The following is a 224,137-nucleotide window of genomic DNA, read 5'->3' as shown; positions in this document are numbered from 1 at the left end:
AAGGAGATGATAAATTAATGTCCTCTTTGTCTCGCTTTCTAAACTTGGATTTCCTCGGAGAGCTGCGGGGATTTTGAGGAGCACTTCATTCAACTCTTCGTGGACAATAAACACAAAGAAACAGAGCTGCTTTTCTTATTAAGACTCAAAATCCACTTATTGTGGATTTGTTTCGTTACCTTTTGCTCACCAGTCACTTTATACAGTCCCATTAGTTTCTGGAGGCTTAATATTGTTTTAGTTCACGTAAAGAAAACCAATATCAAGAATAGTTTAGTATAAAAACAGTTTTTGGTGATTATTATAATGATGTTGATTCACAATGATTTACATTAGATGTTAATATTACTTTTATTTTTTATTGTTATGATGATTTAACTTCAGAAATATAAGAGGAAGATCTACTCAGGAGTCTCAGACTAATTAAATCCAGCCTAGATGGTTCTGTGGGGATTTGTCCAACAGCCTGAAGCAGACTTTTACCATTATTAATACTAACAGACGTAATAAATAATGAATCAATGGGTAGTTTGTGTGGGATACCATAATCCACCTTTACTTACTGCTCCCATCATCATCATCATCATCATCTTCCAGTAAACCCAGAGGAATCCTCTCCAAATACAGCTGTGACTTCTACAGTGTCACAAGAAGCAGATAACTCAGCCTGGTGGAACTGATTCAGGCCGTGCGGTTCTACCTGATAAACTGGCAACAGGTAACACAGGAAAGGTGAGCGGAGCAGAGACCACGAGGCAGCCGGTCCATATTAAACTGTTACACAGCTGCAGGACGGAGACAAAGAATGACAAACATTTGCACAACTGCAAATCAGCTCCTGGTTATTAATGTGACCGCTGACTATGTAAACAACATTAGTACAATTACACAGATGGTAACAGCAATCTGACTAATGCAGGGAGAAAGAACAGCAGGGTTAAACCGGGAGAAAAAAACAAAAAGAGAAAATGAAGATTATGAAAGGAAGGAAAGGGCAGAGGAACGAACCCAGAAACAAACCGCTCCAAAGTCCAGACATCATAGACCTTCATTCATTCATACACAACCATGTGAGGAGAGATTCATGGAAAAGATGCTGTGAGCAGCTCAGACCAGCTGCTTAAACGTTTTTAAAATGTAGTAATTATCTGCATTCAGTGATATTTTGGATGTAAATTCATTAAAATATAAATTGTAATTGGAATATGTGATAATTGGTATTGGCTTAGACCTCGTCAGAATATAAACATGAGGGTTTTTAGCGCCACACATGAGCAGATACGTACAAACACTGTGTTTATGACTCTGAGTGTAACACGATCGATCCAAGGAAAACACCAGATAGAGAAATCTGTCAGACTTTACAACCAAGCCTGCTCCCAGTAGACCTTCAGGAAGAAGAAAAAAAGTCTAATATCTCCTATATTTTTTATATTTTTATAACCTAATCATGTGCAAAAGCCTTTTTTCTCTCATTCAGCACAACTGCACTGTTTTTAATGTATTCTATTCATCCTCATTGAACCTGTTTGCACTGTGTGTTTTTCTATATCCACAATCATGCAGATTATTTTGTATATACTGTATTTTTTAAATTTCTATATATTTTTATACTTTTATCCAGTATGTGTGTGTGTGTGTGTGTGTGAACCCACTGTGGGATGAATAAAGGCTAATCTGATCAGATCTGTGGGAACGAAACGATAATAATAATCAGACCAACAGTGTAGACGTTTAGTTTTGATCACAGGGAGACATGAAGTCGTCTCTCCACATGTGTTAGCAGGCGCAGGACTTCGGCCAATCAAAGCAAAGGAGGGCAAAGAGGGCGATGACATGATGACGCTGTTTGTGTTCAAATACCCAAAGCTGCACGGCACGTTAGCGAGCGCGAGCTCAGGCTGGGTTTAGATTTGATTTGGAAGCTGGTTTTACCGTTTAAACCGATGCCATGATGTCACTGCAGCCTGGGGCCGTGACGCTCTGAGGGAAGTTTGACTTACGAGCCGAACTCTCCTCTGCAGGCCTGAGCTACACCTTCACAGCCCAGCAGACGAGATTATGGGCCTCACTCAGGGGCACCTCGGTGATGAAGGAGGGACACGTGCTGCTTTTACATTTTCCCAGCGGTGATTTATCCCGACGCTCCATGGATGAAACTGGCGACCTTCCAGTGCAGCCAGACCCAATAAAATCCTAAAATCTGAGCTGTCATTTGTCTGTCCACTGGTGATGCAAATGGAAAATTGGTTTTATTAGATTCTCTACAATATCTGGCCGTGGCAGCTGAGGCATGACGAACAGTTTTATGGTTCTGTTTAGTCACTAAGCAGCTAATATTCACTCTGTGTTATTCTGCTGGGGTCTGTGTGCATCCACCCCAGACAGCCAACTGTGTAAACACACTGTGTGTGTGTGTGTGTGTGTGTGTGTGTGTGTGTGACACTTCACACTGATCTCACATCTCAGAACTCACCAGGAACTCCAGCTTTTTCATTTCTAGAGTCAGAATCTCTGTCCCCTTTTCTCTGCTTCTGTCTCTGTAGACTTTGAATTGGAGCCACAAAGGTAAAGTTTTATATTCTCGCTGAACCATCTTGTCCTCCATCTGCACCATCCTTGGTGAATTCGTGTCTATTTCACATCCTTGCATTGACTTTAGATGTAATTTAAGGTTGTAGTTGTAATAAATCCACCTCTTTGAATAGTCAGCTATAAGTGCTGCCTCCAGTCTGTAGGAAAACAGAAAGAAGGTATTTTGAGTTTCACTTTAAAACATGAAAACAGTCACTTTCCTACAAAGACAAATAAGATGAAACTTTTTTTTGGGGGGTGTTCGAGCTAAAATGGGACGTTATGTTGCTATTTGACAGCACCAGTGATGTCATCTGGGTCCCAATCTGGTTTCCTCCCTAAACATATTCTGACAAAGCAGATTAGTTGCACCGTCTGAAGGGCACCAAACACATTTTGAGGAGGACCGGTTGCAGATTTGTTTCTGGTGACATACAGCTTGTGTCAAAAGTCCTTAAGCGAGGCAAAGAGATGGTTCCTGTTCCGGCAAATTGTCCTCACAGAAAGCTAACAGCCCACAAAGCTATTGCGCCCGATAATCCCCAATTTCCTGAGTCAGGACCCCCATCTTTCCCTATCGCAGCGCCTCCCGTCTGAGAGGTCGGAGGTCAGACGTCTCCCATCTACAGCGTGGATATCAGCAGGCAGACAGCAGCTCTGCTCAGTCTCTTCCTTTTTTTTTTTCCATCCTTACCCCGAGCCGCTCTTTCATTTCCATCTTAAAAATGACTGCTCTCCCGTCGGAGGACCGCTGAGTAATTTAAAAGCTAATGAGAGAAAATTAAAATGACACAGTGTTTCATTGGCAAGACATCTCTCTTTGATCGAGTGGCCCAATTAAAAGTAAGAAAGATAAAGAGACCCGCGGGGAGCTGTCTCTTTGTTCGCCTTTTGTCAGGTGAATTAAGGTGCAGCTCAGTTTAGACTGGAGACCAGAACATCACACTGCCAATCAAATTGGATCCAGTAGTGAAATAATAAAGGGAATACTGATGACTGAGCCCTGACGGGGACCAGGCTGCAGCATGGTCGGCTTCACTGGATGGAGCTGAAGATGGTAGCTTAAGGTTTGGTTGTTCTGCTGCAAGAAACTTCAAAATCCCAGTCAGGTGACCAACTGTCCCAGTTCAGATCAAGTCCCAACAGTGTCTGTAAAACACTCAAATGTCCTGGTTTTCAACATTCAGCACCAAATTGTCAGTCGTACCAAAGTGTTGCTGCTAACAGTTAGCTGTCACGCTGAACATAAAGGCCGATTCCTTCCTACGTTAAGTATCCAGCTATGAAAATGCTGCGTTCATGGCATCCATGGTGCTGAAAGGAGGACTTGATAGGTGTGCTAAGTCCTGTGAGGTGTGAAGGTACACTTCAGGGTCCTGGTTTGGTCATCTTACAGTCATTATTGTGACCATAAACATCAGTATCAAAGCAGCATCTGTGTGATTTGACTCATTAGAAGATACTTCCTGGAGGATGTGGGAGTAACACTCGCAGTTTATCTTCTTTAATCACGATAAAGAGTAGAGAACAGAAGAAAAGGTGGATGAATGAGATGTTAAAGATGTCATGAAGGTGTGTGTCAGCTAGCATTAGATTATGAAGTACGTGAAGTTCCAGCAGTGTTCACTAGTGATGAGGAGGACGGTCAGGTTGGTGTCAGCTCGTCCTCCCTGCTCGCACCACTTTGTATCAACAGTAAAAAACAATCGTTGTCGGTTAAATCTCACCGTGAGAACTTTTTCCTATGAACAGCAGACACATTCTACATTTTAAGGTCATGCTTGCAAACAGGGATCCCGGTTAAGAAGCTTAACTACGGCCCAAGTATCATTCTCTGGAGTTTTATTAAGCAAACGGATCATCAGCTTATAGAGAGGAGACTTTACCAAATCTAGTGGAAAATAGTGCAGGGAGGGAGGGGGAGGGCTGGAGGACTACCGGGATGGTATATATAGGATTAAATTCCCTGTGCCAGAGGAGACGTTGGCCCTACAAGTGAAACTATTAACAGGCTTGTCTGGGCTGAGGACATCTGGGAGGCTTTGGGCAGAATGTGGTGCTAAATGTCAAAATGTTGGGGAGATAAAAACACAACTTTTAACGAAGACCAAGAGGAGAAACGTTCTCTGAAGCAGATCAACCCCAGCACACGAAGCTTTATCGGTGTTAGAAGACGTCTGATCGTTTCACAGTTCGCTGCAGTTCCTGATGTTTTCAGAGCCGAGCGTGATGATGTGAAGTGACCTTGGAAAGCCAAAATGTCTGTTTTGAGTCACTGACATCCTGACTAGACTGAATTTGTTGTGATATGTCAAAATCTATATCTATTTTTATTTATTTTTTTACATGTTTTGGGTTTGAAATGACTGGTAGGTAGTAAAAGTGTTGGAACTGGTCCAGTAGATCACCTCAGCCAGCAGCCACCAAACGGGCTGCAATGGCTGCAACGTGATCCTTTGGGACAACTGCACCTGATCACAGTAGGTCCACTAAAAGAGCTTGTTTGATCCACTGACAGGCTCAGAGTGTTATTCTAAGTGTGTGACAGCATCATGGAAAGGATCCCTACAGAGAGAGACCTGGAAGATCCTTTTGGTTTAACCACAAACAGCACACACACCAGACTACATTCACTAAAACAGGGATTTTAGCTTGATCAGTTAGTTTGTTTGAGTTCTGTGACTTTGGTGTTTTAAAGAGTTCGTTCAGATTCAACACAATACTTCTGTAACACTCAATAACACATAGTGTCCTAAAGGATTATGTTGCAGCCATTACAGCCCATTTTGTGACGATCCAACTGAGTTTCTCCCAGTTTATTATCATTATTTCTTGTTCTCCACAGCAACTCAACTTCCAGTGTGCTGGAATGAGCTGGAAATATAAAATTTCCTCAAATGAGTGGAAATGGAACAATCCTGATTAAACTCAATGGAGATTTTCTACACAATGTTCTCAATATCTATTGGAAAAATGCTTTCACATCAGATAAAGAGCCGGCAAACGGTGGTTTTATTGAAACGCTGCACACATTTAGACGATGCAAGTGTGTGATTGGTGTGAGTAAAGAAGATTAAACAGAATTAAACTGACTTTCTGTCTGAAACCTGAAACCAGCCTGTTGTTTAATTTTAGCCAATTAGGTCAAATCGTCCTTAAAGGTGACTGAAAAAGGGTTTAAAGCTATATTTTATTATTTATTATTCACTAATTATTGATTAGAACCTAATTTATTAGACCTTTAAGTCTGAGAAATAATAAAATAATGTCATGTAACGTTACCGTGCTGTCAAAATTATCTATATTTTCAAGTTCAAATTGAGAAACAGTGAGACAGTAACTCCACACGAACAAACCAGTGGCACTGACCTTTGACAGTGTCACACTTTAGTGGATGTAGAATCAAAATTTGCTCTTTTAAATGGAGACTTTAAATGGAAATCTGTAGACTTTCCCGTGCTCAGCCATAAAGTGCAACATCTCCTGTAACTGCAGAAGCTAATCTGGAGCTGAAGCGACCCGCTGGACCAGTTCCAACACTTTTTGTCAAACCGAAGCACCATCCCAACGGGGTGGTGAATGTTTTATCAGCCACGTCTCCTGAAAACATTCCTGTCTGAATGAAGTCTGACGTACCTGGGCTTAAAACGTCCCAACATGGCCACCGTACAGACGTGAACCCCCCCCTGGTTTTCATCCAACTTTGTTTTTTTCTGTGAAGTTACAACTGCAGCCTCAACTTCCTGCTTTCTTTTCCTGCACATGTGAAACATGTGGAGCAGAAACGTAACAGAAGGACACACGATATGTAACGTGCCGCGCTACTTTTCCTTCATTGGAAAGCTGATTATAGCAGCTATTGATCCGCTGACTGTGGACAAAAGAGTTTAGTGATGAATAATTGAGTCGCTGCTCTCGTGTGTCTTACTGTTTATCGATGTCGTTACAGATCGTTGGCTGATGTGAAGGCAGGACAGAACTGTAACCTTGGCGTCTTATCACACACACACACACACACACACACACACACACACACACTGTACGTGGTTACAGTTTGATTTTGTTATCTGTTTTATTCTTGGATGCTGTGGGGAGAAGCTGTGGTCTGAATCCTCTCTTCTACAAAAGAGCAATAAACTAAAGTTCAAGTTCTCATGAACCTGTTGGAGGCTCCATGTTTTAGCACCACATTGACATTCAGGTCACTTATTAACATTTTGTTGTGCAGAGTTATGAAAATCCTCCCTGTTGGTGCTTTCAGGGACGCTTCAACATCTGCTGGAACATTTGAGAGCCCGACAGTTTTTGCCAACATCGCTGGTTAACTCAATCTGGGCGTCTTCTCAGTGCAACAAAGACTGTTCTTATTCTAAGTTAAAAGCGCCTGGGAGGGGGCTGAGATAGTCTGCCTTCTTTGTTTGTGATCCTGGAGGTCAGAATTTAAAACAAAAAAAGTTGTTGCACAGCATAAAAATGTGGAGGATAAAAAAAAAAAACACACCTGGAGGACAAAAAAGCATCTTAGGTGCAGAGAGAGATCCTCCATCGTATCGTGTGTCTTTAAAACGTTTCCCTACACATGTAGTTGTTGCTCTTATGTGTAATTATCATTCTTATGATAAACACATCCATCAGTTGTTCCTGGTTTCCTGCCCTCTCTCTCCATCTCTCTCTCTCTCTCTCTCCTCATGTGTTCATCTCCCAGATGATGATCGCTTCAACAGAAAGAGTTTGCAAAAAAAAAAGAAAAAGAAAAGGGGAGCTGAGCACTTCAGGCACGTAGAGAGACACCTCTACGTTTGGTTTGAGAGGTGGAACATCCTCTCTGGACCAGGCGGCGCTCTGAGCTCGAGCAGAGTCGCTCAGCTGCAGGCTGTAACCCAGAAATGTCACGTTTTTGGGACATAAAGACGGACAAACAGCAGGGGAGGCTGACGTCCTCGGGGGGGAACACAGCAGGAGCACTTATACAAATGAGCAGTGTGATCATCACTGTGTAAGAGGAACTACATCACTACTGTACTGTTACTATTGTAGTTATAGTATTCTCTTCTTTATGCATGTACATAGCATTGTCTATTCTACGTTTATTATGTTATTATTATGTTTAGTGTGCGTACTATTATTCATGCCTTTATTATACTTACATATATATTTATATTTGTACAGTTCACTTTATGTATAAATGTCTTTTTTTAAATGTTCTTTTCTTTAATCTTTTATCATTTGTTTCTTTTATTTAAATAGTTCTTTATCTGTTTTCTTACCTCTAAACCAGCCTGTGACATGATGGAAACCCCCCCTCAGAGATCAATAAAGTCTTTATCGTATGTCCTGTGCACACAGTGATAACAGACAGCATCAAGAAGTGGATTTATAAATTCAGTTTATCACATTTAAAAGAGAGTTTGAGCATCAAGTAACATCAATAATTAGCAGTTGTTGTTGTTGTTAGCAGTTAAGTGTGATAATAAAAAGAAAAACAGGCGTCTCCGTATTTCACACACAGTAAGAGGTGATGCTGAATGCAGAGTTGGTGTCAGATGATCAGGTGATCAGGTGATCAGGTGACGTCTCCATTAGAGGCATGTTATCACTCTGGCTCTCATCCCTTTAACCCCCCCCCACACACACACACACACACACACACACACTAAGTGCTCACACAATGGGAGGTTAAATGAAGCTCCACAAAGCCGTTGATCTTCCTCAGAGAATATCTGATGACCCGTGGTTTTTATTTAGACTGCACAAGGACGAGGCTAAAAACAGCCTCAGACGCTCCGAATGTGGAGCGTTTACTGCTGATGGGAGGGAGGGAGGGAGGTGAGGGAGGTGAGGGAGGGAACGATGGGTCAAATGAAGAGGTGCAGAAACATCATGAAAGTCCAGCATCCTGTTGGCACAGTTTTAATAAGCAGCAGATCATTTCTCCTGGACAGGAGCTGGACAGGTAAACAGGACACTGATCTCTTCTTCTTCTTTATTTCTATTCTGTCCTGAAAATAAAGACTTGATGGCCCCGCTGGTGCCTGTAGCTCACAAACAACAAACTAAAGTCAGACACTGTTTTGTTTTGTCTAGCTTTAAGTTCTAAGTGCTTTAGCCGCTAACGTTAGCGGTGCTGTCCTACAGGGTGGATGTTTGTCTCCACAGCTCGTTAAACAAGGAACGCTGCACCACTGGGTGTGTGTGTGTGTGTGTGTGTTTGTACAGGGCACATTAACAGGCCTTTTTCTCAGCGGAGAAATTTTGACATGTGTAAATAATAAAATGCTTCAGTTTCAGGGTCCTGATATTAATGATATTAGTGACACCTGATCTAAAACACCTGCTCAGTCAGTCCAAAAGAAACAGCTGTAAAACAATAAATATTTGTTTTCAGAACATCACAAACGCCCCAAAGTGATTTTAGTTTTATTTTTTATTATCAGAATTGGATCCATTCGATCCACTAAAATGAGAAACATCTCGTGTTCTTCTCACTTTAATCCTCAGCAGGACGTCAGTCGGCTCCTTCATTAAATAAACCAAAATGAAACATCTGTCATCTCCATCTTGGAGCCAGGACAGGACAGCAGAGGAATAAACCTGCAATTTAATTCCAGTTCACTGGAAATAATCTTTCTTTGGTGCTGGAGAAGGAGATAATCATGTGCCTGTGACCTCTGACCTGGTTGCTCACAGTGGAGTGGAGATGTCTCCACGTCTGAGGATCTCAGCTCTCTGCTGTTTTCACTGATAGCAGTGATGTAATGTAAAGTTCTCCTGATGGGAAACCTGAACAGACACCTGTTCGGGTCGCTCTGACTCCAGCTCTCGTGGGTTTTGACGCGTCGTCCTCGACGGCTTTGTTCCCCGAAAATGACAGATTTCAGCTCCCAGCTGTGTGTGAGACAGAGAGACGGCTGGCTTTCATTTTGTTTTCTGTTTTTCATTTCTCTTTTTGTCTCCACGCCACAATAGAGCTGGACGAGCTGCTGCTGCTGCTGCTGGCGAGCTGCCATGGTTCAGCTAGCATGATTTCAGCCTGCGTGCCATCACACACACACACACACACACACACACACACACACACACTCCACATCAACAATGACACGGACAGAAGCGTACAGGCATGGCTGAAAAACACACACACACACACACACATACACACACAGGCTTATGCTCACTAATCGTCTTTCTCATTCATTCTCACACTAACTTGAAAAAAATATGGAAGGGATTTGCTAAACACGGGGCCAGATGTGATAATACTGATCCAGGAGGGTTGACCTGGGGGGAGGGTGTGTGTGTGTGTGTGTGTGTGTGTGTGTGTGTGTGTGTGTGTGTGTGGGTAATAGGAGAGGAGGGAATATCACATTGATGTGTGTGATTGTCTGCCTCTCCTCTTTGTCCACAGGAGCTGCTCCTCTTTGTCAGTTGTTATTTCCTCTTTGCAGAGGATCCAGAAGAGGCAGCACGCAGATTAGCGGCATTAGCGACGTGTAACAGTGCGGAGGTCAAAGGTCACGGTGACGGTGTGACGATCCAGGAGCTGATCTCAATCATGAAAGACACACAGTCAAAGAGAATAAATGACACATGAAGCTGTTTAAAGGACGCTGATGGAGGTGGCTGCATCCGTAGCTGCATGCTAACGTTTTAGCTGCTGCAGCACCGTTCTGGTTCTGACCTGATAACCAAGTAACACCAGGACAGTTCTACCATAAACCTGTTGTGCTACTCTTTTATTTTTCATTATCTTTCTTTCTTTCTTCTAAACAATTAGAAAACATTTTTAAAAAGTACTCGGAGCTGCAAAGTGTCTCCATATTCTATCATTCTTCCTCATTATTGATGGAAAAGCAGGATTTCACTGTTGGAGCTCAGTTTGAACCATCGGCCTGCAGCTGATGATTCTTTTCATCCATTCTGTAAATTCATTGATTGTTTGGTTTGTAAAAATGGTGAAAATAGTGAGAAGTTTGGTCACGATGAGCCCAAAGTGACCAACACTATTAAAAACACGTTCAAATAATCGAACGATATTAAACAAGAAGCTGAAACCAGGAAATGTTTCTGCATGAATGACGATGATGGTCAAACTAGCTGCAGATTCATTTTCTGTCAATCGATTCATCGACCGATCAGCGGTACTTCTACATGTTTTTAATGTTTTGTGTGCAAAATGAAACTGAATTGATAAAGAAACTAGAAACTAAAGCTGTCAGATAAATATAGGGGATTAAAAAATACAGTGTTTTCCTCAGAAATGTGGTGAAGTAGAAGTAAAAAGTGGCATCACATAAGTAAAATACCTCAAATTAGCACATAAGTTTAGTTCTGGATCAAGTTTACTTTACTACCGATAGAAATATAAAAAGACCTGAGTGTGTAATAGTCGTCCTTTTAATCCCAGTTTTTAAATCACAAGTTTGAATCGAAAACAGCTTCAAACAATTCACAGTGAATACTTAATCATGTGGAAGAGACCGAAGCAGGAAAACCTCCCATTGTCATGAAAACATTGCCAGCAAATATTATTTTTAGGGTTCTGTCTTTCACTCCGGGTCTTGGATGTGAACCGTCTTGCTAATTATCGAGGCCCTGGCGAAGCCTACGAGCGGCGGTGTGATCTAAATGTGTAAAACGCTCCCACCTGCTATAAAAGGCGGCACTTTTCTAATTAACATCGGGCTCCCTCCAGCTTGAGGAGGGTGTGAGGGAAGTCATGAGGTGTCAAAACAGCCGTTCTGTGTCTGCAGCCGTATCATCAGAGCGGCGATGAGTAACACCCGGGCTGTGATATTCTTATTCAGACCAACTAAGAGACAATTCCCCCTTAAAAAATGACAGCGGCTGTTCGCAGGCAGTCAATCTGAGAAAGGTTAAACACTTCATTCTGTGAGATCTGATCGAGCAGGGACATCTGTTAGTGTGCGATAAGGCGCTCGCCTTGAACATAACATGATTCATATATATATAGAGCCTGCTGAAACGCTGTGGTGCAGTCAAGTGTTTATAGTCATAATCCGGGCGTAGCGTAGCATGGAGCGTCTGAGGCACCACTGACATGCTGGCAGCGGTTTTGATGTGTTCAAGGACGCTTCAGAATAAGAGATCAGGGAGTCGGCTGCTGAGGGAGTTTGATTAGTGCACAAAATGACTACATTCACTTCATCTTCTCCCCATGTCCTCGTTCGCCTTCACGAATCACAGACGATGACGTCTCTTAAGTGTCGTAGCGTCTTTGAATGCACCGCAAGGACGTTTTGGGGAAAATGCAGCTGACAAACTTGAACACCACACAGTGATGTGTGATGGCATATTGATCTCAAGAGACCACCGTCGCTGGGACAACGTGCTCCTGCAGGTTCCTGCTCCACAACATGAGGAGGATAAACCAGATCCTCACCCGGGGGGGGGGCAGCCCAAGTTCTGGTCCAAGGCTCTGGTTATCTCACGCCTGGGTCGGCCTGCCTGTAAGTGTCGTCCGACCTCTGCAGCTCATCCAGTGAGCATCTTCATCCTTCACGCCCCACACTGACTGACTCAGGCCCATCCTGGATCCAGGACCTGCACTGATCTGTGTGTTTCCTCCTCCACTGTAATTATCGTGATCAGAATCGATGAGATTGATTGATTATTGTCTCTTCCTTCGTTCCAGAGTGAGTGATAAATACGCACGCTGTTCTCTTCATTAGCGCCACAATACGACCAAGAGTGTGTGATAAATATCTGTTATATTTCACCGTTGATTCTTTAAAGGTTCTTTTCTTTAAACTGTAGAATTTCCACCACAAACGGAGGCAGTTTTTCCTCCTGAAGCAAAGTTCAGAGGATCATCATCATTATTATGATGTATCATAATGTTCTTTGTGTGAGATTTAAGGAAGAAGAGTTCATTCATTAGTTCATATTCAAACACATTATCTGAACTGTTTACTGAGTTATTAGTTTATAGGTTAAATAGTCTAATAGCAGCTTATACTTGTTAAAATAATCAGCTAAAATGTGTCTCTGGTTATTTAAAACCAGTGACTGATCATTAGTATCTGGATCATTTCAAACAAACTACATACAAACCAAATAATATACTGAAGTTAATTCCATAATTATACCACAAAACACCACAAAAACCAGTTTGTGTTTGATATTAATTTGGAAATATTAAATGCAATACTTGATTTTGGATAAAAAAAAGAAGAATATTCAAGTTTGATGGAATCTGATCAAGAGTTTTCACGGTTTTATCTAATATGAGCCCGTCAGAGATGAGTAATGACCCTCGTCCCTCAAGTATTAAGTGAGTGGAGCGACGGTGGAGCGTCAGTGGGTCTCAGCTGTGGTTAGAACCAAACCATGGACTGTTATCACCTTATAAAGCAAACAGCTTCCTATTTCCACATTTAGCAGACCCAAAGCAACACTAACACCCCACTGGAATCATGTCTGTGTCCACCTGATGAACCCTGTAGCTCTGGTTTGGTCTCCACCAGCCTGCAGATGGTCAGACATCCACTTCTTTGAACAAGATGTGCATGAAATAAACCTACCGATCTAAATATGGACACAAACCTCTGACTTTGCCGTCACTTGATAACGATGTAAAGTATTCTTGAAGAGCAGCTGATCATGTATAACACTAAAAATGGCAGCACGGCCCTTTAAGCAGCTGCCGCACCCTGTGTGTGTCACTCCCTGCCGACTACTGTGGAATGGCTTGAGGACAACACAGCGGCCTGACAAACAGACTGTAACATCTAATTCATGCCTTCGCGGCGCTGCTCCTCAGACTCATTTCCCGTGTATAGGACAAGTGCTCGGCCTGGAGGGCTCTCCATTGTGCCGGGCTAATGATGTGCATGTGCCACAAAACGGCTTCTCATCCTCAAAAGAGGGCATATGTTCCCCTTTCAAAGGCCCTCAGAGCCATTTATGTTCGTCTTCCTCTCCAACAAACGGACGTCACGGAGTGCAATCAGTGGAATAACTGCTGCCGGTGCGACCAGACCGCCGATCCGGTCAAACGGAGAATTCATGAGAGGCTGTCGGACTGACGGACTCCACATGAGCCCCTGCAGGGTCATAAAGTCAGCGGGGAGAATAAAACAAGGTTACAGAGAGACAGTCGAGGCAACGCTTCAGGGATCTGATCCATCTTTGTGTTTCCTGACCGCCGACTTTATTCAGCACGGTTTCTTATTCATATTTGTAACATTGGCTTCCATTCAGTTTATGGAGGGAAGTGAAGGGGAGACAGGACTATTGTGTTAAATGTGTAGTTTTATTTAATTCTTTGCACCATTTCTACGTCTGTCCGTCCTCCAGCTGATCACTAATCTGACACTTATTTCAACTTTCTTTACGTGCAGCAAACACAGTCAAGGTCATGTGACGAGCATTAATTAATCAATGAGCTCCACTGGACCTGCTTCTCCTTTTCCGTGACAGGGATGTAACACCATCTGGCTGAAAGGTGAGCCAAACCGACTGTACTCAGAGAGTCAACACACATGAACAACGACAAAAACAACAAGACCCCCGCTGACATGTTGGCTCATCTGGGGAGAACTGGGGAGAACTGGGGAGAACTGGGGAGAACTGGGGAGAACTGGGGAGAACTCCAGTCTGAGATCTGTGCAACACCAGACTGTCACACTGTTTGCTGGTTACTGTCTCTTCCATTAATTAGAAACAGATGTAGTGAACATTTCTATGGTATTTCTTCTCATATGTTCTAAGTATCTGTGTTTATAGTTTATGTTCATGTTTCTCTATAATACACCAGCAAAATTCCTCATAATGTGAAAACTCACTGCTAATAAACCTGATTCTGACTCTGACTGAGGGACTCGACCAGTCTAGACTCTCAGTCTGTGAGTAAAGGTGTCTAACACCTAAGTGGACCTGATGGACTCCCAATCAGCTCTTGGTGAAACTGAAGCTGCATTGATTCGTGACTACTGCTAACTGATGACTCCTCCTCTCTCTGTCCACTGCATTTGAATGAATGGGGTCAAATCATCCTCTGGAAAACACATTTCAGCATGTTGAGCAGAGTTTCCACAACAGTGAAGACGGACAGAAGCAACATGTACTGAAGACTGCAGCGTTTTTTTTCTGCATCCAAAAATGTACATGAGATTTGATATCTTCAATATTCACATAAAACTGTTCACTGCTCACTGCTGCCATCCTTTAACACAGCCTCCAACCTGCAGGAAACTAATAACATCACTGATAGAAACATGTATTTAAAGCGTATATGTAGGAGGACCACCTTGACCCCCTTTTCAGATTAAAAGCCTTTAATATCAGCAGTGGCTTTGAGAGACGTCTTCAGCTGTGCAGCTCTGAGGAAAATGTTCCTTCAGCGCCAACATGAGAAGCATTTTCACAGAAAGGGAACTCTCTAACTTCCTTTTCTTTTCTTTTCACCTGCTGCGTTTTGTATTCTCCCTCTACGCTCTGCTAATTATACGCCGTAGTGAACAATCTATCGTCCCTCGTAAGGGTTTTTTATTTTTATTACCACCCCCACACATTTAAAAGACGTCCACGGCCACCCGGGGTGCTGTGGCAGTTTTTATTTGCTTCACACTTGACGTAAACTGTGATTAAAACTCCCTCGCTGCAAATAAAAGGAAAGAGTTGATTCAAACAGCCAAACCTGACGTGTTTACTGTAAAACTCCTGGACGGCTTCAGTTCTGACCCAAAGACCCAATGAAGGGGAGAGTTTGGCTGGTTATATGTTTGGGTTTTAATTCCCCACAGAAGCTGTTAGTTTTCTCCACAGGTATTAATTAGTGCAGAATGCAACCTGTCAGCATCATTTTCCATCAGCACACGAGCTGCGGTGGAAGAAATAACAGGAAAGTTTAATCCAGAGAGACGACAACTCCAGATCTGTGGATTCAGAGGTCTGCAAGCTGACTGGCAGTTTCTCTGAAGTAATGGGGGGGGGGGGGGGGGGGGCTTTTTTCTTATTCTCTCTTCTTTCTTTTGACTGATAGATAGACATCCATTACACTGTCTCACAGTCCTCGTTGGAAGATTAGTAAGGAGAAGATAGTTGTGCCAGAGGCTGTAAGCTAAATGATTCTGTGAGCTAGTGAAGTTTTGTTTAAATCAAAAGTCCCAATTCGCGTCAGAGGACTTTACAACCTGCACAGCAGATGACCCCCTCGACCCTGAGACCCCCTCGGCCCTCCACATGAGGAGAAACTCCCAAAAAGCCCTTTGATAGGACCTGAGCCACAGGAGCTCCACCAGGAGAGGACACGTAGTGAAGGAAGAGGAAGAGAGAGACGGTAACTTTACTGTTTTAGTCATTCAGCAGGAAACAAACCCAAACCTGAAGCACATAAATCATTCTTTGGTCCAAAGGGGGCTGAAGAACAGCCAGACCTGGTCGGACCGGATCTGCAGACAGACTTGAACCAAGATGATCCCAAACAGACGGACCTGAGAGCTGCTGTATTACAGCAGGACGCCACCTGACCCTGTGAGACTGAATATAATATGGAGCTCCCAACACGTCCAGGTCAGGTTTCACTCACTAGTCACAGAGCGAGGACCTCTGGCTGTGTCATTCACTGCGTTTGCTTGTACAGACTGAAACCTAACACGCAGTTTTATGTGCTTTGAAATGCTTCACTTCAGTGTGTTTGTATTTTTCTGTTTGCATTGTGTTCTTTTCACAGTGTGTTCTGCATCACAGAGATTATGTCCCAACACGGCGCCATTGTGCCCGTCCACTGAGTGCGGTTTAACACAGGTTCACACTCGACAATGAGGCCGCTGAGAGGTAAAGTGGCTGCACAGCTGCTGGTGAAAAGGAGGAGGAGGAGGAGGAGGAGATCCTGTTAGTCTCTGCTCCGGATGATGTGCACAAATCACGGAGGGGAGAACAAACAACCCCGGCGGCTGCCTCCAAAGCCACGATCTGAGCCTGAGGCAGGTCGGCCCTTCATCTGCATCTCAATGAGGAATTTGATCACAGCTCAGCATTCAGAGGCAACGGCACAATGCGAGGCTAGCGGGGCCGCCGCTCTCAGATATGAAAATACGACGGGGAGACAGACTGAAGACGGAGGAGGGAGAGGAAAGACGAGTGGAGCACAAAACCAGCATGCTCTCCGCTGTGTTTACTCCCTTCAGGGTGGTTTGGTTTCTCTGATGAAAATGATGACATTCAAACTTCAAAATGTCCCCAGATAACAATTTACTCAAAGCTGTAAATATGTATAATCCTTTTCAGGCTCGGGGGGGGGGGGCTCTGTCCGAGTCTTGCTCTTATTAATCTCTATGAAGAGGCGGCCGTCTTGACTTGGGAGGCAGAGATATTACAGGAGGACGCCAGCAAACATGTCTGCCACTGATCTTCTGTCAGTTAGGCCAACATCATCATCGGGTCCTGCCTCGTTCACCCCCCCGTTTAAAAAGTGTGTGACACCTTTTCACAGTATGTGATATTAAACTTCTGATGCTGTAAAAAGCCACAAAACCTGTTGCTTTTTACGCCGTTTAACATGAACACACAACAGGATACGTGCTGAACCCCCCTAGAACACTGCTCTTACAGCATTCTTCATAAAGTAAACAGCCCCTTTCTTCTGCTTTTCTTATTGAAGTAAGTTCAAAGTTTCTGCATCATAAAAATGTGTCAGGTTTTAACAAGCCGAGTTTAACATTATAACTATCCTTCTATATTATTCCTCCAGGACTGAATCTGCTCCTCCAGTCTCTGATCAGATTGATTCACACATAGTATTGCTCTTAATAATCAACTCTTTGCACGTCTGTTTTAGATCCTGCAACCTGATCTTTAGCTCCTGGACCTCTTTAATCATATCATCCATTCTTTCGTTGGTAGATCTGGACAAAGCCCTTGAAGTTATGTTCTTCAGCCACTGGATAAACAGGCTTTAAAAAGTTTACAGGCATGAAACTACTTTACTGGTGAGAAAATAAACTTATCTGGAAACTGTCAACATAAGATATTTTGACTGAAATCAAGATTATCAGCTCATTTTTTGGCCTCTTGGGGGCAGCAGATCCAGCCGTTATCGCAAAACAGACAAATCACCAACTTGTTGGCGGCAAACATGGAGATCCATCATCATTAATCTGGAGTCGTTTTTGTCCTCTTGATGAATGTGAGTCCTTCGTTCGCTCTCCTTTTAGCACAGTTTCCCACTGAGATGGTAAATTGTGAATAATTGACATCGTCAATCAGCGCAGCATCGAGCCGCCTCAGGTACGAGCTCCCTCAGCTGGACAGGTGATCTGTTCGTTAGCTTCTACGGTCGAACAAGTAGAGAAGAAGAGAGGCGAGACGTGGAGGAGAAGAAGAAAGTGGCATGTTTCCCAAACACACACACACACACACACACACACACACACACACACACACACACACACATGTTCTCAGTGCACCAGCCGTTACAGCAGGGAGTCGATGAGTCATCCCTGTAGCTTTTATACAGGCAGTGCATCAATCACCTTCTCCTGATGGGAGCAGATGGCGCGTGGCGGCTCAACCAGCGTGGAGAAATGTGTGTGTGTGTGTGTGTGTGTGTGTGTGTGTGTGTGTGTGTGTGTGTGTTTGTGTTTGTGTTTGTGTGTGTGGGGGGGGTGGGGGTTGGTGCTGAGAGTGCCAGCCCGAGCAGGGAGAAAACGTTTGGAATGAAGACTGATGCAAACAGCTAGCCGAGGCCGCCCACAGACTCAGGAGCTCAGTGTTCAGAGCTGATCCGGAGCCAGAGAAGCAGATTTGCTGCAGGTGCAAAGACAACAGAAGAAGAAGGAGGAGAAGAAGAAGAAGAAGAAGTGTGGGAGGGCGGTGCTTTGATCAGAGGAATGTGTGACTCGTCAGCTGAGCAGAAAATGAGGATGATGAGGCAGAGGGGCGTCAGGTGTGTCAGCAGTTAGTGGGAGGGCGGGTTGTTTACATTAGGATTAGTGATGAACCGGTGCACTGTGTGTGTGTGTGTGTGTGTGTGTGTGTGTGTGTGTGTGTGTGTGTGTGTGTGTACAATATATTACTCATGTTAGCTGGAGAAACGGTGACACCACAAGGTCCATGCAGCAGCAGTTCTGCAGCTTTTGATCAGTCTTTTTTTTGTTTTTATATAGTTTTTCTCCACAATAAGCTTGTTTCCTACAAATCCATGACAACCGGTCGACTCCTCTGTGCTCAGGAAGATCATGCGATACAATGGAAAGCTCCAGAACGGTTTTGTCAGCTGTTGCTGAAACTTTAAAACTCACATTTTAACATGCGTTTATTGTGAAAGACAACAAAACGTTGCTTATGTGGAATCTGAATCTCTGTGTTTATTCTGCACACTTATTATATATATATATATATATATAAATATATATATATATATATATATATATACATGTGCAGCTTCTGTGGCACATCTTTAGTAAGACACAGCTGCTAGCCCGCCGCTAACGCTCTGGCTGCTCCGACACATCTCCACTCTTCTCCTCAGATGCTCTGGTGCATGACATGAACATGTAGAAACAAATGTATGCCTTTTTTCTTCCCTCCAGCTCTCAGCTTCATCTTCTCCTCGAACGTAATTCAAGATGCCATTTTTTTGTCAGCCCAGAGACTCACATTCACCTCCAGTCACATATCCGAGGTGTCAGGGCCTCGGGCGCCTGTGCCACAGCAGCTAGCAAGAGAATGGATGTATATAGAAAAAAGAGGAAGCGGTTGGAGGTTAGCGCTGGCGGGCTGGATGTCGGTGGCTTGTACTGATAGTGTCACGGACCGATTGAAGCTGTGGGAGGAGAGAAACCCTCCCAGAGCTCGAGGAGGAGTCCCGGGCTTCTGGAGAGGCAGAGCGTGAACTGTGAGATGTTGGCTTGTTTTGCCCCGAGGGGTAAACCTTTTCTCTGTAACGTGTTTATGATATCAAAGTGATTATGTAATCATGCAGCCATTCTGCTGGGGCTAATAGGTTTTTCCACATACGTTCCTCTGGAGAACAGATTGTATCAGTGATGCTAAAAAGAGAAATAAAGACGTTCCTTCCAGTGGCGACTAGAGAGGGGAAGATGCTGCACTACTTCTACCAAACTAAGATGAGGCACACAGTCTCTGGAGTCACTGCAAAGCAGAGCATCGAGTCTACAGAAGCAAACAGACGCATGGAAGGTTCCTAAAAATGCTCTTCCTACTGTGCAAGACGCACATGAAGAAGCACACACGAGTGGAAACCGAGAAGTCTGACAGTCCCACTTTGAAGGCAGATCGAAGACGTGAGGTTTCCAGTGAGTGGGAGCACAGTTTATTATTATTATACAGACTGGAGATGTTTCCTCAGTATGTGGCCTCTGTCTCTCTATTATGAGGTGTTTCTCTTACATTATGGGATCTTAACCTCTCAAAGATATACAGACATCTTTAGATTTAGTGAAACATCTTACACAACATGAGACATAAAACAATAACAGAGAAAAACTAGCAAAGTGAACTTGAGTTTCAGACCTTTGGATGGATCCTTTTCCTTTTTGGTTCATGGTTTCCTGAGGATGAATTCTAATGACTTTTCATTTAGCGTCTCAGCAGGTCACTTCAGCTCGTGACAGAACACTGACGGGACTTTATTTCGCCTTTTTTCATGCCTGTTTGTTCTAAAAACTCACACCAGATCCTGTCACACACATCCTGTTCAGCAGGTCACTCGATTATTGACCTGCTGGACGTGACCTGTGTGATTTCCCCCACACTACAGGTCCAGTTTACCTCTAGCTTTAAATCGTCCCGGTGTGAGTGTGATGAAGCTGCTGCATGTGAGGCAACACTAAAGGTTTAAAACAGGAACACTGTTAAATCTATGGAAGAAAACACAAACCTCAACATTAGCAGCATTGATATCACATCACATAGATTTACTTTATTCCCTTAGTGCTCAGATTAGCCCCCCCCACCCTCAGATGTATGACTGTATGATAGTGAAAAGACAGAATGAGAGTAAAGATATAACCAGCTCTGTAAACAAGAAGAGAAAATGAATCAGTGATTTGTTGATTTGTGCATCCAACATGTTTTTATTTCATACACTGTGTACTGTGTGTGTATATAAGTATGACAGACTGTATGTGTTTTCATTTATTAGTATGTTTAAGCATATGAAAATGTTAGTAGATGGGTACGTAAACACACACTTTGCTCTTCACATCAGAACTGGGTAACAAACCACAAACAGCTTTCAAAGCATTCACCAGATTCATCACATAAGACTTAAACGAGCTTAATATAACATCTTCTTCAACATTATCTTTCCAAAGCGGAACATGAAAAATGATCCTCTCTGCTTTTTATGTGGACTCACACATGATCATACTCTGTCCAAAGCAGGAAGAAATGAACGTGTTGTTGTGTTGAGATGTAAACACCATCAGCACGATAACATGCTCTCAGTTCTGGACTGTGAAGTGACTAATGACACTTCATCACAATTTTTCACGAACATACAAGATGAGCTTCACTTTGAAAATGCACGGCTTAAAAAACATGGTGGCCCAACGTCAGACAGGTGCAGTTATGAGTCCAGGACCCAGATGATGGACGGTAAAACTCAAGGAAATGGAGCCGGAGATCTTGTCATCGATATAAATATAACAAGAGTAGACTCACTTCCCGGCTGACTTACGCACTCGTGCGTGTTGTGAAGCGTCATTGTTCAGCGTGGACTCTTAACACATTTTCCAGGGGCTGCGTTTCTGCCTCTCTCTGCCACTGACTTATAAAACGTCTGCTCTCGTTAATGCAGGCATCACTTCAAATGCAATTTATCAAACTCCCCGAGCATTCTAGAGCACAGACCACACGGCACTCGAAGCTTCGTGCTTTTCCTGCACAAGGAGCGGCGTCACTTCCACCTGACATTCAATACGCAGCTTCAGGTCGGTCCAGAACACTCAGGAGCTCTCTGGTGACGTCAGTCTGTGGGTGAAATGTAAGGAAACCACAGCGTCCTCGTGCTCAAAGCAGATCCATAAAGAAACACTGACACACAGCACTGACCTCAACCCCAGCCAACTCCTCTGAGGTGACCTTTGAACCTGAGAGCCAGACCTGCAGCAGGTTCAACATCTGGTGGAAAGACTCACAGCAGAGCCTGTTAGGTGTTATTATATTAGTGTCGCTGTCGTATGTTCGGTCTGTCATTATAATCATAATAATAGATGTGTGCAGCTGTCAGTCAGGCCACTGATTTGCACTTCTAGTCTACATTATGTGAGGGATAACGCCCGATGAGGAGTCTGGTATCACGAAGTAATGGACGACGTGGAGGCAGAGAACCGTGAGGTGTGAGGACACCTCAAAGGGCATCATCACGCTTATACCACAGTCACTCGACAAAGAAAAAATAATTAAGACCACCACTTAACACCTGAGGGTCTGACTAATACCTGGAAGAGTCATTACCATCCCATTAGGGTTTACTGCAATGGAAACGTTGTTCAGTCCTCCAGTAAATAGGACGGAAAGCTGATGTTGTGCTAGAAAGATTCAACATGAATACTGCTGTGTACGGTTGAAAATCAGTAAATATTATTTCCCAGAATGCTTCACAGCCTTAGCTAGCTAACCAGCTATGTCACTGTCCCCAAATCAATATGAAGACTTTCACTGACAAACAATCGGCTGTGTAACGTTACTGAAGCTGAGAGCTGAAGGTGACATGATCGTTTGTGCCGATCTCAGACTAAATCTCCAGATCACAGGGGATCATTAACGTGTGAACAGTTCATAATTCAAGTTTTTACCATTTTTTCCCACTAAGCATCGTGACTGTTGCATGTTTAGAGAAACTGAATCAGTAGGATCTCTTATTGTGCATCTTCGAGCTCACAGCAGAGATGTAACTGAGTCTTATTTTGGGATAGCAGCCCTGTTAACACCTCAGCGCCCGTGAGGTTAACCCTGAATGACAACACACGTGCTAACACGCTAACACCTCGTCAAGCGCTAACTTCTGCTGGCTGCTTGTTTGCCTTCGTTAAATGATTTCAGAATCTATTTCGAGATCCGTTTCTTATCACATCACAAACACTAGGAGGTTACGAGAGACGGGTAAACCCTGCAGCTGAAGTCCATGTCGCTTTTCATTTACACCTCCCACCATTGCATCTTGTTAGCACATTTCCAACACAATCCTCCATTTTGAGTTGTCTTTATGTCTTTCACTCTTTTAGCTCTGTTTTTGGTCTCCACCAGCTCCCCAAATGAAATATCTGGCCCTTCAGCGGCTAAATGCTCCGTTACGTTCACCAGCTGGTGTCATTACAAGGCAAGACGTGACGTCTGATCCAGCAAAGTGAAGCAATGTGGTTCAAAGTTTTGTCTCTAAAAAAAAAAAAAAAAAGTCATTACTCTTTAATCACAGAGAGTGTTTGATCTTTTTCTCACAAATTTATGACTTTATAATCTCAGAGAATATTAGAGGGTTTTTTTTCTTGTAAATTTACCACTTTAATCGCAGAAATTCAGAGTTTTTTCTCGGTGTGTTACTGATTTATTTATTTTTATGTGAGAGCCGAGAGGGTGAACTAAACAGTAAAGTTGTGTCCAGGCAGATAAACAATGAGCTGGAACTCTCTGTGCAGCGACTTAAAGCCCAAGTGAGCTGCAGATTCAGCTGATATTGTTGCACATGTTGTCATTTCATACATTGCTGTTGTTTAAAGAGAGCAAATGATCTAAATAAGGTGTTGCTGCTGAGCCAAGTGTGTCTGCTGTGCAGCATCTGGGTTTGAGGAACCTTCTGCGGTGCTTGTGTCCTCTGTGTCGTCCTCCTTCTTGCTTCTCAAAGCAGGAGAAAATGTGTGGTGTCGCCTGCTGATTAAAACGTGGAATGAGAACGTGTTGTTCTGCGTGATGTGCAGATGGTGAGTCATTGTTTGACAAACTGATCAAACTGGATTCTGCTGAGTTCTGCTTTTCGCAGCAGTTTTAATTTCACAGCTGTCCAGAAAAAAACGCTGCTGCAGGAGGAAGACGGATGAAGGTCGACCTGCATGAGGGATGGGTGAAGTGTACTGTTGTGCTTTTACACACACACACACACACACACACACACACTGACACACTGACATACACCCACAGGCACATGCACACCACTGCTGCTGAAGGTCTGCCTGGACAAACCGTTTACTGTGCCACCTAAATCTTTCTCAGAGTGAAGGTGAGAGCAGCGGTGGTTTTTTTAAGGGGGTTTAGGTCTTTACATAGGCGACCTCTGGTGGCCGTAGCAACCATGATGTGTCCGAGGAGCAGGTCAGGTCACGTAATATAAGGAGCGATAAAGACCCTCACCCTAATACGAACCCTGGACTTTCACCCAGGAGGCCGCTGATCGTGACCCATGTGGAAAAAAAACAACGCTAACTTATTTTAACTGATGCAAGTTCCATCTTGTGCGGAACATAAAACACGTCTTACCATGAAAACCCACAGACAGCAGCTAAAGTCACAGTCAGAGTGGTTCTCCATCCCAGATGATCCTCTGGTCGTCCATGGTGTTAAAAACCCTCTGAGCGGCTGACGTCTGGCCTGGTGCCCCCCCATTAGAGAATAATACTGATGTGCTGCTGGAATATACCACTGACAGTCTGCACTGGGGCTTTTATTGTGAAAACTGAGCTGATTCTCTTGTCTGTCTGACTTCCTGCCTGCCTGTGCTGCTTGAGGGGGTGCAGAGACGCTTCTGCTGTTAGCTAGAGTGGACGCCATCAGTTTGGTTTGGTTTATGAAATAAATACGGTTTTAGTTCAAATAAGAGCTTTAGATGTGGAACAGCCAGGTTTTTTTCGTTGGATTAAACATAGTAACAGTTAAACTAAACGGAAAAAATGTAAATACTTCCAATTAAATATGCACTGAGTGTACAATGTAAACTCTACCTGGTTAAGATCCCAGAAGAAGCCCAGAGGTCTTCAGTGGTGAGTGCAGTGACAAGAGGATGTGTGTGTGTGTGTGTGTGTGTGTGTGTGTGTTTTCAACCTTTATTTGAAATATTTTGCATCATTTAAAGTCCAATAGAAAAGAAAAATCCCCCTTGTTGTGGCCAGAAATAATGTCAGAGTTACTGCTTTCTGATTTGATTGGCTCTTCATAGACGGATATCAGCAAAACTAAACTGGGGGGGGGGCATCTTCATGACAAACATATATAATATTTCTCATTTTTCTCAAAGGAAAACACAGGACAGGTGATTTTGTGAAGTCTGCAGCAGGATAAAGTTAGTTAGACTTTAAAAGTCATAGACAGAGAGCTGGATAAGACGTCTTTCTGACAGATGTTTCTGTTTTTGTACCAGTCTTAGTCAAATATTGATCAGAACATATTAATTCATTGTCAGACTGAAGGCTTCGGACTGTCTGACAGTTTGCTTTCAGCTCAGAGTTGAAACTCGTCCGATTTCAGTCAAAACTGAAAGTCGGAACCAGCAGACAGTTCGACCATCAAGCTGCTCTGCATAAAGGCTGCTAATGGCACAGGCCAGTGTGTGTGTGTGTGTGTGTGTGTGTGTGTGTGTGTGTGTGTGTGTGTGTGTGTGTGTGTGTGTGTGTGTGTGAGAGAGGACAGGGGGTTACAAGTGTGCACACACAGCGCTCACACAGGGAGCCCATTTCCAAATGTCAAGTGTTTGTGAAATAAATGTCAACTAGCTCAGGGATGAGGAATCAAAGGGCTCCTTAGTGGCGGCTGCAGCCGATACGACACCAATAGGAGAACGACTGGGCTGACAAAGAGCTCAAAAGAAAAAAATACCTCATCGATTTTTGTTTCCTCGACTTCAACTCGTCTAGAAAAACCCCTAAAATCCACATGAGGCTTGTAAAGAGAGCAGACAGCGCTGTCGTCCGCGGTGAGGAGTCTTTGGAAAGCAGCTGGAGGAGAATCTTTGGTATTGACGGCCCGTCAGGCCTCCTGCCTCGCTCTCATAATGTCAGCACATTCACTGGGAGACGTTATGACACAGTTCCGCGGTGGCAGCCATCCCGACAATTTCTGGTTCACTTTTCAGACAGAGAATCCCAATTCTGCAGCATCTGCTCTTTTATGTTCCGTCTGTCTGGCCGAGCGGGAACATGACGTTTGATTTGTGTTGCCGTCAAATCGTCAGGACACCTTCAAATCAGCACGAGCTGATGGGGTGGTGCATGAGCAGCGTGAGCAGCGTGAGCAGCTCTCCTTTTGAAGCTTCATCCATCCAAGCTAACGTCACGTTCTTATTCTGCACTCAGATTAAGTGCACCAGGCTTTGAGGCCAATTTGACATGCAATTACAACAACAATGGCGGCCATCTTTTGTCCAGACTGTCATTGTGACAAAGACGTCTGTTAATCAGCGGATACATGTTTTTGGGAGGAAGAATTTGATCCATTCAGTCAGATAACATTTGGAAAGTCTAGAGGAGCCAAACAATTAAATCATTTTTTACCTCCATTGAAGTTAGCATGGGGCTAACTGGAAGTTGCTCAGTGCTCGGCAGGCTCCAAACACCAACACGCCAACAATGCAGAATATCCGGGTACTTTTATACCCAGGAAGTCAAAGTTCATGTGCCTAAAAATGAACTGTGTCTATATCTCGTTATGCATGCATGACTAATTAGCAATAACAAACATCTGGCTAGACTTTCAGAATGAAGCTTGGTTAGAAACATATCTGGTGAAAACTAGCGTTACATGGTTGGTTTTAGGTAAAGACAATTTTGTTTGGGTTAAAATAAGTAAAGTTACAAAGCGTGACATAATTTACATGGGCTAGTTAAATAAGTCAGTGATGACTTATATTATTGTGTGACTTTGGTGTTTTAAAGGGTTCGTTTGAATCCAACACTCACTGATCAAGACGGCAGTAGATCAGCAGCTACTGTGTAAAATTCCAGACTCCATTAACGAAAACAGTGATTTTACTTTCACACACTGTAGGAGTTGCTGGTCTACCGCTGCCTCAAGTGGTTAGTTTATTTTGCGTTATTGTGTGGATTTGGTGCTTTGGAGAGTTAGTTCAGGTCCAACACAATATCTCTGTAATGCACAATAACACCAACAAACTAAGTGATTATGAAAGCAGTAGACCAACAACTCCCATGTTTTGAGAGGTAAAATCCCTGTTTTAGTGAATGTAGTCTGGTGTGTGTGCTGTTTGTGGTTAAACCAAAAGGATCTTCCAGGTCTCTCTCTGTAGGGATCCTTTCCATGATGCTGTCACACACTTAGAATAACACTCTGAGCCTGTCAGTGGATCAAACAAGCTCTTTTAGTGGACCTACTGTGATCAGGTGCAGTTGTCCCAAAGGATCACGTTGCAGCCATTGCAGCCCGTTTGGTGGCTGCTGGCTGAGGTGATCTACTGGACCAGTTCCAACACTTATGGGACACCTGTGGGACATACAGCAACATGTGTCTCCCACCATAGAGAATAGCGAAATTCGGTGACAACATAACTACATCCAGACAAAATAATCTGCTTTTTATTCGTAATCAAATCATGATATCATCATTCAATTATCTATGACAGTGGCAGATAATAATTTTAATTAAAAAACACCAAGTTCAAGGTAATTAGAACAAATACAGCCAATAAAATTATTTATCATTCAGCTGTTTTTAAATGATGAAAATGGTAATTACTGAATCATATCGTTACCAGTTAACGCTGCTTAGAAAATGAACAGATATGAAACATGAAACAAGCAGAAAAAAAGTAAAGCAATTAAAAAAATACATTATATGAAATGAGCATATGCAGTTTTTCGTTGTCTCCTCGAGGCAGATGTTATTATTGGTGTTAATAATCATAATTATAAGGTACATGAAGAACACAACCTAGAGGCTCTTAATATTTCATGTTTGTGTTGAGAACTCGTGAAGCATCCAGAGATGCTGCTCCTGTGTGCGTCAGATCTGTGAAAGAAACATCAAACTGCCTGAAATCAAAAATAAATAAAGGTTTCAGTGTTTTCGCTTTGAGTTTCTGCAGGTCTGACTGCGCCTCAGAGCTCATTCATATTTTACTGCAGGCTCCATCACACTCAAGTCTGTTATAGGAGTCTACACCCGCCAGAACAATAAAGAGCTCAGAAGCACTTCAATGCAGTACATTTACAAACACAGTTTATAAAGTTTTATCATAGTGTGACTGTGTTCTCTTTATGGTGAAACTAACAGTATATATATGCAGTTTAAGGCCAGATTTCTATCTTCTAATTACAGAAAAGAGATCTTCAAACGTTATAACCATGACATGCAGGGATCGTGATTCTAAATGCTTCTATTTGTTGGTGAATGAAATAATGCATCACATTTCTGTGGTGTTCAGTAATTAGTATTTAAACTATATACACTGGGGAAATCGATCTTTCATTCCTCCTCTTAAAGAAAATACAACTTTCTTCTTTTCTTCTTTTACGAACTAGCAAATTCAGTTCGATGTGTGCAGCTGCTTCTCAGTAAAAATCCATGTTTACAATTTCAGCCATCAGTTTCTGAAATGAAAGCCGTGTTTGTAGTTTGTTGTCTGTGCAGAACGTCAGACAGGAACTTTTATTCTTTTCTCTTTTTTTTGAGTTCCTCATGGTTTATTGATGCACTGAAAACACTTGTCAGGCTCTTGTCCTGTGTTTTTTGGGAGAGCAGCGGGCCTCGCTCCGCTCCCTCCGCTGAAACCTGCCCTACTTTTAGTCTAATCCCAACACATGACAGAGTTGTATTAGGTCTGTGCCTTCTGTGTGAGCGCAGCCATTCCCAGCAGGACTGCAGCTCAACTCTGCCCTCTAAGGTGGGAAACATGGTCACTGTAGGTCTGTCTGTCTGCCTGTCTGTCTGTCTGCCTGTCTGCCTGTCTGCCTGACCATCCAGACACCTGAATTTTGCTCCATTATCTGATGACATTCCCACTTTCCCTTCCAGAGCCACTTTTTCTAAAACTTATTGAGGGTCACATCTTTTACCTAAAGTCTCAGAGCATGATGGTGGTGATGGTGATGATGATGGTGATGATGATGGTAAAATGTATCTGTCTGTCTGACAACATAATCTTTAAGAGAGATGGATTTTGGCTTCACCAGGACTGAGTAATAATACAGGGGAGATAAGGACGAGCCTAAAAGGGTGTGATAAGATAAGAGTACTTTTTAATGTCTTTTTGGAAATACTGGGCCGAATGTATTTCATTTTATGAGAACAATCCCATGATTCATAGGGACAGTGTCCTCAGTATGGAAACTGTTAACCAGAGCAGCAGGAGCACTGCATGTGGAAAAAAGAGATGTTAGGTTTTAAAACTTGGAGAAATGAAATGAGGCCTCTGAATAATGATAAAAGGGAAATAAGGAGAAGCTGCAGGAGGAAATGGGACAAAATGAAGATGTGTTTTTGAGTATTTTTAGTAAATTACCAACGAGCTGTCAGAAAATACAGAGAAATCCTACCTGAAGTGTGGTCAGACACATTGTTGGCAGCAGAGCACGATCGTGTCACTGACCAACAAAATGTGGTCTAAAGCCAACGGCACCGTTTTTTCCTGCTATTTGAAGGATCAGTAAATCTGATTTTAAACAGTAAATCATTTTAACTATCAGAAGTTAACTTGAAGAGTGGAGTTTGATGCACAGAGGACTTTAAACCGTGAGCTGTAGGGTGTTTTAGTAGGCTGTACTTGATTAGGGCCTTTCTAGTCTTTTCCATCGAGTGCTTGAACACTACATTCATTGGGGTTCTTGCCTGAGGACGCTTCACCGTGTGGACTGGGGGGTCGAACCACCAATCTACCGTGTTCTGCCTGGCTTATTCAGGAGTGTATTAAAGATAGAAAGAATAAATAAGTGATCTATCAAAGATCACTCGACAGCAAAAGTGGGGGGAATCAGCCCATGCAGGTGAGGCACAGGTTACTTTTTAAGGTCTTACAGTACATATCGTCATCACTTTCACAAAGGCAAATGAGCCTGGAACCACTCGGCTCATCTTTTATTTCTAAGGGGTCGTTATCAACAGGCGTAGATGCACCTGGGTAGACCTGCAGCCAATCAGAGCATTGAAACGTCACCAGACACACGACCAACACAGCTTTCTTATGAACAGAAGCTTTAAGTGCATCTGTTTGTTCTCCTTTTAGAGAACATGTACCGTCCAGCCACACTAATGTGATAACGGTCATCTTGGTTGTGTTCAGGAACGCCTCAGTGGAAAATCATATGAGCTCAGCAGGAGAGGAACCAGAGCAATAAAACATGAGCTCACACATTGGTCTGGTTCTCCATCTGCACTGAACCCTGAATTATGCCTGAACTGAAAAACATACTGCAGTCGTTTTGGACAAAAAGTGTTGGAAGAAACAGAAGAAAAAGAATGAATTACTTCATTTAAGTTCCTGTCCATATCTAAACATATGGACTATAAAAGACACTGTTGAGTAAGGTTATGCTCCAATGCTGAATTATTAATGAGTTTTTCTTACTTCTGGAACATAACTTTGATGCTTCAGTTTATCTTCAGCCATCTGTGCAGGATTTGGAGCTCTAAAACTGTCTTACTGTCAAATCCTTCCACTTAAATAAGGTGCAACTCACACAGTAAGTACAGAACACATTCAATATTACAGAGTAAGTCATTAAAATGAGAGGCGTTAACATGCAGAGACACACCTGTGTGTCTCTGCAGGTAATCAAACACCCGTCGTCCTTCCACCTGTCTGTTTCAGGACTAACTTCCTCCATCCTCACACTCCTCCATCCCCCCTCTCCTTCTCTGGAGGAGGGTGACTCACTGTTTTCAGAGTTTCCTCGACTCACAAGCTCATTGATTGGAGTTTATTTCCCGCTCTGTGCTGTGGGACTCCTGCATCCTCGGCTCATCAGCTCTAATGTCACCTATCGGCTCGTCACGCCAAGCCCGTCGAAGCCGCCTGGGAGTCAAAGTCTCACAGCAAGTCTAACAACAGTGTTCTGAATGTGGCCCCGGCTCACACACAGAGCTCAGACTGAAGCTGACGGTTGGGTTCGGGTGTGAGACAACCGAAAGGATAACTGGTGTTTTTAATCCTGGGCCTTGTTTTTGAACACTTGTAGGTTTAAAATGACTAGTAGATGTGTGAAGATCCAACCCAATATTTATGTAAGACAAAATAACAGTTTTGCAATGTTCTGTTCTCTAAAATCCCTGTTTTAGTGAATGTAGTCTGGTGTGTGTGCTGTTTGTGGTTAAACCAAAAGGATCTTCCAGGTCTCTCTCTGTAGGGATCCTTTCCATGATGCTGTCACACACTTAGAATAACACTCTGAGTCTGTCAGTGGATCAAACAAGCTCTTTTAGTGGACAGACTGTGTTATACTGCTCTTTTAAAAAAAAACACCAGACTCCATTAACAAAAATGGTAATTTTACCTCTCAGAACAAAGAGGCTCCTCGTTTACCGCTGACCTGATCAGTTAGTTTGTTTGTGTTATTTTGTGAGTTTTAAAGGCTTAGTTCAGATCCAACACAATATTTGAGTAATAAATACACTTAGAATAACACTCTGAGTCTGTCAGTGGATCAAACAAGCTCTTTTAGTGGACCTACTGTGATCAGGTGCAGTTTTTTTGCAGGATTACATCCATCACATCCTGTTGCTGAGGAGGATCTGTGCTACTTGGTCTACTGGACCATTTCCAAAACCTTTTGTGCCTTCAATCCCAAACTGAATACATTGATTAGCAGGTTCATTTGTAGTTGTATTAGACATGTTTTGTGATCTAGCAAAGCTATTTTCTTTTTGCTTTCTACCTCAAAGTGAATGAACAATTGTAACCTTACGATCGATTACTTCAGATGTATATCGTAGGATCTTATCTACATGCATCTCAGACTTTCATCAGACAGATGGAGATTACTCAGTTGTCCACATGTGGATCACATGACAACAGGTGGTCAAAGAGGTGGAAACAAAACAGTAGTGCAGTAGTGTTTTTATGTCTTTGTAATTGTTCACAGTTCCTGTGAAAAGTGTGTGTTTGTGTCTCAAATACAGTTTTTTTTTACACTTTTACAGCCATGAAGCACCTCAGAAATATCAATATCTGGTTATGAAGGATATACTGACTGAGGTATCATGGGTAATTTCACATAACATCATGACTAACTAACTCGACCATGAGATCTGATGACTCAAAGACTCAAAGAAAGGAGAAAATGTGTATTTCCAGTGCTGTAAAACCATAAACAATTTAATTTCAGTGCAGGTTCTGCTGCAGGATTCTGATTATTATTCACATCGCTTTCACTGAATCTTCTATTATTTACCATCTGAGGCTCAGCAGCCACTTCACTGTTTCTGAAAATTTCCCCCCCTGCAGGATTTCTGATCTCACAGTCACATGTACATTTGTGCTTTCTCTCCGCTTTCATTCCTCCAAACCTGCCGTCTCACCTTGATCTAAACGCTGCTATTCTTAGCCGTCTGATGAAGAACAGGGCCCACAGCAGAGAGACGGGTGCTGCGACACCTTTCACATCTGACAGGAATGAAATGACAGGCTGAGCGCCAAGTGCAGAACACTTTAATTCTCTGTTATTCAGTTTTAACACCTGAAACTTCTTGCGGTGTTAGCGGTTGCAGCTCGGTTCCTCCGCACACGGCCTCTAATGAATTATGCTTTGCAAAATGATTTAAAGTGGACAAAACTGAAAAGATTTAGACGGAAAAGTGATGTTTTTTTCTTTCTTTTGTTAAGTTTTAAGCACAATATGTTTGCAGTGATGAAACGAGCCGACTCTGCAGCTCTGTCGGGCTTTTTGGCTTCTTTTAGCCCCAAATGTTTTGGTTTGTGGCACATTTCCTGTCCAGCAGCAGACATCGAATCTGTGCACACTTCATGTCAGCACCAAACAGCACATGGGGAAAGTCAGAGACAAGGTGGTGAAGAAAGTGGAACATTTAGCTGCTAAAGATGTTTCTAATGAGCTAAAAGAGCTAAAAGAAGAATGAATATTGGACACAAACAGTTAAATGATCATATTGCTGTTTCTGCTGGGTGTGCTGTGTGTGTCATGTTATCCAAAACAACTTTATGAGCTGTGATCGCTGATGGTTGTTGCTCCTTTGTCCTCTAACGTGCAGCTCCTCAAACGGCCACCAGACACTGACTCCAACAAAACCCTGATCAGAATCACTGATTTACGTTTTAATATTTTCCCATTAATCATTTTAGATTATTCCTAATAGTCTATGCTCTTCATCTCATAGCATGTCTCTGTGTCTCTGGGCTGGGGGGCTTCCAGCAGTGTATGTCTATATTAGAGCTTTTATCCAATCATATTTCAGCCATCATGTGTTGTCAGGGTCAAAGAGATCTGCCCTGAGGCCTTCAGGATCTAAAGTGCAGGCGCAAAAATAGTAGAAAATAAAATAAAATGTGAGTTTCTGCAGATGATTTCACTGTCATAATTCTTGTACTGAATATTTTTGTGTTTTTGGACTTTTGTTTTGGAAATTATTGTCAAAGTAATGATAAAAATATCTTGAAAATACTCACTAGTTGCAGTCCTAATGTAAACGTTGTACTCCATCCATACGAGTACGCAGTGACGCTCCACTCCTCCAACCTTCACACCCTCTATCTCTTTTATTTACAGGACCTGGGTGCAGCTACACTTATCACGGTGATGAAATAAATACTGATCAGCCATAGAGTTGTTCTACAGGTTTACCAGGACAAGTCCAGACATAACTCTGCAGCGACGCCTTTTAAAATCCAACCCAACAAACATACAGGGATACAACAGCGATGTGAGAGACTGAAACTGGAAAAGGACCAGGTTTCACTTTCTACCTCAAATCAAGCAGCAGCAGGACAGTTTTCACCTCACAGCTACACAATAGTGTCTCTAAAAGCACACAGATGATGACAAAAGATGAACGCCCCCACATTCAATGAACTTCTTACTGTTTCCATACGTGTTTCTTTGTCTGTCCAAACACAATCTGGCTCTCACACCCACTTCACCAGGTGACTGGCCAGCTGTGTGGAGGAGGGACGGTTAGCAGGGTTTAAACTTCTCTCTCAAGCTCTGTTCTTCACTCTTTACAGTTTTAAACAGTCACCTCACAGCTGCCCTCAGCAGGCTTTCCCTTTCATTACTACTAAACTGCAGCACTTCCACACTAAAGCCTCTTTTCACCACATTGTTCGGTTTAATAACTGGTTTTCCATTGTCAAAAGTACATGAGACATCCTGCATAAACCTGTGATTTTTCAAATAACCAAGCCAACGGCAATATTGATTTAAAGAAAAAATGGCCGAATGCAAAACAAGGAAGAGAACAAGGGTGTGGTAGAGCGAGGTTACCAGGGGGCGTTATGCCTGGCTGGTAAATTGACTTGTTCAGATTTCATAGATGTTCGTGCCTCTAACATGAGCAAACAGACTGAGCTTCTTATGTTGTCTGGTTTAAATGTGTTTCCTGTGTGTATTTACATCTTCGTTGTGCTGCAGCCACAGACAGCAGGTTGAAGTGAAAAGCCTGGTGCAACCGATGATGAAATAATATTGACGTTATTTTGAAAACTGGTTCCCTTCGCCGTATGTTTGTCTGACTTCCTGCCTGCCTCATCTGCTCTGTGCCGCTTGACACAAGTGGGCCGCAGCTTCCATCAAACATAGACCAGGTACCAGGTACCTACCTAGCTCCTCTGGTGGGCTTTGAAGCGCTGACCAGGCTGGACTAGAGCTCCCAGTGGGATTTAGCCCTGAATGCAGGCATTAAGGTTCACAGCTCCATTGTTCTCGTGTGTTTGTGCCACACTGAAGATGATGAACAGCCTGTTTCATGTGGCGTTGCTATGATGACCAGCTAACACCTCTGCCCACACTGAGGGGGTACCATCTGCAGGGGAAAACAAAGATGGCACCAAAAGCGAGTACGGTTGAGCCGAGTCCAGCCGAGCAGCTCCTGGTAGTGGAAACACGGTCTTAGAATAGAATAGTTTGGTGCCTGTGGGGCCGTACGCAGCTGTTAAACTCACTTACACCTTAGCACAGCTCTACATAACCCCCTCCCCCTGTGCAAACACTAAAAGGTTATGAGGCATATTGATCGTGGCCCTGGGACCATCGGCACGTCGATCCACGCCGGCTCCTTCCCAGCTGGGTGTTAAACAGCCGTGGGAGTCGATGTGGTGTTTGTGGGACGCAGAGGACGTTTGAGTGGAGGTTAAACTCCAGCAGTCGCTCCTTTCATGGCCGCGCTGCAGCTCACCGCAGGCGGCTGTCTTCCACCCACGCGGCCCTTTGAAGTGCAAACTGGGGCTTTTCGACTGCACTTTTCACCTCCACCTCCGGACACAGCGGAGGGGAGCGAGTGTGGAGGGAGAGGGACGACGTGGCAGACGGATTGATTGCATCTCATGTGTGTTTCCTATGAGACTTTTCTCAGGTGTTCCTCAGGTAAACATTTAAAGCACATTTGTGTGTGCACAATGAGCAAAGAGTTGTATTAACAGACAGAACTGGAGTCCTCTCTCCTCCATAACAGTGTAATGGAGCTGGTTACTTTCCTCACCTGTGCTCTGATTTATTTTCTTGCAGAAATGTTTTCCTCAAATTGAGTGAATGTATGATCAGACTTTGAGGTTCATAAGAGTCAAATACTGCACATTTCACTGTACTGAACCTTTATTTTTTTTTAAATCCTAAGCTAATATCTTATAAACGGCCCCTTTTTAACCTTTCTCCCCTCAGTTCAGATGGATAATTCTCTCTTCGTTCAGGATCAGTGGACAATCTGACTTTACAGTGAGTGATGACTTAAAAACTAGACTTTCTACAAATTGAACTACACTCTGAGGCTCTGGGGCTTAACTTTGTTAAATACAAGACATTTGATGACCCAAAACAGCATCCAGTGTCTTCAGATACAAACCCAAACCTTTATTTTTCTACAATCTTGTTTCATTCTTTCCTTTGTACTGCCTCAACAAGTCGTTACTCCCCCAATTCATCCAGAGGCTGTGATATCCTCTAGTAAATCTTTTCATTTCTCACAGCCGATATCATCTCCCTCATTGATTATTTGTGCTCTGCAGCAACGTCTCCGAACTAAATGACTAAACAGGTCGATAGTCACTGCCTTTGAGAGCCGCCTGGCAGACGTTAAGACACCGTCTGACTGTGCAGTCCAAAGCCATAATATGTCATATGTGATTCATGTGAGTGTTTTCTGATCCGCTATCGCTGTGGTGAAGGTTTAGTTAAGTTTAGGCACAAAAAGTGTTTTTCAATTTTACAATTCTGTCATAAAACAATAGTCAAGTGTCCATATAAACACTGAAACTGGTGTAATCGTCCATCATGTCCATCCTGGACATTAAGGAAGAGGTACTTCCTTGTGCTATTCCAACGGAAGTGATTGGCAGCAAGGTCTACAGTCCTCCGTCTGCACATCTGAAGCTTATATATGCCTTATTTTTGCATATTTTGGGTACAAAAAGTGTTGGAATTGAACCAGCAGACCGTCTCAGCCAGCAACCGCGAATGGGCCACAATGGGTTAAAATGTAATGCTTACCACTTAAAGTGCTTGTTTTTGCCACAGACAGGCTCAGATTGTTTTTTGAAGTCTAAGTCAACTGTACAGAGAGGATCCCTAAGGATATAGATCGGCAAGATCCTTTTTGTTTAACCAGAAACAGCTCTCACATCGCTGTCTGCAAGGCCACCAGACTCCATTGACAAAAACAGTAATTTTACCTTGGAGAACACAAGGGTCGCTGGTCCTCTGCTTCCTCAATCAGTTAGTCTGTTAATGTTAATTTGTGTCACACAAATATTGTCTTGCATCTGAACTAACCTTTTTGAAACACCAAAGTAACACAATAACACAAACGATTGAGGCAGCAGTAAATTACCAACTACCGTGTTCTGCAAGGTAAAATGATTGTTTTTGTCAATGAAGTCTGGTGGCTTTGAAGACAGTGATTTACGGGAGAGAAAGACTGCATTATTTGCACCTCCTGCTGTAACTACTACCTAAAAACTACCACAAAAATGTGTCTCCACGTGACTTTATTTTTTTATTTAGTTCCTGGAAAGTAGTGGAAGAAGAGGAGGAGTGTTTCTATGCATGCTCTTCTTTAACGACTGGCTGTAATCAACATTTCAACCTGAAAGAATAAAGATTTCTTCTCCAACTATCGACCGCCGGCAGTTTTGATCCCCAAATGCTGGAAATGCAGTCGGGCCTCAGTAGCTCATACTGATCAGCCGTCTGTCTGTTCATAGAATCTGCTCATCAACAAGTAAAGTGGTTCTGACTTAGTGCACCAAAACATCCCAAAGCAGCCAGACAATCAGCAGAAACCTTCCAGCTAATGAGAAAACTGTGACTGTGTGAACGTTTCATCGACTTCACCTGTTCGCTGATTGCGCTTGTCAATATTCTGCTGAGGATGAGTGCACGTGGCTGCTTTCTGAACCGACTGAACACGAAATATCAGCGAATATTTGTCCTGTCAGCAAGTCAGCAGAGGCTCAGCTTGTCTTTGAGGGAACTGACTCGACTCTCAGGCGACCAGATGTGAGCTGGTACGATGCTGGTTGACATTTCTTACTCACACAAAACAACAGCTTCTGCTTCTGCTGTGTTTTAGGAGGATTTTGACTGTTTCATAGTGCAGAACTTGCCTCTCTGCTGCAAAATGTTGTTGATCATAAATAAATATTTCTGGCCTTTTCAGCTGCTCAGTGGTGGCAGATCAGTCCGATGTCATGGGAATTATGTTTGTACAAGGATAAATATGTTTTCTGAGTGAAATTTTGACTGTTTGGACATCTGGTTCCCTCTCTGCCTCAAAGTCGGTGAGCTTTTTGAGCAGGTTTTTGGTGAAATGCCTGAAATAAGATCTGTGGTTAACACAAGGTTAAGATATTTTCTGCTCATTTCAGGCTCATACTTGTATTTCGGGGTCCTCTAGAAAATGTTTACATGCCATAACGCACATTGTCACACTGCATACTGTTCTGTTCAGCCTCTGTTTTGGCTCCTTCCCCTTTAAGAGCACGGTCTGCTCTGATTGGTTGGCTCCCTGAGCAGGCCCCGCCCACCGACTCCCACGTCAGGTCTCGGAAAAACAACAAAACAAACATATTAGCTGAGCAACATGCTAACGCTGAACAAGGTCATGTGATCAACAAGGACGGAGGAGGAGAACCAGAGAGAGGACGGCCTGTCTGAGACACAGTCACATTAAAAAGTTCATTTTATGCATCAGTAAACATCCCACTCAAGCTTTAACATGTTTTATACATGTTAAAGTGTATAAAACGTGTTAAAGTGTATAAAACATTGTTTATATTCGTGCTCTTAATCAAACTGTCCCACTCAGATTCATCAATTTCTAGTGTTTTACAATTACGGTTTATTTTTTTGTAGCTTAGCGGTGATGCTGTGGTTCTTTTACAGCCTGACGTTAGCTTTGTGCTTCTGAAGCATTCATATCTCAAAAAATAAAATAAAAGTGGTGCTAATTTGTGAAGATCGTGCTGAACAAAACGTGAAACTTCTGTTCTGCTGTATTAATAATCAATAATCCCACTTGGTTTATAGTGCTAGCGGTAAAAACACGTCATCTGTGTCTCATTTTATTACTCCGGCCTTTCGCTGTGCAGGCTGCATGTGTAACTGGGACTGACCTCCTGACCTGCTCAGCTTTAAATCCACACTGAACACTTCCTGTGGGTTCGAGCTGCTGCTGCTGCTGCTGTCCATCAACGTTTTAACCTCTTCAGCTCATCAAATCAGACTGTTGTCTGGTTTTGTCTGCTGCAGTAAACACACATTAGGCTGGTTAAATAACCTTAAAGTGACTGAAACAGGCTCTGTTCCTGTGTGGTGGTTGACCACCTCCGTCACACTGTGCAGTTATGACATGTGGGCGCTCCTGCATTAGAGTAATTACACAAACATGATCTTTTTAAGTATTCATTATTTATTTATTCTTTTTTTTTTTTGTGTCGGGCCGGGGTGCCGCTGCCTGCTGTCAGTCATTTGACTTTAACAGACGCTTGGCATGCCATCTGTGGGGCCAAAGCCTTTAATCACCTCTAAGTCCATTGGACGGCCCAGCAAATGTCCTTAAGAGCTTAAAAAGCACAACCAGCACACTTTCACACACATTTACAAATCAGCTCTGAGTGGTATTTTTGGTGGACAGCGTGGGACCGTCAGCGGTGGTCTTAATGGCAGCATATTCTCCTGTGAAATCATTAGTAATGATGATTAATGACGACGGCCTCCCTTCCCTTCATTACACTAACTGTGTGTGCACGCGTACGCAGCGATCCAGTGGGCCTAACGAGATTAAACACATCATCATGAGGGCGGACAGATTTAGCACGAGTGGCCTGAACGTGGCACATGGTCGAACGGGTCTGACCGGCCCGGAGAACTACAAGAGGCGATACGAGGCCGCCGTTAAAATGACTAAAGCAGAGTGTTTGAGTCGCTCACTGTTGTAGCAAAGCCCCTTTGTAACTATTGTAAATGGACCTTTATCATGTTCATTGTTACTGTTGAAGTAATAAAAGCAAGTCGTCCTCCTCTCATGCTAAACACACACTGAACATGTATATGTATATATAACTGTATAAACTGTATATATGAGTATATTTATTTATTAGTGCACCAGTTTTCATTATGCATTAGTCTTCATGACAGTTCATTCATTCATTTTATCATTTATATATATATATGCTGTATATCCCCTGTATGCGACATAGCGTAGCTCTCCGAGTCAAGTTTTACTCAGTACTTAATACTGCTTCTTATTTATAATGTGTATCTATTTGAATTTATTCTTATAATGTATATTTGTATACAGTTTCCCTGCAGACTTTCATTTTTTGTTTAGTTTTGTTACTAAATTGACCCAAAGACACACACAAGAATTCCAAGTACCTGTCTTATATATATATATATATATATATATATATATACACACACACATACACAGTGTATATATATATATATATATATATATATATGTATATACTGTAGGCCTATATATACTGTATATACAAATAATTCCATTCAGAATAGAATAAAATAAAGAAGAATACCTATATTTATATATAATGTTTATTAGTAGAAAGAAGAATAAAGATATTTTATTTCTACATTTTAACTTTTCTCTTGTTATGAATTTAAAAGGTTGAATTCAAATGTGATAATTTGACTTTTAATCATTTGGCCTTAAAAGTTAAACTCATAACACACTAAATCCTTCATGGCGGATGTGATGAGGTGAAATCAGCCACCTGGTCGCAGGTGTCCGTAATCAGACACACACACACACACACACACACACACACACACACACACTCTGACACACACACACACACACACACACACTTCCGTGTTGCCTGTCACCGTAAAGCAGGAAGCACTGTAGTAATGTGTAGGAGTTAATCTGGCCGTCCGCTGTGTACCTACAGGTATGTCTACAGGTATGTCCGCCTCTCCCCCCCCCCCCCGGTACGTGCCCCCACCAGCCCCGCGTGCCCCGCTCTGCCTCCGCGGGGTTCGGGCTCCACTGAGCCGTTAGCTTCCGCGGCTAACGGTCCGTGTTTACGGGGCTGCTGCTCGGAGTACCGGCGGGCGGCGTTAGCTCCGGTACCGGGGCTGTGAGCGGCACGGCTCGGGCTCGCGGTGGGTGTTTAACGTGTGGTTGGAGGCTCCTGAACAGGTGATCTGGTGTTTCAGGGTCGGTCCAGGTGAGGCGGAGCAGCAGCGGCGGCTACATGGAGGCTAACTGAGCCGGAACCAGGCGGTGCAGACGGAGGGACTGCGGTACTTTAGCACCAGGATGCCAGGCGGTAAGCTGTGTGTGTGTGTGTGTGTGTGTGTGTGTGTGTGTGTGTGTGTGTGTGTGTGTTGCATTCAATGACACATTAATAATTTCCATGAGGACTGAAGTTTAAAAAAAAAAAAAAAGTGCAGTGTTGCGTTCACTGTCACTGCTTGTATGTTGCGTTTAATGACTTTTACTGTCAATATACTTCTCTGTTTTTTTGGCAATAACACAATATTGTCATGACTTCAAGTAAAATCAAGTAAAAGTCATCAGTAAATATTGGAGAACAATGATCACTTGCTGTGTGTGTGTGTGTGTGTGTGTGTGTGTGTGTGTGTGTGTGTGTGTGTGTGTGTGTGTGTGTGGTGTTTAATGACACAGTTTCGGCTAATTATAACAGCTCCATAAGGATTGAAGTTAAAAAAAGGTGCAGTGATGCGTTCACTGTCACTGCTTGTGTGTTGCGTTTGAAGACTTTTACTCTCAATATACTTCACTCTGGTTTCCGGCTTCAAGTAATAATGAGATTATTGTAAAAACATTCAGAAACTGTCAAATATTAGAGATCAATGATCACTTGCTGTGTAAATAAGTGTTGCGTTTAAAGACACAGTTTTGGTTTATTATAACGGGTCCATGAAGGTTGAAGTGCAGTGATGTGTTCATGTGATTATTGTGAAAACAGTCAAGTAAACATCAGAGAATACCGACAAAGACTGGAAGTGTGTGTTGAAGTCCTACGTGTGTGTCAAAGTGTCTAAACTGATTGATCCTCACATTAGTCTCCTGATCAATCGATTTAATCACCTCCATCATAACTTCTCTGGGCCCAAGTTGATGCATTCAGGTGTCCAACAGTCCGAAAACACTCAGACGTTCAGTTTACCATCACAGGAGATGCAGAACGCCAACATATATAAAAACTCTAGCAGTGGTAATCAATAAAAATGATCAGCATTCTTACTTAAACAGTGAATCTGTTATCAGATCATAATTAATATCACCTCTGACCCCTTCAAGTAGAGACGTTTTCTGTACTTTCCACAACTTTTCAGACACATCAGAGTTTAAATATTGTGACAATAGATGATGTAAAAGCAATACTGCTCAAATTATTGATCTATTGATTGATTAAATGCCTCACAGTTTTAATAATCACTTGTTTATTTACATTTATTAAGTAAAACATCTTTTTAATTTGAGGATTTTAGCTGTTGTATCACTGTAAACTGAATATAGGAGCTACTGTCAATCATTAGTTGATCGATCGCTGCCGCAGTCTGAGAAATAAACCTGGACGGGTGAAATTTACCCACGTGCCTCGGCGAAAAGCGGTTCAGTGGTTATCTTATCGCTCTGCATTGGACGGGAGAGTTGTGTGATTCCACAGGTCAAAGGTCAATCAGAGCAGATCTGCGGCAGGGCCGATATGAGACTGCAAGTGAAGGCATCACGGACGCAAATCCAGGTGTGAACACATCTGTATACAGGTGAATGTGTCTGTAGAGGCTCGTGATGCGTTCACTGTCACCTGTTTAGCACGTGAGGAGGTGGTTCTGTGAATCATTGATGTATCTTTGTCCTTAAATACTACTTGGTGGCTCTGTGTTGGTTCATATTTAATGAGGCTCTGTGGTGCGTTTAGGTGAACGTGTGAAATTGAGTTTTCGCTGCTCCGGAGCAGCTGTTGACCTTCTCTCCGTTTTTTTTTAATTGAATCCAGAACATGTGCCTGTACTCGGTGTCGCCTGGAGCTCCTGGTTTCTCACATTTCATCAGATTCTCGGATTCTTGGGTGTTTTTTGCAGAGAGGAAAACGAGCCGACTGGATAAACTCTGCAGTCTGAAGTATCTTTTTCACTCCTTCTTTGATCAGATGGACTTTTTATTCTTTATCTCATAGTTCCTGGTTTAAATCTGGTGTTTTTCCAACCTGGGTCTGGTGCTCATGATGCTTCTGACTCTTCCTCTACTGCACACGTGTTTAACAGAAGATTAGCCTCTGTGGCTAACTGCATCAGGCCGCTTCCTTTAGTTTGTTTCAGTAATTTGTTGGAGCAGCTGTTGACATTCTGCATGTCTTACAAGCTCGACGGCAGAACCACTGACCTTTTTATTTAGACTTTCACGCAGCCGGCTGGCCAAACTAGCAGCTTCATATGACGGCATAAATTACTGTCTCGTGGTTAATAAACCAGACTCTGCAGGCCTCTTATTGTCTGTCAGTGCTGGGTGTTTTTTTCTCCCATGTTTCCTGAATGCTGCACTGGGCCAGACGTCGCTTAACGATGGTCGGCTTAGTTAATTGGCTAAGAGTTCACACTGTAAGTAGAGCTGCTCTGAATAATTTTGACACTTCTTTCATTATGTTTTTATGGCGTTTTGGTGTTGATGCCAAACAGTTGGTGAGGGAGGAACACAGGACAAAGGTCCAAAGGGATGTTTCATGTTCCCTTTCAGGGTTTTGGAATAATGGGTCGTCCCCAGTATGACAGTTTTCTAGCCAACAATTATAAATTAAATTACTGAAGTTACCAAAAAATGTTTAATCCTTTTGAACATGACGGCAGATATTCAGAGCTTCATCTGAAAACCTCAGTAGGAGCTATGAATGTTTAAAAAAGGACGTTCAGTACAGCCCTAAAGGCAAGCAGAGACGATTAGTTGGTTAATCGATGAGTTGATCGTCAGTTATTGATGAATACGTTGATGCCCTGTTAATCGGTAACTTATTTTTCAATGAAAAATGGCACCATGTCCCAGTTTTATCCTCTCGGATGTGAAGAGTTGTTTGTTTTTTGATGCTAAACTGAATGTTTTGGGGACATTTAATGAATTAAACTTGTGCTTTAGGGAGCTGTGGTGGGACATTTTGCAGACCAGCTCATTTATAATTGAACGCAGCAGTAAACTTTACACTGGAGCCTGTGAGCAGGAAATTAGTCCCATGAAAAGTGTTGAGCTTCTGACAGTTTGTTTCCTGGTGTAGGTGGAGGAAGTCACACTGACAATAAAATGATCGTTTACGGTTTGGATTTCTCATCTTTTTCAATAATTCAACAGTTTCCTGCTGCAGCACTGTCAGTGTGACACATGCTTTAATACCAAACAACACTAGAAGAAGATGAAACGTTCTCTAACTCCTCACATTCATTCATTCCTTCCTCCATCTTGGCTGTAACCTCTGTAATCTTGAACACACCTCTGGGGGAGCGCGGCGTAAATAAACGTGATATGAGGCTTCAGAAAGTGAGCGTTCAGGTTCAAGTCACGTCCGACGGGGTTTCTATTTTGGGAAAGTTGGACTTTGGGCGCCCTCGCCTTCCCTCTCCTCCAGCAGCTGCTCTGGCAGGTAACCAGCTGCTGTTTACCGGAGAACCGTTCTCCTCCAAAAAAAAAAAACCCAGTTGGCTGCCGACACACACACAAAGTAGGATGAGAAACCAGAGCCTGTTGCCCAAAGAGTCCCCGTCCAGACGGGCTGGTTATGTGTGCAGCAGTCCCTGGTGGAGCAGGAGGAGCAGGAGGAGCTGGAGGAGCTGGAGGAGGTGGAGGAGGTGTTTCAGACGGCACACGTGTCTGGATGTTGGCGTTTGGCTGCAGGCAGCGTCTGCAGCTTCAAGGACTGTGCAGCCCCGCGGGCATCACGTCTGCTCTGTAATTACTCCCAGTGGTAAAGTGCTGATTACATTAGCGGTAATGTGACACCTTCAGCATCGATCCCCGATGGGCCAGTGTGACGGCACACGTGTGTGTGTGTGTGTGTGTGTGATGCTGCTCTTACTGTTCAGGTTGGTTATTAATTATTCCCTTTTTAATCTGATCAGTATTTTCAGCCCAGGATCAAAACTAACTGTGAGCCTATTGTGTCTTTAAGCTGAAACAGAGATTATTATTCAGTTACTCTTGTTTTTAATCTCTTTTATCCCTGAATCACCCAAAAGCAGAGCTGGCTGATTAATTAGACAGACAGCGGCTATCCGGCTGTTTACACCCAGGCTGCTCACACAGTTTAAAGAAGGGTGGGTGTGGGCGTGGGGGCTGAGTGGCTTAATTACAGGACTTTCACCCAGGAGATCATGATATGAGTCCTGTTTGGGACTAGCTGACAAACTGTATTTGTATACTTAATAACTTCATCACTCGGTTCAGGAAAAGATTGATGGTTTGGATTAAAATAAATACAAATTCAATATGAAACATATATGAAGGCAGGTGTCTGCACACAGTAGCCACATATGCTTTTCTAGCCCGGGTTCAAATGGTGTTGTTGGCTTCTCAGAAACAGCATCTGGCTTCATTGAGTTAATACAGGTATGTGAATGTGGTCACCATGGAGACAGAAGTTTATATTCAGTTTGAAAGCACCCTAGTGCCCAGAGTGCCGATTTAAGTCGAAGCAAATCTCCTATAACCTCCTGAACCTCCTGTTTAAGGTTCCTGCGATCACTTCCGGAGCTCCGTGAGGACGTGCAGCTGTCGTTAATAAGAGATCTACTGGAGCCTTTTATCAGCAGCAGGTCTCTGAGATCCTCATCAGGACAAACTTTGACCTTTGTGGCTCCTGAACTTTAAAACTCAGCCTGTCTGTGGAGAAGCCTGCTTTTGTTTAGTGTTATTTCTTACTTATATCTGTGTTTTATATCTTTTCACTGCTGTCGGATTAAAAGGTCCATTTAAAGACCTGAAAACTTATGGAAACGTGTCTGAAGGCAAGAAATGTGGCAGTTTAACCCAAAGACAGAAGAGATTTTCACAAGTCAATATACAAAATGATGCAAAAGACATGTGAAGAATACTAAATATTTGTACTTTATTGATCTAATTCTCACCGACCTGTTGGTATGAGAAGCTCCTAAAGACTTCAAAAACACACCAGAAGCTGGCTTTCAGTCACATCACATGATCTTCCCAACCTCATTGATTTCTGTCCTGTTGTCGAGGGAACACAGATGATCAAAATGATTTCCTTTCAGGACTTTTCATCCATGTTTTCATTAAAGGTTGAGGCTGGTAATTCATCGAGATGGAACAGGACAAATACTATTATTAGGTGTTATAGCTTTCAGTTATTGTTGCTGTGGGTGGGTGGGGGGGGTCCACTGGCAGCACTGAATGATAACTGAGGTGTGTTTGATTCGCACACACAGACAGAAAGTGGATGGACCTGCATTGATTTGGAGTGCTGCTATTAATAAGCAACACTGGTTTCCTGTGTGTGTGTGTGTGTGTGTGTAGCTCTCACTCCTGGGTCTGTTGCGGTCTAGAGGCTCTCATTATCCTCAAAGTGTTAACCACCTCAATTAAGTCATTATGTAGGACAAACCCGCCGTCACTCACGCTGCTGCTGCTGCTGCTGCTGAAGCCGAACAGTTGGATCACAGCACGCAGAGAGAAACAGACGTATGGAAAGATGTCCACCGGGAAATGCTTCCTTACTCTCTCTGGTATTGTGTTTTCCTCACTTTGCAGAGAGAACAGAGAGAGTTTTTCCACTGAAGGTGGACAAAGTTGTCTCTCTGTCTCCCAGTGGGACACCCAGTCTGCAGAAGTGTGTAATTGGCAGTTAAAGCGGCACTTTCCTGACCTCCTCTTACAGTTTTTGCTAAATGTGACTGTTTCAAAGTGTCCCAGATGAGCAGCAGTCGACCGGCAGTCTCATTTGCTTGTTTTAAGACTTTGAGAAAAAGCAATTTGAAAAACCAGTCACCCAAAGTGTTTGTTTTCTCAGTAGAAATAAGGAAAAGGGCACTGAAGCTCTGAAGTAGTTACAATAAAACAGTCATTTAAAAGGCAGTCAAGAGAAATAGTCTTTTTAAATGACTCCAGTCAACAATCAGTGTGAAGACTGATGTGTTCAAGACCAACAGTGTTCATATCAGTGCACAGGAGTCCAAAAGAGGAAACACAGCACATGTAGAAGATAAATTACACAGAACCTGCTGCACTTAGACATTATGGAAAACACAGGCCTCGTCTAACTGCAGAACTTCCCTCAGAATTATCACACTTTTAGGTTTTCTTCACTATTAAAGTAATCTAGTGATAGTGGAGTGTTCCTCCGTGGGTGGACTGCAAACAGTAACTGGTAACAGCTCATTCGGCGTGTTTTTAATGGCCAGAATATGAACAACTATGAGCTTAAAAAAATGGGGCCCAAGTTGTAGCCAAGGAGGATTTCCTGATGGCCTCATGTCCAGCCACACAAAGCTTCATGTTTCTGCTCATCAGATCCTGGACATCATGTTTTAAGGTAAACAGCAGTGACTGACAGAGGGAAAACGCTGGTGTCTCCAACCCCTGCCATGCAGAAATGGATAGAAACCAGTTGCTGCCTGGAACTGAAGAGAAAATACATCCAGACATCTAAAGGCGTGTGGCCAAAAACTTTAACGTGCTGAGTTTGACCTTCGGCAGCTAAAACTTCCTGAACTAAAATCCAGGAACAACTGCTGTATGTGATTGAACCTAAACATGAAGGTCCGTTTGGTAGACAGAACTTGTTCCTGTTCCCTGCTGCACCTGCTGTTTAAAGCAGATAATTCAGAGGTTCAGTCCACACGTGTGGAGGAAGTGCTTTACGTTTCTACTTTGTTGTAAATGTGTCTAAATGGATCTGGACCACCTGCTGCGAAGGGAGATGAGATGAGAACCCCGTCACCCAGCATGCATCTGTGTCCCAGGCGGAACAGGAGTATTTGGGATGCAGGAGGAATCAAAGTGGATCAAACCCAGCGGGCCCGTGTTGTTTTGATGCTCCGCCGGCTAATTGTATGTGTGCAGTCGGTTCCTGTGCTCTTATAGGACGGTTCCTCCCTCAGTTGTTGGCTGTGATTTGTATGCATAGTGGAAGACGGTTTGTTCTGCAAAGGAGGATTTGGCCTAAATATAACTTCAAAGGAGACGCGCCTCCCTCTGTTTCCTCTGCCCGTTGCATCTTTGCAGAGAGGGAGGCTTTTATCTTTGTCTGCTTGTTGTGTGGCGCTCTGCTCGCTGCTTTTCTGCACTTTTGGAAGGATTTTTTACAGTTTGTCTCCGACTTGTTGTGTAGTCGGATGTTTGCCCGTGTCTCTATCGACATCAGACGGGTGTCGGCACAGAGAGGTTGTGCAGCAGAGCAACACCAGCAGGTGAAACGGCTGAGCAGGAAATAACAGGTTTATTTCAGTAAACACCTTCCTGCTTTTCACGCAGATACTAGAAATTACTGTATGTTCTAATTAACATGCCTCCATGTGCAGGTTGACAACAAAGTATTTGTATGCAAATGATGACGCATTGAATCAGGAAGTAAATGCATGTGGAAGACTTTGATGTTGAGGCAGACTAACATTTTGGCTCACTGGTAAACTACATTAAAAGACTTGTTCTCCGGTGATATGCATATGTCACTCATGTTTTCAGTGTGTTTGTGGTTCAAACAGCATTTAAAATGACAAAAACAAGTATTTTCACATCGGCAATGCTGAAATATTTGTATTATTTCAAATACCTCAACTGACATTTTGCAGAAAAATGCAGAAAATGAAGTGAAATACCGGATTAATAAAAAATACTTCAGTGTTGGACAGCAGTCCAGCCATGATGTGGTGCTACGAGCTACATGCTAACATCGGCATGCTAGCATTTTGGTTGGTTGATTTATTTCTTTATATTTATAATGGACCATAGCATGTAGCATGTTGCGCTAAACAGAAAGTAGAGCTGAGGTTGATGGTCCTAAACTAAAGTGGACACATTTAAGAAGAAGATGATGATGATGATGATGAAAACAGGCTCACCAAAGTTACTACAACTTCTCCTGAGGCAAACACTGAATGTCTGAACAACATTTAATGGAAATTCATCCAATAATTGTTGAAATATTTGAGAACGGACCAAACCAGCAGACAGTGAGACTGGTAGTGATATTATATATTTGACAGTATATACTGTATGTTCGTTTATCTTTGATTACTCGACAAAAAAAGACAGAAATCTTATCACATAATGTCCCGTTACGACTGAAGAAAAGCCGTTGAGGGAGAACCTGATCACGTTTCACACACACACCCGCTGAAATCATCTGTTATATGTTGACATTTCCTTTTCCTCTGAGCACTGGAAGGACTTCTGGTCCAAGTTGAGGTTTAAAGTTCATTCCTGTTCATTCTGCTCTTCTCAGTGAGGAAACTGTGCGTATATTTCAGGGGGTGGGTGACATTTACTTGCCGTTATTCAGTATTTATGGTGAGGCCTGTTTCAGGCTGACATGTCACCGTTAGTTCTCTGCTCAAGTCACCACAGAGATCCTAAATCCTCTGCCTCTCTTCTGCCCGTTTGGGTTGCAGACTCATGCAGCACCAACTTTGACTTTTACTACAGCTCCCAGAATGCCTTTCACCTCAGTATCATGTCTTATATGTAGATATAACTGTCCTCTTTGGTATGAATGTTGGCTCATCCTTGTTCCTCCTCCTCCTCCCCCCCCCGGCTCTGAAGTCTGTCCTTTTTTGGATGTTAGATGCTCTTTATCAAGTCTGTGGAAAGAATGTCTGAACACACTGACCTGAGGGTCTCCCACCGGCAGGAGGCAGACCCAGAGCTGCAGTTAAAGCTGTTTTCTCTCATTTCATTTGTATAATTGGCAAACAAAAATCATGAGACACAAGTTAGGAGCTTCTGCGGGCACGGGGGGGCCGAACCTGCAAAGACGCCATCATTTAAAAATGTTGGGCGCCTGATAGAGCTGCAATTATCAGTCAATTAGTCTGAAAAATAATCTGTAATTATGATTTGATGGATTCATTTTAAGTCATTTTTCAAGCAAAAATGCCTAAAAAACTTTTCAGCTGCTGATTAAAAAGAAAAAAAAAAAAAAAAACCTAATTAGTGGTTATGAGGAAAATCATCAATCCTCCAAAATCCTCATTGGCACAGGAAGTTTAGACGAGTCCTGGAAAAGGATGATTTCACTTGATTCTTCTGTTTCTGTGTTGTGAGGAACGATGGAGCGTCACAGTGATTTTTGTTTTTCCACTGTGTTTTCAGCTCAGCTCTAAAATTAGTGTGCGAGCTGTGTGACTAGCATGTGGCATGATAATATCTGCTGCAGCCATCTGTGACACACACACACACACACACACACACTTGTATTCTATTCTTGTGAGGACGTTCCCTTTGCTTTAACATGAAACCCAAACCGTAGCACTAAAACAGGAGGGTCGGATAAAACGCTCGTCTTCCAAAGTGAGCGTGCACAAACTCTAAAGTCCTGACTTTACAAAGCTGTACTCACGTTTGATTGATACCCTCAATTTCCAGAATCACTTCAGAAGAATGTCCCTGGTAGCAGAAAAACAACCTCACTTCCCAAAAATGTTGTTGCTTTCCAAAATTATCCTCAGTTTGCTAAATAGTTTGTACTTTCCAAAGTGTCTTTAGAGACGTCCTCCCTCTCCACAAACTCCCCCTTTTTAATACTAGCTGAAGACTTAAAACACTCTTGAATTAACTTTATTCATGACATTCCTGACCTCAAACCCCCCCAGGTCGTCATGAAAAAGGTCTTCGCTTTGGGAAAATGTCCCGATTCTCTCTGATGATAAAGAGATTTTCCTCACATTTAGAAATGTCCTCGTGCTCAGGGTCTAAAACTAGAACGGCTCCTCACATGGATAGAAGCTCAAGCGGCCACACACTGAAAAAATAATGCACACATCCAAAAAAACAACTTTGAGTTACACAACCAGAGGCCCACACACCCGCACACAGACACTGCACACACACACACACACACACACACACACACACACTCATACGCAGGTTTTAAAATGCTAAATTCCTTCAACAACAGTCCCTCTCAGTGAATCTGCATAATTACATTCCAATCAGGATGATTAAAACACCTCCAACCCAACACATTCACAGAAAACACACTCCGTCATGCCGTCTCTCCAGTGTGTACATGCATATGTGTGTGTGTGTGTGTGTGTGCAGGGTGTTTAACGTGCTCCCCCTCATCTCTCTGGAGAATCAGTATCGAGGGGGTTTGGAGCGTTTTAGCTGTTTGGACTCGACTCTGCAGCGCTGCAGCTTCACCTGCAGCCTCCAGCAGATCTGCTGCTGCTGCTGCTGCTGCTGCTGCTGCTGCTGGCGAGGGGAAACACAATCACTGCAAGGTCAAAGATGAGAGTCAGTGTGTGAGGTGGGGTGGGGGAGGGAGGGAGGGGGAGAGAGCGAGAGAGAGAGACAGTGAGGGTGGAAACACAGAGAGAGACACGGAGGCGTCGAGGTCCACCTGGCAGGCCGTCCTCTGCTTCGCCTCCAACAAGATGGATTCAGAGAACAACGAGTCGGGTAGGAGGCTGCTTTTTAATTTGAGACTCTCCTCTGTGTGTGTGTGTGTGCAGCCGTGCAGTACAGCCCCCCCCCTTCCCCTAGGGTGTGTGTGTGTGTGTGTGTGTGTGACAGTGACGGAGTAAGGGAGGCTAACAGAGTCCAGGTCTGTGTCTCGGAGTACAAGCCTGCACGGCGGCGGCCATTGATCTGCTCTGTGTCTGAACCATCGAGCCCACTCCTCCCAGCCGTCCAATCAGCTGCTCCGCTCCGCTTGACTGATGCACCTCGACACCAATCGGTGCCGCCCCACAGATTTCATATTATCATAGCAAGTGAGGGATGGGCCACGATGTGTGCTGGAGATGATTGATGATTTCTTTGCTCTGTTTTTGTTTTTATGAATCAAAGCTGGTGCTGTTTCACTGCAGTGTCACACCGAAGTTTAGCTCCTGGAAGTTTAAAATAACAGTATAAACACTGTTTTATAGATGGAGTATAGTCGGATATAGCTTTTTAATTTGTTTGTTTGTGTCTACAGGATGTTGTCTTTATGAAATCAGCCAGACTGTACGGTAAGACTGACCTCCTCCAGTCAGTCGGTCGATTGGTTGGTAGATCTGCTCTGGTCTGGCAGCCACTGGAGTTACTTCTATTAGGAGAAAAGCTTCTTTTTCCATTATGTTGTGTGTGTGTATTATTTTTATGCTGTGACAGGCAGCATGATGTGAGCAGCGGTCTGCACTGTTGCCTCACAGCCAGAAGGTTTCAGGTCGAGTCTGCTGACGGCCAGTTTGAGTCTTTGAGAACCTTCCTGTGCTGATGTGGGTTTTCTCCGGCTTCCTCCTGCAGTCCAAAGACATGCAGGTTATCTGGTGACTCTAAACTGCCCGTAGGTGTGAGTCTGGAGCGTCTCTGTGTGTCGGCCCTGTGATTGGCTGCTGACCAGTCCAGGATGTACCCACCCCTTTCCCTCCAGCTCCTCTCCACCCTGAAGGATAAGCGCTGTAGACAAAGGATGGATGGATCATGAATGTATCATATGAAGTGGACACCGAAGGCTGAGATGACCTTCCTGTCCTCTGGGTTCGGTTCAGGGTTATGAGCCCACTGAATGTGCGCAGTAGTGTTCGTCCCATCATGCCTCTGGCCCGGCTGTGATGTGCTGATTGGCTCGCACGACAGCGGTGACGTCATTCGGCAACAAAAGCAACTTTTCTGGGCTTTGGAAAAGTTTGGAAACCCCCCTGGGCTTAAAAATATACAATACAAAGAGCGATGAAAGACCTCCTTCACAGCTGCAGACGTCCTGTCAGACACACACACTGTCTTCTGCTCCGTGTCGTCTTGTCGGGGACGGGAAGACGATTAATGTGCTGCGATCCTGCACCGTCAACGCACACACGTCATTATTCTTCCTCCTATTCTTGGTGCGCCTCTTGTGCTTCCTCATTGGATTAATTAGCGTAGCGGTGGAACAGTCGCCCATCTGTCTGTTCGTCTCCCACAAGAAAAACACGTATTGGAGTAGAGGAAGAGAATGTGTACAGTGCAGTGAATGTAGAGTAATCCATGTCAACCAACATGTCAGTCGACCAACATTTCTTTGGTTGGCTGCAGCCTTTCTTTGCACACTTGTGTCTTGCCATTTTCATGCTTTAGTAGATTTGGAAGAAGAGGAAAGGAGGGTAAAGAGATGGGATGACATGCAGCAAAGGACCATAGGCCAGATTTAAGTTGGGACTAACCCTGATCCTGATACAGGTGAGCTACCAGAGTGCCTCATGTCTAGATATTCAACGTGAGTTTTACCATAGTAGAGAAAAAACTGGCCATGGACCCATTGTCACGATCCCAGATCAGCTATTTGGGGCAGTATCAACCTGATATGTGACACCAGTGTCAGTAACGCTGCATCCCCAGTTTGAATTCCACAAAATGTTTCATTTGCGGTCGGCTAGTTTTGCACCTCGTCCTGTTCAGGATTATTTCTGAAACATCAACACAGAAATGTAAAGAGCCCTTCACACTCGGCTACCATTCTGTTAATGTCGGACGGATCTGCTGACACAACAAGCTCTCCACCATGTTGTAACTCCGCTCTCCGTGCAGAGCCTCCGCTGCGTGGTACATACGTGACGTCTCTACATGCACAGACTGTGTCCACAGGTGAATCTGAGCATGAAGGACTGTGGCTGTGTGGCTGTTTGGGTGGGTTGCGGTCGTCCTTGAGCCTCGGGCTGGCAGATGTTTGTTTGGCGGCAGCGCTGAAGCACCAGAGGTCATCTGTTGTCTTTCATGCTCAATTAAGTCCCTCCCACCCGGCTACCTCGCTGCCGGATACATGCGTTTTTGTGCTCCTGCACTTGTGAGGACCCTCATCGAAATGCACGTCTAAACGGGTAAACCATTTAACCTGATTCTGGATCTAAAAGGAGGCCTTAACCCTCCAACAGGCCTCTGAAGAAGTACGTCCTCACTCTGTTAAAGATCCAGCTTGGTCCTCATAAAGATAGAGAAACAAGAGCACAAACACAAGCACTCGTCCTGCTGACTGTAAAATATACAGTATCACATACACACACGCAGTTACAGCAACATGCACACAAACATGACACAATAGCTGACAGCAACAATCAGCTGACTGAGCAGGACACACACACACACACACACACACACACACACACTGCTCACAGCGCTGCACAGCATACATTCATCTTGATATGCAAACACACACACACTGCAGGCAGAGATGCTCATACATGGCAGCACTGAGGTTAAAATATCAGCGCAGATGAACAATTAGACGGCGGTTGAATGGACGAGATCGAAGAACGGGTCAAACAGGTTCAGATTATGAATAGATTTATATCAGACATGCAGCTCGGATGAGTTCCCGTGCTTTAACATTACAGGTTATATTCAGGTTGAATGTTTAAACTGGTGCTGTGTGTCTCTGTTTGAATGTTCAGTGAGCCAAAAACACACAGTTCCCTCTTTCCCCTCGCTGATATCCAGCCACGCAGTTTTTTTGAGATGCATGTCTGAGATCTTTATCTCCACATCGACGGATCTGAATTGATTAACTGTGCTCGAAGCTTGTAGAAGAAAACAGCCATTCTGGAAAAGTGAAAAGCTTTGATGATGTTTTAAGGCTTTTTTTCTCGAAGGCCTCGTTTGTCAGGTAGCGTCATTGTGGCTGCCTGTCAGTTAGACTGTGTGTTTGCCTTTTAAAGGGATACTAGACATTGATTTAAGTGGTTGTATAAGCTCCCTCTCCAGAGTCGGTGCATTACCTGCAGTAGATGGCTGCCGGCTCGTCCCCAGTTTGGAGAAGCAGACTGGACTCCCAGCACAGATGTGCTGCTGTGGAGGGGGGGGGGCAGCAGAAGAATGGATTTTAGCCTCTCAAATAAAGAAGGCCCACCTAAAATCTAAAATCTGAACTGTACGCTATGTTTAGAATATTTTCACTGCTTTGTGTCATCATTAAGCTTTACTCTCCAACAGAACTGAAGTTGTTTTCTCTTTAACCTCGCACGCTTAAAAGCCACCAGACTCCATTGACAAAAACAGTAATTTAACACACCAGAACATGAGTTGCTGGTTTACTTTTTGCCTCGATTGATTAGGTCTTTTGTGTTATTTTGAGGCTTTTGTGTTTTTTAAATGGCTAGTTCAAATCCAAGCTAATGTGTCTGTTCACTGATTGAGCCAGTTTTAGCACAGCAAACCCCCATGTGCTGCAAATAAAATCCCTGTTTTAGTGAATGTAGTCTGGTGTGTGTGCTGTTTGTGGTTAAACCAAAAGGATCTTCCAGGTCTCTCTCTGTAGGGATCCTTTCCATGATGCTGTCACACACTTAGAATAACACTCTGAGCCTGTCAGTGGATCAAACAAGCTCTTTTAGTGGACCTACTGTGATCAGGTGCAGTTGTCCCAAAGGATCACGTTGCAGCCCGTTTGGTGGCTGCTGGCTGAGGTGATCTACTGGACCAGTTCCAACACTTTTACCACCTACCAGTCACTCAGACTCCAGGATAAGAACAGATAGGAATCACCAGAGTTTTCCTTTAAATCGTACTTATCTCCTAACTCATCTACAAATGAAGCAAAAGTTTCTTTCCTTTCCAGAAGTGTCATCAGCAGGAGAAATTAAGAACCAGCTCAAGGGGGAAAATCACCGGTTTGGTCAGTGCAGATGGGATCAAAATTAACAAGTAGCTGAAGTTCTAATTACAATTAACCTACTTTCCATGGATAAACTGTCCAAACGGGGCACGAAAATTACTCTCCTCCTTGACCTTTAGAGTGGAAATGATCACACAACCACAGGCTTTCTCAGCTCGTGTGCTTGAGGCTGCAGTTTGCTCCAGAGATGAAGGTGTAAAAAAAAAAAAAGACCAAATACGTCATAAAATCGATATTAGATTGAATCCTGCTTCCTGGGATTCATTAAAATCAGACCAGTGGTGTCTGTGTGACACGTGGATGAACGAATATTGAAGTTAAAATCAGATTAGAGATATTTGGAGTGACGGACGGACACAAGATGGCCGTTTGCATGCGCCCAGGTGATTCTTGCCGGTACCAAACCTCAGTCAGAGAGTCAGACATGAGCGGACGTCTGCATCAGATCAGCCCGTCTCTCTCTGGTGCTTTCAGGTTCCCTCTTGGTGACTCTTGATCTGATGAAGTCTGACCAGTCTGAAACCCCTCAGCCAGAAAATGAAGTATGATTTCTGTCTGGCATGTGGAGAAATCCCTCTCCGTCCGTCCCTATGTCCCCTTCTTCTTCTTCTTCTTCTTCTTCTTCTTCTTCTCTCCTGACCTGTATTGTATATTAACATTTTCAGACATTTTGCTGACATTTAACTTCAAGCTCCGGACATTTAGCTGACGCTGAGCTTTGCTATGTATTTCATATCTCCGTTGAGGTGAGTGCTAACGTGTGTTTGGTTACTTGTACTTGAATAACTTGTCCTTTTTAAAAGAGCAGTTTTCATTAATATGTTTAATACACTGAGTATATTTTGAAATTAATTTGACTAATGCTGCGTTCGCATGGATTCAGACAGAAGGATGTTAAAACACATACAACATGTTAAGTTAAAGTATTTCAACTTTTTACCGTCTGCTGTGATGGAATTCACAACCAAACGTAGCTGATAGTCATTTAATCTAATATATTTTACTATGATGATGCCGTAATTCTTTACAAACAATCAGCAAACTAAATATGGGCAGGCCTGTTTCGTTTCCATCCTGCTGGACTGTTTTTCCTGACCTGTCCTGATGGTGCTGTTTCGTCTACCATCTGCCTGAATCCACTTTCTTGGAAATGTCAAACAGGGTCAGAGAGAAAATTGACTTGGGTGAGGTCAAGTGTGTTTTTTTTTTTTTGTGCATTGGCAGCTCCTCCATTTTAAATCAGATGCTAGAAATGTTAAAGCTTTTTGCTAAATAAAAAGCTTCGTTAACTGTCTCCAGTCCCTCAGATGTGAGGATTTACTGCCTTTTCTCCTTTTTTTTTTTTTTTTCACGATCGTAAATGTAATATTTTTGTGTTTTGTTCTGTTGGTCTCACAAAATGAGACATTTTTAGCTTCCTGGAACTTCTGATGGACTTTTGACATCCACTTCAGACGTTTTATTGACTTTATTGTACTTTAAAAAAAGAGAATTTAGATTTTCACCTTGTGTCATTTGCCATTTGCCGTTTGGCATATTCTGCAAAGAACCGCCTATGATTGGTTAGGTTTAGGCATGACCCGTTTCTGATTGGTTAGTGAGCCCCTCTTCCTGGTGTATCTTCCTCTAAATGGGACCATCATTGACTAAATGAACGTCCTGCTGTGCTGAAGAAGAAGAAGAAGTCGGCTCATTTCCTCATTGACTTCCATCCAATCAGACTTCTGTGTTGGCTTCACTGTTCAGACCCAAAAAAATCTATGTTGGCGTCTTTTAAACAGTCTGTGCTCATCTTTTTTTACATCATTCAGCTTCTGTTGCTCTCTCTCATAAAGTAAATATCCAAGTGATGCTGTGTGGTGATATTAAGGAGTCAAGGTCAACAATGTGAGCGCCAGCAGCATCTTCTCCTCTTCGTCATCTACTCCTGTAGAAATTGATTCTTCATTGCCAGGAGACATTTTGAACCCCAAACTGGCTCTTTGTCAGTGAGAGGAAAATAAAACCGACGTGATGTGGAGCCAATTTAGTCCTGAGACGCACTCGGGAAGATGCATTTGACAGCTGCAATTTCTTTGACTTGTCTACACGCTACATACATGTGTATGCATGCGTGCTTTTGTGGTTGTTTATTAATTAATTCACTTGTACAATATGAGTGCAGCATTTGTCTCCATTGTCTTTTCTGACGCCGAGCTTCTTCTCCAACGTGAGCTCAGTGCAGCCGACCAGAGCCACAAATTACTTTAACAAAATGGGTGTGAGGGTGTTTTTAATCTCAGCTTTTTAATTATGAATATTTGAAATTGCAGACTTGGAGACCAGACTGGCTAAATCAATAATAACTGACGGCTGCAGACATCTCTGAGTTATAAAGGGCCGTGTATGAATTGATTGGTTGTGTGTGTGTGTGTGTGTGTGCCATTGCGTTTATTACCAAAGCTGATGATGCTGATGGAATTTGAGTAGATAAATCAAGTCTGCTGTTTTGCTCCGCTTCCACGTCATCCCTCGCCCCGGTCCCTTCGATGTGATTGGTGAGATAAGACGATGTAAGAAAAGATGAGGTAAACATTTATTGACTAAACTCATCAGGAAAATGTTCACTGAGCTGATAAATCAGGAGAGAAGTCGCCTCAGTTTCTCATTGACTTCCATCCAATCTGACTTCTGTTTGGAGCCAGTGGAGTCGCCCCCTGCTGGATGTTAGAGAGAATGCAGGTTTATGGCACTTAGCATTAGCATTAGCGTGGGTGATTGTGTAGCATTTTTGGTAGAACATTAAGCCACGGTTAGCATTTCAGGTGCCGACTAGCATGAGCAGCTACATTTAACCGACTAGTCTACTAATCACGTTAATCAGTGAGTGTTGGAGGTGCTGGTGGGTGGGCTTTGTTGCCTTTTGGACAGATCCAGGCTAGTTGGCTCCCTCCGTTCACCAGTCTTATGCTAAGCTAAGCTAACTGGCTGCTAGCACCTTCATATGTAGCCCACAGACGTGAGATATCAGTCTTCAAGTTGTAACGTGGCTGCTGTAGGTGGAGGAGTCAGCAGCTGGAGGCGACAGACAAGTAATGATGATTTCTTTATTCTTTGGCGCTATGTCCGCTAGTCATATATCATATGAGCAGCAGAACGTAGACGGCATAACCTGCACCTTCTGGTTACTGATGAGTTCTCTGCCTTGGACGTCGGATTAGTGAAGTAGCTCCGTGTGCACAACTCTCTGCTTTAGTGCTTTATAGCAAAACAAAGGGAGGCGTCTTGCAGTACGACCACAGTCGGTACACGCTGCCTGTGAACGGCCGTGTCTCCCAAAATCTCCAACTCTTTCTTCAACAGTTTGGTGCATCAGGGCCGCCGCTAACCAAGGCTCAGAGAGAACTAACTGCAAATCAATCTTGTGCACATTCAAAGCCTGGATTCTGCATGTGTGTGTGTTTAGAAATTCAATTTAAAGCACTTTCTAGAGATTTGAGATCGAAATAAGGGAGCCGAGATGAGTTGGAGGTCAGACGTGTTATATGTGTGCCTTTTGTTATCTTCTCCTGTTACCTGCTCAGCTTCACACTCACAGAACGTATTTAAAGCCTGATGTGCTCTCACGTGTCCAGATGAAATCGGGGTAAACTGAGACCGCCGTGCTCCCCAGCATACCGACCTCCTGGAGTCTCTTTGGTGGCTGCAGGATTAATTGATATGCCCACGGCTGAGGTCCTAACGTGATCAGTCTAATTCAGTCTCTGGCAGATCGAGGAGATTTGATTGCTGATAGAGATTCATTCAGAGGCAGACACAGTTAATTGGATTTGCTCCGGTTTAAAAGACACAGGACCTCCTTTTTAAAAAGGCTGCTCCTGACTCCACCGCTAATAAACCTCGCCGACACATGACCGCAGACGCTGAAACATCGGTTTCTAAGTGCATCACAGACATTTAAATCCCGTAAAAGTCACACAGACCTGCTGTTAATGTCCAGTTTATTGAGAACACTACTTATTAAAGTGGTAAGTAAAAATAAAACAGTAGAATCGGACTAAAATGGGCCCACTGCGTGTTTATTGAATCTCGTTTGATGTCGAGCCGTCTTCAGTCCCTCACAGCTGCTTCATCTATATGTTAAATTCCAGCACAAACACACCTGATTGAACTTAATAAAGTATCGATCGGCTATTGATTGAGCATGCCAAGAGTCCAGCAAAGCCATGATAAACAATTGGGGTTATTCCACTAAATATTGATCGCTGGTGTTATGATTTATGATAGGAGCTTAGTTTGAAGTGTTTAATGGAGAATGTGTGTTTTTGGTACTTTGACCAAATGTCAGGTTTGATTGCTTTTTTTAGATTTTATTTAAATTTCTAGTTTGCAGAAGAAATCAAAAGTTAGGATTAGTTACGTACCTACCCTTTAAATGTTTTACCTTTAAAACCTTCTTTGTTGCCTTTAGTTCTCATCCAGATAATTTTTATAGAAAAGATCATCACTTTAAGATCTCAGATGTGAAGATTTGACACTTTATTCTGTTTAAATCGATGTAAAGTTAATGAACTTTGGACTGTTGGTCAGACACAATTACATATTCAGTACCAACTTGGGCTTTGGGAACTGGTAATGTGCATTTTCCTCCTTTTTTCCTGACATTTTAAAGACCAAACTATGAGTTGATTAGTTTGAAAAAGTAGTTAAATAAATCCAGGAATGTGCAGAGTATCTGTCATTTGCCTTGTGTGGTAGTTTTAGGGCAGGTGACAGTAAATGTGCCGTCTTTCCCAGAACAACTGCAGGTTATTTTTGTTCTGGCAGTTTGAATACGTTTTAATGAAGCCAGACTGTCTTTTGTTCCCGTTTCTGCTGAACAGAAAATGAGCGTCTGTCTCTGCTCAGTCATCCAGAGCAGAGCCACAGTTTCCACTAAACTGTGTGACTCCATACATGGTCATCGGGAGCAGCTCCAGAGCTTTTGTCTACTTATCATCAGCGTCTCACAGAACTAAAACCAAGTTAGATCAAACTGTGGCAGTGCATTAATCATTGTAAATGTCTAAATGTAAATCCACAGTTCTCTGTTTTTGTCCAAAGGTTTAAATACAAACACTGAAGTACATCTTGTATTTTAAGAATGATGCCAGGCTGTTAATCCACAGTGGAGAACTTCCACTTTATTGAGGGATAAGTACAGTAATTTATGCTCTCTGGATCACCTCAGCCAGCAGCCACCAAACGGGCTGCAATGGCTGCAACGTGATCCTTTGGGACAACTGCACCTGATCACAGTAGATCCACTAAAAGAGCTTGTTTGATCCACTGACAGGCTCAGAGTGTTATTCTAAGTGTGTGACAGCATCATGGAAAGGATCCCTACAGAGAGAGACCTGGAAGATCCTTTTGGTTTAACCACAAACAGCCGTTATATCACTCTCTGCACACACACCAGACTCCATTCACTAAAACAGGGATTTTGTCTTTCACAAAACAAGGGAGCTGCTGGTCTACTGCTGCCTCAATCTGTTAGTTAGTTTGTGATATTGAGTGACTTTTGGTGTTTCAGAGGGTTAGTTTGTATCCAACAAAATATTAGTGTGACACAGAATAACACAAACTATTTATTTGATTGAGGCAGCAGTAGACCAGAAACTCTGTTTTAGTGAATGTAGTCTGGTTTGTGTGCTGTTTGTGGTTAAACCAAAAGGATCTTCCAGGTCTCTCTCTGTAGGGATCCTTTCCATGATGCTGTCACACACTTAGAATAACATTCTGAGCCTGTCAGTGGATCAAACAAGCACTTCCTCATTCTTAGAAATGGCTCCTTTAATTCATCCTTAACGTTGGCATTAATCATCTTTGGAAATATGTTGTAGAACACTTTTGGCAACTGTTCTACAGCTTGTGGTTTATCAGTGGCGCTAGCAAACTTTACCCTGTCTTTAATGATGAAGCGTCATTTATAATCTAGAACAGACGAGAAGGAAAACATGAATACCTTCATGTTGTGATTGATGCTGCTTTGATATCTTCAAATCAACAGAGAGAGAAATCACTTTTGTTTGCGAGTGTTGTGAGTGAAATCTTCTGTCCCCCGAAGACAAACGACCTCGTAAATTTAGCTGTAAACTTAACAAGCAGTGTGGAGTTTTCAGGAAGTAAACAAGGGCCAAATTAGCCCAGATTAAAATCACCGAGCTGACTGCAGAGGTCTGAGCTCCGGGGCTCACTGTGACTGTGTCTCTGCTCCATGATGCTCAGACCTGAAGGCATCTCACTGCGCTCGGTATAGCTGCGCGGCACAGCTCCATGAATTGTGTGGTACAGTATGTGGTAATTACATGGCCCGCTGCTCCAGTCGACTGCTGGACGCTCGCCATCGCCCCTCTGCAGCTGCAGTCACGTGACGTACGTCATGATGGATGCTCTCCGCTGTCTTTCTCAGGTCCTCCTGTGCTGTCCGCTCAGATCTGTTCGCCCTCGCTCACGTGGCTCTGGATGTCTGTCTCATTACATTAGCTGCTGATGGTGATGATGATGATGATGATGATGATGTGTCACCACTGAGAGCATCAGGATTTGATTCTGATCTGTTGCCTCTGATATTGATTCCAATCATACTAATATCATCAATCAAATAATAAAGCTGCACACATGACGTCCATTAACATTAGTCAAATCCAGTTTAGATTTTTGGAGATCTGTAGCATGATTACATTTTTATAAACCTAAAGATGCTCATTGTATCAAAATGTTGATGCTATATTTGGTCTGCAACAACCATTTAACCTATTATCAATATATATTAACCTCTCTATAGTCTCTGTAGTACAAAATTAAGTAGATAATTGTTATTATTGTCATTATTTACAGGGAACAATAGAGTTTATCATCCAGTATTACTCTCTGTAATGTTATCTTGTTGATATCAGCCTCCCTGATCAATAATCGCCTCTATACAGCCACATTATAACTTTATTAACTCAATGCTAATGCTAACCCCACATCTCCTGTCGCTGCGGCTGCTTCACATTAAAAGCATCTAACTGGCAAAGCCCAGGGAAGCTTTAATTGTGAAACAGCCACAGGAAAATGCAGCGTAGTGTTTTACCGCTTTTCATCAGAGAATCATCTGAAGTTTTAGTAAAGGTTTGATGGGACGGACGGGAGCAGACACACTGTCATCACACACACCTCCAGCTCATCATCGACTCCTACATGCAGTTTTAAAATCAAGTCATGCTCAGTTTGTTGTGCCCCTTTATGGTATCAGCTCGAGGTGTGTTTGCTGCCCCCAGTGGTTGATGCAGGTGTAACTTCAGATGAAAGTCTGGGCCCAGTTGTGGTAAAACTCGCTTCTCGTTGCCACCTGTAACCACAGGTGTCACCAAATCACCCGGGACTGATGCAAAGTCTTGTGAAGACGTCAAACACGTGTTGGCATCCTGTTGTATGTCCGTTAGTTCGGACGAGTAGATCAGCGTGCTCTCACCTAAACATCGTTGTTTTCAGTTTCTGTTACAGTTTTCTAGTTTAAGCCTCTCTTGTACAACCTTTCCTATTGCAATCATTGTGCCTCATCGTTGGTCTCTATGGAGAACAACAGTACTCCAGACCCACTGGTCCAACACCACTCAAACAGGTTTAAAACAAAAACTGAAGCCATGGGTTTTATTAAGACGACAACATAAAATAACCAGGAACAGTCAAAAAAAACTAGAATGACGCTCAATGAAGTCCCAGGAATAGAGATAAGAGCAGCAGTCCACCATCCAGAGCCCCCCCCCCTCTGCAAATGGAGCCTTTATCCACTTCCCCTCCTCAACCAGGAGCTCCTCAGTCAGGGGTCCAGGACTGATCAGGTGTGGAAACACCAAGAGTCGTAACACAAAGCTTTAAAAACTGCATCAAACGGCTTCACAGACAAAAGAACTGAACACTTTGACCTTGTTTTTTCTGAAGGTCGTGTGGTTGTTGTGGGTGCAGCTCTCGCTCGTGGTCACATGGCTGCGCTGAGCAGATGTGTTTTTTCAGCACAAGTAAACTCAAGTGGTGTTGCGTAAACGGCACCATATGCCTGCGAACGCTGTAGGTCTCCTCCTGCGGTGGCACGTGGGGCCGTCCGCTCGCTGCCTCGTCGAGACCGCCAAAGGAGGAAGCAGCAGAAAATTGCGCCACTCAAAGATTTCTAAAGTGGAGCTTTGAGAATGACCAGTTTCCTGGTAGATCAGAGGTTTATTTAACTGTTGACGTGCGTCTCAGCAAGTAGCTGAAAGTCCAGTCTGTCCCTTCATACATATATATATTTAAAATATCTCTGCTAGTTTGTGTTTCTTTACAGTTTCACTTTGCTGTGATGGTTTAAATGTCATTTCAGAGGATTTCAGATCACGGTGTTGAACTATATCCAGCCCAAAGTCTCTGTTGTCACACTTTAAGATATTTCTGACATCCACAACAGAACCAAACATACAAGAAAAATAGAGAATGGCTCCAGTCAGTTGTTTAGGAATCTGATCTGAGTGGGGAATCGGCTACTAAAAGGATTAAAATTGAATTTTCGCTGAGCTTCCCGGACTGAACGACGTCTCGGCTTTCCTGCTGTTACAGTAAAAGTCTGTTCATCAGATCCAGCTATAAGTTATAAGAGACATTTTCACTGGTCACATTTCATTCTCGGGTTTAGGAATCAAGCTTAACCGTGTGGATCGGCACAGATGGAGGAGCCACAAAACCTGTTTCACGGTGATTCTTCTTCCTTGTCTTTGACAGACGTATCTCAGCACCGCGTGGAAAAGGAAAGCAGGGTTTTGATCCCTTTTCCTTTCTGGGGGTTTTTGATGATCACAGTGTGGTGCGGCGCCTCCGTCGCTCAGCCTGAACTCCCATTGTGAGCTGATATGAAATTGAAGGCTTGGCAGATAGAAAATAGAGGAAGTCTTTTGATGCCTTTCTGCTGTCATCACTGAAGCAGCGGGGTCATTCCTGTTGACTCCAGTCGTCCTGAACTCCTCAGATTAGGTGCCGAGACGTGAATAAATGTTTGTGTTTTGATGCTGGCTTCATCGGGCAGCGTGTGGTGTGTTTGTCGGAAGGACAAGAGAGAAGCTATCAAAGCACACTCGCTATTGTCATTCACACGTATGCTGCATACAGCTGCAGGACGGGCTGAGGAATCGTTTCCCTCTCAGCCTGTCACTTATCTTGTCTCATTACCTGACGGAGGATGGAGAGAGACGGGAAATAAGACAATTTGGTGTCAAAATCCACACAAGCAGGACCATAAACAAGACCCTGCCAGTCATTTTAGTCATTTTAGTCACCTCTTCCAGCCTGAAGTACTCCACTGGCTGCCATGAGATGTTCTGACATTCCTGTTCCCCAGACCATTAATCCTACCGTCTGTGCTGATCCCCTTACTTTCCCTCTTGTGCCACCATGAAGCATCAAATATTTCACCTACTATTGGATGGTTCACCACGACGTTTAGTATCCATTTTTGCCCACATGATGAATTCTAAAAACTCCTCAACATCTAACAGATGGAAAGTTTGTAAAGACACAAATGAGAATAAAAAAAGTCCTGTCACGTCTCAAATAGAGGCCTGTGTCCAGTCCAGATAGATACAGGCTCTGCCTTTTACTAACAGGACATTTAACCAAAACAAGTGCTGCAGTAACACTCATTACCTGCAAGTGTTCAGACTTTCTCTACAGGTAGGGGGCGACATCACCATGTCTCCAGTTCTGCCTGGAGACCAGGTTTGCAACTTTTCCCAAATGATGGCGCGCAGATCTAAGAAAAAAAGAATAAAAAATCCTGCACATGAGTTTCCTCACAGCTGTCACTCATGTCTGTAGAAAAGTGAGTTAAGTAACAGACGTTCGTGAGAGCTCTTCACAGCAGCTTCATCGTTAGACCGACGCCTCTCAGCACAGCCGGCAGACGACTGTGGAGGCCCGTGGAGGCGCCTTTAACTCAGGCTTCACACACACACACACACACACACAGTGTGAAGCTTGTTTCGCTGTGTGTTTAATGTGAGCATGGATCGTGTTTTTATGCTGCTTTGCTGCAAAAGGATTTTCCTCCAGTGGAAGAAACAGACGCACTGATCTAAGATGAACATCTTAATCACAGCACTGTAGATGCACGATGGCTTCACTAAAGGACAAGTTAAAAAGTACACACTGCATCACTGAGGGAGGCTCGTTTGCCGTTGGTACCCTGAAGGCAGCGGTAGGTGTCTCTCAGCCAGGAGGGCAGGAGGGCCTGGGGGTGGAGAGCTGCACAGTGGCTCCCAGTTAATGATCCCTCCTACCGGGAGCTGGGGGGCTTCGGCTCTTACTGGGGTCCTTACCGCTCGCTGTCACACCACTGCTGCCAAAAGTCCCACTCTGTCCTGAGTGGGGTCAGTCTGACCAAGAGCTACGTGGGGAAAAAATACTTCTTATGGTCACAAAATGGCAAGCCAAGCTCAGGAACGTAGTTGGTCTTAAAAAGTCCTGGTAGATCACCTGGTAAAGCTCGAACCCAGGTCCTGTCTGCCCCCCTACCTTCCCCGTATCTCTCTGAAAAAGAAAAGGCTGCAATAAAAGTAAAAATTAGACAAGTCGAACAAAGTGTGCATCCAGGGAATACACACACAGAAACACTCCCATAAACAGAGCAGCTCAAACACACATCATAAGGAATGTTTAACACGTGAAATTGTTGTCGATTTAAACATTTTTTTTTTTTACATGTGATAAAACTGTGTGAGAGTTGAAAGAGCAAACCTCTGACATTAGTTTGAGTCAGTTCAGAAGACCTCAAACCTCAATTTAAACATGCTTAAAGGAACTGACTGCACACGTCTGCAGGAAGATGAAGCTTTTAAGTCTGTTTAAAGACTTAAAAGCATGTCGTCATTTTCAGGGAGCAGTCGAGGCCTCTGACGCTTCACTGTTCATGGATGACATTTAATTTTGCCCCTCTGGCATTCTATGTACAAAATGAGTACATTTTGTGGGTCAGGACTAATCAGCTTTATTTAATAATGTCATCCATTTGTCAGTTCTCTTCACATTTTTCTTTTTCAATTAACATTTCAGAACCAACACACACACCATCTACATCCACATGTACTTAACAACACATTATATTAATAGGCTGACCTCAGGCCACACACACACACACACACACACACCCAGGGCTATGACCAGTAGTCATGCAGCAGAAAGCTTCCTGTGAGCGTTTGTGTTCATCCACAGCTGACTGGTGACCCATGAACTACGTGTAGCGCCGTCGTAACGCAGCCGCTGCCTGCTGGGACCTTATAGATGGATATTGATTTGACCAGAGTGTGGAAATGTCACAGAAAAGTCATTTCAGTGTATCACTCACACACACTGTCTCATCTGTGTGTGTGTGTGTGTGTGTGTGTGTCATATCCAGCCCAGTGTATCCTGATTATATCATATTTGTGTTTTGATTTATTCAGATATGTCGTCTTGAGATTACAGATCAAAACTCTTACTGTGATTAAAGATCAGGCTGTGTCAAATATTTAGGCATTAATAAACAATGAAATAATGAAAAATATTAAAACACAAAAGCAGGGTAATAGCAAAGTAAAAATATTTTTAAAAAATAGCAAGAAAATAAGAAAAACATTGAAGAAAGAGGGAGAAAAAATAAGATGGATTAAAAACAAAAAGCTGGAAAACAACAGTGTTAAGCAGTTAATAAATAAGCAGCCATAAAAACAAACTAATTAGAAGCACTTCAAAAGTTGACATCAGAGAGGAAAAGTAAAATTGCTCAAAATTAATATGTTGTAACAACTCAAACTCACTAAGAGAAAAAGGTAAAAACCTGCAGAGAGCCAGAGAAATACAGTAAAATAAATAAGCCCACAAAAGCACAAATAACAGGACAGAAAGAAGTAATGATTAAAACGCTGAGAGTTAAATGTTTGTTCCACTGGGAAGGTTTGAGTTTGAGTTGGAGGAGAATCAGTGTGAGATCTGACACACAAACCTGAACATGCAGCAGTAAACACTCTGATGTTTCCTGGTGAATTACACGCTGCAGCATTGCTGGAAACTGACGTCTGTGTTGTACAACAGTTTAATTAGCAGAGGGTTGAGAATCAAGCGTCTGATTATCGGTTATTTTGTCTGGGTTATCGGAGTCCCGTCGCTTTTAATAACTGGATCTGTGGAGCTCTGCTGCTCTTTACGTTCTGCCGAGGCGCTCCAATTATATCTGCCTCAGAGCCGGGAAACCTCCTCATCGTGTCGGTGTCACCGGGGCTCTGCGGCACTCTGTGAGAACACAAGAACCAGGCCGAGTGACGCTGTGCACACTCATCTCAGCACAATGTAGGATCAGGCCGTCACGGCTCTGTGGCGCCCCCTTTAGGAAACCCTTTATCCCACTCCAAGCTCTCAGTAGTATCATACTTTCTTTTGTCATGTAGACTTAAGATTTAAAATATTCCTTTAGAGTATTTAGTTTAAGGCCAAACTTTATCTTTTGTAAAGTTCCACCAAACATGAGACTGGGAATAAATCTGAACTCCTGTATACATTTGAAAACTGTCAGAATTGTGCTACCATGAAACCATTTTTTGTTTTATCGCATTGTTTTGCTTTTTTCTGGTTCCGACGACAACCTGACCCAGTTTGATCCGGACCGAGACCTCCTCTTTTAGTCGGACCATCGTTTGGGGGAGGTTTGACGCCTGTATGGAAGAACTCCATCTTGAAATCATCAAAGACACGATACTTATGACAAAGCATGTCCATTTTATTACATCACATTATGGCCCAACTGGCACTGGCTTTTTGAAGTCAATACCCATGTCAGTGTTCAGGTTTATGAATTATTTTAACATCAATCAATCGGTCTTTATTTATACAGCGCCAGTTCATAACATAACAGTATCTCAAGACACTTTCCATAAAAGACCAAGCTGGTATATTCAGAGAGACCCAAAGATTCAAGAATTTAAGGATAAATTAATAATTAAGGATTCAAGAATCCCCAAATGAGCAAACATCAGGCGTCAGAGATGATTAAATACTCCCCTTTAACAGGAAGAAACCTCAGACAGAGCCAGGCTCAGGGGTACGCCCACCTCTGAGCCTGGTTTATCGGTTGATATTGATTTTTTTTCTATGGTTATTAAATAGTTTGTCCACCAGAGAGCAGTGACACAGCTGGAGTGTCCTGATCACTACGTGTCTGAATAACAATGTCTGGACCAAATCTTCTGCAAATACAGAACTTTTCCAAACCGAATTCTTTTTTACTTTTTCTCAATAATCCTCCAAACTAAATGTGATTTAACCATTTCTTTCCCCTGATTTGCCGCCTATTGGCTCATTAAGGTTGGGTTGAGACTCACCTACAGTACAGGGGTAAAGTCAATGGAAGACTAAGGCCGCGGGTAGAACAAACCACCGTTGACTGCTAGTAGAGAATGGGTCATTGTGCTTGGACGTGTCACCTCCGGGTGCACTGCATCATCATTTTGCCGAGCGTGAAAGGATGAACTGAGGAACGCTGATAAAGAATACAAACCTTAAACTGCTGAAGGTTCCTGAGCTCTCGGAAGATTTATGAGCAGGATTCTCCAGCTAAATCCTCTCCTTCAGTCTCCCTTTGTCGATGAAAAGCGTGGACAGGTAATTATGTCTCAGCGCTTGACCGCACCACCTCCATCCCCCTGGACGCCCACCGCCTTCAGATTTATCAGCTCCGCTTTTTCTAAGAAGGAGGCTGATTAGAGGAGGTTGAAGAGCGACACACGCTTTTATTTCTCTTCCTCGGTTGGCCCCTCGGTTTGGGGGGATGGTTGGTGCGTTCTTATTGCGCCGAAACTCGGTGTTGGCTTTGTTGTTGTTGTCGGACGAGCTGGCGTTTGCAGGTTCAGGGTTTGTTTAGGGCTTCGGATTGATGATCGATGGCCTCGTCTTCAGCCTCTTCAGAGATTCATCATCTGGAGATGGAGGGGAGGATGGACGCTGAACAGAGGAGGGAGAATAGACTGAATATTGGGCCCATTTGTCACTTTGTGGCCTAACCAGCCTCCTCCCATCCATCCATCCATCCTTTTTCTGACACCCATGGGTTTCCTCCACTCTTATACGGTTTCTTTTCCCTCTTTCTATTTCTACATTTCCTCTCCTCCATCGCTTTCTTCCTTCCTTCCCCACCTCCTACGCTTCATCTGTTCCCATTTCCACATTAATGACCTTCCCTTTTAATTCCTTTCATCCTCCCATCCTCCACTCTTAATATCCTCCTACTCCTTCTTCCTTCTTTTTTTTTTTTTGTTCATTTTCCTCTATTTCCGTACCTCCTGTCCTCCCTCCCTCCCTCCCTTCTTTCCTCCTAACTCTTTCTCTCCCTCCCTCTCTCTTCCTCCTTCCTCCTGCGGTTGATTTCTCCCTCGCGGTGGCTGTAATTCGTTCAGAGATGGATGGGCTGGCGCTGCAATCTTCCCCCTCCCCGCTGCTTTTGATGGATCTCCCAGCTCGGCCATTGAACTCATTTTTCGGCGTTGGCTACCCCTCGGTGGCAGCCTGATGAAACGGCCCGCCGGAGAGAGGGGAGCTTCTGTTTTAATGTGTTTCTAAAAGCCCAAACGTCACCGGACGCACTCTCAGGGTCCACATTATAAGCTAGACCTCACTGGTACTGAGTAGGACCCCTGATGGGCCTCGCACTCGACAAGTCGCTGGTCTCTGCTGAGTCATCCTTTTGCAGTTCCTGCAGATTTTTTGGAAATGAACTGCTTGGTTTTGCTTTGTCCTTACAGGGCTCTGTTGGGTTCAGATCTGGGGGTTGTATTGAGGATTCCAGTTGACTGGGTACAATGTTGAGGTGACTTTAAGACTGGCCAAAGAATTACTGCTGTCAGAATCAAATTTATTGGCACAAAGACAAAGAATTTGACTCTCCAGCCAGGCATTGCCAGACCTACGGGCAAATGCAAATTAGTTTTTTGCTTTCCAAGGATTGTTATCAACAGGCATAGACCAAAATGCCCCTGGACGTAATTGGGTCGACTTACAACCAATCAAACAAATAAAAAGTGACCAAAACGTGATCGGATCCTGTCAAACACATCTTACTTATTAACAAAAGCTTTTAATGGTCATATTTTAGAGAAAACATTAAACATGTTTGTTTAATTCTGATTCAACAGAGCGTTCCACGTCAGCCATCCAGCTTGTTTATGAAAATGCCTCCATGGTTTATCGTGTCAACCCAGCCCCATACTGGCTTAATGGTTGTTACTGGTCTGAATTGGACAGGACGGGGACCAGGCTGGTCTACCAAAGCAAATAAAACATGAGGTCGCAGACTCATCTGGTTCCCAAATTGTCATATAGAAGAGAAACGAAGACATGATGATGACAATATCTCACTACTCTACAGCGGTTGAGAAAAGTCCCAGCAAACAGCATCGTGTTCATTCAGTTTAAATACTTCTCGTAGTTTGTAACGTTTAGTCTGGCAGTGACCGAGAAAAATGGCTTCCAACCAGCACTGAGTGAGAGAAAGTTAGACTTCACCACCTACGCCTTCCTCTGTATTACTATGTGGAATTTCTGGATAATGAAAAGTCAAAGCATCATCTTCTCGGGCCAAAACGTGGCTGCTAGAGTTTGATGTTTTGTTCAGTCACTCCTGACAGACAACAGCCATAATTCAAACAGCCACCAGAGGTCATTCACAGGTAAATGTGAACATAGTCATATCACGTAATTGAGCATACAACCAATGTTTTTGTTCATCTAGTGAAGACCTTCTCTAACATGCATCAAAAGCAACAGTGAACCACTCGCACACTAAACATGAGCTTTTGCACATAGTACTTAAAAAGAAGCTCTTCAAAGCCATTTTGTGAACAACACTACAGAGTGTAGTCAAAATCTGTGTGCTTTGAAATTTTAGCTGTGGTTCAACATCCATTAGGGTTTTTCTTTCCATCCATGTGATGTTTGCAGTGCTTTTTTTTTTTGTTGATACATCCAAATATCACAATGAATCAGGAAGGAGTTTCAAGGCTAACCAACAGCAAAAACCCTCAAACCCACTCGTCCTTTCTTTTGTTAAAAACATAAATGCATCACTCAGCACAACATGTGTTGCGGTCACGCAGCAACACAGTGAAAAGCATTAGGAAATAAAAGGTTTTCAAACTTTAAGAGTGTCCATGAACTCCTTTCCTTCGGTTCCAAACTTGAAACTAAACATTAGCATTTTCCGTCCTTCCTGTCTGTGAATCTGGGATCCACGTGTTTGGGACCTGCGTTGTTCTTGAATGAACGCTGTGGTTAAAAGAAACCATCTTTTTGTCAGTTTGCTGTGATGAGATTTTCGACGTGCATCAACATCTCATATCTTCCCACCTGAGCGTTTCCAGAGAGCTCGAGTTTCTTTCAACACTCTCCTCCTCCTCCTCCTCCTCCTCCCCTGCCGCCGCCGCCGCCGCCGCCACCCGCGTCCTCCTCCGTCTCGGAAACGTGAACCCTGGGATTTCATCTGACTCAGTTTCCATTTCCTCCCTTTGTCTACCCTACATGAATATTTAAAAGAGAAATGCTGAGCTTCCACCGCCTCCGCAACAAATCTACTATCTACAGTTGGATCATAATTCAATTTGAACATAACACATTTATCACAAGGTGCAGAGTGTTTTCTGGTCACTGGTTAAATGTTTATAAGGCAGTGCCACAGGGACGGTGAGTGTGCTCAAGATGATACTATCTGATGCCCTCTAATCCATCTGAAATCGCTCTACTGTATGAATAATGGGAAATGTCAATGAATAACCTCTGTCTGAGGCTCAAAGTGAAACAGATAACCTATAGATTTTCTCCCCAGAAGACTCGCCGAGCTCCACACAAAGAATCCACACAATACCAAATGTTAACCAGCACAAAAGTAAAGTCAGCTTCATAAAACAGTTTTGTGTGTTAGTGGAGAGTTACATATAACTGTGACCTTGTATTTCCCCAAATTAGATAGAATTTAAGATCGTCTATACAGACTAGGATTCTTCTAATGTTGTCATATAAGACTTTAAAGGCCACAAAACTCCCAAAACAGGAGACAAAAGAGACATTTCGCCCACCTTGGAAGACCAGGATTGCAGTAGGAGCCGTGGGTGGCAAAAGGCAAATCACAAAAGTCAAGACAAATTTATTTATATGGATCTATAGAAGCAGTTTAATGCGTTTTATATAAACCATTAACATCAATGAGTAGGAGGAACATATGAAAAAGGATGGTGAGGATTTTAAAAAGGGTTGAAAAAGAAGTAAAGGAACAGGAGTGACAGTGTAGGTCGATAATAGTGAAACAAGTAAATGTTTTATCATTTGGTGTGTAGGAACTAAATATATGATGATATTAAACAGAGAAATGTCAGAATATTAAGAAAAAACGTAGAAAATCTTAAAAACTGTTGTGATCTGCGATTGCTAACTGAAGTTCTGGTTAAATTTAAGCAACCAAAACTTTGTTTTTTGGAGGTTTTGTGGTTAATTAAAACACAAAGGAAAGTTTTGGAAGGAAATTGGATGCAAACTTCTACTTTTAGAGGTTTTGTGGCACTCGGTCGATGTCAACTAATCTCTATATCCCTAACTGAATCAATATTTAATCGAATCGAAATAGAAATCAAATGGAATTGAGACCTTTGGCTGTACTTCACAGTCTATATCTGGGGATGTTTGAGTTGAAAATGTACAGCGTTGGCAGTGATTTGGTTGTTGTTGGTAGCTAAACCATGCTAGGCAGTTTAGAAGAGCTTGTATTGGTAGAATCACTGAGTGACCAGAGCTGGAAGAGGCTTCAGTAGGAGTTAAACCTTGTTTGTGAAGAATTTGCTACCAATAAACTAGAGAAACACTGAACAAAACATTAGATCAGATGCCACTGAGCCCAAATCTGGAAGCATATTAGTGAAAAATAGTGATGACAAACATTCTTACTAATTAGCGATAACGTGTGTAGATCCAGAAAAGATCAAAGTAATATAGAATAATGGTGGTTCATCATCAACCTGGACCCTTTTTGTTTTAACACCTATTTTCTTTCTGGAATATGTAAATACAGTTTTGCAGTGAAGCTTCCAGGCAGAGTGTTGCTGCAAAGGAGCATGCACGGTCCATCAACCTTCTGTTAATAAATCTAAGATACAAAAGAGACCTTGAGGATGTTTTTTTGTTTCCTAGCTGAGAAATCTTGTGTCTGGTCAAATAATCTTGCTGACAGACTGCTGAACCCGGCCAGAACTCCAGGCAACAACAACAACAGAGAGAAGAGAGAGAGAGAGAGAGAGAGAGGGGGGAACAAAAACTGATTTTTAAGCAGTATAAATTTAGATATCCGTCTGGCCGGGGACCGAAGCGAAGCGACGGGGAGGCTGTAAATTTATGGGTCATCATCTGTTTTTGTGCATGCGCCCTTCAAGGTTCAAAAGCAGGACGTGGTAATGCAAGTCAATGAGCCCACCAGCCATTCAGGGCCATGGTTTTCAAAGCAAACAAACACTTTGGCCATTTGCAAAACGCATAAATAACAGCCTTTTTTTTTCCTAAATATAACAGATATTCATGTATAAATGTGGAAATGTACCACACAAACCAATGGATCACTATGAGAAGGCTCTCCGTGTTTGTCCGCCATCACTTTGATGGTTTTTGGTTGTTGAAGTTTAACTTTCTTTTATAACTCCTCAGTCATAATTCTTCATATTTACTGCCCCTCTGTGTCTGACGGTCACAGCAGGCATTTTGGAGATAGATGTGGAAAACTGGATCATTTTTTTGATCTTGAAATTGGCCTTTTTGTCGCCCGAGTCCTGTGTGGCTTTAGTGGATACCTCAGTCTGGGCCGGATTTATCGGTATAGACTAGATATCATCTATATGTATGGTATGAGTGTTGTTTTGACTTGCAGACCAAATCCTAACCCTAAACCACCTAAAGTATAATCTCAGCACCAGTATTCAGGGTGCCCACAAGTTTGTGAAGTGATTTAGCTTCTTATTAATTTTTCAAAAATGTATCTGTAATCATGCAGATGTCCGTTTACATGTGGAAAAGAAGGAGGAGGAAGTCTTGGCCTGGATATGTTCTCCATTATCCAAATATCTGAGTCATGATATTTTGATCATCCAATACTTGTTTTGAAGCAAAGCTGCTAAACACGCCCTTGTTTATTTGGTGATGTTTTTCTGTTTTTTATGTTCTATATGACTGTAAGCTGGATATCTTTTGGGTTTTATTCAGCTGGTTGGACAAAACAAAGCAATTTAAGACTTGAAAGTTGATCAGTGTGGACTGATACGCACATTTCCAACAAATTATTAATGATAGTAAGCGTTAATTCCACCTATATCCCTGATGTCACGTGTGCTGTGAATTGTTTGACGCTGCTTCATATTTACAGATGTACACGTTCCTCCCTAAGATGTGCTCCGACTGAACATAAAGCTATTTTTGTGTTGTTTATCAGTGCTAATTAGATTTTTATTCACCCCAAACAGCTCATTGTGCCCAGAGTACAGAGCTCGCTGAGGCTCACAGAAGGTGTTTTTATGCACAATTTCAATCTGCACGTGAAAAAGACTTTGAAATGGAAAAAGGTGGTTTATAGGAGTGCAAACAGACCAAATGGATGCTGTCGTACATGAAGCATGTGACTTAAAGTGAAGATCTTTCTATCATCTGAGCTTTGACTGACGCTCTTCGCTGTGTCGTCGTTTAATGGCACCTGATTGGATAATTAGCACCTCCAGCCAGAGGAACATGCTGCTGTTTGGAGTTTGGAGGTGTTAAAATGGCCACTTCTATGTCTACAAACGCAGTGGTTTTATTTTGAAGTGTCTCCTGATTCTGCAGTTCAGCATCAGGGCTGAACATGGCAGCTTCCAGTGGACCTGCATTGGTTTTAAATCTTTAAATTTGCCCTCAGGGCCTCAGTATCTGTCGTCCTTTACAGGCAGGATCATGTTTCTCATCTGATTACTGCCCAGGTTTGCCTTTTAAAAGTCAGACTCTGGAACGGCGTCCACACTCTGCTGCCCGTCACTGTCCTCCAGGCCTCGCTCACAGCTCATTTAATTCAAACTCCTACATGCATCTTCACAGACTTGACTTTATTTATTAATCCTTCTCATCTCCAAGGACGACATCGAATCAGCAAGCGGCGCCACCCCACGGGGGCGTGTTAACAATCTGCACGCTCGCCTCCAAACACTGAAAAACTTGAGCTGAACAAGGGCGCAGTGAGAACGATGTTGTCAGGCCACAGTCTGACGGCGTGGAGTGAGAACGCTCTTATGGCTTTCATCTGCTCGTCAAAGGCCAGGGAATTAATCAGGAGGGCTGAGGGTGCGCTTTAATCTACACCTAAAACCATCTGCGAGGCACGTAATCTACAAGATTAAAGTGCACAGCGCTGCCGGAGGCGAGAGTTACCGTGGCGGGGTGTGTGTGGGTGTTTGTGTGGGTACTTATGGCTTAAAGAAAAGATGGACGCAGTTTTGGAGACTGAAAATATAACCGTCGCCTATCCACTTCTAGACTGACTCAATGTAAATCCCTCATGTGAAGCCGAATAATCCTGAGAAATACAATGAGTTTTGCTTTCAGTAAAGCCAGCATGCGTGACTGGGAAGCTCTGAATACTCTTAATATGTAACTGAATGTTGTCTCTTGGTGTCTGGTGACCTGTGGAAGGAGTTATTTGTGAGCAGGACGGTTTCTGGTTGTGGTTTTGCAGAACTCTAAACCAAGTGTTCACAGCAGCCAAAGAAAGAAATACATCAGTGGTGTTATAATATGTCTGTAAGGAGATATAAGAGGTTTTAATACTTTAAAAACAAAGTTTTGACTGAACTTGAGGAGTTCCTGCCCCCCTGAAGCAGCCGTGTTGGGAGTCACGTCACCTCCTGAATTCTAATTTTGCTGCTTTTACATTTTTCTGCTCTCTTGTGACTAAAGTTTAAATATCCGAAGCTTTATTCAAATCGAATCAGAAAATGGAGACGCTTGTGCCTCATTTACTGCTTTGCTTCATGCAGAGTTCACTGGGAGACTGAGGCAGTCTGTGCAGCTAATAGATGTTTTCAAACCTTTCATAATATGTTTAACTGCACCTGAGAAACTGGTTTGCGGGAGGAAATCAGGAAATGTAAGAGTTTAGAGAAGTCTACTGTTGTAGTTCTAGTCCTTTTGTTGTGTGTGAATGCATTTGAATCTAACAAGTAGCAGTGAAAATCAATAATTTCATTTAAATTTGGGGTTTGGCTGCACCTCAGCCAATATATGCACCAATATGAGTAACTACTTTCTCTTTAATCCTTTTCTCAATGTGTGATACTCTTTGAATCTGAAGTCATGTCATGCCTAAGAAACCTCCAGCTGTGTTAACCAGGTTTCTGTTTGGCTGCTCACATGCTGCAGGGCACCAGGTTCCTTGTTTACATGATATTAGTAGAGATCCAGTTACTGTGGAGAGCTGACACAGACCAGGTCACTTACTAGAAACACGCTGCATATCATGATGGGATTTAATATCGTTTGTGCTCCTCGTCTGAGATTATCGGTTGCGTGAAGTCACAGAAACTTTGAGGCTTTTCTGGTCCCAGGTTTTGTCTTCATCTGTCCACCGGATCACTTTTTCCTCTGAACACAGAGGCCGGTAACCCGAGCCGCTGCTGACAGGCCCGCATTAGACCCAGCGGCGTCTCGTCTTCTCCGTCAGAATGAGGGGTAATCCCAGGTGATGATAGGCACACAGCTAGAGCTCCCGCCCTATTGGCCGGACCTGTTGTCCATCACAGAGGTGATGTCTCTAAAGAACGCAGGGAGGTGAAGCCGGGATGTTGTTGTTGTTGTGTTGAGTCCTTTGGTTACCTGCTCAGGTGTACTGGAAACCAGAATTACTTTAACTCATTCGTGGTGGATTTACTTTTAAGTTGTGAAGAACCCGTCATACCTTTTGGACTTTCATGCTCCATGTCTGACCGCTGAAGCTGTTCTCACCTGTGACGACCACAGTTTGGACACAGTTGGAGGTTTTTTCCCGTCATGCCGTCCGTCTGTGTCTACCTGAGACGGGGGATTCTGAGGAGGTACAGACAGGTGCCTCGCACTGAGGCTGATGGAGCCTTCAACTACAGCCGAGCCTCAAACAGGCGAGGCCTTCTGAACTCTGGTAGGTTGGACGCGGAAGCCCCCCCCATCAGATATTTCAGCTCGATTTTTAAATTAATCTGAATTTCCTTTTTGTGTAGAACCTTTCAAGCAGAGAGGGAATTTAAAATGCATCACATACGGTGCAGAAATATGTCAAAACAACCTGAATGAAAATAGACAAAGACGATGAGATAAACACTGAACCAGTCTCAGATATACAACTTTAATGCGCTTTCCTCTTTGTCTCCACAATTTTTGACATTATTGTGGAAAGATGCCACATTTTCTGGACCAATGTTGGCATTAAATGAAAATCAACCATCAGAGGAGATGAAGAACTGTAATCAAACACATGTCCAACCCTCTGTAGGGCTGGTACGTTCATGAAAGTGCAGATTTGTGTTCTTTTATATTCATTTACAGTTTCGGGGGTGAGTTGGTCTCTCTGTGTTTTTCCACTCGGCCTATTTATTCACTGTTTCTTGTGTTCGGTGGCCGTCACGTCTCCTCTGTGGGAATCAATACAAAATAAAGCTTATGTTAGTACTCTACTCAGGTGCAGGTCGGGCCAGAGCTCCACGATGAAAAATGTCTACCCAACATGCAACTGTGATGAAAGCACACGCTAACAAGATGTTTAGATCCACCGAAGATCCAAATACTCGATAAATATTCAAACGTTTCGTCAGAAATGTTGCTCTTATTTTCTTAAATGTCAGAAAAACTCTGAATCTCCAGTTGTGTATTGAGATCTCAGTTCATGTGACGGAGGGTGGTTGTGTAAGCGTTTACATTTTATCAATTCCTCTCTGCCTTTGTTTTGCGTGGCAGCAGGATGATGGATTTGATCCTCTGTAATGGCCTCCTCTCAGCCGGCTGAGTTAGTTGTGTTTGGGTGTAATTTATCAGGCCGTGTGACCACCGAAATCTCTCGATCTCAGGCCCTCTCTGCGCCGTGATTATGCAGCCCTCTCTGTAGATCTATAGCTGGACGCTCAAATTGATGCATCGCCTCTATTACAGTATTGAAGCCATGATGCTCTTAGCCAGAATGGGTTTTAATGCAATTTGGAGCTGTTGTCATTCATTTTCTGCCACTGGTGCCTCTGCACAAACATAGCAGTTGACCGGAGCTGAATACACTCAGTTTGTGGGTGCAGAAAGTCTATATTCTAGTTTTTTTCTGTGCTAAAGCTTTATAAAATGTTTTTCTATATCAACATATCAGATAAGTGAGTCAGAAAATAGGATAATGACATTAGACGGTCAAGATAATGTCTTCAAATTAGCTTGTTTTAACCAACCAAGATCAAGAATGAACCTGAAAGTTGGTCCAACATACGTATTCAGCGACATTTCTACTGAATAAGAAATTACAATCTGCATGTAGCGTTCTTTATGCAGATTTGATCACATTGAGGTTTCTGATCCTTGTGATCCTTTGGTTACCAGATGGTTTCCTTGGTGTCATGTAGAGGCAGAAATCTCCTTCAGGCAGTGAGCGGTGTGTTATATCATAACTGCACACAAATTCTCCCAGTCGGACACTTAAACCAATCTCCCGTTTAGGCCGACTGGTTTTCACCCTGAGTGGCTGGACGAGCGAATCAGAGGCAGAATAATGAGGCTGGAAATAAAAAGCTGCCATATCACCTCCATCTCTGCGGCGCTGTCCTCAGGCCGATCCATCTGCTGTCCCTGAACGCCCCGTGCAGGAGGAGCCGCAGCCTCCCAGGTGTTTTTATTTCATCTTCAGCGTCTTCAGCATGTTTTACATGCGTGTACACGTCAAGGCGTCCTCACCTTTTCAAGTGTGAAGGTAGTAGTTAGTCGTAAATAAGCATATATAAATACACCGCTGTCTTATTTTACTTTCAAGCATCCAGCAGGTGATAAAGTGACTTTGGAGTCGCTCCCACTACAATTACCAACAAGCTTATACACTTCTTACTGATGAGCACTCGTTGCTTTTCAAGATTTTCCTCAGTTTCTTGCCAAAAACCATTTCCTGGCCCTGTAAGGATAAAATACAGCAGACATTTTTAGAACAGTGAACTTGAGTTGGTGTGCAGAAGACTTTACATTGAGCTTAACATTACAACTAAATGTTTTAGATCAAACCTCCTAAAAAAAAAGAAGCAAAAATGCCAAATGAGCAGTAAGAAAAAGTGACCAAATCCAAATTCTTTCAATGTTCATATGTCCATATGATGGGAGGAATAAAAGAGGCGGCCATGCTTTTACATTAAACTTTATTTATGGTGAGGAAAGAAGAAAAACTGAAGAAGGCTTTTAATGCAAGTTCATAATTGAGCAGGATTAGTGCAGAAGTGGATCAATTAGTAAAGGTTATTAGTGTGTGAAGTCATCTGCAGATCAGAAGTTACTTTGTGGAAATCAATTAAACATCACTTTTTACAGCTCTTCTTCTCCCAACAGAGACTTTTTCAGCTGTAAGAACAGAAAGTAGACTTTTAGAGAAACATTTTGAAGCGGAAGATGAGGCTCTCGATTTCCCGTTCGATCTACGTTCCATCCCTCACCTATAATCATGAGTTGCCCTGCAGGGTGTCTGGGCTCAGCCTCAGAGATGGGATGAGGAGCTCGGAGTGGAGCTGCTTCTTCACATCAAAAGGAGCCAGTTGAGGCGGTTTCGGGCATCTGGTCAGGAAGCCTCCTGGGTGCCTCCCTGTGGAGCTTTTCCAGGCACGTCCAACTGGGAGGAGCCCACGGGACAGACCCAGAAACCTGCTGGTGGGATTATAAATCTCATCTGGCCTCAGGGGTCTCCCAGGAGGAGCTGGCAAGTGCTGATCAGGAAGACACCTGTCTGGAAGGTTGGCTTAAAGTCCTACCTGCCTCTCGGTCAGGTCTCTAAAGTGAAGTATTAATGAAGAAACAACACACTATCAGCATCAATAGAGAGTGAATCTGCAGCTCTAGAGCTCCTCAACTGTGGTTGGCGTCATTTTCAGGTGTTGCTTTCATTGGCTGTAGTTGACAGTTGGCACTTCTACATAGTTGGCAAAGGTTTGACTGGACCTGCAGCAGCCGGATGATCGAGGTCGAACCTGGTTTCAGTTGCTTCACATCACCGACTCTCTGTCCTCGTCGTTTTCGTGTAAAGTGACACCGTGTTGTCAGACGGATCGCCTGCAGCCTCACTGTTGTTGCTGCTCATATTGCAGCAACTTCCTGTGAACGCTCCCTCTTCTGTTCAGCCGCGTGCCAGGGCTTTACAGGAGTCTGGACCGACTCCAAGACCATTTGAACAGTGAAATCTAGAGGCCAGGTCATTATGTGAACCATTAGTCTCCATTCATGGTAAAGAGCTTCGAGTATTTTCCAGCAGTCGATGTATTTGTTTACGTCTCGAGTGTAGCTGTAGGCAAAAAAAACGATAGAGATGTTGAACCACTTAAACAAATGAATGAATGGACTCCGAAGGGATGATGATTACATTAGTCACTGTGGCATTTTTCAGACTTAAAGACCAGTAACGCTGTATTATATACAGAAAGTCCATTAACTCTCCATGGGTCTATTTGTTTTAAGAGAAACAAGAGCCGTGGTTATTAGGTTTGTTAGATCATTTAATAATTTAATGCTCTGAGCTGAGCACTAATGCTGAATGCCCTCCAGACATGTCGTCTGCTAAGTGTCCTTGAACTGAATCAAACACATGCTCAGAATTATGATGAAAACTCATACAAAGATGGATGGATGGACAGAAGCTTTGCCAAATGGCACTTCAGGAGTTGTGGATACTCTGCAACTAATTATTACTTTAGTTATCAGTTCCCAGAGCACAAGGTGATGCCTTCAATCACTCCTGAACCCAAAACATATTTCATTTACGGCGACGTAAACGTACAGAGAAACGTAGCAAATGTACATCAGAGAAAATATCTGATGAACAGGAACAGAAATGTATCGGCCAATATTTCTTTTTATAACACAAACATTAAACTTAAAGAGTTGTAAACAATTTTTATTTTATGATTAGAAAAATAAACTTCATCAGCAGATATAAGTAGGAGCTGAGAGCGTAGACCCCCTCCAAGGCCAATAGTCCAGCCTTGTTTGATGTGTAGATCTGCAAACACATCTTCTATGTAAGAAAAGTGTTTAGGGATGGGTCATGATTTTCAAACAGTCATTAGATTATAATATTTTTTTTATGTTTATGTTTATCGTCTTTTTTTTCCCTGAGCATTAGAATCAGAATCAGCTTTATTCAAGTGTTAAGTATCTCTGCTCTCATGTCCTTACACATAAATAAACGGGGAAAGAAGAACAATGAAGCTGAACAAAGTAAACACACATTGAACCTTATGTATAATGTCAATATCTTCAACAGTATATATGTAAGAGTTATGGCGAGGAGCAGCCTTTGGTCCCGGCTCTCCCTCCTCTCCTCCTGGGTGGTCTGCCTGGTGGTCGGTAGACGCCGCGGGCAGCGATCGAGTCCACTTTAATCCAAACGCTCAATCCAAACGTGTAATTCATGTTTCAGCAGTAAATGCCAAAAAACACCAGGGGGTCAGTATTTGAAGAATGGCTGGCTGGAAAGTATTTTTGCTTGAAATGCACTTCCTCAGTTTTGTTGTATGTATTTTGTTTAGTTGCGCCACAGCTTTCACTTCGCCACAGACACTGGTGTTAAGATTCGGTCAATATTACAGCTCGTGTTGCTTCCTGTGTCCATACTACACTTTTCCACCAAGTTTCAAGACTGTAGTTTTTCTGTAATGCTGCTGACAAACAGGCAACAGGCTGCTCGGCGGGGTAAAGATAGATCTGTAAGAGGAAACTCAACTGAGAACTAGATATAAATCTGTATGATTAAATGATTTACACGACCGAGATGAGATAAATATTCAGTCACATATTTGAAAAGGCTGTTAAACGACGTCTGTGCTGCACATGGATGCCATAAATCTGAGGTATCACCAATAGCAGCTACTAGCTATGTTTCATTCAAGCATTTTATTACCTCGTTAAGTCCCTTTGAAGGCCAATAGGATGGATCGATTACTGGTTTTACTTTGCGGTAGTCTTTGAAAGGCGTCCTCGATGGTGCCTCGTAGTGTTCTGAACTGTAGTTTTTAAGTTTTCCAAATTTGCGCCACACAAAGTCACCCAGAAGAAGAAGAAGAAGGTCAGCCGACTGTTTTTTCCTCCTCACATGTTCACGTTCAGAGCTGGATTCCATTAAACCTGACTGGTCACACTAGCAGCCCCACACCGGCCCCCCTGCCGCTCTGTGCCCTAATGTGGCAGGTAATTGCAGGATCCATAATGAACGCTTCGAAGCAGCCGCGCTGGATAAGGTTGCCCTGGCGACAGGCCATTGATACGAGCCTTAATGTGGATGATTAATCTCCAGACGCCGGGGGTGGGGGGGGGCTGCTGTCAAACTCTACGGCGTGTTAGCTGAGAAATAAACTCTGGAGGTGTTAATGTGACCCAACATCTCCTCAGAGGTCTTTACGTAAGGTGAAGGGTACCCTGGGAGCTCTGTCAAGCTCTACCTGAGCAGGGGCTCATGGGAAATGAAGTCTCTCACCTCCATTAATCAAATTTTTCTTAGTCTGAGGAGGGAACGCTGAGTCTCACAGATGGTGGAGTACGTTTACAAAGAATCTATTGTGTATTATTCGCTTGTGTTTCAGTCTTTGTTAGGAGGCAACGTTTGTTTGTTATCCAATACCAGTACAATAATATCGGATTAATAACCCTACTGACTCAAATATGTGGGGTAATGGGTCTATGTACGTGTACCATCAATGTGTCAATCCATGGCAACATTATATACTGAAAATACAAAAGGTCAGAAGTATAAACATAAGGATGAGGCGACTTCTCTCCTGATTTATCATCTCAGTGAACAGTTTCCTGATGAGTTTCTGCTCTCAGTCTCTAGTTTACAGTCTTCTTCAGCACAGCAGGACGTTCATTTAGTAGATTATTGCCCCACTTAGAGGAAAATACACCAGGAAGACTGTCAGCCAATCAGAGGCAGTCTTCCTGGAGTGAATGTCACCTCTGGCTCCAAAAAAAAAACCAAGATGGTGACGCCCATGAAGCCAAACTCGAGGCTTCAAAATGGCCGTCCACAAACCAACGGGTGACGTCACGGCAGCACAGTCGGATCAGTGCATCTGTAGGACACCACCTTAATATTTTCATGCTAAGGACCGATGACTCTTGAATGACAAGTGTGCAGGATGTCTTGGCTCTTTGACTCAGAGTTTATGATCCAGCTCCTGTCTGGAAGACTCTCTGCACTGTAGCAGCTCTGCAGTAAAGGACTGATATTTTGGCGTTTCTAAAATAAAGCGAGAATTGCTTCATTTGCTGTGCTGAAAAGAGCAGAAATGCCTCCTAAAAACAGAATCTGTAGCCTGGTTTCAGACCTCACAGCACACATCTCAGTCACTTTACACTCGACACGGATATTTTATGTATTACAGCAGTTTATGACAAAATGACACCAAAATGGTAGGAAATTGTAATCCAATTTGCATTTCATTTTCTTTCTGAGGATTTGGTTTATCTCTCTTCTTGGAGGCCAGTGGAGCAGTGCAGTAAGCCATTTGAAGTATTATTATTTTTCCACATTTGTAATGTTCATAATTCCCCCCCCCACAGAAGTTCTGTGTCTTTGCCTTCCTCTCAGCTCAGCGTGTCGCTCTTTGAAACGTTTGCGTTGGACTGGATGAAGTTTGGTGTCTGATGCTAACAGGCTTTCGTCATTGATCGGCCGTCAGAGGAGCTGAACGCCGCTGTGACCTTTCAGTCGTGGTCTGCTGCTCCTTCAGAAACAAAAGCACTGACATTTCACTGAAGACACTGTTCGGACGGTCGCGGTCATTGATCAGGAAGGAAGAATCACAAATCTGAGCACACATGGGGGAGTTTGCAACCAGAATCTACAACCAGTTTTTTTTTCTGGTTGTAAAGTTAGATTATTTTTTTTGTCATGATGGCTGGATACTTCCTGATGTGTAAGTTGCACAACAGTTGGATTCACTTTGGTGCACGAAATACTGAATTACAATACAGGTAATTCAGGTGAATTTAAAGTTAACTGACAGCAAAAACTGTAATTTCAGGCCGAATACAGGAGTGAACATGTTACATGTTCTAGAAATGTATTAAAAATCCAGATAATTTATCTCCGTCATTCAGCTGTTGGGCTGAGCTTAAGCTTGATCTTGAGCTTAACGGCTTTCGACACAACATTGTCAACTCAAGGTCATTTTACTAACTTGTCCTAGAGCCAAGACTTGAGACTAACAGCGTGGCATCATCCCATGGTGTGTGTGTGTGTGTGTGTGTGTGTGTGTGTGTGTGTATCGTCGTTCTTTTCTCGCAGCCCTGGTTTGAGAGTTCTTGCAGCTTGTTCTCAACACATCATCTGGGCAGAACTTCTTTTCTCGTGTGGTGTCCAAGAACTATTGTGTGATGGGTCAGAAATTTGAAATTTGGGCCCTATGAGGACTTCCCAGGAGTTCTGCACTTGAGTTTTCTCGTGAAGTATGAAATGTCCTGGCCAGAACGAACTACTTCTTCTTCTTGCCACCTCAAGAAAACTAACAAATTTCTCTGTTCTTGAGGAGTAAGTATAGACCTTAAAGTGGAGTTTGTATTCTCATGTGGTTACGATGTTTGCAGAAGCAGAGTTCTGTAGTATGTTAAGCTAACAGAACTAACTGCTAAAGGAGATAATAGAGCTAACTGCTAATTCAGCTAACAGCTAATCGTGCTAATGGAGCTAACAGAGCTGACAACTAGCATAGCTAACGGAGCTAAAAGAGATGAGCATTAACTTCATTTGTGTACTGAAGGACTCTGCTCAGGTACTTTGATATCAACATTTTATTGTGTTTTATAAGGCCACTACAGAAACACTTTTATTTTGGAAGTGTTTACGTTCCTTGTAGTTCAAACTTTCCGTTTTTCTGGAGACCTCTAGGACTGCTTGGCTTTGAGTCGACAGTTTCTTGTCCTTGCAAGCGACACTGTTGACAAAACCATCTCAACTCAAAGTTCCCTTAAAAAAAGAAAAGTGAACATCTGTTCCATGACAGCTGAGCAAACTCCATCTGTTGATACTGTGATATATGAAAGGTCCAAAACAAGCAAGATGACCTTGAGTCTAGATTGCTTTGTTAGCTAACTGTGCTGTGACCCAAGTACTGTTGGTCGTAGAGAGTTACACATGCTAAGAGTTGGTTTCTGGTTTACACAGAATTTTGGGGGTTTTGAGGATAAAATTACTGGATTTTATCTGAACAAAAGGCAACAAACTGCTGTCACAGTGGACACTAAAAAGCTGGAACCAGAATTAATCAATAATGATCTTAAAAGACGGGTTTTATTTCTTGCTTTGACTACACAAAAGCACTAATTTACTCTACTGTCAGTGAACACACCACGGCCAGTCTCTCCAGAGTGAAGGGTCAGGGTTAGGGTCTGCAGCTCCCCGATGGTCGACCAGTCGGCTGCTCTGTAATCTTTCCCCGCTGTGTCTTTAACTTATTCACCGCACACCACGAGCCGCGACGCTGATGACTCATCACTTGTTATTGACCCAGAAGCTGCTGCTCGTAATACTAATTCACGTCCGTCGATAGGAGATGACCCATCACAGCCGCCTCTTGAATCCAGAGTATGTTTGGGTCGTCTGAAGCCACTCAAAGAGCTCAAAGACTGGAGTCAGAGGAGGATAGAAATGTGTCTTGGGGGCCGATTGCACCATCAGGTCGTCTACCTTGATTTATCAGATGGAAGTTTTAAGATAAAGGTCCTAATGCTTTCATTTATTTAGCTAAAAACAGTTGGGAGCTCAACGGTCTTGTCTATTCTGCCAGGATTCTCATTCCCGATGATAAAACATCAGTGCATCCTTTGCTAAGAGTTGTTTTTTTTTGCTGTTTGTTGCAGGAGTTTGTGGCTGCTGTGGGCCCCTGAGGCCGAGGTACAAACGCCTGGTGGACAACATCTTCCCTGAGGACCCTAAAGTAAGTAACTGACAGCATTACACATCCTCAGTTTAATGAAAGCTACGCCGGTGGAGGTGGAAGACCAAGTAATCTGACTTTGAAGACGACATTGTGCTCAAACAGCCGATAGAGTGAAAATCCAATAGATGAATGATGGTGGCAGAGCAGAGTGCAGATCCAATGAAAAGGTATTGTGGAAAAGTCATGTAGGGTTTTTGTAAAAGACTGGAATAATACTTAAGGAGGTTTGTTACTTGATTGTTTGAAGAAATTAATATGTCGCCACCAAGTTCAAGCTGCCACTTCAATGTAAAGACGCAAAAGGCCCTGTTTGTCTGTTCTGGGCTACCGTAGAAACATGGTGGTGCAACATGGCGGCCTCCACAAAAGAGGACTGGCTGCCAAGGGCTCATTCTAAGCTAATGAACACACACCGGCTCTTCGTTTCAGGTGTTTACACGCTGAAAACAAGAGTGAAGTCCATTTCTGCCAATAGAGTAGAGAAAAGGGTTCGTCCCAGAGTGTCGGAGTATCACTTCCTCTGCATTAGTCGGCGTCACCGTGAGGACTTCTAGCAGTGTATTAACACTGTGTTTGGTGCTCACTTGTTATCACAGTGGCGAGATTGCTGTGGAGACCCGGTGACACCTCCACCACCGCAGAGCTTCCCAGCCACAACACGGGAATAATTGGACGACCGCGGAGCCACATGAAAGCTCCAGACTTTGACAAATCTGGCTATTAAATGTGACACGGCTTTGATAGCAGGACCGTGGCGACGCATTGTCACCCGTCTGATTCCACGACCCCTATTAATTAAAACACTAAATGTGGATGTGGTTTGTCCCGCACGCAAGAGTGATTATTCTTTTTTCTTTTTTGAAATCTCTTCCCCCACCACCACCACCACCACCCCAATATCTTCTCAAGGGCTTTTGGTGTAAGCAAACAGGTGCAGTGGGAAATCGAAATGCTTGAATGGTCGAGACCTTGTCAAATTAATTATCGCTTGCTGAGAGCCTGAGGAGCTGAAAAACACTCAGGGGACAGCCGGTGTCGAATTAACTCCCTCCTCTTTATGTATGACACCTGGCGCCGATGTATTTATATCAGCTGCCTGTTGTCATATTCAGAAAGACGCTGAAGTTCACATTTAGTCCTTTTTATAAGTTTCCTAAAAGGCAATTAAGCCAAAAATAACTTCCTTTTCCTGTTCCGACAAAGGGTGAAGTCTTGATGTGTGCGCTGGCGTGAGAGCTGATGTTATTAGTTTTAATGAGGCAGAAGTGGAGTCAGAATAGAGGCAGGACTTACTGTGGTTTCACTCGAGTTTGGAAGGTTTCTGATTATCTGCAGTTTCAGTCTCTGTGACATTTTCTGAGCAGCGATCTGAGCCGTTCAGTCATTAGTCGTCACGGCAGAATAGCAGAGCCAAACGCATTCACAGGCCATTTAACATCGCTGTTAGTTTTAATTTCAGCGCCGCAGACGGAGGAGAGTTTTAGGAAGTGGAGTCAGAAAAGAATTGAGCTTCTTGATTTGCTCAGCTCAATTAGTACATTCATTCAAGTTGAAACTGATGGAAGTGTTCCTCACAAAGGTCTGAGCTGGTTGTTTTACATTCGGCTTAGTTTTCTGCATTAAAGAGATGATTTGGATCATTAGAGGTGTGGTTGTATGAGGTCGGTGTATTACAAATGTATTAATTAATTATTAAGTGTTTGATAAATTCATCATATTTTCTCTGCATTCGATGAGGAACTGACTCTTTTCTCTCATTAGCATCTAAGTTAATGACTCCACCAGACTCCATTGACTAAAATAGCGATTTTTACCTCGTAGATTTGCACAACATGTTACTTTGGATCTAAAGTAACCATTTAAAACACCAAAATCTCACAACAACACAAGCAAACCAGCCAATCGAGGCAGCGGTAGATCAACCTGTGGATGGAGTCTGGTGGCTTTGAAGGGAGAGACGAGAAAACAAACACTCACAAATACATGTAAGGTCCTAAATTACTGTAGTTTTTATCACACAAACGGGAGGAAATGGTGCATTCACTGGGGACTATTTTCAGCGGCGGATTAATCCACATTTGGTGCTCTCAAGTGGTAGCGGCAGCAGGACTCTGTGTGTGTGTGTGTGTGTGTGTGTGTGTGTGTGACTGAATCAAAATAAACTACAGTGTTTGTTTTCATGGTGATGAATGAACACATCACTTAGTGCAGCCTTGAGACTCACTGATGTGTTTTTAGCTGTTTTTGGAGGACAGTGGAGCTCTGCGGCTCAGAGGAAGATAATATTTCAGGTTGTGACACTCACAGAATAGTTTTTTGACTGTAAAAAGTAAGAATCTCACCAAAATGGTCCTTTTTAAATCCTGTGAATCTGTGCTGTTTGTCTTCAGGATGGCCTCAGTAAGTCTGACATGGAGAAGCTGACCTTCTACGCCGTGTCGGCTCCAGAGAAGCTGGACAGGATCGGAGCTTATCTGGCCGAGAGGCTGAGCAGAGATGTGGTGCGACATCGCTACGGGTGAGTCACATGTGACCTCCAGTTTCCAATATATCTATACCGCACACACACATTACAACACACAGCTAAACGTCACACATGAGGATTCCCCCAGTCCAACGTTTATGTATCTTAAACCCAAAAAGTCTTTAATGTCTTTAATCAAACAAGAAACGGTGCAGGGATCTTCCACACACAGCTGATTTCTGTTGATGATCCATGAATCCACTCAGAACGTATGAAAAAGATGCTCGTGGTAACTTCAGACTTTAACTGTAACCTCTCAGTAATCAATGATCTTTTCTTCAGTATCACCCTAATCCAGGTGATCCAATCCAAAAGGGAAATACAGTGCCAAATATAAAAAAGTGTATTCACCCCAAATTAAAATGGGGACAATGACATACGAGTATGTGTGAAGAAACCTGAGTTTGTTTTGACAGAGCTGCGTCTCCAGGCGTGACCACAGGAGGATAAAACAATACTATATTACAACTGAAAGCTCCAGTTCTTGCTGAGGAGCAGCCATGTTGAACCCCAAAGCCCAGACAGGCTGCGGATGGTGTGAGGAAAGGGTTAAGTGACATTTAACAGCACGACGCAAAGAAGTCATCATCATTAGAAGAAGAATCTTCTTCTAATGAATCTTTGTCCACTCGCATTTCCCTGAAACATTTGGTGCTTTCTGCTCCTGGAAAGTGATTAAAATGAGTTGAGAGACGCAAATATCCCTCAAGTATTTCCAAAAGAAGACTGACAGCACCAAATCAATACAGCCATTATAATGTGAGAACTGCTGTTTAATTGGCTGTGACTTTTATTCCCCGAAGCTGACAATCAGAGAACAAACGCATCTCCCTCTGCCCCCCGTCTGTAAGCGCACACATGTGTCGTTACAAAACCATTTGGCGTCTCTTGAAACTGTCCGTCTCTAACGTAAGTGACGTGTCCGTCTGCTCGGGCTTGTTTTGTCACTCAAAGCTGTGGAGAAGTCTGACTGATCGGCTTCTTCTCCTGGAAGTTCACATCTTAAAGGGTGCAGCACGCAGACGGTGACCATTAACAACATGTAAAAATGCTGAATTGCAGCCTTGAAGATGGTGAATGTTGAGTTGAGTTTATGCTTCTGTCAGCAGTTAAATGATATTTTTGAACGTTGACAATGTTTCATACTAATAGATGCACTTTTAAACTTCTTAATAGATTCAAACACTTGGATTTTTCAGAGCAGAAAAGCTTGTGAACATTATTAATCAGGGTTTAGAGCTAGTGTCGATGAACATCTCTGAATGCAGCGTGTGGCTTCATGGAGGAAACGCCACCAGGAAGCAGCCCAGGAGACCCACAGTGACCTCTGTTGTTTCTGCAATCAGCAGCACTTTAGTTTTTCTCTTCCATTTATTTTGCAAAGATGAATTTGTCTCCAGCTTGGCAGCCGTCAAATCGCCGTCCTGCACACTTCCTCGTGACGCTGCTCGGTCACACGTCGACTTCTCTGACAGCTGTCATTGGCAAAATGTAATGAACTGCATCTAATTAACGCTAATGTGTGAGTTGGCTAAGGTACAAAATGAAACACTTGGCAGTTGTCGGGCGTAATGGTTCTCAGCCAAAGACTTTTTCTGGAGAAGGAAGCTCCACTCTTTTATTGTGGTGCTGGCAAAAAATGGATTCAGAAAAATTCAAGATGTTTATTGTCACTGTGGTTGAACCCCCACACTCTTATGAAGTTCATCAGCTGGCAGATCTGTTACAGAAAGAAGATATTGCAGGAAAGAAGTATAAAAATAAAGATTATAAAGATCTACATGTAGAGAGAAATAAAAACCGAGTAGGAGGCAGTAAGGAAAGACAGCAGGACATGAAGTAAAGATACCTCCTATAGAAGCAGCCTGACATCAGGTGTGAAACGTGTGCGGCTGAATGTGAAACGCCTTGATGCTGAACCTCCTGGTTGCAGGTACGTGGTGATAGCCATGGAGGCTCTGGACCAGCTGCTGATGGCCTGTCACTCTCAGAGCATCAAACCCTTCGTGGAGAGCTTCCTGCACATGGTGGCCAAGCTGCTGGAGTCCAGAGAACCAGACCTGCAGGTCCTGGGAACCAACTCGGTAAGACCAAACACTTTCTCTTCATGAAAAGCTCACAACGAGTTATTTCTGTGGCAGCAGCTCTGAAGTCTCAGTTCAGACTCACAGAAGTGCCACAATATTTAGATGGAAACATGTTGACAGTTCATTCAGACACACTCAGAACAGCTGATGCTCCTGATGTGGTGACATGAGGAGTGAAAAGGAAGAGTCGCTCTGGTCTATATATCTATATCTATCTATCTATATCTATATCTATATCTATAGATAGATAGATAGATAGATATATAAAAGGTTCAGTCTGTAGTTTATAAATTCAGGATTCCAGGAATTGTACCATCTGTAATACTATAAATGAACCTTCCTGGTTACCAAAGTTGGTGAAAGACGCAAAAAGCTTTTATCTTTTTTTCCAGTCAGAAGTTAGAATAAACTTAATAAACTATTGTAATGAATTCAGTGGACACACACGTCCACCACTTTTTATATTCATAAGGAACGTTGGAGAGGAAAGATGAAATGAGTTGGTGAGATAGAAACAGAAGATTAAAATAAATCTCACCTACTGACCAGAAGTTAGCGGAAAAGTTTGTGACTTTATATTTGTTTTTACTCCATTTTAATCATTCAAGCAGTCAGTGATGCATTCAGTTCTGTTTTTTGACTTTTAAAGTACATTTTCTCAGTTTCAGGGCTCCATACGTACTTACCTTATTCATCAGGTTCCTTTATGATGTGTGAAAACATCCTTCTCCAGCACTAATTATCGGCTTTACTCTGGTGTTTGAGAAGCTGGTGTTGCTCCTTGTGATCATCAGAGGAGGCGACGTGTAATTTCTGGCGTTTTATTTGGTCGTCTATTACTTAGAAGTTATCGTCTTCTTCGCACTCTGACTGAGCCGTTTGCCTTTATGTTCCTCTGCTTCTGAAAACTGGTTTTCTTTCTTCCTTCAACATTAAAGCACCAGTTTAGCAGCTAGACGACTCTATATAAATATACGGCCATGATGGTGCTCTTTTTCTTTTTTACCTGAAGGTTAATTTTCCTCTCCGAGTATAATCATGTCTTTGCCCGTATAATATGCTGCGTGAAACCCTGAAGTGTTCCTGCTTTCTATTCAAATCAGCATCGTCTGATGAAGGAGTCTCGTGTGGTGCAACAACAGCCTCGTACGCCTGAATTTACTTGCTTATTATTTTCACAAAGCAGGTCAAAGGTCAAATGATTTTTGGCAAAGAATCTGCGTATGTGCAGGGCGTTCATTTGAGATGTTGCCTTCAAATGAGAGCGTCCGTCTTTTGTGATCTCACATCAAAGACGAACCAAAATGAACATGAAGCCAAAGTTCATACAGCACACACACACACACACACACACACATGCAGCAAACAGAACCAAACACATCCCTCAGCTGCAGCCCAGAGGTTGATGTCGGTGGTTAAATACCTCATTTAACTTTTGCTCTGGCAGTGGAAATGGCCCTGTACCATATCCTGTGGAAGACTCTAATTATTATTAGCCTCTATAAGCCGCCAGCAAATGTCAGCCCCATTTCTCCTTCCAAGTCGTCTGAAGGTGAACCCAAAGTTTGTTTGGTTTTTTTTTCTTTCCTCCCCCCCCCTTCTTCATGCCTCCTATTCTGGGCCTGTCGTCCTTGCCATTGTTGGCGGTTCATCAGAGCAGGAAACGGAGCCGAAGGTTTAGATGTGAAATCCTTTTTGCATTATTTATGTGTGGTATTTAGGCTGCGAGAGAGGAGGAGAGTGGATGCACAGGCAGGCAGGTGAGCTGGGAGGGTGGAGGGTGGAGGACGGAGGGTGGGGGGTGGTACAGACCGCCTTTAGGTGAGCGCCGTGTTAATTAAATTTCCCTCATGGCGCCGCTACAAAGCCGAGACGGTCCGTTTAATGTCGGCGTTTGGTTTTACATCGTAGCCGAGGAAAGAGAAGCTCTCGTGTTTGTTCTGTTGGGTAATTATCAGTTTAATGAGTTTGTTTGAGATGTCTGCAGAGCAACACCAACGCTGAGCTCAACAAATTACTGCAATTTTGTTGAAAGACTGTTTGAAACCAGCTGCTTTCAGTGGAGCCTCAGCAGTGACTAATTACTTACAAATGTCATATTTGGGCTTTTGTGGTCAAAGCTGCTGAAGAATAAAACACGACTTTGTTGAATACTCGATTCTGACTGATCAATCATGACGTTCTGTTCTATTCTTGTTATGGATGCCCTTCTCACAGCGGAAGCAAGAAAATCATTTTTAAATCAATAAAACCGTTTTTTTTAAGTCCTGATTTTGTGTTGAACTCCTTCTGGATTATTCAAGGAGCCCGTTTCCTTCGAGTCGCCGTCTTTCATCAGCCTGACGGGGTTCGTTTCGCAGTAATGTTGCTTCACAACCCGGCAAAACCAGTATGATGGCATGACTATGCATCAGTGTCGACTTATGGCGCTTTTCCATCACACAGTTTTAGCTCTACTCGACTCGGTTTGGTTGGTTTTCCATTACAGTTGCGTACCACCTCAAAGTGGGGGGGTCGTCATAGCAAGATGGCCCGAAACTCCAGTGGCGTAATTTGTATGTGACACAAACACAAACACAACTAAGGACCTGGAGTGTTTGGTTTGCATGTAGCCGTTTACCTCGTTCACAGAAATAATAAAAACGCCCGGTCTCTGTTTCCAGGGTTTTAAAAATGACGGGTTTGATTCTTGTGATCGAGTCGCTCTCATGACTCATCCAGTGATGTCACTCCTTGGCCAATCAGTGGCCTGCAGTCTGGTGACGTCACATTTTCGGCTTGACTCAGCTACCTTGCTACCCCGGCCGAGTAGGTACGAAAAAAGTACCAGGTACTATCACCTAGTGGAGAACCATAAAGGTCGAGCCGAGTAGGTGCTGGTGGAAAAGCACCATTAGAATAACGTTAGATTCAGGTGGTTTCGTTGGTTCAAAAACCCCTATGAGGAGAAGACAACGAAGGACCGTGACGTCGTCCGGTATGGCGCAGCCGGGGCCCCCCCCTGGAGCCAGGCCCGGGGCTGGGGCTCGCATGCGAGCGCCTGGTGGCCGGGCCTTTGCCCACGGGGCCCGGCCGGGCCCAGCCCGAATAGATGACGTGGGTCCGACCTCCTGTGGGCCCACCACCCGCAGAGGGAGCCGTAGGGGTCGGGTGCTATGTGGCACGGGTGGCGGTCGAGGCGGAGTGCCCCGACGACCTGGGCCTCGGAGACAGCCTCTAGCTGTAGGGACATGGAATGTCACCTCGCTGGGGGGGAAGGAGCCGGAGCTTGTGCGGGAGGTTGAGAGGTACCGGCTAGATATAGTCGGGCTCACCTCCACTCACAGCTTGGGCTCTGGAACCCAGCTCCTCGAGAGGGGCTGGACTCTCCATTTCTCTGGTGTTGCCCGCGGTGTGCGGCGGCGGGCTGGTGTGGGCTTGCTTATAGCCCCACAGCTCAGCCGCCATGTGTTGGAGTTTACCCCGGTGAACGAGAGGGTCGCGTCCCTGCGCCTTCGGGTCGGGGACAGGTCTCTCACTGTGGTCTCGGCCTATGGGCCGAACAGCAGTGCAGAGTACCCGGCCTTCTTGGAGTCCCTGGGAGGGGTGCTGGATGGTGCGCCGACTGGGGACTCCATTGTTCTACTGGGGGACTTCAACGCCCACGTGGGCAGCGACAGTGAGACCTGGAGAGGCGTGATTGGGAGGAACGGCCTCCCCGATCTGAACCCGAGTGGTGTTCTGTTATTGGACTTCTGTGCTAGTCACAGACTGTCCATAACGAACACCATGTTCGAGCACAAGGGCGTCCATCGGTGCACGTGGCACCAGGATGTCCTAGGCCGGAGGTCGATGATCGACTTCGTTGTCGTTTCATCTGACCTCCGTCCGTGTGTTCTGGACACTCGGGTGAAGAGAGGGGCTGAGCTGTCAACTGATCACCACCTGGTGGTGAGTTGGATCCGCTGGCAGGGGAGGAAGCCGGAGAGACTCGGCAGGCCCAAGCGTATCGTGAGGGTCTGTTGGGAACGTCTGGCGGAACCCGCTGTCGCTGCGGTTTTCAACTCCCACCTCCGGGAGAGCTTCTCACAGATCCCGGGGGAGGTTGGAGATATTGAGTCCGAGTGGACCATGTTCTCCACCTCCATTGTCGGCGCGGCCGCTCGGAGCTGTGGCCGTAAGGTCTCTGGTGCCTGTCGTGGCGGCAATCCCCGAACCCGGTGGTGGACACTGGAAGTAAGGGATGCCGTCAAGCTGAAGAAGGAGTCCTACCGGGCCTTATTGGCCCGTGGGACTCCTGAGGCAGCTGACAGGTACCGGCAGGCCAAGCGTGCTGCAGCCCGGGCGGTTGTGGAGGCAAAAACTCGGGCCTGGGAGGAGTTCGGGGAGGCCATGGAGGAGGACTACCGGTCGGCCTCGAGGAAATTCTGGCAAACCGTCCGGCGCCTCAGGAGGGGGAAGCAGTACCCCACCAACACTGTTTACAGTGAGGGTGGGGGGCTGTTGACCTCGACTGGGGATGTCGTCGGGCGGTGGAAGGAATACTTCGAGGATCTCCTCAATCCCACCGCCAGGTCTTCCATTGAGGAGGCAGAGGCTGGGGATTCGGAAGTGGACTCGTTCATCACCCAAGCCGAAGTCGCCGAGGTGGTCAGAAAGCTCCTCGGTGGCAAGGCACCAGGGGTGGACGAGATCCGCCCTGAATACCTCAAGTCTCTGGATGTACAGGGACTGTCTTGGTTGACACGTCTCTGTAACATCGCCTGGCGGTCGGGGACAGTGCCTCTGGAGTGGCAGACCGGGGTGGTGGTCCCTCTTTTTAAGAAGGGGGACCGGAGGATGTGTTCCAACTATAGGGGGATCACACTCCTCAGCCTCCCCGGGAAAGTTTATTCCAGGGTACTGGAGAGGAGGATACGGCCGATAGTCGAACCTCGGATTCAGGAGGAACAATGCGGGTTCCGTCCTGGTCGCGGAACACTGGACCAGCTCCACACTCTCCATCGGGTGCTCGAGGGTTCATGGGAGTTTGCCCAACCTGTCCACATGTGCTTTGTGGACTTGGAGAAGGCATTCGACCGTGTCCCTCGTGGCATCTTGTGGGGGGTGCTTCGGGAGTATGGGGTCCGGGGCCCTTTGCTAAGGGCTGTCCGGTCCCTGTACGACCGGAGTAGGAGTCTGGTTCGCATTGCCGGCAGTAAGTCAGACCTGTTCCCGGTGCATGTTGGACTCCGGCAGGGCTGCCCTTTGTCACCGGTTCTGTTCATTATTTTTATGGACAGAATTTCTAGGCGCAGCCAGGGGCCGGAGGGGGTCCGGTTTGGGGACCGCATGATAGCATCTCTGCTTTTTGCGGATGATGTTGTCATGTTGGCTTCGTCAGGCCGGGACCTCCAGTGTGCACTGGGGCGGTTTGCAGCCGAGTGCGAAACGGCTGGGATGAGAATCAGCACCTCCAAGTCCGAGGCCATGGTTCTCGACCGGAAAAAGGTGGTTTGCCATCTCCGGGTCGGTGGAGAGTCCTTGCCTCAAGTGGAGGAGTTCAAGTATCTCGGGGTCTTGTTCACGAGTGGGGGAAGGATGGAGCGTGAGATCGACAGGCGGATCGGTGCAGCGTCTGCAGTAATGCGGTCGCTGTATCGGTCCGTCGTGGTGAAGAGGGAGCTGAGCCGAAAGGCAAAGCTCTCGATTTACCGGTCGATCTACGTTCCTACCCTCACCTATGGTCATGAACTTTGGGTCATGACCGAAAGAACAAGATCTCGGATACAAGCGGCCGAAATGAGTTTCCTCCGCAGGGTGGCCGGACTCACCCTTAGAGATAGGGTGAGGAGTTCGACCATCCGGGAGGGGCTCGGAGTAGAGCCGCTGCTCCTCCACATCGAGAGGAGCCAGCTGAGGTGGCTCGGGCATCTGTTTCGGATGCCTCCTGGACGCCTCCCTGGGGAGGTTTTCCGGGCATGTCCCACCGGAAGGAGGCCCCGGGGAAGACCCAGGACACGCTGGAGGGACTATGTCTCTCGGCTGGCCTGGGAACGCCTCGGGGTCCCACCGGATGAGCTGGAGGAGGTGTCTGGGGCCCGGGAAGTTTGGGCATCTCTGCTAAAACTGCTGCCCCCGCGACCCGACCCCGGATAAGCGGTTGAAAATGGATGGATGGATGGATGGTTTCGTTGGTTTCTAGTTATTCGTTGGGGAAAATTGCAGAATTTATGTTTTTGGATGTTTCCATGTGTATGAATGGGATGTTTCTCACTGAAATGCATCATGGGACTTGTAGTTGACGTCTCCTCTTCAGATTTAATGTCCCAAGGCTTGTACTTCTGACTCTTTCTTTTAAAAAAAAAAACAACCCAGATATTCAAATGTGTATGAGAAAATGAACTCAACTTTTACTTTAGGAACTATGGATGCCTGAAATGGACAACTGGTTGGTGTCCAAATGGTTTATGGACGACCACACGGTGGCGCTGTGGGCTCCAGATTCACATCAACGGTTAATCACCTGTTCCTCCAACTCTCCACCAAAAGTCACTGAAATCTGTGGAGTAACTTTGGAGATGTTCTGCTGACTAACAGACGAACAGAAAGCCTCATGGGTGGAGGTGATAAATCATTCTGTAAATAAGTTATACAGCAGTTTTCCAATCCATCAAAGAATGACATTCATTGGAGACATTCGTCATTTATCACCTTTAATTTTACTGTTTCCCCCCATACAACAGAACCACGTTTCTATTTTTACCCCGCCCAGCTTGTATGTGTCACTTCAGTATAAATGTGTGTGTCACCACAGTGTTTCTCTCCCGTCTGTGCTGCCAGGCATTCACTGTTTCCAAATTTATCTGCCGGTTAACTTTATCACAAGAAATTGGCAGACTGCGACGCCTAGAAGTGTCTCTTCCTCCACTCCATCTCAATAGAGGAGACACTCATCAGTCCACACTCGGGCGCACAAAGCCACTGAGTCAGACACACGGGAGTTAATATGTCTGGTATTTATTGCCTGTGGGGCCAGATGTGCCACACATACAGAAAACCTGCTCATCATCTTCCTGTTTTCTTTTTTCTTTTTAGTTCTGGTCAGAATTGTGGGAAATAAAAAGCTTCCTAAGTGTTTCCTGATTTTTAAGAGATGAGATTCCCCTGATTTTCCGTACTGTGTGTGCAGCTTAACCTTAAACCAGTGTGATGCCTCTGAAATGGGCTTCGCCACCCAAGAGTCGTCTCTAATCTGGCTGAACTTGTTGTTGATGTGAAATGCTGAAAGCACACAGGAATAAAGAGACAAAACACTGAAGTCAAGGATTATTATTAATTGGTGCTTCATCACAAGGAAAAGTAGAAGAGTTCTTTGGTTTTCCAACAAACAAAGAAGCTGGTTAGTTTCTGCTTATGCATGACATTCACCCAATTCATTAATATTCACTTGTGGTAACATAGACTACAGCCATGAACTGCTCATGTTGATATCTGGACGGTGTATTACCATAGATTGTATATAAGAAGTGGATGTCGCCACCGTGGTGTGTGTTGAAGCCTTGAGTTTGGCTTTATGGGTGTCGCCATCTTGGATTTTTGGAGCCAAAGTTTGCTGCCGTTGTTTCATTCAGTGTAAAAAAAAAAAAAAATCTTCTTTATGCCGATGATGCACAATCTGTGTATGAAATTGGCTTTGATGCCGGCTGTGGTCAGAGCCAAAACAGGCCTGAAACCTTAAACCACAGAGGGTAATAAGATGCTGCCTGGTGAGCTGTTAACTCACTCTTCAAGTGTCAGTGCGCCTGAAGTCTCACATTTAAGTATCAAACACTCTCCGACTTGAAAGGTGGCTGTGATAAGTTTGTGGTTTCCTCCTCAACAATTCACGTCACTGTGAAGAAATATCTCTTCCTCCGTCCATCTGTAGGTTCCAGCTACTCAGATTTGGGCCAAAAATGTCCCAAAGTGCAGCCTGAGTGCTGATTGAAGCTGCAGACGTTCAACAACCACCATTCAAACCTGACAGGAAATCAGTGTCTGACAGGAAGAAGGAGGATTTTCACTCTGGAAGCATGGTAGTCAATTAGAAAATAGACGTTTATCCAAATGCTCATTGTGCTTCAGCGAGTGATAATGATCAATTTAACCAGAGTAGCTCACTGGAAATGCCTGTGTAAATGGATTTTTACTGTTTACCACTCGTTATGTAATCAGTATGCATAGATAAGTAAAAGCAGTCCATTTCACGGCACCTTTTTTTGTTTTAATTGAGCTCTTTAAAATCGCCCGAGGGAAGCAAAACAAATTGTGCTGCTGTTTGAATCACCCTCTCATTTTCTCATTGTTGAACTGCTCCGCTAACTGCTTTGCCACGAGGCACCGGTGAGGCATGAATCCCGTCTCTTTTTGATTGGTCTTATATTTACATGATGAAACCTCGGCTGTAGCCATTATTGTCCCCTTCACTTAAAGCACTTATCGCCTTCGATGTGAAAGGCTTCAGTCCTCCGTGCGTTTGACATCAAATGGAAATTCTAGAGTTTTTTTTTTTTTTTTTTTTTTAAATTGACCAATAGGAGCACAAAACATTTCATTTCGTTTGTAAACCTAAACCTGATTTTTTCCAAAATGACTCGCACTACACACCGTATTCATTTAACTGAATTTAATTAGCATGTTAGCATGAAAATGTTTGCTAATTAGCAAAGTACAGATGAGACTGATGGTTTATTAGAATTTTGAGCCAATGATGGCGATAGAATGAAGATATGACCGAATACAACCACACTAAATCCAGGTAGGCGCCCCCCAAAAGACCAGTTCCCCCTCAGCACCACCATCCTGTAATATATGTCCAACACCTGGATTCCCTCAGGTGCAGTAACAGGTTTGGGATGCTGAGGGGAAGCCAGCTCTCCTGTGTTCCAGCTGCCTCTACACCTCCTTCAACCTGAGCCATTACCCCCAGGAAAGGCTAGGTACAAAATTGGAGGAAATTACCGGGGAGAATGGCGAGCTTTTGGTCAGCAATGTCGAACTGTACAGAGGCAATTTGTTCCAGTGGACAATGATAGGGTAGCGAGAAGCGCTACTCCAGCACAGCTGACTGAGTGGTCTTTCCAGAGGACACTCTACCCTTGATTGGAGGGAGAAAATTATAGGCTGGACAAAAGGGGGTGACTGTCTAATGGTTATCGTTTTCACCATCGCTCACAGTTCGTGCCCATGCAAAAAAATATGGCCGTGTTTTTATCACTGGAAACGTCCCGCGTGTCATTGTGTACTAGGACGACATTGCAGACCTGCAGTAAAGTGTCTGCTCTCGTCTCTCCATTGTCGAGAGGTGAAAATCCAACGTTTAGCAGCTTCACTGTCGTCCTCCGTTCTGATTTGAGGCATCTGAACACTAATGGTGGCTGTTAGAGGTCGACTGAAGCCGTTTGACAGTGAAGCGCAGAGAAGAAGCCTCTTTCTCTTGTCTAACTGGTATATTATTATTTTGTTTTGTGCTACAGTCGCTATCTTTAAAAGAGCTTCAAAACTCAGAGCTTTAAAGGGAATTGAAAAATGTGCTTGGACACGTTTCCATTTTGTGATGTTGATTTATGATATGTTTGATTCTGTATGATAGTGATTGTCATGTTTCTAGGTACTTATATACTTTATCTTTCTGTTTTTCTATGTAGTGATTTTTATGATAATTGATCTTTCTCATTGGTTGGTGTGATTTATGATCTGTATTTGACTATATTTGCTGATGTGTGTATAGTAAAGATCAGCCTCAAACCAATCTGCATTCCTCTTTGTTTGTATTTTCTTCCTAAAACACAAATTAGCGGAGCATCTCTACAGTCTTTCCTCGTACCGCCACCATCACCTGCAGCAGAATCCTGACTGCTCCTGATCTATAATAAATTCATAGTCAAGTTTTTCTGTGCAGAGCAAGTTAATAAGCAACATGTCCGCAAAATCCTCTACAACGAGCAGTGGTCGGAAATGTCGAGGGATATAAAGGTTTATTACGTGAACACTTAGATCATTACAAAGATCAACCAGTAATCACATCACATCTCTGTGCTCTCTGAGCTCCTGAGACAAATTAAACTAATGAATGTGTCCCTCATCTTTCTCTTCTCTCTCCAGTTTGTGAAGTTTGCCAACATCGAGGAGGACACGCCGTCCTACCACCGCCGCTACGACTTCTTTGTCTCCCAGTTCAGTGCCATGTGCCACTCCACCCATGAAGATGCAGAGACCAGAACCAGGTAAGAAGACGGACACGCTTCTCACAGAGACATGCCTCTTTTCACCTTTTTTTTTTTTTAAATCAATTCCAGACACTTAAAAAGGACTTAACTCAACGCTTCCAAATAATTTAGACCTGCTGTCATCATTTTCATCTACTCATGATTTCAATTTTTGTAAATTTTTATGGCAAAACAACTTTTTAAAAAGATATTTAGACTAGTTTTTGGCACAGATAATCCACTAAAGACACTGCAGAAGGCCCTGGTGTGTCTTAAACTGCTCATCTGTATATATTTCTGTTCTTCTGTTTTAATGTTAAGTATTTCATCATATTTTCCTTATTATAATCCCGTGTGGGATCCCTCAGGGTTCAATTTTGGGCTCTTTACTGTTCTTTGTACACACGTTACCGCTAGGAACAATGTCTTCACTCCTACGTCGACGATATTAAAATATATGTCACATTTATCTTTAGGACTTAATGTTCTGAATCCAACTTTGTCCAACTTTTTATAACTGGACACTTTCTGCCCTAATTTGACCTGGAAAAAAATGGCTATTTTTCACGAATTTCCTCTCACTGAGTTGTCGTCACTGTACTTCACATTTTTCCAGGCAGATATTTCATGCGTCCAATTATTGCAGACTGTGCTGCTGAGCATTGACGTCCATACTTGACCTTAAAAACAGAAGTTTGACTAGCTGTTTAATGTTGATGGACTCAGGTGGACCTTAAGTTCAGCTGTTTTTGTTAAATTAGGCTTCCTGTTTATTTTAAATTAATCTGTGTCGAACTGCTGGTCTTGCTTCAGCTGCTATGTGAAAACATTTTGTATGACGTTGGACACAGTAAACGTTTGATCAAGTATTTAGTCTCCAGTATGTAATAAGGTCCCACAGTTTAAGACAAGATGACATATTGATTACAGAGTTAATCCAGAGAGAAGCTGCATCATTTTAAAGAACAGTGTAAAGTGTAGACTGTTCCCTCTCTCCGATTGATTCTTTCATTATCTTCATTTCAAAAGCAAAACTTAATCTAAATATTGTTCCAAAAGTGGTGCGGTTCACAAAAAAATGATGAATTGTTTAATTTCACTCTTCAAGTTCCCCGGAGTGCTTGTTAGCTCTGTTCACATTCATGCGAAAACAGTTGATTGATCATTGATACTGCAAATAGTTTCTCTGATTAGTTCTCTTCAAGCGGTGAAACTGAGCTCGAGTCGGAGAAATCAGCTGCTACAGTCAAAGCCGTGTCTGTGGATAAAATGAAAACCTGCAAGCACATTACTCGCATTGATTTTCACCTCTTAATGCTGGTGGTACAGCTGAATACTGTTTTTAATTATTATAAGGCCGTTCAGAAACGTCCGCCTCTGTCGGTGCAGTGATGAATCCTGCTGGAGGAAGAGCTGTAACACAATCCCCACCAGCGCAGGTCTCATCCCACTTGAATCCAGTGTAGAGAATTAAATATATCTCCTCCTGATCCATATTTCATGGCCTTCCCCTCCCACTTAGACCTCGTGGCTCACTAACACCACCGCCTTGCTGCACTCGCCGGATTGAAATACGATCGTTTGAGAGACACATTGATGATGAAATGAGCAGAACAGCGTTGTTTAAATAATGGGAAAACTCAAAGTGTTTTACAGACTAATGGGTTTACCTGCCTGTAATGTCTTATTGTGGAATCAAGCACAAGTGAAACAGAAATACTATCTTATTACTGTATTATAACTTGGGCTAATTTTTGTTGATTTAGTTCTTTTAGTAATAAAAAAGATTGTGCTCAAGTTTAATAGATCAAGGAGTGAAAACAAAGTTCAGCATCTGACTTCAGAACACCTGTTACATTTATCAGATTCACCCTGAATTTATTTGTCGTAGTTGGATATACGCTCTTGTCAAAAGTTGTAGTTTTGTGAGCTGATGTGTAAAGCCAACATCAGTCTGAGGCTGAGGGAGGATGATCATGTGAGAGTAAAGGGCAGCACCCAGCGGTCTGTAGGGACGAGGGTAGCGGACATAAAAAGCAAATCTACAGGATTTCAAGTTGATGACAATAACAGGAGTGTTGGTAGGTGGAAACTCCATATATCTTAAGAGCTAAATGTTAAATAAAAAGAACCAAACGGGGCCTGGAGGTACCGGCATGTAAACAAATACCTCACCTGTGTTTCATTTCCTGTCACCTGATTGATCAGATTTGCCACAAATTGCACACTATGTCCTATCAGAGCCAGAACACACAGACATTGTTCTGTACTCTGTTACGCTATTAAACGGCATTAGCGTTGGACAGCAATAACCTGGACACTAAGTGCATCAGCTCAGTAATTAATCCTAGTGTCCCCCATTAATCCCCCAGGGTTCAACATTGGGCCCCTTATTGTTTATGCTTTTTTGCTTTACCACAGCCTTCTTACATTGTTTATCTTTTTAGATTTGTAGTTTTTTGTAAGTATTTATTAATGGATTATCTCCAACATCGGTTGTAGCTTATTTTTGTTATTGTCCGTATTTTTCTTTCTTTCATGTATCTGTTGATCTGGGCAGAGAGCTGCTGCAAACGATTTCCCTTACAGGGATAAATATTGCTGAATTGAGTTGAATGCTACCAATCATCATTGCTGGAGATGCAGAAAACAGAAGACCTTGTATGTGAATTGGTGCAGAGTGAGCTCTCTGTCACAGCCAGGTAATATCCAGAGATGGAGCAGTTTCATTGAAATGCCAAATAATAATGGTAATAAAGTAACTGAGCAAGTGAATATTGAAAGGGACCATAATTAAAATTAAAAATAAAACCAAGCCCTAATGCGAAACAGGCTCATTCGTACAAAAATACCCATTTCATCCACACGCTTTATTATTCTCCTGCTATGTGAAGCAATTTGAAACCCGCAGTTTGCAGTTGTGTTTTTAATAAGAGAGAAATGAGCCTGTGTGAGGAGCCAGACGTCAGACGGAGGACAGAGAAACTCTCTGTGCCTGCCAGCCGGATTGTTAGGCTGGTAAAAATAGCTCGGCGGCGGCAGCAGTGGCAGCGGTGGTGGGAGTGAGGCTGTGACACCGCACAGCACTTTACAAGACGCCTTCCCCCACCGAGACACCCACCCTCTGACTCCAATACAGATCAGCAGAGTATTAAAACAATACCTGCAGACTTCCCTCCCTCATTCATTGTGGAAATAACTCCTCTCCTCCAGTATTACTGCGGTTATTTGCAAAAACATCACTGCAGCAGCTGAGACCGGTGTTTTTTCTTCTCTCTGTCCATTTGTATGCATGAGTGTGAGAGTGTGTGTGCTGATGCTGTTGGAGATGTGTGGTATGGTGTGTGCCAGGGGATGCTGGGATTATTTTCGAGTTGGCTTGATACCTCGCCACCACAGCAGCGATATAAACAGTATGACTTCTCACTTTGCTTTGCTGTATTTCATTATTCCATTTGTTGGCGTCTCGCTGTAGGTGGAGAGGAATTCCCAAATAGGATTTCTCAGGTGGTTATTGAATTAAGCCAGAGGCGAGGTCACCCTCCCTGTTTTTCATATATTGTTGATACTGTTGTTTGTGTTGGGAACAGAGGGGAGAGACAGAAATAGTACATGGTGAAGTCAGCCTCCTGGGCTCTGATTGGTCCTGCTCTGTTTGTGGTGTGTGCTTGTGTTAGTGTGCGTCAGTTATATTGAAACTACGTGTTGTTGCATTGAGTTTCTTCTTCCTCAGAAAGCAGATGAGGGTTGGAAGTTGACTTTGATTATGAAGTCTTAAGTATCTTAAAGGAAAAGCTTGATTACTCACTGGTTCATGTGTAGGAAGCTTAGATTTGGTCCAGTGTTCACTAGAGGATGAATCCTAAAGACTTTGTTGTTTCCCCTGATCTTTTGTTAACATATACCTTAACAACTTGAGAATAATGCTAGCATAGCAGTGTTTACGTTCACACTAATGGCGCGTCGAGTCGAGTAGAGTAGGTACTAGTGGAAACGCGTCATAATATTCCACTACTATTCTGAATATGTTATATTCTGGCTTTGTTCAGAATGAAGCATTGTCTGATTATGCTATGTGAGATAGGGTGATGCTGTTCAGGCTTTAGCATTAGCTCTGTGCGCTAAAAGCAAACCAAGCAGCCAACAGTTTGCAGTGCTGGGGTGCAGGTGCATGCCCCACAAGTAAAGCCCACATTTCTGAGCAGAAGGAGAAACACACCAACTGTTTTCATATGTTATCACAACGCCCACCTTTTCAAGAAGGTGGCTGAAGGAATGAAAGAGGGAGAAATTGTTCTCATTGTGTCATACTTACAACTAGAGGAAAAAGACATCATAAACTCATAGAAACCAGAACTGGTGCTGCTAATGTATATTTTCAGTCAATAAAAAGGTCCAAAAACAGAGAAACAACTCGCCAACAGCCAGTTTGTTTGTGTTGGTGTTGTGAGTGGTGTCCACTCTTGTCCTTTTTTATCCTTTACATTTATATTTCTGACGGTTTCCCTGTTAGGATCCGTGTGGCCGGGATTAAAGGCCTGCAGGGCGTGGTGAGGAAGACGGTGAACGACGAGCTGCAGGCCATCATCTGGGAGCCTCAGCACATGGACAAGCTGATCCCGTCCATGCTGTTCAACATGCAGGACAGCGAAGACCTGGACAGGTACGACACCTGAATATATATATATACACAGATACTGACGCAGACAGAGCTCCGCTTGGGACAACTAGAACCAAAGTCTGTGTGTTTTTGGAGTCGCTCTCAGGCAAATATTTGATTTCCTGAGTTGAGAAGTCTTCTAGTTTGGAGGTGACCTTCTTAATGGGCCAAACCTCAACACACACACAGTAAAAAAAAAAATCCATGTCAATCAATTATACATGCTGTACTGGTGCTTTTTGCTCCGGGCAATCAGGGAAGTAAACGGCTTCTCCTGCAACATCAAGCTTTTCTCCACCTTCGATAATAAGGGCAGCTCAGAGTGCTTCTCATATCCCAGAATTCACCTGCAACCTCCACCGCTCTGATCAAACAGGATCTACAAATATATGCTCGTCAAGTCGCAATAATGTCATGTAGCGTCTGTGTCTCTCTGTGTTTGAGTCTGAGGACAAATTTGATTAGAAACATATAAGATAGTCAGTGGCCACTTTATTAGGTACACCATGAATTCTACCTTTTGTAAAGATAATATTCAGTTTGATTGATCGTCCGATAGCTCAACCAGGTGTTTCTAATGTTTTGCCAAGACGGAAGAATATCAGAAACCTGTTATTTCCTCTCTGTGTGAGTTCTTGTACTTCCTACATGGTGCGGACCAGAACATGCAGGACGTGAGGATATTTTTGGGAAGTCCTCACGGCTTCAAAGGGCTGTTTTAAGGTTAGGAGCGGGATTTCAGGTTAAAGTTAGAATTAGGTTTAGGTCGGGGTAAAAGGCTGGGGCAATAAGTCGATAAGGGTCCTCACAAAGACGTGGACCAACCTGGACCAGTAGTTATTAAAGATTATATTAAATGTTTTATACGTAACATATAATGTATTAAAGATTTGTTAGTAGTTGATTCACAATATGACACTTTTCAGTCTGTAGTCGCCACAGAAGTTTAAAAGGCTTAAAACTTAGATGCTGTTTCCAAGAATATCCTCTTTTATCCTCTTTGGAAAAAGGTGCACGATAGTTGTAGCATCCTTACAGCTTCTATCTCGTCACGCTAAATGTGAAGATGATTCATCTGAAGATGATGTTTCGTTTGGAAGGATTAAACCTCAGCCATCAGAAACCATCCAGCTTGCTGTAAGTGACAAAGCGATGTAGTTAGTTGTAGGTTTTCCAGCCTCTTCAGTCAACTTTTACTTCTCTAACAATGGCTGCCTGCAGCGGGAGAAGAGTCAGGATCTACAGTAAATCCTTCTGTAAGTCTCTCTGGATGGGAGCGTCCGCTGAGGGGATACAAACTCTCCTCCCGCCTCCACACACCTCAAACCTCATTATATCCGTTCAAATCCTCAAACCCAGGCCTGTAGTCCGGGTGAAGGAGGAAACCCTGGTGATGTGTCACACTGAGGAGTTTTCTGGGAACGCTGCTGTGCTCTCACCAGTGTTTTAGGCCGAGAAGATTAATGGCAAAGATCAGCGAGGCTGGTCTCCGTATGTCTCACCTGTCAGCTGACCTTTACTTCTATCTCTCTGGTTTATTCTTCTACCTATTGTCTGATCTTCCCTGTTTTCCAGATGACTCCTCTCCTCGCTTCCTTCTCTTCCTCTAATCTCCCGTATCCCACCTCTCCTCGTCTCTCTTCCCCTTGTTTGTTGTGTACAAAGTGCAGGAATAACAATGTCCCAAAAGTCCAAAAGCATCAATCCAGAAAGAACTACATTATGATTATTGTTCAGTGATGATGCTCGGCCAACAAAAATAGATATTCAGGGGAAGATGTTGTACTATGAAGGCTCTAACACTGAAAAGATTTAAATCAAAATATCGATTATATATTAAGTTATTGTGTCAGTGTCACAGTTAGCTTCACCTGAGCGCGTATGGAGATCAAAGTACGAATGTAGAGAGGAAACACTTAGTAAGGTCGCTGTGGTTGAGTGGTTCAAACACAGGAGACAAAATGTCGTATCACTTCTGTAACTAACGTATTTAACCACGTTGTTTTGGGGTTTTATTTTGAAAGCGTAAACCAGGCGTTGCATATTTGTCATTGCTAAGTTGACCCTAGATTTGGAGAGTTTTGTCATTTTGGGAAAGCAAACGTGGCACTGGCACGGTGTTCTGGGGGGCTTTTTACCTGCAGGAGGGGGTAAACGGTGTCCCAACAACCCCCCCCCCCCACATATCAGAGGTGTTTGTGTGCAGCCCCGATGGACAAAAATCAATTCTTTGTACATTCTGGACTCACACTCTGCAGACAAAACGATGCCAAATCAGTTGAAGAGATAAAACTTGACACGGATGACGATATCAAACCTGCTGAGGAGAGATGCCTTATTTACTTATCTCCTCATCCACCCCTCTTCCCTCCCATCTCCCTTTTACCGTCCCTCCCCGTGCCTCTTTATCTCCTTTTCTCTCCTCTACCCTCCTTTCCTCCTCGCTCTCACCGTGGCTTCCTCTCTCTCCTCCCCGTCTCGTTCGGGTGGTTTCCATGTGAACAAAAAGCTATTTTTGGACCCTGTTTTTCTCTCTTTTTTTTTTTTTGTATCCCTCCTCCTTGTGTATTTTTTTATTTTTCCTCCTCCTCCTTCTTTCTTTTCTTCGCCTTAAGCCCGACAAGTACCGACAAGTCCCGTCCATCACTCGTGGAGGAATTAAGGGGTTAGGATGTGATCCGACCCCGGCCGGTGTCTCTAAGTCATTATTTGGACATGTTGGAGCTTCGGTCTGGGAGACGACGCCCACAGGCGACACAGGGAGGCTCCTCTCAAACCCCCCAAAGCGTCGCTGTCCATCCTGAACAGAAAACAGCAGTTATTGTACGAACCAGTCACCCTGAAACCTCAGCTTTTATTGTGTCAGGGTAGATTTTACTGCACCCAAACATTTGTCCAAGGGGTTTGGCTTTCACTCAGTTTGAGAATCCCAAAAAACTAAATTGGCAAAATAAAATGTGAAAAGTCGAGTGTGGTTTAAAGCAGGGTGAGGATACCTGCAGAGCGGAGAAGGACTCGTGGTCGTGGTGTTTCACGGTCATGGACTTCGGCCAGAACACGTGACTGCACACAGTTTTCATTACATATTTTGGTGTCTGAATGACTGGAAGGTGGAAAAGGTTTTGGAACTGGTCCAGTAGATCACCTCAGGCTGTAATGTGATCCTTCAATCAACTACAGCAAAGTAGGTCCACTAAAAGAGCTTGTTTGATCCACTGACAGGCTCAGAGTGTTATTCTAAGTGTGTGACAGCATCATGGAAAGGATCCCTACAGAGAGAGACCTGGAAGATCCTTTTGGTTTAACCACAAACAGCACACACACCAGACTACATTCACTAAAACAGGGAATTTAGAGAACAGGACACAGGAGCTGCTGGTCTGCTGCTGCCTCCATCGTCTTATTTTTTTGTGTGTTGTTTTGTGACTTTGGTGTTTTAAAGGTTTATTTTGGATCTGACGTAACCCTTTAAAACATCAAAGTCCCCCAAAGTCCTGTGCTCTGTTCTCTAAAATCCCTGTTTTAGTGAATGTAGTCTGGTGTGTGTGCTGTTTGTGGTTAAACCAAAAGGATCTTCCAGGTCTCTCTCTGTAGGGATCCTTTCCATGATGCTGTCACACACTTGAATCCTTTGTGTTTCTCATCAAAACACATCGTGTATCTAACAAACAGGACGACTTATTCTTGACCCGGACTGTTTACGTCCATATTTGCTAGCTAGTTATGATTTATTCTCTTTCCTTTGCTTCTCTTACATTTCTTGGCATTTTACCATCAACACCTCCACCTCAAAGTCATGCAGCCCTTCATCTGAGAGACGTGCAGTCAGCAGGCGCTCATGTTTGTGCTTGAAGAGCAGAAAATACAAACTAAATGGGGACTCGATGTTGCTCAAACCACCAGGACTGGTCAGATCCTCCACAGGGCACCTTTAATGTGCCGGAGGAGCTCAGAATATGTTTCTGACTGAGCAGCACTGTTAGTGTGGTGGAATGCAAGTATTAAATAGATAGATAGATAAATGAGTAGATACAGATTTAATAGATAAATGTGTGTTCTTTCCTCCTTTTTAAGTGTGAATTTGCATAGCAGACCTCCCTTTGATGAAAAGTGTCACACGATACATCAAAGAAATCACCTTGAGAACAACTCTCACCAAATGTGGACATAATTAGAGCATGAAAAGGAATTTTTTCTTCTCAAATTATGCCAGCGCCCCCTGCGAGCTTTTCCTTTTGTAGTTAGTTTGAACTGAAAGCGGTGAACTCCGTTTGAGCCCAACGGGGTCTGTAACAACACAGAGTCCTTCGGCGAGACTCAGACTGACGAAATTTGTCCTTCAGAAGACCCGAAGGTCAAACTGAACCTGCTGCTCCTCCTCTAATGAGACGCTGCAGCCTCCCAGAGAACAGAGCCTCCATTGGTGTTTCTGCTTATTGTCCATATTGTGGCCTCCATAGACCTCCACTACAATTGATTAATAAAAAAACAAATTAAATAAATAAAATGGCGGCCTTCCATTGACACCAATGTTCCAGCATATTCTGTTCTTCTTTTTCCAGTTTGATCAGTATTGTTCAGCATTCCCTCTGGTTTGGTTCATCTGGAGCAGTCCAGGTATCCAGATTCTTTGTGACCACACGAAATGAGGGGAAGATATTGGTGTTCTTTGAAGATACATCTCCCAGAGTACAGATGGTCACATGTCACCATCTTTAAGTCTGTGTGGTTGCAGCGTCTCACGGGCTAAAAATCCAACCATCATGTTCGCGGTGTGTTTCTTTTGACTCCTATAGTTGTTTGTTCTTTCCCTGAAAACACACCTGATCCTCCATGATTTAAATGGAAACACATCCTTCACTTACTAAACTACTTAACTATGCTGCATACACTCCTTCAGCTCACCTCGGGGATCATTTCTGTGCTAATGGACACATTCCAGCCGTTTCCAATGCTCGACTTAATGAGCAGATCCTTCAGTCAGATCTGAGGCTCGATCTGTGCTTTGAAGGAGGCGAAGCAGGATGTGTGAGGTTAAACAGGAAGGACACTTTGTTAAATATTAAAATCAGTTCTTCGACTCTCCAGACGAAAACCTGTCAGTTTTTCTGTGCTGCGCTGAACCACAGGTATAAAGAATCATCATGGACGTCCTGGTTTTCCCTTATTTTATTTAAATGAAGAATATTTATACTTATTCTCTAATGAAGCCAACTGATTGTTCCTTAGTAATAATAATAATATAATGTGAAATAATCTTCCAGCTAACAGTAGGTAACATTAACATTGGTGAACACGGTGAATCATATATATCCTATCATAAAGTATTGGACAGTCAGGTGTCATTTAATATTATAATAATAATAATATAATATAACTGCACATATGAGCTATCCAAGTACAATAATAATAAAAATATCCCTCCTCCTATAATCTTTTATTCATTTTTATTTGTTCCTCCCTGCTCTTATTGCATTGACTATAAAAATTTTTGCTTTTTTTTAAATATAATTTAGGTGAACTGACCCTTTAAAACTTTGGTAAACTTAAAACGTAAACGTAATCTTTTATTTCTTAATAATGTATTATTAATTATTAGTAGAAGTATTTTATTACTTTATTGTGAAGCACTTTGAGCTTCATTTTATGCATTAAAGGTGCTGTATAAAAAATACATTATTAAACAGGATTATTATTATTAGTAGTAGAAGCTCAATTATAGTGTAACTTTTAAATTATAATTTGTTTTAGTTTTATTCTTAAATAACTTCTTCCAGCAGTTTAAAAACGCTGTTATCATGTGCAATAATCAATTAATTCCATCCCCTACTGCTCTTTGCTGCTTGGTAGGTTGTGTAAACTAAAATAGGGCACAAAGTTCTGTGGATCTGCAGGTGAACATCTCAGCGCTGCACCTCTTTGAGTAGAAACATCCGGTAAAAGGCAGGTGGACACGAGTCCCGACGGTTTCGCCGCGGCTTCCTTCCCGTTCGGAGGCCGACCTCCCTCCTTCGAGCGGCTCAGCATCACTGCGGTCCTGCAGCGTCCTGTCAAACAAAATGTCCGTCAGCAGAGTTGGGGGTTTGTCAGTTTAATGGTGTGACTCAGCGCTCGCCACGAAAACACAGTGAGATGTTCGGCCTCTGAGGGAATAACCGTGTTGTTGTGTTTACTGTTTTTTTTTTTTTCTCTTCCCCAAACGCACACAAACAATCTGCTTCAGATAATGTTGTTCCCAAACACGGCCGTGGTCAGTTTGCCCAGCGGCGGCGTGTTGCGGGCCTCCTAATCGAGCCTCGGTGGACCCGGCGGAAGCTGCGGTCAAGGATGTTTGATTCTGTTAATTGCTTCTCGGGGAAGGCGGACGTGGGTGGCGTGCAGAAACTGGAGGTGGAGGCTCGCAGAATGAAGAAAAGCTCTCCTTGTTTCACAGCTACATGCCTGCTTGTGTTGTTCAACAGCACACACACACACACACACACACGCTGTGTTGTGTTTTAAGGCGGCCACCTTGAAAATGACTTTGACCACCAACAGCTTTTTTTTCCTCATTTCCCTTCATCACATCTCAGCTTGTCTTTAAGTGGTTCAGGAGCACGTGACTCAGTCTCTAGATAAAATAACACTAATAATAAGGAACGTTGTGTTTCTAGTCTGCATGTGAACCATTAATTAATGTGGCGTAACTCCTCATTTACATGTTTGACCCCAGTGTTGCTGCTGCTAAAATTCAGACTGACAGACTGACATTTGTAGGTAAATGTGTATCTCACCCATCTGTGGTGCTACTAAGGCAGCGCTAATGTTTCCTGTTGGCCCAGGAATCCATCGGGTTTCTCTAAATATCTGGATTTTACTTCACAATGCACCTTTATTTAGACTCTATGTATTTTAGCGGATCCACTTCAGTTTTTAATCAGCCCGTTTAGCCGCTCTTGTTTTACTTTACTTGTGTGTGAACCGCCACCTTAAGCATCTTTTAAATGTCTGTTTTCTTCTGTCTCAGTCACAAAAGTGCAATAATTGTGTATTGGGCTCCGTTAGCATCCATTTTGTGAGCATTTAATGTCCACATGTACCAACACTGAACTTTAAACAGCTGCTGTGTGTTTGTAACCAAAAACACTTTTGTAAATATTGTTTTTCAGTCTCTGTTTTTGAACTTGATCAAAGAACAAATACTTTTTCTCTGCTTTTTAAAACTTCTACAACAGGTAAAGGTCATCATTTGTAATATCTCATCTCCACCTCGGCCACATTTACATTAAGTGGATGTTTTCTAGGTGTCCTACACATTTCCTTTGATCCACTACAACACGTGGCCCGTGCAGCCTGCAGGACCCCGTCTAGAATATAAATGACTCGTCTGGTTAAACACAGTTCTTCAGTCCTCGGAAAACGTTTAACACTTTGTGTTTTTCTCCAGCTACCAATCATCAGAAACAAATCCCCATCGTCACCAAGTTTGCTCTTTTGCACTTCACCACCAAACCCACCATCTATTACAGGAGAGATTTTCGTTTTTTTTAATCTCTCATGTCCCCGTTTCTAACAAGCAATAAGCATTTAATTTCCCCTGAACCGCCTATGTGGGCCGACAGTAATTGCATTGTTTCTCTCCTGAGACTCTGCTGCCTACAGTCCATCTGTGACTGGGCTTATTGCTGCGGAAGTGATTTACTATTGCATTATTTTATCGCTGTAACACTTGATGGGGGGGCTGTCTGGGCCGCCGCCAGCACTGTGGGTTCTTGGCAGCTCTGCAGGAAATGACAAACTTGTACACGGGAAGTTTTATCTTCCAGGATCAGAGGCTTGGCTTGTCAGAAAAAAAGCGACAGCACGGCCGGTTTGTTCATGTTTACTCCGTGTTCATCCTTTGTGGTCCTGTGAATCACGACTGTCCTCTTTTAACGGGACACTTTACTAGTTAGGTAGTTTATGCCGGTGTCACATGCAACAAGAGCTCCCAGCTCGTCGTTGGACATTTAGCAGCTCTACGGCCGTCCTTCGATTGATTAACTTACTAAACAGTAAAATAGAAAGTGATCATTTTATTAGTAAGTCAGTTATTCAACCAGAGCCAGTAAACGTCCACCAGGTGACGTGACGGCAAAGTGTCCCTTTTAAAGTGAAGTTAGTTTGTTGCAGCGCTGCAAAAAGCTGTTGTGAAGGACGTTGGCGTCCCGTCTGCTAACATCGATTATTTCTTTAACCCTTCGGAGTCTAGGGCCGCCACACGGCATCAAAGTCACATGTCGCACGTTTGAAAACGTAAAGCTGTGACACAAGCACGCAGGTGCTCAGTTCAAAGACTGTTGGAAAGCGGACACTTCAAACTTTTTACAAGTGTTTGAATTTTGTCGATCGGCCTATTAAGACTAAAGTTATGAAGAGCCGAAGTGGTGCACTACAGCTCTTCTACGAGTTAGAAGATGCTGAATCTGGGGAAGAACGTTCTGATCCTGAGGAAGACTCCTTTCAGAGGATGAAGTGGATGCTGCACGTGAAGACGAAGGAGAGGAGGTGTCCGCGCAGACCCCCGCTCCTCCAAAGATCCAACTAGTTCCTGCTCGGACTTTGTGTTTCTTTTGCACTTTTACATCCAGTGTGTCCACATATTATGTCAGAATAAATAAATACTTGTAGAATCACATAGGTGAGGCTGTGCTGAAAAGAAAGACACAAAGAAAGGCAAGAAAAAGGTAAGTTTAATGGGAAACACAAAGGTCAAATGAAAAGTAGTAAAGAACACCGTTTTACCCCAAACTCTGAAGGGTTAACATTTCCATAAACTTGCCAGTAGCTTTAACAGCCTAAACTTAACCAACAGGAGTTATCAGATCAGAAAACACTCGTGTGAATCCTTTTTGTTAAAGTTCATACGCGTCGTTTTAAAAGAAACTTGTTGAGCAAATAACAATCAATAGAGTTAAATAACCCTTAAAATGTGGCCCAAGTAAAGAATAAGTTACAGTTCACCATCCAGTTGTTTGACTGATCTGTCGTTACCGTGGGAACAGTCGTCAATAAAGTGAGTTCACCATAAGATCCATTAGTAGCCGCTCTGGAGCTTTCAGTCCCGTTTCATGATCGTCTTCTGGTCCTTGCAATATAATTGTTGTGTCAACAATTGTTTTTTTACATATAAAAACTTGCTGCTGTTTTCTAGAGATGTGAATCAGAACCAATGATCCGTTCTGTCCGATCAATCAGAATCATATTCCTCCGAGTTGATCAGCTCCCGTCATCAACGCTGACATGTTTTTCCAACAGAAGTCAGACTCGTGTGTCTCCTCTGCTGCCGTTGGCAGAGAGGACGAGACGAAACGTGGCTTCATTTCAGGAAGAAAGACGATCACAGAGCTATCGATCGATCTAGCTGGCGATCAGCAGGCCCTCACGCCCACGTGTGCACCATGCAGGCGCCCAATTTCAAACCTGCGTGATCTTTACAGACCTCCGTGTTTCACAAACTAGCTGTGGAAAAAGTGATGAGCACAGAAAGACAAAGGTCCCTCTGAGCAGCAGGTAAATAAGAATATATTAAAGGTCGGCTGCAAAATAATAACATGCTGGACTTAACAGGCGTGTTTTTATGTCCCAGTCTTATATTTGATTGTTATTCGACACTGTAATTTATTCAAATGTTAAAAGCAATTTATGCCTGTTTTTTCTAAAGAGGAATTTTTTAATTTTCAGTTTTACATTTATTTTAAAGGAGCGTTGTAATTTATGTTAACGTGTTCAGATGTTATCAGACTCAGATACACAGACTCAGAGATGATACAACAGAAACAGAATAGATTATGGCATTGAAATCAATACAAATGAATTATTTCCCTGAAGAAATCAATAATGATGATCAGTTCCACTTTGGATAATTAAGAATACATCACACATACATGACTATACTTCTGCTTGATGCTGTGTCGCAGGATAATAACTCTAAACACACTTTTAAAATGGGATCATGACCTGAAAGCAGCCCGACTTTAATCTTTTATTCTATTGGTCCTATTTTCTGTAGTTAATGAATAAATGAATATAGAGAATAAACGGTACTCTGTCAGCAGGCCTCAGTGTGTGACATCCATCTGTCTTTAAAAGAAGTCCGTACTGACTTTCCTCTGAGCAAGCACCCCTCCTGATTTAAAGCAAATAAGAAAAACCATTAGTATGTAAATAAGATTTAAGTGACTGTGAGATTTAAACTAAAGTCTAAAACTGAGAGACACCCTGACCTCCATCCTGGGTGGATTTGGACACGAGCGCTCTGATGGAACCACATGAAGTGTCTCATTGTCTGGAGACAGTGAGACGGGATCAATTATTATCAATAAGGAAAAATATCTTTCATTACTAAACATCGGTGGACAAATGTTCTCAGCCAGTTATTGTGCCTGACTTATACTCTGATAGAGTTGTGCACATACAGCATATGTGTTTGTACGACTAGATTTTCACATTTGATTACAAAACTGACCTTAAATTTATTGAACTGTGGTTTTAAAAGTCTAAAAACAACCTGCTGACACACGTAGGATGGATACTGACTTAGCAGACATTTATATATGTCATTTATTATAATCTTTGAGGTTATTACTGTTTAAGTTGAGGGTGTAGAACCTCTTGCATCTAAACAGGATTAGTAACCTTTAAAATATTGCTGAAACAACTAACACATTAATGTAACAGCAGACAGTTTGTTGGGGAATTAAATATTAAATTCATCAAAGAAAAACACACACAAACTGTGAAGTTTCAGCTTCTAATGTGCAGATTTTCAGCTTTCTCATAACGATATAAACCACCTGATACTGGACAACATGTTCTGCAGTGTTCTTATCTGCTGCTGTAGACTGATTGACGCCACACACACACACACACACACACACACACACACACACACCTATCTGATTGAGGCTGGTCGATACTCTTTCATTTGATTTTTCTTTTTTTTCAGCTGCTCTGATTGATTTCTTTTCAGTCTCTAGTCCTTCGCCCCCCCCCTCGTCTATCACTCTCATATCCTGAAGGCTCCTCTTTTCTTTCACCCCCCCACCCCCTAAATGTTATGTTACTCTCTCACCCCCGCCTCTCTTTACAGACTCCCGTGCGATATAAAGAATTGATTCTCTCTCGTTCAGACTCTCTGAGCTTCTTCAGGATTTCTGTCTTTGCTAAATTAAATCTGTGCTGTTTTCTCAGACACACTAACAAAGCTGGTGATGCAGTTTGTATCCTCGTCCTGACGTGTTTTTCTTTTTCCTGTCTGAATCTGTGTCGCTCTGACAGGGCGGGGCACCCCAGCACTCCTTCAGTGGCGGGTCAGGATGGCGAGGAAAACCCCGCGGCGCTGGCAGAGAGCTGCTTCAGAGAGCTGCTGGGCCGGGCGGCCTACGGCAACATGAACAACGCCGTCCGCCCCGTGCTGGTGTGAGTACCTGAGCGTCTGCAGCAGTAATAACTTTATCTGTTGACAAAGTAAAACAGGACACGCAGAAGAAGAAAACAGGAGAGAGACGACAGGAGAAGAGAGAGAAAGCATTAGATTAAAAATGTGAATAAAAGAATAAGAGCAATAATAAAAACAGTAGAAAATAAAAAGTATGAACCAATAGAACAGGGGGGTCAAACTCAATCAAAGAAGGGGGCTAAATGTAAAACTCGGTCTAAGTCGTGGGCTAAACGGGCTCAACATTTAGTGAAGACTCTAAAAGTGACTCTTTTATTATAGTATATAATATAATAATATATATTTTATCCAGAAATATGAATTTAAACAGACAAACTTCAACAACTTTTCCTCAATAAAATAAATAGAATTTTAAATAATCTTTCTCTTTTCTGTACTATCCTGATGTTTTGTCTCAGTGTCGTCTTATATTTATATTCTTTAATTACGGCCACATCAGCTCCACAAACAGGACACACAGGTTCACCTCCGATAACAAACAGGTCAAACTCTGCCCCCCCACCTGCTCTGAAAGTCTGTTTTCAGAGTCCACTTTTCCTTTAGCCATTTATTTTGGGGGGGCTAGCTGATCGAGGCATTGATCCGCTGATCGGTGTGTCATTATAACTGCGGGAGGAGGGGCTGCTGCACGGGTCCTGACTAGCGCGGCAGCTGTTCAGTGCATTGTGGGATTTGTAGTATTAGAGGTGGGAGTGTATGCAATAGAGAGTAAAAAGGCATAAAGAGTCTGTAAAAGTGACTTAGAAGAAGGTTCTGATTCTTTATTTCAAAGCAGACGGGTTGTGATGGCAGAAGTTTTGTTTAATTTTCTGTATATATGAACAAGTTTACTACAAGCTTTACATTACAGATAAATCTACATCATGCTGCTAAGTCAGCAGGTCTGCTTTCATTTTTGTCAAAGTAACACAGTTATTAAGCTGGTTTTATTTGTGACATGTGGTGTAAAATGGAAAACCTAAAAAAACTTTAACGGCTCCATATTCTGCTCATTTTCAAGTTCATACTTGTGTTTGTGAGGTCCCAGCAGAGCGGGCTGACGTGGTTTAAAACACAGTATTTGTCCTCGGCTGCTGCTGCTGCTGCTGTTTTCAGCCTCTTTGGAGCAGAAGAAGATGAGAGACGACGGTCTTTACTCATAGTTTTGTGACCTGAAGGCACAGCAGGGACACTGAAAAGTGTATTTTGCATAATATTTAATACTTTTAAAAGTTGCTCACCACAACAGTCCTTCAGCCACAGCTCGTTCGTCTCTCCTCCTCCTGCGTCGACCTTCAGCTTCAAATTTCTTTATGAAACGACTTATCAAAGTGTTGATTGGCAGCTGACCCTCCTCTGATGAAGCCGTCTCTCCCATTACTCGGCCTCTTTGTAGCTAAATAAGCTCATCAGTCCTGGCATTATTTTCTCGTCTGCTCGGTTTTATGAGCATACGGAGGTGCACCTGTCTGTCCCTGTGTTTTCATTTCCTGGCGCTGGCTGGGACAATATTCAGGTAGTACAGGAGGGAACAAAGCAGCGCCGCAGACGAGACAATGCAGCTTGTTTTTTTCATGCACTGGTTGCTTGTCTGGTTTTTGGCCTCTTTCAGACTAGTGGGGTGAAAAGAAAACATCCAAAACACATATTTAGTTGTTTATTTTACTGCTGTTTCTATCTGTATCTTCAGATTTCCTTCTAAATTCATATTTTTAACGGCTGTTTACTCAAAATGAGGTTGTTTTTTTTTCTCTCTGAGGCAGAAATCATCTCCTCCTCAGCAGGCACCAAACTCTGCAGTTGTATTCCCATCTATACTGTTTCCACAGGAAGATCAACAGTAAAATAGTGAATGGATTGAACTTGTACAGCATCTTTCTGATCACTACATTCACACTGTGATGGGAGGCTGCCAACCCTGCCATCAAGAGCAAACTAACCATTCACACACAGCCACACACCAAGGACACTTAGACGTGCTGACGGTGTTAGTTTGTCCATATATCATTCATAGCCTGTTACATGTAACGTTTCATTCTATAAAACTGCTTTTTAAAATTGTTTCTCATGGCTGTTGACAGTATTTCCATTTTTTTTTCTCCTCTAAAAACCATTTTGCTCTCATATGAATCAGGAACTTTGAACCTGATTTATCTAATGGTCAGATTTCTGTTCTGTTGTAGTGTCTCGTCTTAAAATGGCTGTGAACTCGCTTCATGTGAGCGCAGCCCGAATGCACCTTTTCTTTGCCCTTTACATCAAAGCGATGTAAGCAAAGCTTGATAACTGGCTTTATTGCATGTTGTTGCCATGACGCATACAGCAGAGAGGTGACAGGACGGCAAATAACCCTGTGTCCCAATAACACAGACACACACACAGGGACAGGTCCTCAATACTTGTGTGGACACTCATTGATATAATGCATTCCCCAACCCTTTACCTTAACTTTCACCTAAGCCAAAATCTTTCTTTAACCTCAAAACCAAGTCTTAACCCTCAAATGGCCCTTTGAAGTTATGAGGACCAGCCAAAATGTTCTCACTTCCCAAAAATGGTCCTCACTCTGCTTATATATCATGGTCCTCACTTTGTAGTATGAACAACACCACACACACACACACACACACACACACACACACACACACAGGTAGACACAAACACACTCCAGGCAATATAATACATGCACACAGAAACACACTTGCCTTGTTTTTCTTCCTCTTCTTTCACTTTCACTTCAATTTCTCACACACACACACACACACACAGGTATGCAGACTCCCCACACTCAGAGGAAATTAAATGAGCTCTCTTATCACCCGGGCGGCTGCCATGTGAGCGCGGCACACCGTCTGCACACGGCGACCGGCTCTCCCTCCTGGGATTTAAATATCCTCGCCGCCGCTCCTATTGGCCGCGGTGCCCCGCCACTCAGCTCGGTTTGCATAAATTGGACAATTACCGAGTGAACGGCCGAGCCCCGCTGAGGTTTTCTCCGTCACAGTCCCTTTGTGCTCCGCTGAGCCGCTCCGGATGCCGGCTTCTCTCTATCCCTTTATCCTCAGCAGATATTTAAATTGTTAGTTTTTTTGTATTCAGTATTTTTAGCCTCACCAGCAGCGTGGCTGCAGGGACGGTGATGTCACTGGGTTAGATAGTGTGCCGGTCCAACAGTTTGGCTTCGAGCTAAGCGTATTAGATTACTACTAAACGTTTGTGTGTCCTCATGACAACAGTTTTTTTTCCCAACACTTCACAGTAAGATACTTAAAAGCTAAATGATTCAATTCCTTCAACCTGAAAATAACCTGAAGTACTTTGAGATTGAAGCTGACAGCTTTTTATCCTCAAACGTAAAAATGATAAATGTTTGTACGTCACCATGGTAACGGTCAATAAATATCTGTAAAACACTGAAATATTCTGGTTGTCAACATTCACCACACTTGAGATAATAATCAGAATATTAATAACTTGTTTCTAGCGCTCACGTTGGTCATTAGCCGATCACCTGACCCAACGTGAAAACAGAAACGATGCACCACACGTCTGTATTTAACACTGATTTGTCCTTGTGTGTGTGTGTGTGTGTGTGTGTGTGTGTGTGTCACTGTGTTGTTGTCATGGTTGTTGTATCTGTGATGCACGCAGTCAGTTTGCTAGCTGTTAGCTGTCCTGCAGAAGAAAGAAAGAGCTCCTAAAATTCAAAATGTCAGAGCATTTAAAATGTATGAAGTTAGCATGCTAAGGTACTAAGTTACTTCATATGCAAGGTTTGTGCATGTATTTTCACTTATGCTAAAACATAATGTGCATTTAACCTGCTAAATGCTAACATGCTAACTGTTCTACTAAATCCAATATGTTAGCATCGGTTACATTACGTGCCAAGTTATATGCGTCTTGGCATATTCATCTGTTGAACTGTATGTGAATGCATGTGCTAGCATGCATGTTAGCATGCTAACAAAGTAATTATATACACGAACTGTTAACATTTGTCATATCAGTGGCAGAAATATCTCTAAAACCTTAAATCTTCTGTGTTAGCATGTTAGCAAACATGCTAAAGGTTATAGTGAGCTTGTTAACATGCTGAAAAGGAAAGTGTCACACGCTAAAGGCCATGCTGAAATCCATGTTAGCATCCTAACTGCACACACACAGCTGCTAATGTAGTTTTTGTGCTTGGCGGACTTTGGCCATAGGTATGCACAGTTTTGTCTTCTACATTTTATGTATCTTTAACTTAGCTGCCTCACATATGCACACATATTTGGTCAATTAGGACTGATTTCCTGCTTTAAGCTGCTGAGTCCTGATATCCAGATGTATAATTTACAGTCCTGTTGTCTCTGCTGTTTATGTTACTGCTGCTGAGCTCATATATAATGTGAAAATACAGTAATTATGAATGATTTTTTTAAAAAAAAAGATATGTAACTCCATCAATAACCATCCCACTCCTAGACAGAACCATCAGTAGCAGCCGTTATATTTGTGGAAATGACAGCAGTAATATAATATGTCGCCAATGGGGACCATTTTAGTTGAGGAGTCATTATCAGTGAGAACATCACGGGCTCCCAGGGGCCTTTTCCTGGCAAAGATATTGGACTCGCTCTGTCTTTTCACCCTGCCTCTGACGTAGGTGTGCACTCACATAGTCCTGAACACACACACACACACACACACACACACACACACAAACACTCTCCTTGTACGTTACGATTTGTGATGAATGTTTTTGTAAAGTTGCTAAACTGCTGCTGAATTAGTTGGGTCCTTTCTGCCCTGATGACGACGATGATGCTACAAAAAGTCTATTATTTACACTCCAATCAGAAAAATAACTGAATAACTTTTGAACAGCTTTAAATGAAGTCGACAAATCCATCCAATCACCCTTAATTGATGACAACTTTGTGTCAATTAAAGGAGGAAACTGGCAGCGATGAACAACCAGATAACTCAGATTGAAGCACCTACAATTAAAAACATATGGAAAACTTCCTTTTTTTAATTGGCTGAGAACAAATGATTAGATTTTTTTTCTATTAAACTAAAAATACTTTAAGTCATTTCATGTCGTACACTTCAGGCTCACTGATCAGGACTTATATTGAGTGAAACAGTAAACAAAGCTTCAGTTCTTACATCACTTTAAACGCTAGAAACGATCAATACTAAGGCGCCTGAAGGTCTGAGCCATAATGGCCTGACAATTTAGTCTGCGTCTGTCACAACAGAGTGATATTAAGTACAGGGAGAGGGGCCACAGACATTAAAGCAATAGAAGCAGGAGTCTCTTTTTCTATAATTACAGGCGTTTGTTGTGTCCAGCTCGAAGAGGACGCTCACCTCACTATATTAGCATGAACTCAAACCTCCTTCGGTGTGAATTTAACCCAACTTGAACTGTGATGGGAGTTGAAATCAGATGCCGCGGAGCATAAGTGTGTCAGTGATGGCTAACTGTCAGCAGTAGCCTGTGGCGGTTTGTGCAGCTTTTTTTTTTTTTTTTTTTACCAGAAGATGTGAAGCAACATGAGATGATGCAAAGCAGGTGTAAGTCATGCTTTGATGTCGGCACTTCATTAAGATGTCTTGTTGTGTGACGGCTCTTACTCTGTTGTGGCATCAGGTAACTGAATTCACCAGCCGTCCGTCCAAAAAGGGGCATTCAAGGTGTGATGAAGAAACGAAAACTCGGCCATCATTAAAGCAGCTCTGATGTTTTAAAACTTCGGGCCTTTTTTGCACATATCTAACCGGCTGGATCGCCGCCGAACAGGCTGCAATGGCTGCAACGTGATCCTTCAGATCAGGCTTTGTCCACTTGTTGTTCTAAGTGTCTGACAACAAATATGGAAAGGATCCCTACAGAGAGAGACCTGGAAGATCCTTTCGGTTTAACCACGAACAGCCGTTATATCGCTCTCTGCACACACACCAGACTCCATTCACTAAAACAGGGATTTTACACAGGAGCTGCTGATCTACTGCTGCCTCGATTACTTAGTTTGTTGGTGTTATTGTGCGACTCTGGAGCTTTAGAGGGTTAATTTGGATTTGTGTAACACATAATAACACAAACAAACTAACTGATCAAGACAACGACAAGACCAACGGCTCCCGTGTATTATGAGGTTAAATTACTCTTTTTGTCAATGGAGTCTGGTGTGTCTGCTGTCTGCACACACACCAGACTACATTCACTAAAACAGGGATTTTACATGATAGTTGTTGGCCTCCCGCTGCCTTAATCAGTTAATTTGTTTGTGTTAATGTGTGTTACACCAATATTATGTTGGATCCAAACGAACCCTTTAAAACACCACAAAGTTACATAAACAAAATAACTGAAGCAACAAGAGACCAGTAACTCCTGTGTTCTCTGAGGTAAAACTTCTGTTTTTTATCACAGGAGTCTGGTGACTTTGAAGAGAGTGTTTGTTGTGTGTTTGATCCACTGACAGGCTCAGAGTGTTATTCTAAGTGTGTGACAGCATCATGGAAAGGATCCCTACAGAGAGAGACCTGGAAGATCCTTTTGGTTTAACCACAAACAGCACACACACCAGACTACATTCACTAAAACAGGGATTTTAGAGAATAGAATGCATGAGTTGCTGCTCTACTGCTGCCTCCATCAGTTAGTTTGCTTGTGTTATTGTGTGTTACACAAATATCATGTTGGACCTGAGTTAACCTGTTAAAACACCAAAGTCACACACCAAACTTTTGTAAAAATTAGCTGCGCCATAGCGCCAAAATACTGGAGTTATTAGTTATTAGTTAGCCTAGTCAGTTAGCTGGTTAGTGGTTAACTTGGACTCCATCTGAATGCAAATATACAGTTTCTAACCTCCAATATTGTCTGACAAAGTCTCCCCGTTGGAGAACGTTGGAATAAACTTTTCCTACGTCCCTCTGTAAAGTACGTGTGTTGCGGTCGTAACTTCCACCTCCTGTAAAGGCCAAAATCCCTTAGAGGTGTTAGGGGTCACTTTATTTGTCCTGTTCTGTGATATTGTTGCTGTTTAATTCCTCAGAAGCCAAGTGTACTCTGATTGATGGGATTTCCCCCAATGAGTGTGTGTTGGGGGGAAAATAAGTCTGCGTCTCATTTCTTGGCGACACTGAACAGTTAGTGAGTTGAAATCAAAAGCTTTGCATCAACCAAATAAAAAGACACTTAAGGTTTGTTTTTCTGTTTTTGTCCTCCTGAGATTCATCGACAGAGTTTCTAGTGTGTCAGAGCAACAAGGTGTGAATAAGTGGAGCTGAAACAACAGTACCCGACCGCTGCCGGCAGATTCACTTAGACTCCTAATGCTGAAATTTATATTCTGTTACATAATATTACTGTAAGTGCTTGACATCTGTTGGGCCTCTTCAACAACGGAGCTGCATTTAATCATTTTTCTCTTCTCTCTCTTTCCCTTCAGTCTGTGTCCCTGGTTTCTTTTGTTTTTTCGCCTCAGAGCTTTTTCAGCTAATTTGTTCAAATCTTTTCCTCTCGGTTTTCTTCTCTGTTCCTTCCTGAAAACAGACCTTCAGCCGACCTCGTGTTCGCACCGCTCGCTCGTTAGCGCCCGACTTTTTAAGCTCAGATCAGCAGTTTAAGGCTGTCAGCCAAGGTTTTTTTGTTTTTGTGAGGTGGAGATGTTTATGGGTAAGATGCTTGGCTTTGGTTTGTGAAGTTTGGCATTTTGGCCGTCGCCATCTTGGTTTTGGAGCCAGAAGTGAGGTTTTTCCTGTGCCTCTGATTGGTTATGTTCGGACATGACCTGTGTCTGATTGGTTAGTGCGGCGCTAAAGCCTCCCCAGCAGAAAAGCTCAGTTTATCTTTCTTTGGATTGGTGGAAAAGTTTCCTGAAAAATAGAAACGACACTGCATCCCTGCTTTTGTTGCATGAATCCAGGCTGTTATTTTCCAGGTAAAGCACTTGTTTATTGCCCTCCTGTCTTTCAGCTCCTCTTCTGTTTCTTTCCATCCAGGCTTTATTAAAGTATCTCCGTCTGTTTAAGAAGTGCTGTTCCTCCGAGACAGACGGTGGCAGAGTGATTCACACAGAGTAACACAATCACCACGAGGAGGAAACGTTTCAAATGAACGACCTCCGTCTTCATTTTCAGTCTGACAGCAAATCTTCATTGCTTTTGTTGCGTATTTCAGAAAATGTGTGAAGCCTCGTTAATCAGCCGAGGACATGCTGCCGTTATCGTTGAGCTTTGCTTGTGTTTAAATTTGCTTTAAATGGATAATTTTATGGCCTGAATGATGGGACTATTAGCTGTTGTCATGGTGATTTGGTTTAATGTAGAAGAACCTGTTGGTGACTTCTGTCTCTCCAGTAAATCACAAAGCTCTTACTTACTCTTCTTTTCGCTCTGGTTTGGTCTCCACCAACATGTCGGACGTTCCACTTTCTAACTGCGTTTTGGTGGCAGGTCGTGTACGGCGGGTTTATCAGAGCTTCAACCGACTCAACCAGCCGAAATAGTAAATGTGTCAAAACTGAGAGCTGAAAGAAGCTAAAAGGCTCAATAATAATAATAATAACGATAATTTATTTATATTTCACATTTCAAACACTGTCTTACAGTAGAAATTAACACAAATTAAAACGAGTAAAATACACACATTGTTAAAACAAAGAGAGTAAACGTCGAGGTTAAAAGACGTAAATAATAAGAAAGAAATTAAGACAAATTAAATCGAGTAAAATCCAGGCAGCTCAGGTAAAATCAGTAAAATACTTCAGAATAAAAGTGTGATTTGAGAGGAGACTTGAACGAGGACACTGACTCGGCCAATCTGACGTCCGAGTGCAGGTCAGTCAACAAACAGGGAGCCAAAGTAAAGAGGCTGAAACGGGAGCGATGATCTCGTACCTGCGATTCATGTTAGTAAAGTCCTCGAGGTTTGGAGGTCTCCTCTCACAAAATGAGGATTTTGAAGATATTGATTTGGTGTCTACGGACTTGAGATGGTCATTAGTCCATATTTTTGACCTAAAACAAAAAAAAAGTTTAAAGCCAAAATAATTTATTGGTTTGATGGAGTCGGTCTGACCTTAGTCCTGGTCCTTAGTTTTACCCAGCAACACCTCCTGTCACCTCGTCTGGGGTCTGACGTTTGCTGACACACACACACACACACACACACACACACACACACACACACACACACACACACACACACACACACACACACACACACACACACACACACACACACACACACACTTGCCTTCAGCCTCCAATAACCAGCGTTAAAGACTGCAGTTGTACTCAGCCTGTCATCCTCACTCCCCCAGTCAGTTAGTGTGTGTGTGTGTGTGTGTGTGTGTGTGTGTGTGTGTGTGTGTGTGTGTGTGTGTGTGTGTGTGTGTGTGTGTGTGTGTGTGTGTGTGTGTGTGTGTGTGTGTGTCACTTCCAGCACTGACTCGCTGACACCGTGCGCCCCCTGCAGGCCAGGCAGCGCCACACTAGCCGGTGCAGTGAGATGGAAAAAAAAAAAAAAAACAACCTGCTGTGGCTTGTGTTTGAGTGGTAACGGCAGTGAGTGGTGTTAGTCAGTGTGACGGGGGGAGATTCTGAAAACTGACACCTGTTTTTATTCACGCTCCTCCTGGGGGGTCAGTTTGTGACTAACGGGACATATCTGGGTTTAAATGTTGTACTTATGGAGCACCAATCAGAACCAAGTGGAATTACACTGAGCTGTATGTTACTGGAAGCTTGGGTCTTTTCTGTAGTTCATCTTTCTTACGCTATGTGCAATGATAGCATGATGTAAGTTAATACCTGAGGTGTGGTAGCATGGTGAGTCCTATCATAACCCCACAGGAAGAAATGCAGCATTAGCCAGTGAAGATATTTAGTCTTTTTTATTCCACACAATAAAACATCTTCTTTGTCAAAACCTGCTGTCTACATTACCCAAAATGCAACTCAACCAGCAACGGTTTGGTTAGAGGTTGGGATGTGTTATGCTAGTAGTGGTTGATTTATTAAAAGATTTCATACTTGTAGTCTTCAGACCCAAATGGTGCTGACTGAAGCGGCATCACTTAAAGGATAACTGCAGTGTTTTTAACCCTGAGTCCTCTCTGTCCTCATCCTGGTGTCTGAGTGACTGGTAGGTAGTAAAAGTGTTGGAACTGGTCCAGTAGATCACCTCAGCCAGCAGACACCAAACGGGCTGCAATGGCTGCAACGTGATCCTTTGGGACAACTGCACCTGATCACAGTAGGTCCACTAAAAGAGCTTGTTTGATCCACTGACAGGCTCAGAGTGTTATTCTAAGTGTGTGACAGCATCATGGAAAGGATCCCTACAGAGAGAGACCTGGAAGATCCTTTTGGTTTAACCACAAACAGCACACACACCAGACTACATTCACTAAAACAGGGATTTTAGCAGAATGCACACAGCTCCCCTCCCCACCCCCCCACCCCATATCTGTGAAGTTCCCTTTAAACAAAGGTGAAACCTCGACCTCCTCCTTATTATTCACTATATGTTTGTACTCAGATTACATTTAAACAAAACGTGACACTTATCCCTTAAAGTTACCGATAACCTGTCTGTCATTTGTGTTTTCTAGCAGTAGACACACCTGTTTGACCCTTTCATGAATTATGATGACCTCAGTCAGGAAGTGTTTTTATTCATCTTTAGGCTGAAAAACAAGATTTTTTTTATATATAGATATATTTACATGTCCAGTAGTTGAAATACAGCCACTGATGCATGATGTACAATTCAGTGGACATGTGATTAATCATAATTTCCTCCTAATATAAAACTTGGAAAATGTAGCAACTGCATGACTCCTTAGATGTTACTTGATGTCACCATATCTTTCTTACCTGCAAGGGTTTCTTTTTCTAGAAGGTTTGAACAGAAAAAAATGAGCAACTTGGTGTTTCTGGCTGTCTGTCGGCCATCTTGGCTTCCCACTGGGCAGCAGTCAGTGTATGAGATGATGCAGCAGCTTCACTGTAGCTGCTGATGTGCAGCTACGCCATCAAAACTCATGCATATAGAAGAAAACAGCTTTTGAAGAGCTGCACCCTGCAGTGACCTCTATGCATGAAAGGGTTAAATTCAATGTAAAGATTTATATTAAAGCTCACGTTCGGCTTATATCCCACCTGCACTGAAAACAGTAAACACTTCCCGCAGGTGCAGCTGAAGGTATGAAGGCAGGTATGAACAGCTGCATCACCGCAGCCCAGTTTAAAATGTTTCTCTGGATTTAAAAAGGTGCAGTGCTTCTCATCTTCGTCTGTCGGTGAAATCAGTTCTCCTGCTGCAGGGAGGAGGAGGAGGAGGAGGAGGAGGAGGAGGAAGAGGGAGCGTCTTCAGACTATAAATAGCAGGGATTGGGGTTAACAGGGGAGAGGAAGGTTTTTGGGGGTTTAGATTGACGTCATGTTGGTGAAGTGTTGTCATGCGACCAGCTTCCAGTGCTCCTCGTCTGTGACTTGTGCTTTTTCCTCTCGTTCTCCTCGTTCCTGTCTTTCTCCACCTCTTCTTTCCTCTTTTTACTCCTCTCTGCCTCTGTAAAGCCTCCTTCTTTTCCTCTGACTATCTTTCACCAGCGTTAGTTTTGTTCGGATGAATCAGGCTGTGACGGTACGTTTAGCCTGAATCACTCTCAGCACACCACAGTTTGAGCGAATGTTTTGACGGTTTGATCCTCGGGGACCATGATCTTAGGTTCAGGTCTGTAGTGAAATCACAAATGTGCAAAAACGCGTTCAGCACAATTTAAATTAGAATCCGAACTCACTTTTTGGTTAAAATGTGTGTATGACGGCTTCGGTGTCTCACAAAATGGGACCGCTAACGGCTAGTTAGCGAGCTACGTGTTTAGAGGCACAACTAGCGATAGCCAAAGCCGAGTGAAGTGAACAGAGATCTGTCTTCTGGACTGGGAATAGCGTCGATGCATCACAGACAGATTTCTTAATCTCATTACAAACATGCACTGTAGAAAAGAAGTGGGTTGTAGGTTCCAGGTCTGAAAAGTGAAGCCAGTGGTGTCCAGCAGGCGGCGACTAGAAGCACTGCGAGTGATCGAAATGACGAGAAAGGACCACTTACCATAAAACAGGGCGTTGCTACGGACGTCGTTTTTATAGTAGAGGAGAAGAAGAGAAGAAAATCATTTTTGAATTAATAAAATCATTTATCAGTCAGTATTTTGTCTCAAACTGAAATGACCTTTAGGCTCTTATTCAATATGATGATAGAGACTCATGGGCTTCATAGAATATATTAAGAGCTGATTTCTACTAATCTACTAATTTCTGCATATTTTTTTAGTATTTTGTGAAGTACCCTGCCTTTTTTATTTGTATTTGACTTATTTTAACCCAAACATCATCTTTACCTAAACAAAGTAGTCTTGGTGCCTAAATCTAACCAAACTGCAATAATAATAATAATAATAATAATAATAATAAATTAATGTAATGTACCATTGGTCTGTAAATCAGGATATTTGTGTCAAAATGTTAAATTACTGATGTATAAAAGTGGATTTCACAGCTTTTACATTTAGATTTCTGTGTCTGGTTTAATGAACCCATCAGTTAAGCAGCGACGCCTGTGAGTGAGAAACAGTGCTGAAGAAACATGGCTGACCACATGTCCGTGGGCAGAAACTGAGCGAGTGTGAAAAGAGAAAACATTTTGAATGAGATGGACTCGAGGTGGGTGTCGCAGCTTCTGGCTCGGAGGTCGCGGTTTGATATTTCAGACGTGAATGAGGTGTTGGTGTTTGTGCGGCTCGCAGGCGTCTAAAAGCTGCTGCGGGTCACAGAGCCGGTATGAGATGGACTCTTGAAATATTGCAGATGACCTCCCGGGTTTCGGTGCAGCTCGGAGGGATCACACGCTGTATGTAAGAAGAAAAGCAATAATGCACAAGTCCTGGAAGAAGGGAATACAAACTGTGGTCACGATGTATAGAGGTGCACTTTCTGGTTTGAGCCCGTCGACCTGATGTTGAAAAATATGTTTGTTTCTTCTTCTATGTATCAAAAGTGGATGATTCACACACTGATGTTCAGTCTAATGTGCTGTGTGACTTCCCACATGTTACCCATGTTAATGATGGTTAACATTGTTATTGAAGTGTTTATTTAGGCCACATAAACTTTATTTTGCACCTTTTGTCTCAATAACTCCATTTTTAATTTGCAATCAGAGACTGTTTAGAAGAGGTGGAAGTAGTGTTTGATACCCGTTGGTTTATGGACCGCTGTTTTGAAGGCATTTTTGTCGTCGCCATCTTGTTTTGGAACCAGAAGTGTGTTCCCACCCCCCTCTTCCTGGTGTATTTCCCTCTAAATGGACCATAATTTACTACATGAACGTCCTGCTGTGCTGAAGAAGACTGCAAACCAGAGACTGAGAGCAGAAACTCAGCAGGAAAATGTTGATTACTTTTTTTAAAACGACTTTCATGATCAACCGATAACGTCGACAGCCAAACTCTTTCTTTGTGAGGTATAAAATGCATCATAGCCTGTTGGTTTAAAGAGGAGATGAATGACGAACATACATGATTACAACCATAACTATAACCATTTAGCATCAAACAGAAGTTTAACCCATCATCTGGCTAAGTTTCCGTATTTGGTAACTTAAGTGGGAGTTCAAAATGGCCGCCCCCTTGCCTCACCATGAGGCAGTAGAACTAATAGATTTCTCCAAGCCAATCAGGCCACATGACGAACCGGCAAGAAACCATATATGGTGACTTCACTGACCTTGATTTTCACCATAACAAAAGTAAAAAAAAGTCTCGTAATGACCACCAGTGATGGTCAATGGTTGAAATTTAGAATTTCTAAGTATTTCAATGAGTGCCCTATAAAGGGTTAAACACTACAGTGTGCCAAAAAACACAGTTTTTATTGGAAATCCACCAAAACGACCACCTGTGGGCCGTTTCAGTGGGACATCACTGCACTACACTAAAAAAATCCTTCCTCATTTCATGGTTTTTCATGACGTACTTTCACAGATTTGGAAGAGATGTTAGTAGATGTTCTACACAAGATGAAAAAAAGTTCATAAAAGCTTCATAAAGTCGATGTTCTCGTCTCTTTTCTGAGCTCAGCATGTTGTTGTCGCTCCTCTTGCTGTAAGCAGGTGGATGAATAAGTCGCCCTCCTGCCTGTGTGTGTGTGTGTGTGTGTGTGTGTGTGTGTGCTCAGATGTATGTATGTATGTATATAGACGGCTCCCACAGAGACGAGTAAATCTGTCGTCTTCCATCTGCCGCTCGCTCTCGTCTTATCTTCGTGTCTTCTTCACCGCCCACGTTGTGTTTTCTAAAACCTTTGACCTCGTGTGAGTCTCACCTCTGCGGCTTCAGCTCAGAGTTCACGTTTAAACACACGGGGTTTGCAGGATCAGTGGTGGGAAGTCTCGGGTTTTCTCCTGCATTTCTGTGCCTTTTGTGCATCTGATCCTCCTCTGCATTATCTAATTATATCAGTCTATCTTTATCTCAGAGTCTGCAGGCTCTGCTTTATTCAGCTGTGCCACATGATCACGGCTCAGAGGATGTCAACGATTATTTGGTTTAAGATCTAAGTTCATGTCGTTTGGTAGGAAAACTTAATTTGTAATCAAAACTCAGACATCTACTGGTGAAGAACCTGGACCAACTAGACTAGAGCAGCACCAACCAGTGGGTCGATAGATACACTGACTTATTGCCGATACGTCGGTGTTGGTTTATTTCATTATCGGTTTGTATGTTCATTATGCTGCAGTACTGTGAGCCACCACTGGTGGAGGACTGGCGCCGGACTGAAGGGAGCGATCGATACGAGAGCACAAGAAGAAGAACACAAGCGGAGTCAAAGGCGTAGATGTGGAATAAAGGTCCACAAGGCTGCGCTGGGGGACAGGCGGGTGGTTTTTCCTCCACCATGTTGCACCGTCAACACTCACACGATTTCTTCTTCTGCTTCTTCTTCTTCATGCGTTCCTCGTGGTTCTTCAGTAAATTAATTAGCGTAGCGATGGAGCGACCATATGACTGTATTATTTTACCATCAACTGTGATCGATTCCTAATTCTGACCAAGTAGTTTTGGTGCTTAAACCAAACCAGACTGCCACTGAAGACTGATGATAATAAAAGAACATGGAAATTTATAAATTAACCTAAATTTATATATAAATTAACATAATTTAATGTTGGTCACTCACAGGATTTAAACCCTGTTTTGCTGCAGATTCTTGTTCCAAAAGTATTCAGCCACCACATCCACATTAATCTAAAGAGGGAACAGTAATGTCCGACTACTTCTGAGCCATGAAACACAGCTCGGACTGGGCCTAAAATATAGATTCAGGTTGAAAGGCTGCATGATTAGTTTAATTAACTAACACCTGATAAATAAAGCTGCTCTTTCAGTATAAAGTTCACTTTATTCTGCAGCATAAAATATTAGTTTTTCTCTTCTAGTTTCAGCTGTGAGTGATTAAATGTCTGCTGATTCAACTTTCTGACCCACATTAAAAAAGAAGTAACTCTAAACCCTGAAAATATTAAATCCTAAAGAAAACTAGACAAACATAACCCCTCATACCCTCAGTGTGTGTGTGTTCGGTTGTTTTACACATTTAAATAAATGATGAATGCTGTAATTTTTCTTTAATGTAATTTATCGGACTTGATGACGACATCTTTCCTCAGTCCCTAATTTTTCGGACACTTTGTCGCCTCCTTGTCGTCGTCCATCAGCCGGGAACAACAATAAAAGTGTTTCTGTTGTAGTTCGGCCAAAGAATCTGTGTTTTAATTCTGCTGTTGATAATCTTCTTTATTTTGCTCCTGTCTTCAGTCACCTGGACAACCATCACCTGTGGGACCCAAATGAGTTCGCCGTTTCCTGCTTCAGGATCATCATGTACTCCATCCAGGTACGGCAACACACACACACACACACACACACACACACACACACACACACACACACACACACACACACAATCTTTGGGAAAACTTAGCAGCAGCTTCAGTTTTAAAGGAATTCATCAGTGTGACTTTTAAGGCATGTCACGCAACTTTTTTCCGTCGGGGCGCTCGGCGCACTGCGAGCCCCACCCCGCCCTCTTTCTCTTGGATCTCGCTCCAGCGACCTGTCAATCATCTCGACAAGCTGTCATCCAGCCTCGGGCTCGATGTCAGCGGCGTCCCTGAAGCCTCCACAGGCAGACGGAGAACACAGCTGATCACCGTGTTTCTAAGATCCACCCTCTGCTTCTTATTCTTCCTGCTCAGCTCCAGCAAATGAGAAATGTTGCCGATATTTTGGGGTATTGTTTTTTTTTTCCCCGAGTTCTGCTTCTCTCAGGCAGCGTAGTGTCACATCGGGTGATACGATCTCCAAACACGGCCCCTGCTTTTCACTTTTCAAGCTGTGGTTGGAGGTTTGGTGCATGTCCTGCTAACAGATCGTGTGAGGTTCTCACCAATCAGATCACTTTAAATTCAGGTATTTTTAAACCTGGGCCCCGTTTTACATATTCTGGTGTCAAAATTACTAGTAGGTACAAAAGGCTTTGGAATTACTCCGGCAGATTGTACTGACAGCGTTATGGAAAGGATCCCTACAGAGAGAGACCTGGAAGATCCTTTTGGTTTAACCACAAACAGCACACACACCAGACTCCATTCACTAAAACAGGGATTTTACACAGGAGCTGCTGATCTACTGCTGCCTCGATCACTTAGTTTGTTGGTGTTATTGTGCGACTCTGGAGCTTTAGAGGGTTAATTTGGATTTGTGTAACACATAATAACACAAACAAACTAACTGATCAAGACAACGACAAGACCAACGGCTCCCGTGTATTATGAGGTAAAATTACTCTTTTTGTCAATGGAGTCTGGTGTGTCTGCTGTCTGCACACACACCAGGCTACATTCACTAAAACAGGGATTTTACATGATAGTTGTTGGCCTCCCGCTGCCTTAATCAGTTAATTTGTTTGTGTTAATGTGTGTTACACCAATATTATGTTGGATCCAAACGAACCCTTTAAAACACCACAAAGTAACACAAACAAAATAACTGAAGCAACAAGAGACCAGTAACTCCTGTGACTACGTTCACGAAAACAGGGATTTTAGAGAACAGGACACAGGAGCTGCTGCTCTGCTGCTGCCTCGATTCATTAGTTTGTTACACAAATATTGTGAACTAACCCTTTAAACACACCAAACCTTTTGGACCTACCACTTATTTCGAACCCAAAAGATGTAAAAAATAACTGCACCATAAAAAATACCAGAGTTATCCTTTAATGATTTTACTCTTGTTTGGACAAAGTGTTTTCTAACACTCTCCTCAAAGACACCAGACTCCATTCACAAAAACAGTGATTTTACAGGGTTGTCGCTGGTCGATCAGTTTCATTGTGTGACTTTGGGGTTTAAAGGCTGAGTTGGGATGCAACACAATATTTGTATAACACACCGTTAACACAAAAGAGCGACCAGACACACAGATACAGGTGAATAAACTACTACTGAAAACATAGTCATGAATATTATCTTCAGTTTCTCCCAGTAGGTCCCGTTAGCATGTATACCTTACTGGTATTAAATGTGTGTATGAATAACAGTTATTAAACATTAACAGATTAAAATAGTTTAACTCCTCATAAATGAAAACTATGGATGTTTTCCCCAACTTCAAATCACATTTAATCATCTTTAATCAATCTTTCTGCCTCACAAATATCTCAGACCTCCACCCTGCTGCCTCTCTCTCTCTCTCTCTCTCTGTTTGTTTAATTGGTTGCTCGTCCAGGTGACTCTGATGTGCCGCCACAGATTAAACACAATCAATGCTGCTGGGGTGTGTGTGTGTGTGTGTGTGTGTGTGTGTGTGTGTGTGTGTGTGATGTGCCTGGTGGGCGTTTGGTGTGTTTGCCAGGAGACGGCGTCGGGCGCCTGTTTGATCTCGGTGGCGATAATCAAACGCTCCCTGGGTTTGTCCTGCAGAGATTCTGCTGTCGGGCCGAAACATCTTCTAAACGTGTTTTAAAAGAAAAGTGATGCTGCTCTTTACGTGTCGAGGTGTCTGTGAGATCAGCAGCTCCGGGAACATTTCAGAGATTTAAAACATGAACGTTAAACATCAGGATTCAGCGCAAACAGCTGCAAAGGTGGAAATGAAAGAGGAGACACAAAAAGATGATTTTTACACTCACAGAAGCAGGAAATGGACCAGGATGTGGTTACTTAAAAAACAAAAATATGTCTTTTCTCACTGGAATGTGACTTTTTTAAATCTGCAGACTGTGATCGCACCGGTCCGTCCAGATCCATCCAAGATTTTCACCTTTTTGTTCCATTCACTGTCCCCAAGTACTGATTAGTACAATGATTTTTAGCTAAACCCGTAGATTTGTGTCATTTTTATATTCTATAGATTATAGATTATAGATTATTCCTTCCTTCCTTCTTGCCTCATTGCCTGCAAGTCCTCTTTCCTTCCTCTCTTCCTCTCTGTCTGTCTTGTTGCTGCAGCAGATAAATATGTAGATAAATAAAGGAACCAGTCTATAGTATCTATCGGCAGATCAGAGCTTTGAGGTGGTTTGATGGACTCTGAACGGGGGTCATGTGAGGTCACGTTTCAGCTGAACTCCTCTTCGTCTCTCTGTCTCCTCCTCCTCATCGTTGTCCAGGCTCAGCACTCCCACCACGTCATCCAGCAGGTCCTCAACCACCTGGACACCCACAACAAGAACACGCCGCGGGTCCGAGCCGGCATCGTCCAGGTCCTCCTGGAGACGGTGGCCATCGCCGCCAAAGGCTCCGTGGGTGAGTTACAGGAACAGACTGGTGTTTTACTCAGGAGGAGGTGGAGAGTTTAACTCATTGATTTGTCATCAGAAAATGATCCTCCAGCAATTCTGGAAATCAGTAAATCACTTATTTAGCAAACAGAAACATCAAAAATAAAGTATGCTGTCTTTATCTTTAGGACTGTTAGACGCACAAAATGATTTCATGATACCATCTTCGGCTCTGAGAGCAGTTTGTGACACTTTTATAGACTAAACAATGACTTCATTTATCAAAGACGCTCCGTTTGGGTCCATAGTGAAGATAACCGCTGGTGTTTATTCAGCGTTACAAAAGCAGAAACATCTATTGTCTTATTCTGACTTCTACTGTATGAAGATAAAAGGTTCAGTCAGACTAGTGCCTCCGCTCCCTCTGTGGAGTCGGGGCCGGCGCTGCTTTGGGTTCCCGCCAAGTGTGAAGTCGACCGGATGAGCCGGTCTGGAGACGGGTCGAGGGCAGTCACACAGATAGCGAGTCCTTCCTTTACGGTCAGATATGATGGTGAGGATCAGTAGGTAATAAGAAAAGTGCAGAATAAATGAGTTTCCACAATGGAGGCTTTGAACATCATCCAGATTGTCCCCAAACTCCTGAGGGGAGCCGGAGGAGTCAAAGACGTCTTCGTCTCCATTTTGCAAAGAAATTATGGTTCTATTGCTTTTTTATTGTTGCTCTTATCTTCAACTTGTCCTTCCTTCTGTCCCGTGTCCTTAACGCTTTATTTTTATTGGATGGATGTACTGGGAGAGCTACAAACAAACTTAAATAAAGTTTTCTGAATCTAAAGGAAAGAGACGGACGTTGACGAGGCTGTTTAACACTCGTGCATCCCCAAATCATCAGTAAACCATCTCTGCACAGAGAGGAAACACTGAGCGGCTGCTCCTCGCAGACAGAACGACAGCAAAGAGACTAGAACCAACAAGATGCTGCAGACAGAAACTCTGGCTGTAGAACAGGAAGCAGTTTCTTTATTGAGGTGATTTACCATCACAGCGAAGCAGGAAATGTTGCTGACAGTCGGCCTGCATATTTTCTGTGCTGCTAAAACTGAACAACTCCAACGTAACGTTAGAACCACACCGAAGGAAGCAAAGAGGTCGACTGCTGCACAGACCATCGTCTCACTGAAGCTCATCAGCTACTCCTGCAGTCACTGTCCTTTGCTGCTTTTCCTTTTAACAAACAAAATGAAATGAAAAGACAAATGAATGTGATGTTGGAGGCAAAACAACATAAAAGCTGCTCGGTGACCAGAAAGCTCACATGGACTCTGCATGCAGGTAAAAAAGATCAAAAACATGCAAATAACATGCATGTTGGGTGGTTCCCACCTGGGAACACCCTACCAGGAGCTGCTGCCCCTCTGCAGGGACGCAGAAACCCGTCGACAACGATGAAAAAAATGGATAAATGATCAAAAAAATATTCACTTTTAGTCTTTTTTTTTTTTTTTTTTTTAGAAATGAAATCATCCTGCTGTGTTTTGTATTTAATCCCTCCGCCTGTGTTTTACTGCCTCTGCCTGGAATAAAAAAAAAAAAAACAACCTTCCTCCTGGATAGGAATGATTCAGGAGTCCAAAAGAAGTGACGTGTTCACCTTTGAAAGTGGAAGCCCGACTCCTCCCAATCTGTGGCTCGGTACAGTATGACAGTGTGGAGCAGCTTCCTCAGACTTCCCCCAACACACACACCTGGCTTTAACAAGCATCCCACACACACACACACACACACACACTGCAAATGTAATCCACGTTATATTTACATATATACTATTTACACAGGCTGGTTTTTATCCCATGTGTTATCCGACCTCCTGGCTGAAAAGTAAGAAAAATGTAAATGCCTTCATTCTCCTGCACGCTGTCAGGCCTCACACTGAAGCGGAGGTGTAAATCACATGAGGGGAAGTGATGTGCAGGCGTCCTGAAGGAAGGAGAGTCCTAGTTTATATTCCAGCTCCATCAGATGGCGTCCCAATGTGGATATGAGATGCATGTTAATGCCAGGAGAACAAAACATGTCCGTTGGTTCCAGCAGATCTTATTATGTAAATCCAAACACACACTGAGTGACCAGAAACACAGAAGCACCTTCGTGATGTAGTGCAATCCATTACAGCAGCCCTGCAACAACTTAAAGGGATAGTTTGCATTATTTGAAGTGGGGGGTGTATGAGGTATACAGTGTGTTACCTGCGGTAGATGGCAGGAGGCCGTCTAGCAGTGTGCTGCAGTGGAAAAACTGAAGTAAAAAAAGGATTCTAACCACCTTAAAGAAGGCAAACCTAAATAATTATAAAAAATCAACATCATGTTAAGTGTACGACATATTTAGAGTATTTGCACAGCTTTGCATTGCCATCAGACTGCCCCTTTCAACGGGGAACTAAAGCCACCAGACTCCATTGACAGTAACAGTAATTTAAGCCTGCAGAACACAGGAGTTCGCTCTGCTACTTCTGCCTCGATCAATGAACTGCGATGTTAGATTGGATCCAATCTTGGAGCCGAACTAATCCTTTAAAACACCAAAGTCACACAATAATGCAAAGTAACTAACCGATCGAGGCAGCGGGAGAACAGAAGCTCAGGTTTTTCTGCAAGGTAAAAATTACCGTTTTTGTGAATGGAGTTTGGTGGTAAGCAAGCAAAGAGAAAGCAAGAAGCTCCCTGTCAGATACAGCGAACACTTCAACTGACAGTGACTTTTTTAAGTGAGCCTTTTTTAGGAGGCTACAGTCCATTTAGTCACGTCCACAGCAGTACGTTGTCGACTTCAAAATATGTGAACTATCCCTTTAAAGGATCAGTTCCCACAAATTGCAAAAAGATTTTCTCCAATGTTTCATTTTACTATAGTAAAGCATTAGTTAACTACACTACACTGAAAGGTGTTTCTCACTTTTTATCACCTTTTACACACTTTATTCACACCTGGAAATATGATCCAGTCCATAAGAGGAGCACCACACACACACACGCACACGCACACGCACACGCACACGCACACACACACACACACACACACACACACACACACACACACACACACACACACACACACACACACACACACACACACTCTTCTGTTTTCTCCTCATCAGCTGTGCTTGAACACCTCAGTGTGAATGTGTGGGGGAAGCTGTGGTTGTGTGTTGCCGTAGAATAGCACAGTGACGTGGTGCAGTATCCTCACCTGTGTAATGTCCCCTCAGTGGATTAGAGTAGAGGCCGTGTTACAGGGGATAGTTTGGATTATTTGAAGTGGGGCTGTGCCGGCAGGAGTCCTGGCACAGACGCTGAGCTGTGGACGGGGGCAGCAGGAAGATTTTAGCCAATATTAGTGTAAATGTTCACTATATTTAGAATATTTTTACTGCTATTCATTGTAATTCTCTCTTTATCTTTGCTGACTTGAACGCCACCAGTCTCCATTGACAAAAACAGTAATTTAAGCTTGCTGAACACAGGGGGTTCGGTGCGCTGCCGCTGCCCTAATCAGTTAACTATCATGTTAGGTTAGTTCAAATTAATCATTTTAAAACACCAAAGTCACACAGTGACATAAAAAAACAACTTGATCGAGGCAGCTGTTAAATAGTAAGTCCTGTATTCTGCGAGGTAAAATTACTGTTTTTATCAATGGAGTCTGGTGGCTGTGAAAGGGCGTCCGACGCAAAGGGAAGCAGTGAAAATATTCTTGAAATAGTGTACGCTTTAACTGATACAGATTTTTTTCAAAGATGTCACTTCAAAACATCTGAACTGTCCCTTTAAAGGAACTTTTGGAAACCCTTTTATTTACCATCAGTTTCTTCTGTGTCTCCAGTAGAGAAGTTTCCCGGATGTGTTTAGCCCAACGGGGGGGGGCTTCACTTTAGTGGCTTAAATGTGAAGTTCTTCTGCGTGTTTTTACCAAAATTAGATGATTTAATCAACTCTTACAGAAATGACCTGTAGCAGGTGTTGTTGTGATGTCATATGTAGATAATTGATCGTAGTTTATCGAACTTATGTTCATTTTGATGCTGATTTTCTTCTTTTTTTGTCAATTTTTTGGCCGTTTTCTTTCTTGGAAATTAATTTACCTAAAAAATGAGAATCCTAAAAGAAAATATTTACATCAGAATCATTTTTTAAAGGTTTTATCAGCGTTTATTATCCTGATTTTTATTTCTAATCAACATTTAATGTGCCAGCACTGACTCTGCCATCATCTGAGGCCTTAAGACAACTGGACTTTTATTCAGTATTTATTGTCGTCCATGTTGAGCGCCACCACTTTTATTTTCTGGAATGAGGCTCCATGGTCCTGCTGGAGGAGGAGGAGGAGGAGACTTTTCCTCTCCATGACATCCCTCCGTTTCATCCCAGGCTTCCTGGCTGTTCTCCCAGCGGGGATGGGAAGTAAAATAAGATAGTTGGTTGATGAGGAGGCGTTTACGAAAGAGTCAGAGTCTGTGTGGAGTATATGATGCAACACTTATTCTCGAATCACGTCTCACTTTCAGTGTCAAATCCCAGACTCATAATAAATTCTACTTAACATAATCAAAAAATATGGAGTCTGTGGTCTTAAATTAAACACTCAGTGAAGAAGAAAACGCTCACACAGACTTTATTTATACCGATTGTGGAACAAGAGGGTTTTTTACACCTTAAAGCAACAAATAAAAGAGGGAAATCAGATGTTAAGGGGTTTAATGAGACAAATAAATGTCCTAAGTGGAGGCCCTGCAGCCTCCTGTTCTTTAGTCTTTAACCTTCTTCTTCTGTGGTGGCTCTGTGTGTGTGATTGCAGGCCCCACAGTGCTGGAGGTGTTCAACACTCTGCTCAAACACCTGAGGATGAGCGTGGACTTCGAGCTGGGCGACACCTCGAGGAGGAACTCCAGCACCAGCGTTTCGTCCGGCCGCGGCAAAGAGAGCGAGGAGCGAATCGTCCAGAACGCCATCATCCAGACCATCGGTACGGCGACGGGCGTCTTACTTCCTGTGTCTGGTGTTTGTTCAGGTGTTGAAGATTATATCCGAATGAAGTGAAGTGCTTTGTGTTTGCTGACTCACCCTCGGCTCGTCCTGCCAGGCTTTTTCGGTGGAAACCTGCCAGACTACCAGAGAGCTGAAGTCATGATGTTCATCATGGGCAAGGTGCCAGTGTACGGGACCCCCTGCCACACCTTGGACACCGTCAAGATTGGGTGAGTCACGAATTCGCTATCCAAGGACCCCAGGGTACGACACACATACCGCTGCAGCAGCCAATCAGCTCCCGGCTCCCAAAAGCCCGTTCTCCTGCCTGTGGAGACGGTTTGGCTCCGAACACGTTGGCTCCACTCCATCTTTTCTTTCCCAGTTTGCTAAACCGACACAGAAGCAGAGCAGACTGAGCTGTTTTAGGCTCGTGATGGACACCTGGTCCTGGTTTTACTGCGTCTGAAAACATTTGTCCTGTGTTTGAGAAATAATCAGCACCCAAGAGGGAAAAGTTAGATTTTATACTCAATATTTTTAAACCCTACTTGGTGTCACAGTAGGTCCACTAAAAGTGCTTCTTTTAGCCGTGTAACCACAAACAGCAGTTATATCACACACCAGACTCCATTCACAAAAACAGTGATTTAACCTCACAGGAGTTGCTGGTTTAGTGCTGCCTGTGTTACATGAATATTGTGTTGGACTAACCCTTTAAAACAGGAAGGTCACACAATAACACAAACAAACTAACAGAACGTAGGAGTTGCTGGTCCACTGCTGCCTTTACTCCTGCCGGTTAGTTCAAAGTCACACAGTCCTGTTTTCTCTAAAATTACTGTTTCTGTCAATGGAGTCTGGTTAGGCGGTTTAAAGAGAGCACAACAACGCTGGATATCATGTTTGAACCAACGTCTGAAGATCACATTGACGAGTCCTCTTCATTATCTAGACGATGAAGCTTAAGTACATCTTGGGTTATTTTTCTATATATTATTCAGAATGTGACAAATTACCCTCCACATGCTCGACATAACTTTATTTAGCAGCAATCTAAGTTATTAATAATAACAATCGCCACTCGCTTGGACATTATCCGTCTTATTATACGTCTTCCTACTAAAGAAATCAACAGTTTGACACAAAATACTGACTTAACAATGATTTTATTGTATTTAAAAGGGATTTTATTGCCTCTGCTAGCAGCAGTTTTACATTAAACACAAGACTCCTGCTGGACACACACACACACACACACACACACACACTCTCACACTCTCCTTCTTATCCAAAGTGAATTGTGTCTTAATCTGTCCTCACTTCACCTCCTGGACGCCCCGCGGTGGATTCGGCGCCCAGGTCACTGAGACGCTGGCCGGCCTTCTCCCCCCCTCCAAGAAAAAGCAGATAGAAAAACAAGCTAATCCCTCCGGCCTCTGGAGAGCAAGAACAGATAATCCCAAATCAAACGAGCGCTGTCCTCCTCCTCCTCCGGCTCCTCTCTTTCTTCTCCTTTTCGGGTAATTGCTGGAGGGGAGAAATTTGACTCTGCAGCTACAGATTCTCTGATGTGCAGACCTGAAATCAGTCCGTTACCAAATATAAGGTGTTTGCCGGCTGGCTGGTCGTTGGACTGCCGACAGACGTTTATCTTTTTCTTTAAGTTCATCTTCATTTGTTTCAGAGGCCTCGGCGGAGTCGTCACTGTGAAAGTTTTTAAGTTTCAAAAGTGAATTTCAGCCCAGAATTGGCAGGTTTAGTTCAAAAGTACTTCACATACACTCACGTGTTTAGTTCTGGTTGTGAAAGGCTGCGTCATGTCCTCTTCCTCTGTTGTCTCATTTTTAGGCACCAGGGTACCAAGAGGATTCAGACGATGCTGCTCAGCTCTCTGATCATGGTGAGTCCTTCGTGTTTTAACCCGTGCTTGTTATTGTTATTCTAAGTGTGTGACTGCATCATGGAAAGGATCCCTACAGAGAGAGACCTGGAAGATCCTTTTGGTTTAACCACAAACAGCACACACACCAGACTACATTCACTAAAACAGGGATTTTAGAGAACAGGACACAGGAGCTAACTGGTCTGCTGCTGCCTCCATCACTACTGGTTAGTTTGTTTGTGCTATTGTCCTGTTACAGTCCTGTTTTCTGTAAAATTGCTGTTTCTGTCAATGGAGTCTGGTCAGGTGGTCTTTGAATTTATAAAAGTGACTGTGTATGAGTTCACATTAGATCTGGTTGGTTAGTTCTCAGGCACTTTTGGTCCTGTGATCGGTCATGTAAAATTTGACATAAATGTGAATCTGTTCATATTATTTGGTGAATGATGGTGATGTTTTTCTGACAAATTGTCAAAAACATAAATGTAGTTGCAGCAAGTTATGCAGCATTACCAACAAATTATCACCAATTTGATCAAATCAGCTTTTAATCTTGGTTGAATTGCAGTTTGAAGAGTGTATGAAGTCATTTTAGAGGGATAGACATGTACTATAAAACTGCTCTGGTTCGCAGGAAGTGTCCTTACTGTTCTGGTTTATTTGTAATAAACAGAAGAAGAAGAAACTCCATCGCAGCTACAAGGACAAAAGAAAGTGTGTCACATGTAAAACTGAAGCTTCACTGATAAAAATACAAAAACCAAAGATAAATAAGGAGATAAACAACCAACACATTTAAAAAGAATTAAATTAATTATTATAATTATTTTACCGGAACTTTTGAGGAACTTTTTGAGGAGAAATTCTTAATTATTTGTTTGATTTTGGCCATTTTATAGTTCTGGTTCTTTAGGATGAACACTTGAATCCTCCGTCGTCTTCCTCAGTGAGAGACCCTCATCTCACCGAGACGAGGAGGCACAGGTGGCACCAACACACCCAGCAGTGATGCACACACACACACACACACACACACACACACACACACACACACACACACACACACACACACACATACACACTTGTTTTCCTGCAGCATCCTCGTGCGCTGCAGTCGTCCGTGCACTCTCTCAGAGCGATTTATTACGGCGTCCGTCTGTCCTCGTCTCCCCTCCTCGCCGCCACCTGGCCTCTCAGAGCAGCTGGAGGAGGGGTGAAAGGGCGACATATTTATAACGCCGTGCAGCTGCAGATGGGGTCGAGCGGAGGGAGGGGGGGGTAAACCGGAGGAGTGTGTGTGTGTGTGTGTGTGTGTGTGTGTTAAGGGTGTCAGTGCAGTGACACCACAGACTGTCGGGGCAAAACCCAGATGTTTGGGCAGTGCCAGTGAGGGTGAAGGCAGCGGCTGAATCACTCTCCGGTTTGGTCTCTTCGTCTGTGAGGTGGGGACGCTGCCGGAGGCGCTCGACATGAACTCAGCGGAGAGCGAAGGAGCAGCAACACACCGACACAGCAGGAAGTGGAGATGTAGTAGTTTACATGCATTCAGCCTCCTACTGTACACGTGTGATAAAAAAAATATCTGCTTTATCTCCATCATCACGACCTCAAAAAGCCACCAGCAAAGGGCAGAGCTCATTCAGCTGCTTGTATTATAAGATGTGTGTGTTTTATCAAACTAGAGTTGACCAAAGTGCTGCGCAAACCGCCGCGAACAACTCAGCAACGACATCAGTAGCATAAAAGGCAGAAAACAGAAAAACGATGTAGGAGAAAGAAATAGCAATGTTAAAAAAAATGAATAAACAAGGCAATATCAAGATCTGTGCACAGAAACAGAATAAAACGTTTTAAAAATTGTTGTTAATTTATGAAAATGTATGAAAGACTGCAACCACCAAGAAAAGCCAAACCCCATTCAAAAAATGTACATTTTAAGTTTTGCCTTAAAAGTGTGGATGGAGGCGGAACATTTTACTGAAAGCTTTTATGCTGTTAATATTCATCAAAATAAGACAATAAAAACATCTTCGCTCAAGGTCAAGTCATTGGACGTTTGTCAGAGCTTTCAGCCAAATGCTGTGGCCTTCTTCAGGTGATGGATATCTGTTAGACTGGGCAGCAAAACCTTGGCTGGAAAGGTGTTGGATACGAAAAATATTACCTAGAATATGAAAAGAAAGTACCAGCACACAGGGAACTGAGAACTTTGCAACTGTTTTCTTCCAGAGGACACATTTACTTTAAAGCTATGATCAACATTTCAGCCCAGGAGAACTAAAAAGTGTCTGTCAGGGTTTTTTAAGGTCTTGCAATCATTTTTTTTTTGTTTTGGAGGGATTGATGAAGTCTTAAAATGAATAAAATGTAGAATGAAACGCCCACAGCAGTATAAAAGTGTTCAGTTTCATGTCTCACAGATGTTCGTTCCAAATCATAAACCATCAGATCAGAGTCACGTATGAGAGAAAAGGTTTGGACACGTTCAGCTGCTTGTGAACGTAACCTTTCAGCTCTGTTGAAGCCGTGATGCTCAAGGACCCTCCCTGTGGATTAATCGCATCACGCTGTGATAAGTCTGCTCACACCTTCCTCTCCCCCTCCTCTTCCTCCCTACCTCAGGTGACCTCCGGCTTCAAGTCCAAATCCATGGCAGCTGCGTTGCCTCCTCCCTTCCTGGAGCCGCTCTTCTCCATCTCTCTGATGGAGGACAGCGAGCTGAGGCAGCTGGTGCTGGAGATCCTGCACAACATCATCGATCGCCATGACAACCGCGCCAAGCTACGAGGCATCAGGTACGAAATGATCCTTGCAGCGGTATAAGGGTTATAAATTTCCTGAAAATGTAATAAAATGTGCACTTAACATGATCGAAACTGTAATAAAACCCAGTGATGTTATAAAACATCCTGACCGATATTATAAAAACATTTTTACCAATAATCAGACAATATATAAGTAAATAAAATGTACAATACTATTATAGTGTCGATGCTTACATTTGGCACTGATTTCATATTGGAAACACTTAACTATGACCAATTCCTTCGAACCAAAGTGAATATTTGATCCATTTTTCAGAGGCCACATGTTCTTCTGAGCACCAAGACACTAAAATGGTGTTTTTAAGACGAACAAATCAGGAAGAAATTAAGAAAAACTCCTTGTGAAGCAGCTTTTTAAATTTCAGCAACAGTTTTAAAATGGGCCAAAGACGAACTAACGTCCTCAGTGACTCTGAAGCTGTTTCTGATAGAGCTAGTTAGCATGGAAGCTAACAGGCTAACAGCTGTTTGTAGACATCCTGTCAGCCTGAGCTCATTTTGTGAATAATCTACGTTAAGTAAAGAAGCCAAACTTGTTTTATATCTTTGTTTCGTTACAGCAGCTGAAAATGTAATAAATTCCCACTATTGGTCAAGTTATTCTATTATTAGGGTTTATTACATAATAACACTGATGATTTTTCAATTCAAAAGGAAGCTATTCATTGTGGCATAAACCATTCAGCTTCACCCTTTCACATATTCAGATTAGTAGTTTATTCATTCGTTCAGGTATTCAATGATTTTTCAATTCAACATGCAGTTATTCAGTGTGGATTAAGTCATTCAGCAGAAAGCATTCACACTGCAATTTCTTCAGAAATTACATTCTCTAGTTACACAATAACACTGTTGATGCTACAATCTGCAGCTGAGAGCTTTTAGGTGAAAGAAACTAAAGTGCAGTTTGCTGGTGGGATCAGAGGCTCCAGTGCTGGTGTTGATAATTAGTTTCTCATTAGTAGCTGATCTGTTTTTGTGTCCGTCTCTGTTGCAGAATCATTCCCAATGTTGCAGCCTTGAAGATTAAGAGAGAGAAGATTTCCAAGCAGGATGTTGCATTCATGAAGAAGGTAGAAATCTGTGCTCTGTCTGTTCTGCTCTGGCATATTATATATCAACTGGACGCTCAAACACCTGTAGGATTTACAGCAGATTCAGGTGCTCAACCGTTAACCTTTTGCCTTCGATGGTCAGAAAAAACTCTAAATACACAAGTTCCATTTGTGGCTGTTGTGGTTAGCTGTTTGAAACAGTCACAGAGCGAAACCAAGAACATCTTAGAGTCCAGACCTCCTTTATATCCTGGAGAATCCTTTCAAGATGGCAGCAAATGTCATCAGGTAGAATTCATGGCTGTTATAATTAATTCCAATGCCAACTAAAGTCTCCTGTAAACCAGCTTTATCCGACATAATCCACCTTCCTGCCGTCCATCTGCATTTTCACCAAATAACGGCTCTCATTTCTCGTCAGCACAATTAGTTCACCTGCTCGTTTGTCATTCATGAGCCACTACAGCGAAACACTAACGCTCACCTTCGGGGTGTCGCAGCCCCGACCCCCTGGATCTGTGGACTCCTCAAACACAACCTGTTCACCACAGCTACAACCTCTCCTGACTCTGCTCCTCTCTGTGTAAAGCCTCCTTGGCTTTCTTGACATTCCAAATCTGCAGACAAACTCAGCCCAGTCTGTTGGATTTCATGTTCGGACACCTACATGAGATCCTGTGAAAAAGAAGAAATAAGATAAAATGGCAGCAGTTGCACACGGTAAGAGGAGACTGGAGTAAAAAGTGAAGTAACTTATCAAATCTTCGACGTTAAAAAGCTCAATGAACCAAAGTAAAATACAGAAGCCGTTGGAGGTGGAAGTGATTGCATTAGCACAGCGTGGTTTTGTCTTCACGCCTCCAACTTCTCCGTTGCAGAGTGTTTATGGCCAAAACCCCGGCCCCCATCGGCGCCTGACATTTCCCCCCCCAAAAAAAGGGCCCACAGTTTAAGTTGTTCCCCTGTGAATCACACCTGAGCCGTAACCTTTACCCACCAGACCGACCGCGGGGCTGCAGCCGTCTCTGGGTGTCTCTTTAGCGACGTCGTCACTAGCAGATGAGCCACCTCGCCGACTCTCATTCACTGTCAGGGGTCATTTATGGAGTCTAATTGTATTCATTAGAGGTGAATAGAAGTCACTGGCCGTCACTTTCCATTAGGCTGCGCGTCAAGCAGCGAGGCTCTGACGGCGTGCATGCATTTCTTTTATTTTACATCTCTGCAAGAGGAGAGGCCTCTGACACGCTGCTTATTTTTAGGCCGATTCAGATTTAATGGGATTAATCTCTCCAGTGGACGCCGCTGAGACATTTGCATTTGCATTTTAAAACACAGTAACATTTCCATTTGTGTCGTGGAGGTGCTGTGGTGAGTTAAATACGGTGGAGTCCGCTGAAAGTTTGGAAAAAGTTTGAGGATTCAGAAACTTTTACACAACACAAGACTTTACGACATGTAAAATGAAAAATAAATATCTAAAGGAGACATACTACACTATTTTTACAGCAAACTGCTCTATTCTTACTGTTCTTTGTGGATGCTCCATTTCCTGCTCCTGTCTCTTTAAGGCCCCCCCCTCCCCGACAAGCCCAGTCTGCTCTGATTGGTCAGCGCCCACTAACCTGCACATCACCTGTGTCTTCTCCAGAGGGGAGCCGCGTTAGCCGAGCAGCATGCTAGCACTGATTTTAACACTCTCATACAGCTTCTGTCAACATGATGTCACTGTGGCCGCGTAGCAGCAAGATTATTATTAAATTTAATATATTTATAATCATTTTATTGCCAAACATCGTGGCAAACATGGACGTTATGTGAATAAACAATAACGGGGGTCAGAACGCTCAAAAATCAGCTCATAAATATGTTATAATGTTAAATATTTACTGTTTTGATTGCTTTTCTATTATAATAATAATCTAAAGTTTGGTTGATGATTGGAAAATGTAGATTTATGGATATAGAAGGTATCAGATAAATGATCGAGAATGAATTTGTTTTGGTCATTAAAAAAAACAAACAATACATTTTCATTGGAAAGAAGAAAATCCTTTAAATTATGTGTTGGGAAATAAAAGAAATGACATCTTCTGGGTCCACGTGACAAAACGAGCAGCACCTTTGTAGAAATACTTTGGTGGATGATAACAATGACACAATGAACAATAATGACAATAACATCTACGATATAAAGAGAGTATCTAGTGACGCCTCCTCTTTCTCTTTCTCCTCGTCTTCCACCTGCAGCACGGCCAGCAGCTCTACCGTCACATCTACCTGGGCTGTAAAGAGGAGGACAACGTCCACAAGAACTTCGAGCTGCTCTTCACCACCCTGGCCGTTCTGACCATCGAGCTGGCCAACGAGGAAGTGGTCATCGACCTCATTCGGCTCGCCATCGCTCTGCAGGTGACCTCGGTGTTTAATCTGGTGTTTCACGCAGAAACCTGCAGTTTTGTCAGCAAAAGTCAACAGAAGTGATTTTATTTGGACAAATGAGAATAAAAAAGCACGTCGAAATGCAGATAGAAACGTTTATGACCATCCTGTGATATTATAAATGTTAAACATTAATATGTATACAAGGTGGAAGAAAACTACAAGCTGCTGTAATGATAAAATAATAAAACTGAGTGGAAGAAAACACCAAAACATTTACGTACAAAAGCCCCAGTGCAGAAAACTAGCTGCTTATTTAGAATAAAATATGCTCAGTAAAAATGGATGGAAGAGAAAGGAAGGAAGAATAAAAAGAAAGAGCAGTGAGGGCAGTGAGGGTAAGACGGCAAATCAAAGTTAGAGCAACAAAAGTTTCACAGTTTTGTTAATAATTGTTGAATGTTGAATGATATTTTCTGCAAAAACATAATTAACAAGTTATTAACAAAAAATATCTTTGGGGATCTTTGAAAACTCCTGTCAGACAAAGGAACAAGTTCAGGTTGAGTCAATTGTATTAAGACTATAAATAATCTCTTGATTGGCCGCTGAGCTGAAAGTTTAACCTTTTAGAGTTTAACGGTTTCTTCCTGACAACAGCTCCACTACAAGAGTGTAAAGTTAGTAAAAAGAACAATAAGTGAGAGAAAAGTCTGTTACCTCCCACTTCTGTGGGACTGTGACAATTTAGTCCAGACTAAACTCTTCACACAACAATCGCTTAAAAGTCGGCATCGACATCCTTCACAGCGTTTTAGTCTCAAGTGTTTACGGCGTCAAGTGTCGTCTTCAGCAGCAGAGTCCTTAATGTCATTAGACTGGAGGCCACACGCCGTCCCCATAGGACCCCCCCACACACACACACACACACACACACACACACACACGTGAGAGGTGTGAAAACACACACACACTCTCTGACACATGCACACTCACACACACACACACACACTCACACACTCACACTCTCAGACACACACACTCTCAGACACACTCACACACAGCAGCTGCTTGTTTGTGTATCACGCTGAGATCTTATTGCTCCGAAATGTCACAGCGTTGTAGACGAGATGCAAACACATGAACACACACACACACACACACATACATGAACACACACACACACACATGAACACACACACACACATACATGAACACACACATGAACACACACACACACACACAAACACACACACACACATGAACACACACACACACGAACAGAAACACAGTCGCTGAACCATGTGTACCTTGAGCAGGCGCTGGTCCTAATTTAGGACCTTTTTAAACCCTCTTATAGGAGGAGACATAAGCAGCTTCACACTTCAAACATCAGGTCAGATCAAAATGAGCTAGTGCACATTTCTTTATTTTCTTTCTAGGTAGTAAGAGGGGGGGGGGGGGGGGGGTGACATGAAGCAACAGATCAGATCCAAACCTGGGCCACTGCGGTTAGATCGAAGCCTTAACGCTCCCACGTTCTGCTCATTTTAAAGCTCATATGTGTCCTGAGAGGTTTATGTGGTTTAGAGGAAAAAACATGGCGGACAGCGAGGTGGATTCAGTGGGCGGGGACAGTCTCTCTGCTGGAGGAGGTCACATGACCAACACTTCCCCTAGTGACATCATATATACATTTAATCGTTTCATCTATGAAATGTCAAAAAAATAGCAAAATAAAACGCTCATCAAACTATTTAAATGTCTAACAATGATTTATTACAAAGAAAAGCTGCAACCAAAATGATTATTGGTTATTCAATCACTATTTTTATACAGCAATCAATTCCTTATCAACATAATTGCTTATTTCCTGTCAATTCGCTGATCGAATTTATTGACAAATCGTTTCAGCTCTAGTTTACATGCTGCTTGATTTTGTTTGATAATGTATAATATTGCTTGATTGATTTGTAGTTTTTGCAAAGAATAAAATGAAATTAAAGTTTTGTAAAATTATGGAGCCATAGGCATGGGATAAAACTAATTTCCAAGAATAAAGTCACAAATTTAAAAGAAAAAAAATAATTTATGACCTAAAAAAATCATTATTCTTATTAAAAGTTGTTAAAAGATTAATTTATGTATAGATTAAAAATTACATTTACTCAAACATGCTGCAGATACTTAAGATAAAGTGCATCCCTCAGATAAACATCACAAATAGTGAAAGAGTGAAAACGTTGGTCTTTACTAGAGCACGTGATGGTTTGTAATTGTTAATGTCTTTGCTAATGTGTGACCGGTTTATTGCAGGACATGGCTCTGACTAATGAGGAGAACATGCCGATGTTTATTCGTTGTGGCATCACGGCGTTGGTGGCGGCGTACCTCAACTTCCTGAGCCAGATGATCGCAAACCCCCCCTTCTGCCAGCACGTCAGTAAGGTGCGTCGCTCACGTATTCTGTATGTTCAGGATTGTTGTAAAATGTTCCTCTTATAAAACTTTCTCTGCAGACTGAATACTTCACGTTTGTCAATATGCTGATGATGCACCGCTGTTTACAGCTAGTTTATTGCTCTTCTTCTTCTTTATTCACCTGCACTGCGGTTAAATTGCTCACTATTGAATGTCATTTGCTGTTTACGTTGTTGTCTCTCCAGGTTATTGAGCTGAGGAACATGGATGCTCCGTATCTTCTCCCAGAGCACATCTTCAGAGACAAGTGTCCGTACGTATCCGCTGCTCAGCAGACTGCAGATTAAGTTTAAAACATTTCTAGAAACAGAAATAATCTGATGAGTTGAGTTGAGGCTCAACTAGAGCTGAAATGATTAGTCGAAAACATCTGATTGTATTAATAAGTAGGTTGGTGGGTAGGTTTTGTTATTTACTGATTAAGAACAAAGAACGCCACCTGAATGCCGGTTTGGTTGTGCATTGGTTGACGGGCTTCCTTTGTAATGTAAATCAAGCCTTTGTTTTGCCTGGAGGCCATAAGTGAGACTCATAGGGAACCAACCTAAACGCTGATGGTGTCGTTATTCTACAGCCGTCACACTGTTGACTTCACAATGAGAAGTTAAAGCAAAAAAGTTGGTTACTTCAGCTTTAAAATCATGCTTATATTCATTAAATCCATTGTGGCCTCAGACCGAAGACTCAGGTATCATTAGACTGTACAGTAGACCACAACCTGACCGGCCGGTAGCACAGTGGATACTTGCGCATGCCATCGGCCTGGGGAACCCGGGTTCGACTCCCTCCCAGTCCCGGCTACCAAAAATGGGCGAGGGTTGCGTCAGGAAGGGCACCCGGTGTAAAAAACACCAAAATCTACAAGCGGATCATCCGCAGTGGCGACCCCGGAAGGGAGCAGCCAGAAAAAGGACAACAACAACAACAGTAGATCACAACCTGTTTCTAAAAGTTTTTTTCCTCTTAAACTTCCCAAAGATTCTCAAAACTTCAGTATTATATGTATTTCTGACTTTTCTCTTCCCTCACATATAAATGGCTCTTTGTTCTCTCTCATGTTGCTGCTTTTAAAGACCTCTGACACGCTCAAAGAGTTTCATGGAGAGCTTCTCAAAGACGCCAGGAAGCCCCCGAGTCTTGTTTGTGAGAGCTCTTTATTCCAAATGTTCGCTAGTTGAGATCAGAGTCTCTCTCACTCCACTATTGTGGTCTTGATGTCTGCCTGTGAGAACAAAAATATCTGTGATATAAAGGAGAGGATCCCCTGGTAAATGTGCAGCGTGCCTGTCGTGAGATCGAACAACAACAATGAAATCTTGTAAAAACACGACTGCTTAAAGCCAAAGGCGAGAGGGGGGAAAAAGAAAATGTCGAGCATGTTCAGAACGTTCGGCTAAACCTTTAAATCTCTTGTTTGGGTTTTAAACATTATTTGTGGAGATCCCTTTCTGCAGCGTCCTGTTTAAAATTCACTCCGTTTGACAAACCGCTCAGCAGTTTTTTAGCACAGTCACTGAGCAGCTTCCCTCCAGCAGTCGGAGCTTTTTTAGTCGATGAGGAAGAGGATGAGACACACTGCTGATTATCAGACGTCGGCATGAGTGTCCTTCTACCCATAATCCATCGCTTGTTCTGGTTTTAATCACTTTCGAACTTTGTCTTTGCTTGGAGGAGGATAGAGAGCCCCTGTCTGTTACATCCAACCCAAAGCAGCACACAACACAGTTAGTTTTTCTAGTTTCCAGCTGATACAGTCGTCATTTTAAAGCCCAGCGTTCACACTCTGTAAGCGTTAAATGTACGTACGCTCGTGTGCGTGATGCTCTGACCACCGTGTCCACCGTGACGTCACACGTTGGTTTTGAAGCCTTGAGTTTGGCTTTATGGCCGTCGCCATCTTGGTTTTGGAGCCAGAAGTGACATTTATTCCTCGAAAGCCGCCTCTGATTGGTTAGTGAGCAGGTAGCCCCGCCCTCACGTTTGACCACCGGATCATTTGTGTTTATTTGCGTAATGTGCACTAGTAAACACAGTGATGGGAGAACCTGGGCTAATGCTTATGCTAACTTGGTTTATCGTAAAATACCGACTTTTCTCCAGCTCTCTCCTCTTCTGTCCGCTCTCTTCGTGCATGTCACATGGTATCACAGATGCAGTTTGATTCGTCGTTAGGACATCAGGACAGCCAATCAAACGTAGAGATTCCACCTTGAGGATGCATTTACTGAAGTGGGAAACCGGAGCTCTCTGCCCAGCAAAGTTTTTGCTTAAATTGAATATTTTCAACTAACACAGAAGACGGCGACGAACTAGATATCGCTCATCAAAGCACCAGTTGCTGGCTTTTAAAGGAAATGGGACATGACACTCTGATTTCGTCAATTCAGGTTTCAACCAAAACACACCAATGATTAATAAAAGGCCTAAATACAACCCCTTTGCACCCAGATTATGCATCTTTTAATCAGCAAATAAGATAAACACGCCCCGATTTCACTTGCACCATGTGTTTTAGACCATGAGCTATAGATCGAGTCGATGCGGCCCAGAGAGACAAATCCTAGCGTCTTTCACATCTCTAGTATTCAAATATCCGTTCAACACAAATCAAATGAAAGAGGAAAAACCCCACGTTTCATCCTAGAGCCTTTCTCAGCTTTACTTAGAGCTCTAAAATCACCCGGCATCTGCTGATAAAACCTGATTATGAGATTATAAGAACCAGGATCTATTTCAGATTTTAAATCCCCCTCTACTGTCACCGTCTGCAGAGAGAAACGAGGACTTTAAACACTAGATTTGGACGTGAGTGCTTCAGAGCTTCTAGACGGCTCAGTTCTGCTTCCTGTAGATTATCTGGACACCACAAATATTTATCAAAGTTCAAGAACGCGTTGTCCATCGTGGCTTTAGTTTTCACCCCCTTTCTCTTTCTTCTTCTTCTTGATCCCAGACTGCCTGAGTCTTTGGACAAGGAGGACAGACTGCTGTACTTCCAGACAGCCGACATGGCCGAGTGTCTGGCCGGACCGGGATACAACGCAGAGAGACTCTCCATCCCGTACGTTCCCCAGGTCACAGGTACGAGCGGCTGGTTCTCACTCTGCAGACAGTGTGGAGCTTTATTGGCTCATTTACGGAGCTTCTCTCAGATATTTTCACCCTTTGGCCTTTATTGATGTACGCTGGAAACGGGCAGAAGAGGTTTGTGGGGATGATGCTGTTGAATGAATTTTAAAAGCTCAAGCTTTGTAAAACACATTTAAGGATATCTTAAACTAATCTGAACCTCTGTCTCCAAATGCAGTTGAAAAGAATTTTGACGTCTTTCTACTGATTTTAAACAAATGGAACTTGTTTTTGGTGTTTTAAAATCAGTCTGACTCATATTTACAAGCTCCGGGACAGTTTGCATGAACTTGTCCGGTTATAATAGTCTTGGTAATTAAACCTGCTGTTGCATAAATATTGACTTAATTTGATTTAGAAAAGCTTCTCATGTGATAACGGCTCTCTGCAGCAGCTCTGCAGCGAGAAGCGACATGTTAGAGCGGACATTCGTCAATAACTCAGTCCCAGCTCGTGGTAGCAGGACGGCGATATCGGCAAAGCGTAGCGCTCGCTCCCGAAGTTATACCACGACCCCCCGGGAAGGAAGCAACAGCGCTGCTATGCAGAAACGCGTTTTACATCGGTATTCATTCATTCATTTAACTAAATAGCCATTTCTTCTCTTCTGTGAAATGTCTTATTTCACCCATAATGCATTAGGTGTCGTACATTAGTCACTCGTAGGGAAGTTTAAGTGTTTACAGTAAGTCTGTCTTAAAGTTATATTTAAGTCACAGAGTCTGTTTTTATGCTCCTGCTGTGCTGTCGAGCTGTTGTTCTAACCCTCAGAGCTTTATTTTAAATGCTAGTGCACATCCCAAAGTCTCCAAAGATACTAAAAGAGTCATGCACAAGATGTCTGGAATATTTTTTCCATTTGATGAAATGATGCAGCCATGAAAAGCATAAAGTCTAAACATCATTTATCTTTAATAAACAGTTTAAACAAGTCAAAAAAAGTGTCCTCCAACAAACCTCAGTGGAGATGTGAGATTGAAATAAAGACTTAAAAAGATGGAGACGGTTGTACTTTGGTTCTCTCCTCAGTATAAACTCTCAGAACCGCCGGCACTCGGTGAAGATTTATTTTGAAAAGGCTTCTAAGGATTAGCAGCTTAAGGAGCTGTTCCATGGACAGAAAATAAACTTTTACAAAATCCATTGTGCGATCAGCTCTATTACAGAGAAGGTTTTCACAGTCGGCGGCGTCATTCCTGGAAATTTAAAGGGATATTTCACTTTAGAACAACATGAACCTTTGTAAGATTTTATGAACAAAAGTAGCAGCGTCTCCAGGAAGTAACATTTTCTCATTTTCTTTAAATATTAGAATGAAAACTTCCAAGGATCCACTTTTCCCTTGTTCAAACAAAGAGGTTAATTTCTAGAGATTTGGAAAAAGTTGAGTTAGTGACCTTAAGTTGAACTCGACTACACTTTAATTAACTTCTGTTATTTGGCTCGTCTTTGGTCTAACAAACAGTGTGCTTGTGTTTTCTTCCCTCTGCCATGCTTCCATGTAACATCAGTGCTTTACACAGTAGGAAAAATCCTCCACAGGTGCAAGCAGAAGTCCAGAGGTAACCAGCCAGAGTAGAGCCGTAGATTCGGCTACCTGCCGCCTCTGATCCCCTGCTGGTGTAGCTGGAGTCTAGTTTAGCTGGAGACCAACTGTTTAAGAAGCATTAAAAACAAGGTTTAGCAGCCAAAATGTTGAATTACAGCTTTCTTAGTTTGAGGAGCTTCACAGTTGTAACTGTTAGAGACACAGTTATCGTAGAAAAGACTGCACCGTCCGATATAATCAACCAAACACAGACTATCTCCACCATCATCAGCTCTTTGTAGTCATGTCGGAGCTTCATCCATGCTTTTAAAAACTGAAAACACATGAAGATCCTCTCCAGGCTGCGACGTATAAAAATACTCTGCTTTGAATGATAATTTGTCTGATGTGGAAACTTCACAACAAAATTAAATCAGCTTTATAAAAACTGTTAAGATTAACTATAAGTGAGTCTCTGCAAATATTATTAACTCCAAAAGTGTCTCAACTAAAGTGCTACTGAAGGCTTCAGGTTTCTACATCGTGCCTGGATAAGTTGGGTCCTGGACCATAATTGATGAGTAAAGCTCAAACATCCAAGCGAAGTGACGAAGAAAACACATTTTTGAGTGCAGTGGGACTTTAAAATCAAACTGCAGCTCTAATTTCTGAGGCAGCGCCACCAGTAAACACACAACAAAGTTTGAGACATTCTGGTGGAGGAGACATTCTTCTCTGAGCTATGTAGGACTTAACCACATACAACTAGCTGACTGTGCTTTAGTTAACAGCTTGGTAGTCGTTCCTGTCGTGTCCAATGATAACTGCTAGTGTGTGTAGCTGTAGACGTCACAGAAATAAAATGGTTTGATCATCTTTACTTAACTATTTTTGCTTGCCTTGCGTCTGGACATGTGACGGTGAGTGAGACGACCTGTGTAGACTATAAATACTGTAATAGTTTGTGTTTGTTGTCGTGTTTAGTGCTGTTGGTGTAGAAAGTTATTTGTAAACCGTGTCGAGCTTCAGTTTTCATTATTGATCCAAAACAGAGTCACTAATGCTATTTGGTGCTGGTGCTTGTTTTAAACTGCTGCTGCAGTGTGATATGGGGACTGATGAGAGCCTGAAGGACTCAGACGTGTAGTTTTTGTGCAGTCAGAGCAGCAACGACGACGTGGAAGAGGCTAAAGGCTGCAGAGCTGCTGTTGATTCTCAGTGGGCTCAGCACTACTCTCAGTAATGCCGTAAAGAAAATCCATCATTACGCCGTCGTTGTGCCTCCCCGGTTGTATTTTAAGATGACATGCCGGCTCTCTGAAAGCAAAATGTGACGATGACATGTAACACAACACATGAATGTTGTTTGTCTGGTAACTTCCTCTGCTCGGCCGTAAAGTAGCTCCTGACTACGGCAAGCACAAAGCGCCAAATATCGTCACATTTCATACAGCATGCACTTTTTTTTTTTTTTTACAGCTTTTGATATTAAACATTGCTTTTGAACATGTAAAAATACAAAAAAACCTACCACTTTTTTTAGCGCTCTGGTGATGAACGTTAAAACGCTGCTTTACATTCAGCAAACCCCCAACAAAACACAGAGAATGAGCCATCCGACTGTTGTCCTCCACCCACTGAGTTCAAAGTTTCTGTCAGTGGTATTTTTGACGTGTTTTTACGATATAATAGGTGGCGTTTCATGATAATCAGTAGAGCGTTGTATAAAGTGGCAGGTGTTTAGGACGCAAAAATCGCATTTTTACTCTTACATGTTGTAAAAAACGCTTCCTGAATGCTGCTTTTTAAATCTCACACATTAAGCATCTTCAAAATATTACTCTGGTGTCCTTTGGCTGCTGGTTTTTACACAGTCGTCGATTCGGATTTGTTACTAAAGGGGGAACATCGCTGACCCTCCTGTTCCGTGTTCATACTTTTTATACATAAGGCGACCCAGAGTGACGGGGCAGCACCCCCGCCCTGACCCGGCTGAGTCAAAGGAGCCTCTGACATGCCAGTTTGCGACGTTGTCCAATTGCAAACCATCCAGTCAGCGCTGACCTTTGAGGGAACAGACAGAACCAACGTTGAGGAAGCGACCATATTAGCTGTGTCACGCCAATCTGCTTTTACGTAACCCTGCTCTGTCGGGGCGAAGACCGCCCCGCCGCAGAGATGCATCATGGTTTAGAGTAACTCCTGAGACGGGACTTGATGGCACAAATCCACGAGTCCTTGATTAGAAATGGGAGCTGGAGACCGAAACTATAATAGAAGCAGAGACGCACAGTTTTCAGTCTGTGGGTCTCTCACCTCCTGTCCATTCACATCAGCTCCCCTCATGAGCGCCCTCGGGCTCGGCCGCTGACTCATACCTGCTCAAAGTGCACAACAAAGGTCAGCGTGACTCATGCAAACAACAATTAGAACGCACTGCTGTTTTCTGTTTCTCCCGTCTGCCTGTTTTCACACCTCATCTGCCGCCTATCTGACCTCAGTCACATGACCTTGGCGCCGTGTTGCTCCTCCAGTTGAGCCAGTAGCTGCACGTCTGTGGGTTTTTGTTTCCACCAGCACGCTGTGGGTGTGAGGAAGCGGCGGTAATGTATTAAGAAAGGGCCTCCGGGGGGAGGAGTGATGCTCCTGAGAGGTTTATCGCTCTGCAGGATCAAATGGATTTGTTTCCCTGTCGTATCAAACTAGAACATCAAAATAGGATCTCAGTGTGGCTGTGTGGAAAATGGAGTTTGCTGATACCAAGTGGCCACTAAAACAGAAACCAACAGGGTGTCATACCCAAATGGAAAAAATGATTGGTGTGTCAGGAAGGAGAGGACGAGGAGGGACGGTCTTCAAACCGACGGGGCCTCGTAGGAGATGGGATTTGCTCTCTGGTGTCAAAGTCGGACTCGTTCCTTGTTTGCATCTCGACCTCCTCGTAAGTGGTTTTACCGCGATTTAACAAAGTCAAACCCCCGCAGGCTTCGTCCTGCTCTGCTTCTGAGAGAGGACGCTCAGTATTCACACAACCACAGGACATTTAAACAAGCGTCTCCCTGTGAGCTCCAGGGTGTCTTTTAATGCCTCCGTTTAATTAAATTTAGGGCCAATTTTGCAATAAAAATAAACATCAGATGTGAATCTAGAGCAGAACAAGTGCAGCATAACAACAAACATTTAATCATTTAATTTAATCAAACATTAAATGTTCAGACATTTTGTTCTTGCAGTAGATTTTAAACCAGGCTTATGGAATAAAATATGAATAAATATCTAAGATATTTAAGTATTTAAGACATTTTAAGGGTTTCTAAGGATGCGTAGCTGCGCTGGAGGTCCACAATAGTTTGTGTTTGTTTATGGAAACGAGCTGCTTCAGTTTTAAAAGGGAACTGATGAGAGCTGAGCTGTTTACACGGTTAATGCAAAGGAACATCCCACTAATATTCCCGTCATGAATACATCAAAGTCTCTCAGAACGTCTAACAATAAGTCTGTTTCTCCTCGATCGTGGTCTTTTCTTGTTGGACAGCATCTCGTCTGTTTACGTCACCTCTGTGTGCTGGAAACAAACCAAACTGGAACTTTAAAAACCCTAAAGGACATTTTCTGAATATATATTCTGAATGGGCTCTGTGCACGTCTGAAGAAAGCTGCTACAGCTAAAATAATCTCTTCAAATTACTAATTATCTTAATCTGAAAAAGCTATTTTCTGACTAGAGCCTAATTCAGAAAACCCCAAACTGTCATATTCAGAATAATATTGTAATATTAATGTGCATGTAAATGTGGTCGCTGTGAGCTCCCTGCTTGGCCTGTTGGTGTACATACATTTAAATTATAATTATATTTATTAGTCATACAGTGGAGGCAGTTTTGATTGAGAAAAATTAAATCTTAAACTTGTTTAAAGTTTCTTATGTAAATCAATAAATATTGACTTGTAGTTTACATAGAAGAGGCATCATAAGAGTTCAAGTGATTTAAGGCCCTGCTGTATATATATTGAATAATTACTTTCTCACATAATTAAACATTATTTCTAAAGAACATCAGCGTAGATCACATCTTGTGAACAGTGGAAAACACAACGGCACTTGAACGCACCACGATTGAACCCACAGAGCCGAAAACGTTTAAAAACTACAGAGGTCACATTTTAATTTGGCGGCATCGAGCGCTTGGTGCTTTAACTGTTCATCCAGCATGCTTCAGGATTTGAGATGAAATAAATCTACGTTCTGACTGTCTCTGCTCCTGCAGATGAAGATCGGCTGACGAGGAGGAAGAGCTTCGTGGACACGATCTCCCTGCAAGTGGACATCATGTCCAACAGCCTCCCAGACAAGGTCAGTGTGGTTTTCCTGAGAGGGCAGAAACATGGAGGGGGGGGGTAAAAGGACGAGGAAACTAAAACCCCAAAACCCCAAATCTGAGGAGGAGCGTTTATTTTAGTTTTATTTAGTTAGTCTGAACAGCACTGATGAAGCCGTCCTTGTTTTTTACCCACAAGAAACATATAGAAGTGTTTTCATAACCAGATTAGAACAAAGTGATGAATATAACTAAAGTACATTTACTCAAAGTTTGTACACATTTGAGGTATTTGTACTTTGAGCGTTTCTCTAATCCAGCTTTACTAATTTTACAGATGACAGTTTTTCATTCTCTTCCTGTCTAGTAAAAACTACGGCGCCTAATTAGTGAAATAATCAATGAAAAAATAATAATAGAAATATGAAAGTGGAGAAAGAAAATGGGAAGTTTTAAATCTTATATTTGACAAAAAAAAAGTCTCTGAGATTATAAAGTCATAATTTTGTGACAAATACCTTGTAAATTCTGAGATTAAAGTCACAAATGTATGTATTTATAAAAATGGTGAGTGTTTCTTTATTGATAAATCTGATCGCAGCGTCTGCAGAGCAATGAGGTTGGTTTGAAAACAAAATGACTTTGAAATTTGTGACTTTAATCTGAATTTCTGTTTTTTTCACACATTTCTTTTCTAATAGATTTGTTTATGAGAAATTTCAAAATTTGAGTTTTTTTCTTGTAAATTTTAATCTCAGAAATCCTTCAGCTGAATAAACCAGTACATTTCAAACCCTCTCAGATCAGCCGGACACTTTCTCATCACAACCCTGAAAACAAGCTGGACTTTAAACATATGAGGATGTTATATCCCATGATGCATTGCGGCAGAATAAACTACCCAACAGGATGTAAAGGAGTTAAAATGTGCTCAACCTTAAACATCTAACATCTACATTAACGCAGCAGTGATTTTAATCCAGAAACATCAGACCAAACAGGAAAACAGTTCACCGCACTGGGAGTACGTTTACAGTATTTTAATCCCGTTCTGCTGATAGTATTGATCCCCTCTGTGTTTTTCTCTGTGCAGTCCCAGCTGGCTGAGGAGATCACGTTTGAGACCCTGAAGAAGGCCATCGGTGAGATCAAACACCAAGTTTCAGACACCCAACTTCCACTCGGAGCCTCCGCCCGCCTTCCCGCAGACTCATTAACGCGTCTCCCTGAATACAAATGACAAATATGAGACTTGGCATTTTGTCAAGAGGTCTAACAGCCTCCAGGCTCTGAAGTAGCTGCTCTGAGAAGTCGCCGATATGTTGACAGTAATGTCCCGTGAAATCCAAAGATTTACTGACGAATATTAGACTGATGTTATAATCAAAGTTACAGCTCACATGTGGCCGCCTGTGGGACGCTTTCATAACATTTCCAGATATATTTTCACAGTTCAACAACTTAACTCTGACATGTGAGCTGATTTACATCTTTTGAGGGTCTTAGATACTAATAGATGTTCTGCTGAGAACAGGTGCAGCAGATTTTAGTCACCTTAAATAAAGGCCTAATATCATTTTACATTTACGCTATATTTAGAATATCTTCACCTCTTTACGCTGACATCAGAGAACTCCTTCTGGCAGGGAAATTAGGCCCTTATGTCGCTCTCTTCAAAGCCACCATACTCTATTGATTAAAACAGTAATTTTACCTCGCAGAACAAGGGAGCTGCAGGTCCAGCTGCTTTGACTTTGGTGTAAAAAAGGTTTAGTTTGGCTCCAAACTAAACCTTTTAAAACCCCGGTGTAACCCAAACAAAACACAATAACGCAAATAAAATAACAGATCAAGGCAGCAGGAGACCAACAGCTCCTGTGTTCTGCAAGTATAAAATTACTGTTTTTCTCAATGGAGTCTGGTGCTGAAGTAATCATACCAAAGGGCCGTCTGACGGAAAGGTAAAGAGGTGACAATATTCCAAATACACCGTAAACTTAAACTGATATTGTTATAAATATGTTGTTGTCAGTTTAAAGCCCCAGTTATTGAGGTGGAATCTGCTGCCTGTTTTCAGACACCACCGGTCTGGAGGAGCAGGAGAGGGAGAAGAGGCGTCAGGTGATGGAGAAGTTCCAGAAAGCTCCGTTTGAGGAGATCGCCGCCCACTGCGAGTCCAAGGTGGGAAAACAATTAAATAAATGAATGAAGGAGGAAAAAGTCTTACTGCATGTTACGTGAACTCTCACTCACCTTGTTGTGTTTCTGCAGGCGAACATGCTGCACGACCGGCTGGCTCAAATCTTCGAACTTACAATTAGGTGAGTCATTTTTTTAAATCACTTTGTTTTACAGATTCTGAATTTTGGATTTGATTTGACCATGATGATGATGATGATGCTGGTGTTTTCCCATGTGTAGTAGATCTTCATCTTTTTATTTTTTGCACATAGCATAAAGCCAACTGATTTAAAGTTTTGACATTTTGGTCAATATCTCATTATAATAATCATTTTTTTGTGTCATTTGATTTTTCCAACACTAAAGTTTATCACTGCGAACGTCTTTAAGTGAGCTAATTCAGTTTGACTGTGATGTTTTCTAGTCTCAGATGTTTATCATAAGTAGGCAAGAGATTTAAAATGTTACGTCCTTAGACTTCTTACCTAAATACAAACAGTTTATCCTTTTTTAGCTTGTAAAATGTCGTATGTTATCAAGACTTTATCTCACAGTGACCCCCCCCCCCTCCAGAAGACAGCAGGGTCACTTTTAACCCAATTAGCAATCTGGAAATCCTGATTTAACATCTCTCCCCTCTCTTCCCAGGCCTCCCCCCAGCCCGTCCGGAGTGGTTTCCATCTCAGCGGGACACCCCCAGCACCAGTCCGTCCCCGTCTACGAGATGAAGTTTCCAGACCTGTGTGTCTACTGACCACACCACACACACACACACACACACACACACACACACACACACACACACACACACCTTCACAAAAACAGCTGAAATTCAAAATGCTGAGAAAGAGCCACACAGTCATAATCTGCACGAAGGTGTGAGGGATGCAGTCGGTTCCTATTTGGTGTTTAGAGAAGCTAAACTTCCTCAGTAAAAAAAACATCCACCTCCACCAAACTGAAAACTTTACCGCTGAATCTTTCTGTGTTCTTTTTAAAAAACATCTGAGCTTAAAGCTGCAACAAGCTCACAGCCTCTAAATTCACTGATTTCCTGACTCGCATCCCTGAAACGAAGCAAACCTACGAGTCACCGAGAACAAAAACTATGAACACAGACAACTTAAAGATGCCGACTCTGATCCAGCCCGTCATCTATCGGTGCAGCCAAAGCTTCACACCGTGTATATACGCTGTAGTATCAACTTAAACTCGCCGTAGGATCGGTTAAAACCAGTTTCAGACTTAATGTTTGAGGCTGGTTTTAGCCGCCGTGCTTCTTGGTCAGCTCCAGCTTCTGCCTCTTAACTAATCTCTGTTCTCATGTCGATCAGTGGCGTCACTAATGTTCAGTATATAATAACTTAACGCTGGTGGTAGGAGGCGGATTAGCTTTAGACTCGCCTGCGCTCAGTCCAGTCCGGCTTTACTGCTCAGTCTTTGCTAGTTTTTAGGTAAATACGCACCAGAAAGGACTTCAACAACCAGCTACGGTTCATGTGGGGAAATGAAATGAAAGCAATATTTCACTTTTAAACAAGCGGCCAAAGAGAGTTTTGTTGGTGATCGTGTGTTTGCTTCAGTCGAGGAAAGGTCAAAGTTCAATCTTTGGAAGCTGCAGTTTATTTCTTAAAGAATCTTTTCAAGAGGTTCTTCTTTGTTTTTTGATCTTATTGCTGTCGAATCGTCTCGCTGATTAATGGTTAAAGTCACATTTAAATCCACTTGTGGAGTTTTTCTTAATCTTGAGATTGTTGGAGGTACGAACACAAAGATTTTCCATTTGGTGAAGAAAATCTCACAGCAGTCGTTTTGTGTTTATTGACCTTTTTTTTTATTATTATTTTCAAGCTTTTCCATTTTCTTGCTCTTTTCAAAGTGGCTCTACAGTCTTCCTCTAAACCACACCGACTAGCAAAAATCATGAAAACAAACTTTTAGGAAACAGAAGTTAATCTCCAGCCCGGAGAGACAGAGATAATATAGATAATAGATGATGTTTAACTATGAGGAGAACTCTTGATCATCAGCCAAACAAAGCATTAATGAAAATGTGATATTTTATAAGCATGTCATGAAAATACTGAATCAGCTGAGGGACACTTTAAAGTAACGTGGAAGTAAGACACTGATTATCTAAAGGCTTTTAGTTTGGGATGTTTTTCTTCTCTCTCGTCGTCTTCGTGGATTTAGATTTCGTCCGGCACGATGATTTAGTTCAGTTCTCAGTTGGTACGATGCCGATGACCATCTCCAGGCTCGATATGGAAAGACAACAGATTTTCACAGCGTTCGGTGTGACCATGAACGCCACCCGGGTGCTGCTGTGTGGTGATATTTGGACGCCTTTCATGCCCGTGGTTACAAGTTTATGAGTGCTCGTCACTTATAAACTACTATAACTATAATCTTTTCCACAATAATGATAGAAATCAGTTCATAGCATAAAGAAACAAACAGTATTCTTCAATTTTCTTCAGTCAATAAACTTTAAACAAGTGTTTTCAATAATCAGTGGGTTTAAAAGTTCTAATTTTAAGACCAGTTTGTGAACTTTTAGGAACATTTTGGGTTGAAAGCTGAGCAGGAGCTTAAATAACACCAGACTATATTTACTTCAAAGTGGAAAACGTGATGAATTTTGACCCTCCTGGCTTCCCACACATCACAGCTTTATATTGGCAGCTTCTAGAAAAAAAACAACAACAACAACAGAAGCCGTTCCCTAACTTCATCTACTCAGAGTGGATGTTAACGGAGCCTGTAATGAGTCCTGTGAGCAGCCATATGGACCAAAATAAGAGCAGCATCAAAGTTAACCTCAGCGTATTAATATCAGACTCTCTGATTTTAGAGGATTCGGTCGTCTGTGCTTTTTTAGCTGTTGCCACGAGGCCGTGTTTTGTTTCCAAATCGGGACACGGGAGGCGTTTTTGGAGAGAGATCCTGCATCTCTGGCGGAGCTGCAGCTGTGATCTGTAATAACAGATGGTTATCAGCGTTTCCTCTGATGAGAGCTCAGTGTAGGAGGGAAAAATCCCTCCAGTTGGAGGCAGATATACCTGCTGCCCTCGTTCGCTCCCAGCAGCTGTGCACCGCCGCTGCTTTATTCAGGGCTGAAGGTCAGAGATGAGCGGTTTGTTTGTGAGTAAGTCCTCAATAGACGGAAAACTGAATGACAGAGACGAGGAAGGTGGAGTCGAGGTGTCGTGGATGGAGGCCGGACGCGGCGGCCATCTTGTACGTCGGATGGTTTTGTACGTTAGAGGTTGTCGAGCACAGGTTGTGTCCCTGAAGGAGAAAGGTTTGGCTCAGTAAGCTTTGTTTAGAGATCACCAGCAGGAGCCTGATCAGTGTGAACGCCGGCCCGAGTGTCGCAGCTAAGCGGCCTCGAAAACCTAATTTCCACCTGGTGTGGAGATAATCTGTACCTGGATCAGTGAAAACATGCTAATGCAGCAGACCGCTGGCTGATTGGACCACATTTAATCCCATCTGAGCCTGAACGGAGGACTGAGTAGAGCCCACAAAAGAGGAAGCAGAAGTTAACAAACAAACAAACAAACAAAGATTAATTTCGCAGCTTCTCTGCAGCTTTTCATTGAATCACCAGCAGGAGCTCAACCAGCCGTTCACATCTCTGTTTTGTCTTTTTAAGGTGGAAGTTCACTTTTGTGAGGATGCACGTAAACCTATGCAGGGAGACGGTGTGACGGCCAAACTGCCTAAATCTTATCTGACTGACACTTGAGCACTTTTGCCTTCACGCGGCCCAGAGACGCACGTTTGGTTCGGTTTGGTTATTAGCAGCGTGCGGATGCCTTTGATCGTCGCTCTGTCACATGACCCAAGGCCTCGTTCGAACATCGAGCTCTGATTCCAGTTTTGATGTAGAAGCTTAAAAAGGTGTGAACGTCGTCTTCTTCTTCTTCTTCTTTTTCTTCTTCTCTGGTTGTTTTATTTAGCTTCTAACTCTGGAACAAACCAGTAAATATGAGAATCGGCTTAAAAACCTTTTGTCTTGCTGTAGTTGAGGTTTAAAAGTTAAAGGATAATATATTTTCCTCCAGTGATGCATTAAACTGATGTGTTCTCTCTCGTGCATATTTGTGCTGCGTAGCGTTTTAGCTTTAAACTCTTATGATTTCATATCATAGCTCTACTTAACAAAAACATGCGTCTAATGAACTAACTGCATGATATCTTAATGTCTGGGAATATGCTCAGAAACAGAAAACAGTAAAATAATAAAAATAAAAAAAATCCATCTAAACAAGTGAATTTATCAACTGAATCCTAAAATCTGATTTTTCTTGCAGCAGGTGAGAAAAGTGAGGTTTGGACAGTGGATGAAGAGTCTGCTTAGATGTGGCTGGACTCACTTCCTCTATGAATGTGTCATTATAGCAGTATATCATATATTTTTGTACATTTTTTCTGCATCATGCATCGTTTAATTGTTGCCTGGTAGAGATTTAGAGACTGGGAGGTTTATTCTTGTTGATCACGTTTATCAAGACGAGGACAAACGCTGATTTTTTTTTTATTTTAAATGTAGGTTTTTGGTTTATTAAGGAGTCGACTCGGTTCAGGGTTTCAATGGGATTGTGCAGTTCTAATCAGTGTGGGAGAAACGGTCTCATTTATGACGTGTTACTTGATTTTTTTAATGTATAATCCACTTTATCATTTCAAATATGCTGAAGAGTTAATGAATATTATACCTATAGTGAGATGATGTCAGTTATTTTTGCATACGACAGAGACGTGGAGTAAATCAGTGCAATCTACTAATAAAATCTACATTTTTTAGTTTTATTCTGCCCAGAAGTTGCAGCTTTGGCTCTGATTCGGTCATCAGCAAAGTTTTAGATGTAAAATCCTTCCAGATTCACTGAAGATCTACATTTTGTTCTGCTTGGCATTTCAGACTGTGGCAGTTCCTTTTGTAACTGCAGAACTTGCTTGAGAATTATCACGTTTTTAGGGTTTCTTCAGCATCAGAGTCATTCTAGTGATAGTTGGCGGTACATCTGTGGGTGCACTGCAAACAGGAGCTGCTAATGGCTAATTCGGCTAACTTTAAATGATGTTTATTCTTAAATAGGCTTAAAATATAGGCTCACTCACACTCCATGGCAGCATTACACTTCCTGTTATAAAATACTTAATAGACGTAGGACAGTGGGAAATATAAAATCCAGTTATATTGCTGCAAGATCAGTGTTTCTTTAAGCTGCAGGACAGTTAACAGTATAAAAATCTGGACCTGAATCGTCCCTGAGCTGCAACTTCTCCTCTATGGGTCAAAAAACCGGCTGCGGATTAACGTTTAAATTCCAAATCTTAGCTGGACGCAGGAATCAATCAGTCTGTGAACGAGTCAGCTCTGCTACTTTTGATAAATCAGCAGTATATATATTTAATAGATTCAGCTGCCGGTTGACTTTTGGCAGCAGACGTATTAGAAGATATTAGATAAATAATAAAATGCCGAACAGTTAATAACCGTCATGAAGACATTGTGTTTGCACTCTGATCACTGTGTACTTGGTACTATAGCAAAAAGAAATCAGCACAGATTAGTTTGGTACAAATTGGTTATTAGAGGTTTTTTATTTTTTTCTTCCAATGTTCAGTTTGTGAAAAGTATTTAAGAATAACTGTGTGAAACTGAAATCGTCCCTCTTGACTGGTGACCGAAGTGAGCATTAAGTCTTAAAGTCACACGGTGAGAGTAAATCATTTCACTGCTGACCTGCCTTATTTCAGCGCGCTAAACTAAAAACACGATGAACACGATTCTTCACTTGTCAGGACGGACGTCTTTCAGTTTGCCGGCTGAGTTCTGCTGAAAAATGACAACGAAGCGACAAAAGAAACTTCTGATGACGTTTGTGATGCAGCAGTTTGTATTTTTGTGCCAGTTTTAGGTAATAATAATAAAAAAATAAGGTGTCGCGTCTGTGCTCTGCCTTCACAGCGACGCACTCTTCTGTTTCCAGACCGCTAAAGCTCGGCTTCGGTTCAGACGCAGCGGTGATTTTAACCACTAGGTGGCGCCGAGGTTCTGCTCCCACTGCGACTGCAGGGAAAAAAGGTTTAACTCTGATTTATGATCTGAATGAATCCACATTAAGTCCTGAACTCGACGTTTTCCACTATTCACATGCAAACTAGTTTGATTTTGTTCAGAGAGTATTTGTTTAATCGCTTCTCGTTTTGTCAGTTAAATGTTTAATCGACAAAACCTACAAAATAGTTGCATCAGTTTCAGGTCGATTAACAAAAGAGTCTGTGGCTTCTTCATCTAAAACTAATGACCATTAAAATCATCAGTTAATCTACAGAATATTGGAAACTACATGTCACAAAGTGAACTCAGCTCAAAGGTCGTTTTCACTCCATTAACTGATGAAAAGTGGGTTTTTTTTAATATTATTTTGTTACCAACTAATCCTTGATTGATTGATTTGATATAATAAAAACATTTTTTTTTTTATTTTTGCCTGAAAAATACCAAATAGTTTAAATTAAACAAAATAATTTGTCAAAAATTATCAACATTTTTGACAAATTAAATCCTTAAATTTTCCTTTTAAAATCTTTCAAAACATATTGAGATATACATATATATATATATTTTTTTTTTTAAGTTTTCAGATGAAATCAGAAGCACAGAATGAACTTATTATTCAGAAAATATGTGGAACCAACAATCTAACAGTTAAATAATTTCCTCCAAACGCAGCGGCAGCAGAACCTCAGCGCTTCACAACAAAGCCTCTGTTTAATAGTGAACTGTGCATTAAGGTTAATGTTCGAGATCAAAATAAAATAAAATATTTCTATCAACACCGGCGGCCTGTTGTGTCTTCATTACTGCTTTTATTATGAAGGAGGATGCAAGAGGTGAATTATGGCTTTTATTTTGAAGGAGGATGCGGAAGATGAGTGCTTTTATTTTGAAGGTAGATGCAACAGTTGGCTTTTATTTTTTATTGTTTAATTAATTCGCTCCATCGTTCCTTGAACCTGAAGATCAAAGTTAAACATTTGATTTTTGACGTCCTGTGTATAAATTATCTGACGAAGATTTTTAAATGACGAAGATCCAACGAGACTTCAAACCCAAAGCTGCCTTCAGAAAGTTAAACATTCGCTTCTAGTTTCTGTTCTCCTCCTCCTCCTCCTCCTCTTCCTCTTCCTCCTCTTCTCCTCCCCCTTCCTCCTCTTCCTCTTCTTCCTCCTCCTCAGCCTTCATCCCGGTCCCTCCCGGTCTCCCTGTTGGTCGCTGCCCTGCGCTCGGCCTGAGGTTGTGGGTTTGAATCTCGCTGTGTGTCTGCGCCTCTCTGCTCTCCTCACTGGAGGGAGGAGGAGGAGGAGGAGGATCAGGACGAGTGGGGCTCCCAGAGGATCCAGCAGGAGGGTTCGACTTCTCTTCGTCCTTCAGGTCAGAGCTTTCGTCGCTGCAAACACACAAAATTTAGTTGCTGAATCTTTTCTCTCAAAACGTAAAAAGCTTCCATTTAACAGATGCTTTTATTTTGAAAAAACTTAAAGGAGTAGGGTTTAAAAACAAAAACATTATTGTGTTATTGTGTTCACTGAAACCTTAACCATCACAGCTGTAACCCCGACCCTTAACTTCCACTAATTCTCACTTTAAGTCCCCCAAACGGCCCTTTGAAGACTCTTTTAGATTTCCACGTTTCTTTTATTTCAAGTCGATCTCAATGAAAAGAAGAAAGTACATGAGGCCTTCAGGATGTCGGTGTTTAAATATCAGCCTGAAAACTCCTCATTTCAAAGTCAGGACAGAAAAAACATCTTTTATTAAATGTTTAGTGTTTCTAAAGCTCCTTTAAGATACAAGAAATATTCTGTTTTACTGATTTTACTCCTCACCTGTCCTGAAGTGAGCGTGGCGGCGGCGGCGGCGTGCTCGGCTTCTCCGCGTCAGGGCTCCTTCCTCCCTGCAGCTCCTCGCTCTCCTCGCTGGACTGAGGGGAAAGCCGTGGTTTGGGGGGTCTGCTGGCCCGGCGGCAGGGAGGCGGGGGGCCGCGGCACCGCTGCAACGGCAGGCTGTGGTTGAAGTGAGCCGCCGCCATGCACTCGGCGGTGGTTCTGTCACACACACACTGCAGCTTGTCGCAGGCGGTGGCGCCCTGACCTGAGGAGACACCACTGATCTTCAGCTCAAAGCATTTAATCATTTTTATCCATAATTCAGGTCGTTTAGGTGAGAAACACGTCACAATTAGTTTTTTTTTCTAATTTAAAAAAGAATATGTCCCTCTAAGTGGACGTTGGCTCAATCTTTCACACAAAAAGTACATAATTTGTTGAAGCTGAAGAAATAAATGTACTTTTTAATTCTCTCATTTGATGAACAAAGAGATCAAGCTGTCAGCACAGCAGGTTTCCCTCTGTGGTTTTTAACTAAATCTTTTCAGCGCTCAGATTCCTGAAGGACTTTCCCTTTAAAATTAAAGGCTTAAAATGAACACACTTATAAAATCTAAACATAACGTCTAAAAACCAACATCTGTCTGAACATCATAAATAAGAGCGTGAAGTCAGTAAACAAGCGCTTTATAATGTCTCACATCTGTAAAACCAAAACTTTTGAGTGTCTGACATCCTGGACTAAAACCCAAAGACTGTTACTAAGAAGTGGACGTGGCCGCCATTTTGAAGCCTTGAGTTTGGCTTTACGGGCGTCGCCATCTTGTTTTTTTTGGAGCCAGAGTGACGTCCATTTTGGGGCCATAATTTACTAAATGAACATCCTGCTGTGCTGAAGAAGACTGTAAACTGAGACTGTAGACTGAGAGCAGAAACTCAAATCAGGAGAGAAGTCGGCTCATTTTCTCATTGACTTCCATCCAATCAGACTTTCGGCGGCGGTGGGTCAGCCCGGTTCAGGACTCCCTGCTGTACTCACATCGTGGTCTGTGGTTCTCACAGGAGATCTGAGCGCTGAGCTTCCTGTCCGACCTGCAGCCCACGGAGCTGATCTGCTTCAGGCAGCAGTGATGGAAGAAGCAGCACCTGATGAAGAGCAGCACAGGTGATGAAGACTGTCGGGGAGGCTCTGCGGCTTCATACAGGTCAGCTGATTGTTAAAGTTTCTTGTACAGTTAAAAAGGGTGGGGGGTCATTTCTGACCCCGAAAACCCCGTCCTGGTTTTTCTCCGTCTTCCTCGAGGCTTCATCTCCACCAGGAGCGTTTCAGAGAGTTTCTGCTCAGATTTAGCTGCTTTAAATGTTTCTAACAGGATCTAACAGGCCACGTTTCTTCTTCTGCTGCTTTAAATGTTAATTAGAGAATAATACTGATGTGCTGCTGGAATATACCACTGACAGTCTGCAGGGGGGCTTTTATTTTGAAAACTGAGCTGATTCTCTTTGCTGTTTGTCTGTCTGACTTCCTGCCGCCTCCTCTAATTAACAAACTAGAGCGGACGCAGACGCTCCTGGTGGGATGTATCATGTATCACCTCCCTGTTAAACTGGTGCTACAGTCATTACTCCACCCGTTGGACTGATTGTCTGATACTCGAAGTCCTGCGTGTTAAAAAACGCCAAATTTGACGTGCTTTTAGTTTGTAGTCTGCCTGCTTGGAACATTTTAACAACACACAGTAAAACTTAACACAGTTGTAATTAAAGGTAAAGGATTACAAACTGCTGCACTCTTGGATGGAAGGAAGATACAAACATGGATATAAATGTTTCAAAAACATTCAACAGTCCTTAGGAAGCTGAAATCTCTGTTTTTCGGGCTTAACACCTGAACATGAAGTGCTACACCTGTGAATATAACTAGAAAACTCCTGAAGGTGTCTTAAACCTGTGCTAAGTTTCCTCCCAGAATCTAAACTGCTCTGCTTCTCTTGCTCCACGGTGCGTTCACAGACTTTAACACCTCATTGCGTCACCTGTCCAGCTGGTCCAGAGGGTGGCCCCCGCCCTCGTGTCCGCAGTAGCAGCCGTACATCTCGTACTCGTGTGGGCATCGTCCCGTCAGGCAGTGGAGCATCTCCCCCAGAGCCGCCATCTCCCGCCTGGCTCGCCCATCGCTGCCGTACACGGTGAAGGAGCGGCTGCATTCTGCTCGGAGACCGTGGGAGGAAACACGGGTTAGTTCATCGCCTGCAGTCACGGATTTAAACACATGGAGCTCCACTGTTTTACCGTTAGTGTCCGGCTGCAGCTGTAGGTCGGTCAGACCAACGGACTCCAGCAGGGACCAGGCGAAGAACGGCACCGTCCTCTTCTGAGCCACATCCCAGTCTGCTGACACACACAGAGCCACAGCAGCTTAAACGGTACCATCAGAGAGCAGTTTTATTGAGTTAAGGCAGATCTGTAGTAGTTCTGGTGGGTTTAAAGCACAAAAGGAGCATAATGCTGCACATCTGATGCTAAAGAGACTCTCATGTGTCTCAGTTTCTGTTTCCAGACGAGTGTGAAGCAGTGCGATGTCAGATCAGGCGCTGAAACCTGAGGTGAAGGGTCCCCAAATATCTCTGTTTTCCCATGAGTGATGTAAAATGAGGCGTGAAACAGACCCAGTTCTGATGTCCACCCTCACTGACTCTCAGGCTTTGATCCGCCCTCCTGCTGCGTCCCACCAAGAAATCAGAGGAAGTGTTGGAGGGCTCTCTAGTTGCTGACTTTCGCAGCCTTGTTTGCTCCAGACTCTGCAGAACTTCTTATAGGACAATTCTGGTGCTTTTAAATCTTGTTTTAGCCGCTGACAGGCTCAGATTGTTATATCTGTTATTCTGCACACACACCAGACTCCATTCACAAAAACAGGGATTTTAGCTCACAGAACACAGGAGTTGTTGGTCCATCCATTTTAGTTATTTTGTTTGTATTATTGTGTGATGTTGTTGTTGTAAGGGGTCAGTTCAGATCCAACACAATATTTGTGTAACACACATAAACACAGACTAACTGAGTGAGGCAGGAGTAGACCAGCAGCTCCTCCTGTTCTGTGAGGTAAAATGGAGTCTGGTGTGGTAAGAGAGCGCTATAACAACAACAAAAAGGATCCTTTCTATAATGTTTTCAGACACAATAACAATTTTCAACTAACTAACTAAAATAACTATTTTTACACATGTTGGTAGGTACAGAAAAGTTTGGGTTTGCATTCTTTAAAGCCACCAGACTCCTTTGAGAAAAACAACAATTTTATAGTTGTCGGAGTCGCTGGTCTACCGCTGTCTCAGTCAGTTAGTTTGTTTGTTATTGTGTGAATTTGTTGTTTTAAAGGGTTAATTCAGATCCAACACAGTATTTGTGTAACAAACTAACTGATCGAGGCATCAGCAGACCATCAACTCCTGTTCTGTTCAACCATGTTCTGCAAGGTAAAATTATTGTTTTTGTTAATGGAGTCTGGTGGCTTGATGCAAGACTTTTCAATAAAGCAGGATTATTATGTCTGAATGTATGAATTCACAGCTAATGTTTCCTCTGGCTGTGATTAGACGCCATAGATTATTTCATTTAACTTCTATTCCCCCTTCAATATAATTAACTGTATTGAACCTATGAGAGAAATCTGCTTAATCTACTAATTTTATTTAAATGTAATGAATAGCAGCAGCTCAGTGAAGACCAAGCTGGTGTTCTGGATATTTTATGCACAGTTTTACCGTCCGTGTCTTTCTCCTGCGAGCTTTCCGTCGGCTCTTCTTCCACACATGGAGCTTTCTCTGATGTTTCCTCCTCAGATTCGTCCTCAGCCGTCGTGTGCGAGGCTGCGGCGGTGGTTCGGGTGGACGTGTCGCTGTCTGATCTCGGGTCGGCGGAGGCGTCTCGGCTTCCTTGTGTCGTTTGAGAGACGCTTCTCACCGAGGTCGCTGGTGAGGTTGTGGATCGTTGAGTTTCCTCTCCTGCAGCAGGTTAGAGATCACTGATGTTGTGTCCTCCTCTTCTTCATAATATTATATCATCATTTGTGTGGCAGCATTTGATGGAAACAAGCTTTAATTCTTTTTTTTTTGTTAAAATTTGCACTAAGTTTGGATGGAAATCTCATTACTGTTTCAGATTAGATGGTTAATGTTCTAGGTAATGAATTTTAGGTACATTCAGGAGAGCTCTGGTGTCTTTAAACGTGGCCCCTGGTACCTTTCATACATGATGACTATCTATAAATGACTGGAACAAAACGTGGCAGTAGCCCAAACGTAGTGGCAAAAGTGTTTGTTTGATCCACTGACAGGCTCAGAGTGTTATTCTAAGTGTGTGACAGCATCATGGAAAGGATCCCTACAGAGAGAGACCTGGAAGATCCTTTTGGTTTAACCACAAACAGCACACACACCAGACTACATTCACTAAAACAGGGATTTTAGCTCACAGAAGACAGGAGCTGCTGGTCTGCTGCTGCCTCCATCAGTTAGTTTGTTTGTGTTGTTGTGTGACTTTGATGTTTTAAAGGATTGAAATTCAATAAATTAACAAAAATAAACTAACTTATTGAGGCAGAAGTTGACCAGCAACTCTTGTATTCTGCCAGTTAAAATTACTGTTTTTGTCAATGGAGTCTGGTCAGTGAGCAGGTAGCTATTCTGTGGAGTATTGTGTCTGTGAAGAGAAGTTGCTGCTGCATTTTATAAATATAATTACCTGATGGTTTGAGGCACAATCTAAACTCCATTCACGTCTGTTTTATTGTGGATGCAGAAATCTTCACTTCAGTTGTATTTGTGCAGGTACAGGAGGAGTGTTTTTATTTATTTAGTATTTATCTCAGTGCTAACGCTGCCTGGTCGACTGGACCTGCCTCCTGTAAATAACTGTGCAGTTTAAAGTGATTCTGACACTTTCTGCAACAGATGTAAATTTCCCAGATGGTGCTAATGTTTAATTAATTCCACTAAGCCAACGTGATAACGATATGCTAATTCATTTCAGAGTGAAGTGCTGCTGTGCTTGGAGCTGCCTCACCGTGGATCAGGGGGGAGAGTCCAGAGTCTTCCTCCCGTGAAAAGTCAGGATTTGTGGGTGAGACGGCGGCGGCGGGTCTGACGGGGACGCTCTCCGGGCCTGAGCTCCTGGTCGAGGATCTTTCCACCACCCTCGTGATAGTTTCTGGGCCTGTGTCACCACAAAGGGTGAGGGAAGCAGACTTTCAGTCCAAGTCAAGGTTAAATTTAACTTTACTGCCAGTATGAGATTAATGTGAAGCTAAAACACCTGAACTCACAGTTTGACTGATTATTAGTGTATAATCATAGTCTGCGTTTATTATACATTTCATTTTATCTTCAGTAGCTGCCAAGTGTCTTTTGTCCCCATCTGGTTACAGCTGAATTAATAAAAATATGAATATATAATATGCAGTAAGATTTCACTACCTTTTCTTACACTGCTGCTCTTTTTAAAGATTAATAATCTGACTTTACACGCATGAATATTTTCTTACTCTACTGGATTAAAATATGGCTCTACCCTTTATTTATATCGTAGCGTGGTGAATCGTAGAATTCATAACGGCTGTTTGGGTCTGACAGGCTCAGAGTGTTATTCTAAGTATCTGACAGCATCATGGAAAGGATCCCTACAGAGAGAGACCTGGAAGATCCTTTTGGTTTAACCACAAACAGCACACACACCAGACTACATTCACTAAAACAGGGATTTTAGAGAACAGGACACAGGAGCTGCTGCTCTGCTGCTGCCTCAATTGGTTAGTTTGTTTGTCTTATAGTGTGACTTTGGCGTTTCAAATGGTTAAAATACAACACAATAACACAAACTAACTGATAAAACTGTAAAATGAGTGTTTGTTTTTAATGGAGTCTGGTGTGTTTGAAGAGAGCAACGTTACAACTATTTCTGGTATCCATTCTCAAGCTGCACCACATTACAGACTGACCTGTTTGAGAGGCTGAGGTTTTCTTTGCGGACAGAGTCGAGCCTGTTTTCACTTCGCCAGACTCGTCTGTGGTGGCCGTTTGTGTTGTTGGCTGTGCTGTCAGTGCTTTGGCTGTAGTTGTAGTTGTAGTTGTAGTTGTGAACACAGTCGTGAGCAGGTCCTGAACTGAGGAGGAGGCACAACAACAATTATAAAAGCAAACAACAAACAGCCATTATATCGCTCTCTGCAAACACACCAGACTCCATTCACTAAAACAGGGATTTTACCACACAGAACACAGGAGCTGCTGCTCTACCGCTGCCTCAATCAGTTGGTTTATACATGGTATTATGTGAATTTGGTGTTTTAAGGAGTTATAATATAATGCAATAACACAAATAAACTTACTGATCAATACGGCAGTAGACCAGCAACTCCTGTGTTCTGCCAGTTAAAATTACTGTTTTTGTGAATGGAGTCTGGTGAGTTTGAAGAGCGAGACATAACAGCTTTTGTTCTGATTAAAACACTCAGAATAATAAATAAAATATTAATAAAAAAGAACACTTTTGCTATCACAGTCCTTCATGGCTGCCAGCTGAGACGGCTTTTTGTACCTACCAGTCATGTATACACCAAAATATGTAAAATACAGGACAGTGGTTAAAAAAGTCTGACTCTAAAATCTCCTCATAAAGTCTGACTGAATCATTTAGGAATCACAAGATCCTGTGATGCAAAAGGAGGTTTTGCTTATTTAAACTCACTGTGTTCATCCAAGGTCTCCTGCTCCTCTTCATCATCATCATCCTCTTCTTTCTCCTCTTCTTCTTCCTCAGAGGACTTGAGCGACTTCACGCTGGATGTGGTTGTTATTTTCTCAGATGGAACAACTGACAACTGAATGATGACGACTGAACCTGCAGAGACATAATTAATAATAAATCAATGAACATATATTTTACATTTTCAAGGACATTTTCCATTAAACATTTGATATATATTTAAGATGTAAATTGCAATTTTAGCTCCACAAGTAAAGGAAGTTTTTGAAAAAAAGTTATATATTTCTGTTCTATTATGTTTTGTATGTTCTTTAACTGTTATATGTGTGTTAAATGTAAAAACTATACATATATAATAAAAACAAAGCCAACATGAGACATTTTGGCCTCTTCATCACCTTCCTCTGAAGACTCCTCCGTCCCCATCGGCCCTCTGGGAGTTGTAGTCCTCTGGAAAGTTGTAGTCCGATTCCAGGGTGCAGCGTCGGCGTGTGAGGACGCCGTCATGTTTTCATCCTCGGCACTCAGAGGAGAGAGTTTGGTCGGCTGTGACTCGCCGACTTCGCTCAGCGTTTCTCCGTCGTGGACGAAAGAAACTGGATCTGAAACAGGAAGTGTGAGATGATGTCAAAATAAAAGTCAAAACAAAGTCTGAGACTGAAATAATATAAGTAAAGATGTGAATGAATTGTTATTTGTCTCATTACTCATTTAAAGATCATCCAGACCAGATTATCAACAGTTTTTTGAAGTTTTGTCTCAACTTTTCCCTCGTCCAGAGTTTAAAAAGTAAGAAAAGATTGTAATAAATTATATTGAATCAGTAGAAAGTCGTCAGTCTGTCTAATATCTGTAACACAACGATATCTGTCTAAATGTTGTGAACATGAGCTTCATATCAGACCGAGTGATTGTGCAAAGCTTCTTTTTAAACATTACAGTCTCACTTTAAATTTAGCGTAGATTATTTTAATATTTAAAGTTTAAGTATTTGTGGACATGCCTTCAAGTTTAAGGTTTATCCCCAATAAACTGGAATTTTCAAAATAAATGTATTTTTTATTAGATTATAAAAAAACCCTCAGAAGTTATTTACAATTTAACGTAAAAAAAAAACTGGAAAAATATATATTTTTGTTTATCTCTGGATTGGCGTCTCCTCAGATTAAATAAGTAAATTTACAAAATGAAAAACTCACAATTTTCCAAGACAATAACTCAAATATTCTTTGAGACTATAAAGTCATAAACTCGAAAGGAAAAACCCACAAAGTAAATTCTCTGAGAATAAAGTACTGAACTAATAAATGTCTGGTTATTCATCTGGTGTTAATAAAAGCCAGCGGCACGTTCCTGCCTTCATGATGACGGACGTGTTATTGGCTCACCGACTGCTGGAGGATTGTGGGTCGTCTGATCCTTATTCATCTCATCCAGCTCGAGAGCTCCCTCCGTCACAGCCGCATTCAAATCTAGAAGAGCGGCGACAAATAAAACGGTGTCAGGAAGCGTCTGAGCCAAGTGAGTCACCATCATCTTCATCATGAACAGCAGGGTAAAAATGATTTCTGAATGGTCAACTAGAGCCAAATGTAATCAGTTTGAGCACTTCAGACACAGGAAGTCAGCACAGACGGAAACGAGGAGGTTTGTGGCTGTTTTTACCTTCAGAGGTGAAAATAATGTGTGTGGTCTCTTCCTCTTCTTCCTCCTCTTCCTCAAACTCCTCTGTGATGAAAGGACAGGGAACAATCCCAGTTAACGCACAAGGACGGAGCCGAGTGTCCCAAGAACACAGCTAATAATTTCACAGATTAAAGGCATCAGGATTCATTTTTTTGGTTTCTGTGAATTTCTCAACCAAATCTGGTGTCACAGGATATGAAGGGTCTTCATATAGACCTGGAAGATCCTTTTGGTTTAACCACAAACAGCCGTTAAATCGCTCTCTGCACACACACCAGACTACATTCACTAAAACAGGGATTTTACAGCAGAGAACACAGGAGCTGCTGGTCCACTTCCTTGGCTTGTTTGTGTTATTGAGTGATATTTGTGTTTTAAAGGGTCAGTGTGGATCCAACACAAACAAACAGATCCAAACAAACTAACAGACTGAGGCAGCAGTAGACCAGAAACTCCTACAATCTGTGAGGTAAAATTCCTGTTTTTGTGAATGGAGTCTGGTGTATTTGCAGAGAGCGATATAACAGCTGTCTGACAGCATTATGGAAAGGATCCCTACAGAGAGAGACCTGGAAGATCCTTTTGGTTTAACCACCCACAATCTGAGCCTGTCAGTGGAGCACTTTTAGTGCTCCTTTGTCCCAAAGGATCACGTTGCAGCCATTGACCCAGAACAATAAAATATCATCTTTACTGTGGTACAGAACACCTGCATGTGTGTGTGTGTGTGTGTGTGTGTGTGTGTGTGTGTGTGTGTGTGTGTGTGTGTGTGTGTGTGTGTGTGTGTGTGTGTGTGTGTGTGTGTGTGTGTGTGTGTGTGTGCAGGAGACCCTTCTGTCTTTAAATCACACAGGTTTCGCCCTCTGCTCGTCCCCGTGTTAACCCTGTGACCTGCGGGCCAATTAGAGAGCGTACCTGTGGGTGTCAGTGGCGAGGGCGGGCCCGGCGGTGGGGTGATGAGGTCACCGTCCCCCCCAGCGGTGTCACTGTGGTTTTCCGCCCTGCTGGTCATTAGCGGGTCTATTTCTGCTGGCCAGACACAATAACAGCTCAGGTCGTTTAACTGCCTGAGTCACCGCATGTGATTGGGAGATTTGTACGTTATCAATCAACCTTTATGACTCATCTCGTTCTTTTAGTTTGATTAACAGACAGATTTCTATGAATCATTTCCAGATGACTCACCGGAGAACCGAGAGAAACAGTGGCTGAGACGACGGCATGTGCATCAAATATATATGTATATACTGTACACACACGTATATATACATATATATATATATACACACATATACACATACATCCATATACACTGTTGCCCATAAAGTTGGAATAAAATGTTTTTTCCCTCTCCTCATGAAATGATTGTGACAATGTGATTTATTCTTGATAAATAAAGTTTATATCTTCTCAACTTTCTTGATCAAACTCTTCCAAACAGATCACAGTTAAACTAAAACCACAACTAACCTGCAAACTGTTTATTCAGGCTTTAACTAAATTGGGGGTATTGAACAATTATTCCAACTTTATGGGCAACAGTGTAGATATATATATATATATATATATATGTATACACACACACAGATTTAAATGTTATATTTAAAAAACAAAAACGTCACAATTTTACGAGAAAATTATTCATTTTAGAGTCGTAATTTTCAGAGAAACTCAAAGAGAACTCTGAATTTCTGAGACTAAAATCAAACATCTACAATTGAAAAAAACAACTGATATTCTGGGAGATTAAATTTACGAGAAAAAACTCAAAATTTTACGAGAAATAACTAATTTCAGGGTCGTTGTAAGTAAGAAAAAAAATATTTATGGAGCAAGAGCAGTATTGAGAAAAAAAAAGATTAGAGACAAATTTTGCATAGTCTACAAGGACTTAGTAAATTTACAACAAAAATTTTTGGGAACTTTTCTGATATCATTAAATCGGACATTTGTGAGGGAAAAACTTTTATTTAAGTTATTTATGATTGATGATTTAAATTACAAATATTTGGAGGAAAAAAAATTGTTAAAAAAATTTTTTTTCTGTAAATTTAGAACTTTAATCTCTGAATTTTTTCTTGTAACATTACCTCCCTCCCACAGCACCACGTTATATAATTTATATAATATAAATATATAATACTTTGTTCAGGATTGTTAAGCTGTGTTTTGTTCTGGTTAATACTTTATTAACTGTCTTGACTCACAGTAAAGTCGTTTCATACAAGTATAATCTCTGACAGCTGTGATCATAATCCACAGTCACTCTTTATATCAGGGAAAAAAAAAAGTCCCATCATGCATCTGTTTGTGTTTCTGTCCCAAAATGAGTTCAGGCAGAAAGTCGACTTCCTCCCTGACTCTCTCACACTCCGTTTCTAACTTCACCTCTTCAGAGCAGCGAGCACACACAAAGCTTTACAACGTGAACGTCTTTTACCTGCCGACAGGTGGGACGAGTTGTGGAGCAGGAAGCTGGCAGAGTCGTTTCCTGCTGACAGAAGATCTGGAAAAAGAACAACAAGGACGGATGAGACCATCAGACACAGGACGAATTATATATATTTGATTATTATTATTATTATTAGACTATTTAAATCTCATCTTAATGATATGTTTGTATTTATTCTCTTCCTAATTATCTTATTTCATTCTTCTAATTGTTTTTACTTCCTATGTTTTACTTTGTGTAACGTTGTTAAGAAAAGTGTTATATAAATAAAGTTTCTTATATTATTATATGTTATATTATCACATATTATACTTCCTCTAGCCTCCATATTTTTTATAAAGTTTGTTCGATAAATGGCAGAATTATGTTTCCCAAAACTTCAACAAACTCGTCTACCTGAACTTCAGGTGCAGAATCTGTGTTTGGATCTGACGGATCAAAGGAACTCTGCACAATTTTTGATGTATTTTCGAGCTGTGTGAGCAGGAAGCTGCAGGATTAGACGTCAAGAGGTCATTGTTTTAATTGGCAGAGAGCCACAGAGGTGTGACTCAGCCGTCTGCGTGTCCACCCGATCAATGTCGTCCTCGGATCCGACACCGACGCACCCCCACCCCCCGAGTGACTGACGCACCGTCTGGGGAAAGCTGACGCAGACCATTTTGTTGGTGGTCGTGTCCTCAAAGCGCCCCGGTGTTATTCTGTGGTCGAGGTCCAGACTCACCTGCCTCAGCGAAGGCGTCGCTGGTGTCCGTGGTGCTGCTGAGCAGATCTGAAACACAGACTCAGACTAATGAGGCACTCAGACTGCAGCCCTGACAGCCGGTGTGAGCAGAAAGCTCAGGAAGCGCTAATGATCCCAACAATGGGCCCGTGTGTGTGTGTGTGAATTCATACGGGTGAACGTAGTCTGATAGCCAGTCGTGTCCTTTTAATGATTCCTGGAGGACGTCAAACGGAGGGCTCAGCTTCAGCTTTTAATTTGAATATCCTGCTAATACTAAATATATCGAGGCTTTTCCACACCAAGTGCACAAAATGCTTTTTCGTGTGCATGAAATACGATTCATGGCCACGTTTTGATCAAGATGAATGTAGTACAGAGTCCTCACACTGCCGGAGCTGCTTCGTTAGCGTCTCTGAATGCTTCTTCTCAGCCCTTCAGGCCGAACCCCCCCATGGGTGACCACAAATAGCCCTCTGACACAAGCAGTGGTGGCTGTTGGCTCTATTAGCGCCATTAGCTGCTAGCTCTATTACGTCCATTAGCTGTTATTAGTTCAATTACTAGCTCTGTTAGCTCCATGAGATGCTAGCTGTTAGTTCTATTAATTCTGGTGGCTGTTAGCCCTGTAGGCTCTATTAGCTCAGTTAACAATTAGTTTCGTTAGCTCTGTTAGCTCCATTAGATGTTAGCTATATTATGTCAGTTAGCTGTTAGCCCTGTAAAGTCTATTAGCTCAGACAGCAGATAGCTTCATTAAGATTCATTAGCTGTTAGCTCCCTTAGATGTTAGCTCTGTAAGCTCTATTAGATTATTTACTAGCTCTGTTAGCTCCATGAGATGCTAGCTGTTAGTTCTATTAATTCTGGTGGCTGTTAGCCCTGTAGGCTCTATTAGCTCAGTTAACAATTAGCTTCGTTAGCGCTGTAAGCTCTATTCGATTATTTACTAGCTCTGTTAGCTCCATTAGATGTTAGCTATATTATGTCCGTCAGCTGTTAGCCCTGTAAGCTCTATTAGCTCAGACAGCAATTAGCTTCATTAGATTCATTAACTGTTAGCTCTGTTAGCTCCATTAGATGTCAGCTGTAAGCTCCATTAGCTCTATGAGTTCCGTTAGCTGTTAGCTCTGTTGGATGTTAGCTCTGTAAACTAAATCATCTCAGTTTGCTGTTAGCTCCATTAGCTATATTAGCTATGTAAGCTGTTTGCTCTGCAAACTCTATTAGCTCAGTTAGCTGTTAGCTCTGTTAGTTCTATTAGCTTCATTAACTGATAGCTCTGTTAGCTCTATTAGATGTTAGCTGTGAGCTTCAATAGCTTCATTAGCTCAGTTAGCTGTTAGCTCTGTTAGCCAAGCACAGCGCAGGACTCTTGCTGTCTCCTGCCGATTTGATTTTAAAAACAGATTTGTTGCTCATTATGTTGCATTTGGCAGGATACTGTATGTTTAGACATCTATCAGTAATCTGTTATCTATAATAGACATTTTTATTGTGTTTAAATAAAGTTTTCAAAAATATTCTCTGACAGAATATATGAATATATAGAAAACTTGTTATGTAGAAAATATGCATATATAACTGTATTTGATATTGTCTGTACTATACAGCTACCTCACAGTATTTTCCTGAAGTGAACTGAGGTTTGTTGTCTTGTCGTCTGCAGGTTTTAATCACCGCTGTCTCCCGTTTCTCCGTCAGATGAAGTTACCTGTCTGATTTGTAGCGGAGCACGACGACTCGGCGACACCTCTGAGGGTCGAGTCGTATGAGCTCTGGGTCATGCAGTCGATGGCGGCCTGGTCACATTCACAAAACCTCTGCTGACACCAATCGCCAGCATCTAAAAGATAAAAAAAAAGACAATCGAATAATGTCTGTAGGCAGAAATGTCATCTAATAAGCATAAAGACAAGTAGTTTCCTCTGGACACTGAAGAGGTAAAACGACTGAACCGATGTAACGTTTAGTTTCATAAATCTGCACATACAGTAAATATGCAGAGGAAATAATTTGACTTGTTTTATATGAGGCTAGTCAGTTAGCCTAGCTTAGCACAAAGACTGGAACCAGAGGGAAACCGTTAGCCTGGCTTTGTCTGAAAGTAAAAACTTCCAGCTAGATGATTTAAACATCATATCTCATTTATTTATCATCAAGCGTGTCCCCAAAAATGCCAAACTGTTCCTTTAAACGGTGAGTCTCACCACAGGTGGCGTTTGCTGCTGAACAGGTGAAGTTGTTTGGGAGGAGATTCAGCTCCTGCCTGCAGGGGGCAGCGTCCTGGTAACACAGCCTGTGAGTCTCACAGCAGCTGCAGCAAAGAAGAAACAAAAAATACTTTATAAAATCTAAAAAGAAGCTAAAAAAGTTCAGTTTCCTGAGAATAAAAGTACCCAGATCTTCTGCATTGTTTCCTGCCAAGCTGGCTAACTTCCTGTTAGCTCTCTGCTAGCGAAGGCAAATATTATTTTTACTTTTATATAATTCATCATTAATTTAATGGCATTCTGACAACAAACATTAAAGCTCAGATGAACTTCAGAGCCTCCATTTGTGCCCAAGACCGTTTGGCAGCATGTTTCAGGTAAAGTGACATTTTTCATCTAATGTGTAACTTACATTTGCAGGCTAACGTTATCTAATATAAACATGCTGAGTAAAAGTACCAAAATCTTAAAATCTCACTTAGGTAAAGTACATAAATATTAACAGCAAAATGTAGTTAAAATATTAAAGCAAAAGTACTAATTTTGTTCCTTTGACATTTTACTGTATGTAAATGTGTTGAAATGTGAATAAAAAAGAAAAACTGGACTTAGTGCCGTACACCTACAAGACATCTTTGGGTTTTTAAACTTCTGTATCAAACTCTGAAACTAGATATTATTCACCTCTTAGCACTAGAAAAGGCTGGTTTTCCCTCTCAGCTTTGTATCATATAAAATGTAAAATTCTTAAATTTAAATATCAAATAAATATTAAATATTATATTAGATATTAAATAAATATTATATTAGATATTAAATAAATTATTGAATATTATAAAATGCACGTCATTCTAATATAAAATATAAAATTCACAACAAAATATTATTAATTATATATTATTAGTATAATAATATTATTAGAGAGAAGATTAAAAGAATAAATTTAAAGCAGCAACATGAACTTTCATTTTGTGTTGCTTTTGGCGCCCTCTGTGGACAACAGCGGTACTGTTTCCATCTTTTGTTTATCAACACAATGACCCTCCGATGCTTTGAAACCTCCCTCAGTCAGCTTTAACACAACAGTATTTTAAATTCAGACGCCTCCTGCTGCGATCTGAGTCTCACTCACACGTCCAGAGGATCTACGGGGCTTCCAGCGGCCACATGTCTGCAAGAGCAGCCGTAATCTTCCAGGTCGCGTGGACAGAGCCCCGTCGCACAGCGGAGCCTCAGAGCAAAATTCAGCAGCGAGGGGAAGTTATCGAAGACGGCGTGGAGCCAGGTGAAGCGCAGGCCGAGACACTCTGCACGGAGAAAAAGGGAAACGAGATGGAAACTGAGGAGACAAACACACGGAGGCCGTAAGAAGCACAAACCTAAACAAGTTCGCCCTTCCCCAACTCGGTTTCCTCCATCTTGCAGGCGGATAGCAGGGTGATTTAATCATAGATAATCCTGTTGGCAGCTTCCAATAACCCGAGTCCAGAGGAGCACGCAGAGCAGAAAATTACTTAGGCCACAGCTCTCCACATGCCAGATGTACCCACGGTGCTGATTAGGACTGTAGGAGTCCCAGAACATCACAGCCCCCGAGTCAGTCGACCTTGATGTCAACAGCATCAAAAAATATATATATTTTTCAAAGCAGCTGGACGCTTGTTGGATAAAACAAAATGTCAGCCTGAACAACCGGACCAGTCTGCTGCAATCCTCCAGCTTCCTGCAGACCCAGCAGAGAGTTAGCCGAGCACTATGTGCACATCTATGGTTTAAGGAGACGTTAGCTCACATTTGGAAGAGACATTTGATCGCAGAAGGTTAAGTTGAGTGCAAAACAAAGAATCAGAGCAAAGGAGTTTCTACTCGATATCAAACTCCTCTGAATGTATTATATGAGCTGGATATGGCGCCGCCGCTTCGACTGTCTTACAATGTTTCCCAGGTGACGTCTGTAAAACTGCAGGCCGGACACCTCCAGCTACAAACGACGTCTATTATCACTCTTTGTGTTGTATATTTTTAACCCCATGTGAGTTTAATCCTTGAAAAACATTTCACAATCCCAGAAAAGTCTTGAATGACGTCACAGATGAAGTATGAGCCAATCACAAACCAATAACTGCTGATCGTAACTGAGCTTTTTCACTCAGAAAACCAATAAATCACGATTCGTTGGTTAATACTGACTGAATGTGGCGGCCATGTTGCTCACCAGTCATGTGATCTGCGCTCTGGTCCGGACAGAAGACGGAGCTGGTGGAGAGCGCTGGAGACAAAGATGAGTAATAATTATAATAGTGATTTAATTAACAGTTAACACATGAATAAACACAAAACCAGAAACATGTTTTATATTCATATTACAGCACGCTGATTATTATTATTTCAAAAATAAAACGTACTTAATCGTCTCTCTAAAATAGCTGAAACTTGTTTTCTGTCCACGTTTCATTGACGATTACTTTGACAGAACAGAGATCATCTCATTAACATTTACTGAATATAAACGATGGCGGCACCTCTTTCTTTCCAACAGGCCGTCTAAATGAAACTAATGGGTTCATTAATAATAATGATTAATGTGTCATAAATTAGCTCCAGAACAAGGATTTAACGGCAGCTTTTCACCTGCAAGATTGTGTTATAAACTCTCTGTAATAATCAACTAATTAATAAGTCCTTAATAGAGATCTGTTGTAATAATCTATCAAATTAGCAGTAGTTAATATCTTTTTTATTAATGGAATTTAGTCAAGATTCAACTAAATGTCTTTAAACTTACCGTTTGGAGCAGCAGATAGCATGAAAATCCATATCAGCAACATGACTCGTACCTGCATTCAGAGGGAGAAAACTTTTGTTTAATCATCAACGTTCATTTTACCCTTTAATATAAAACCTAGAAATAAAAACATCTCCTTTGTAGACCTCATAAACCTTCAGAAATTAGCCTGATAGCTGGCTCTGGAAAGTGGTTTACTTTACGCACAATCTGGTTATTGGACAACAAATCGTTGGCCACTGGTACAACAAATCAGTGTTTATATTATAATATTACATATTTTAGAGTGTAGAGTCAAACCGACAGTGAATGCATCAACTAGCAAGTATCCAAAACCTGATTTATATCCTCTGTTATCCAGAAATTAACTATAAATGAATTAAAACAACATCAGTGAGCTTCGTCTCACACTGTATTTAATTTAGACGCATTATTTTGTTTCGTTTCATTAGACTCACTATTTAGTCCCACACACACACACACACACACACACACACACATCACTCACTACAGCATGAGATGTGGATTCATCCGCCAGTGAAAATAGTCCCCAATAAAGGAACTATTTCTTCCTGGTCGTATGAGGAAACACTACAGTGAGCAGCTGTTTTCGGAAGTTACTGAGCTTTTCTTAAACATGAAACTACACACCTGTGAGGTGTTTTTAATCTTTTTTACAGTATATAGATACTGATAGATCAATAGAGTTGTTGTAGGACATGTTGTTGTAATTCTCTGCACAGCCTCAAATCCTTATTATTATGGACTGTAAATAAACAGGTGATGTGGGGACCGTGCACCCAAACAAACTGCACATGCTCATCAGAGGGGACCAGAAATATTCCTTTTTTTTATTCTGTTTGACCTGAATTTACCCCGACATCCATCCAACCCAGCTCCATAAATTACCCCCTGTCATTACAGCGCTGATTGTGTGACAGACGACCTTCTCCGCTCGCTGGTTCGGTGTCTTTAATGGCTTAAAGCCAAACAGCTCGGCCCACCTGCGGCTCTAAGTGTATCATTAAAGTTATTCAGGCCGTGAGCACCTGTCAGGGAAGTTATCAGTGCTTCTGGTGTCGACGCAGCGTGGAGAAGGTCAGCGGCCTCGTTAATGCACCTACATACGAGCTTTGTTTCATCTTTAAAATGCACCTCGCAGCTGAAGTGGTCACAAGTCTGTGTGTTAATGAATCCAACTGACAATAAACACTCGTTAATAGGATTTTTGAAGGTTTAAATTAAAGGTAGAGGCTATTTAAGTAAAAAGAAGTAGGAGGAATTAGTCATTTTAAATCTGACCTTTTGTACAAAAGTAAAGCTGTTTTCTATTTTTTTTACATATTTTGGGTTTGAAATGACTAGAAGTTACAAAAAGTTATGGAATTGGTCCTTTATGTAAAGCCGCTGTTTATGTAAAACAGCAGTAATGTCGCTCTCTTTAGAGCCACCAGACTCCATTGACAAAAACAGTCATTTTACCTGTGCAGAACACAGGAGTGGCTGGTCTGCTGCTGCCTCAATCACTCACTTTCTTTGTGTTTTTGTATGATACACAAATATTGTGTTGGATCTGAATTAACCGTTTAAAACACCAAAGTGACGCAAATAAAACAAACAAGTTAACCAATCCAGGCAGTGGTAGACCAGCTACTCTTGTGTTCTGCACAGGTAAAATGACTGTTTTAATCAATGGAGTTTGGTGGCTTTGAGGACAGCAACAAAAATGATTTCTTTTTACAGGTCTGTCTCTGTAGGGATCTTCTATAATTAAAGTTCTTTAAAGCTTCATTTTTGTACAAAACATCCTTGAATTGTTTACCTTCCATGGAAATTTGCTTAAATTTACTTCTTAAATATTCCTTTCTCTTTATACATGTCTTAACATCTCAGTAGAGTTGCATTAATTAATTTTTTGGGACCATGTCACAGTAAGGTCACACCTTTTGAACCCAAGTCCAGTGGCCCAAAATACAAAATTACAGAGCAAAAACTAAAATCTCTAAACACTGAGGGCAACAATTAAGCAAAAAAACACTTCAAACTGTCAAACAAACCTGTAAAGATCGAAGAAAATCTTACCTTCTGGGTGTCGTGGGGGCTGCAGAGGTTGTTTTCCTCATTGAACGAAGGTCGGCGATAAACCGTGTGTCATTGTTCTGAATCAGAAACAGCTGTGACGGACAGAGACGGTAGAAAACCTCCTGGTGGTTTCTGGTCTTGTGTCCTAACAGTAAACTCTCAGCTCCGCTTGCTGTGTTCACCAGACCTACCTGAGGAGGAGCGGGTGGAGGGGGGGCACCTTTAGTCTTATTGGCTATCAGGTGACACCTGAGCTGGGGCTTATCGTGGTTTGGTTCCTGTGCAGGTATTTGAGGCTTTAACGGAGGTGGGGGTCCTGACAGGGGGACCCACAGAGTGGTCTTTGTCCCGTGGGGGGCTGGATCTGTGACCCCGGGGTTGACCTGGTCTTATCTGATCCCCTCGGGAGTTCAGATCAATGACTACCAGCAGGGAGGGGGGGTCAGTGAAGCAGAGGAGCTGTGGGTTTAATGACGGGGGGCTGATAGTGGGGCATTGTATGGGGCAGGTGCATCTGTGGGCGGGGGGTGTTTATGCCAAATGTCATGTATACACACAGGAAGTGGATTCAGTTACACAAACACCTACAGAACAGAAGTTTGCCGTAATGACAAGTTTGTTTTTTGGTTTTTAAAAGATAACTCTGCTAACAGGCTGTAACGGGATCCTTCGGGGGAAATGAACCAAAACAATGTTTTTCTTTTGCCACTGACAGGCTCAGAGTGTTATTCTAAGTGTGTGACAGCATCATGGAAAGGATCCCTACAGAGAGAGACCTGGAAGATCCTTTTGGTTTAACCACAAACAGCCGTTATATCGCTCTCTGCACACACACCAGACTCCATTCACTAAAACGGGGATTTTACCTCACAGAACACAGGCCTTGCTGGTCTACATCTGCCTCCATCAGTTAGTTTGTTTGTGTTATTGCTTGTTAAAAAAATATTGTGTTGGATCCAAGCAAGCCGTTTAAAACACAGAAGCCACACAAAAACACAAACAAACGTAGTAATTTAACATGGGAGTTGCTGGTCCACTGATGTCTCAATTGGTGTTTTACTCAATGGAGTCTGGTACCTTTGAACCAAACAATAAAACAGCTGTTTGTGGTTAAACCAAAAGGATCTTCCAGGTCTCTCTCTGTAGGGATCCTTTCCATGATGCTGTCACACACTTAGAATAACACTCTGAGCCTGTCAGTGGATCAAACAAGTTCTTTTTGCTAAACAGAGTCTCCTAAAGGTTCCCTGTAGAGTTTGTGTACATGCATGCCATGAAGACACATGCAATACATGTTAAAGGTTCTTTTAAGCTAAACATCTATACACAATAAAGAGAATCTAGAGTTAGTTATTAGAGTTTTCAGCTGCATTTCTGAGCTCTTCATTGTCCATTCAGTGCATGGCACAGGCTCAGGTCAGCTGCACATGTTGACTTTGAATAATCACCATTTTGACAAGTGACAGTTTGAATTTCCTGAGCCTAAACAAACTGGTCTCACGACGCTCTAAACCCAGCTCACGTTCTCCGTCAGTGGGCGGGTGAAGTGGTGAATTCTGACCCCACAACGACGGGACGAGGCGACTTTGAAATATCAATGAAGCTATGAACGCTTGGCCGCCACAGGACATCCATCTCTGCGCCAATTTTTCTGACACGTCCTGCTAAAAAAAAAACCCTAAGGACGACAAAGAAGTAGTTCTCCTCGCTTCACTGTTAACTTTTTCTCCACTGGAGTTTTTCTTTTTGCTTTGCCTCTAAAAACAGAACAATTCTGCAAAAATAAGACTCAGAAAACCCCAAATCATGACGCAAAAAACCACTGTAAACATTTAAAATCCTGCAAAGAGAAGCAGAGCTCATAAAGGCTAAAACAACATGACAAAATTACAACAAGTGAGTCAAATCAAAAACCCCAAACAGCCTTAAAAAGTCATAAAAAAGTCAGAAGTCAAACATATGAAATTATCACTACGAGAAAAAACACTTTGGAGCTCTTGGAGAAACAAATTAAATGTCTACATCAATAATGGAGCAGGGGCAGCTGGGAAAATTAACCACATTTTTATTAAACTGACACAAGAAAAATCTAAAATCAGTTTATTTTTTTTTAAAAAGACACAATTTCTACATTTTTGTCCCGAATTCCCGACTGTTTCCGAACCTTTAAGTCATCGGCCGATTTGGTTTTAAATACGATTTTCATAAATAGTCCAGGAGTTCTTGCGCCGTTTAGTCCTCTTGTCCCTAAAAACTAAATCAAATCACTGTGTAGGTTATAAATATGGAAACATGACAGATGTGTAGAAGTTCTTTCCACGTGTAGAGATCGGTTTCTGTTTCCAAACTCTCTCCAGATGCTCCAGACGTGCACTCAGCTGTAGTTTGTCCTTTCAGTCCCTTCCTGGTGATGATGAACGGCTCTTTGTGTCTCTCCGCTTCCACTCTGGTCACAGTTTATTGCACATCTTTGTCAGGCATCTCTGTTTCAGATCTGTGGAGGGAGGAGGAGGAGGTTTACGACCAGGTAACCCACAGATTGTGCCCTCAGCTTTGGGTTTAATGTGCTCATCTTTTAAAGATTATCCAAGATTTCAAGTTATTTAATCCACCGTTTCTTTTGCAGCTGTCTGATATTAGCTGCAACGCTTTTCCCTTTCTGCTGATCCCAAAATTTATGATGTGTTTTAAGAGTTCAGAAATAAATCCAGTATCTGATGTATCAGGAACAGTTGTCACTTAATAGATAGCTCCTTTGAAATGACAGAAAGGCATAAAAACTGTTGGAACTGGATCGGTAATTTGGCTCAACCAGCAGGCGGGAGAAGGAGGCCAATGAGCTGCAACGTGATCCTTTGGGACAATTGCTCCCAGTCAAAGTAGGCTCAGATTGTTATTCTAAGTGTGTGACAGCATCATGGAAAGGATCCCTACAGAGAGAGACCTGGAAGATCCTTTTGGTTTAAACGCAATCAGCGCCATTCAATCTCACCAGACTCCATTGACAAAAACAGTAATTTTACCTCACAGGACACAGGACTCGCTGGTCTATTGCTGCTTTGATCAATTAGTTTGTTTGTGTTATTGTGTGTCACACAAATATTGTGTTGGATCCAAACTCACCCTTTAGAACACAGAAGTCACACAATAACTTAAACAAACTGACTGATTGATACAGGAGTAGACCACCAATGAGGGTGTAAAATTGCTGTTTTTGTGAATGGAGTCTGGTGTGGCGATATAACGGCTGTTTGTGGTTAAACCAAAAGGATCTTCCAGGTCTCTCTCTGTAGGGATCCTTTCCATGATGCTGTCCCACACTTAGAATAACACTCTGAGCCTGTCAGTGGCTAAAACAAGCACTTGTGGCTGCCGGCTGAGGCGATCTAGTCGACCATTTCCAACACCCTTTGCACCTACCGGCCATTTAAACAGCACATTATGTAAAATAGGTTTAAAAATACTGCAGCTATCCTTCAAGTTATAACTTAAGTCGATTAAACATGTTATGCTGAAATGATTAATCCATTAATTAGTCAACTGACATCTCATTATATTGAACCACAGCTACTTTGATGAAGTGATTTATGAGTAAATCATGTATCAAACAAAAGACATCCATTGTTGCTGTGATGAAATGTGATGATTTGCTGTTTTTCTTTGATTCATATTAATGTGAATTCACTATTTTTAGGTTTTGGACACTTGGTCAGACAAAGTAGGACATGAGGAAACTGCAATTCTTTACATTTTATAGAAAAAAAACATTATTCTAAAAAAATCTGTGATGAAAATTATTGTAATTGGGGACTGAGATGGATGTAAACATCAATTTAACAACTTAATGATCATGAAATCGACTTGCTTGAAACTTTATACAAAGAAAATCCTCATATTCTGTTTATTTACGTGTCTGTAATGATTATTTTGATCTAAATGAGGCTCTGCTGCATTAATGTTTTGTTTTGTTTTTTAAATTAAAAACTTGGTGCAGCTTCCCTTAAGTTACATGATCTCCGACTGCTTTCAGGTTTCTTTTTCTTCCGCTTTCCGACACTCCCTGCTTTCTCCTGTCAATTTCAAATCAAACCCTACAAAAACTGAGTCTAAAAATACACTCTGAAGGCTAATTAGAGCCGCAGGGAGGAGTAATAAGACACCGTGTGAGAGCTCTCTGCTGTGGGATCAGCGCTGGATGATCGGCGTGTCAGAAGCTGTGAGAGAGGCGGCTCTCTCTGCGACCTCTTGAGCCCATTAGCTCAGAGGATTCATGGTTTGCGGCTCGGAGGCTCCCGCGGAGCTGCTGCTCTAATGAGCTCTGATACCGACCCCCAGCAACATGGCCGACACGTCCTCATCAGTACAGGTGAAGGATGAAGAGTGCTCCCCAATTATTTCTGATACGCACACTCACAAGTCTGTTTGTAGTCTACTGCGTTTCAAAAGCGCCACACGTGGCTGCCACTTAGTGTTATTTTAGACTTTAATGCACCGAACAACAAATCACCCGCTGTAGTGTTTAATATGAGGAGGCTGTGTTTCCTGTTCCATTTATTTCCATGTTCATTTGCAGAATATCTCTAAAAATGCTTAAAATTTTAATGGAGTTTGGTGAAAAGTCAGGACACTGACTCTCCTTTAATGTGGATCCACATCAAATCATCTCTAAAGCTCTTGAAGCTTGTTTTTCTGGTTCCCTCGCATTGAAGGAATAGTTTGATATTCCTAGGAAGTTAGTTTTTGAAGTGTTGTCACCTAAAGCAAAGGCAACCAGTAGAGACTCCGGGACACTTTCCCCCCAATTAAACCCCCAAATTGATGCTCAGCAGCGAACACCAGCTGTGGTGAGACGGAAATACCTCTTATTTGCTTTCTTGCTGAGGGTTTGATGAGAAAATCAATAGCACTCGTGTGTCTGTATAGTAAATATGGAGCTACAAACAGCAGCGGTCTCTCCTCTGGGTGCCCGGCAACCTCACCGTGACAACAAGAATCCAGGAAGTAACTAGTGGTGCGTCCAGAGGGGATTTTATCATCTTTCCATCCACTATTTTCGAAAATGATAATAAATATAATGATAATAACCTTGAAATAAATATTGAATTAATACATTATTTTACACCTTATTGTAATTTTACGCTAAATCATAGCTTCCTCGAGTCAAAAGCTGATCTGGCTAAGCTAATCTGCTAAACTAACGTTAGCCTAGCTAAGTTTTAGGTTAATTTTTACTCTGCATGACTGGATTTAGATTCTGTCTCACTTATGTGTGTTAACAAACTAAATCATCAGGATGTTACTTGGTAAATTTAGATATTGATGACGTTAGGATGCTCTGGTCGATGCTAGCTGTGGCTATGTTTAGCTAGCTTCAACAGGATTTGAACCTCTTGCTTTAACTTTAAATGACGCTTTGCTGACGTTTACAGAAATTATTTGGAGGTCTGATGGGAAACTTTTGGAAAAATACAGCATCAGCAGGAAAAAAAAAGTTCAGTTTTCCATCTACTGTTTCTAAAACAACAATAATAAAAACTTTGAAATGAATATTTATTTTTTTACAGGCCCTGTGATTGACTGGCGACCAGCTCGGGGTGTAGCCCGCCTCTCGCCCAACGTTCTTACCCTTGTTTTGTTTTTACATTTCAGTTTTTGTATGTGCTAAAAAAAAGATAATGTGTAAAATCAGTGAGCTTTAGACAGAGCGAGGCTAGCTGTTTCCCCCTGTTTACAGTCTTTGTGCTAAGCTAAGCTAACTGGCTGAATACTTATTGCTATTTTGTTGTTGATGTTTTGGGGTTTTATCATCTGTAAAACACTATAAATAAAGTTACTATTATTATAATTATTATTATCAGACGTTGGTGTACTGACAAGTGTACAGTTCATTGACACAATACCAGAGCTGAAGCTGATTGATCAGTAAAGTCTTAATAAAGAGACTCTAATGGACATTTTTTTTTTCAGAGCTGCTAAATTCACCACCTCGGCTGCGGTCGATCATTTTGAACTTCCTCTGAAGTCGACTTACTTCTGGAGAAGGAGACTCTCCTGACCCGCCGACACACCTCAGACGTGTGTTTTTCGTACCAGACGTGGCTGTCGTCACAATACCTGCAAGACATGAGGACAGGAGCTCGTCACCTAAACAGAACTCTGCTTCAACGTCAGCTCAGAGCGGAAAAGAGAAAAAAGAGTTTAACGTTTTCAAGCTAAGTAAACTGTACAGGATGTAATTCCTTTATTTTGTGTCTTTTTGGACTCACTACCGACATAAACCTTCAGGAAACACAGCGTCAACTTATAAAAACTATTCAATTTTGCATTTAAGCTGAAAAAAAAAATTATCTGCTGATTTACAGACGTCTTTTTCTCAATAAGTCAACAGAAGTCTATGGAAATAAAGTCTTTTTTGGCCCAATGGCATCACATGACAGGCGCCATTGTTGTATTTACACAGTTTAACAACTGGCTCGATGATGCCAATTTTAATTTAAGTTTAAATTCTGAAAGCTTTCAGAACGAGGGTAAAATACCACTATGTGCTTATGAAGTTTAAATTACAGGACGGTGTCGTATTTTTCACTTTTCAGAAGCTAAAAACTTGCGAGCAGATGTTGAATATGAGTTAAACAGTGTGGAAGACCTCACTAACAGCTGAAGCCAATTAATTATGAATTAGCTAGTGCCAGAACTCCTAACTTAAAGTTAAAATAATGAGCAGCTTCTGAGTAATAACTTAATTTAGCTGCCGTTGTTTGCTAACGTTAGCTAGCTTAGCACACAGTTGTTAGCATTGCCAACATTAGTAACAACAGCGTGCTAAACTAGCTAACGTTAGCAAACAAAGGCAGCTAAATTAAGTTATTATTGGATATTGATTATAAGTTGCTTATGCTTTAACTTTAAGGCTGATCGCTGCGGACCATTTCAGGGTGTGAACACTTGTCCTGCCAGACGTGGGGGTGCTTTCCATCGATTTTAACGTCGTCCTCATTCACCACACTTCCACCAAACCACCAGGAAGTGTGCCGACCTCTGAACAGTGGCGTCCGTCACGTGACACAAATCAGGGGATACATTTTTTTGAGTCAGAATTCGATCTAGTCATTCATTCATTCATTCATTCATTCCAACACTGTATCCAGGTCTTTTTTATAAATCCATGCACTCCTCCAAAAAATTTTTATTTGTGAATGTCGTTCTCAAATGCCGACCGTAGTCCTTCCTCTTTATTTCCCTCTGATACTTTCAGAACTATGATTCCACAGATATCATTAAAAACACCATACTGTGTTACTTATAGCGAATAAGGGGTCAACTCTGTTTTCCCACTCTGAGCGGAGAAAATGACTTGGATAGATACAGTTCTCTGTGGAGGTTAAGTCTGTTCATTAGCTCCAGCATTCATTTAAGTTTTCATGTCTTTCTGTTCTTTTCTCACTCAGCTTTGGCTCTTTGACGTCAGTATAATTAAACCCCCTGATCTCGGCGTTGAAAGTGTAATCTGCTAGTGTGAGAGACCTTTTCATGCGTGTCTTGTGGCTGAAGGGTCTGCAGAGGCACTGGGAGAAGAACTTGCAGAGCTCGAGGACGCAGGGCTGCAGCTTGTGAGCGCCGACGGTGGTCGTGCTGCCGGACAGCGAGGCGTCGGTCAGCTCCGGCCTTCTCCAGGGACAACCTCTCAACGGACAGAGCGAGAGGTCACGTCAGTCACAAAGCAGCTCCTCCTGCACAACCTGCTTAATTACTTTGTTCTGCCGCTAAAGAAAACCAAAGCAATTAAGAAGTTAATTACAAAGATAAAAGATGATCACACAGATAAGTTTGCACGTAAAATAATAAAATAAAAAGACATCATAATTAACCTCTGAGAGCCCACAGTGGTGATTTGGAGAATTTATGTACAGAATAAATCATCCTCACGCCCATCCTTCAAAGTCTCTCATTGTGTTCATTTTGCATAATGTCGTTTCAGTGCTTAAATCCCCATTACAGGAATCACTGGTGCCGATGCCTTCTAATCATAATTAATACATGGCAGGTACGCCGGCTCCAGATTACCATAAAAATACATATTCAAATGTGCATTTTAATGAGATACACAGTCATTTGCTCATTTTTGCAGTCCTTACCGTGGCAACATCCAGAACGGGAGACAAAAAGAAACAAAAACTAAAGAAGACTTTTGGTGATTGGTTGGGAAATTTAACAAGTTTTGTTTTTCATGCTCGACACCTCCATGGCTCATTTCTCTCCCTGTCTACATTTCATCAGTCAGTTCAGCATGATTTTAAATGATTAAAATTCAAATGTCGCGTTCAAACCTAAAAGAGTGCTCCACCAATTTAGCATTGCACACAAGACTATTCAAAATCAATGTCACAGAACCAGAGATTTAGTTTTTCTTACTCCAAACATTATGCTTCCTGGTGAAAAACCTAATGCCTACATTACCCACAGTGCAACTCCACTACAAACAACCTAACATCAGCATGCTAACATTTTCACAATAATAATGTTAACTGTCATATTATGTGCATGTTAGCATGCTAACGTTTGCTAAACGGTGTTAAACCGCTGGATGAAAAGTCTGGGGATCACCAGAGTCTTTTGGAAACATCTACCCCCCACGAAGCCACCAGACTCCACTGACAAAAGCAGCAACTTTAGAATAGCACACAGGAGTTGCGTTGATCAGTTAGTTTGTTTGTGTTATTGCGTGAAACACAAATATTGAATTGGGTCCAAACTAACACTAAATAATAAAATACCAAAGTCAGACAATAACACAAACAAACTACCTGATGTAGCCAGTGGTAGACCAGCAACTCCTGTGTTCTGTTCTCTAAAATCCCTGTTTTAGTGAATGTAGTCTGGTGTGTGTGCTGTTTGTGGTTAAACCAAAAGGATCTTCCAGGTCTCTCTCTGTAGGGATCCTTTCCATGATGCTGTCACACACTTAGAATAACACTCTGAGCCTGTCAGTGGATCAAACAAGCTCTTTTAGTGGACCTACTGTGATCAGGTGCAGTTGTCCCAAAGGATCACGTTGCAGCCATTGCAGCCCGTTTGGTGGCTGCTGGCTGAGGTGATCTACTGGACCAGTTCCAACACTTTAACTACCTACCAGTCACTCACACACCAGGATGTGGATAAATAAGACTCAGGTTTAAAAATAAATAGAGTTCTATGAATAATTCAATCAAATTATCAATATATTGTGTATATATTAATATATCAATTATTATTGGATGTTTATTGTAACTGTGTTCTCTTCACTGTACTGTCGGTGCTGTGCTGCTGCTGGAGCCTCAATTTCCTAAGGGAACCCTCCCAAGGGATTAATAAAGTGCTATCCTATCCTATTTTCTATTCAGTTTTGATTGAAAGCACGTTTCACCTGAGATAGATCCACCTGTGCTCTGTGTTTGTCAGGGCAGGAGGAAGCTCCATCACTGACCCCAAACGACCTTGAAAACCTGCAGCTATTTTCCATTTGAAACACAGAAAGCAGCACAGAGCTCGACATGAAGTGATCTGCAGCGTCCACAGATCAGCCATTTAGGACAAGATGAACCATTCTTATCTCTCACACACACACACACACACACACACACACACACACACACACACACACACACACACACAGTGCAGAGATGTGCAGCTGGGCAACAAACGCTCATTTTACTGCACACTAATGACTCGGTGACAAATAGCACCGGATGCTGAGGCCTTCTGTTGGTTGCTAGGCAGAACTCAGTGGGGGGGCAGCTGGTGCCACAGTGACGTGTTAGTGCCATCTAGTGGTTCTGCTGGGAAATGAAACATGTGGTGCATGAAGTTAACGTGTTTACTGGTGACTTCTTCTTGTGAATACTCACTAGTTCTCCTGCATGAACTTCAAAACACAATATATATGAAAATAGGGACATCATATAAAGATTCATTCATTGGGTTTGTGAGTTAACCCTCTGAGCTCTAAACGCTGCTGTTTCTTCTTCTGGTGACGTCATCTCTTGGAGGACCTTCTTCTTCTTCATGTCCCTAAAATGTGTCCAACCTCAGCTAGAAGGTTCCAGAAGTCAGTGAAGCAGAATGAGTGAGAAAAGACTTCAGACATGTTGTTCATCAGAGGAGACTAAAGAAAGACAGAGAACATGTTGATCCAGAACAACAGGAACACTATAGACCTCCACTACACACTGACACACTGACTAACTAACACACACACACTATAGACCTCCACTACACACTGACACACTGACTAACTAACACACACACACTATAGACCTCCACTACACACTGACACACTGACTAACTAACACACACACACACACTATAGACCTCCACTACACACTAACACACTGACTAACTAGCACACACACACTATAGACCTCCACTACACACTGACACACTGACTAACTAGCACACACACACACACACACACACACTATAGACCTCCACTACACACTGACACACTGACTAACTAACACACACACACACTATAGACCTCCACTACACACTAACACACTGACTAACTAGCACACACACACTATAGACCTCCACTACACACTGACACACTGACTAACTAGCACACACACACACACACACACACACACACACACACACACTATAGACCTCCACTACACACTGACACACTGACTAACTAGCACACACACACACACACACACACTATAAACCTCCACTACACACTAACACACTGACTAACTAGCACACACACACACACACACACACACTATAGACCTCCACTACACACTGACACACTGACTAACTAGCACACACACACACACACACACACACTATAAACCTCCACTACACACTAACACACTGACTAACTAGCACACACACACACACACACACACACACACACACACACACACACACACACACTATAGACCTCCACTAACTTTTTTACTCTACACACTGAGGATCTGGAGGTCAGAGGTCAACGGACCCCTTTGAAAATTCACAATCTTAATCAATCAATAAAAGCATACAAACATTTCAATAAATGAATAAAATATTTTAAAACAATTTGACTTACTTGTTTTACATAGCATTTTTTTTTATTTGCTGTATACTAAATACCCTCTCTGTGTCTTTTGAGTTCTTGGGATCATAATTTTGAGTGCTTCAGTGTCATATAATTTATCATTAATAATAATAATAATAATAATAAATATGATAAAAGGAGTTCTTGTGGTTTGTTCAGCTCCGTCTTCTTTCCTCCCAACAGGCTCACTGATCGTGCAGCAGACAGACAAACGCTCACATTTCGGCCTTAATTTGCTTTTAACCTTTGCAGCTTAAAACCATCAAAGCTTTCAGGTAAAGGGGGGCTACGCCTGCGTTGCCATAGTTACTATCTCCAGCCTCCTGCACACACACACACACACACACACACACACACACACACACACACACACACTGGACCAGCCGCTGCTGGTGTGTCCAGAAATGACGGTGAATGGATGCGATGTGATTACAGTCGTTTCGTGGGAGCAGGTCAGCGGTCGGAGTCAAACACACTGATGAGAGCAGCTAACAGGCTGCTGTTGTCATCAACACTTAAACCTGAGGGGGACGTCTGAAATCCATCGAGCCTGAGATCATTTAGCCAGAGGACAGAGGAAGACGTCGAATCGAGCGTATCAGTACCTCATGTGAGGAGCTTATGTTTGCGTCCACTTGTTTGTTGTTCAGGCTGATGTTTCAGTTTGACCTCACTTAAAAAAATATTGGAGATGTGAGGCTCATCATTCCTGATCTGTCCTCCTACCTTCATTTAGCCTTTGTGAGCATTTAATATTAAATAGTAAGGCGGGAAAACTGTAGCTACAAAATATAATCAGAAAAAACAATGTTAGCTGGCTGTATCATCGTCATTGTTTTGCATCTTTATTGAGCGGATTAGCAGAAGAGGACTTAACTTCCCTTCGGCTGCTTCAGGGGAGAAGAGAGAGGAAAAAAAATAGCTCCTCTATTTGTGCGGAAACATCATTAAATATTAATTTTCTTTAAATACAGATGAGTAAATATCCACATGGACTGTGAGCATCATGGTGGTAAAATATACCTGTTACTATTTTGGGGCGAACTGTACTAGAGCTTGGCTAAAAGCAGACAAACCACATCGAACCGAGACGTCTTTACCTGGTTTCTCTGTCTCCACAGGCTTGCTGGGAGTTGTAGTTCTCCTGCTGAGAGGCCCTGTAGTCCTTCTCGCCTCCGTAGGTCCCGCCGTGGGACGGGCAGGTGAGAGTCTTGTCGTGTGAGCGATGGCAGTCGTGTGCGGGGTCATCGCAGCTGGGAGGTGTGTGGCTGTGGTTAGTCGGGTCTGACTAACACCTGGTGAGAACGTTACAGGTTTGGTTGATGCTGTGGTCAGTTGGGTTGTGCTTGTGGTGGATGGGACGGTCGCCGTGGTGGATGGGACGGTCGCCGTGGTGGATGGGGCCGTTGCCGTGGTGGATGGTGCCGTTGCCGTGGTTGATGGGGTGGTCGCCGTGGTTGATGGGACCATCATCGTGGTGGATGGGACCATCATCGTGGTGGATGGGGCCGTTGCCGTGGTGGATGGGGCCCTCGTCGTGGTGGATGGGGCTGTTGCCATGGTGGATGGGGCTGTTGCCATGGTGGATGGGGCCTTCACCGTGGCTGTTGTGGTGACTCGCAGGATGGTGGTTGGCTCTGTTGCCATGATTGGTTGTAAAATCGCTGTTGTTGAGTGTTCTGTAGCTTTTGCTCGGGCTGTCGTCGCTGGTCGCGTTGTTATGATCGGTACTGTCGTCCCCATTGGTGTCGTCTCCCGTCTGGCGGCTGTAGTTCGACTCGGCGTGACGGTTGTAGGTTGGGCAGTGGTGATCTTTGCTGTTGCAGCAGCCGTTTCGTCCAAAGCTGGTGGTGAAACTGATGAATCAAACACAGAAGGAGGAAAGATGACAGAGTTTGGTTTCCTGTTGTCCTCAGCATCCTGATTACTTGACTTGATTCATGGAGACTTTAAGGGATAATTCTTCTACTTCTTCTACTTCTTCTACTTTCAGATTCAGGACACACGACGAATACATTTCCTGTCTGCAGGTATCAGATTGAACAGAATGAGCCTGAGCGCCGGCCTCCTGTAGAGACTCACCATGTGCGGTAGCATGGACTCTGCTGGTTAACATGGAGCTCATCCCAGATGGAGAGACGTGACTCAGATTCGTGGGCAGTTGGTGCCATTCTGCGGTTTAAAATAGACGATTGGAAGCAAGAATTAAATGGCTCTTTAGTGTCCCGATGAGGACGGCAGATGCTTGAATGAGCTTTTTAAAAAAGGAGCTGAGTTACTCACCGGCAGGGAGTCTGATAGAGGAGACGTTACCTACTTGAAAAGGGGAAAAGAAACATTCAGTAGACGCCAAAAAAGAGTGAAAATGTTGGGGAAAGAGGGTCTACATCTTAAACTGTTTAGTTTGTACGCCAGGGCCTTAAATTCTAGTAAATTCTAATAAATTATTCAGTGAATAAGAGACGTCTTAGTGAGTAAAAACATTAATCATGTGTTCATTTGTTTGTGTTATTATGTGTTAAATATTGTGTTGTGTTGTGAACTAACCCTTTAAAAACACCAAAGTCACACAATAAGACAAACACACTAACTGATGGAGGCAGCAGCAGAGCAGCAACTCCAGAGTTTCTGCAAAGTAAAATTACTTCTTTTCTCAATGGAGTCTGGTGGCTTTGAAGTGACCCGATATAACGGCTTAAACAAAAAGGATCCCTGCAGAGACAGACCTGTAGGCCACCAGACTCCATTGAGAAAAACAGTAATTTTACCTTGCAGAACACAGGAGTGGATGGTCTACACCTGCCTCCATCTGCTAATTTGTTTGTGTTATTATGAGTGACATAAATATTGTTTTGGATCTGAAGCAACCCTTTAAAACAGTAATACCCCTCCATTTACAAAACTCTGATGCTACAAAACTGTGACTGAAGGAAAATTAAATCAGGTACGTGGTTGTTTTAATGTCTAAAAAGTTTGCTGTACTCTGGCACCTTCATGCTCAAACACGTCTGTGCTTATTCAGGTGCCATCTGGACTGTGGAGCTCAGTCCTGAGGAGCTGTGTGGAGGAAGGCTCTGCAGAGGGGTGGTGGAGGCTGCACAGAAGATCGTGGGGAGCGGCCTACCCACCACCACCACGGACATCTACACCAGCAGATGCAGGAAGAGGGCCATCTGCATCATGAAGGACTCCACCCACCCTGCACACACTCTCTTTGACCCTCTCCCCTCAGGCAGGCGGCTGCGGAGCATCCGGAGCAAGACCACCAGCCTCCTGGAAGCTGTTAGACTGCTGAACTCTGTAGACACTACGCCCCCCCCCACCACCCCCACCACACACACACACTACGAACACTTATAATATATATATTATATAGGTGGCACTGCATCTGTGCACATGCACACATACTTATTTAGCTAAGCTAATTCGGCTGCTGTTTTATTATGTTAGCTAGTTGTTATATTTTGTTTTTCTTAGATGTTTCCACTGCTCTTCTTTTAAGTTCTTCTATTTTATATAGGACTCTATTTTACATATTTATTGTGGCTTAAACCATCTCATGTGTAAATGTGTGCTGGTATGACAATAAAGTTCCTTGAATCCTTGAGGTGACGCTGCCACCTGGTGGTGTTATCAGTATGTGTGTGTGTGTGTGTGTGTGTGTGTGTGTGTGTGTGTGTGTGTGTGTGTTGCAGACTAACCTCTGTGTGGACCTTCGACGATGGTCTGGTTGAAGAGCGGAGTGATGGAGTCGACCTCCCACAGCTCGGGCACCTCTCTGCCTGGACAACACACACAGATCACATTCTCACGATGAACCAGTCTGGATTTTTACTGGATAATATAAAATATCTGTGAGTTTAATTTAAACTCTACTAAATCTTAAATATCCTCTACACATATTTCATTACTACAAGACAATAATCTATCTGACATAACCTGAGAATGAGCTCCATCTTTACCAGCCGCAACATTTAAGTGATGAACACAGTAATAATAATCTATATTATTCTGAAACGGACCACACTCTCACACTTTTACATTAGTGAGTACTTCTCCATATCTAAATGGATTTAACAAGACCTTGAGGACTACATTCAGATTCTGTTAAAAGCTATGAAACTATTTGCTGAACGGATAAAAAAATTATAATCAACAGTAACAGTTCATTAAAATGCTGAACAGAAAGATAGAGTAAGATTATATAAAATCCAGAGTTTATAGACATCATCATCCTATTACAACTAAAGTCCTGCATTCAAAACCCCAATAAAATATGAATTTAATTAACTGTTTTGAACTACAATCAGTTTTTACTGACTGCTGGTCAGCTGTTCTCTCTTTCTCTTCACTCACTTCAAAGCCGCCAAACTCCATTGATAAAAACAGTCGTTTTACCTGGCAGAATACAGGAGTCGCTGGTCTACCGCTGCCTTGATCAATAAACTAACATGTGAGTTTGGATCCGAACTAAGTGTTTAAAAACACAGAAGTCTCACAATAAGATCCAAAAACTCACAAAATGAAGCAGTAGTAGTTCTGCAACTCCTGTTTTCTGCAGGGTAAAAATTACTGTTTTTGTCAATGGAGTCTGGTGGCTTTGAAGAGAGTGTGGAAAAGGGGGTGTTCTGTCTGACAAATATTGTAAATATATCATAGAATCAAAGTGAAGTTTAGGTGGACCCTTTTTAACTGAACTTTCTTTACTGCTGCATGTTATCTACTAAAACCTAAACCTAAACCAGTGATGCTGCACATTAACACCTACCCGTCTTACCCGCCATCACACAGATGAAAATACAGTCCGAGTTGTTCCTCTGGCTTACTGAGACACACAAACACAACACACACTGTGGGTACATCACGTTATGATGGAGGTATTTGACTTTGTTTTCCTGATTCACATCCACCCACCTGATAGTATGGAGGAAGATTTAAAGAGCTCATGGAGGTAACTGGTTGAGTTTCCCATCACGTCCAACAGTATGGCTGTGAAGTCTGATGGCAAAACCAAAGAGGAGAGATTCAGGAGAGGTTCACAGAGTTAATGCTGAGATTTAGATGAAATATTCAGGTTAGTTTACCTGTTAGATCGTTGGTCTCGTTTGTGACGCAGTAGCAGAATCGTCTCCTGAACTTGTTGCTTTCTATACTTTTAATGCTGGAAACTGCAAAACACACAAAGAAGATAAAAACACCAGTTCAGAGAATCAAAGTCTGATGTAAAATGTTAAATTAAAGAGTAGAGAGACAGTGAGAGACCTTAAAGGAGCAGTTCAGGTTATCATAATCGGCATGTCCCCAGTGTGGAGAAGCAGACAGGAGTCCCGGCACAGACAGTGTGTGAGCTATATTTAGAATATTTTCACAGCTTTACCTTACATCATACAGTCCTTTTTTGATGAAGTAGTTCTGTGTGTCTATTTGAAATCTTCAAAGCTGCCAAACTCCATTGACAAAAACAGTAATTTTGTGTAGCATAATATGGGAGTCGCTGGTCTGCCGCTGCCTTGATGAACAAACTAACATGTGAGTTTGGTGTTTTTAAATGGTCAGTTCAGAGCCAAAGTTGTGCAATAACACAAACAAAGTACTTAATTGAGGAAGCAGCAGTCTAGAATACTCCTGTGTACTGCGAGGTAAAATTACTGTTTTTATCAATGGAGTCTGGTGGGATTGAAGAGAGCAAAGAAGAGGAGGAGAATGGTTTCAGTTTTGTTGCAAAGGGCTGTTTACTATATTAAGTTAAGTTAATTATATATATTTTCACCACTTTACATTACTGTCATACAGTTAAACTGATGTGTATCTCTTTAAGTGGGCCTTTTAAAGGAGGCTAAAATCTGTTTCCCTGCAGCAGTGCGTCTACTGCAGGTAATAAACTGACTATAGATAAGGACCCTAAACAACCACACTTCAAATAATCCAAACTATCCCTTTAAAACAGCTTTTACAGAAGACTGACTGCTGCCACAGACTTAATCTAACTAACATGTCAGTGTGATACTGTGCAGCTGACTTCCTTGAATGTCTTAAATCTTTCTTTAAATTCAGTGATTCACAGCAAACTGCAGCCACTACAGAATAAATACGTACACATGTAAGAAGTCTGATCACACACTGACTCCCTCATCTTACTTCAGTGGCTGCAAGTGAACATTTTGAAGCCCTCATCTGAGAAAAGTGAAAGCTGCAGTGTTTCTAAAGTCTGAATTTAGCAGCTACACATTCAAACCACTAGATGGCACAACCGACAAAGTTAAGTCCACTATAAAAATGGACTTTAGTATCCCGACTGCAGAGTTTTTAACTGTTTTCACACTTTTATGCCTCGTCAGCGAGCAGCTCAGAGCAGGGAGACGTTCACAACATTAATATTTACTGTTGTAGACCAGCAGGGTGAGTTTATGGAGAGCCAGGGAGCTGTAGGAGGTCACACTGAGGAGGGAGAAGAGCTGACGGGAGCCTGGAAGACAAAAGGAGACACAGGAGGAACATTAGGAACACACTATGGTGCATCTGCATAAAAGGATGCTAGCACGGTGCATTAATAAACCTTTAAAGGGAAACACTATACAGTAACTATTGTAACCAGAAGTCAGATTTGCTGCTGAACATCATTAGATTAAAATGAAATTAACTTTTATTAACTTCTTTATTTGGTTTATTCAACATTTAAACCCCCACAGGACCTCATGAGGTGTCACTGACAGGCTCAGAGTGTTATTCTAAGTGTGTGACAGCATCATGGAAAGGATCCCTACAGAGAGAGACCTGGAAGATCCTTTTGGTTTAACCACAAACAGCACACACACCAGACTACATTCACTAAAACAGGGATTTTACACAGGAGCTGCTGATCTACTGCTGCCTCAATCGGTTAGTTTGTTGGTGTTATTGTGCGACTCTGGAGCTTTAGAGGGTTAGTTTGGATTTGTGTAACACACAATAACACAAACAAACTAACTGATCAAGACAACGACAAGACCAACGACTCCCGTGTATTACAATGTAAAATTACTGTTTTTGTCAATGGAGTCTGGTGTGTTTGTAGAGAGCGATATAACGGCAGATTCTGGTTAAACCAAAAGGATCTTCCAGTCTATCTGAGCCTGTCAGTGGCAAAAACAAGCACTTTTTCGTGGATCTACTTTGATTGGGTGCAATTGCTGCCCTTTCGGCTGCCTGCTGAGGTGATCTACTGGACAAATTGCAAAAATTTAAATGTTTAAAAATAGCAGAATTATTCCTCAACAGATTTGATCTAATCTAAACTTTTTACAAAGAAATAATCAACAGAATCAAGAATCAGCACCGATAGATCCCACTAGAGGTAAGGGAGGAAGTGTTGTGTGTTTGTGTGTGTTTGAGTGTACTGGTCCTTTAAAAATAAGGTTTTATGAAATGAAACAGCCCTGCCTGCAGTTTGACCTCCAGAGGGGGGAAAAAGAGCAGCCTGGAGCTGCTGTGGTTTAATCATGACATACATGAAAGATTTACAGCTCAGAATTGATCTGCACATGAATGATATTATGACAACGTACCCGATTGGCTTGTATTTATTAAAGTATTGACCAGGGGAGTCAGGTCGATGGCAGCTGGATCGATGTGCTCTGCTGGGATTTCTGGGAAATAAAAGCAGACAGTAAAGTCAATGGAAGCTTATTCTGGTTTTAATCTCTATTATGGAGTTAGCAGCATCAGCAAAATGTGGCTGCATAACTGCAAGAGGCACTAAGATGATGTAAAAGTAACAATAACTCAGAGGAATTAGTCCCTGGAGGAGAGTTCATTTGAATAACATCAGTGTCGGGGTTGGTCTCACATATCGAGCTGATACTGGCTTTTTATTAAAGGGTAACTCTGGTGTTTTTAAACCTGAGATCTAATTGTGCATACTGTCTAAAAGTGTTGGATTTGGTCCAGTAGTTTGCTTTAGCTGTCCACTAAAAGAGCTTGTTTGATCCACTGACAGGCTCAGAGTGTTATTCTAAGTGTGTGACAGCATCATGGAAAGGATCCCTACTGAGAGAGACCTGGAAGATCCTTTTGGTTTAACCACAAACAGCACACACACCAGACTACATTCACTAAAACAGGGATTTTAGAGAACAGGACACAGGAGCTGCTGGTCTACCGCTGCCTCAAGTGGGTAGTTTATTTGCATTATTGTCTGAGTTTGGTGCTTTGGAGAGTTAGTTCAGATCCAACACAATATTTCTGTTATGCACAACAACACCAACAAACTAAGTGATTGTGAAGGCGGCAGGCCAGCAGCTCCTGTGTCCTGTTCTCAAAAATCCCTGTTTTAGTGAATGTAGTCTGGTGTGTGTGCTGTTTGTGGTTAAACCAAAAGGATCTTCCAGGTCTCTCTCTGTAGGGATCCTTTCCATGATGCTGTCACACACTTAGAATAACACTCTGAGCCTGTCAGTGGATCAAACAAGCTCTTTTAGTGGATTTACTTTAACTGAACTTTATGCTTGGGGATGTGATTTAGACATCAGATTCTAAAAACAGCTACTCAGAACTGCTTTGCAGCTTGTTATAAAATATTTTGTTATTTCTTATAAAGGATGATCCATTTTCAATCACATTTGTTTGTTAGCTGCTACATTTGTAATTAAATTTAGTGGATGATTAAGACTTCAGACATCACGAACAAATTCAGATTTTGAAAGACTTTGTTAACTTTGACATAATAAACTTAAAACCTGAAATAAAAGAGGTCTGTCACACTAACTTTACAGGGATGACGAAATATCAAACAAATAAATATATAATCTGGCAGCCTCGGTGGACGTATGTTTCTTGTGCAGTTCTTCAATTCAAAGTATTTCATCAGTTTTACTCTCATGCTGCTGCGTCAAAGGCTTTAAAATGAATAAATTAAACACTGTTTATAAATGTTTTATTCAGGCATGACTGTATGACAGCCGAGTCACTGATGGACTGACATTTATTACAAACTCACACAGCTAACAATATAGAAACAGCAGGTTAAGACCACAGACGGACAGAGTTACACCAGGGAAGCAGAGAACAATGACTTTTTCTTTGTCACAGCGGCGTTCATTTAATGCAGCGTTGGTGTGATTTGATTTAACAGACGGAGGACCTGAGGATTACCTGTAGAGTCCAGGATGTCTCGTTTGTGCCTCTCCTCCTCCTGCCGTCGGTCTCTCAGTGCTGCAGGGAAACGAGACGCAGATGAGATTTTAAAAAAGATTTTCAAACATTTTTCTTGTGCAGCACCGAGTAACATTATTTTGAAAAGACTCATAAGATTAAACATTAATAAGAATTATTGGTATTATTTTCATTATTGTTATTTTCAGCGTGTCCGCTGCTGTATTTATTTATTAATCATTATATTAGCCTACTAGCCACGATCCTCAGGGGACCCCGAACAATAAGAAGAGAAAGTTGCAGCTTGACTGAAATTTAATTACACAACAAGAACAATAATATTTTTTTAATATAGAACCTCTCAAAATAAAGTTACAGTGCTTTACAGCATAAAAAAATGCTTATATGACATGCAAATTAGATTTAAAAAAGACTTAGTTAAAAAAGTTTCACATATTTGATGGACTTTTTGTACAAAATTTTTTTTTGAACTGAAATTTCTGCATAAATTGATCTTCCTTAGTTTCTTGTGAAACACTGGCTAACAAACATTAATAATTATTATTGTTATTGTGAGATCATGAGAAGCTGCATGTAGCTTAACTAAAATTCACTTACATAATAATGTTAAGAAGAAGAACTTTATATAGAGCAACTATGACAAAAGCATGTGAAGAAGAAGTGATGCAAAGTTTCTGGAATAAATCATGAACAGGTTCCATCACATGCATGAGGTAGATGGATATGACAGGATATGGATGCATACAGTATGTTTAGATTTGTATTTTACCATAATGATATGTAAAACACAGCAAAAATATACTTCAGAATAAATAAACTAAATTAAAAACAAACTCCATTGACAAAAACAGTGATTTAACCTCACAGAACACAGACATTGCTGGTCTGCTCTTGTGTCTACTGGGTAGTTTGTTTGTGTTATTATTTGACTTTGGTGTGTTAAACGGTTAATTTGAATCCAACATTATATTTGTGTTACACAATAACACAAACAAACTGGCTGATCGACGCAGCAGAAGACTAGTAGTAACTCCCATCTTCTGCAAAGTAAAATTATTGTTTTTCTCAATGGAGTCTGGTGGCTTCCCTGAACACACCTACTCAAAACCAGATTTTGATGTGTTTTGCAGCTTTATTTTATTTTAAATATTGTATTTTGCTATATCTTACTTTCAATAAGTACATTTATATGTACATATGTGTTATATTTTATCTAACTCCATTTGTATATAAATCTGATTTATCTTCATATGATGGGTGCTTTTATTGTGAAACTAGAAACTGAAGCAGGTCGAATAAACACATAAATAATAAGAAATAGTGATGTCTTAGTATTAATTAGAGAAAATATATTATTTCAGGGGGTAAAGTTAATAAAATGGTGGAATAATGTGTTCAAGTGCAAAATGGATGTTTACTGTATAAATAATATGTTTGGATTTGACAGTAATTATATTTTAAAAAGTTTATAAACTGCAAAATATACAACAGAATAAATATTTTAATTTGTTTTTATTGAATTGAAAGTTAGTTTTAATCCTCCATAGATGTTAATGAAGGCCACAGATTATTTATTACCAGTAGAAATAAGTGCAGGTTTTTAAAAACCGACCTTGAGGGCAGAAGAGGATGAGGAGTAAAAGAGCAGAAGCACAGATGATGAAGCAGAGGCGTGGATGCTGTGTGGCGCTCTGAAAGGCCGCCATGACCCCGCCGAGGCACCGCTGCAAACACAAAACAAAACAAACACACAAAAAAACACAAAAAACACACACAAAAACACAAAACACACAAAAACACACAAACACAAAAAAACACACAAAAAACACACAAACACACAAAAAACACACAAACACAGAAAAAACAGAAACTGGATTAACTTCTCTCCTGTTTCATCCCTTTTTACTTTCAGTGTCTCAGTCTAACTTCTTCTAAAGGGCTTATTCTGGGCTCTGTGTGATGATGTCATCAAACTGCGACCACAGCATAGATACTACTACTTTTAATACTTTTACCTGATAAAATTGGCTTGTATGTAAAAAATAAATGGATGTACAAACAGTTGAATGTGTCCATTCGACCATTTGCAGCAGCAGATTTATCAACACTAAAGTAGGAGAACAATTTGCCATCCCATAAAGTAGATTTTTAATGGACGTCAATGGTAACACAGTGACGAATCATTAAAATATATCCGTGCTTCACATCACATATCTGCTTATCAGCCATTACTGCTGCTGTTGTACCAGGACTGATAAACACATGATGTACAACACTGCAGAAACCAGGAGCAGCTGTTCTATCGCTCTCTGCAAACACACCAGACTCCATTGACAAAATCAGTAATTTTAGATTGCAGAACTCAGGAATTGCAGGTCTACAAATGCCTCGACTGGTTAGTAAGTTTGGGTTATTGGTTGTATTTTGGTGTGTTAAAGGGTTAGTTTGAATTCAACAGAATATTTGTGTGACACACAACAACATGAGCAAACTAACTGATTGAGGCAGCAGACGACTGGCAGTAGCCCCCGTGTTTTATAGGTTAAATGACTATTTTTGTCAATGGAGTCTGGTGGCTTCCCTGATCACTGCTACTCAAAACCAGACATGATTTTAATCTGTTTTGCAGCTTTATCATAAATATTACATTTTGTTATTTCTTGCTTCCAATAAGGACGTTCAGTTTTTAAATCAATGCATAACATCACATATTTGTTTACCCGCAACCATCACTGTGCTTTTATCATGTCTAGAAACTGAAGACAGTCAAATAATCAAATAAGAAATAATGAGAAATTATGATTAAATAGAGAAAATGTATTAGTTCAAGAGGAAAAAGTAACAAAAATGCTGGAATAAAATATTTTTAAGTTGATGGAGGCCAGCCTGCGTAAGACATCAAACCTGTAATTTTACTCATGAGTTTAAAATAAAGCCAAATGAAGTGTGACACTGATTGATTTCTGATACTATGGACCCCGTCACTGTCACCTTCTCTTTGGCTAAATATTCACATTGCTTGTAAACCCTCTAATCTACTGAAAGAAGTCTGTCAAACAGAACTGACCTGCTCCTTGGATCCTCCTGTAAACTGTGCAGCGCTGAAGGTCCCCCAGCAGCATCAAACCTCGCCCAGTGTATCACACACCGACGGTCAGATAAGGATTACACGATGCCTGTTTTCCCTCCTCTGAACAGCAGAGGCTGGCAGCAGGTTGGCAGCTTACCGAGCTCTGCACACACAAAAAAAACCCCCAACAAAACACGGTGTCTGGCTGCAGGCTGGGCACTGATCCCTGAGCCGCTCCACCAGATCCACTGCAAAAAGTGTCCGACTTAAGGCAGCTGACATTCACCCACTTTACTGCACTCATGCTCCCTTAGTTTCCTTTGAGGCAGCAAACCAGCATCATTTTACAAAATCAAATCAATTTAAAGCCAAAAGAGCTTGTTTGATCCACTGACAGGCTCAGAGTGTTATTCTAAGTGTGTGACAGCATCATGGAAAGGATCCCTACAGAGAGAGACCTGGAAGATCCTTTTGGTTTAACCACAAACAGCACACACACCAGACTACATTCACTAAAACAGGGATTTTAGAGAACAGAACACAGGAGCTGCTGCTCTGATGCTGCCTCCATCAGTCAGTTTGTTTGTGTTACACAAATATTGTGTTGGATCCAAACTAACCTTTTAAAACACTAAAATCACACAATAACACAAACAAACTGACCTATCAATACAGTGATAGGCCGGCAACTCCTGTGCTCTGTGAGCTAAAATCCCTGTTTTTGTGAATGGAGTCTGGTGTGTTTTCAGAGTGTGATATAACGGCTGTTTGTGGTTAAACCAAAAGGATCTTACAAGGACCTTCTACTACCTACTAGTCATTTAGACACCAGAATATATATAAATAGGGTCAAAGTTCAAAAATACCCTTTAACATTATCTATATTTTGTGTGCTGCACTCAGGACAAATAAAAAGTTCTATCTTATCTCATCTCTCTGCAGTGTGCTCACAAGATGTCACCTGTCAGTCAGTATGGACGTACCGTGGCACCTAACCAGTGCCTAATAAATATATTTCAGTGTGTAGTGAGGACCAGCTCGTTAACTAAAACATTTAGTTCAGCAATCATGGAGCTGATTTTCCCGCTCTGACCTGCAGGAGGGATTTATCTTTGCTCTGCAGCTCAACTCAGAGGGTTTCTGTGGACCTGCTGTGTTCTCTGCTTCCTGTTTCCTGGTTTCCAGGACAGCTGTCATGAGTGACAGCTGACCTGAGGGGGAAGTCCCGCCCTCCACAGAGAGAGACGCCTCATTTACTGCGTCTTTAAGTGACTTATAGCTCCTTCATGTCTGTCAAATATCACTACTGTCTCATTATCTTAAGGTTTTTTTAACTGATGATTTAGAGAATAAAGAGACACAGAAACACACAGACTTCAACATCAATCGCCATAAAAAATATAATATTCAAATTTCACTTATATGCAAGAGAAATTTAGGTGTTTTGTCTTGTTTGGGAATTTTAAGACTTTTTTAAGCACATCGCTCTCCAACTCAAAATAAAATCAATCAATAAAATGTTCACTTTAGATGTTTGTAATTTGGAAAATGTGACATCAGTAACTTGTTTCATGGTATTTTTTTATTGGCATCAGTCACTTTTAATATGACTGACTTGACTTTTATATTTTTTACTTCAGGGGTCGTCTGCAGTTATTATTCTTACAGACCGCTCAGGTTTTCACTCCATATTTGTTTATTAGTTAGAAATGTGGCTTTTTGTTTGAATTGTGGTCACAGAAGCATCAGGACGGTCAAAATCTCCCATTTCTGACCCACGTTTGACTGATTTCTACATTTTATTCACAGCTTATTCAAAGAACTTAAACGCTGCATAAAATACAAATAAACTGAGAATGAGGTTCATTTTTTTATTCGGCTGTGCAGCTTACAACGACACCAGAGTCGTTCTTTTTATTAAATTATCCTCCATTTTAGTATTCAAAATTAAAGTATTTAAATGTTTTAACGCTGCAGCTGTAGTTCTGGTGTCTTACAAATAATCACATACAGTTTATTCAAAGCATAATTAAAGTTAAAGCCCTTTTGTGTGTGTAAAGTCCACTATAAGTCACTTTTATTTGATGTTAATGTGAATTTTTTTTAACATTCTTATAAAATATGAGCTGTTTGTTTTTTAATAACTACATTACTGTTATCTAGCCTGATGTCTGTTGGCTTAATAATGTGTTTTGATTCATTTGCACACACGTCACAGCCGCTGCAAAGCTTTAAACGTCTTTTCTGACAGAGTTTTAGTCAGAGCACAGGGGACATTTTTTACAGCGGGGGTAAATGGCCGTAATAAGCCGCTGGAGTGACATACGAGCCGTGGGGAAGATCAGTGAATGAGAGGAGTGAATGTGAGGCTTTAATGACGGGGGATTGGTGGGCACTTTGGCATTCACATTCAGACACATTCAGGCACACAGCAGTAATTGGCAGAGGAGGAAACGGGGCTGCTGAGGGCCTGGGAACAGCTGCCCCCGGGGAAAAGACACACAGACCTTTAACTAATAATTATAACGAGAACAAAATTAAATCAACGAAGGAGTGAAGGAATAACTGGCACACATGCACACGGTCTCCTGCTCATCGAGCTGGACGTGGAAAAACAAGATTCACACGTTTTCTGCTGCTGTTCCTGAAACAAACAGCAGAGAAAACATCCAGAGAATATGTGTTTGAGGAACACAAAGCCACGGAAACACAAGTTTATCAAATAAAAATCGGATCAGATAGTTTGTTTATGTTATCGTGTGTTGTGCAATTCTTGTGTCTCTTTGCTGCTGCAAGACTCCACTGACAAAAACACAAATTTTACCTCGAAGAACACAGGAGTCGCTAGTCTATTGCTGCCTTGATCAACAAACTAACATGTGAGTTTGGTTCTGAATTAACCAAATTAAAACACCAAAATCACACAATAACACAAGCAAACTAAATAAGTGGGAGAGCAGTAGACCAGCTACTCCTGAAGTCTGTGAGGTAAAATTACTGGTTTTGTCAATGGAGTCTGGTGTATTTGAAGAGAGCGATATAACAGCTGTTTTTTGGTTGTCCTCATCCTGGTGTCTGAGTGACTGGTAGGTGGTAAAAGTGTTGGAACTGGTCCAGTAGATCACCTCAGCCAGCAGACACCAAACGGGCTGCAATGGCTGCAACGTGATCCTTTGGGACAACTGCACCTGATCACAGTAGGTCCACTAAAAGAGCTTGTTTGATCCACTGACAGGCTCAGAGTGTTATTCTAAGTGTGTGACAGCATGATGGAAAGGATCCCTACAGAGAGAGACCTGGAAGATCCTTTTGGTTTAACCACAAACAGCACACACACCAGACTACATTCACTAAAACAGGGATTTTAAATTGATGAACACAGGAGCTGCTGGTCTGCTGCTGCCTTGATTGGTTAGTTTGTCTGTGTTGTTGTCTGACTTTCCTGTTTTCAAGGGTCAATTTGAATCCAACACAATATTTATGTAACACAAAGTAACACAAACAAACCAACTGATAAAAGCAGCAGCTCCTGTGTCCTGTGAGCTAAAATCCCTGTTTTAGTGAATGTAGTCTGGTGTGTGTGCTGTTTGTGGTTAAACCAAAAGGATCTTCCAGGTCTCTCTCTGTAGGGATCCTTTCCATGATGCTGTCACACACTTAGAATAACACTCTGAGCCTGTCAGTGGATCAAACAAGCTCTTTTATTTTTGTGTTTTCCTGCAGTAGGAACACAAATGACTGTTTACTGTCTGAGTGAAGGAGGAGCACCCACGCTGTTTGTGGCATAAAACACTAATTAGTGCATACAAATGTGTATATTTAGTGTGTCGGACCCCTGCCAGGCTCAGAGAACACCTCTGTGAATGCTGCACCAACATTGAACCTGATCACATCAATCAGTCTTAACATGTTATCAGAGCTGCTGCAGGTTCTGATATTATGACGTCTGTAATTTCAGCTCAAAACTGACTGAAGGAACATTTTCAAAGTTTTGCTTCCTGTTTGTGTTGAGGTTTAACGGACTCGGACTAAAAACTATCAGGATTAAAATAGTAAGGCGTCTTTTTAAAGAGTGTAAAGTTTGTCCTCGGAGGTCACTGTGGAGTTAAACTAAACAGATCCAGATCTCTTATTCGTATCGTTACAAGAAAACCCACTCATCCAATTTTCAATTCAATACTTTATTAATAACTGGTGCAATTGAAAAGACAAAAAATAAAAAAATCAAGTAAGAATACATTTGCATATTATATCATCAAAACAAAATATTCAAAGTGGTCTAATACAGAATAGAAATGGCAAGTTTTTTTGTCTTTTTTCAAACTGGAATGAGAAAAATGACGCACAGCTCTGAAGGCCACTAGTGTAAAGTTGTCCAAACTTCCCTTAAATGAAACCTGAAAACATCAAAACTGTTTCTGACCCCAAAAGCTGCTGCTGCGACTCACACGAAGCTGCCGGTAACATCTGGAAACAGCTCGACGGCTGCGTTTGACATGAGTCCGTGCTGTTCTTGGTGCTCTGCAGCTCTGAGGTTTAGCGGACTATCATCAGCGTATGGCCGGTTTCAGCTTACAGTGTTTTTTCTTTTGGCACATTTTGAAGTCGTTTTCCTACAGCAGAGAGCTCCAATTAAATTAAGTAAGTAGAAGTAAAACATCATTTAGAATCTGATAAAGATAATAAAGTGACGACAACTTCCTCGCAGTTTTTTCCAGATAGAGATGAAACATAATAAAGGATATTTTAGCAGTTTTATTTTAATGTTCCTGTTTAAAAGGATCTAAAATAAAAACTATAACAGACAGAAGAGTCATTCTTTTTGCAGCAGAAAGCTCCGGCTTCAGTCTTGTGATCCCATTAAATTACGTTACGAGCAGGAGCAAGTGTGTTGGTGTGTAGTGGAGGTCTATAGTGTGTGTGTGTGCTAGTTAGTCAGTGTGTCAGTGTGTAGTGGAGGTCTATAGTGTGTATGTGTGCTAGTTAGTCAGTGTGTCAGTGTGTAGTGGAGGTCTATAGTGTGTGTGTGTGCTAGTTAGTCAGTGTGTCAGTGTGTAGTGGAGGTCTATAGTGTGTGTGTGCTAGTTAGTCAGTGTGTTAGTGTGTAGTGGAGGTCTATAGTGTGTGTGTGTTAGTTAGTCAGTGTGTCAGTGTGTAGTGGAGGTCTATAGTGTGTGTGTGTGTGCTAGTTAGTCAGTGTGTTAGTGTGTAGTGGAGGTCTATAGTGTGTGTGTGTGTTAGTTAGTCAGTGTGTCAGTGTGTAGTGGAGATCTATAGTGTGTGTGTGTGTGCTAGTTAGTCAGTGTGTCAGTGTGTAGTGGAGGTCTATAGTGTGTGTGTGCTAGTCAGTGTGTTAGTGTGTAGTGTAGGTCTATAGTGTGTGTGTGTGTGTGTGCTAGTTAGTCAGTGTGTCAGTGTGTAGTGGAGGTCTATAGTGTGTGTGTGTGTGCTAGTTAGTCAGTGTGTCAGTGTGTAGTGGAGGTCTATAGTGTGTGTGTGTGTGCTAGTTAGTCAGTGTGTTAGTGTGTAGTGGAGGTCTATAGTGTGTGTGTGTGTTAGTTAGTCAGTGTGTCAGTGTGTAGTGGAGGTCTATAGTGTGTGTGTGTGTGCTAGTTAGTCAGTGTGTTAGTGTGTAGTGGAGGTCTATAGTGTGTGTGTGTGTGTTAGTTAGTCAGTGTGTCAGTGTGTAGTGGAGGTCTATAGTGTGTGTGTGCTAGTCAGTGTGTTAGTGTGTAGTGGAGGTCTATAGTGTGTGTGTGTGTGCTAGTTAGTCAGTGTGTCAGTGTGTAGTGGAGGTCTATAGTGTGTGTGTGCTAGTCAGTGTGTTAGTGTGTAGTGGAGGTCTATAGTGTGTGTGTGTGTGCTAGTTAGTCAGTGTGTCAGTGTGTAGTGGAGGTCTATAGTGTGTGTGTGCTAGTTAGTCAGTGTGTCAGTGTGTAGTGGAGGTCTATAGTGTGTGTGTGTGTGTGTTAGTTAGTCAGTGTGTCAGTGTGTAGTGGAGGTCTATAGTGTGTGTGTGTGTGTGTGTGTGTGTTAGTTAGTCAGTGTGTCAGTGTGTAGTGGAGGTCTATAGTGTGTGTGTGTGTGCTAGTTAGTCAGTGTGTCAGTGTGTAGTGGAGGTCTATAGTGTGTGTGTGTTAGTTAGTCAGTGTGTCAGTGTGTAGTGGAGGTCTATAGTGTGTGTGTGTGTTAGTTAGTCAGTGTGTCAGTGTGTAGTGGAGGTCTATAGTGTGTGTGTGTGTGCTAGTTAGTCAGTGTGTTAGTGTGTAGTGGAGGTCTATAGTGTGTGTGTGTGTGCTAGTTAGTCAGTGTGTTAGTGTGTAGTGGAGGTCTATAGTGTGTGTGTGCTAGTTAGTCAGTGTGTCAGTGTGTAGTGGAGGTCTATAGTGTGTGTGTGCTAGTTAGTCAGTGTGTCAGTGTGTAGTGGAGGTCTATGGAGTCTCAATGAGGTCAATAAGCAGAAACACCAATGGAGGCTCTCTTCTGGAGGGTTCACAGATATTTAGTTTCTGTTTCTATAATTCTACAGTCTGATGAGATATCAGCTTCGTGTGTGTGTGTGTGTGTGTGTGCGTGCGTGTGTGTGTGTGTGTGTGTGTGCGCAGCATGGAGACAAGCTCCGGGGGAGTTTAGCCTAGCTTAGCATAAAGCCTGGAAGCTAAGCTAGCTACTGTGAACCTGACGGCATCAAAAAGGACAAAATTCAGCTTTGAAAACATGTTGTTTTTTTTCAGTGTAAAAACCTAAACAGACTGCATCTGTTTGACTGATTCATGTTGTCTGTCTGTGTAAATGCAGCCGTCAACAAACAGATATTACCAACAGCTTTGTGCAGCATTTTAACAGCCATAGTGAGAAAAGCATGATCAAAATAAAAACAAAAAAACCAAATCAATTACACTGAAAAGAACTGTACTGTAAAAGGCCAAGGCACAAATAATTCGTAGCAATTAAAATGTCCATAAAATTACAGGTTATGTAGAATGTGTCGGTCAGTGCATTGCTTGGTATGCAGTTACAGTGAGTACAACCATACTGAACGGAATAATCACAGCAAGCAGTATTGCCCTCTTGACTACAGGGATGCCGTAAAGTGCTCCTTTTCATTCAGAATCAATGCACACGCAGACGAGTTCGCTCACAGAAAGGAAACGACACACACATGTTAATGTGCACACACGTGTAAGAGGGCAGAAGTACATAATGTGCTTCATATCCAGACCAGATTACAGATTATGGCTTTGAAAGACAGGGGAGGGAAAGGCTTTTGATTTAGGCCTTCGAGAGGAATCTGAGTTTAAAAAAAAAGAAGTGGAATAAATGTATGCAGAGTGTTTTTTCTACATTCAGAAGAAAACTGTCTGCAAAACCACTGAAGGATAAAATGTGTGTTGTATCTGTGGAATTAGATAAATATTGTAATTTTGTGAAACTGTCCTAACAAGTCGACAAGTGGTGGTGCCAGAGGATAAAGGTGCACTCGCTCAGTTTAATGTTGTGTCCAAAAACTGTGGCAGAACACCAATATTTTGTTGAAAATCAGTAGTAGTTTGTATTTGTGATTCAAACTGCACTAGAAAAAAGGGTTCGGGGAGCGTAATCTTAAAAACACTGAGCTAAAATAAGTATTAAAGGAAATATTTGGTATCATAACAATGAGAATAATGAGAGAATTTCACACAAACAAGGAGGAGAAACACCACTGGGGACCAATATTGTCTGTCAATCCCAAAAATAATCCACTCTGTCTCCATTTATAATCAATACCAATAGCACCTCTTATAGTTCAAACCAAATATTATTAAGAAAAAAAAAAGGCATATTCAATATATTTAAAATGGCAAATTCTTAAAACGACCAGGGCGTGGATGCTTAGAGAAGAAAATATTCAAAACGTCAAACTAGGACGTGCAGACGTGTTGGTGGGAAGAAAAAGAGCAAAATGCTGATTGTCAAATTAACAGTTAAAGGGCTATTTCCAATAGTTAAATTAAATTCTGATGCCTGGGGAGGTCAAACTAGAACACGTCTCTCATCATGTTTGTGTTCTCTGTGGTGTCCAGTTCATATATATTGTGCAAACATTGATTACTGATATCGCCTGTGAATGGCCAATTAAAGTGGTCAGCGCTGGCTGGAGCTGAAGTTATCACATGGACGGTTCCCTTTGGGGGACGTCTGAGTTATACCAGGCTATTCTGAGCTTTGACATCCCGCTCACTTAGCAAAACACATCAGTGTATCACACACAGCTGAGCGAGGAAGACAAAGCTATCAGTGGAGCGATTACAGGGGCAGGACGGTGAATGTTCAATCCTCCAGCGACCTCAGCAGCTCAATAAAACCTCTCAAACAGAGCTGGGAAACACGGCCGTCATTCACAACCAGCCACCCGAAAATCACCAGGAGTGGCGTTTGGATCAGAGTCTGATTACGAAGTTTTACCCACTGGTCACCTTAAGGAGTCATTCTGGTGTTTGTTTGGTTTTATCTGAGCGATTTTATCAAGTTAGGATCACTTTGAGTTTGTTTTCAACGGCTTGTAGTTTGAAAACACTCCAAAACTTTTCAAAAATCATTTTAAAACACTTTTTTAAAAAAATATTACCAGTTAATAAAATGACTGAAATGATCATTCATGCTACCGAACCCACTGAGAATCAACACCAACTCTACTGAGCTCCACAAAGACTTCATCTCATCTCATCAATCCCCAAATAAATGAGCAGCTAATCAGAGAAAACAAGCATTGATAAACCCTTCAAAACTTCTTAAAAATCCTTTAAAAACACTTTTAGTGAAACATTAAGTGATATTTTTATGTTACCAGTTAAGAAAATGACCAAAATTGTCATTCTTACTACCGAACCCACTGAGAATCAACACCAAATTTGTAGCTTTTAGCCTCTTTTAGCTCCTAGTTTTGATTATCCAGCTGCACAAAGACTTTTTCCATCAACACCCAAATAAAATCACATTAAAACTGGAGAGAAAAGCTCTGATAAACAGACTGTAGAGGATCAAAAGACTAAAGTTTAGGTGCCTGGTCAGATTTTATGGACAAAACTAATCATGTTGTTTTCTGTTTTAGATAAATTGTTTAATTAAATAACCAGACAGAGTTTAAAACCTTTTATATTCTAATTAGATTTAATGTAATATATTGTTTGCTCAGACCAGAGACATTAACTTTCATAAGGTGACCAACAGGCCAAACTCCCCAAAAGCCAAAAAAGTCAGAAAAAATATATTTTGATATATAATAACCATCAAATTTTACTTGTCTTTGTGCAACAAACTGGACACAAGTGAAAAGTTGCACAATTGACCTTGAAAAAAGTGAATTTCTGTCTTTTTTTTTTTTTTTTCAGTTTACCAGTTTACTTTCTGCAGTGGAGAGGTTTCATACGAGGACGTCACTGGAGAAAGTTTCCAAAAAAAAAAAAAAAAAACACAATGTGGAGTCACAAACAAAACCTTCAAGAGAGAAAATAATACAGTATTTTAGGTATATGTACCCATAGTACTCATTAAAAATGTCATTTAACAAATAAAACTGATGTGGACGGGAAATTAAAGTAAATAGGGATCATTTTCACGCTGTAAAAAGTAATGCTAGCATTTGAAATACGGAGGGAATGGTTTGTGCACACCACAAAAGGAAAAACCCCAATTAACAAGTCATTTATTCTCAATTTCCACTTTTCTTTTGCAGATAACTGTCAGCTAATTTCATGAGTTAATTGTTTTAAGAAATTTACAGAAATGTCAGCAGCAGGAAACAAAAACAACAACGAGCCAGATCTGTATAAAGAACATGAGAAAAAAAAGACCTGTTGAAGTGGAGACCCAGTGTGTGTGTGTGTGTGCGATTGTGTGTAAATTATTGTGGTGCTGTTCTGTGACGATGAATTCATTAATAGCTTTTTAATTCCTGAGACGAATAACTTCAGTTTTATGCAGGTAATAAATTATAATCTGTCTTTGTCAGCTGTATTTGCTAGCATTACTTTTTCTTCCAGCGTATCTTTGTGTCTTGGAAGACAATTTATTCTGTTTCAACAATTTACAAAACAAGCAAATGCTCATTTTAACAGTAATTTGCCATGTAAATACAAATATACCAATGCTGCTATATTGTCTCGTCCAGTGATGAACTGATACACGCCTGCAAATTTAGAAAGGAAGCAACAAGAGTTAAAACTTTTTTGGACGGAAGCAATGCAAGTGTGATTCACAGAACATTTTCTTCTCTGTAAACGTAACTTGATGTGCAAGGCAACAAAAACAATGGTGTTCAATGATCGAGGAGAGAGAGAGAGAGAGAGAGAGAGACGCTCAGACGTTAAACTTCAACGAAACCAGAAGACTGAACAACAACACAAAAAAAACAAAAACAAACCCCACGACAGTTAAACACAAAGCTGGTATAAATAGAAACAATTAAACGAGAAGTGAAACATCACAACCTTTACATTTCTGTGCAGCTGAAATCACGTTGAGTCTGAACTCAGTCGATGAGCGAAAAGCATCACAAAACTACAAAAACGGCATTTTACAAAAGCAAGACTGTACTGAGCACTAGTTTAAAAAAAGACAAGTAACTACAGGAAACAGAGTTCACATTCATAAATCCTGTGTGGTGCGTTTGGTGTGTGGTGAGATGAAGTGGCACTGAAACACTAAATGCAGAATGACGATGTGGAGTCATTCTGGATGACGTTTCTCGCCTCAGAGGCACAATGAATGGACGTCTACAGGGATATATCATCATGGTGCGAGCTTTACATCGATACGTGGTGACAACTGGTGTCGGCATTGCAGGATAATTCATTTTTAGAATATATAACTGAATGGGTTTCAGTAGCAGAAGATAAGTAACTGTAATACAATAAGATAAATAGGTAATAATAATGCTAATAAGTGTTTGGTTCACCTTGTTTATCTCACAGGCTGCAGATGCCTCCACAACGGGCTTCAGTGGAAGTTGGAGCGCTTGTTTTCACCTGCTTGGAGCACCAGGTGGGTGGGGTTTACCACACCCAGGCAGTTTAGATGAAGTCAGGTAAGTTTATGAGATGGTACATTCAGCAAGAACCGAGTTCATCCACTGCTGCTGGAACGCAGAGTATCCTGTAAAAAAACTGGGATTTCTGTCAACATTTTAAGATTTTTCCTCAATTTCTGTCAAACTGCAAGCAGCCACCACCAAACAAGCTTTAAATGATGGTGGTCAGGGTGAAAAAACAACCTCCTTCGTCATCTTTGTAGATCAGGACAACTTATTGTGCTTTATCCTACTTAAATTATGCCGTTTAACTTGAGATTTCCTCTGACATGTTCTGACGTTTGGTTTTAGAATTAAATCTGAACCAACAGCACACGACAGCGAGAGCAGCCAAACCAGAAACCAACAACTGACACACAAGGGACAAGTTAAAGAAAAAACCTG

General features: G+C 42.3%; 2 protein-coding genes across 2 annotated transcripts; one reads left to right on the top strand and one right to left on the bottom strand.

The window, feature by feature from the left end:
• The first annotated feature begins 40,417 nt into the window (after positions 1 to 40,417).
• Positions 40,418 to 163,741, top strand: efr3a (EFR3 homolog A (S. cerevisiae)). Its single transcript, XM_070844490.1, has 23 exons — positions 40,418 to 40,450; positions 86,087 to 86,163; positions 88,557 to 88,684; positions 90,624 to 90,774; positions 100,882 to 101,003; positions 105,499 to 105,648; positions 116,944 to 117,084; positions 132,994 to 133,072; positions 135,851 to 135,986; positions 140,819 to 140,986; positions 141,104 to 141,218; positions 142,840 to 142,891; positions 145,496 to 145,668; positions 146,696 to 146,771; positions 149,004 to 149,165; positions 151,452 to 151,583; positions 151,802 to 151,869; positions 154,570 to 154,697; positions 160,542 to 160,627; positions 161,686 to 161,734; positions 162,670 to 162,773; positions 162,864 to 162,913; positions 163,422 to 163,741. The coding sequence occupies exons 1-23, from the start codon at positions 40,441 to 40,443 to the stop codon at positions 163,525 to 163,527; spliced, it is 2,463 nt and encodes an 820-aa protein (XP_070700591.1). The 5' UTR covers positions 40,418 to 40,440; the 3' UTR covers positions 163,528 to 163,741.
• Positions 163,742 to 191,838: 28,097 nt separating this feature from the next.
• LOC139214072 (HERV-H LTR-associating protein 1) lies at positions 191,839 to 211,321 on the bottom strand. Its single transcript, XM_070844811.1, has 16 exons — positions 211,224 to 211,321; positions 209,595 to 209,647; positions 208,010 to 208,090; positions 206,848 to 206,931; positions 205,550 to 205,633; positions 205,380 to 205,463; positions 205,234 to 205,290; positions 204,167 to 204,247; positions 202,749 to 202,778; positions 202,548 to 202,637; positions 202,180 to 202,321; positions 201,777 to 202,102; positions 201,566 to 201,733; positions 196,913 to 197,069; positions 195,420 to 195,502; positions 191,839 to 191,882 (listed from the first exon to the last, which is right to left on the bottom strand). Exons 1-16 carry the CDS (start codon positions 211,319 to 211,321, stop codon positions 191,839 to 191,841), a joined length of 1,662 nt encoding a protein of 553 aa, XP_070700912.1.
• Between the last annotated feature and the right edge of the window lie 12,816 nt (positions 211,322 to 224,137).

Source organism: Pempheris klunzingeri, chromosome 15, assembly GCF_042242105.1.
Source record: "Pempheris klunzingeri isolate RE-2024b chromosome 15, fPemKlu1.hap1, whole genome shotgun sequence".
NCBI lineage: Eukaryota > Metazoa > Chordata > Actinopteri > Acropomatiformes > Pempheridae > Pempheris > Pempheris klunzingeri.
The sequence above is the reverse complement of the archived record's forward strand: the minus strand, read 5'-3'. Positions and strand labels throughout refer to the sequence as shown.

What these genes read in the sequence shown, in the direction of transcription:
- LOC139214072 (XM_070844811.1), bottom strand. Translation starts at nt 211,321, where the DNA reads ATGGCGGCCTTTCAGAGCGCCACACAGCATCCACGCCTCTGCTTCATC. An exon ending in ACAGTACCGATCATAACAAC is followed by an intron (nt 202,103 to 202,179) that starts GCGACCAGCGAC and finishes TCATGGCAACAG; the next exon opens with AGCCAACCACCATCCTGCGA. An exon ending in CACAAGACACGCATGAAAAG is followed by an intron (nt 195,503 to 196,912) that starts GTCTCTCACACT and finishes CATGTCTTGCAG; the next exon opens with GTATTGTGACGACAGCCACG.
- efr3a (XM_070844490.1), top strand. An exon ending in CGCCGCCAAAGGCTCCGTGG is followed by an intron (nt 135,987 to 140,818) that starts GTGAGTTACAGG and finishes GTGTGATTGCAG; the next exon opens with GCCCCACAGTGCTGGAGGTG. An exon ending in ATCTTCGAACTTACAATTAG is followed by an intron (nt 162,914 to 163,421) that starts GTGAGTCATTTT and finishes CTCTCTTCCCAG; the next exon opens with GCCTCCCCCCAGCCCGTCCG.